General features: G+C 47.4%; 6 protein-coding genes and 3 long non-coding RNA genes across 17 annotated transcripts; 5 read left to right on the top strand and 4 right to left on the bottom strand.

Moving 5' to 3' along the window:
* The first annotated feature begins 20,491 nt into the window (after positions 1 to 20,491).
* NOS1 (nitric oxide synthase 1) lies at positions 20,492 to 79,524 on the top strand. 3 transcript variants are annotated; one of them, XM_030500349.1, is made up of 29 exons: positions 20,492 to 20,523; positions 30,894 to 32,017; positions 41,645 to 41,777; positions 47,618 to 47,755; positions 48,039 to 48,184; positions 48,871 to 49,033; positions 50,166 to 50,257; positions 50,775 to 50,916; positions 51,581 to 51,720; positions 52,264 to 52,438; positions 53,359 to 53,460; positions 54,197 to 54,391; positions 55,522 to 55,607; positions 58,864 to 59,008; positions 59,434 to 59,538; positions 59,977 to 60,035; positions 63,019 to 63,135; positions 63,334 to 63,508; positions 63,925 to 64,063; positions 64,843 to 64,921; positions 65,496 to 65,689; positions 66,325 to 66,494; positions 66,690 to 66,900; positions 67,653 to 67,740; positions 68,018 to 68,139; positions 68,689 to 68,837; positions 69,396 to 69,590; positions 70,714 to 70,832; positions 72,098 to 79,524. In XM_030500349.1, the coding sequence occupies exons 2-29, from the start codon at positions 31,290 to 31,292 to the stop codon at positions 72,111 to 72,113; spliced, it is 4,323 nt and encodes a 1,440-aa protein (XP_030356209.1). In that variant the 5' UTR covers positions 20,492 to 20,523; positions 30,894 to 31,289; the 3' UTR covers positions 72,114 to 79,524. The 3 variants fall into 3 exon arrangements, with proteins under 3 accessions (XP_030356209.1, XP_030356208.1, XP_030356210.1); XM_030500348.1 differs by lacking the exon at positions 20,492 to 20,523 and adding an exon at positions 20,741 to 20,928; XM_030500350.1 differs by lacking the exon at positions 20,492 to 20,523 and having other exon boundaries at positions 31,867 to 31,982.
* A 1,231-nt stretch (positions 79,525 to 80,755) lies between these two features.
* On the top strand, positions 80,756 to 101,753 carry FBXO21 (F-box protein 21). 2 transcript variants are annotated; one of them, XR_003993617.1, is made up of 12 exons: positions 80,756 to 81,126; positions 83,717 to 83,852; positions 84,543 to 84,637; positions 86,459 to 86,580; positions 88,369 to 88,515; positions 89,371 to 89,504; positions 89,751 to 89,887; positions 90,679 to 90,855; positions 91,660 to 91,792; positions 94,353 to 94,543; positions 94,759 to 95,606; positions 98,716 to 101,753. XR_003993617.1 is itself a non-coding variant. In XM_030500351.2 (12 exons), exons 1-12 carry the CDS (start codon positions 80,879 to 80,881, stop codon positions 98,892 to 98,894), a joined length of 1,857 nt encoding a protein of 618 aa, XP_030356211.1. In that variant the 5' UTR covers positions 80,764 to 80,878; the 3' UTR covers positions 98,895 to 101,753. The 2 variants fall into 2 exon arrangements, 1 of the variants encoding a protein (XP_030356211.1); XM_030500351.2 differs by having other exon boundaries at positions 80,764 to 81,126; positions 95,449 to 95,606.
* A 2,175-nt stretch (positions 101,754 to 103,928) lies between these two features.
* Positions 103,929 to 110,698, top strand: TESC (tescalcin). The gene is made up of 8 exons (XM_030501523.1): positions 103,929 to 104,255; positions 108,068 to 108,137; positions 109,041 to 109,121; positions 109,346 to 109,485; positions 109,705 to 109,766; positions 109,837 to 109,944; positions 110,278 to 110,325; positions 110,417 to 110,698. Exons 1-8 carry the CDS (start codon positions 104,198 to 104,200, stop codon positions 110,492 to 110,494), a joined length of 645 nt encoding a protein of 214 aa, XP_030357383.1. The 5' UTR covers positions 103,929 to 104,197; the 3' UTR covers positions 110,495 to 110,698.
* Positions 110,699 to 117,495: 6,797 nt separating this feature from the next.
* FBXW8 (F-box and WD repeat domain containing 8) lies at positions 117,496 to 172,033 on the bottom strand. The gene is made up of 11 exons (XM_030500372.1): positions 171,695 to 172,033; positions 168,584 to 168,688; positions 160,089 to 160,253; positions 158,582 to 158,670; positions 144,833 to 144,990; positions 136,991 to 137,187; positions 135,177 to 135,386; positions 124,897 to 125,024; positions 121,193 to 121,366; positions 118,966 to 119,082; positions 117,496 to 118,313 (listed from the first exon to the last, which is right to left on the bottom strand). Exons 1-11 carry the CDS (start codon positions 172,001 to 172,003, stop codon positions 118,169 to 118,171), a joined length of 1,797 nt encoding a protein of 598 aa, XP_030356232.1. The 5' UTR covers positions 172,004 to 172,033; the 3' UTR covers positions 117,496 to 118,168.
* A 38-nt stretch (positions 172,034 to 172,071) lies between these two features.
* LOC115614092 lies at positions 172,072 to 188,707 on the top strand. 2 transcript variants are annotated; one of them, XR_003993620.1, is made up of 3 exons: positions 172,074 to 172,136; positions 172,571 to 172,700; positions 182,868 to 188,678. It is a non-coding gene; the product is annotated as an uncharacterized LOC115614092 (long non-coding RNA). The 2 variants fall into 2 exon arrangements; XR_003993619.1 differs by having other exon boundaries at positions 172,072 to 172,700; positions 182,868 to 188,707.
* RNFT2 (ring finger protein, transmembrane 2) lies at positions 188,647 to 221,802 on the bottom strand. Of its 4 annotated transcripts, none has more exons than XM_030500375.1 (11): positions 221,704 to 221,802; positions 220,757 to 220,943; positions 218,127 to 218,610; positions 214,647 to 215,125; positions 213,430 to 213,506; positions 211,799 to 211,899; positions 209,081 to 209,234; positions 198,440 to 198,589; positions 193,874 to 193,939; positions 192,743 to 192,844; positions 188,647 to 191,483 (listed from the first exon to the last, which is right to left on the bottom strand). In XM_030500375.1, the coding sequence occupies exons 3-11, from the start codon at positions 218,207 to 218,209 to the stop codon at positions 191,349 to 191,351; spliced, it is 1,347 nt and encodes a 448-aa protein (XP_030356235.1). In that variant the 5' UTR covers positions 218,210 to 218,610; positions 220,757 to 220,943; positions 221,704 to 221,802; the 3' UTR covers positions 188,647 to 191,348. The 4 variants fall into 4 exon arrangements, with proteins under 4 accessions (XP_030356235.1, XP_030356236.1, XP_030356234.1 ...); XM_030500374.1 differs by lacking the exon at positions 221,704 to 221,802 and adding an exon at positions 221,543 to 221,672 and having other exon boundaries at positions 190,931 to 191,483; XM_030500376.1 differs by lacking the exon at positions 220,757 to 220,943 and having other exon boundaries at positions 221,704 to 221,748.
* On the top strand, positions 221,775 to 228,013 carry C11H12orf49 (chromosome 11 C12orf49 homolog). Of its 2 annotated transcripts, none has more exons than XM_030500377.1 (5): positions 221,775 to 222,104; positions 222,534 to 222,690; positions 223,874 to 224,052; positions 224,532 to 224,645; positions 225,641 to 228,013. In XM_030500377.1, exons 1-5 carry the CDS (start codon positions 221,994 to 221,996, stop codon positions 225,722 to 225,724), a joined length of 645 nt encoding a protein of 214 aa, XP_030356237.1. In that variant the 5' UTR covers positions 221,775 to 221,993; the 3' UTR covers positions 225,725 to 228,013. The 2 variants fall into 2 exon arrangements, with proteins under 2 accessions (XP_030356237.1, XP_030356238.1); XM_030500378.1 differs by having other exon boundaries at positions 221,815 to 222,104; positions 223,874 to 224,025.
* On the bottom strand, positions 226,945 to 231,217 carry LOC115614093. Its single transcript, XR_003993621.1, has 2 exons — positions 230,476 to 231,217; positions 226,945 to 229,560 (listed from the first exon to the last, which is right to left on the bottom strand). It is a non-coding gene; the product is annotated as an uncharacterized LOC115614093 (long non-coding RNA).
* Positions 231,218 to 233,548: 2,331 nt separating this feature from the next.
* Positions 233,549 to 236,980, bottom strand: LOC115614754. Its single transcript, XR_003993840.1, has 3 exons — positions 236,794 to 236,980; positions 235,040 to 235,147; positions 233,549 to 233,821 (listed from the first exon to the last, which is right to left on the bottom strand). It is a non-coding gene; the product is annotated as an uncharacterized LOC115614754 (long non-coding RNA).
* Between the last annotated feature and the right edge of the window lie 33,699 nt (positions 236,981 to 270,679).

The raw sequence follows: 270,679 nt of genomic DNA, 5'->3' as shown, positions 1-270,679 counted from the left end.
GCAAACCCTGGACTGGGGAGGGCGTGCAGGGCACCCCCTCACTGTTGGCTGTGGTGTGGTGATGGGTCTGTGGTGATGGAAAAGCAAAGCTGCAGCTCAGGGTCGCGCAGGGCTGTGCTCCTCTGGGCAGAGTTTGGGCAGTCAGCACTGAAAGAGCTGTGGCCAGAGGAGAGAAGGTCCCACCGGGGTGTGAGGTGAGCTTTTGGGGCACATTGGGGATCTTCTCTGTAAGGGTGCTGAGGTGCTGGCACAGGGTGCCCAGAGAAGCTGTGGCTGCCCCATCCCTGGCAGTGTTCAAGGCCAGGTTGGACACAGGGGCTTGGAGCAACCTGCTCTAGTGGAAGGTGTCCCCGCCCGTGGCAGGGCGTTGGAGCTGGAGGAGCTTTAAGGTCCCTTCAACCCAAACCAGGCTGGGATTCTATGATAAGTACCTATTTATCTCAGGGGCTTTTGCAGCACTTCATTTGCTGGCTCCGGCACCAAAGGTGTTTGGGGATGCCCTGTGCTTGGGGACCAGCTGTCCCTCGGTGTCTGTTGGCACCATCAAGCCAACATTGCACCAACAGTCCTTCGCCCGCATCCTTGGTGGGATGCAGAGGGGATGGATGGTCACTCCCAGACTCATGGACACTGAGATTAGAGTGGGGCTGCTGTTGGAGCCCTAGGTTGGGTTTCGCTTGCTGGTGGCTATTTCCAGGCCTGCAAATCCAATGGGTGATAATGCTGGTGGCTCTGTGTGTATGTGATAAAGCCACGATCCGTCCTTCCTCAGCCTGGCCATGCTGCTTTCTTTATTAGGATCTAACTTATACACTCTTATCTTCAGCTGCTTGCTCTATGCAACCCCTCTTCCAGCATCCTGAGTGGGGACGGATCCTTGCTTACTCCTTGCATGAGGGGGTTTGCTGCTTGAATTAGTCCACAGTATCCTACCACATGGTGATTGGTCCCTGCTCCATACCCAGAGCCCCCCAAACCAAGACATAGGGCTGCTTCTGTGTTCATTTTGTATTTACAGCAAAGCCACCACACTGGTGGAGGAACCTACACATCATGAATCCCATTTGCATCTGCAGGGATGCTCTGGATGGCTGGAAGAAGGTTTTTGGCAGAGAGAATCCCTTGCTCTGTGGCTGGGCAAGTACTTTCAGTGGTTTCTCTTGGTCCTGCCCTTGGGCTTGGCTTGGAGCAAACCTGCCTCAGGTGCTGGGAGGAAAATGGATTGCCCCATTATCAGCAATTTCTCCCATGCCTTAAATACAATGCTCACCCACAAGTGGTGGTCACAGCCTCCCAGGGAGCACCTATGGGGCTGCTTTTCTCAGGGGAACAACACTGTGGCCATCCAGGATCCAGTGGTGAGTGAGACCTGGGCTGGTGGGTTGAGACCCAGCCTGGGTCTGTGCATGCCAGGGGGCTTGGTGTGATGCTGTATGGGATGGTTGATACTGTAGGGATGAGTGCTGTGAGCTATGTGCGGTGGTGTTGTGGTTGGTGGGGGGATTTAGGGGCAGAGGGGCTGGGAAAGTCGTGTTCAGCAAATGAAAGCTGTTGAGGAGGCTCAAAACAAACTTGTCTATGGAATTAAGGTGAGGAACACAGGATTTGCGTTCAAGCACTTGGGAAGCTGATAAAATAACAATTGCCCCAGCCTGTCTGGCTGCAGCCCCAGGGCATCCCTCCAGGGCTTCCTCCTGCTGGAGATGTCCAAACCCTTTCTCTAAATACCTATGGCCCATTATTAAAAGGGCCTGCACATCAGAGCATAGCACCTCTTTTGACTGCCCTCTTTTTGTTTTCATGAACCTGGTCAGATGTCTGGGGATAAATCCTGGGAAGCCAGGGTTGGGAAGCCACAACTTGGGGTTTAAAGGCAGAAGCATGGAACTGCCTTGATGCTGCTAATGTGAGGTGACTGCTCAAAAGTCTTCCTCTTGGAGGCTTGTTGGTAAATGGCTCCAGTGCAGAGCAGGGGGGATTGACTCTAGCTTTGGAAGAGGAAAATGCAGGGTTAAACTGCTCCCAGCCGGGTGAAAGTGGGGTTTTGCAGGCAATGATGAGCAACAGAAGGGCATGTGGGACAGGTTCCTGCTCGCATGAGCAGCATCTGGGTTGCCTTGGGTTGAGCAGGGCTTATGTGAAGCATTGCAGGGACCTGATCTGTAGGTGTTGATAGCGACCAGGGCAGGATGCGACTTCTGAAAACTGCTTTTATTTTTCAAGGTTTGCGTTCCTTGGGGTTGAGCTGAGGCTTCTGGGCAAGAAAACCATGTCCGTGCTGGTGCAATGTGTGGGTCAAGTGCATCCCTCCCTGCTCGGGGCTGGGGGGCTCTTGCTTGGGTTTAAAGTCTCTTCAGCTTAAAGCAAGTTGCCTGTTTAAAGGCAAAGGGGAGTTCAGGGGCTCTGCAGCAGCCAAACCTGATGCTGAATCAAGGTGCAGCTTTCCTATCACTGGGTGGATACTGGATGGGGCGATTGGAGGGGACAGAAGACAACAGGGTCCTTGGTAATGATTTAATCTCGAAGCACTGGTTTAATTAATGCAGCAGCTCTTGGATGCATCCTGATTCTCTGGGCACACCTGACTTTGCAGCACGCAGGGGCTGAGATTGTGGTGAGGAGCCTGGGAGCACCTTCCTGCTCCCCCTCACTTTGTAGCTGAGGAAAATCAATGCAAAACCCTTCAAGATGCCTGGAAAGACCTGTTATCTCCTGATCAAGCACAAATAAAACCCCACCTCTGCGTCAAGGACAAGAGCTCCTTCCCTGCTCTTCTGGGGGTGGGTTAAAAAACCAACTCCTTCCTTATAGACATGTAATTCCTTTGGTTTCAGGCTCAAAGAGCCTTCATTGCCCTGGCTGTGGTGAGGAAGCAGCCTTATCATGGGGTCTGCACCTTGTTCTGTGCTTTGCAGAGGGGAAGGTCCTGATGCCCTGTGGATACGCCTCTGGGAAGCCTGTTTCTGCAGCAGTGACGGGCTGCTGAGCTTTCCCCTCCTACTTTTCCCCATTAATTTGGTGTTTGAATTCAAATCTGAAGCTTTTTCTCACCCTTTCCCTCCTTCCCAACCCCTCAATTTGGTGCAAGGGAGAGACAAACCCCAATGCACTAAAGGAACTCACAGCTCGTGCGATTAGGTGGACATAGAGCAGCTTCCACCTGGGGAGGTTAAGAGTTATTCAATAACCAAACGCTTCCAACAGCTGCCAGTCGCTGTTGGGGACTCTGTGACTGCACCAGCGCCAAGTGCCCTGCGGGTGTTGTGGTCACCCAAACCCGAAGCACCCTCCCATCCCAACCCTGGGAACCCCAAGGGGATGCTCTAGCTGGGGCAGTGGGCAGGACGGAGGGTCCTGGGTGTGCCGCACGGTGCAGGACATGGCCTGGGGAGGGGACGAGGACACTGCAGGGCCCCGGCGAGGCCGAATGCCACCGTGGGAAAGGCGGCGGGGGCCGCGCAGCCGACTCGGCACGGCGCTCCAGCCCTCCCGCAGCTCCCCCGCAGCAAAGCCCTTTCTCCCGCTGCCCAGAGCCTCTTTCCCTCGCTCCCGCCAGCCCCGGACGGCTCCGGAGCCATGGAGCCGGTGTGTGCCTGTTGTCTGCTCTTCCTTTTGGGGCCGAAATCCCGCAATCCCGGGTGCGGGCGGGGGGGCCTCGGCTAAGCGGCGGCAGCAGCAGAGGTGAGCCGGGTGCGATGCCCGATGTCCGGCTCTCTGCACACAAGTAAGGCTGGGGAGATGCGGGCGCTTGGGGTCTGGCTGTGGGGTGGCAGGGGGAGGCTTGGGGTGGCTCTGTGTGGCTGGGATGTGTGTGTGAATGTCTTTGGCTCCCACTGAACAGGGAGGTTTCAAGGAGTGGGAGCACTACGGATTATTTGGGAAGGGATGGGGGGAGGGGGCGCTGCTTTCTTCCCACCTCTTTGCTGGTGTCTTGTCCTGGGGATTGCAGGGGGATCACTTTTTATCTCCAACCCCCGTGTGCTTTGTTGTTCCACCCCTTGGGCACATGTTTGGCCTTGGCATGGTGGGCAGGGGGCTGCTGTTGTCATGATCATCCCTTTGGCTGGAGCAGGAGGCTGGCAGCTCCCTCCTGGCTCAGCAGGTTGATGGGCTGGGGTCTGCAGGACCGTTTCAGCCTTAAAAAGCCCTCCCATGTGCATCTTGCTGCTCTTTGGGACATTCACCTTCTCCTACATGCCACAGGCTGGCGAGGCGTGCTCTGCCTTGACTAACCACAGCGTGTGTGAGCATGGGCAGAGCGATAAGGGGCAGCCATGGGGCATGGAGAAGGGAGGAAGGAATGAAAGCAGCCAAAGGGGATGGGGAGGCACCTCCAGCCTGTGCAGCAGCTTCTGTGGGGAGGCGTGAGAGCTCCTTCCTCCAGCACGGACCTCATCCTGCATCGGCTCACAGCTGCTCCAGCTTCCTGGGAAGTCCTACTGGTGCCAAAGCAACCCTGAGCGAGGAGGGGGGGAACAACTGAGTTGTTCGAGGCTGTGCGCGGCTGCAGATGCGGGGTCCTGATTCCCCCCCCTTCTCCTTGTTTTCTGGGGAGGGTTTCGGAGGCTGTGATCAAAAGCTGGAGCCGCGTCCATCTGCTTCTGACAACCTGAGCGCTCGCTGGCAGCTTCTGCATTCAGAGTGTTGAATTCCTCCATAATTAGAGGGCTTTTTTCCCCCCCAAAAAAACTCCATCTGGGCTTTTTCAGTATGGGAATGAAAAGCCAAGGTGGGTGTGGGAGGGGGGCAGGTGGATTTTCAGCCTTAGCAACCCCAGTCTTGAAATATATTACATCAGCACCGAAGAGGTGTAATTAAGTAGGAAACAAATGAGCCCAACTAATCTGTTTTGCTTGTTTGAGCTTAGCCGAGTGCAGAAAACAAACAGAGGCTGAATGATGAATGAGACTTCTCTTTAGTTTCTACGTTTCTAAAGGGTTTCTCTTTCTCCGAGCCCCACGGGGGGTGTTGATGTGGGTCAGGAAACTCGGCCGCTCTCCCCCATGGCTCAGAGGCCACCCAGCCGCAGCCAACACTTGCTGCTTGCCTGATTCCTGCTTTAATTGGCTGCTTTGCCAAGCCGGCTCCCTTGGATGCCTTCCCGGAGGGATGGGGATGGATCTCCACGCTGCCTCTGCCGGCGGCTGGGGGGGGCATCAAAGCTGTGTCCCTGCAGGTTGCTGTGTGAGTGTCCTTTAGGGCTCCTCGGCTGCAGCTCCAGGAGCTTCCACGTGTCCTGGGGAGGATGAGCCCTGGCCCGAGGTGATCCCTCTGCACTGGTGAGCGCAGAGAACTGATGTTGTTGGTGCATCCTTGGGCGCAGAAGTAGGGGGGACTGGGCAGTCCCGGCATAGAGACCCCACAGCATCCCCCCATCTGTCCCGCATCCTTCCTGCTGCATTGCTGCATCCCACAAGGAACAGGGGGCCATAGACTCATAGAATGGTTTGGGTTGGAAAGCACCTTAAGATCGACACGTCCCCAGCTGTGAAGCCACCAACACAGGCAGCATTTTACAGCCCTTTAAACACCCCAAAGAGCTTTGGCAGCTTGGCCAGAGCAGACCATGGGGCTGCTTCTTGCTGCCCGGCCATGCCCCAGCTGCCTGCATCTCCCCCCTGCCTGCTCCAAGCCCACAGTGCGGGTTCACAGGGCTGCTGTGGTGGCGAGGAGGGTTGGCTGTGGTTTGTTTTCTCCTTGCACTCGTGTGCTTTCGGGCTCTGGCAGTGACACGAGGTGCCAGGAGCAGATGGCAGCCATCGGCTGGGCTTGCTCTCAGCTCCCTGTGGCTCCTGGCACCGTGCTGGGCAGCGGCTCCTGGTAACCCCCTCGCTCCCACACTGCTCTCTAGGGAAAGAGCTGGGCTTGGTTTTGCTTCTTATTCAAGCACATTGAATCTAAGGCCCTTCCCCAACCTGCTGAGTAGCTTCTTAGGCCCATGGCAGGGGGTTGGAACTGGGTGATCTTAAGGTCCTTTTCAACCTTAATGACTCTGTGATTCTTGCAGTGGCTTACAGTGTGATGTCCTGTGCTGGAGATGGGAGGAGACCTGGCATGGAAGGGGTTTGTGTTGCAGGCAGATGGATCTGAGCTGCTGCCCATCAATCTGTGTTAGAAAGACCCTGTTCCCCCACCACCCTTCAGCCAAACCTTCCAGAAATGGTTTTAAAACCAGGTGAAATGGGCAACTTGCTTGGCCTCAGGGATGGCGGGTGACTGTTTGCCATGGGAAGAAGCAGGGGCTTGGCTGGATGGAAGCAGCGTGTAGGGGTCCTGGGGGCTGTCAGCAAGTGGGATGGTGGGTCTGGCCACCACTGTGCTGGTGATGAGGTTCTCTTTGAGCCTGGGTACACATCTTCCCAGGCTGTGACCCCAAAACGCTGCATGGTGGAGGTGATGCTCCCAGTGTGCTGGTAGTGTCTGTCCCGGTCAGCACCCCCCAAACCACCCTGGTGCTTCATAGAGTCACAGAGTTGTTTGGGTTGAAGGGACCTTAAAGCTCCTCCAGTCCCAACCCCCTGCCATGGGCGGGGACACCTTCCACTAGAGCAGCTTGCTCCAAGCCCCTGTGTCCAACCCGGCCTTGAACACTGCCAGGGATGGGGCAGCCACAGCTTCTCTGGGCACCCTGTGCCAGCGCCTCAGCACCCTCACAGGGAAGAGCTTCTGCCTCAGAGCTCATCTCAATCTCCCCTCTGGCAGGTTAAAGCCATTCCCCTTGGCCTGTCCATACAGGCCCTTGTCCAAAGCCCATCTCCAGGTTTCCTGGAGCCCCTTTAGTGTGGCTTCCTTTGCACCCACTCTCTTGGTTTGCACCTTTAGGCTGTTTTAAGCCTCCTCGGTGGGCTTGTGTCCCCACGGGTATCTCCAGCAGCCCCCCTTTCCCTGCAGCAAGGGGATGCTGAGCCCCTCACACACACGAGCTCTCCCTCATGCCCCCCCATCCTCCCTCACCTTCCCCTACATCCGCATCTCATCTCCTGCCCCCAGAGGGACTGGGAAATTGGGAAATGGCCAAAATGAAACAAGTTTTCCCTTCCCTCCTGGGTGACAATTTCAAACCTGTGGGAGCTTGGTGCTCACCAGCTGGCTCCTGCATCCACAGCGGCCCACAGCACCCCAAAGGGGAGCACCAGCCCCTGCCTCCCATCACAACTAGCATAAACTTTTGCCCTATAATTATTACCAATATTCATTATTTTTATTATTATTAAATGTAGTTTTTTCTCTGCAAAGGGAAGGATGCTGCTATTTATTCATAGGTGTTGCAGCCGGCTGCCTCGTTACAGCAGTGTTGATCCTTTCTCCAAGCAATAAGATCATCTCTGGAAGAGCAAATTGAGCAGCTCGGTAGCAGGCAGTGCCTTCCTCACCGAGCAAGGCTGTTTATCCTCCTCATTTGGTTTCAGATGAATACATTTGCCAGACAGCAATGATATTAGCCTCGTCTCAAAGACTTTATCAATTTGCAGTTGTCTCTTCGATGCTAGTATTTTATTGAACTGTCTGAGATGATTCCCAAGGAGAGGACTGCAATTTAAACTATTAAGTAATTTGGGAGAGCAATTAGTGTTAATCTGGAAACTCCCTGTGTTGCTCCTGAATAAATCAACCTCTCCATGAGAGTCGTGCTGAAGGAGCCTGGGCTGATTTATGTGGAACTGGGGGGGCTTTCAGCCAGGATAACAACAAGGAACAAGTTTACTGCCTGGGAAACTTTTAGACTTGGATGGTGTTGTGGTTCAGAGGGTATCAGAGATGGAGGAGGGCAGAGAGGGCTCCCATGTCCTCCTTGCTGCATGTTCCTATGGGATCAGACCTGGCTCATGACTGCACAAAGCACCATATTGTGTGTCAGGTACTAGAAACACTGTGTGGTCCCATCAAGGGGAGCTGTTGGAGGTGAAGCTTCTTCCTCCTCTGTCTTGTTCTCTATTGGCTTCTGCTCAAAATCAACCACCAAAACTGTGCATGAGGTCTCCAAACCCAACCTGTACAAGCAATCTCAGTCTCTGCCTTGCACCCTGCCTCCTCTGCCTGTGCCATGGGTATCCTTGCTCAAGGCAGGGCCAGAGGTGGTTGCTCAGAGCTGTGGCCAAGCCAAGTCAACAGAATCACAGACTGGTTTGGGTTGGAAGGGACCTTAAAGATCATCCAATCCCCCTGCTATGGGTAGGGACACTCTAGTAGACCAAGTAACTTCAAGGATGACTTCAATTTCTCATGTTCCAGCTTGTGCTGCTGCATCTTGCCCTGCCTCTGGTGACCTCTGGCTGTCTTCTCCCCATCTTCCACCTATGTGGTTGCAGACAACCATTACCTCTCTTCTTTGGAGAGAAGGAGTCCAAATCCTGCAGCCTTCCCTTGTGCATTGTGTGCTCCCGCTCTAGTCCTTGATTATGTGCTGTTTCCACTAGACTTCCTCCAGTGTGTCCATGTCTGCCTTATCCTGGGGAGCCCAGAACTGGTCACCATCCAGAACTGCAAGTACCAAATAAAGGGAATAATACAGCCCAGGGAAGCAATTGGCTTTGGCCGAGCTGCAGCATGGTGATTCTTGTCCACCAGGATCTCCAGATCATTTTCTCCAAAGCTGCTTTCCAGACATTTGGACCCAGCCTGTCCTGTTACTTGGGGTTATCTCATTCCAGTGGCAGGACTTGGCGTTTGCCTTTGAATTCCCTGAGCCCCTGTTGGGCTGTTTCTTCAGCTCATTGTGGTCCCCCTGGGTAGCAGCTCTGCCTTCCAGCATGTCAGCTGCTCCCTCCATCTCGTATCACCTGAAAATGAGCTGAGTGCAACCTGATTTATCTGCTTATCCACGATTTAGCCACAAGGATACTATAGGAGGCTGCCAAAGGCCGTGCCAAAGTGAGGTTATACAGCTTGCACTGCTCTGCCCTGGCCCACAGAGCCAATCCTCTCAATTGGAAGGTGATCAGGTCCATTGGCCATGATTTACACCCGATAAACCCCTGCTGGCAGTTCCCAATGACTTTCTTGCCCATAATGGGTGGAAACAACTTCCAAGAGTATTTGCTCCATCACCTCCTCCGGCAAGCTCAGCATCCTGTGGTTCCCTGCATCATCCTTGCTGGATGATGGGTGACATTTGCCTCTTTCCTGTCCTAAGGAAACACCCCTGATCCCCACTATCATTCAGCAACAGAATCAAGGGTGAAGGCAACCCTGGCAGAGCAGAGAGCCCATTGCAGCCTCCTCTCCCCCACCTTGCCTTTCTCCTCAAGGTTGTCATAGGGAAGATATTTGTGTTTCCAGGCAGCGTCATGCACCTTTGTGCCTCCACCTCTCCAGACAGTTGCTTCTGTTTGGAGCTGTTGCTATTTTCTAGAGGCTGCTGGTTCCCCATTCGGATACCTTCATAATCCACCAAGGGACCTCGCATCTCTCTTTCTTTCTTCTTGTTTTCTTCTTCTAAAGCAATTAGCATGGCTCAAGCCCTCTGCAATCCATCAATTAATACAAGCTGCAGCAGTAAATTAAAGGGAAACAGGAACAACTATGCTGGGATTAGGTCACTGAAACTATAAACTTTGGAACAAATCAGATTTCCTTGGGAAGGGAAATGGACAGCAGTGATATGTCAAGTCGTGAGATGAGACAGGCTCAGAGCAACTTTCCAGTCTCCTGACTTGGCTGTTGGATGCCAGAACTTCTTCCCTAGGGAAAGTTTTGGGTTGCCAGACCCTGTTGCTGCTGAGAAATGCTTGGATGGCCAAACAAACAAACAAGAAGAGAGAGAAAATGGGAAAGAATGGTGGGGAGCTGTGTGGCCGCTTTGGGCAGTGTATGGCATGTAGTTGTATCAAGACTTGCTGCTGGCCATGACAGGCCCTGTATCCCCTCCTCTGAGGTGGCTTATGCTCTTGGATGTTGCATGCGGCTGTGCTAGGAGGTCATATTTGTTCACTATCAGCTCATCAAGTAACATTTCTGCCCTGCACAGCAGTGGTAGGAGTGATGCTGGGAAGGGTGATGGTGCTCAGGGGTCCCTGCAGAAGGGCCAGAGGAAGGCAGGATGCTCACAGCTCTGTGCCAGCTCAGCCTGCAGACAAAAGGGACTAAAAATGCTCCCCAAAAGCCAAAGTGTCTGGTCCAGTGGCAATTTCTGCACTGAGTGAGCAAGAGCATCCTTGTTCTGGTGCTCCAGCAAAGCGTAGGCAGTCCCTTTCCCTGCCCATCCTCTGCACCTCGCTGTGGGTACCCAGGACAGGCAGAATGGATGGACGTCATCTGTCATTTCCCTTCTCAGGGGGATCCACTTGTGTTCCCAGTGATCTGAGGCTGATGGAAGGCCAGGAGTGGGGGTTTACACCCTCCTGGCAGGGCTGATCACAGCCCCTGTGTTCTCATTAGCCATGTAAATGCATCATCCTTTCTGGCCTCTTACTCAATTCTTGGCTTCAGTGAGATGTTGCAAAGTGAATTACACGCTGCGTGCATGAGTGCAACTTTCCCTCCTCTCATCCCTCCCTCCTCTCTTCCCACAGCTTCTCTCTTCACCTGTGCTTCATCGCCTGGGCTGATCGTGCAAAACCCCTGAGGTCCCCACCGCCCTCGCTGTAATGTCCTGTGAGCACAAGCTGCGCCCCAGCACTTAACCCCTGCCCACACAGCTTTGCTAGCAGCGCTGTGAAGGCCACCGCATCCCTTCACCTCCAGACAAACATCTTGCTAATGATAGAACATCTGCTGGTGGAGCTGGAACAGTGTGGGAGCTGAGGGGACGCGATGCAGGGCTCTGTCTTGGAAAACAGCTCTGCGTGGCTTTTTCTTGCCTCCAGCACTAATGATGTTTCTCAGCCTTCCCAGCTTGTTCAGAGCATCAAAGTTGGGAGACAGCACTCTGCGCTCCTTGTGTCGTCAGAGAAGAGGCATGTGGAGGTGGGGCTGTGGTGTGCTCCTACACCTTCCAGGGCTCCCACTTCTCACTGCAGAAGGACCATAGTAGGTGATGGTCCCAGGGGATCGCAGGGGACCGGGATGTCTGCAGGGTTGCACCCTGTCGTGGTGCATGACTCTGCCATGGCAAAAGCTCCTCGTAGTAGATAAGTGATGGAGTAAGGTAGTTGTGAGACCATGGTCTTAGTCTTGGTGAACCAAGTTTCTTGCTTCCTGCTTTTGGTGAAACCAAAGCTGTGCTGCCTCTCCCTGCTCTAAAGGAAGACAAACCAGGCAAATACTGCACCAGAAGCAGATTTGTGGTGAGAGGCAGATGTTCACCCCTGTCAAGCTGCAGAGGTGATTTCACATGCAATGCTACACCCCATTTACTGCTCTTTCACCACCTCTTCCTTGTACAGAGTGGGGACAGGGATGGGATAAGCAAATCGATTTCAGCATCACTGAAGGCAAAACCTTGTCTTGGCTGTTCTAGTGGCCCCATGTAATTTGGCTTCTTTCTTGATGTTTTCATCCAAGTTATTTTTTCCTAAGCCCTCCTACTCTTGTAATGACAGAGAGCTGAGCCCAGAAAACGTGTTACCAAACAATGTGATGCCAACCAAAAACCTTTATGTGAGCTCCAAGACCGAAGTCAGGAGGATCCTCAGCCAACTTACATGAGCTTCTCAGTATTGGTTGAGCTGCAGCAGTCAGGATATGTCCTATTTAATGCTGTAGCAGAACCTGCGTTACCCCAGTGTCTTGCTTGTGTTTCCGAAGTTAATATCCCCAGAAACCTTGTGGGAAGCAACAGGTTGAGTGAGAATGAACCATAAGGCTGGAAGAACCCAAGACAGCAAAGAAAGGTGGGATTTGTAGGGCTCTAACAGAGCCTGGGATAAGGTCTGCTCAAACCTCTGCTAGCAGCACCCATGTTAACACCAACGCAGCCTCAATCTTTGGCTCCCGTCAATCTTCCCTTCTCCATGTCCACCTGCATCTTGGGTTCCTGTGGCTGCTTGCGGTTTTCTGGGGTCCTCAAGCCTGTTGTGGGGAGTGGAGATGACTGCAGCGAGATTGGGAGGTTCAGACACTGGCTAATCCTGTTAGGAAGCCAGTGGTTATTGCAGGGCTTCCAGTGGGACCTGCTAAATGAACCATAATGCTGTAATGAGATTTCCTTTTCCCGGCCAGACTAAATGTTCTTGGCCACTGGGAATAAAAGGTCAAGGAGGGGAGAGAAAAATAAAGAGAGGGAAAGTAAGAGGGGAGGGGAAAGCCTGCTTCAGGGTCCATCTATCTCCGTTGTATCAGAAAGCTCTCAGATGCGCCTGGTTATTGCAGCTCACTCCTGCGCCCCGCGAGTGCAACTCAGGGCAATAGCTGCCCTGTCCTCCTCTGCAGGGGGTTGATGGGACCCTGAGAGCAAGAAAAACACATTTGAGGTGGTGATATAACTCCAAAACCCAGAGAAGGTGAGAGAGGCTTCTTTAGGAACCAGCAGGATGCTGGAGAGAGAAAGAGAAACAGGCTGTGGGGGCCATCAAGGAGAAAATGTGCCCTAAAGAGACAGTGGTTTCTTTGTAGGAAAGCTGAATTACATTAAGAATGTCCAAAGTGTGTTGTATTCCGACTTGTAGTGCAGCAGGGAAAAGCCAGCAGCCTTCTGCTCTTCCCCAGGTGTGATTGCAGGCAGTCTGCAGGGGAGGATGCTTTGGGCTGGGGCAGCTTGATGCTGGTCCAGTCCCTGTTCTGCATTGGGACACCCATTGAGGTCTGGTCTTGGTGATTTGGGTGGGGTGAAGTCAGGGCAGAGATGAATTTAACCCATGGTCTTTGTAGACAGTGGGGGTTTTAGATGAAAACCTGTGGTAGAACCTGGCATTAGCTCAAAGATCAGCACTCTTCGTGCTGGGCCATTAGCCAGCTGGTGGGGTGGCTGCTCTCCTTGGGCAGCAAGGGCTGTATCCAGCTCAGCAGGGATGGCTGCGTTAAACAACTCCTCGCCTGGGAATTGTGCCCCACAAATCCATGAGATGACATGTTTCTGATTCAAACAGCTCCTCTTGCTCCTGGTGAGGAGCTCCTCTTGCTCCTCTGAGGCGCATTGGTGTGTAACCTTGCTCCCCAACAAGGCAGGAGTCCTGGCTGCCGAGCCCCAAGGGGTGGCATTGGTGACAAGAGTGACATTTGAGTCACATAGGGCTGGTGCCACCTTGGTCGCAGGGCCAGCCACTGGTAATGTCACATCCCTCCCCTCCTTGCTTGCAGGTGTTGCCAAACTTCCCAAATTGGCCTTGTTTGACCCCGGTATAAGAAGCTGGTCTCCATGGGGAAGGGATGGGCTCTTTGTTCTGTTGTTTGCTCCAGTGGGGTCTCTGCTGGAGAGCAGTTGCAGTTTGGGGCTGGGAGCTTTTGATGCAGCCCAAGGAGTAGCGAGAGATCTGCCTGCTGTGACTTGGTGTTTTGCAACAGCTCTTTTCTTGTTTGATCTTGATCTTGCTTGGGGTTCTTTTCCTATTCTTTCTGGTCTTTCTTTTTGAGTGCCTGACTCTAATTTATTTCTGTCAAAATGGCAAACAGAAGCTTTTGGGTTGCCAAGTCCCAAACTGGGTTTCTCTGGCTCTGGCTGGTGCTTTGGGGTGAGCCTTTTCCAGCCTTCCCCTGCTCCAGGGATTCTTGATGCCTTTAACTTTGCAGTGAAAACCCTGAACCCATCTCTCATTCAGCAAAAAAAGTGCTTTAATCCTTTTTCTCTTTTGACATTTGGTTCTGGGGGTGCTGCAAACATATTAGCTGCCTCTGACCCCTTCTGTGCCTCAGTTTCCCCACTTGTACTGGTAAGATTGGTAAGAGGATGGTTATTTTCCAGCATGTCACAGGGTTGTGATTCTCAGGTCCAAGGTGGCCTCTTTAGCTGTTCGGCTGTTTTTCCTGTTTACTGTGTTTTTAGCCTCAAAGCTCTCCCTCGGGCTGCGTGGATGGGTGCCTCCACTCCTAACTCCAGGCCTGTTTCCAGGCCATCAGCTGCTCCTGCTGCAAAAACCCTCAAAAGATGATAGGAAAATAACACTGCTAAAAAAAAAGTAAAACTCAGTGGTTTGGATGCCACCTCTCCTGGCCCACAACCATTCAATACCAGCCTCAGAAGGGCAGTATCATTGCTGGTGGGCTGGAGATGGGTGCAGCAGGGATGGGTCTGTCCTGCTCCACCAGCCGAGGTGCTTGGCCAGTGTGGGGGCAAAGCCTGTGGATCTCCATCCTCCTGCCTGGGCTCTTCTCCAGTGTTTAGTGGTGGGATGAGAGGGGGGTTCAACACATCTGATGTGCAGTGGTGGCAGCCATGTCTGGACTGATGAAGTCCAGAGGACCTGCAGCCTCTCTGGACCACAACTTCAACCAGACTTCCTTTGCCAGGGTGCTTTTGCCAGTGGCCCAAGGAACACGCCCTGAAGTGGCCATTGAAGGAGCCTGAGGGCAATGGCAGTGCTGTTCCTTGTTGGACCTCACTTCTCCTGCTTTGGGGGCAAGGTGGGACCCACCACCCTAGGTCCAGAGCTGGACTGGGAGCAGAAGTGGATCTGGAGAGTCATGGAGCTGATACCAGCCAGCTCTGCACAAAGCAGTATGGAAAGGTGAGGACACCCACAAGCAAACCCCAAAGGCACGGAGCTAAGGCTCGCTGTAGGCAAAACCCTGGGTCAGATGTTAGTGTCACAGCAATCAACTTAATCTGGGCTCTCATAAGAGCCAAACTGTGTTCAAATGCAGCAGGAAAAGCAGGAGCCTGGAAACAAAACCAATTGGGGCCCCTCCAGTGTTTCCCTGGCATGGAGAGCCAGGATTTCCCGGGATTTCACCTCCTCCCTCTACAAGCTGGTCAGGATCCCGGGACTAGGAAAGTCTATGTTTGTCCACCAGGAAACCTCTCCTCGCCTAGGCCTGGCCCATCCTGGGAGGGTAACTTCAGCTTGAGAGCAAGGAAAACACACTTTAGCCTCCCCAAAGCAGCTGGTTTGGGGTCCGTGGGCAGCAGTGTCACCCTTGGTGGAGTTACCATCACCTGCAGAAGGTATTGAGAGGTGGAAATCCTCCAGCTTTTAAACACAGACACAATCTCCCTTCTCCAACAGCACCAAAACAGAAGGGTTGGGGGTGTTCTCTTTTTGGGGGTACCTTTGGTACCTCTTTTCTAAGGAAACAGGGCTCATCCAGCTGCGCTCCGGTTTATCCGCTCATCTCATCCTAACAAACCCAGCTGATTTCCACCAAATTTAATGGGTTGAGACCTCAAAAACAGGATGTTTTTGGTGAGTTGCATGAAAATGGGTGCCAGGTGGCTGGAATGAGCGGGATGCCGAGCAGGGGGCTGGGATTTGGGCTGAAATCCATGAGGCACTGGTGATCTCACAAGGAAACATCGAGGATGTTTTCAACCACAGGCAAAGTCTCCATCAATGTTATTAGAGCTGACGTCAGGGCTGCTTGAGGATGAGGTCCCCAGTGCTAAGGAAGCTCTCACAGGTGACCCCAGTGAGCTGCTCAGCCCCTATTTTCTCTCATTAGTGGGGTCAGCTCTGCTCCCAGGAGCCTGGAACCAGAGGGGCTGCGTGTGAGTGAGTCAGGATTTGGCCACAGGGAGCATCTTGGAGCTTGGAGGTAGGTGAATCACTGGGGCTGAGCTGGGTTTTGGGAGCCAAAAAGCTGTAAATTGCTTTTTTAAACCAAAACCAAGCTGTGAACTCAGGGCCTGGCATGTTCAAACCTGCTGCTGGGCCTTCATGCTGGGTTGCTGAGCTCTCCTGGCTGTGCTGGAGTTTGTCTGCTCAAAGCAGAGTGGTTTGTAGAAGGGTTTGCTTCATCTTGGCTCAACTAGAAGAAGCTGAGTAATACCTTTAAATTGCAGCAGTGTTTCAATATCCCATTCAAGTCCTTCCAGAAAGAAATCTGAATTTCTGGCATACTTCTGCAAATTTCTCTCCAGTCAGTGGGAAGCCCAAGCATCGTCTTTCCTTTGTTTGGTTTGTGGAAGAAAAGGGGAAAATCCACAGTTCTGTCCCTTGACTTCTTCTTTTTCTCCCTTTTTGGGGAGCTGCTGATGTTTGGGCTGGGATTGATATTCAGTTGCTATTTGGCCATGGCCAGATGATGCTAATTCAGAGGCAGGTGACCAACACCTTTGTGCCCCCCTATGCTTGCACATCTTTTGCTGGGGCTGGGATCAGCCTTTCATGTTGCCACCTTCCCTTTGCTGCTTCATCCAGGCTGGGGCTGATGTGACAGAGGGGCTGCACAGCTTGATCCTTCTCATGGGGTACCCCAAAGATGCTGCTTCACTTAAGTGTGTCTGCAGAGGAGACCAGCAATGCTGGAGCCTCCCTCCCTTCCCATCCCACGAGGGGCTTTGCTGGTGGGGAATTGAGTATTTTTGGCCTTTTATTTTTGCCCTTCTTGCTCTTTTTTAGAAATTAAGAGCTCAACAGCAGCTGTTTCTCTGCTTTCAGGTTTGTTTTGTGTTCTTTTTCGCAATGAATGCTTGGCAGATTTGGCTTATCAGGCTCGTCAGCCTGCTCCAAGCCCTCTGCTCTCCTCCCCGTCCCTATTTACCCAGGGCTCTGGCTGACGCAGGGCCCTTTCCTGTGTTTGACACCACCCACACCAAGGTCCTCCAGTGATAACTTTTCATTTAAGATTAGAGATCTGGGTCTTTTGGAACAAGTCTTTAACCCACAGTCTTCTGAAACGTGTCACTTAATAGGGGAAAAAATACATAAAACCTCTCAATGTGCTGCTTAAGGTTGACACAAAGGTGATTTTTCTAGTTTGGAATTACCCCAATAATGGATCCAAAGGTTAAAAGGCACCATTCGGGAGCCTGATCCCACTAGAAATAATAGGCTTGAAATAGGGACTCAGATGGTACAAAACACTGAGAACTGGCTGGTTTTAGCTGGCTTTAATGATACAGATTCTGCTGATTTCAGTGGAGTCGTGTAGCTCTACTGCTGCCGAGCATCTGCCCCCAAACTTACAGCTGCTGGTGGATGGCTCAGGCACTTGTGTTTCAAAACACTGTTTGCATCTGAATAACCCAGAAGTAACTCACCCCCCTTTCAGCCTGTGAATCAAGGTCTTCAAGCAGGGGGGTTTTAATCTGTCTAAATTAGATCCTGGATTTACAGGAAGTCCTTGAACTTTGGGGTGGTTTTAGCCTTTCAACGTGTCCTTAAAATGATAATGAAAGCAGTTTTGATTTTGATGGGAAGGTGGTAGGGCTTGGGCTGGAGGAAATGTGCTATGGTGGCTTTTAAAGGTAGGGGGTTCACGTTTTGAAGTACAAGTAAAAGAAATACAAGGGAAGACAGGCAGGTATTTCTCAGCCCTGTAATAGTGATGAAACATTAATTCATCCCCCTGGAATTTCTTGTTTGTGTGCTCCTGTAATTTCATTTCTTTGGTGTCTGTATGAAGCTTGGCTTAGTTGAATGCCAGAAGCCAAATACTCTTCAACTAATATCTTTTTATTAGATTTGGTGTGTGCATGCGTGCCCGCAAGTACATGTGACAGAGAGATCACCCTTTATAACCCACTTTATACCCTTGGAGGCTGTACGATGCGCTCTGAAAGAATCCTTCCAGCAGCACATTCCTAACTCAAACCCCCAGCGCAGGGAGGTTTAAGAGATACAGTTGGGTTTGGTGGGATTTACAGGTGTCTGGTTGGAAGGGAGGGTGGTTTCAGGGAAAAGCTGGTATTACTGTTTGTGCCGGAAGACTTCGTGTTGCCATAGCTCTGGTTGGTAGCTCAGGGCTTGTTACAGCTCCTGAAAATGGGAAGCAAAGAGTTTAACCCCCAAAACATGTCCTGGAGCTGGCGCAGGGATGTGAGCTCCCTTGTCCATGTCCTCCCAGGTTTTAAAGGCAGTCTGGATCGGCTCAAACCCCCATCTTTTCCCCATGCACAGTGCAGAGGGAACGATGCCAAAAAATCCCGCTGGTCCAGTCGCGTGGGTATGGCATGGGTGGAGAGGAAGGGGAAGGAGGCAGCGGGACTCCTCCTTGCGGGTCCTGCCTGGGCAGAGCAACCTGTGTTTATGCCCATAGTGGCCAAGCCAGCAGAGAGTGCAGAGCTCCATCCAGCCCTGCTGGGGACTTCCCAGGCCCTCCTGTGCCGCTCTGCTCTGCTCTTGTCCTGGAGAGGACAAGAGCGAAGGCTCACTGCCACCTCTAGGCAGGCACCAGCATAGGCGCTTGCTCTAAACTAGAGCACAGACAGAGACAATCCTGGGATTTGTCCCAAATCACTGCAGTCTCTGTGCCAGACCCCCCTATCAGCTGGTGTACGTGTGTGTGTGTGGAGTTACATAGCTCCTTAAGCTTTAGTATAAATATATTTAGCCGTTTCTTTATTCCCGCGGCAGTAATCCCTCCAACACATTTCGAGTTGCATAGAAATAGCAGCCGAATAACTCCAGAGCTGTGGCTGCTGGGGATATTGTGTGTGAGCCGTGCTGAGGCCACGCTTTCCTAAGGATCTTGGAGCCGAGCATCCTGAGTGGCACATTTTCACTGCATTCCCGGCTCCCAAAAGAGAGGTGGGTGAGGATGAATGGGAGAGGGGAAAGAATCCAGATCCGGGAAGGGGGAGGGAAAGGAAACTTGGGGGAGCATTAGCTTCTGGATTTATATTTGGCTTCTTTAACCGCTGGCAGCATATGGCCAGAGGCAAGCAGAGCTGAGCTGATTTCAGAGAGGGGGAACTGGGATGCAGCTGTGTGAGGGGCAGGGAGGAGGCTATTCCCAATCCTGAGCAGTTTTGGGGGATAACTTGCTTGATAGGACTACTTCCATTTGCTCACAGCTGTGAGAAAGGGGGAAGCAACTTCCATGGCTGGGGGGCTTCTTCAGAGCTGGGGTCTCTTCTCTGGGGTTCTTATCTACCCATGAATGATGAGGCAGGATGATAGGAACATGTTCGCTTTGGAGACATCCTTCCCACAGATGCTGTTTGCTGGAGGAAGGAGGGTGCAAACGTTTGCTGTCACGCCAAGAGCTGTATGGGAACGGGCTCACTGGATGCAGATGGGCTGGAGAGGGTCTTGCTCCACCTTCTCCATTCACAGCCCAACATCTGCCTCATTAGTCACTTATGAACCTTCAAACCTTCCTCTCCAGGCTGACTCATGGCCACCAGCTGGAGGGAAAGGCTACCTGGGGCTGCTCCTGGCTTGGAGGGATGCACAGGACATGCACAGACTGGCAGCATCCTTCTCATACTGACCCTTTGCTCCTGGCTTGCCCAGATTTACAGACCTCAGCAAAGCTCCAGCTGATACAGAAGTGAGCATTGTCCTGTTAAGTTATTTTAAGTTTGCTTCCCCAGCATGGTTTTGCCTCCTGCAGTTCTGCCTCACTGGCAGGAGAGCAGAAGAGCAGTGAGGTGCTGGTGGCTGGAGCTCATGCCGTGTGTCAGGGTGGCTTTGGCAGTGCAGAGTCCCTTTGAACACCTCCCTGCAGCACTAAGGCCAGGCTCAAAGCTCTGAGCACTGAAAGAGAGGAAGGGTTTGTGCTTGTCATCAGCTGAGAATTTTCAGCCTGTAACAGGGTCACGAAGTGCTGGTGTGCACCTACTCATCCCTCCACGGGGCAGGTTTCTCTGCCCAACGCATCAGAGCAGATGTCGTTGGGTAGTTTGCTATTAGATTAGTCCTCTTGCATCTAAATAGGCCTAATTATGTTTTCATTAGCCCCAGACAGTGTATTACAGCGTGATGTATGAGGAATGTGAGGAGAGGGGAGCATGGGGAAAGCAGCCCCAGTTCTGCTGCCGCATTTGCCTATCCTCTCCCCTTCGCCACCTCTGCAAAACTCCCATTGTACCGGGAGGGAACAGGGCTGCTCCCTTTCCTCTTCCCTGTGGGAAGTTTTGTAATTGAACCTCCTGCTGTGCTGTATTTGCCTGCCTCGGTGCAGCCATGGGGCAGGGAGGCGGAGCTGCTGGGCATCCATGGGCCATGTGTCTTCACCAGGCTGCAGCCACCTCTCCCTGCTCCGGTGGGAGCTGCCTCCTGGCCTTGGGAGGAGGCTGTGAGCTGGTGAACCTCATATTCCTGCCCAAGAACCCACTTGCGTTTATATAATACTATATATCTATAATAGTGTGTTTGTTGTTGCCATGGGAATGAGCACAATTGTAAAGCCCGGAGACTGATGTCAAGCCTCAGGCTTGCACTGGGCCTTATCAGGGGCAGATAGATAGTCAGAAATGGGGTGATGGGGTGAGGAGGAGCCCCTTTGCTCCCTAACCTGTGCGTGGTCCAGCCTCGTCTTTGCCAGCAGAGGTACAGGCAGCTTTGGTGCTCAGGGCATCACAGTGGGGCTGGTGCCGTCTGCCCCGGGTGCAGAGAGGGCAGGGGCAGACCCGGCAGGAGGTGGGTCTCGGGGAAAGAGGGGGCTTTCCTGCAGCCACCAGAGCACAGCCCGGCTGGGAGCAGGAAGGGGGGGTGTGAATACAGCTTTCCATGGGCCCGGAGGCAGTTGCCAGTGCAGCAGGGCTGGGCAGGGGCAGGCAGAGCCCCGCTCTGGGGCGGGCTGCGGCGCGGAGCTTCCCGGCAACAAGTGGGGGCCGGGGGGTGTCTCTCGGCTCTTTAACTGGGGGGGGAATTGGGGAGGGGGGGAGCGATGCTCTCCGGTAAGGGGAGGGAGGGGGAAGAAAAGGTACACTGGAAATGAGGTTATATAAAAGATGTATGATTTGGAGAGCAGAGTGTCTCCTAATGAGGGCTGCACCGGCTCGCTCCACACCCATAAAAACCCGGGTTGGACGTCAAAGCGGATTCGTTTCGGTGATGCTGGGATAAAGGGGCGCAGCGAGGACTGGCTCCCTCCCCGCCAGCCCAGCCGAGCCCAGCGACGCGCCGGGCTCCGTCCGTCCGTCCGCTGCGCCCGGAGCCGCCGGGAGGGATGCACCGGGCGGGGACGGGGACAGGGCCGGGGACGGGGCCGGCTCCTCTCGGCCGCACGGTAGGTGGGGCGGCGGGCGGGCTGCCCCCAGCCCCGCACCGGGCGCCGCTTCTCCGGGAAACTTTGCGGGGGGATGCGCGGAGCCCCGCGGGACCTTGCGCTCCCTCGGGCGCCCGTCGGAAGCGCTCCCCGGGGCACCGGGGCTGCGCCGCGCCGCCGTGCCCTTGGCTGGGGACGGGATGACAGCCGCGGGTCCCCAGCTCTGCCGGTGTGGGCAGCCGGGCGCTGCCTCCGGCTGCAGGAGCCCGGGGTTCGGTGGAGGCGGCCGGGCTATCCCCGGGCCCCGCGCCGCGGAGGGGAGCGAGGAACACGGGTGGGGTCTGCCCGGCTAAAGCCACTTTGCTTGTTCGGAGAGCGGGGCTGTGTGTGTCGGTCCCCCGCCGCCGTCCGCCGCACCCTGGGGCTCCGCTGCAAACTCCGTGCTCAGCTTCCCCCCCACCGCGTCCTTCGGGCTGGGGGTGCTGCGGGAATGGAGCGAAGCTGATGGGTATTTCCCTCCCCCGTAACTCTTTGCAGCAAGTTGGGATGGGGCGAGGCGGGCCGCTTGTATGGGGGGGCGGTTTGCCGTGGGGGTGACACATATGGGACGGGGACGGGACAGTTTGCCCGGGGAGGGAAGGGACGGGCGGAGACGGGGACCAGCGTGCAGGGGCCCGAAGGGGTAGTTTCCCGGCGGGTAGAAGTTGACCGAAGCAGTTTCCCGGGATGGGGGGGTCAGGACTATCGGTCCCCCCCCTCCCGAGGGGGGGGCCGTGCCGGAGCTGTCCCGGGTGCTAATCGCTGCCTGAGCAGAGTCGCGACACATCCCCTCCCCCCGCGACAACGCGGGCACCGTCGGGGAGGGCTCGGGGCCGCATGAGATGCCACCACCTCCCCAGTGCTGGTTTGGGGGATGACCCGGAGTGTCCCCGCTGTCCCCGGAGCGCTGGGGTGAGAGCAAGGTGGGAAAGAGACACCCTAATGCGGATCCAGCCCTCTGTGTGTAGCCCTGGGATGTCCCACTCATGGCTGGCTCCTGTCCTCCAGGGAGGGTCAGGTCGGTTCTTACCCCTTCCCTCTCCCCACCTGGGACCTCGATAGTCCCCTCTGGATGCGCTTGAAACGCAGAAGGGAGTTGTTACAGGGAGCAAGGGAAATGAACCTTGCTTGCCCTGCCTGTGAGCTCACTCTCGGCTTAGTTTGCGGTAGATAGTAGAAAGCTTCTGGTTTTTACTGTCAAAGCAGAGGAAAAAGAGACCTCTGTAGAGGCGCATCTGGTGCTGGGGTGGGTGTGCATCGCCCCATCCAGCTCCAGCCCCGCAGAGCCTTTCCCTGTCTCAGCCCCGTGCTCCCCAGGCGCGCCGGCTCCGCAGCCCAGGTGCAGACATTTTCTTCCAACGCTTTCAAGTTATGACTGTCAGGAGGAAATTCTGGCAGCAACTTGACAATTATCTCGCTGAGTCCCCGAGGAGCTGATCCGCCTCTCACCGCAATGGAGGGGAAGTGTCTCCTTCCTTCCCGTGGGAGCACAGGCTGTCTGGAGCGGGAGATGTGGGAGATTACAAGGGGCAGTTGCAGTGGCTGGGGGCTCGACTGCTTTAAATGCCAGCTTGTCTTCCTCTTCTGCACCCCTAAATGCTGATGGCTCAGGCAGGGATCTATAGGGATCATCACACAAAAGCTGTAGGAAGCTTTTGGGGCAGAGGGGCTGTTCAAAATAGCATCTCCCCGAGATTTCTACCTGCACATCTTGGCTGGCTATGTCTTTTCTGTTAAAGGTCTTAGATGAGGATGTCCTATTGTAAAGAATTTGGGTTTGCATCAGAAATTTCTTCCTCCCTCTATTTCTTTCTCATTCGTAATACCCAGAATATTTTCTTAAAGATGCTACACACTCAGTTACATACTCTCCTGTTTTAAAGCATGCATGTGTTTGCAAACAAACTCCCAGCACAAAGTCTCTTCTTATGCAGACCTGGGGTTTGAGGGAATATTTCTCTGATCAGGTACCTGCACTGCAAGAAATGTTACATTCCCTCATGAGCGAAGGAGAGTGACAAGTCCTTGTGCCCTTTGAATTCTGCTTATTCCCTCTGTCAGTGCAATGATCGTGAGCGAGTACCGGAGAGGCCATCTTAGGCAGAGGGGTTTGGGCTGAATCCTCACTTGCAATTAATGTTGTGTGCCTACTGATGGGGAGGGTTTGGTCCTCCCTCGGGGACATTTTACCCCTCTCAGCTTTTTCTTTCCACCCCCTGCTTTGCTCGTGTATTTTGTCTTTTCCATTTCAGTAGTGTATCTGTACAAAGGCTTAGGAAATCTGCCAGATTGCCTAAATCAGTGCCTGAAAACAACTATATATAGTAACTGATAAGTCACATGAGCTCAGCTTGCATAGATTAGCATCTACCTCTCCTGAGTAATGAGAATATTGTTTGATACTTGTTGATACCATCAATTTTGACTAAAGAAATACAACCCCGATAGGAAGGGACCAGTTTTGAGAGGAGGCTCCAAATGAAGCTAAAATGCCTTTGCTGTACTCACGCTGTTCTGATTGTATCTGTGCACTAAATCAGATCTATATATGTGATCTGATCTCTTGTACGTAGCCAAAAATAAACATATTGTGTCCTGAAGAGGGAAGGATCTGTCAGTCCCTTTCTGGTTGAAGCCAGATGTGACATGTTTGTTCCAAGTGGATTGCAATGGGCTGTGTGTGATACCTGACCCAACGCATTGCTACCCTCCAAGGCAGCTGTAAAACAAGTGGAATGAAGTGCTGAGATGATGCCAAGCAAGTACTTAGGATTTGGCTGTGAGCATGAGAAACACACAGTCTGGAAAGCCCATATGTTAGCAGTATGTTGGTGCTATATGCAGAGTGTGGAAACCTGCAAGTACTCTGTGTGTATATACAAACCGGGAGGTATTTATGCTAAGGCAACTCTTTATGCTTGACGAGCTCTTGCAATGCTCTTCAAGGGCAGGCTTGTCCTACTCCTATTTTGCAGAGTATCAAGCCTATGTTTTCAGACATGCTGAAAAGATGCACTTCTTCCTTGCCTTGATAGTCATGAAAGCTCAGTCTTTCCAGAGCAGGAGCCAGCCTTCAGAATTAATGTGTCATCGGAAATATCAGTGGCATGTTGCGGTCAATGACTCCAGCCCCAATGGAGTGCAGCAGGACTGTGGTCCTGGTGTGCCAGCCTGCCCCACTGCTGCCTCTCCCCATGATACTGCTATTGATGAGTTTCCAACCCTCTGCCACAGGCAGGGACACCTTCCACTAGAGCAGGTTGCTCCAAGCCCCTGTGTCCAACCTGGCCTTGAACACTGCCAGGGCTGGAGCAGCCACAGCTTCTCTGGGCACCCTGTGCCAGAGCCTCACCACAATTTAATTTTCAAGGAAAGAGTTAGAAAGGTTCTGTCTTTAACATTGTCTCTTTAAACCTTTCCATAGTAATCTTGCTCCATTATATACACAATAGTCATGGAAACTGGGGTTCAGCAAGCTCATGGCCTTCTTGTCACTGTCCCCCTTTCCCAGCCCCAGGGATGCTAGTGGAGCAAGGATGATGTTGCTGCTCAGGAAAGGCCTTGCTCCCACTAGCAGCACCTTTAGCAAAAATAAGGAAACAGAAAATTCCATCCTTCCATCTCCCACAATCCTGTCTGAATTAGAGCCAGAGCCCTTCCTAGGACAAGGAATGGGTCCCAGGAGGCTCCCTGAGACCTTTGCTGCCGCTGTTGATACTATGGCAACAAGTGCTAATGCAAAACCCTAAGAAAAGTGCAGACAGAAACTAGGGGGAACAAATTATCTTCCTTTTTGCCTTGCATAGTCACCGAGGGTGCGGGTGCACAGAGGGTGAGAGCTCTGCTCTGACTCCATGTACCGAATTCATCAGCAGGGAATCGCACCTCGAGTCCTCCTGCCCCTTTTGATGTTGAAGAAGGGGAACAGAGAGAATCCCATAGCCTTTTTCGTAAGTAGGCTTTCACAGGGAGCTGGCTCGTGCCTCCAGACCGAGGAACCCAGGCTTGTGCCGTAAGGAGCCCGATGTTTTCCTGAGGTTTTTAAATAGTGACATGAGTCACTCTTTCAGCAAAAGTTGGTGACAATCAGGTTTATTGCTATTTACTGTCCTAATTGGGCTGCATCTCCCACTGGCTTGTTAGAGGAGGCAAATTTGATGCTATTCTAGAAGGATTTTGAGGAGTCAGCAGTAAAGGAGGGGACGAGAACGTGAGCTGCTGAGACGAGCCGGGAGTTGAATTCCTGGACTGACTCTGAGCTGAGAGCTCTGTCGCTGCCTCTATTGATGCCGGCTGGCAGCTCTGAAGCTATTGCAGCTCCTGCCAACCTGCTGTGATTTCTGAATTCCCTTTTTCTTGTTCTTTCCTAAATGGAACCACGATCCCCCTCTCGTGCTGCGATTGGATTCCGAGACCATCCATCAAGTGGCATTTTCTCATTTATTTCCTATCTACCTATTTTGTTGTTTAGGACAAAGCGGTGTGGTGTTAATACAGGTCCCATTTGTCAAACTGGAGTCGCTGGTGTAATTCCAATCCTCTTGGCAAATTGATGGTGGTGAAATTTATGTTTTACAGATGGGCTGAACCCTAATAAGAACATCAGTTTTAGATAGGGTTAGCGGCAGAATTGACGGGTTTATCTAAACTCTGTTTCAGCCACACACCACAGGCGCCAAGAAACAGTAGAAGAGAAATGGCAGGCGTGTTACTGAAATCTGTTAAGCCTTGAACTCCAAATTAAAACAAAGCCTTGTTTCTGTCATCCGGGGGAAAAAAAAAATGAGGGAATTTTGTCAACACAGTTGTCTTGGCAACATTAAACTGATTGCCTGAGATCTGCTTGGAGAGGTATGGTTCGTATCAGATGGGCTGAAGGGAAGAGGGATGAGGGACCTCATTAGATTACAGCAAAGTTTTGGTGCAGTTCTGCCTACTCTAGTGTTGATGCTCCATGATAAGGAGTGTGCAGGATGCTGGTCGGAATAGAGAATAGAGTACTTCAGTTGGAAGGGACCTACAATGATCATCTAAGTCCTGCCCACAAGGTGTGCTAGTGGCTCCTCCGGCCAGCAGGACCAGGCTTTCCTTGGCTGTTTAATTCCCCGGAGAGAGACAGTTGGGATGAACACAAAAGCAAGTGCAACGAGTTGGATAAATGTGCATGTTGTGGGGCTTTAGGGCAGCCCAATGATGTGCCCATGAGCAACCACGGATTGTTTTGCTTTCCAGAAAGCAACCCCCTGATTAGGGGCAAATGAACCCTCTCACGGAATGGACACGGATTTATTTATACTGGAAAGCAAGTAGTTATTTTATTAACTGTTCTTTTACCAGTTATAGGAGTGTTTTCAATGCAAACATCTGTGCCTTGCTGATGTGAGGGAGGTGAGGGGGTTTCCAGGACTGAGTCCACAGCCATTCATCCCTTTGGCAGCATCCTTCCCAAGCCCACTGCTTCCTGTGGCTGCATGGAGCTGTCCAGAAGCTCCACAGCATCCTTGGACACTGAGCACTAGCACTAGAGTGTTGCACAGATGGCAAAGTGCCTCCTCTTTAATTCACTCCTAGGTGTAAATCAGGTTTATTGGGGGTGAATAAAACATTGTGGTCCAGGTGAAACAGGTACTTCCCAGCGTGGTGCTCTGGGGATGGGGAGAAGTGGAGTGCGCGGTTTGGCTGTGAAGGAAAAAGGGCTTGTTCCTTCCTGGGTGGATTTTGGCCAGGTTGGTGGGAGGTGGATAATTAGAGATAGCTGGGGGAGCATTGTCTATATAATGTCAGGATTAAAAGGCCATGTACACAGATACATCGTGGCGTCGGTCTGAGCCGAGCGGGAGCTGAGCACAGAACTGCTGGCATGGGCGAGCTGGCTGCCAGTGAATCACTTTAATGCTCCATTTTCGGCTGCACAAACACACAGGTTTACAGTAACTGTGCATATGTTGCATCCCATCACTCCTCATCAGATTCACTGGTGCTCCATGGGTCGTAAAAATTAAACGGGCATAAATCCATCAGCCCTGGGGTTCTTCCTTGAATGCTATAAATCCCACCAAAACTAATTAAATAGGACAATGGTGTCCATTTAAAGCTGGCACATAGAAATATAAGCCATTACCACAGCGAAGACAAGGCTCAGAATTGATTTGTGAGGGTAAGGGCAACCCAAGTGCCCACGCTGAGGGCTGCTGTTGGGTACATTCTAACTCACCATCACTTGCAGCCCCTGGCTGGGAGAGTTAAGAGATTGTGTTAAGCTCCTAAGATTGATTTCTCCTCCACTTTGCTTTCTAAATCGAATCAGCCAATTAAAATATGTGCTGGAGTTTGTTGCTTGAAATGTTATCTGGCGACTCTAAAAGCTTCTTGTTATTGCCTTTCATAGGGCTTGTATGTTAAGCAAATGCCTTTGTCGCTGCCATAGGGAGCCTGTTGTGCTGCTCTTCCCGGCACTGATGAAAGCCTCCAAACAGGCATTGTTAGTGTGGATTGCTGTTGAGATCAGGGTTAATGCTTGTCTGGGGTGCTACAAGTTTGCAGCTCTACACGGTTTGTTGCTCCTCTGTGATTTGAGTTGGGTTTATGTTTTGGGAAGGGGAAGGAAACTGAGGCAGGGAGTGGGATGGCACTGTTCATGGATATTTATCCAATTGGGGTGGCTCAGCAAGGAGCTGAACCTGGCTTTGCCTGTGGCATTGGCCACCTCCCACTGCCTTTCAGGGATGAAATAAATAGATTTTTCCCCCCAAGTAGCACTGTGAAACCCTGCTCAGCACACTGCTCTCATGGGTTTTGAGGACTTAGACGTGACACCTCCAGGAGCTTCACATGTACGACCTGGCAAATGTGCTACTGCTCTTGGGCTCATAAATCAGAGTCTTAATGATGCTCGTAGGGAGAACCGAGCTCGGTGGAGCTGAGCAGAGTTCATCCACATTGCAAACAGCCACCATCTCCCTGTCGCTTCACATGGGGTTGAATCTTTCAGCTTCCCTCTGGGAACAAACCTGCCAATGTCCTGGGACTCACTGGGAGCTGGGCATGGGGAAGCTCTGACCCATGCTGGGTGTCTGGGGAAGTCTTCCCTGTGCTCCTGGTTGTCTCCTGAGCTCCCTCCAATCTTCAATCTGAGTTTGTGCAAGATTCTGTAGCTGGAAAAGGGTTAGACTCAATGATCTTAAGGTTATTTTCCATCCTAAATGGTTCTATGAAAATGCTTGTCCGACTCTTCCCCAAAGGAACAGAAGGCTCAGGGGCTTAGAGACAGGTTGCCTTCCATCTCCTTGCCTGCCCCTCTGTTTTCTGGGTTTTTTGTGACCTTCCTTACTCTGGGAGGCAGCTGAGAAAAAGGAAACAAAAGGCTTGAGTTGGAAGGTGGAGGATAAAAATCCTGAACAGGCACATAATGTTGTTCCTTGTCTTCCAGCCCGTCTATATGTAACAGATTATAAGCTTTACTATAAGGTTTTGGAGGGAAAAATTGGAAATTGGCCTGGTCGGAGAAGAGTGAGTGACTGTAAATACTTTGGTGTTTCTCAGCTATTTGGGGCAGGTGAGGCTCAGCATGGCTCCGCTCCTCTGCAAGCACAGCAGTAAGGAGTTGAGACAAGCTGGAAGGCATCATCTCCTCTAGCTGTTGACCATCTGCCCACAGGAGCTGCTGGGGATGCCTGGTGGTGACAGGGGCTTGGGCTGGGCAGTCCCCGAGGTGGCCCTGGCCCCACCAAGATAGGCACGATGTGAACATAGACTTCACCCACTGCAAGATGTTTGTAGCTGGTGACTAATCCAGAGCTAATAACAGGGTTGTCCCCTGCAAGAGAAGACGACAGTCCTGCACTTGTGTGGTACTTATACTGCTTTCAAAGCCTGGTTTGTCCTTCTGGTGTCAGCTAATACGTAAGAAATGAGTCCTGCTCATGGATGTCAGGGTGATGGTGACCTCATTTGTAAGGGGGACCAGTGGAGTGACTGGGGGATGCAGGGCATGTGCTGATGTGCTGCTGAGAGCAGGGAGAGGAAAAAACAGAGCTTGGGCAGAGAGAAGGTCTATCAGGTCCTGCGGTTTGGCACTGGCACCAAAGAGCCTGCAAACGACAGGGAAGGCTTGGACAGGGTCCTGCTGCACCCAGTGCCGCTGGGGAAAGTGGGCTCTGGCTGGGAAAGGGATAGAGGGGATGGAAAGGGAGGAGAAGAGGACAAATCTTCCCCTAAGAAGCAGATCTCTGCTTCCCTCCATCCTTCCCAGATATGTCACCTTCCCTCCCTTGGTGGCCTGAGGATCTGGAGACGTCCTGCTCTGGTACCCCAAACCCTGTGAGGTAGCATAACCCATCACCCCTGCCAGAGGTCCTGCTCCAGCCACCTCTGGCCAGGGCCGCTTGTGGGAAGTCACCGGGCAATTAGGGCTTATGTCACCCAGGTTAATTAGCCTTGAGGAGGTGACTCCCCACTGACCTACTCAGGTGACATTTAACCCTGCACATGCTGCTGCTGCTGCTCTGCAGGGATGAGTAATGGCAGGAGAAGGGCAATAGGGGTTAAATCCATCAGCCTGGGTTATCGCTCTCTAATTGCTCTATTCTTTACTCGCCTGCAAAAAAGCCAGGCTGGGGTCAGCAGCCTTCATCACATGAAGATTAAAGTGCTCAAGTGAGTTAATGCCAGGGCTGGTGTCACTGCCCTGCTCCTCAGATCCCTGTCTTTCCCATCTGGGAGTTGAAGGGAGCTCCTGGCAGAGGGGGACTCAGTGATCGGTGTCTAAAGGGTCAAATGCTGCCCCAAATGCGCTGCCTCTGGGTGACAGGAGAGTGTTTTATTTGGCATGCCAGTGCCTCCAGCCTGCAGATCTAGTGCCCTCTGTTCTCTCCCCAAAATTCCGATTTAAAAAAGAAGAGAAGGCATCTGCCTTTCAGCTTGCTGCTAAATGTCAGGGCACAGTCCCAGAGAGAAACGTTCTCCAGAGCATCTAAGAAATGAGAAGGGAAAGCAGAGAGGGTCTAGGAGCTGAAGTTAGCGAATGCAAGCGTTGGCATGTAAGAACCAGGGTCTCATCAGGAGTCAATGAGATGTGGCTCCTCAAGCCACGCATGGGCTGTAGAAAGTCATGCCCTGATGCATGAGGTTCCCCTGAGAGCTGGGTAAACTCATTGCATGTTCTCCTCTAGATGGTTTTCCATCAGCTAAAGCAATTTGTTTGGGAACTGCTCAGAGCTGGATGGCAGGGCTGGGCACGGGGGAGTGTGAGCTTTGCCTCCTGTGTCCCTGTGCCAGGCTTGAAATATGGGGAGAGGAGGAGCTGAGCCAGGCTGAGGCTGTGCTCCCTGTAGCCAGGCTTGAAAGCACTTGCTGTTGTAAGTGCCTTGCTGTAACTCGGGGTAAGGGGAGCTGAATGTCCTCTTCTTCTGCCTTGATTTGCTTGTGGCTGCTACTAGAAAGAGTAAAGCCTTCTTGGTGTGACAGCACCTATGGAATGGGTTTTATCCTGGGCAGGGACACACATCCCCCGTCTGCTCACCGCAATCCGCCTCAACCATCAGGTTGTTGGATACTCTGGAAAACACATGGAGATGAGATCCTCAGCCGGCACCGGAGCTGAGCTCCACGCCTCTCTACCCATTTGCCAGACTGGCACCCCATGGTCAAAGTAGGGAGGGTCCGAGCCTGGCTCCCCCTCCCCGGGCTCCCCCCGCACTTCTCCAGCCCCTGCCGAGCAGATGGTGCTGCTTTTGGCAGGGAGGGGTGGAGGAAACAAAGCCCAGAGCGATGGGGAGCTGCAGCCTGGCTCCGGAGCGCAGCCCGGGGGGTGGCATGTGTGGGGACGGGCTGATGCACGGGGGTGTCTGTGGTGTGCCGAGCCCCGTGCTGCGCCGGCACTTACGCCTGCCCTGTCTCACTTCTCTTTCTCCTTTGTTGTTTGCTTCTCTTTTCTTCCTCCTTTCTAGCTGAAGAGGCTCGTGAACTGCTTTCAGGGATGTCGGTGAAGTGAGCGGGCTGCCTCCCCTCCTCTGCCCAGCACAGGACCAGAGGCTGACTGGAAGCTGGCATGTTGTCCCCTCCAGCCCCTGCGATGCCCAGCCCTGCTCCTAGCCTTGCTTTCCACCGGTGATACACCCTGCTTTCCCCAGGCTGCATTACGGAGACAGGCAGCAGTGAGTATGCTGGAGAAAGCCAGCCTGCAGCCAAAGCCCAGAGGAGTTTTGCAGTGAGGTCAGTTGCTCAAAAGCCGAAGAGTTGTCCCTTCCCTGCCTCAGTGTGGATAAGCATCTCGGACAGTGAATTCCTCTGTGCTCAGCGGGTGTCAAGGTCCTGGTCTGCAGGCTTGAAAAAGAGGGGCTGCCATGGAAGAGAATGTGTTCAGCGTGCAACAGATACAGCCCAACGTCATCTCGGTGAGGCTCTTCAAGCGCAAGGTGGGCGGCCTCGGCTTCTTGGTGAAGGAGCGCGTCAGCAAGCCACCCGTCATCATCTCCGACCTGATCCGGGGAGGGGCTGCAGAGCAGAGTGGCCTCATCCAGGCTGGGGACATCATTTTAGCCGTCAATGGCAAACCGCTGGTGGACGTGAGCTATGAGACAGCGCTGGAGATACTGAGAAGCATCGCCTCTGAGACCTACGTGGTCCTCATCCTGCGGGGCCCCGAGGGCTTCACCACTCACTTGGAGACCACTTTTGCAGGTGACGGGACGCCAAAAACCATCCGTGTCACCAGACCCCTCTGCCCGGCTCCAAAGGCGGTTGACTTGTCCAACCCAAGCCTACACAGCAAAGAGCAGCCACTGCGAGCAGCCGACCGCACCATGGGCTCCCTGTGGACAAGAGAGATCGGGCAGGAGGTGGAGCCGATGGTCCATGTTAACGGCGTTGTTACCAGCAGCAAAGGGCAGGGCAGTGGAAAGGGGAAGGCAGGTGCTTGTGGCTACCCTTGCCTCAACGGTGGCGTGGAAGACAATGAACTTCTCAAAGAAATCGAGCCTGTCCTGGATCTCCTGAAGAGCAGCAGTAAGGACAGCGATGGAGATGCCCCCTCCAAGGTAGAGACAAGAGATATAGAAGTCCAGGTAGACTGGTAGGTCCCTAAATAACTTTTTTACCTTTGGTGAAATGTGGTGGTTTTGGCTACCCAACGTGGCTGGTTTGGGTGTTGGTGAGCACCTCTCCACAAATGGCTGCTGTCTGACACAGCAGGATGGAGATGGAGAGGAACGGATGGAGAACAGGGGGGAAAGAGTTGATGAGGGGAAGATAAAAGTAATGGAAAATTTGGAACAGATGGTGGGAGAAAGGGAGAAAGATGTAAGAGTGGGAAATCGGGGAAACAGCAAGAGTTGTCTCTTGGAAGGCTGAGCTATGTGATGTGGTGGATCACAGGTTGGACTGGGATTTGCTTCTGTTCCATGTTCTTGATCTCATTTGTCTTAAGTTGAAGCAAAATCCCGTGCCTCAGTTTCCCCATCTGCCAAATAAGATTCATGGTATCATCTGTCCTTGCTGTGCTGCGTTAGAGCCGTCCAGTCGAAATCTGCTATTGATTAACTGCCAAAGAGGGAGAAGGAAGGTCAGATTGGCAGAGTATGATGCTTCCCAAGAGAAATGAGTTTCAGAACCTTCTGTGCTTTTGGTAGTCAGGATCTCGAGTGGGGAAGTGAGAGGGGAGCCCTGGTCTGGCTCCAGCTGAAGCCGAGGGGACCTCTGTGCAAAGGCAGTGGGACCTGCCTTGGGAGCTCTGTTTTCTGGAAAGGAGGGGGATGTTTCCCATCAAGAGGTCAGAAATGGCCATCTCTTGTTGAAACCCAACAGCGGAGCTGCCTGTTCATCCCCTCCACTCTTTCTAGATCGAGCTAATGATTTCTATATGTGTATACATCTATCACAAGGGTGGGGACATGTGTGTGCTTGCCCCCTGGCTTCTTGAGGAGGGCGAAGTCCTGTCATGTGGGTGGAACTGCTTCGTTTCTGATATCTATTTCAGCAAAGGGCCATGTGCATGGTGGTGTCCTCCTGATCTTCCTCAGCATTATGCAGACCATTGCTCTGGAGCCGAAGCAGCTCCGGGTGGCCCTTCACACTTTGCAGAAGCTGTTGTTAGTACCTATTTCTATTTCCTGGTGCCAGCTCTCTTGCCTCCTGGCTGTTTATTAGCAATGGTAGGTTGCCTTCTCCTGTTGCCTTTCCCCAAGTCCCTGAACACATTTCAGCAGTGTCAAGTGCTGCGCAGGCTGTGGCTGCCCTCGCGTATTGACTGGCTGTAAAAGGTTCGCCAAAGCTGGTATCTCGGTTCAGTGACAGAGGGATTTGTAATTCCAAGTTCCCCTCCTGCACCTGCTTCCTTTGGGAGGGGAAAAGATTGTATTCATCTATTTTATGAGATACAACAAAGGGGAAAGGCAGAGCTGGGGAGGAGCAGGATCCCTGTGGTGATTTCCCTGCACAGCTCAGTGCCAGAGCCCAGGCTGAGCTCCCGATCACTCCCATCACAAACCAACACCCACACTGTGTGTTTTCCGTCTTCATTCCTGCTTTCCCAGATGATGCATTTCTCCTGTGGAGGACACGGTTGCTCAAAGCCCGTTGGGGTGGTCACACTGAGTCAGAGGGAAAACAAATCTGCTCAGCAGGTGGCAGACGTCTGAGAAAAGCAATAGGACAGGGTATGCTGGGGACATCCTTTCCTGACATCCCTTACCAGGTCTTGAAACTTTGGCTGCTTTCAGAAGCGGTTGGGTTTGGACTCTGCTGTGCAATAGGAGGTAATTTAACCCCTGAGCCCAGCGCTGGCTTTGGAAGGCTGAGGGTTACCTACTCGGACTGCACATTGTTTAATCCGGTATCAATCCAGCCCAGGGGGACCTGGTTTAAGCAACCAAAGTATTGAAATCTTGACTACAGGCCCAAAGAATGTGCAGGAGTGCTTAAAAATCCCCCCTATGCCTCTGTCTTTGCTAAGGCTGCTGCAGTGGAGGTCGCAGCCCAGCAAAGCCCCCAGAGGACACAATCCCAAGCATTGATACCAGGTACAGCCTCTCCCTTCAAACTACGTCCCCATTATCCCCATCCCACCAGCTGCAGTGTCTCTCTCTGAGGGAATTCTGCTCCAGCTGGGGAGAGGGATGAAAATTGTGGGGTTTTTCCGTTGCTTTTACTCAGAGAAAGATTAAACCCAAACACTTTGAATTCACTTAAACTGAAGGACGTGAAACCAGGAAGAATATGAGCAAAGTGGGTACTTCACCGAGGCTCCACTCACTCCCTTTTTCAATACCCTTTAAAAAAATATCTGTGTAATCTCTGTACCTTGGGACTGAAAATTCATTTTTCAGTCAAAATCAACCTTCAGTCTTCTGCATAACGAAAAGCTGCAGCCTCGCTCTTGAGGTAGGACTCTATGAATGAGGAGACCTGCGCTTGAGCAGAGAGGTGGGGAAGGAGATATACTGCAGGGAGAACTTGTTGAGAGCCGCTCTGCCAGGTAAAGGGCATTTTCCAGCCACCTCTCCTCCCACTGCTGCGATGTGCCGGAGGTGATTCATCTCCTTGGCTTGGTCTCAGGCAGAGCTGGGGCATCGTGAAGGTCTTCTGCAGTGAAAGTTTTCTTGGTCCATAGAAGGAATGCAGGAAGGTCAGGGAGCAATAGGGAGGGGATAACTGGGGGGACTGTTGCTCAATGCCAAAGAGATGTCCAAAAGAATAAGTGAGCCTGGTCAGATTGATGCAGCTCTCACGCTGTAGGCTCTGACTTCTGCAGGCTGGGAGGGAGCAAGCAGAGCTGACGTTAGTCAATACAGGAATAGAGCTCTCCCTAGACACCAGGAGGGTGTAAAACCTCGCTCAAGGTTGAGTTTGACACCTACAGCCTGGACTGCTTGACCATCGATCCAGCTGGAGACACTGGTCTCGGTACCAGTCCTGTTCTGTCTCTACCTTCACCTGGCGCTGAGCTCCACAGCCTGCGGCACTTTGTCAGAGCGGGTCCGGCTTGCAGAGCCGTGACAGCTTTCCTAGGGCAGAAAGGAATGGTGCATGTCTGAGGGTTTCACAAGGAGCCAAATACTTCCTCTTCAAGGTGGGCTTTGCCAAACGTGATTCAAATTACACCTGATGCTTTGGGCTTCCAGCCCTTGTCTCTAATGTTTCTTCCAAGGAAAACTGGAAACTGTGAAGTTTGCATTTGGGAGGAAAAGTCAGTTCATCTCCATCTGCTGCACCCATGGTCTGCATTCCCTGGGGAATTGTCCCTGCAATGACCTGGCTTTTGCTCCCTGCTGATTTCCCGCTATAAGGTGCCCTGGATCCATGGTGCGTGCCCAGGGGATGGGCTGTGACCATGGCTCAATGTCTGCTACTTGGCTCAAGCCATCTGCAATGAAGTCAATCACAACACAGGGCACGGAAATGGGGTGCAAGGTATGATGAGAGCTGGCATTTCTGCCATGAGGCTCACCGTGGGCTAGAAAACAAAAATAGAGTTTGATTCACTCACTGCCAGCTAACCCAGGTCTGTTTTTTCCCTCTGCGCTCTAGGGAGATTGTCATGTCCCATCTTCCCTCCCTCTCCTCCCTCCACTCAGTTGCCAGTATTTATTTTCCTTCTCAGGTCTATTCCATAACATGAACAGCATGATGGAAACATGGCAGTTCTGGTCCAAAAAGCAGCATCAGCAGCCCCGAGAGGGGGAAGTGTGCTGAGAGCAGGAATTCTGTTTATGAAGGTTTCAGGCTCTATCCTGCATTGGAACAAACCCCTTAATTTTGCAGTTCTTGAAGAGAAAATTCTCTTCCTCCCACCTCCTTCGCTGCCGCCAAAATCTCTTTGTGTGGCTCAAAACATTTCATTTGCATTTCTGATGTCTTCATTATTCTGTACTTGGACATGAAAACTTTAAAATCTCTGAAATAAAAAGGCTCCCTGAAACTATCATGTCATTGCCATGCTGCAAAGTGGTGAAGGAAGAAGCTTTGGCTGTGAATAACCCTCCCCTTCTCCCTCAGTGGATCCTTCTTCCTCGTCACTCTGACTACATCAGTCTAATCCAAAGAGGCATTTTGTGCCCACTATGAGCATATTCCACCCAAATATACCCTCATGGAGCCTTCTCAGACCAGTCTCCAAAGCACCCTTCACACACTCAGCCCCTGTGCTGGTGCACTTTCATCCCATGGGTCCCATGCTCCCCTTGTACGTGGTCCCAGCAGATAAACCCATGTCCTGTGTGTGAGCCTGTGCTCTCCTGGCAGACCTGAACTGTGTTTGGCCTCCAAATAAGATGCTGAAGCTGGAATGCTCCTGATGCTTTTTGGCCGTGGCTGGGAAGGGATGAGTGTGGCCATTGCAGGTTGCATTTGACACTAGCTGAATGTTGAACAATGCTGATGGGACTTTGGGATTGTTTGGATCTGTTCCAGGTCTTTCTATGTCAATGCCTACTCCAATGGCATTTACCACCCTCATATTTCATGGGTGTCTCTCTGAAGCCACTCTTGTTTGGTTCATTAGTCCCTAATCACACCACTGGGCACAGCCCAGCAATGCTCTGACCTTCCAGGGCACAAGAGCTTCTTCAAGCCGTGCCACGTGCTTGTTGGTGAGGCTTTTTTCCTCTTCCCTCGGGGCTGTTCAAACTCCCCTTTCTCATTTAGAAAGTGGTTTTGTGCTTTGATCGCTCTGCAATTGCCTGCTCTGGGCATGCTGGCCCCACTGCCCCTCTGGGGAGTACATCCCACCTTTGGGAGTTATTCCTTCTGCTTCCAAAATTCCCTCTTCCTTCCTGAGCTCTGCTCCATCCTCTGCACCCCGCAAACCCCAGATCCTGCCTAATCTCTTCTCCTGCCTCTCACTCAAATGTGTGCTGTTGTGCTAGACCTTGCTTTAACCCTCAAGGTGAGGAGTCTGCAGCAGCATGTTTTCATAGAATCCCAGCCTGGTTTGGGTTAAAGGGACCTTAAGATCATCCAGTCCCAACCCCCTGCCACGGGCAGGGACACCTTCCACTAGAGCAGGTTGCTCCAAGCCCCTGTGTCCAACCTGGCCTTGAACACTGCCAGGGATGGGGCAGCCACAGCTTCTCTGGGCACCCTGTGCCAGCGCCTCAGCACCCTCACAGGGAAGAACTTCTGCCTCAGAGCTCATCTCAATCTCCCCTCTGGCAGGTTAAAGCCATTCCCCTTGTCCTGTCCCCACAGGCCCTTGTCCAAAGCCCCTCTCCAGGTTTCTTGTAGGCTCCCTTAAGGTATTAGGGTTTCCCAATGTTACTGTGAGCCCAGGGGGCATGATAGCAAGGAAATATTAACTTGTGAGGACGCAGTGGCCTCTGGAGTATGGTTTTCTGTGGGGCAAAATAAAGGTGAGGCAAGAGGCATTTACCACAGCCTGTAGCACTGGACGGAGGGGCAATGCGTAGTGCAGCCTTGCAGCCATCTCCAGCGACACAGCAGGAAATGGGCAGAAAGTAAGGTGAAGTTATTTCTCTCCCAAAGCTCAGACCAAGCAAGGTGTGCACATGTGAGCTTTCCAAGCTCAAGTGTAGGGTTTTCAGCCCCAGGAACAAGGGTCTGGGGGAGTCCATCCCCATGGTCACAGCACAGAGTGCTGCTAACAGCATGAGAGCTGTCATCAGAAGTGTGGACAGCAGCATCCTTATCTGTTCACCCAAACGGGCCCTGGGGATTGCAGCAGCTAGCAGTATCTCTGCCTGGGAAATCAGAGAGATTCTTCTGCCAAGCAAATTCAAAGGAGCAAAGTGACAAACTTTCTTTTTGCTCATTATTTTTTCAGTTTCTTTTTTGGAAAAGCTTTGGAGGGATTTCAGAAACGGCTGCCTCAGCAGCATCTCTCCGAGCACTGCAACATCATCAAATTAGTCAAAAGCAAACAGTGGTGCCTCTCATTTCTCCTAACAGCCAGATGCTCTTCCCGAGGTGAGGCAGCATCCACAGCTCTGCCTTTGCACCAGTGGGGGAGGGCAGGATTCCTCATGCTTTTTTTAAGTAACAGATTTTGCTTTCAGAACAAAAGACAAATTCAAACATGGTCCTTTCCCAAAAACCTGCTCTGAATCCAAGAGGTCTTGCTGATAGTATTTAATAGCTCTGGCAGCAGGTCAGAGAGGGATCTCGGGAACCTGGATCTGGCCTTTGGGAAAGTTCAGTCAAACAAGTACCTCCAAGGACACACCTTCAGCATTGCTTCCAGTGCCCCAAAGACTATAAAGGGATGATTTTAATGTCTCCAAAGGCTGCGGGAGCCAAGGGCAAGCTCCCCTCTTCCCTTTGTGGCTGCAGATGGGGCTGCTTCCATGGCAGCTCACTGGAGGGGTCCAACCTGGCTGCCTTGAAACACCCCTCAGGGGAAATGCATCCTCGCCATTGCCCATCAGGAACCCCTTTGGGCTCTTCTGTTGATAAAGTGCTTTTGGAAACATTATTTGGAGGCTGAGGTTGGGCACAGTGTTTTGCCTATCCTGCCCATCTTTTTGAGTGTGTGAGCACCATCCTCTTGTGAATAGGGCAGGTCACCCTGTGTCTCTTCTGGGCACTGGGGAAGCCAAGTCAAGAGAGGAAAATAACTTATGCAAAAGACCCTGAGCTCGCAAACAAGAAACAGGCAGGAAATATTTGTAAAATGAAGCAATTGATAGCTTTTATGTCTTTTTTCCCATCTGGGCGAGGACGGGGGTGAGGCTGTGGCTGCTCTGAATGGGCTTTTTTTCCCTGTCTCTCTCCGAAAGAGAGAGACGGATGCTTCTGGACATCCTCATCCAGGAGAGGTCTGCACTAGCTCAGCACAGGGCACGCACCCGTGGCCATGCAGTTAATCAAGAATAGCAATACACAACCCTTTCTGTCCCTGTGGCAAACATGCAATTGAATGTGGAGCATTTGCTTCTGAGCATCCAACCTTTAATGCCCACCCAGACTTCACTGCTCCTCAGGACGGTGCATCTCTCTGTTGGGTGATGCTCGAGGCCAGTGAATGGGAGTGGGGCCCTGCTCCAGCAATACTTGTAATACACAAAGTAGCCAACTACAGCGATGACTTAATTCAAGCATCTGGTCCTTTTCCCTGCTCTTGGCACAGGTTGCAACATTTATGGCTTTGCTGGTGTGCAGACAATGAGATTCCGCATGCTGCCTCCCAGCCGAGACCTCCGGCTGCTGCCGCCGATTGATGGATTCCTCTCCAAGGTTCTCTTGTGTCATCAAACACCCGTTTGGACAGGCTTTAAACAGGCAAACACCTTCCTGGAAACAGCAGGTTGTGCCAGGCGCCTGCGGGCATGTGCTCAGTGTCATTCTGGAGGTGCCTGTGGGATATCTGGCACGCTGGGCTCTGTCTGCCCAAGCGTCTCCTGGCTGCATGGAGGCAAAGGCTGTGTCCTGGAGAGGCACCGTGGTCCTCCTGGAGACAGATTCCCTCTGCTAAGTCCCAGACACCAGTAAAGACAAGGGATTTCTTCCATTGCCTTACGGATTTAGTGCCTGTGTCTTGATTTCTTGATGGAAGTTGTAAATGCTCCATCCCTGACAGTGTTCAAGGCCGGGTTGCAGGGGGCCTTGGGTGACATGATCTAGTGGAAGCTGTCCCTGCCCATGGCAAGGGGTTGGAACTAGATGATCTTAAGGTCCTTTCCAACCCAAACCATTCTGTGATTCTTTAATTCTATGATTTTGGGCCAGTTATGGGAGCAGCACTTTGGGAGTGCTTGTAGCACTTGTAGCGTTGTAGCATCAGCTATGTGAGATGGCTCCTGTAAGCCCATTGTTTCATGTGCTCACTGGCTTGGTGTTGATCTGCCTCCACTCTCCCTGATAGGATGGCCTGAAAGTAAGAAGGCAGGGTTGTGCAGCCATGGAAATGAGTATTCTCTGGGATATTTAATAGCTGGCCTTAACTTAGGGGGAAAAGCCAGATTTGCTGAATGTTCATCCTGCTAACTCTAAGTCTTGCTGCTGGCAATTCTCTAGATGGAGCTAAGCTGGATGCGTCAAGAGACCCTCAAGCTTCCCCTTTGGATGGGCTGGTAGAGAGCAGAGTGGGTACTGTGTGGTTTGTGGTTGTCCCCAGCTCTGGAGGACCTGTGTGGCTGCAGAGTGCTCCCAGCAGTGCCGTCACCATGCAGCAGAGAGCTGGAACCTGTTGTCTTTGGCTGTGGTTGTGTGGTGCGATGGGTGGGGTTTCTTGTGCTTTATCTGATTGAAACCTTTCCACATATTTGTAGGAGCCAAGTCACAAAAGAACAGCTTTCATGGCTTGGGGGGGCATAGAAATCTCAGTAGAAACTATCCCTGTGTAGAAACTGTACTGTCTTTCTACTGTCCTCAGTAGAAATTGTACCTCTTCACTTGCACCAAGCTGGCCACTATCACCCTAAGGCAGCCGTTGTTTGGAAGGTGTCCAGGAGCAGAGTGTAACATTTTGGCAGCTGAAAACTGCTCTGTAAAGGCAGAAAACACACAGAAAATCTAGTGCACAGGGAGATCATCTTTAAGTGAAGTGTTTTCCTTAAACTGTTCCTAAAGATACGAACTGGGGGGCAAGGAGGATTGTGAAATGGAATTTGCTTTGTACATATGTGTCTTCCCATGATGGTGTTAAAAGGTTGAGTTGGTGTGAATTATGTCCTGAGTGTGAGTGTCCTACTTTTGTTGGTGCCCAAAGCCCACCGTCGTTAATGGGAAGGCTCATAATTGACTTCAGTGGGCATCTGGAAGACTTGCAAGAACTGACAGCAGGAGCAAAGCAGTTGCCAGAGCCCATTACCTCGATGGTCTGTTGGGCAAGTGCAGTGTGGCTGTGAGCCATAGGGCTGTGCCCATCCTGGCCTGTGACCTGTGCAGCTCAACCCATGGTGCTCCTTCCCACATGTGGCCTCACCAGGGTGGTTGGCACTTTTGGTGTGGATGCCACAGCTTGCCTTCCCTGAATATCCTGTCTCTAAACCCCATTTGTTTTTCTCCTTCCTGTGGGCTCATATGGCAGTGGTTTTCCATGACCTGCTTGGATGGCATTTAACAGCCTCCCTGACATCCCATGGTACATTCCCCAGGCAAGATATGCGTGGTAGACTGTGGGCACCACGAGTTACACCAGCTCACGCTGGGGGTGTCCTCAGTCCCCCAGCCTTTCCAACATCCTCTGTGGAGGCAATCCATCAGTTTGCTTAAGGAAAATCGCTTGTGCTCACCAGCCTTTGCAGCATCTCTAAAGGTCAAGAAGAAGAGAGATTGCTGTCTCTTCCTCCTGGGAGCCACCTATTTTTCTGTGGCTTATTTTTTTCTCTCTTTGCTCATAAACACCAGCTGGTTTTGCTATGAGGTTTCACCATGAGATTTTGCAGCTGCAAGTGCGTGAGGCTCTCCTTCCCCCAGCGCCGTGCTTGCTTTCACAGGTCTCCAACTTGGTTTTTGGGGTTCAAAGGGTCCAGTGTGTAGAGCCAGTGTCAGGGCAGGGGTTTCCTGTTGTTTTGCAAGCACTGTGCTTGCCTGCACAGCAGGATTTCTGCTGTGCTTGGATTGCCTTCGCCGTGGTGATTCATTGCCTTGGCCGAGGCAGAGCATTTCCTCCCCTCCTGCAGGGCAATGCGTGAGGTTTTGCTCCTTCGTGGGAAACAGCTGGAGCAGATCCTGGAGATACCACTCCGGGACCTGGCCCGTGGTCCCGGCACCCAGCCGCTGACCCAAATGGTTTTTAACCCTTCAGTTTCAGGGAAGGGGAAAACAAGCTGCAGAAAGCCTTACCAGCCGGGATGGAGAACGACTGTGTCCTCGGTGACCTGTGGGGGAAGAGCAACGTGCCCATGGTCCTGAACAACCCCTACTCTGAAACAGAGCAGGTAAGAGCCCATGGTTCACGCTGCTTTGGGTGGGAAAAGGGTTTGGGGGTACATAACCCATCCCTGGTGGGCTCTCACACCACAGACAACACGCAAGGACTACATGCGCTACCCTAAAGGCCTTTGATCCCAAGAGCTGGAGTTGATGTGGCATAGGTACCATTTGAATGAAGCCGAATTCCCCGTGGCGCAAGCAGGGTATAGGTCACTGGAGAATGATGCTCTTCATCGAGGGGGCCAGACTGGGATGGGAGCACAGGGACCAGGACTCTGACACCTCCCTCGGGACTGTTGTCTCTTTGTGCGGCTAAGAGCCGAGTTGCGTCGTTACAGTCATTTTGATTCATATGATGGTAATTCAATAGAGCACTTCAGATAATGTGCTGTACGGTGCCTTTTCATCTCCTCACATTCCACAGACATAAATTCTCAGGCTTCCTTGTCAAAAAGGGATTAAGTCCTCGTTTGTAGCAAAGCCAGAGACGTAAAGGCAGACCCTGCCAGGCCAGAAAGATCACCTTGGGAAAAGCATGACGTGTGTGAGCACTGCCAAGCATGTTCGGGCAAACGTGTCTCCATGATGGGATTAACCAGCATCAGGGCAGGACATGGGGGACCAGTGTGGGGACCACTTGGTCTCCTCACTCCACTGTATTCCTCAGGGTGACATAGTAAGCACTGTTTTCCAGGGGAGAGGGAAAAAGTGATTTAGTGGTCACATGAAGACTTCTGAGCAAATCAGTGTTTCCTCAGCACAGGAATGTCCTCAGCAGATACCTCTGGCTGATGTCTCTTCCCAGCTCCCATGAGCTGCAATGCAACACTTGTTGCTGTCACGCTACATGCAGACCTCCACAGGGTGGGTGCCTCTCGTGGTGTGGTTGGCACCTAGGTGTTGAGGTGCTGGACCAAGCAGTGTCCAGCAGCACCTCCCAGGCTACGGCTCTGAGGATGTTTTCCCATTTCCCATTTCTGCAAGATGCAAAGCCAGAAGCACGGGGTGTGAGGTCACATGAGGTCCCTTTATGCTTATGGAGGTGACATGGTCTTGGCTGCGGTGGCTTAACTCTGCCCATCCTCCCTGTGCCAGGACCACCACTGTTTCTCCTGGGACTCCTGACCAGAATGATGTTCATGTCCACTTTTGCAGCACCACAGTGCTTTGCTGGTGCTGATGAGCATGGTGGCAGCTGAGATACTCCTGACCATGCCAGGTTTGCTGCATGGCTTAAACCAGCCTGGTTGGATGCTTAGATGCAATTGGGAGCTTATTTCCATCCTCCCCTTGCCTGGATGTAGCTCAGGATTGCGGCCAGGTCTTCCAGCAGCACAAACAACCTTATGGCAGGCATCATCCTACACACAGTTGGGTGCATCCAAGAGCTGCATCACCCTTTGTTCAGCTGTTGGAGAGATGTCCCTGGGCAGCCCCATGTCCCACCACATGGTTAATGTGGTGTGGCAGGTATCATGAGCCCATCTCGCCCAAGGACAGGTCACAGCTCTGGTCCCTTTGCGCCAGCTCTGGAAAGACTGTCTTCCTGCCTCCTCCGCTAAGCTCCTTGTGTGTACGTGTCTGTTACTATAAGTATTTTATAACCTTCTGTGTTCAGAGCTTAATTTCTCTCTGTGTAAGGGCTGCCAAAACTCCCAGTTTTAAGCTGCTATTAAACTCTTTAGGGTTTTTTTTCCCACTAGATACGTAGCTTTCTTTTTATCCTCCTTATCCCCAAATAGATGTGCCTGTTCTTCTGGAGGCAGCTTGGGTTTTCCCTCATGCTTCCTGCAGTCATTCCCCAGGGCTGCATGCGGACAAGGCAACTGAACTTCTCGCAAGCAGCAATAACTACTGTGAACACCAGGACAAGCCAAGCAAAGTGTGAGCTTTTCATACACATTGTTCTTTACAGCAGGAGTTGGTGGATTCGCTTGGCCAGGTGGAGAATGCTCACTGAGGCTCGTAATAAGGTGCTGAAAGACCCGTTGGGCATCAATCCCTATCTCTTGTTTCTTGCAAAATTGGACAGTATGTTTTGCTTGTTTCCCAGGAGCCCAATTCCCCCAGCCCTAAACCTGAGTGATGGCAAAATGCTGTGACTGCACCAACCCAGGTCCTGCGTGAGTCCTATTTCAGTCCACACGGATTGATTTGTTAGGAGCTCCAGGGTAACTGTGGGTGTGTTTGTCCATGGAGCTAGGAGGGGAAGGGAGTCATATCAGCACCACACTTGTAAGTATGATTTACAGCTTTATAAAAGCAAAAAAACCCCGCACTTTCAGCCAGTGGGGTTAATGCAGTCTGGAAGGAAATGTCAGCATGACAATAGATGGAGAAGAGAAGCTGCATGGAAACCTTAGAGCAGCTGCCAGTGCCTAAAGGGGCCAACGAGAAAGCTGGAGAGGGACTCTTCATCAGGGACTGCAGTGATAGGACAAGGAGTGATGGGTTCAAACTGAAACAGGGGAAATTTAGGTTAGATATAAGGAAGAAATTCTTTACTGTGAGACGCTGGCACAGGGTGCCCAGAGGAGCTGTGGCTGCCCCATCCCTGGCAGTGTTCAAGGCCAGGTTGAACACAGGGGCTTGGAGCAACCTGCTCTAGTGGAAGGTGACCCTGCGCATGGCCAGGGATTGGAACTGGTTGAGCTTTAAGGTCCCTTCCAACCCAAATCAGGCTGGGATTCTATGATTCTATGATATTTATGACCTGGGCTAATGCTGCAGACCTCATCCATCCACAGTCAGTGCATTTCAGCAGGGCAATACATGCTCCTGCAGCGCAGGTTGGAAGAAGGAGGAAGGCTGAGGACCTGTAAAGCTCACTTGAGTCTGCGGAAAGGGGGATGCTCCCTGTCATTCTGGCCCCAAGAGGCACCCAGGGCTGGGTGCGTTTCTCTCCTGTGCCTGTTAGAGCTCAGACAGCTCCCAACCTGCACACTGATGACAAGTGCCACCACGATCCCTTGTGAAAGATGTTTGCATAATGCATGTGCGCCCCGACTGCTGCATCAGTCTCTCCGTTTGTCCCACTCTTGAGTCACTAACATTGCAGCTGCCTAATTAGAACATGAAAAGACCTCACACAACCTCCCTGACAAAACCAGGGGTAATGTTTGTCTTCAGCTTTGCCGTGTGGGAAGGCAAATACACACAGAGAGCTCCTTCCCAGTCTCTTCTGGGTATCCCTCTCTCCACAGCTGCTCTGCGACGTGGTTGCTAGACCTGGCACCTCTGTTTCTTGTAGGTTGTGTCTCCTTTCCTGCTCCAGCCCAGCTGGCATCCTAAGGATTCAGCATTCGGCATTCCATCGTGACTCTCTTTCAGCAAAGATTCACACCTTGCTAGTTCCTGCATGGAAAAGACAAAAGGAAAGGGAGCAGCTTTGAGAGGAGTTTAAAGTAGAATGTGGGCAGATGTTACACAGCTATTCTCCAGCAGCTTGGGTCCTTGCTCCACAGATCATTGCTACATCTGGATTCATAACATGGTCTTGTCCCATACCTGCTCCAGCAAGATGCTGTTTAGCAGCACACCGCCTAAGCTACACTGATGCCCCAGCAGGAAATCAAAGCTAACTCAGCCTAAAAGGTGATGCTAGATAGAAGCAACCAAGCTTTCTGCTTGGTACTTCCAATTCCTGTCTGGCAGGTGGAACTATGGATGAGGAGTTGGTTTGTTGGCATTTCTGAGCAGCAGTTTTCAGCTATGTTCTGCCAATCTCACAGAGCTGTTATGAACAATCACACTCAGAAGGAAGGTGGCCTTCCTTCCTATGGTCCTAAGGGTGGCCCAGGTTGGTTCAGAGAGCAGAGGATGCTGTCGGTGGCTCAAGAATGGTTTAATTCTCTTGAAAGCATAAAACAAGCAGAAAAAAATAGCCAGAAACTGCCATAATTCAGGTCAGATTCCCCAAAACTGGAAAAAGCCCCCAAAAACCCCACCTTAAAAATAGTGCTTTTCCAGAACTACATTTAGGAGGCTCTTTTTACTAACTACTGGTTCTGAGCTGTACGTGAAGTATTATATTTGTTTTCTGCAGCATGGAAAAGGGAAGCTGAGATCCACTGGGTGGTCATCTGGCTTCAGGGGCTAGAACTTCAAACGTTCGTAGGAAAGATCATGGGATTTGTGACATGCGGGATGTTGCAGAGACCCGTGACAGCATAGCCTGAGGGTGTGCAGAGGGTGGCTTTTGGCAGCCAGGAGGACCAAAGAGCGCACTTCCAAGGGGTCAGGAGTAAAGCTCTCCCTCCTCCTCCATTCTTTGTCTCTTGCTCCCAGCGTATGCTTTCAGTGCACGGTATTATACTGTGAGCCTCAGGCTGCTTGACAGCAAAATCCCTGTTTTCTGGGAGGAAGAATGTGGAACATATGGTAGAAATAAGGACTAGGCAAAAAATAGGACCAACATTGCCACCAGGGCAATGCAGTGGTGCTGCATCAGTCTCGCAATCAATCAGGCATCATTCTGCTTGAGAAGAGCAGAGCAATCCTCTGCTTGGCAAAGTACTTAGTAAATAAGTTAGATCTGGAGCCTCATCTGCTTTTGTCATCCTTGTGGTCCATGTTGCTTTCCCTCCTGGGTCTTTGTTCATCAGCAAAAGTGCTTGTTCTGAAACATGAGCTTCTTCCACCATGTGCTGGCTCTCCTTCACTTGGTCCTTCAGGCGGTAATACACTGATTTATATTATTGCTGCCAGTCCATGGGCTGCAACTGTGACATGAGCCCAGAATCACCAAAAAAGAGGGTGAGATTGCACAGCTCTGCTGAAGGTGGTGCCACCTTCAGCAAACCTTGCAGGATTAGGAAGGGACACAAGCTACAGGGTTCACATAGGAGGGCTACATCAAAACTTGGTCCAAGCCCAGATCTAATTTGCAGGGATGGAAACCTTTAAGAGGTGCCAAATATAAGCAGGTTTTGATAGGATGCTTTGGTGTAGGATTAGGTCTCCCCTGCAGCAACACCATTGTGTTGTGGTGGCTGATTTACATCCTACTATAAGATATGATTCCTACAAGATTCCCTGCTTTCTAGGCCACTCTCCCATGACACGCCAGCAGGCACTGATTGCTCTTTAAGTGTTTAAGTGCTTGGGGAGAATAAGGGTCACAGTAGAACTGGTAGATGTTATCTGTGACAACATGTGCAAACACAAGCACTTGCAGCCAGCTCTTCTCATTACAAGCTCTCTGCTGGCTGAGGCTCTTCCTTTTGTTGGCATATAACTCAAGATGTGCTGGATGAGCACACCATGACGCAGAGTAGCAGGGAGGGCTGGAGCTTCAGAGCTGAGGCTGAAGTAACTGTGTATAATCCAGCAGCCCTCCTGTTGCATAATTTATTCATCCTTATTCCTATGATTTCCCAGCGTTGATATCAAAGGAGATGTGCCTTTGGCTTGCTCGGAGGAACAATTGGCTGTTAGCTCTATCTCAGTGGTCCTATTAATTTGGCACATGCAAAACCTGAGCAGGTGATGCTCCTTAAAATGTTCCTTAAAAAGAAACATCTAATACATTTTAGAGGTAAGTCTTCCACTGGGAAACTTGAACAAAACATTCTCCTCTAAGTCACTTCTACCTCTGTTTTTAACTGCTCTTCTACAGGTTTGGCTGTCCTGTAAACAGAGATGACTTCTCAGTTGCATTGGGAGTTGGTTGCTCTATTGTAGGATCCCAAATGCTGCCAAATATTTGGATCATGTACCTTGTCTCACTATATTATCACTAGGATTTAAGTGCAGGCATCCACTAATACAAGATACTGCTTGTTATGGCCTTTTTTGTATCTCATTGAGGAACACTAACCTTGTGCCTGGTCTTCATGTTGTCCAGCCTCCACCACCCGGGCGGCAGTCCCCAACCAAGCACACAGTGAATGGAAGTCCTTCTAAATGCCCACGGTTTGTGAAAATCAAGAACTGGGAGACAGGCTCCGTGCTTCACGACACCCTGCACCTAAAGACCGCGATGGTGAGTAGAGTTGGTAGCACTGGCCAAAAGTTGTCTGAGCACAATGGGGTGTAGTGAGACCCAATTGTCTGTATCGGGTGGGACAAGAGATGACTGCACAGGCTTGAGCTGTCTTACACAACACTGCCACTAGGTGTGAAAACCAACGAGCTGGAAATGCCCCTGTTTGTCAAAGATGCCACCAAACTCTGCATGGCTAATCACTGACTTCCCCCAGCTCAGCCCACATAACCAAAAGTGCTTTAGTAACACAGGACACGCTTGTCTCCTTCTGTCCCATCAGGCCACTGCGTGCACCGAGCAGATCTGCATGGGCTCAGTAATGACTCCTAGCCAGCATGTCCGCAAGTCAGAAGACACCAAGACAAAAGAGGAGGTGCTCCTCTTGGCTAAGGACTTCATTGACCAGTACTACTCCTCTATAAAGAGGTAAGTAGCGGCTGGAGAATGTCGCAGTCCAAGGCTGCTGCTTATGCTGAGATGTCACACGTGATCTGATCTTTCACATTTGTGAGTCAAAGCAGGGTGAGACTGCATCACTGCTTCTACAGCACAGCTTCACTTTTAGTATTTGGTGTGTGTCTCTGTGCAAATTACTGACCTCTCCCATTTGCAATTGGTCATCCATTATCTGGCAGCACACACATGTGTGTATATGTGCACACATGTGCTTAAGAAAGGAACAACTTCTAGCAGTCTTCCAGTACCTAAAGGGCTAGAGGAAACTGGAGAGGGGCTTTGCTCAAGGGCCTGTAGGGACAGGACAAGGGGAATGGCTTTAACCTGCCAGAGGGGAGACTGAGATGAGCTCTGAGGCAGAAGTTCTTCCCTGTGAGGGTGCTGAGGCACTGGCACAGGGTGCCCAGAGAAGCTGTGGCTGCCCCATCCCTGGCAGTGTTCAAGGCCAGGTTGGACACAGGGGCTTGGAGCAACCTGCTCTAGTGGAAGGTGACCCTGCCCATGGCAGAAGGTTGGAGGTGGATGAGCTTGAAGCTCCCTTCCAACACAAACCACTCTGTGACTCTGTGAACTCGTGCCCAGGCAGAGAGCAGCAGGATTCCCTGCCTTCCACCTGAGCAGGCAACTGACATCTCCTCTGTTCCCCACCCATGCAGATCTGGCTCCAAGGCCCACATGGAAAGGCTGGAGGAAGTGACCAAGGAGATTGAAACCACTGACACCTACCAGCTGCGGGACACAGAGCTGATCTATGGAGCCAAGCATGCCTGGAGGAATGCAGCCCGCTGTGTGGGCAGGATTCAGTGGTCCAAGCTGCAGGTGAGCACCAGCTCCAGGTTGCCGGCCAAAGGATGCCCTGGAGTTTTGGACAGGCAAATCTTGCTCTTCAAGCAGAAGAGGGGAAGCACAGCACAGGTTCAGTTGCGGGTGCTCAGCACAGCAGCTCTGCTTTCCTCAGCAGCTTTGGGGGTGCATGGGATGGGAAGTGAGCAGGAGCTGGAAAAGCATCTGTGGGGTAGGTGGAGCTGAAGTGTCTGTGTCTGAAACAGGGCCAGCTAGAAGCTGGTTGTCTAGAGAACGTTTTCCAACATCAGATACTGCTCTCATATCATACATGCTGCTTCCAAAGCTATTGCTGGAGAGAGACAGCAGGACACACTCATCTTTGGTACAGAGATGCTATGGCAGAAGCAGAGTTGGCTCAGTGCCCTTTGACCAGCTGGAAGCGTAGAGTAGGCTCTGAAGTAGTATCTCCAGTGGAATCCCGTGGTACAGAGATGACGTCTCCCTCTGTAACCTGGAACACAGCTCAAGTGCTGCTGAGCAATTCCTGTGGCTGCTTCACACAGTGTATATGCACTGCCTGGGGCCAGGAGGCTGAGACTTCGCTCCCAGCTTCAGCTCTTCTCTTCCACTGTTTCTTTTGGCATATTTGAATCCTGGGGGGAGCTATATCTGCAAGAAGTTGTCTTCAAGCCTCCTCTTGACCCTCTTTCCTGGTTTCTCCATCCTTTCGTAGATGCCCTATCCCTGGCAGTGTTCAAGGCCAGGTTGGACGGGGCTTGGAGCAACCTGCTCTAATCTCTGATTCTCTATCCTCTCAGTGTCCCTCAGACCTGACACCTATCCTATTTCAGCTTTAAATCTTGATCTTCAAGAGACAAAGAGCAGAAACCAAAACTGTTGGTGGATAAGCGACAGGTTGGGAGCACTAGACTGAGGAAGATTTTGCCTCAGGAGCGGATGACTCACCTCTCCAAAGCAGAAGGGGCAGCTGCATTAGACATTCAAGTGTTGTACAGGCAGAGAACACATAATTATGGAGCTTTAGATACCTAACAAGTCATGGTGGTATGTAGAGCCTTCCCTGTGCTGTGTTTCTTCTGCTTGGCTCTGTCCTAAGGAGTTGGAGCATCCTGTAGCATCGCCATAATTGCTTCCACTCTTTCAGGTGTTTGATGCCCGGGACTGCACCACAGCCCATGGGATGTTCAATTACATCTGCAACCACATCAAATATGCCACCAACAAAGGGAACCTCAGGTGAGCACCAGGGAACCACCAGAGTTTATAGCTGAAGGCCTCTGGATGTGTGTCAACTCAACTCTGGACCCTGCTGACATTGTCTCCTTTAGCAGCCGTTGCACAGCAGGATGGTTGTGGCCAGCACCTTTCCTGGGGAGCTTTAGAGGGACCTGATACCAAGGAAAGGTGTCCTGCTGGCCCAAGTATATCACTTCTTGCTCTCTGTGGGACCTCAGAGGTCCAAGTCTTTCTTCTTTGCCATATTCTGCATCAAATGCAGAGCATGGACTGCTCTCCAGATCTATCTGAAGCTGCATGTTAGCAGCCAGCTTCTGCCTGGAGCTGACTTGCTGGAAACACCCCAAATTCCAGAGTTGGAGCACACTTGGCCACAACTTCTTCCAGTGAAAGAAATACAATAGATGTTTGGGGCTTACCCAGGGCACGAGCAGAGGTGATGCACAGGGTGGTGCAGGCAGGGACAGCACCTTTCCCCACAACACTTCCTCTGACAATCCCTCCCTCTTCCTTCCAGATCTGCTATTACCATCTTCCCGCAGCGGACGGATGGCAAGCACGACTTCCGCATCTGGAATGCCCAGCTCATCCGCTATGCCGGCTACAAACAGCCTGATGGCACTATCCTGGGAGACCCTGCAAACGTGGAGCTGACAGAGGTACCATCACCATACCTTACAGAGGCTGTATCCATCCTTCCTGGGCCCTATGGGCTGGTGGGGACATGCATCCTGACCATCCCAGGAGGGAGGAGGGTTCTGGGTCAAGCAGGGTTTGTCACATCCACTGCAGTGGAGCTGCGTTTGTTTCACCCTCAGATGTTTTCCCAGGAATAAAAGCTGTTTCTGCAGCACTGAGAGACTTTTCTCTCCTTCTCCTTCTGCTGAGAAGGAGTCACTTCATGGTGCTGAAGGAACTGTTGCAGGAGGATGTATGCCCACCACTGACCCGCGCCAGTGGGGATCAGAGCTTAGATTTGCCTTGTGCTGCTGCCTGTACAGCACCAGTGCTCTGCTCAGCCATTCCCAAACCCCTCTGCTTTTTTGACCCCTTTTCTCCTTCACCATTACAGGCACAAGGAGCATTTTCAGAGCACGATCCTACCTGGGGATCTAGTTCTAGGCTCATTTTCACTTCAGTTCCCCCTTACTTGGCCAGGGGTTGGCTGTGACAGGCATCCCTTGGATGGAGGTTATTAGTCAACCATAAAGGCTGAGCAGAGGTTAGGACACCCTACTCAGGGCCATGTAACTCCTTGCCCATAATGCTTGAAGAGCAGGTGACTTGCTGAGACTTCTAAACCCACCTTTGTTTCTCCTGTAGATCTGCATTCAGCAGGGGTGGAAGGCACCACATGGGCGCTTCGATATCCTGCCTCTGCTTCTCCAAGCCAATGGCAATGATCCAGAGCTCTTTGAAATCCCTCCAGAGCTCGTGCTGGAAGTGCCCATTCGACATCCCAAGTAAGTCAGAGTAAGCCCCGAAATTGGGGATCAGGAGGACTGAGCCCCTCCAGTTTCACCCCAAGCCATCTCCTGTGCTTGGTCTTTCCTTACTGTGGCTTGGGTGCTTGACCCAAGACCCTCTTCCAGGTCTTCCCTGCACTCTGATGTAAATCCGGCAGAGCCTGGAGGTGGAAAGCAAGTTGTGTCCTTGTCTCAGGGCTGGTTTCCCAGGACTTATGCCACTCTGCGACACTCCTGATCATAGAATCAACCAGGTTGGAAAAGACCTTTAAGATCAACGAATCCAACCTTTATCCCAGCACTGCCAAGGCCACCATTAGTTAGTGACTAACCCATGTTACTAAAGGCCTCATCTACATGTTTTTTGAATACTTCCAGGGATGGTAATTCCATCACTGCCCTGGGAAGCCTGTTCCAATGACAGATATAATCACTTTCTCCCTATAAACAGCTCCCTAAGGGAGCCTTCAGGAAGCATTCTGCTTGCATGGTGGCTGGTAGCAAAGTAACCTCCATTCCCTGCCTGTTGTATCCCATCAGGTTTGAATGGTTTAAGGACCTGGGCCTCAAGTGGTATGGTTTGCCAGCAGTTTCCAACATGCTCCTTGAGATTGGTGGCTTGGAGTTTTCTGCCTGCCCCTTCAGTGGCTGGTACATGGGCACAGAGATTGGGGTCCGGGACTACTGCGACAACTCTCGCTACAACATACTGGAGGTAATTCTTCCTACTCGAGGAGATCAGGGGCTCCTGGGGTGTGTGAAGTTAATTGGGAGCAGGTAGGACACTGGGAGAGTGTTGCCTTGAGTGGGAAAGAGCAGGACATCCAAGTCTTCCTTAGATAGGGCAGTTACGTTCTTCTGGATGTGTGACGGGCTGCCAAGGGTTTTTGTGACCTATGGGGCCAGCTGGTATCTAACACAGCAAGTATGATGCCCGCTGAGCTCCTCATAGTCTTCTATGAACCATACGGATCAGCAGGGTTGACACAAGTCAAATACTAAGACATGGTGGGGCTGAGATGTTGCTGAGGTACTTGGTGACTCCTCAGGGACATGCCTGGAGCGCTCTACCATGGCTTGGTGACAATGCTGAGGGGACATGCTGGTGCAGGGGGTCTGCACCCATCAGGGTGCCTCCTTTGCCCTTCCAAAGGGCACACTGTGTTAGCTGGAGGGGCTGCATCCCTCCCTGGTCACTTGGAAACCAAAGGGGTGACAGCGAGCGTGTGTGTGTGCACGTGCCCCACAGTGACAGTGTCTGGGGGAAGGACTCCAGGTAGAAGGAACAGGCTGAGAATGAATGGAGTTTGTGAGCAGCATGGAGGCATGAGGAGGAGGGTGCAGGGATCCGCTCCTCCCAGCTCATGGATCACCACCATCTCCTGCTCCATCTCGCAGACCCACCTATTTCCTCTCCTCCCACAGAGAGCAACTGCTCTTGATGACAGCATTTAGTCACCTTCCTGTGCTCAGGGGAGGAAGGGAGGCCAGGCTGGCCTCGCTCCTGCCATGAAGAGGAAAAGGCAGGACCACATTTTCTCGGAGGAAGGCAAAACGTCAGCCCTTTGTTGCAAGTGTGCTGGTCTTGGTTCTTGGCCATTATAAATGTTCACCTTCTACCATGTTTTATTACAGCAAGTGGCCAAGAAAATGAACCTGGATATGAGGAAAACCTCCTCACTGTGGAAGGACCAGGCCCTGGTGGAGATCAACATTGCTGTGCTGTACAGCTTCCAGGTACCTGAGTAGCAGGACTTGGGTTTGTTTGCTTGGGCTTGAGGGGCACAGGGACTGGATGGGACAAGTATGGAGACATCCCTCCAAGGACAATGATAGCAGCTGATACACTGCTGAAATTGGGCTGTGCCCTCCTAATTTTTGGCTGTTCCAGAAGCCTGCAGTGAAATGTAATGATCTCTGTGGCCTGGATGTTACAAGGACAGCATTAGCAGCATCTGAGCTCTGCTGGTCCAGAGGGAGTGCCCCGAGGGAGCAAGATCCAGCCCTTCTCTCCTGTTCACGAAGCAAGAGTTGGCCCAGGTTCTTCCCTGGCGGTTCTCCCCTGACCTATACTTAAAAGTTTAGTAGCAAAACTAGTCCTTGGCAACCTGGCTTCAGAGGATGGGAGCTAGATCAGAGCTGCTCCTTGAGTTGTGCAAGCCATGAAAGAGTTCCCCAAGGGGCTGAGCAGAGGATGCTCCATCCCGTTCAATGCCATCCTCATCTTTGCTTGACCCATGACAAATAACAGGCATCCCATACCACACCTACTCAGGAAGAACTAGGGCAGCTTTACAGCCTGCTTGGCAAGACCAGGGTCATCTCCAAAGGTGCAGTCCTGTAAGACCACGGGAATGAGGAATATTTGAGTCAAACAGCTCCAATGTAAAATCTCGGCTTTAAATCTTGGCTGTTGCCTTCTGAGGTGTATTAACCCAGAGCTGTTGGCTCTGCTCTCTTTTCCTTCCAACAGAGCGACAAGGTGACCATTGTGGATCACCATTCAGCCACTGAGTCCTTTATCAAGCACATGGAGAATGAGTACCGATGCCGTGGGGGCTGTCCTGCCGACTGGGTGTGGATTGTCCCACCCATGTCTGGCAGCATCACCCCAGTTTTCCATCAGGAAATGCTCAACTACCGTCTCACACCCTCCTTTGAGTACCAGGTACTGTCTGCATCCTACCAGTTCCACCAGCCCTGCGTACCCAAAGGTATAGCCAGAAGCAAGGTGGGAGCTGGAGCTCAGAAGATGCAGGAAGGAGAGGCACACCATCTAATCCCTTCAAAAAGCTCTCCCTTGAGGCAGTGAAGTCCATGAACAAGTCTCATTGATGTGTTACACCCCTAATGCAGTGTAATAACCCCCTAGATGTTACACCTTTTCCCAAGACAATGGCTTTTTGCCCCTCCATGAGAGTATGGGACACCTCAGGTACCAACCTTCACCCTTGGATCAAGCAGGGCTCCTCCCTTTGCATTTTGCACTTTGAGGGGTGGGTGAGGAAATGACCTGGTGGTCACTGTATCCTCCTCTCTACAGCATCCAGGTTGTAGTGGATGGCTCTTACCAGCTCAAGGATCCAACAGTTTGATGGGGGGCTCCTGCCAAGCAGCAGGATGAGATGCTGGAGTATTTAACACTTCAGAGCATGGGAAAAAGGCCTCAGAGCAAACACACCCTCATCAGCCAACCATCCCTGCTCCGGTGGCTTTCACACAATGTGACCTTTAGTCAAGAGCCCTTAAGGAACAATCACAAACCAGGAGCAGTCTGTTCATTTCTATAAGCATCCACCAGGAACCCTGATGGTTCCTGGCCCTGATTACAGACTGTGAGGGCACTGAATTAGCTTCTGTGTGCTTGTTCCTTGCTTCAGCTGCCTCCTCTTCCCAAAGGGCCTCTTAGGAAAAGAAACCCAACCTGTGGGCTGGGGAGGGAAAGGAGTTGTTTCCATCACATCTCCCCTTCTGGTGTTGCCTGCCTTCTTTTTGCCTGTTAATGCTTATTTCAGAGGGAAGAAAGCATTTGCCCAGATGCTGTTACAAGCCAGCAAGGTTTTGTTATATTGCAGTTTTTGTGTTCATGCTCCATTGCCCAACTGTCCCAAGAAACCTGGAGCCATGATCCTTGAGGTTCCAAGGATAGGGACCTATAGAGGAGATGGAGAGCTGTGTAGGGGCCAGCTAGCCCTCCCCTTCATGACTGGAGGAATCCAACACCCAGTGCTGTGGATACAGCATTTCCCAATGCTCTGGTCACTGCCCATCAGCTGCTGCTGCTTTTCTCTCTCCTAGCCGGACCCCTGGAATACCCATGTCTGGAAAGGGGTCAATGGGACACCCACCAAGAAGAGGGCCATTGGCTTTAAGAAGTTAGCAAAGTAAGTACCAGTGGGTCTAGAAAGCCCTGGAGTGTTTGGGGCCAATCCTGGTTTTGGGCAGCTCTGGTTGCCGTGCTGGTTGATAGCGCTACCCTTCAGATGTGTGCAATCTCACGGCTTGTGAGCCTGGATCTCAGGCCACCAGAGGCTTTAGCTGCCAAGGACAACTGGAGAAACAGGCAGTCCTTTGAACACCCCATTAGACCATCAGAAGGTGTGTGAGCAGGCGAATACCAGATGTTGCATTATAGTCTCTTCTTCCAAGCTGGTTCATTCTCCACTAAGGTTGTCTTTGATGCTCAGGAATGGCTTTCTCACTTTTGGGGGGTATATTGCCTGTTTCTCCTTTCACAGCCTCCTGGGGCAGAGAAATCATCCACTGACGATCACTTACAGCACTGCTCATGCTGGCACAAGCAAGATGAAACCCATGCCCATATTCCTCTTTTTCTCACTGATTCTTTAGCTACTTGAGGAACACTTGGCTCGAGTGTGTGTCTGAACCTCCCATCTGCAAGGACCTGAGAGGGAGATAGGAATAAGGAACCTCCCTACAGGTAGCAGATGGATCAGGGCTGAGCTGAGAGTCGCACTTCATGGCCAGTTGACCCCTAGTAATGGACCATGCACATCCCTCTATCCTGCCAAAGCATCCAGTCAGGAGGGGTGTAGGAATGAAGTGTCACCCTGGCCCGAAAGCCTCCCCTATGGGACATTGGCACAGAGGCTGTTGTAGGAGCTGCTGGCTCCACGGCGGCAGAGCCCTGTGCCAAGGCTGGGGAAGGCTGGGTCTGCCCCAGTATCCGTGGCCAGGCTGGCAGGTGGCCTGGTGCTGTTCACAGCATCTCCCCACGCTTCAGTTTCCCTAAGTCGTTGCCATCAGTTTGTTCCCACTCTTCAGCTGTCACCTTCTGTAAGCTATTTTCTGTGGAGCATCCATAAACACGATCAGCAGCTGATGAATGTGCTCCTTAAGCTGACACTGGTGCCTGGGTCTGGGCTGTAGCCTGGGGCTGGTGGAGAACACAGGGAGATGGATTGAGCCATTGAGTTAGGAGAAACAATGCTTTTTGTGTGTGTGATTGATAAATGGTTTTATAAGAATGTGAGCATGGCAGGTAATTTAAAAACAAATCTCCATTGTTCCTGATGCAGGGAAAGGAATTATTTCTGTAATTCACCATTAATCCTCCCTGGGTCTGAGCTAATCAGGTGAAGGACCAAGCCCAGCAGGCCTTGGCACTGGTCACAGTGTGATTTTGATGCCTGTTCAGACAGGCTGTGCTGGTTCTGGCTAAATCAGAGCGTTCAAACCTGCCCCTTCCCTCCCCTGGAGCCTGTCGAAGTTCTAGGGGAAAGAGGCACTACCCTCATGGGAAAGCAAGGGACAACTTTAATATGCAGAACTACACTGAGGAGTATTTGTATAGCAGCAAATGTAAGCGCTCCTGAGGCTGACTTTGATATGGACGGGAGCTGCCCAGAGGAGGAAGCCTGGTGGGGGTTCTACCTCTTCTTTTCCCCCCTTTTTTGTTCCCCAAAGTGATTTTTCCAAACCTAGAGCATTTCTTCCCTCCGTGGCAGGAGGGGCAGGGGGAGTCTGGGCTTCTCTCCTGCTGCCAGTGTAACCAGTCCAGCTGTGATCTCCATTCCCCATAGCTCATCTGAAGGGGATGCAGGAGTCCTGCTGAGCTTGATCACCCAGGGCAAGGTCCAATCACCTTGTTGAAGTGAATTAAGCAGCCCTTATTCTTGCAGAAGTTCTCTCAGCCCCCTGAAAACTGCCCCTTCCCTATTGCAACACACCAGGCTGAATCCAGACCTGCCTTTCTGGTGGCCCCATTTAAAGGCATTTAATTTGATGGTCCCTTTAGAAAAGATTAAGATAATATGCAATTGGGAAAAATAATGTTGCTGTGATTATAACAAACAAGTTATAAATAGTTATAAATAACAAACTTGCCACACTGGGCTCAATGCCCCGTGGCTCATGACAGCCTTCCTTCTCTCCCACCACTGTGTTCCCACCGATGCCACCCCAGCCACTAGCATAGACAAGGAGCCAGCATTTCTAGTGCTGCATCACCTTGGCCGGATTAGAGAGGCCAGTGACCTCTTGGGGCCCCTCTGCGCTGCTGTCAGAGCTGAGCCTGTGGGGAAAGGTGGAGTGAATACATCCAGTCAGGACTGCAGGCACAGGAGGCAGCGGCCAGACACAGCCCTTGAGTAAATGTGCAACCTCTGAGCCTCGGGAGGGCTGCTCCTCTGAATAAAGTTCATAGCATCACTGGAGCGGAAATCAAAGGGATTGCAGACAGCTTCATCTGACCTCCTCAGTGTCTCAGGGCTCTGTGTGTGATGTGTGGAGCACAGGAGCTTCTGCTTGGCTAGGACACCTCCCGCAGAAATGCGGACAGGTAGGATTTAAAGACATGGAGAGAAGGAGAAGCTACTGTTTGTCTTGTAGCTTGATCTGTGGTTGGTCTCCAGCTTTTCCTTTGAGGTTATGTGGTCACTGCTTTCAGCAACTGATTCTTCTGCTTCTCTGCCTCTGCAGAAAGTTCATCCCTACACCCGGTTTAGCATTTTCCTCCTTATACCCGTTCAGGTGTTTCATGTGTTCAAGCTCCCCCATCCAGTCTTCCCCTCTGAGAAGTCAAGATGAACATGTTCTTTCACAGCTTCCCTGTTTGGCATATAACAACAACAACAAAGTGATACTGCGACTTTTTAAAGCAGGCTGTTCATTTAATAATAAATTAAATGGTGTGAATAGTCTGGGCTAGAGGCACTGACACGGAAGCAAGTTCTCTTATCATAGAATCCCAGCCTAGTTGGGTTGACGGGAGCTTAAAGCTCAGCTGGTTCCAACCCCCTGCCACGGGCAGGGACACCTTCCACTAGAGCAGGTTGCTCCAAGCCCCTGTGTCCAACCTGGCCTTGAACACTGCCAGGGATGGGGCAGCCACAGCTTCTCTGGGCACCCTGTGCCAGCGCCTCAGCACCCTCACAGGGAAGAGCTTCTGCCTCAGAGCTCATCTCAGTCTCCCCTCTGGCAGGTTAAAGCCATTCCCCTTGGCCTGTCCCTACAGGCCCTTGTCCAGAGCCCCTCTCCAGGTTTCCTATAGCCCCTTTAGGCCCTGGAGCTGCTCTAAGGTCTCCCCTTAAGGAGCCTTCTCTTCTCCAGGCTGATTCAGCCCAGCTCTCTCAGCCTGTCTCTATAGGATTCTTACCGGGATTTATTCTTGCTTCCTAGGGCTGTGAAGTTCTCAGCCAAGCTGATGGGACAGGCCATGGCCAAGAGAGTCAAAGCAACCATCCTGTATGCTACTGAAACAGGGAAGTCGCAGGTCTATGCAAAAACTCTGTGTGAGATCTTCAAGCACGCTTTCGATGCCAAGGTATTGTCCCAGCTCCCAGCTTCTGCGAGGATATGTGTGCATCTGGGTGGCCCTAGGAAATACACGGCTCTTGGAAAACACGTGGCTCAGGGCATGTGGAGCTTCCCAGCTGCCTAGGGAAGCAGCTCCCAGGATACGACCTTCTCAGTCTGGATTGAAGCCTGCACAGGAGTTTTTCCAGCTAATACTCCTGCAGGCATTGCGGTATAGATGTCTACTGCCTCTCAGGTGGTAGGCCCATGGTTTGTCCATGTTCCTTGAGGCTCTTGTTGTCCCTGTGTGGAGATCTCTGCTAGTGCAATGGCATGGAGTCAGCAAGGGTATGCTGCTCCCATCCCCAGGAGGACTGGGATCCATCCCAGGAGACTGGCTGGTGGTAGATCTCCCCACCAAAGGCCTTTTGGTAACATTTCTGTCGTTCCCAGGTGATGTCCATGGATGAGTACGACATTGTGCACCTAGAGCACGAAACCATGGTCCTGGTGGTCACAAGCACCTTTGGCAATGGAGACCCACCTGAGAATGGAGAGGTAGGACAGAGCACAGGGATGGGTGACTACAGCAGGGACATGGGCAGGGGATGGGCAGTGGGGAATGGGGAGAAGCATCCTCTTTCTGGTCAGCCTGAGCTGGAATGGCCCAAAACAGGTCCAGAAGCTGTGTGATATCTGGTGCTGTGTGTGCCTGCCTCCAGCCTGCTCTGAAATAGGGTTATCCACTTATTCCCTGCTGTGAAACAAGTAACTATGCTGTTGCTAAATCCATCCTGTACAACTGATGTCAGTGTCACACAAAAGGTGCCAGCCCCTTGGCTGAGGAGCTACAACCTCGTCCAGTCCTGTACAACAGCGTTGCAGGCTGCTGGGAGCAGCAAGCAGAGATCAGAGCCACGGCCCAGGCTTTGGTCACACTTTGTTCCCTGCAGGGACTGGCAAAACTGATGGCCTTTTCTTGTTTCTTCCCTGTAGAAATTTGGCTGCGCCTTAATGGAGATGAAGAATCCCAACTCCAACCTGGACGAGAGGAAGTAAGAGCACTCCAAACCCCTCCTTTCCCACTCCAAACCCCTGCAAGCAGGCAGCCCCACAGCCTGCTCCTCTGCTTGCCTCCTCTCGGAAGGGAGTCTGAAATCCTCACACAGGTTTCAAGTTTGCCCAAGTCCAAGGGATGGGACCTGCCTGGAGACCAAGTGGATGGAGCGGGTGGAGGTCCCAGGGAGGACAGAAGCACTGAGTCAGGCATCCCATGGACTCCAGTTTGTAATTCCCTGGGTTGGCACTTAAAGCTTCTCTCTTCAGCTGCAAGAGGCAGCATCTACGAAAAAACACAACCCAAAACAAAAAAACCCAAATAAAAGCAGGAATTTCCTCAAAATCATCAGATCTGAGAGCTGGGGCCGGCCAGGAGACACCAAAATAGTAAGACTTGGAGGTAGAAGGGAGTTCTCAGCTGTGTGGATGTAGGTGGGGGTGAGCTCGAGAACCAAATTTAACTTCTTGGCATCATGTGAAAGTATTTCTAGGGAAAATAAGAGCTGTTCTAAATTCTAGCTGTGATATTTGTAACAGGGAGGCTGGAGCTGGTACCTTGGAGACAGGCTCTGGGTTTTCACAAGATCCCCCATCACTGGGAGACAAGCCTTGAGCATCTCAGCGCATGTCTCAGAGGCTGCAGCCAGCAAAATGTTAATCATCTGGGGCTTCCTCTTATTTTAGCTATTAAGTGCAATATATTTCACCTAACTGGGACACTGCTCTGCTCCAGAGTGTCTCCTGAGTTAACACAGGATGCTCACAGCCAGCAAAGGGCTGCTCCTTAATTAAGGATGAATTAGCCCTTGCCAGTGGTACAGAGCAATTTAACTGCCCTGATTGCTCCATCAGGAGCATCCCTGTGGCTTCCTCTGGCCTCGCTCCAACAGCTCCACGTCCCTCTTGTGCTGTTGCCCCAGAGCTGGATCAGGACTGCAGGGGGGGTCTCCCCAGAGCGCAGCAGAGGGGGAGAATCCCCTCCATGACCTGCTGCTCACGCTCTGGGGGTGCAGCCCAGCACACGGGGGGGTTCTGGGCTCAAGCACACACATGAGGAACTTCTCCTCACCCAGCATCCCCAAGTCCTTCTCCTCAGGGCTGCTCCATCCAGTCTCTGCTCAGCCTTGATTTGTGCTGGGGATTGCTCCAACCCATGTGCAGGATCTTGCTGACATTAAGCATGAAAAAAACCTTTTGCAATGAGGATAGGTGGCCTGGAGGAGACTGTCTGGGGAAGAAGAGCAGCTCCTGCCCATGCACCCCATGGACTCCCAGCTCCATGTCCACCAGTGGATGTTGAGGGTGGCTGAGCCCCCTAAGCCACAGTGTCTCAAGGAGCCTGCAGCTAGTTCTCTGACCACAGCCCAGGGGTTTTGCTGTGGTTGTAGATTTGGCTCCTTCTGTCTCACCTCAAGGGTTTTCCAAGGGTTTTCATTCATAAGCCATTCCTATTCAAGGACCTGCTGTTCAATCAGGTCCCATCCTTCAACAGTCGTAGAATCATGGAACGGTTTGGGTTGGAAAAAGGACCCTAAGATCATCTAGTTCCAACTCCCTGCCATGGGCAGGGACACCTTCCACTAGAGCAGGTTGCTCCAAGCCCCTGTGTCCAACCTGGCCTTGAACACTGCCAGGGATGGGGCAGCCACAGCTTCTCTGGGCACCCTGTGCCAGCGCCTCAGCACCCTCACAGGGAAGAACTTCTGCCTTTCATCTAACCTGAACTTCCCCTGTTTCAGTTTAAACCCATCACCCCTTGTCCTATCGCTACAGTCCCTGATAAAGAGTCCTGCACTACAAGGACCTATTAATTTCAGCAAAACTGCTGGTGCCCTGACCATGGACCCAGCACTGACTGGGGAATTTGGGCTTCATGCTTGTCACAGGCTGTTCTGCCCAGCCTTCACCACGTAACCCAAGGTGAGGATATGGCTCAGGGCCAGCAGAGAAAGGAGATGAGTCCCTGTAGGTGGAGTGAAGCAGAGAAGCGTGGGGAGCCGGGGCAGACAAGAGGAGGCTGTGGAGCAGAGGTGGAGCACAGGGCTCTGAACCCTGGCATTACTCTGCTCGGGGGTTGTCTCCTCTGCGTGGCGGCGGGTGCAGGAGGTCTGCTGTGACTCATGCACACACCACTGCCTCACTGGTCGGCGGTATATTTAGAAACTCTTGTGGAGAGCAATTTCTGAAGATAGTTCAATTCAGAAACACTTCTGCTGCTGTCAGGGTTTCTGCTCCACTCGCTTCCCCCTCCTCATCCCTCTGCTCTCACTCTTTTTATCTTATTTTATATTTTTTTACTTCCTATGAATGAAAAACCCTGCAGAATATCTGCTCAGACACACACTGACCTTGTGTGCAGCCAGGGAAGGACAGGGAAAGCCAGAGGTCCTGGCAGCTCTGCACTTCTGGGGACAGCGTGGTGGCCAACATCTGGGTCAACCCATTGGGAGGTGACTGGAGGGTCTCAAGGAGCGGACCAGGTCCAGGTGGAGTGATGCAATGTATGGGCTGCTATGGCTTAACCCCAGGAGTCACAGAATCATTAGGGTTGGAAGAGACCTCTGGAGATCATCTAGCCAGACCCCCTGCTCTCGGGTGACCCACAGCAGGTTACACAGGAACATGTCCATGGTGGGTTTAGAATGTCTCCAAAGAGACTCCACCACTCCCCTGCACAGCCTGTTCCAGTGCTCTGCCACTCTCAACAGAAAGTTGTTCTTCCTCATGCTGAGGCGAAACTTGTTGTGGTTTAGTTTATGGCCATTGCTCCTCGTCCTGTTGCTGGGCACCACTCAATATAGTGGAGGGAGCACATTGCTCTGCTCTAGCCACTGGTCATGGTGTCTGCTCACGGCATATCGACCCCTGAGCTCTGATTTTGTCTCCTCCACAATCTGGTCCCTTCTGAGCACTCAGCCTGGTGGGAACCACACGCACACGTGTCACATCTGTAATACTCGATGCTGTCACTGTTCACAGGAGCTACAAGGTCCGTTTCAACAGTGTCTCCTCTTACTCGGATGCACGGAAATCCTCGAGTGATGGCCCTGACTCCAGGGACAACTTCGAAAGCACAGGGCCCCTGGCTAACGTCAGGTAAACAGGATCGGGGGGAGGCAGCAATTTCTTGCTGCAGAAGGGCCCTTTCTCCTCTTACCTAAAACACGATGTGACTTTGCAATATGCAGGTCCCTCCACACACTCTTGTGCTAGTGTTGGCCATGGTGGGGCAGGACGGGGACACGTTGGTGTCCCTCTCACCTCAGTAGCTATAAAAGTGCCACCTCTCCACAGGTTCTCTGTGTTTGGGCTGGGGTCTCGAGCTTACCCCCATTTCTGCGCCTTTGCCCGGGCAGTGGACACGCTCCTGGAGGAGCTGGGTGGAGAGCGGATCCTCCGCATGGGAGAAGGGGATGAGCTCTGCGGGCAAGAGGAGTCCTTCAGGACCTGGGCCAAGAAGGTCTTCAAGGTAACCCACTTCCCTTGTGCTCCAGGAAGGAGCAGGAGGGGAGACAGATACAGGGATAGAGCAACGCTGCTGGTTAGAGCTGGATCAAAACTCAGCCTCTCCTTCCCTACACTGGGACACTCAACCACCACCCTGGCCCACAATAAAGAGGTTGTCCATACTTTGATGGAGCTGATGCTCTGGTTTGTGCTGACTGCCAAAGGGTGAGCACTGTGTTGAATTCCTGCATTATCCCTGATTCCTGGGGAAGGGAGGGCACTACAAGACATGCCTATGGCCACTGAGGTAGCTGTACACTGCTGGGGGCTCCTTCTTCATGTGTTGGCTAAGGTGGGTTGGGACAAGGGGCTTATGGAGCTCAGCTGGAAGGGCCGCGGGCAGCAGAGAGGTGCCTGAGAGCCCGGTGTGTGCTGCAGGCAGCGTGCGACGTGTTCTGCGTGGGGGACGACGTCAACATCGAGAAAGCAAACAACTCCCTCATCAGCAATGACCGGAGCTGGAAGAGGAGCAAGTTTCGCCTCACCTACGTGGCCGAGGCCCCGGAGCTCACACAAGGTATGAAGATGGGGTCACCACAGAGGGCTCTGAGCATGGGGCAGGGGGAGGAGAAGACAGAGTGGGCTCAAGTGAGGGTCAAACCTCCTTACTTTATGTTAAATTCCCAGTATTTCAGTCTTACCTTTCCCCTCCACCACATGCCCAAGGAGCAGTTTGTAATGGTCTCAGGCCCCTCTGCCTGGCCCCTGTGTGTGTCTGTAACAGAGATGTTGGGCTATGATCTGCTCTCCCTCCTCCTGACCCCATTTTTGAAGCAAAGAGCTGGCAACCTGGGCGCATTCCAAGCTCTCTTCGTGTCCAAATGCCGTTCGGCCGAGCGCTGCGATGCAATGGCAGGTCCAGCCCAGCGGCACCTGGCCTCTCAGCATGGCTCCTGCAGCTGAGGATCTGCCGCACTGCCTTTGCTCTTCCCAAATTCAGGCTCTTTGCTACCAGCCAGGTGGTGCTGGCAGTGAGAGGTGTATGTCTGCACGTGAGGGCTCGGCCCCCATGCCTCGTGAGGGCTGTTTTGGGGTCCTCCTTGGTCACTAACAAAACGGATGTGTGTTTGGTCCTCCCTTGGGGTCTCTGATCCCCTGGGCTCACTGAAGCTTTGGAGGAGATGGGGGCAGTGGGGTGGTGGAGCCCATGGTCTGCTCGCTGGGGCTGGCACCGACCAGCTCCAGTCTGAAGGGCTGAACCTGCAGCAGCAGCCGCCAACAGCTTTGCAGTAGCCAGAAGCCTCCTGCCTTGGCCACGCTCTGCTGCGTTGCTTCACTGGCTCTTCTCCTCTGCAGGACTGTACAGCATCCACAAAAAGCGTGTCTATGCAGCCCGGCTTATCACGCGCCAGAACCTGCAGAGTCCCAAGTCCAGGTAGGAGACAGAGGAGCTGAACGCACTCATGGTGCACCCAAGCATCCATGCACACTTCACCCCTGAATGTCCCATGGGTACCAGCTTTGTGCTAATTCTGACCAAGGTTGGAAGTCACATGAACCCAGTGAAGGGTGTTCCCTGCCTGATGGAAGGGATGGAACAATGGGTGGCCGCACTTGTGGAGTGCAAAGAAAGGATATTTGGCACTGGAACCAGTTGCCAAAGAAGTGGTGAATGGAGCAACCTGCTCTAATGGAAGGTGTCCCTGCCCATGACAGGCAGTTGGAACTGGATGATCTTAAGGTCTTTTTCAACCCAAACCATTCTGTGATTCTATGATAAAATATCTGAAGCAAGAAGTTAAACTGTTTTTTCCCTTTTAAAAACTCCCTGAGGGTGAATCAGCAGCGCTGCAATGTCCTTTCTAGCTCCCTGCTGTGACTTTGGTGGAGCACCAGGGCTTGGACACCCCACCACTGCCCAGCACATGCCACAGCTTTTGAGGCCAGAGCTCAGCGGCTCCCTGAAGGACTCCTCCAAACACATCCTGCTCTTCCTCCTTTCCCTGTAGCCGCCTGACGATCTTCGTGCGCCTCCACACCAATGGCCACCAGGAACTGCAGTACCTGCCCGGGGACCACCTCGGAGTGTTTCCAGGGAATCATGAAGACTTGGTCAATGCCCTGATCGACAGGCTTGAAGATGCCCCTCCAGCCAACCAGGTGGTGAAGGTGGAGCTTCTGGAGGAGAGGAGCACAGCTCTAGGTAACCAGGGTCACCTCAGTGTAGAGAGGATCTCTCTTCCCTTTGCCCATCCCCTTGCAGCAGTTCTTGTAGCTCCTCAGAAAGGTAGGTGGCCCCCAGGATATATAATTTCCCATCTCACTGCTGTGTTTGGCTGGTTGGGAGCACCTCCTTCAACCTTCCTCTGCCCAGGGCCATTGCTCATCTGCACTTGGGATGTAGAGCAAGAGTCTGACAGGTGAGCAGGGCCCTGCAGAAAATACTTCTTTATTCTTCAGGAAAATTAAAGGTGTTTATGGAAAGAGCAATGTCTGGGACCAGAAAAAAGAGTTAAGGGATCTTGATGGACCATCCTAACACTATATTTTAGGGATGGATCTGCTATCCTACTGCCATGAACAGTGTAACAGGAGACAGAAGAGTAGTAACTGTGGAGCATCAGACTGACATTTATGCTCATTGTACAGCATCTTACTTGTAGCATGACAATATCTCATTGACTAGTGGAAGGTCCCACTACCTGTGGCAGGGGATTGGAACTGGATAAGCTTTAAGGTCCCTTTCGACCCAGACCAGGCTGGGATTCTGTGTGATTTATCCACCTTGGCTCTCACACTCAGCTGATCCCATGGTTGTGCTCAATTGTCTCCTGGCAGGTGTCATCAGTAACTGGACAGATGAGAACCGTGTCCCACCATGCACCATCTTCCAAGCTTTTAAGTACTATTTGGACATCACCACCCCTCCCACACCCCTGTTGCTGCAGCAGTTTGCTTTGTTGGCCACCAGTGACAAGGAGAAGAAACGTCTGCAGGTCCTTAGCAAGGTAAAGCCTCAGATCCCAAGCCCCAAGTTCTTTAAGGCCCTGGGGACAACCACAACCCCAGGGCATTCTCATCCCACACTACCACTCACATCAGCTTTGCCACAGGCCTGGTGAGATATTGGTTGAGGCACCTGGCTTGGAAGAGGTCGATGCTACAGCTCTCTCCTCCCTCCTTCCCTATTTTCCTGGCTGCAGGGCTTGCAGGAGTATGAGGAATGGAAGTGGTCCAAGAACCCCACCATCGTGGAGGTGCTGGAGGAGTTCCCCTCGGTGCAGATGCCCTCCACACTGCTGCTCACACAGCTCCCTCTCCTCCAACCACGTTACTACTCCATCAGCTCCTCCCCAGAAATGTACCCAGGCGAGGTCCACCTCACCGTGGCAGTGGTCTCCTACCGCACGAGAGGTACAGTGCTCATGCAGGGGTCAGTGGGGACAGGCTTGGTGTGGGGAGCAGGGGAAAAGCGTTAGCACATGGGCAATACCACAAGGTCTTTGCTAGAGATATGCTGTTGCAAAACCTTTCTACCTGCTGCAGTGACCAGATTCCTTCAACCCATGACACTCCTGTCCCACATTATGGAGAATGGTCATCCATCAAAGGGCAGCGTATTACAGATCTGGGTCAGGGCCCAGCAACAGACTAGCCACGGCAGCTCCAAGCTCCATGTAGGCTCATGTGTGCCCACACCAAAGTCCACATTGTCACCAGCTGAATTTCTGTACCTGTGGAAGCACTGATGTGTCCAAGCAGCCGTGGTCATGCTGCAGATGGACACGAAGGATGTCGGTGGCTAATCATTTGGGGCTGCCATGGAAGGCTTGTGTCTGGAAGCACCATAACATGATGCTGCTTCTGCCAAAAATGACCAAAGAGAAGTTGGGTGCTTCCTAAGTATTGTGGAGGTTCAGCTATCCCAGGGCTAGGTCCCGAGTGAACTCAGGTAGCTCCACAGAGGGATCCAAGTGCCAAACTTCTATCAAGTTCATGGAGAATCCATTCAAGTCATGATCATGGAAAATCCATTCTATGATTCTATGAGGATGAATGCAGAGATATTAATGCTTCGGTGAAGTGTTCATGTGGGATGCAGCAGGGATCCAACTGGAGTAGTTGGCTGGTGTGTCAAGTACAGACCTCCTTCTCTCGCCTCCTAGATGGAGAAGGACCGATCCACCACGGAGTCTGCTCCTCCTGGCTCAATCGGATACAGACCGATGAAGTAGTGCCCTGTTTTGTAAGAGGGTAAGTGGTCACACAAGGCAAAGGCTGAAAAAGGTGGGGTGAGGACCCTTGAAGCATGAGCTCTTTGCCCTCAGATCTTTGCAAAGCACTGAGGGTGAGGAGAAAACAGGGCTGGATTGGTGATAAAATGGGTTCCTCTTGTTCTGCACCAAAATGTTGCTCTCTGGGATTTCATCTTGGTTTTAGCTCTCCCTCTCCGGGTGTCTCACCTTGTTGTGGGCAGAGGCGAGGGAGGGAGCATCCTGCTGGGGTTTAACTGTGTCTTCAATGTGTGCAGTGCACCCGGGTTCCACCTGCCCCAGGACCCCCAGGTGCCCTGTATCCTCATCGGGCCCGGCACAGGCATCGCCCCTTTCCGCAGCTTCTGGCAGCAGCGGCTCTTCGAAATCCAGCACAAAGGTGGGTCCACGCTTGTTCCTCCTCTTTCTGTGCTTAGGAACCCTGTGCTGGTGGCATGGGGATGGGAATGGGGGTCCAGCCACCCTAGCAGAGGCCAAGGGCTTCTTGAAGCAGCAGCTGGCCCAAGTGCAGGCTTGGAGGTCAGCCCAAACTCCCAAACCAAACTCCATGAGAATCCTCCTGCACAGCTTTGCAAGTTTCTGTGGCAGTACTACAGTGCTGGTGTTGGTTTTTAGAGCTCATTTAATGTACATTTATGTAAAATACACATTTTTCATGGATTGTTTAGACCATTTAGGGAAAGAAAGTTTAATTTATCCCCCAAAGCTAGCACAAGCATCCCTGTGTGTGACCCAGGCCATGCACTGGCTCAAGTTGTGCATCACCTTCCTCCCTGTGGGTCTTCCCTCCTTCCCAGTTTGGCCAGGGTAGGCTCCCAGCAGTGTTGTGCAGGATTCTGGGGCTGCTGGCGGATCTGGAGAGAGGTGGCTTGCAGAAAGAGGGTATTGGTGGTCCCCAGGCTAACTGCTTCCCCCATCTCCCCCCCAGGTCTGAAGCCTTGTCCCATGGTGCTGGTGTTTGGCTGTCGGCAGTCCAGGATTGACCACATTTACAAAGAGGAGACACTCTTTGCCAAAACCCAAGGTGTCTTCAGAGAGCTGTACACAGCCTACTCCCGGGAACCGGACAAACCAAAGGTGCATGGTGGGCTCTGCTCCAGTCCTAGTGTGCAGCCATGGCCAGCCAGCACGCTGTGCAGATGCTGCTTCCTTGGCCACAGCAGCTCATGCCCTGGGGTGCTCTGGTTGTTTAAGTGTGCAGGATTGTGCCCTCCCTACTGCAGCCTCTCATCCCTGCACCAGCCTGAATGTGTGCCCACATTGCTCATGCTTTGCCCTGGGGGCAGATGGGAGGGGAAAGGCACATTTTCCCAAGGAGCTGGGCAAGGAGGGATGTCACCCGGTGGGGTGGCACAGAGACAGCACAAATAACTGGTCCAAATTCCCACCACCACCGCCCTGAGCAGGTCTAGCAATGAGATATATGGTGGAGGTGTGAAAATGCAAGAGCAAAACGATGCTTTGCTGCTTTCCCCGTCTCTTGCTTATCATTGTGGGTGCTGCAGGCATGCTGTCCCAAAGCGATGGTCACACTGTGGTACTGCCTGGTGCACACAAACCTGTCCACTGCACTCAGGTAGGTGGGGCTGAGGAGCTGGAGTTAATCTCACCTCCCACCTCCTCCTCCTCCCTCAGAAATACGTGCAGGACGTGTTACAGGAGCAGCTGGCCCAAACTGTGTTCAAAGCACTGAAGGAGCAGGGAGGCCACATCTATGTCTGCGGGGATGTCACCATGGCCGGGGACGTCCTCAAGACGGTGCAGCGCATCGTGAGGCAGCAGGGCCAGCTCTCGGTGGAGGAGGCAGGAGCCTTCATCAGCAAGCTGCGGGTGAGTAGTGCCTGCACCACAAGACACTGTGTGACCTGTTGCCATGGGCACTGCACCTGATGCCTCCCCCTGCAGAGCAGGCAGTGCAGGGTGATGGGTGCTGCGGGGGGATAGCGGCTCCCACCCATGCTGCTGCATCGGGCAAAGATGGGAGCATGACCTTACAGAGCTTTGGGTGCACAGTGGAAGTCACTTTGCTTTGCTGCAGCTCCCTCAGCTCCTGTGATGAGCCTGCTGCTGTGCTGAGTACTGGTATAAGCTCTGTTGGGCACCCTTGGTAGCCCAGGCAGGGCTTGTTCACCTTGCTAAGTCCCCTGTATCCCCCTCATCACTGCAGCAATCTAACAGAGAAGTTTGTGGGTCATAGAATCATCAAAAGGTTTGGGTTGGAAGGGATCTTAAAGCTCCTCCAGTTCCAACCCCTGCCATGGGCAGGGACACCTTCCACTAGAGCAGGTTGCTCCAAGCCCCTGTGTCCAACCTGGCCTTGAACACTGCCAGGGATGGGGCAGCCACAGCTTCTCTGGGCACCCTGCGCCAGCGCCTCAGCACCCTCACAGTGGGTCCCCCCTCCCCAAATCTCCTCTGTCTGTGCGCCTGGCTGGACAATGCTCCTCAGCAAACAGGTTGCTGCAGATGTTGCAGCTGAAGCATAGATGAGCTCAGTCTGGGACACAGGCCAAAGGACGAATGCTTGAATGGCTCTGCTTCTCCATAAGAGGATAACTCAGCCTGATTCCTCTGGGACTGCCGCTTCTGAACCAGGTGCCCACACTCCATCCAGGAGCTGAGGGAGCCTAGAGCTATGTTTCTAGCTGGTTTACAACCAGCTCTCACACACAGGCTGCCCTCAGGCTACTTGTCCCCTTGACGGCCAGGGTTGCCAGCAGATGAGGAGGTCTAATGCAGTGCGGAGCACCACCACTGCCCCACAGCGTGACCTTGGGAAGGTCACTTCACCTCCCTGCTTGTCCCTGCCCCTCTGCCCTGCCCGTCCCTCCAGACAGAACATGTGCTGTGTACTTGGTACCTGCCCACAACACGGAGCTTTGTGGTGCCGCAGCAACACAACTGTTTGTAAACACTCTTTATTCCCGCTGCCCCTCTCCCATCCGTGTTTCAGGATGACAGCCGGTACCACGAGGATATTTTTGGAGTCACCCTGCGCACGTATGAAGTGACTAACCGCCTTAGATCTGAGTCGATTGCATTCATTGAGGAGAGCAAAAAAGACACGGATGAGTGAGTTGACACGTTTATTTTAACCCCTGCAATTGCCTCCCAAGCATGTGTGGGATGGGGAAGAGAGCTTTAACTTCTGCACTCGTGTGATCCTTCTTGTTGCAGAGGATGAGAAAAGGCATTTGGGTTTGCACTGGAAGCAGAGGCTGCTGCCTCACAGTCTCCGAAATAGCTGTTACCTTGCTAGGACAAATGTGCCAGTGGCCTTCCCGGGTTATTGCACCCACTGGACCAATGTGCTCAGACCTGACAATTGTATCTAAATGATAATGTAAAGGGAAAGAATCCTGTCCATTGCCTTCCTCTGCCCCCCTGCCAGGAAGGTTTCGTTGAATAATAGCATCATAGACTGGTTTGGGTTGGAAGGGACCTTAAGATCTTCTAGTCCATCCCCCTGCCAGGAGCAGGGACACCTTCCACTAGAGCAGGTTGCTCCAAGCCCCTGTGTCCAACCTGGCCTTGAACACTGCCAGGGATGGGGCAGCCACAGCTTCTCTGGGCACCCTGTGCCAGCGCCTCAGCACCCTCACAGGGAAGAATTTGTTTCCAATATCTAATCTAACTCTCCCCTGTTTAAATTTAAAGCCATTAATTTAAAGCTTGCAGGACCATGGGTGGTCTCCCCAGCTCCAATGCTGCTTGTGTGGGTCCCTGGCTGGCCCAAAGGATGCAGGCAGCAGGTACCCACAGTGGGAGAAGTCTCCAAGCTGCTGCATGCCCCCTTAGGAAAGATCTAGAGACTTTTCTTTCCACTGTTGCAAAAACAAGCAAGAGAAGTAGAAAACCTTGACATTTGCTCTGTTTGTTTCAGCTCTACCATGTCCTGCCATTTGCTCAGCTCAGTCGTGGTGGGATTTTCCCTGGCTGAGCAGAAGGATTATTTAGGATAAAGGATGGGCAGCTGCATGGATCTTCCTCCTTGTCCTGGCCCTCAGTAACCTGAGTTGCAAATCCCTTCCCTGCCCTCCTGGCTGTGCCATGTAGTGCCCCGCTGACCTGGAGTGGGTTTCCCAATATCCATGAGATTGAGTAGGAATTTTTCTCCAACGCAGCACATACTCTGGGATCTGCACTGGATACAGAATGCCTCAGTTTCCCACCTGTAGGTCGGGATAAAGGTTATCTACTTGTCCACTTTAACCAGCTGCGAAAGGCACTGTAAATTCCTGTCTACTACATGGTCCCTGGGAAGGTCCTTAGTCAGAGCGTTCAGCTGCTCCTCAGTGCTCCCGCTAAGCCCAGCCTTTCTTCCCTTTCCTTTGCAGGGTTTTCTGCTCCTAACTGGACCCTTCACCCCAAGGGGATGCCAAACCAGTCCCAGCTCCTGCTGCCCCCTCCAGCCGGAGGGTTTTGTATTTCACGGACACGGTGGCTCCTTTTCCACGGGGAACTGCCCATGGAAAGCGCTCTGTCTCTCGTCCTGTCGTTGTGTCCTGATGATGATGATGATGATTTTTATTTCCTTATCTTCCTCTTTCTCTTGCTCTTGTCCTGTGGCCATTTCTTTTCACCCCCTTTCCCTTCCCTTGATTTCCCTACTGAAGTACGATGGCTTTATAACCTGCAGTGGCTCTTAACAGAACTCCACATTTCTCCTTCTCATGAGGGCATTTTGCAGCTGCATGAAATCACCTTTGTGATCATCCACATTTTGGTGTTCAGTGGGACAGCAGAGGTGGCAGGGGCTGGGCAATGGCTACATCTTGTTGCTTGACCAGAGCTCTCCCTTTCCCCAGCTTGGGGCTTGGCTGAATCCTTGCATTTTCATGGCTTTCCTTTGGACTTGTACAGCCCTGGGCATATGCCTGAAGCTGGGGCAGATGATTTGCGATGCCCTCGTGCCTACGAACTTGGTTCACCCCCAAGCAGCCTGGATACAAGTGTTGTTTTGATCCCAAGGGTGGGATGTCTCTGATTGACGTCATGATTTCTCCTAAATGGACTCTGTGCTACGTTTGCCTCCTTCTCTGCTCCCTGTTGTCCACGAGCCTCTCCTTTTGCTTAATCCCCACTTTTGCTGGCATGAGTCCTCCCACAGAGGAGCAAACATCAAACACACAGGCTGGTGTGTGTGCTAGGGAAAAACTCATGCCAATGACTGCTGCTTGGCCAGGCTGTCCTCTGGAGGGCTTTACAGGAGATGCATGACCTGCTGGAATGATGCTGGTGGAAAAGATTGGGGGACTGGCTGCATTCCAGAGCTTTGCATGCTGTGAACGTGTGAACCCTCTCCCAGGTGAGACTGAAAAGCCATGAGGATGGGAGAGAAGCAGCTCCAACCCCACTGCAAGAGGCATCTCATATTTGGAAGGCAGCACTTGGAGGGTTACAGAGGCTCCTGCTCCTTGGTGAGGATGTGCTGACTGAGGACTCTTGAAAGCCCAAAGACAGAATCATCTCCACCTTAGCGCAGTCTCATGAGCAGTGCTGGGACAGCAGAGCCCTGCCTCTTCCACACCTTCAGGAGCAGAAAGTGCCAGCACAGAGTGACTTGAGAAATGCATGTGGCACCTTGGTGACAAGTCAGTCCCCTCTGTAGTCTCTGTACCAGCTGCCAGCGGCACAAGCTGTGTCTGCCGGGACATCTCCCGTGAGAAGGGAGGTGAGATGGGCTGCAAAGATGCTGCATGACTCTGGGTTCTGGCACACTCACACCTCAGCCCTGCTGCAAAAGCCTGGCCCCAGAAGCAATCTGTTAACACAATCACAGGAAGGTATCGTCCCTCTAACAGAGAAAAGCTGTCTGCAAGGTAAAGCATCCGTGACCTTGTGTGTCCTTCCTCTCCTCTTCCCTTCCTCACCCTGGAGAAGGTTTGTCCTCCCTCATTGCCAGGACAAGGACAGCAGAGCGTGGCTGCAGGTTTTGCTGGAGGCAGGGATATGGGGTTGGCAGATCTAGGAGGTGCCCATCCTTTCCTCCTGCCTTTGCTCTGATGAACTCTATGCTGATGCTTCTATGGAGCAAAACACCAAAACTGATGACAGCAGAGGGCTTGTCCAGGAGCTGCAATGGTGAGCTTGCTTTCAGAGGGCAGAGAGTAGCTGTCCTAAGTCAAAGTCAGAACAAAAAGCTGCAGGAGGTTTGCTACTCTCCCAGCCCATAGTACAAGCTGAGCTGGCTCCCCTGGCCCCAGGCTGAGCTGTTATCCCCAACCTGAGCCAGGACCTCCTGCTCTTCCCTTGCCATGTTTCCCCGTGCCGTGATCATCTTCTGCAGCCTTGACACCCTGAATGCTTGAAACAGCTCCAACCCCAAATCCAGGAGCAAAAGGCACTGAATTGAGATCCAAGTCTCGGTTTTGCTGGTCCCAGCAGAGTGGTGTAAAATACGAATGTATGCTGCCACGCTGTGGCCAGAGCAGGGTTTGGAGCCGGGTGTGAGGCCAGGTTTGTGTCATTGCCTGGGGACTTTGTCACCTGGAGGTGAAAGCAGGACAGGAAAGGAAAAAGGGCAGCCCATGTTCCACCTCTGTGGGTTGTGCCTTAATCCCAGGGCAGGCAATGGGACAGGGGAGCTGGGTCCCTTTGCTGTCTGTGGAAGACAGCCCTAGAGCTGTGAACATAGAACAAGCCTGGTCCTAACCCCCAGTCCTGTGGCTGCAGAAGCAGAGCTAAAGAAGAAAAATCAAACTCATCCCCTTCTTTTGGGAGATTTGATTGTGGCTCTAGATTTTGTGCTCTGGTTCTCCTTTCAGTAGAAGGAGTGATGCAACCTGAAGAGGAAGTAGTGCCCAAAGAAATGCCCTTGTCTTCATCTTCTTCCCAGCTCATCCTGTGCTGCTGGCAGTTAGTTTTCTCCTGTCCTGCCTTCTGCCTGTATTGCCTCCCATCTGACAGACATATTGCTGCTGGAGTCTGTGTCTGAGATGAACTGACTTGCTTTCCCTGCACCCTGAAGCTTCCTACCTCCATCTCCCCCTTCCACCCAAGCTGTCAGTGAAAGCAGTGGGGAAGCACAGTGGAGAAGGGAATGGGGCATGTGCCTTGCCTTCGGCGGGATCTGCACAGGGGCCTTTGTCACAGACAGCCAGAGCCCCCTCAAGTTCAACAGGCATCGGGTAGGTGAGTCCTTCAGAGCCCTTTGGAAGGGAAATGCTGTTTCAGGGGCAGCCTCTTTGCCTGGCCCTGGAGAAGAAACACCCTCCCTGCCATGAAGGTCCGTGACTGCAGTTCATATGTCCCCCAGGGCTCTGGGCTGCCTCTCTGCTCCCTCTGCTTGAGATGGACCATTTGCTCCTCACAAGCTGTACCACTGGGAATTTTGATTCACTGGTATTTGTTGACTCAGTCTCAGACGTCTCAACTTCTCCTCCATCCTCTCACCCGCAGGGGCTTTGCACTCCCCTCGTGCTTCATTTTCTCCTACAGCAAAGGAGAAAATCAACTTGGGGATCTGCTTTATCATTCCGCAAATACGGCTCTTCCACCAGTTGTCTAGACTCTGCTCGTCTTGGTGTGACATTTCTGATGTGTGGCTGTAGCTACAATAGCTCTGGCATGGATAAGCAGCAGAGAGCGAGATGGGGTCAGCCACAGAGTAGTGCTGTGAGCTGCTCCAGGTGTCATGGATGAGGGGTTGTGCCTCCTGGGCACTTGGTTCACAGATCTGTCACCTCCGGGTGCCTGCTGCCCATCCAGGCTCCTGCATAGCCCTACACGGTTCCTGAGGTGGGGGGTGCTGGGCCTGATGACACCCAGCCTGATCCAGTGCCCGAGTTCCTCTCCTGGAGGATGTCCACCACCAGCACTGCCTGTTTTGAGCAGCTCTGCTCCATTTTTGCTCCCCACATATTAAACATAAAGAGGGTCTTCTCTAAACAGGAGATGTGATTTTCAAGACACCATGAAGTGAGGGGTTTTTTTGACAAAGATTTTAATTCATAAGTCCTTCAAATGTCCACAGAAAGTTATTACCTGAGCTTGAAAACTCATGGGAAATGATTCTCAGTTTTTCCAACCTGCTGTGTCCACTAGCAGGGAAAAATAAGTTGTTCATTCAGTGCAAGGATGTCTACTGCCTGCGTTGTTGATGACTTCAAAGGTTTCATCTCCCCAGAAGGACTGCCTGGGAGTTTGTTGTTGTTCTGTTTATGAGATTCAGCAGGAAAATAATGAGACTTCTGCCCTCAGAAGCACACTCACGAAGATGACTCCACGATCGTTGCTGGGTGGGCCTGAGATCATTGAACTTACAGGAACTGAGCCAGTCATGTCCATACTGGCCAGAGAAACGGGTCTGGGCTGTCCATGCTCCCTGTGCCATCCTGTGCCTACACATCCCAGGGGCGAGCAGGGGACTCTCTTTACTCCCAGAGCAGTGTGAGCCAATGTGTCCGTGCAACACAACTTGCAGTTGCGTCCTGAATGATTGCACCCATGCAGAAGAGGAGATGGGAAGAGATAAGAGCTGCTTGAACCTGTGCCCAGCCTGACTGCGATTACTCCGTTTGCTCCTTTACTGTTAGTATGCGATGCCTCTCACCCCATTCCAGGCTGTATCCCGTGCTCCCTTTACCACTTCCCTCTGGAGATCCCTCCTTTCTCAGCCCTGCCTGCCCAGCCAAAGGTGCAGTGAGCTGCTTGGCAAGGGTGAGTCCTGGGAATGGCGACAGACTTGCAGTGCCTTGTGCTGGGAAGAGACTGCTGTACCCGCGCTGCCCTCCTGTTCCTGCTCTCTCCAGAGATGCTCCTTATCCAGAGAGACTTGAGGCTGAGAGGAACAGTGACTTCAATTGACAAGTGAAATTCTTGATGGGCAAACTGCCCCCGGGATGACTGAGAGCAAACCTACAGCCCTGCTCTGCATTTAATCTCCCAGTGATGGGGTTTGATAGGGATATGGAGGCAGTGCAAGGTGTGGGTGAAAACTGGACACCAGCTTCTGCAAGCAACACGGGTCTGTGAACACCTACCACGTACTGGAGACCATGGTTTTATTAAGCTGGCAGCAGGAGGAGAGTGTGTGTTTGTGGTTGAAGCCTCATGGACTTGCAGCAAGCCCAAGCCAAAGCTGCTGCCTCCCAACTTATGACCACTGAAGCTGTTCACTCCTCTGATTCATACCTGTGGGGGAGCTGCAGAGAGTTCCCAGTGCTTTTTGGAAGGAGAATTTTTATGCTCAAAACTAGATTTTGTTCCTGTTTTCACTGGGGACAAGCTCTCAGCTTCAGAATTGCTCTGATAACTTTGCAATCGCTTTGATAGTTCCAGAGGGGAGCACAGTCCCTTTACAGAACAGATGGAGACACATTTTCAGGACCATTCCACTTTGCTGTAACTCTGGTTTTGGTATAATGATTTCTTCTGCTGTAACAGGAGGGACAAATTTGGCCAGTGCTGAATGCTCTTGAAAACTGTATTCCTGAACTTGGATCCGAGTCCTCCCAGATACAAAACACCTTCCACACGCTTCGGTGGCACTGGGGATTTCAGCAGCTTGCAGGATCAGGCTTTCACAGCAGCAGCAGTTTCATGGTGGCAGTGATTTTGTGTGTGTCAATCTGCACTTGCCTGCAATGCATGACTCTAGTGATCCATTTGAAATCTCCCCTCAACAGGGAGATCTGAGCTCTAGCTTCTTCCATATGGCTGTGTGTATTTAGTAGGAAATCAGGGGAGTGGGAGAAAGCTAATGAGATTGCTGCTTTAAAGCACTTGGTTCCACAAGTAAAACACACCTTACCAGAGGCCAACATCGGCTTGCTTTTAGCATGGGTAACTCATGAAATATTTAATCATTGTGATGCAGATACACCTTTTTCCTGCTGTGCCAGGAATGAAGTAGACTAGAAAGGCTTGGCCTCCACCCCTACAGATGTTTGGCTGTGATGGAAGTTTGAACCATTGAAATCACAGGGGAAAATAACAGCCAAGCAAACAAAACCCAATAGATTGTGAGTCCACAGCGGAGCGGCCACAGCTTGTTCAGCAGTGGGAGCACCTCACTGTGAGGGCTGCTGCTTTCCTGCCTTATCCATCTTCCTACCTGGCCAGATTTCAGGGAGAGAGGACGGAGGAAGCACTTCAAAAGCAAGGCATTCGAACCAGTGAGTCTTGCCCCAAGCATCCCTCATTGGGCAGGAGCCCACAGGCCAAGGCTTTGCAGCTACTCCTTGCTACCATGGCGGGGAAGTGGGTGAATAACACTGGGCAAAGCATTTTATTTCCATGACTATTCTTAATACTTAAAAAATTTAAAGGCTAAATACTGAAAGAGATGGTGTAAAAGAGCAACAGATTTGGGGCTTCTTTTTGATGCTTTGTTTTCATGTGTCGGTTTCGGGTAGGGAAAGCCAACAAAAAGTGTATCAGATTGTTTTGGATTCAATCACATATTTTGTTCTCACAAGAATTGCTAACAGAGGTTTAAAGATTTTCCAAGGGCAACAAAACTGCCTTAATACATATTCAGCTTCAACAAGAGACATTAATGCTACTTGCTTCTGAGCCTGCTTTATTCTCTTTCTCTCTGTGTGATTGTGGCATGGAATCATGTCTTGACAAAATACGTTTTACAATACTCGACAGGATGTCCGCAAACAGAAGATGGTGTTTCAGCATCTCCCCGTGCACAGCATTGAAGTGATGGCTTTGAAGCCAGTGAAATTCAATGCCCAGTTTCTGCTTTGCTAGAATTCTACACAATAGGCAAATGTCCACAATTCCTAAGGTTAAACGTGCTCTGCTGCCTTGAGATGCCTTCAAAAAGCCCTGGGATTCATATGCTGAAAAGAGCTTGAGAATAGATTCCCTGGTCTGCAGCACCATCCCCAGCTCTTCCAGAGTGTGCACAATTCCTCAGGCAGCAGATGAACAGAGGAAAATGACTTTCAGCCAGGACTCGTTGCTTTTTAGATTGCATGCAGTTAGAAACATGAGTTCTGCCAGCCACCCAGGGAATGTGATATTCAGTGCCAATTCATCTTTGTAATAGGAACAGGGACGTAGTCCCTCGATTCCCTTAGGCACCTTTGAAAAGCATAAGCCTCAAAGGTTGGTTTGGATTAGTTTTTCTCCTGGTGGCCTTTTTCCCTCATGCCATGATGAGAAAGGGGACTGGTCTGTGAAGGGTGGCAGCTTTGGGGCAGGCACCTCCCCAACTTTCCATGGCAGAGGTTTCCTAAACCTCTTCTCAACGTCTTCAGATGTGGGTAAATTCTGCTGTGCTAGAAGGGACTCCAACCTCTCGCTGCTCTCTGGTCCTCCTGCTCCTCCCTCCCCTCCTCATGTCACTGTGCCTTCATTTGGTTTATCAAATGATGCCATGATTTAACACTGGCACGTTGTCTTTACTCTCACTTCGCATCCCATAAGACAGGTATGTGTGGAGGTGGGGTGTGTAGCTTATTTTGTAGCTTTTCATGTGATCCTGAGGTAGGTTTCTTCTGAAGAGTAAAGGGGTGAGGACAGTGGGAGGAGGGATGGATGAGCTGGTGTTGTATTTGATCATACCAGTGCTTTAAGTGGTTTCAAACATGGTTTTCCCCTACCTCTGAGCTCTCAATGCTGCTAAAATCTCTGCCATTCGTACAATGTACTCCAGCCCCCTCTCTCGGACTGACTCTGGCTCTGTTTGCAAGATATCCACATTGTTCTAAAGCATGCACCTCTTTCTGTATAGTTCCGATCTTCTGATTTTATGGAATACTTATGCCTGTTTGCATTACAGTCAAAATAAAAAAGTGAACTAAAACCCAGCAGACCTCGTTCTTCTCTTATCACCAAGGTTTTAACGCTGGAATGGCTCTGCTGATGTCTTAGTGTTGCTCTGGTTCGCTACCTGTAATGCCAGGACACTATAAATAGCACGGTGGCGTCAATCAGCAGTATCTATTTATCATCAAGACACAAACACCTTCTTGTAAGGTTACCTGAGTCACAGCATGACAGGTTTCACATCATTTATACCATGTCCCTCAGGAAAATGCCACAGCCAGACAAGGAGGGATGTTTGCACATAATCCAGGGCAGCTTTTGATGCTGGAGCTGGAGGAACACAGCAGCAGAGCTCCAGGCAGGACCTAAGAGACCTGAGCAAAGAGAATGGCTGCATGTGGCCAGGACAGTGAACCAGAAGTGTGGGCATGGCTTTTTACATGGGGAGGTAGCATGTTGTTGCACAGGGGTACGAATCTGCCTTTATTTAAACAGACATCCTGGTGCCCCCTGAAGAGCAGCACGACATGGATGTGATCGGGACAGAAAGATCCTCAGTTTCCTGCTAGGAGCAGGTGAGAGGATGAAGGGATCCATGTGCAGGAGTGAGGGGATGCTCCCCCGGCAAGCCCTGCAGGGCCGGGCTGGAGAGAGGAACGTGGCCACAGTGTTATCTGGTACATGGAGGTGGTTTTACCTCAGACATTGCTGCAGTTATACCTCAGGCAGGGCAGCGGTGTGACCCTGGACACCGTGATGGTCTCGCCTCAGCCATGGCAGCGGTGTCACCTCAGACATCACTACGCCGTTACCCCGGGCAGGGCAGCAGACACCATGGTGTCACCTCACACGCCATGCCGGGGTTACCTCAGTCCCCGCGGGGGTGCCACGGCCGCCATGGCGGCGGCATTACCTCGGGTGCCACCTCAGCTATAGAGGCGGCGCCACCTCAGGCATGGACTAACGCGCAGCCATGGCGGCAGCGGTACCCCACATAACGCAGACCCTGTGAGCCGGGCGGGCACAAACCACCCGGCTCCCTGCAGCCCGCCCGGCGCCGGTCTCGTACTGCCTGGGCAGGCGGCGGTAGGAAGGGGTGGGGGTCCGACCCTGAGGGGCTGGCACCGCCCGTCGTGGTGGGGATAAGAACTTTGCAGACGCTCCCTGGGCTCCGCCGCCACCCTTAACCGGGCGAGGCGATGCGCTCCGCGGCACTTGGCGGACGCTCCCTAGCGCCTACAAAGGGAACGGGCCGCCGCGCTGTGCGCTTCTTCAGGCGGCGGCACTTGGCAGACGCTCCCCGGGCCGTTCCTCCGCCTTCGCCCTGCGCCGGAAGCGGGAGACGCTCCCTAACCCCTCCCGCAGGGGGGGCGCGCAGGTAAACATCCAAGATGGCGGCGGCGGAGGGTCCGGACCCGGGCCCGGTGGCGGCGGCGGGGCCGGGGGTGCCGCGGGGCGCGGCGGAGGCGGACGGCGACAGGATGGGCCTGACGGACCTGCCGGGCGAGCTGCTGGAGCTGATCCTCTGCTGCGACGTGCTGGGAGCCGCCGACATCGGGCGGGTGTCGTGCACCTGCCGCCGGCTGCGTGAGGCGTGCCAGCCCCGCGGCAAGGTGTGGCGGGAGCGCTTCCGCCTCAGGTGGGCACCGCGGCGCCGAGGCGAGGCGGGCAGCGGGGCCGGGCCCCACCGGACCGGTTCTTCGGTTTCCTGGGGCTGGGAGGGCCCCGGTGCTCCCGGGGTGATGGAAGCGAACCCTCCCCGCGGCACCCCATCCCTGTCTCTCTTCCTTTCCCGGCTGCACAAGCTGCCCCGCATGGGCTGGAGGAGCCCAGCGGGGTTTTGGTGGCGTCTAACGGGTGAGATGTGGGTGTCCTCCCCGAGCAAGGCTGCTTCCCCTCCTTAGTCCCTCGGGACCTGCCACTCGGAGGAGATCTGTCCTTGAAGCCCCTTGCTTCGAGATCCGTCTGTGCAGCCCCTTCCGCAGCCGGGCGCTTGGGCTACCTGCAGCCGCCACATCCAGCCTGGGTCTGGCACTGGTATGGACATAGGGCCACACACACACCGATGGGCCTCCCTGGTCCCACTAGCAGCTAACAGCTTCCAGAACAACTGCCAAAGCGTGTCCTGGTGCAGGACTGATGCTTTACAGTGCTTATTTGTAGTGCCTTTGGGAGAGCTATTTTCACAGAAACCAGAATCCTTTGGATTGACTTTTGCTGCTTTTGAGTTTAGTTTTCCCCAAACGCAGTCACAGAGTGCCTGATGAGGGCATAGTTAGGTTGTAATTGGTGAAGCTGTTAACACTTTAGCTGGGAATAAAGCATGAGTGTTGTGTGGCTTATGCTGTGCTGGTTTCAGCAGTCCTAGAAACACCACTCCTTCACTAGGGCTGCCAACCTATCTAGAGTAGGGCATGCTCATCTGCTACCTGGTTTTGTCTGTGTTTTGGCACAGGAAAAGTAGCAATGTTGCTTTCCTTAATTGCCACTTGGCTTCTAAAATAGCTCAAATGAGAGAATTATTCTCTTTTCATGGGTGAAAAAGGCTACTGAACCATTACAGCTTCCCCAGCTCACCGAGCTGTGGCTTGGGATGACTGGCCAGATACTGTCACCAATTCAGTGGCTCTAATTTCTGAAGTGAACCTGAAATTGTACGAATGGGTGAGATCCAGCAGCTGAAATGGAGTGTGGTGGGTGATTAGCACATGCTGCCATCCTCCTCTGGCTTTGATAGTAGAACTTTTGGCAGGAGTTTGCCCGTTGACCTTGTTGTCCTGGCTGGATTCCATCGTGAGTAATTACCCTTTATCTTCCTAACATTTTCAATATCATTTCAACCCCAGAAATTACTCTTTCTCATCCTAAAATAAACGATTGTAATTGTTATTATGACGTGGCTACATTTCAGCAGCAGATGAATGGCTGGGGAGCCATCAGGAGAGAGATTGTGATGTAATGTGAAGTTATTTGGTTAGTCTTTGACTTTATTTTGTACCTGCAGTTGCAGTGGAGTTTTATGATTAACTGGTAGCAAAATATTTTCCATGTGTGGATGGACATAACTGTGTGTTTTGGTCAGTTGGTAATGATTTTTGTACAGAAGTAGTGGTTTAGACATTTGGCCTTTTCTCTAGTTATAAAAATATATAGATGTATGAAAGTATATATATATACACACACACACATATATAAAAAAATCTGAAAAGAACCTAAGGCAATCCATATAGTTAAAGGAAAATGTCTTGTGAAAACCAGTTAATATTAACAGAATCCCAATATGTGACATAAACACCCCTATAAATTAAATTAAGAGGCCTTTCTCTCAGCTTTCTTCCCCAAAATAGTTCCATCTGCACTGATTCTTCTTCATGTTTCATACACAAATGATCTTGGTATGTCCAGAGAGTTGTGGGTATTGCTGTGCTGGTGTTTTATGGCACAAGATGCTGGCGCTAATAGCCCCCAGAACATTACCTGAAGTTAGGTTTTCAGTTGAACCTTGAAGCAAAGCTGCAGAATGTGTTTTAGCTTTTGGACTTTTAGTCTCAGTAAAGCAGGTACAGCTTTCTTTTATAAGAAAAGTGTAGAGGGTTTGTAAAAGACAATTATTTGTCATATTAAAAATGAAGAGCAAAAGCATTTAGCTGTCACAATTTGACTTCAGAATTCTGTTTGCCTCCAGTAGATGTTGCCACCAGTGAGGGCAATAGAGGGAGCTCTATTTTGTGCATCCTCTTAATTAGACCCACAAGGCAGGAGGAGGAACACAGGACAATGAATTCTCATTCTGGTAGCTGACAAGTTAGTTTACGTGTGATACTGCTTCAGAATGGCAAACTTTGTTATTTATTATAAAACTCTGCCTCTTGTCTGCTAGTGTGATACCTGTGTTGATCTTGCAAAGGTCTAGAGGACATCTCAAAAGTGTTTAGGATATTTAGGTATTGAAATACCCAGAGTCTGACATTTTGAAGGTCTTCTGCTGACAGGCTTCAGGAGACCTTAATTTTAACTAACCATTAAGTAATCAATAAAATCATTTGGGTTTATGCTTTGGTGCTTGAATCATTGCCTTAATTTAGACAATTACATTTAAAGTTGTGCTGTGTCTTGGCAGTGTCTCAGCTCCTCAAGTCACATGCTTAAAATAAGTAACATTTCACAGTTTTGGAGGCTCTTGGTTATGTGGAAATACTAAATGTATTCACTTCTGTCTTACTGTGTAGATGGCCATCGCTGCTGAAGTACTACAGCCACACAGATGGTGTTAGCTGGCTTGAAGAATACAAAGCACGGCACAATGCTGGCCTGGAAGCCCAGAGAATTGTAGCTTCATTCTCCAAAAGGTTCTTTTCAGAACATGTAAGTCATCTTATGTAAGTATGTGCAACAGCCTAGCTACTTGTTTAGTGCTTTTTATTAGTTTGCCTTTCCTCTCTCTTCACATCTTTTCAACTGTGCCATCAGAGATTTTGTATTTCCTCACTTCATATGAAAATGCTCCATCACCAGCCAGAAGGGGAAGGACAGTTCAAAATCCACAGGTGCAAAGCACACTCTGCATATCACATTCAGCTGCTGCTGCAGCTTTAAAAGCTCTTTGCTCATTGCTGCATGTTCAGACCTGGCTCTGGGAACTTCTGAAGGACCAATAGTTTGTTGACACGTAACCTCAGCCTATGAGTCTGTGTCACTGCAGGCCTTGTGCAAGGATGTGTCCTGTGAGTTGTCAGAAGTCATTCGAAAACACAGCCAGGCACAGGTTCACTGAATTGGAAGGTATGCATAAGATCTGGGGTGCTTGTGTTGCTCCATACACCCACTGGAGGAGCCCTGAATGCTGTAGTAGTTAGCTCAAATTGCTGTAGGGTGCTGCTGGGGCTCTTAATGCATCCTTGTAATGAATCCAGAGTAGAGACTATAAGTACTTGGTAAGCTGGACACATAAATTTAAAAACATAGAGCAAACTTGGTTTTGGGACCTCTTGTGAAATGATGTTCTTTTGAGAAGAATCTGTTGTGCTTTGCATAATTCATTGTCTGCTTTGGCAGGTCCCCTGTGATGGGTTCAGTGACATTGAGACTCTTGGGTGCCCAAGTCATTTTTTTGAGGATGAGCTGATGTGTATCCTTAACATGGAAGGAAGGTAAGAGAGTGAGGGGTTAGGAATGGAAGGGATTTTTCTCCTTTGAGTGGTTAAAGGAGAACATCACTGTGGTGAATGCCTGACCTCAGCTTTTGTCCTTTTGTCACTCTCATAAAACAATATCCCCAGGCCTACCAAGGCTGGGAAGTATTGCTATGAGTTTAGTTTCAGAACAAATGTAATATTCTCAGGACAAACCATGTAAACTGTTCTACAAGGAGTTCCTTTGGCTTTGTGTTACTGTTTGTTGCTTGTTTCCTTGTCAGTTCATGACATCTCTCAGGACAATGTTCCATGCCTTTTCTCTGCAGTGGTTTTGGCTTAAGGACATCCTCACATTCCTTTTTTATTTAAACCTGGATCAGTTTGCTGAACTGATTTGCAGGATGGGCCACAGCACTGGAGGGAAGCAGGAATACTCAATAAGGAGCATGAACCCCTGTATCATGAAACTATAGCATCTTGTTTTTGTCCTCGTCTTATTGCTTTTCTTGGCTGTAGGAGGTCAGTACAATTTTTGTCTGCAAATAAGCAACTGAGTTTAATTCAGCCATTGCAAGATTTGCAGTTCTATAGATTATTCACACAGGTGAAATGCCAAGCAGGTAAATAAAGCCTCTGGTTTGCATCTGCCTGGGTATTCTCGTCGCCATGGTTAACACTGGCCAAGATGAATAAGTCACTGTTTTACTTGAAGCTTTTTCTGCTGGTAGCATATAAACCATGCTGATTTTGCTGTGATACAAAACAGCAATAGATTGCTCTTAATGCAATCTCATAACCTTGATTAAAGGGACTGTTAGTAGAGCTTGGAAGAACATAACTGGAATGGCAATCATCTGATTTTTTGCCTTTTCACATCCATTTTATTACCTTCTCTGTTTGAACTGGGACTAAACATCTCTCATTTGACAACTGGTTAAAAAGCCTTTGAGCCTTTGCACTGGCCAAATGCCTCCCCATAAAGCTGAATTGATGCTAATTACACCCTGATTAAGCTGTAGTCATTGCCATTCAGGAGCATTAGGCTAAATCATTTCCCTGGAAGATATCCCAATAAAGCAGTTGTCCCTATTGAGCATCCTGATTTATTGGAAGAGGATAAAGTGTTATGAGGTTTGATTGTTCTGTACAGAGGTGTGAAGAAGGCTGATCTGACGTGCAATCTGGAGGAGAGGAAATGTAAGCAGGGACAGAGGGTGATTTCTGAAGAAGGAAACTGGTCTTGTTTTAAACACACAGCAAGGGCAGAATCTGGGAATCAGTAGAATTCACCCTTTGGTTTTTTGGGGGCCAGGGCTTTATGCCATTCCTAACTACTTGGTGTAAAAGTGCTCAGTGAGGCACTGGGTAGCCTGTGGCTAAAGACCAGAGCTCTGATGGTGAGAGGATGCTTTAAGATTGACTCTGGAGAGATGCAGAGTCAATCTGGATCTACTTGATCTGGATTAATCTGATTAATCTGGATTACTACCAGTCAGAGGGTAATGTTTTATGAATGAAGTCAGGACTTTAATCACATCTTCCTGAGCTGTTTTACTTAGGATCTGTGTTGTTTTCCATGATACTGTATCCTCTCAGAATTACATATTGGTGATAGGTTAAAAAACAGATAATGGCAGCAATGTTTTGCTTATATTGTGCTTTTTTGATGACAGATTTCCTTTTAACACATTATTGGTTGACTCTTGAGGGATAATGGTGTTGTCAGACTAGTTTAGCAAAGCAATAGTCTCACTTGTAAACCTGTGTTCACTGAAAATGCTCACCCTTAAAGTGCTTGTTCAGGGCAATCCTGCTTTCTGTATTTTAAATGTGCAGGAAAGGTCTCACCTGGAAGTACTATGCAAAGAAAATTCTCTACTTCCTACGGCAGCAGAACATCCTAAAAAACCTGAAGGAGTATCTTCAGCGCCCGACGGATCGGCAGTCGTTTCTGGAGGGTAAGTCTTTGGCCCAAATCCCATGTAGAGCACCTAATGGCAGCTTTCCATCATTGTTCTTTTACTTGGAAAGAGCCTTCCTTGCTTATATTTCAGCTAGCACTTGGACAACAACTCAGAATTGAGTTTGCATTTCTGATGTACCTGAAATCCTTAAAATCTTGCAGTAGTTGTGTATGGGTATGTCAGGATTACATTAGCTTCTGTCAGTGCTGTGTGCTTGTATCATTGCCTATGGACAGATGAGCTGAAAAGCAGTGGAGAAAATGTTAAACACTTGTATTTGAATCCTGAATTATATAGTGAAGAAATCAGCAGTAGCTCAGCATCCTCATTAGCTGGTGTTTCAGAAGCATTTTAACTGTGGCTCATGGGCTGAAGAGGGCCCTGTCAGACCAACTGGTCTGATTTCGAGTCAGCTCCCTCTTATGTCCTTTGCCAAGAGCTTCTCAGGTAAAGGCAAGGGGCAACCAGCAGGGAGGGGGAATTGTTGCAGCTTAAAGCCTGTGTGATGTGACTTTCTCTTGGAAGCTGTTTGCTGTTGAAGCTGTGCTGTGTAGAGCTGGGGAATAGACGGAAGTCCAGTCACAGGGTGGGCAGGCACATGCACCTGATAGGAGGAAAGAAAAGGCTTTTTTGCTATTCATGTCCTCAGTCTGGTGGATTATTCTCTTCTTCAGGCTTTCTGTGGAGAATATAGTCTTCTGAATGGATCAAAAGCTGCCAGTGTCTGTAGAAGAGTCCTTTACTCTTCATACATAACTTAGAAATGTCATACCAAAGAATCTCTATCACCAAAGCTGGTTCTTGTTAGTGGCAATAGAATTTGAAGAAGAGACTGTGGTAGGGAAAGCTAAAAGTGGCCTTTTCTGGAAACAGCTGAGGCAGTTAATTATGTGACTTGATCATGTGGGTCACAAATACATGCATTTGTCTGCTATGGAGGTACTTTTAAAGCACCAACACATGGTTTTTTGTGAAGTTTCACCTGGTCAGCATGAGGAGCACTTTCGGGGGCAGGAGCAGGGGGTGAAGAAGACATTGCCGGGGCCCCTGCTGAAAGCTTTGAATACAGGCCTGTCATGGACATGTTATCAAAGCATGTGGGAAGCTGGAAGAGGTATGATCCATGCAAAATTCTTGCAGATGAATACAGTTCATGCCAAAGGTTGAAAAAGGTTGGAAAGAGCAGTGGTGACAAGATGACAAAGAGAAGATTCTGAGAAAGGGCTATTTTTTTTCTTGCAGAAGTTTGACAGGAGAGGCTTAAGCAGAGGGAAAATGACAATCTATAATAGTGGGTTTCTGACATGAAGATGAAGAGAGTGTGGAAGAGAAAGATGAATGTAGTGGAAGAGGGAATGACAAGCAAGAATGATAGCTATGGAGGATGTGGCAAGAACAAATCAGAACTAAAGCAGTAGTGAAGTTGAGATGATTTCAGGCCCTGAATATAAAACATTATAGGTTGGGAGAATGCCAGGAGATGCAGTGTGACCAGAGGGTTGGCTGGTTAAGCCTGGTCTAGCAGCATACCTGCTCAATGTATGAATCTGTTGCTTTCCCTTCCAGATGGTGGAGAAGAGAATACTGAATTGAATTGGTATTTCTCATGTCAGCTTATTCTTTGCATTTTATGTGACAAATCCAATAAATGACTGCACATTTTAAAAGGAAAGCTCTTATGTTCTGCTGCAATTGCTTGCTGCATGCCTGGAATTTAGAGCAGGGAAAACTAAGCCAAGAAAAAACTGAAGTCCTGTTTCTTATATAGCTTGTTTTTTGCAGGTGCTGTTTTAATCGATCAGTACTGTAACCCCCTGTCAGACATCTGCTTAAAAAGTGTCCAGGCACAAGTGGATGATATCACAGACAAAGTGCGCAAAGTCCTGCGGACGAGGAACCCGAGGCACCCCAGCTTGGCTTCCAAGGCAGGTACTGTACAGAAACACAGGCTTTACTGCACAGCATTTCTGCAAGCCTAGACACAGGCAGACTTGGTGAAACTCTTGAGTTATTGCTGCTTAAAGAGCTGTTGGTCTATTCCCTGGCAAGCATATTCTGACATTTGCCTAAGCCATCATTCAGGAAACAGCCACAGGGACTCAATGGCCCAGGACTGTCAGTCCATCTGATGCTGTCTAAGCAAAAAGAATTTGGAGGGGAATTCTTTTTTCTTTCTTTTCCCATTTGTCCCTGAAGACTTAAATAGTCCTGATATCTGTAGCTCAGCTGTGGGACCCCCTGGGATTGACCTCTTTTCCTCTGCAAGTCTCAAAGGCAGCAGGAATAGAAAAGGTATGTGCTTTAACATCTCCAAAGGTGGGGCAGCATCTTGCTCCTTGATTATTTTTTTTTTATAAGCACTATCCAATGTTTGCTGTCTTCCAAAGACAGGATGGATGATCTGCCTGTACCTGTATATCTGGTGTGGGCAAGCTGGGACTCTCAAGCAGTGAAGGCACACTTCCAACGCCCAGGCAGTGTGGCGTGTCCAGCTGCAGTGCTGTGCTGGCACGGGGTGGTTAGGATCCAGTCCTTCAGCCACAGAAGGAAGTGAGGAATTGCTATTGCACAGCTTAGGTGCAGGGCGATGCACTGAGCCTGGCCACATTGTGAGCAGAGCACTACAGGACTGCCATGGTCAACTCCAGGCAGTCTCTTCACTATCTGAATTGGGGTTAGCTCTTCTGTCCTTAGTCTATAGGAAGAATTTTGGTATAAGGTTCATGGGGTAAAGGTTAAGTACACTTGCTTTCTCAGTCTTTATTTCATTGCATGTATTTTTAGGAGAGGTCCTGATTCCAGAAGTGGAGCTTCAGCGGCAGGTACTTGATGCTATGAATTGTGTCCTATATGAGCAGTTGAAATATAAAGGAAACGAGCTGGATTACTACAACTCCCTGAATTCATACATTCACCAGGTATGTGTATGTTGGGCAAAAACCAGAAGACTAGAAGGCTTGAAACATCTATTTGTGGTGTTTATCTGTCTGAAGGTAGTCAGACAAATAATGCTATCTCAAAAACAACTTGCTGTAAAGTCAATATGGTATCATCCTTTAGTGCATATTCTGTCAAGTTCGTGCATTTTCATTTGTGAAATCAAATCTTGGGGGTTTCTGGTTTTCTTAGTATCCCTCATGGTTTTATCACACTTTTATCCCCAGGTTTTGATCCGCAGGACAGGAATTCCCATCAGCTTGTCTGTGCTGTATTTAACAATTGCCAGGCAGCTGGGAGTCAAGCTTGAACCAGTGAACTTCCCTAGCCATTTTCTGCTGCGATGGTGTCAAGGAAAGGAAGGGTAGGTGACCTGCTGAGTCTTGAAGCTATGTCTACCGTGATAAAAGCCAAAAAGGATTTACAAGTCCAGACCTATACCAGAATGTTTTAGTATTTTCCATCTATAATTATAACTTATACAGAGAAGAAGATCAGACCTCTACAGAAGGTTTCCCAGAACTGAACTGTGCTGCTGATAAATGGTAACAGATTTCCTGTGTGCAGTAATAGTAACCGTGAGGTCATGATTCTCTTACTTAAGATAATTATGAAAAGCTGAAAAGAAAAAAGGTGCTGATTTCATTTAACCTTTCATACAGAACAGTTGCTACAGGCCACTGCTGCTGTTCCGGGCATTCATTTCATTCTCTGAGTCAGTGCAGAACACATCTTTGACCAGATCATGATCAATTTACAGAACTTTGTGGTTCCTGAATGACATCAGCAGTCCCAGTGACCCTTTATGGCACTAGGCTTCAGATGTCATATGCATGGGCTCTGTTACACTTTCCAGTGCATGTCATAATATAATCTAGCAATAGATACAGCAAACCTGAAAATATCTGAAGGAAAGAACTGACATCATAGAGTGAAATCTCCTTGTAGTTCCTGTCTCTTCCCGTGTATGTTTATCTGAAGCAGCAGCTAAAAGGAGAGAGAAGGTACCAGGTAATCTCTTTTTAGGGGAGGGCTGAGGTATGAGTGAAACGTGCTTTACAAACAAGCTTGAAACTGCTGAGGGAAGAACAGAAATAGGTAATGCTGCTTGTCCATGAGACACATCATCATAATTTACTTCTCTTGTTTCCTTAGAAGCACTGATATTTTTGACTACACCTACATTGATGCCTTTGGGAAGGGGAAGCAGCTGACAGTGAAGGAGTGTGAGTACCTTATTGGCCACCATGTGACAGAAGAGTTCTATGGAGTGGTGACTTCAAAAGAGGTCTTGCAGCGGATGGTGGGGAATCTCTTAAACCTTGGCAAGCGGTGAGTTGATCATCAGGCCTGTCAGGCCTCTGGAAAAAAGGGCCCAGAGTATTCTGTCTGCACATCCCATACTGCTTGTTCACAGTGTTTGAGTGAGTGCTTTAAAAAGATATCAGTCACCCCAGGGGATCTTAAATTCTGTATGTCATGTTGCATTCTCTAGTTGCTTTTAATCACTTGCAGTGGTATTGTGTGGAAAGAAGAACAGTCAGTAAAACTAGTTCTCCATAAGGAAACGGACAGATCTCTTTTTGCTTTGTGAAAAGCTCATAGGCACTGTCCACCATAGAGTAGAGACCTTTGTTATGATCTGGTAAGCACAACCCACATGCTCAAATGGGCATTTTAGAGATACGGTTGGTTTGAGAACTGTATAAAATAAATATACTGTATAAAAACCATATAAAATAAACGGTATCAGGGTTTATTTTCAAATGCCCCTGATAACCACACAGACAGAAATCACAGTGAAAGGATTGCTTTAGGGGTAATTAAGGTAAGGGAACAAAAGCAGATTTCAGAAGGAAATGGCTTGGAGAACAAATTCTCTACCGTAGGATTATTTGACCAAGTAGAATATCAGTGAAGTGGGAGGGTAGATTCCAATCAGAGGTCATGTTGTAGCATTTTTCCTTCTGAGCAGGCTGTTGAATGCAATGACTGACAGTCAGTGCTGTAGTCACTGAATGAGCATGCCTGTACCTGTAGCGTCATTTTTGGTGGCTATCCCTGTGCTGGGATCAGAGTACTGGGAACAGGGGTTAAAGAGCTAGCCTTACAACTGAGTTTCTTTTTTGCTGGCAGAGAAAGCACTGATCAGTCTTATCAACTCTTGAGAGACTCGTTGGATCTATACCTGGCCATGTATCCGGACAATGTGCAGCATCTAATGCTCCAGGCTAGGTTATACTTCCACCTGGGAATCTGGCCAGAAAAGGTACCTCGCCACTCGGTTGTATGTTTTCTGATAGACTAAGTACTATTAACACTAGTCTATTGATTTTTGGACTACGTCAGCTTGCATTACAGTCTGCCACAAGTTGTTTCTGTAATAAATGCAATTGAATGAGTTATCACATTTCAGAGAATCAATTTGTACTCTATGAAGCAGAGAAAGGAGGATGATTCTTGCTTGCTTGCCCTAGGGGAAACTTGTAAGCAGCATCAAGTCTGAGTCATAATTTATGATTTACTGCCCAAGCCTGACAGCTTATCTTGCAACCAATGCTATGGACTTCTAGCTATAAGAGCACTCTGGTTCATGCTTGGATTGTGGTAGTGGTGGTAAAACTCTTGCTGGACTCATATAAAAGCAATTATCTTATTAGAAAACTTAAAGAACTTATGTTTTATAAATACAACCAAAGCTGTTCTCTGAAACCTTAGCCACACAATCAGTGGCTCTTGTGAAAAAGCAACTTAATATTCTTGTCCTTGGATTCTTTTTTAATACCACCTTTAGCTTAGCAACTTGAGTGCTGCTATCTTGTGAATGTGGGAAAGAAGGTGCTGAGACTTAAAAATTGGTTGTCTAGATCATCTGTGCCTTTCAGTGATTTAAGGCACAGGGAAGAAGCATGTAACTCAAAGTGTCATTCCTTTAGTATGTCACTACAGCAAAGAGGTGTTCCCTAGTGAAAATTCCTTGTACTGCTTTAGTGAAGCTCACACACTTGGGCAATGCCTGTGCCATTTCCAAAAGTGAAGTTTGGGTGAGGTGTCAAAATTATTGGCTGGACAGCTGAGCAGAAGACAAAGCTCTTTCCACCAAGTTCACTGAAGTACAGAACTGCTGGAGAAGCTGCCCTCCTTTTGAAGAACAAACTGTGCTAAGCTTGCCCTTCCTTTCTTAGGGCAGCAAGCTTTAGGATCAGCACATTAAAACGAGCACAAACTAAGAAATTCTGTACAGAGGGGACTCACTGAGTGAAATAGCAACTGTATGTATATAGGGGACAGCTGAGTGAAACACTGCAAGATCTTCCTTCCCCTTTCTGGCACTCAGTGATGTGTTTGTAAAGCACCAAGCCTTTACCTACTTGCATTTTTCTGCCCCTCACAGCAAATAATATAATGCCATGGCTGAGTTTTACATGTAATTTCTCTGTAGCACATTGCCAGATGCACTGAAAATGTGCAAATTTGGACTTTGCAGTATTGTATCCAGTCGTTCCAGGCTATTGGGTAGGGTTTTAGCCAGCCAGAGAGGATGCTCTGTGTCTGACAGAAGATACTGGATTTAATAGAGGTTTGCCAGATTTATGGCAAGTCGTACAAAATCTTAAAAGTCAAACTGAGTTGCACAGAATGTTGTCCTAAATGTTTGCAAATAACAGTAAATGAAATAGCCAAGAATCTGGCAGCTCTGGTCACTGTCAGGCCTTCCCCTTTCTGTAGGATTTTCCAGGATTCTCACATACTTCTTGAGAAGCCAGCCAAAGAATTAAGGTGGCCAAGGAGCCTGAGCTGTGCTGCTGCTTCTCATGCCTTATTACTCACCTGTTCTTTCTCTGAATTTAGTTTCTTTGCCTCTTGGCTGATGTTCATGCTTAACAGCCTGAGATTTCTGTTCTGCTGCTGCTCTGAAGTTAGAGTGACCAAGGCTTACAGTGTGTCATCAAGTAGATGGTCCTTTTGCCAGGTGCTGAAATGTGTCAGATTTTGGGACTGTGGCAGCACTTGAGGTATTTGGGGTGGACGTATCTGTCTTAAGCTGTTTAGACAATAGTTTTGTTAAGAGCAAGGAGGAAAAGAAAAAGAATGAAACTTGGATTTCCTGCCTCTAACAAACTTGGTAGCAGGATGCTCTAATGTCTGGCACACATGACAGTGTGCCGGAGGGTGTTGGTGGGCTGGTGTTCTGGATTGACAGGGTTTGCTGCTTTGAGTGCACTTCTAGTGTTCTTTAGTCATCCTGAGGCAGCATGTTCTATGTCTCTTATTCACTATTACATGGTATAGCATCACAGAGATTCTTTGCCTTTCATTCTTGCTGCCCTGTTTTTCCTCTGTCAGGCTCTCACAGACATGCTGAGGAACTCTTTTAAACTAAAACATATTTTCTCAAGTACAGCAGAAGTCATCTGGAACCACTTCACAGCAGCAGTTTGAGAGACTAGCAACCTCTTTAACATTTCAGAAACCTGGAAAGAATCTTGTCAATGCCTTGTGGTTGCAAAATGTGACGTGGTTAGCTTGTATGACGTAGTTTTAAGGAGTTGCTGTGCTCAACAGTGCCCTTCCTTGGAAGTAGGGAGCTTTACAATTAGAAGAGAACTGTTTGCCGTTTCTGCAGGCTAAGCAAGTATGAAGAACTCCTTGGGAGGGTGTAGCTGGAGCAGAGGTTCTCAGTCCTGTGTGGAAAACTCGTGTGGTGGACCTCTAGGCCTGGGCACTTAGACCCAGCTAACTTGAGTGATATATCTGTATATATATGTAAGTGTTGGGCTGCTCTAGAGACTTGTTCTGAATCTGTCTTTTTGGTTTGGTTGCTGAAGGTTCTGGACATCTTGCAGCATATTCAGGCTTTGGACCCATCCCAGCATGGGGCCGTTGGGTACTTAGTTCAACATACCCTGGAGCACATTGAGCGGCGGAAGGAGGAGGTGGGACCCGAGGTGAAGCACCGTTCAGATGAGAAGCACAAAGAGGTCTGCTTTTCCATCGGGCTGATTATGAAACACAAGAGGTGAGCTCTTCAAAACCTTCTCCATATTAGCAGGCTGTAGTGTAAGGATGAGTGCAGAGGTGTTGGTTCTGATAGTAATGAGATGTGGGTTTATCTACCAAGGAGGTACCTGGAATAGAAAATGCCATGTGTACCTATGCCGTGCACCTTGTGGGAAAGTGAGAGCAGTTCTGTCCTTTGAGAGAGCAAGTGTATTCACTGCTGTTTGCTTGCAGAGGCAAAATTTCCACAGCCCAGAGCTCCCGAAGAAACATCAGTAATCAGTTTCTGATGAGGGACCATGGAACAGAATCTACTTCAAAAGAGACTGTAAGATTCCTAAGACAGCTTATGGATCTTTCCCTGTGCTATTATTATCCCCTCTTTCTGCATTGCACAGAGGCTTTGCATCCCTGTCTGTACTACTCTGCCAGAGTGACATGCCGGCCCTGTGTTGCTTCAGCTACTCCTCTGACTCGACATGTGGAACGTATTTGAAGGCCATCAGCAGTGACAGTTACAATACCTCAGGATTAATCACATAAATATGCTGAAAATAATGATGGCTTTAGTTCTGGGAGTTCAATACTGGGATTACCACATCTGTGTGATGGGCACACAAGTAATTGCACAGCACAGTAGGATGGTTGATTCCTTTCCTGTTGTTTCCTGTTCTGGTTGCTGGCCTAGAGTATCCCTCTCATTCTCTCTTTTTCTTGCTCACGTTTGGTTTTCCTTTGTCCTCAGCTGTTTGTTCCTGTCTATTTATCCAGTCACTCCTGATCATTTCTCCAACCTCCAAATACACAATCTTTTTGTGCCACCTCACAGGAGGTTTCTGTCCTGTTTGTGCTGTATTAGTCTTGAGGGAAAAGAGCTGGCTCTGGAACTCTCACAGTCTTTGATGTGCTATTTCTTTTAATTAGATATGGCTACAACTGTGTGATTTATGGCTGGGATCCTGCCTGCATGATGGGGCATGAATGGATCCGGAATATGAACGTCCACAGCCTTCCACATGGCCCCCACCAGCCTTTCTACAATGTACTAGTGGAAGATGGCTCTTGCAGATATGCTGCTCAAGGTAAGTCTCCTGTGTTTATTATCCTTTTTTAGAAGTACATTAGGAGAAAGGGATGCTTAAGGGATTAACTGTTTTAAGTATGAAACACAAACTGTTAGTTAAGTTTGAGGTAGGAAGGAAGATGATTTTGAATCATAGCCTGCTTTGTTTGCTCTCCATGAATGAATTTTAAGGACCACTCTGATGGTAAGCTCCTCTTGCCCAAGAAGTGTGTTTTGGACATGGGTGTTTTTATGGTGTAAACCATGATTGCTGCTTTTGAAAGAAGTCACTCGTCTTTTACTGAAGTCTGAAGTTCTGTCAGCAGCTCTTGCTCTTTGAAATCATATTGTGCTTTGGGCAGGACCTCAAGATAGGATTTAGTGAAGGAGCAAACAAGCTTTGCTTGTCAGGGCATGGTTCTGAGCAACTGTCATCAAGACACTATGTGCCAAGAACACAGGTAGCATGGATTTAGTGCCACCTCTCATAAAAACAGGACAAAAATGAATGTCTCTACAAATGCAAAGCAATGTAGAAATTTCTGTCATGCACTCTTCATGCAGTATACCATAAGAAAGGAAATTCTTGTCTGATGGACAGAGCATGAGGTTAGGATATAGGAAGAAGTGTTGAACTGAGGTTCAAAAGAAAGAATAATACATCTGTAACTCTGTACACTGTAAACAGAGTGTTCCTTTGCCTCATGTTTGTTCTTCTCCCTGTGATCCAGAGGCATCCCATCCAGCTGGCAGGGCAGCTGCACAGCCTGATTGTATTTTGCTAGGAGATGTGGAAGCTGCTGGAGTGGAAATGCTGAACAAAATGCAGTTCAGCTCTTTCACTAGGGGTGCTCTCTAGCATGTTCTGGTCCCATACACGTGAGCAAGAGGTGGTTTCATAGGAGATGACCCTCCTACCTTTGTAGGTGTAAAGTGTGGGTGTTTCCCACTGTCCTGAGAGTTGCTTTATATTCAGTGGATGAAGTGGAAACTGGGAATATTGCAGCTCCTTATGGCTTATATTAGGCAGTACTTGACCTATCAAAGAGTCTTAAAAACCAAAAATTCCTCTGTGCCTTGGGTGATATTAAAATATAGAATCATACAATCACAGAATGGTTTGGGTTGAAGGGACCTTAAAGCTCATCCAGCTCCAACCCCTGCCACGGGCAGGGACACCTTCCACTAGAGCAGGTTGCTCCAAGCCCCTGTGTCCAACCTGGCCTTGAACACTGCCAGGGATGGGGCAGCCACAGCTTCTCTGGGCACCCTGTGCCAGCGCCTCAGCACCCTCACAGGGAAGAACTTTATAGAATAATCTATTCATAATATATAATAAAATATGCATCTTATACTTGTTTATAAACAATTAGACAAAAGATATAGTACTGTCTGGTTCCAGAGCACAGTGTATTTTAACCAGACTCTAGGTGACACTGTTGTCTCTGAGGCATATAAGTGTTTTGATATTGCTAGGGAAAATTGAAGGGTTTGTCCTTGCTGAAATCTTGCTGCCTGACTCTTGAGTATATCTCTAAAATACATCCTCAGATCAATTGGGAAGGGTCTATTTCATAACTTACTGACCTGACTTTGGAGACAGAGTGATAGTTTTTTACTGAAAGCATCTTAAACCTGCATGCAGAGTTTTATCTACCCGGTGCAGAAATAACCCAGAGCTTATTATAAGTAACTGTAGCTCAGTTTGAGTCCATTCTGGGTATTTGTAGGTTGAGCTGTAGCTAATTCCAAACCACCTGTTTCATACAGTGAGTTTGGTGTCTGCCTGTCCATTCTCGCCTTTTTTGTTTGCTTTGTGGCATCACAGGCCAGGTACCTGGCTCAGAACTGCTTTTCAGCACATTTCTCAGGCTCCCCACCTAGTGCCAAACTCGGACTCTTCCCCCCTGCCAGCTTCTGTTTCATCAGAGTGCTTTTCCCTCTGTTCACAGCTCAGTGCTCAGCTGTGCTTCTGCAGAGCTATTGGAGTGTCAGTTGTCTCCTGCAGTGGTGCAGTATACAAACAAGGTAGTTTGCAAGGACTGCACCAGCCCACTGAGGTATAGAAAGTGCTTGTGCTTTTGGCTGCACACAGACATACAGTAGCTTCAAAGAGCCTGTATGGATTAGTACAGCTTCTGTGTGCTCTCTGTAGTGAACTGAATAGTTTGAGACAAGTGAATTATTCCTGAATGCATCCCATCTTGTTCCCACCCTGCCTTGCAGATCAGTCAGACTTTGGGACTTAGGCAGCTTTTGTTTCTACCTGTGTGTCTGGCACTGTGCTGGAAAAAGTGACATCATTTGGGGACTGCTGCAGGGCACCTGCACGTGTGATTTACTGCTGGGCAGCCTCCCAGTCACACTGCTTTATACAGACACTGCAGGAGCAAAGGGGCCCTCAGCTTGGGTTCCCTTTGGGTTTTAATGCCAGTGCTTCTGCACTGTTTGCTGTTGTGCTTTATCAGGTTATCTTATAGTACAAAGGAGGAGATGGGGTGCTCTAGGAAGGAACCAACTTCTTGTACTTAAGGACTTTCTCTGAAATTGGGGAAGTTTGGATTTAGTAAAGTTATTTTTGCAGTGTGAGACATGCTTGAAACACAGGCTGGTGACTTAAGAGTAAGAAAGCACTCGGTTCCTCTGCCAGGACAACCCTGTGCAGTCAGCCTCCCCTTGGAGCAACTGAAAGGATCTTCCCTAGAAACCGATCTCCCATGGGACTCAAGGGATTAGAACTCAGTGAGGCAGCTTCTCTCTGCACTTATGACAAAGATCTGTGACTAACCAAGTGGGAACAGGCCACTGCTCACTGCAACCTGTGTAACCAAGTGGGAGCAGGCCAGCACCCTGCTACTCTTAACCTGATGTTAGACAGTGTGGTCTCAGACATAAAACAGTTTTCATACCTCTAGTAAATGCGTTCAGCATCTCTTAGGAGGTGAGGCTCTGGAGCAACTGTACTGGCACACTCTGTGTGTAGTTTCCCGGATTAGCTTTTTTGTCTTTAAAGCATCAAGAGGTGGTGTTTGTAAAGACAGAAGCAAGACTTGAGAGAGGTGCAGGATTTATTGCCTTGCAGTAGGCCATTTCATGTGGTGATAACTCAACCTATCCTTTCCTAACAGAGAACCTGGAATACAACTCTGAGCCTCGGGAGATCCCTCACCCTGACATCGGCCGCTATTTCTCAGAGTTTACTGGCATTCACTACCTAGCAAATACCGAGCTAGAAATTCGGTACCCAGAGGATTTGGAGCTCACGCGTGCCACAGTTCAGAAGATCTACAATTCAGGCAAGGAGTGAATGCAAAAGGCACCGTGAGGACACAAGCAGCTGGAGTGTAGCTTTACCCTCTTTGCAAAACTTGCGTGGGAGGCAAGTTTGGTGACAATCCTTTGGCTTAATGCATTGAAAATTGCATTGAACTTTGTTAACTGGTGCTATAGCATCTTTCTGTTGCCTGCCTGCCCATTCTGGCCCAAAGGCACAGGGACACATTAGTAGTTGAGGCCAAGCTTAAGGATCTTGCAGGGACAGTCGTGTTGAGAAGCGTGTTGTCCTCTGGAAGGATTTGCACATACTACTCGTTCTGTGATTGTCTTGCCTAGAAGGTCAACTCAGTGAGATCCCTGGTGTGGAATATGGAAGAAGCCCCTCTTCCAGAGAAGGAAGTCGCTTGTCCTTGCAGTGACGTGGGTTTTGTTTGGTTGTGTTTTGGGGTTTTTTTAATGTTTTAATCTCATGCAGGTGATAGTTTTTAAAGTCTCTTACGTTTCACTGTTGTCTTCTCCCGTCTGAATTCTTGGTCAGATTTTGCTCCACCTCTGTAGTCTGATTGTTCATAGAGCTACCATTCCAATTCTAAATATCCTCACGGGCCTGGGAAAGAGCCCCAGCAACAAAACCAGTAGCAGCTAAGCTTCCAGGGGTGGCCAGAGCACTGGTAACACTGAGGTCCAGTTGGCCACCTTCCTGATGACGCAAACTCTCCTAATGCTGAAGATGAACTTCTAGCCCTTTCCCTTGCCTGTTAAACATATGCAGTCCGTGTTCTTACCTTGTTTTTCACTCTGTTCATTGTTTATGTCCAAGGCAGGATCTATGGCACAGCTGTGAGTGCTCCCAGGATGATTTTGAATCTCATGGCACTGTTGCATGGAAGCCTTGAGGTCAGTGCCAGGGTGACTTTGATGCATGGGGAGCTTCCACTTGCTGCTATGTCTCATCTATAGGTATTTATGCAATACAGTGGGATTGTGACTGGAAACTGGCCAACACTGGAGTCAGCCAGACTGTGTATGGAAAAGAGATGTGAATTCCTGCAGCTTGAGGCCTTCTTCCTTTTTGCCAAAAGAGAATGGATTTTGGGGGAGTACGTATTCCGCTGCCCAGAAAGGAAGAGCTTCAGCAGCTCAAGGCACATGAATTTTAACATGACTTAAAGGCCCAGACAAAACCACTGCAGAAAAGGTTTTCCTCTGGGTTCAGGTATTACAGGGTGCAGAGTGACACAGTGTCTGTGCATCCCTGGAACCTGCATATCTTTGTGGTTTCTGAAGCAATGTCTGTAGACTAACTGCAGTTAGTGTCTCCTGTCACTGTCCACTTGCAATACAGTAGTTATCTCAAAGATGAGAATTAGGTACTGTACCCTGTAGAGTTAGGTGGATGCTCTTAGTCAATTATAGCACTTCAGGTATCCCCACGTGAAATCCCACAGCCCTCCTCTTAAAAGAATGCTTGAACTGCATGCCGTCCTATTGGAATACTGAGCACTGATTAAATATGAGAAATAAATATGGAAAGCCCAGCACTTTTGCCAGTGGAGTGGTGGTGGTGGTGTGCAGGATCTCGGTGCTTTAGGAAGAAGAGCCCTGTGTGGTTAGTGCTGAGGAATGGTGAAGGTGCTGTACTCGAAGTAAAACTGTGTCTTTAAAGAAATCTGTACTGAAATGGACTAGGAGGGAGGGAAGGAAGAAGGGACTAAAGAACTTCAATGGAAGCAGGAAGGACCCAACTAAAAGCCACATAAGGAGTCATTAGGCAGAATCCTAAAATCTTGGAGGACCCCAGCCCTCCAACCCTATTTGAGGGTTGATAACAGGTTTGTAGCAGGGATGCAAGGCTGGGAATGGGACTGTTGAGCCAAAAGGTTGATGCTGGTAGCTGAGAACAGGCATGCAGCAGCAGGGCTTAGGCTCCCCATTCCCAGCCTCAGCTTGGATGAGGTTTGCTCTGCGACAGCAGAGATATTGGGGAGCTTCCTGGGGCTTTATGCTCCCCTCTGCCAAATGGCTGGTCTCTTGACACCTTGCCCCCTCAAGTGCATCGAGGGAATTGCCACATACTGAGCTTAGAGGAATCCTTAGCAAGATATGCTGCCTGAATACTGAGTAGAATCAGGCCATAAAAAGCCACAGGAGTCAACAGAAAGCTACCCAAAGTTGCTCTGAAAACTGGTACTGGACAACGCGCATGTAACCCACTTATAAACATACTGTGTACTTTAGGATGAGGGTCCCAGTGTAGCAACAGATCCCATTATACCCACCTTTCTGGGGCCACTCTAGGTTTATACTCTGGAAAGAGTGAACAAGGAGCAGTGGGAACTGCTCTTCATGAGGTTCTCGCAGTCTTCCCCCACCCACAGGCTTTAACCATTTCCAGTTTTGCGTGGGGTGCAAGAGGAGAGTGTCACAGGCGAGGGCAGACACATGCACAGGGAATCCAGCAGCCCTGTAACTAAAGTCTCTCATCCTTTCAGCAGTGTGTTACAGGTCTGTTTGCCTGCTTTGCCACACAGACCACATCAGTGCCAACACAGCCTTGTATGTGCCAAATTCAGAGGAGGCTGGAGGAGTTGCAACAGGCACCACACAACATCAGCACAGGGGCCCAGTCCAATTCTAGGATCCAGACAAAACCAAAGGAAGTGGTGTGTAAAGGCTGTCCTTTCTCTTCCTGTTTTGGTTTTGGCTGGGCATGCCAGCCACCTCCTTCTGTGTTGCTGCTGGTGGGGTAGGCTGTGTTGCATGCTACAGGTTGAGTCTTTGGTCTTGACAAGGAGGAATTCCCATGTAAGTATTTATTTGCAGCTGTGGGAGACCCCAGCCCAAGCATCCAGTGTGGCCAAGGAAAAAGAACCACAAGGATACCTCTCTATCCCTGCTTGAGAACCTCTGGAAATGCACTTCAGTTCCCACAGGCTGAACATCTGAGGTCCAGTGCTGCTGGGTAACACTTCTTTAGGTTGGTGTCACATTAGCAGTTTGCCCATGTCTCAGGCCTTCTGTCCCCCCCTCCTCTCCTGGCAGCACAAGCATCTTTGCAGTCACCATTTCCCCAAGAAGACAGCAGTGGATCCCAAAAGTACCTTGTGTCTGTGAGTAATGTCTGGGTCCACGTGGATGTATGTTGAAGATGGTGCTTTTGCGTATCTGTTGTGATCTGTTGTGTCTGTGCAGAGCTCACTTGGGGAGAAGGGATACTTTGCTTTCTGGAGAAGGTGGAATTGCCCTTCTCTTGCCTGACTTGACTCGCCACCATCCCACCAGGCAGAAAGCCTGGCCAGGTTGGTCTGGTGCAGTACCAAAGTCCTCTGGTCCTGGGTCTCCTGGGGGCAGAGGGGTGAATTTCCCACAGCATGGAGCACCATGCAGAATGGAGATTGCCTTTCCATCTTCTCCCTTTTCTTTCCAAGTCCTATGGACAGGACAGCCAGGGTGCTATCATGTTAAAATGGCTTTCTGGAGGGTGAAGGAAAAATATATGGAGAGGAGGAAAGAGCAGGCTGGGAGGGGGCAGGAAGCAGGTAGTAATTGCTGTCTAGATCATAGGGCAATGGCACAGCTGAGCCAGTGGTGCCACTGGGTTATGGGGTTTGGGAATGTCACAGAGGTAGCACCATTCCCAGACTTCCTTTAGCAAGGAGTGAGGCCTGTGGGCAGCAGCCTCCTGGGGGAGGTTTGTCCTCCTTCACAGGACAATGTCTTGGTGTGCTGCTGCTTGTGAGAGGGGCTGAAGAGCTGCTCCACCAGCAAAGTGTGTTCCCTGAGGCAAGGGAGAGACAGCTGATGGTGCTGCATCCTCTTGGGAAGCCATCCCAACACACGAAGCCAGCAGGGACACAGTACAGCATACTCTGACACCCCCCAGAGCTGAGGCCATGGGGGGAGCGTGGCCTCTGTGACAAACTGGCAGTTTGTCACCAACCTTTACAGCAAAACCAGAGGCCCCAAGACCCTGCACACGAGCCAGTCCTGCCTCCAGCCATGGAGCGCTGCATCCTCTGGGGCTCTGCTGCTGCGTGCAGGAGGGTGAGGGGAGGAAAGGGCTGCTGGGGGTTGGAGGAGAGCCCCTGGGGATCTTCTGATCCCTTCCAGGCCACCTTCACATTCACACTGGGTTGCTCAGGGTATTGTCCTGACTAGTTTTGAGCATCTCTGGGGGATGTCACAGCTCCACGGGCCCTACCTGCTTGGCTTGTGGTTCTTCCCCAACATCAGGACACAGGGCCTGCCTGTGTAGGCAAGGATGGAGTGGTGCATGTGTTACCCCTCTCTCCTACCTTCCTCCTTTCAGCTGGAGATGCCTGGGCTGGGCAAAAAGACACCTTAGATGAAGAATTGCTGCCCCAGACCTGAAGGGTGAGGACCCCTGAGCCCCAAGGTCCTCTGACAGTGCTGAGGTTGCAGGATGGGGCTGTCTATCTCCCCTTTCTCCTTTATTTATTTATTTTTAAAAATAAGCGGGTATTTTATTGCATCTGGGGCAGGTGGAGGCTGGAAATGATTTGGTTGCTTTCCTGTTTCTATTTGGCTTTAAAACAATAAACCACACTGACTTGCTACCTGCTGCCCGTGCCTGCTGTGCTTCCTGAGCTGCCGTGAACCTGCTGCCTTGTCTCTTGAAAGCAGTTTCCTCTTCCCCGGTGCTTGTGGGAGGCTGACGTGTCCCTGCCGGGGCCTGAGCCTCGTCTGGCAGCGAGAGAGATGGTGACAGAAGCACCCACCTCTGCGTTGGGCCCTGCCAGACCTGCTGCTACCCTGCACCCCCAGGGCTCACAGCTCACCCCCCTCCTTTGGGGGGCCCTGTGTCACCCCTGTGTCTATCCCCCTTTTGTCTTCCTGCCCTCCTGGGTCCCAGGGATGGGGGGAACCGAAGGGTTTGGGTGGGCACCAGGGTTTCTGCAGGGCATCCTGGAGTGGGGGAGACCCCTGCCTCAAGTGCAGGGCATGGGGGGGGGCACTACCTGCCCTTCTTCTGAAGCATGGTCACAGCAGAGCCATGCAGTGCCCACAGCCACGGATGGGCACAGCCACGGGCTTCCAGTGCCACCAGCCCCCAAGGGAGCTGCCCCCATCCACATCCCGGGGGGACCCACCTGCGCCGGACCCCAGGCCGTGGCGGGGGGGGGGGGGTGTGGAACGGGACACTGTTAACTCTGGAACCTAAGGACAGCGGGAAGGCTCAGGGACCCGGGGGAGCCGCGCCGCCGCCGCTGCCTCCCTCCCCGCCGCGCCCGCCCTTATAAGCGGCAGCGGCGGCGGAGCCCGGTGCAGCGGCCCGCGGCGCGCCGCCTCCGGCACGGCCCGGCTCGGCCCGGCATGGGCTCCGCGCACTCCGTGCCCGCCGAGATGCGGGAGCTGGCGGACAGGACCGGCTGTGAGTACGGACCCGCGGGTCCCCGGCGCAGAGCGGCCCCGGAGGTGGGGGGGCACCTTGGCCGGGCCCTGCGCGCTGCTTCCCCCCACCCCCAAACCGCGGAGCCCTGCGGAGGGGACACGGGGTGTCCGCGGTGGGGAACGGTCATGTCACCGCGGGGGGAGGATGCAGCATCTCACCGGGGGATGGAGGCGGTGGGGGGGTGAAAGGGAGGGGGTGTATCCATGTCACCGGGGCTGGGGGGGAGAAGGGGGGGTTGGGATGTAGCCATGTCACCCCAGTGCCGCACCTCTGCCAGCAGGGACATGGAGTGTGCACATGGGTGAGCCCCAGCGCTGCACTGCCCACCCCCGACACTGCTGCAGCGAATTGTGTGTCCCCCCCCCTCGCTGTTCTGCCTCAGAGCCCCCATCCCTGCTACAATGCTCCCGGGGCCGGTGCGGTGCTAATGCCCAGTGGTGCGGGGAAGGGACCAGCGGGCCGGGGAGGGGGGGCTTGCAGCAGCGATGTGGCCTAGGGCTCCGAGCAGGGGGTGATTGTGAATGTCACACTCCAGGATGCCCCCAGACGTGGCCAGCTCTGGGCACAGGGATCGGGATGCTCCCGCTTGGTTCCTTCAGCTCCTGCCTTACCGAGAGCGGGCTGTGATGGAGGGAGGAGGCAGCGCTGCCCATGGACAAAGGACGTGCTGGGGCTGCGAGGGGCCAGCAGCTCCCCACAGCCCTGCCCTTAACTGATCCCATGGGACATCCTCTCGTGAGGGCTGAGCACGGCAGCATCCACCGGGGTGACCTCAGCCCTCCCCGCAGGAGCTGGGGGCGCCCCCGGGGTGTGAGCGTCAGCTCAGGGTGGGAGTGAAACTGCCCCATCCCTGGCAGTGTTCAAGGCCAGGCTGGACACAGGGGCTTGGAGCAACCTGCTCTAGTGGAAGGTGTCCCTGCCCGTGGCAGGGGTTGGAACTGGGTGAGCTTTAAGGTCCCTTCCAGCCCTGCCTGCGATCCGATGAGGTTTTTGGCAGCCTGTAGCTGGCACCTCGGGCACAGGCAGCGCTGTCCGTGGCCTTCTTGCAGCACCTGCCCATGGGAGGCACCTTCCCACGCCTGGTGTCCCTGTGAATCCATCCGGAGAAGGGTGTACAAAGGCAACACCCATCAAAACCAGGGGCCGGGAGAGGACATAAGGGAGGCGCCTGATGACCCCCATGAGCAGGGTGTGTTCCTGGCAGCATGCACAGGGCTCCCTCCCACCTGGCTGTGGCTGCTGCTATCAAAACCTGAGGAATTCACGTTCCTGTGACAGGCTCACTGCTGGGGTACAGCATTGGGGAAGGGATTCCAGTCACCCTTGGTCCCTTGGGAGGAGCGGGAACAGGGCAGGGCTCCAGGTACATCCCCAAGATGTGCCCTCGGCGTGTTCCATTGCCTTCTTCCCACTGCTTTCAACCCCAAAAGCTGCAGGGGCACCCACAGCTGTCGCGTGGGGCCATTGGGGCCAGTTCCCATCCCTGCTGCCATGTGCTTGATCATGAAGCTGCAGCAGAGGCATCTCCCCTATTTTCTGAAGTGGCTTTTCCCAGGTCAATGTGATCTTTGCCTGCACCCAGGATGGTTCCGCAAGGCAAAACCCTTGCACAGGGCTGAGCCCCTCCAGCCTGTCTCTTCTCCTTTGCTGAAGCAGCACAAACCGCCGCAGGCTGGGAAAGAGCAAACCCAGCACCTTCAGTTTAAATACCATTTCTTTTCCCCTATAGCATAAGCTGCTGTGCTGGACACGGGCCTGCAGCATCCGAGTGCTGGGGCTGTTTCTCAGGGATACAGCAGCCTCTGCTGCCCTTGAGCCGGTGCTGCTGGCAGCAAAGCCTTTGCCCTTTGTGCAGATGCAGCTTTATCCCTGGAAAGCAGCCGAGCGCTGCTGCCCTTCGCAGGACAGTGCAGTCCTCAGAGACCTGCCTGCACCGCAGCCCTGCACCGCAGCTCAGCCGCGAGAGGAGGACCTGGGTGTGGGGATGCAGATCCCTCTTTTCTGCCGTGCAGATGGGGGCTGGATGCAGAGCGGGGCTGGATCAACCATGAGCATCCAGCCGGTGACCCCAGATTTTTGTCACGTCCTTGTGTGGGATATTTGTCTGAGAGATCAAAGGTTTTCGTGTGCAACCAAGTCACAGATGCTGAAGGCCTGGTGGCCCAGCTGCTCCCATGGTGATGGTGATGTTGTCAAGGCAGAAAGCGAAAGGTCATTTCTCCATGGCCAAAATTGGAAAGCAGAGTCCAGAGAAAGTTTCCATGTGCAAGTTTCCATGGGCAGCAGCGAAGCATCACGCAGAGAGGGATTAGGGGAGAAAAACCACCGTATGGGTGAATCAGTGGTGCCCATGCAGCCAGGCATCGCTGCCTAAGAGACAGCAGGTTCAGAGGGGGACCCCCAAAGCCCATCCCAGGGGGCTTAAATGGCCTCATCCTGCCAAGCAGGGCAGGCACAGGCCCCAGCGACAAGCACAGATGGATTTTCCAGTCCATTAATAGAGGTCTGGAAATGCTCAGCCTTCCTGATCAATACAGGTTCTATTTCAAGGCTGGGAAACAAGAGTCAGAAACAGAGCAAAGGACATTAAACATAATGAAAGAGAGAAGGGAGCCAGCCAGCCCCAAGCTCCACACCAACCTGTTGGCTTTCCGCCACAGCAGTTAACCATTTGCAAGCCCTCAATTATACTTTGGGATGCTTTTATGTGGCTCCATGCCACTGGGAAGGGCTGAGGACCAGTTGCCCAGCTCCGACCAGGGCTGCTGCAAGCCTATGGGTCCAGTTGGCGCCTGGATAGACTCCATCAGCTCCTGCAAACAGAGCTGGGAGCTGCTTCCCTGGCTCCTGGGAACAGTTACTGTCAATATTTGCACAAGAGAGTCGGGCTGTGTGTGTTCAGGGGCTTTGCAGAGGCTGGTTATGGCCTGTAGAGAATAGCTGGGAAAAAATAACATACCCTGTGTCATGGGATTGAGGAAGTGAAAAGATGCTGCTGAGCCTCAAACTGTAACCTCAGTGCTGTGGGTCTCTAAGGAAGGCTGCTGACACCCCAATTTCAGTCCAAGTGATGCTCTGGGGGTGCAGCCACACTGCCCAGGGGCTGGGGCATCCCTGGGGGACTCAGCACCCACCTCAATGGGTTGTGGCTTCCCCATGTCCCAGCTTCCTCTGAGCAGCAGTAGTGGCATTTCAAAGCTAGGCTTTGCCTTTTGCATGCCAAATCACCTCCTCTATGTTCAACCTTTCCCCTGCCCTGGCTGATGTCAGCTTTGGGGTGTTCTTTTTATTAGTGTTATTTATTTGAAGGGTCTGATACTGAAGACCCTAGCAGGGGGTGGGATCCTGCCGTGCCATGCCGTGCAGCCCCTGGGGAGTTCCACAGAATCCCAGAACCCCAGCCTGGTTTGGGTTGAAGGGACCTTAAAGCTCATCCGGTTCCAACCCCCTGCCACGGGCAGGGACACCTTCCACTAGAGCAGGTTGCTCAAATCCCTGTAGGGCTACATAAAGCCACCAGAGGGAAACAGGGACAGGGATGTCTGTGCCAAGAGGTGCCCAAGGCCCTGCCCTGCTGCCAGGGGTGTGTGTGCAGGAGCCTTTTATCTATTGCTGGATAGGGTGGACTTTGGTAATGTCCCCAGGGCACAAGCTCTGGAGCAGGTTTTGGTGCCCATCAAGTCTCCTCGTGTCCCTGGCTAGGACATGGGCACTGCAGATGGGTCCCTGGGTGCTGCTCTGTGCCCAGGATGCTCACACCCCCCCATCACCTCTCTCTTTTCCCCCCCCAGTCACCTCTGAGCAGATCGAGCACCTGCACCGGCGGTTCAAGCAGCTGAGCCAGGACCAGCTCACAATCCGGTACGATGCTTCCCAGGGCTGGGAACGGAGCCTGGGCAGGATGTCCGGCTCCTCAGACTGCGAGCATGAATGTGTCCTGCCCCATCATCCTACGGCCGTGCTGAGCTGGTTCTCTGCAGAGCGTCATTAATAATATGTGGAAAAATGAGTGGTGACCCAGTGGCCTGGGAGCAGGGTTGCTCCTGCCAAATCCCAGAATCCCAGCCTGGTTTGGGTTAGAATCAGAGACTGGTTTGGGTTGAAAGGACCTTAAAGCTCATCCAGCTCCAACGCCCTGCCACGGGCAGGGACACCTTCCACTAGAGCAGGTTGCTCCAAGCCCCTGTGTCCAGCCTGGCCTTGAACACTGCCAGGGATGGGGCAGCCACAGCTTCTCTGGGCACCCTGTGCCAGCGCCTCAGCACCCTCACAGGGAAGAGCTTCTGCCTTATGTCTAACCTGAATCTCCCCTGTTTTAGTTTTAACCCATTACCCCACAGCTTTGAACTTAGTTTTGGGAGGGCAGTGACAAGTCCCAGGACAGTGCAGAGAGAGAGATGGTGGGCAACCTTGTTAAGCCCCGTTTGGGACATTATTCCTGAGAAAACTCTCTGGAAACCATACAGGCGTTTGCAGGTCAAGCCATGTAGAAAGCCCCAGCATCAGCCCCATGCTGCTGTGTCCCAGAGCTTCCCAAAGACCCACTTCAGTGGGACAAAACTCCACCCAGCACAGACTGATACATCAATATCGCTTGTTCTCAGCCTGAACTGGGGCAACAAGGGGGTTTTGTGCCAAACCTCTTTATTTTTAATGATTATTTTGAACGAACGGGGTCAGGGCTCCTGCCCGAGCCCTGCGGTGACAGTCGCAGCATCTGCCTCCCCCTCAGCTCCCTCCCACTTCCCTGTTTCCTTTTTGCAGCAAGGAGAATTTTGACAACATTCCCGATCTGGAATTCAACCCAATTAGGGGGAAAATCGTCCATGCCTTTTTCGACAAGAGGTAAGAACATCCCCAGCATCGGGGTGGGGTTGGTTCATCCTCTGAAAAGACGTGGCTGGGCAAAGACCTCCTGAAAGAGTGGGGTGGAGCCAGGATGGAAATTACAGACATTAAGATGAGTCTTGGGGATAAAAGAGTCCTGAAGCTTTGCCGAGGGATGTGCCGGGCTCTGCGGTGGGCAGAGGGGGGGTCCTGGCTGTCACCAGCAGCTCTGCTCTTGGCAGGAACCTGCGGCAGGAGTCGGATGGGCTGGCGGATGAGATAAACTTCGAGGACTTCCTGACCATCATGTCCTACTTCAGACCCATCGAGATGAACATGGACGAGGAGCAGCTCGACCGCTTCCGGAAAGAGAAACTCAAATGTGAGGCTTGCCCAAAGTCCAGGGTTGGGGGTATGGGTGGATGGATGGATGAATGGAAGGATACATGGATGGATGGATGGATACATGGATAGAAGGATACATGGATGGATGGAGGGATGGATGCGTGGATGGATGGATGGATGGAGGGATGGATGGGTGGATGGGTGGATGGTGGGAAGGGGCTCTCTGACCCTGCCATGCTCCTCTTGTCCCTCCCAGTCCTGTTCCACATGTACGACTCAGACCATGATGGGAAGATCACGCTGCAGGAGTACAGAAATGTAACGTATGGTCCCTCCCACCCCATCACCACTGAACCCCCAGCCCCAGCTTTGACCCACTGCCTTGTAGGTGGTGGAGGAGCTGCTGTCGGGGAACCCCCACCTGGAGAAGGAGTCGGCACGGTCCATCGCCGATGGGGCCATGATGGAGGCAGCCAGCATCTGTGTGGGACAAATGGTGGGAGCCGGTTCCTTGCTCTACCACAGCACAGAGGCACCGTGATGGCATCAAAATGGGGCTGGAAGGTGTCCCTCCTGGCTGGGCGTCTTCCCTGTCCCCAGGGTCATAAACAAACAGCCCCATAAAGCACCACCCTCAGTGCTTGGGGCTGTAATGCTTATTAAAAAGGCAGCTCCTTGCAGCCATGGTGGTTCTGGGAACCAATTTGGGGCTGGCCATAGGGCACAGTGTGGGGCCAGCACTGTGCACCCATGGGAGACATGTCCCATCTCCCGGTCACTCAGTGCGCCATTGGCCCTATGGGGCAGGCGTAACCTTTTCTCTCTACAGGGGCCGGACCAGGTCTATGAGGGCATCACCTTTGATGACTTCCTTAAGGTTGGTGGCATGTCCATTTGTGTCCTCAGGACGAGGGTGCCAGGGGGCTGTAAGGACACCCCCCCCCCCGCTCACCCCCTTTCCCTTGCAGATGTGGCAGGGGATCGACATCGAAACCAAGATGCACGTCCGCTTCCTCAACGTGGACACCATCGCGCACTGCTACTGACACTGGCTCCTCCTGGCACCTGGAGGAGGAGCAGGAGGAAGAGGATGAGAAGGAGAAGGAGGAAGACGAAGATAACTCTGCAGCAGCTCCATGTTCCTGGCACCAAGCGCTACGTACCATGTGCCTGTCCCGTTGTGGGCCTGCCCTCTGCTCTCTAGAAACATAAGAGGCTTTTATCTGTAATAAAAGGTATTTCTCTTTTTACTCCTTGCTGAGAAATATCCATCCATCCATCCATCCATCCATCCATCCATCCATCCATCCATCCATCCATTCATCCATCCATCCATCCACATCCCAGGGCCGGGGGGGTCTGGGATGCAGAAAGCATCCACAGATCCTGGTTTTCCCATAAATCTGAATTCTTAGGCCTCTGCCATGTGCTGCTATGGGGAAGGAGCTGCCCAGCTTGTGCTGTAAGGGGCTGATATCCCATGCTACGGGGAATGTGTGCAGGCAGGGATGGGGATACTGAGGGGAGGTGAAGGCACCATCCACATCACCTGGAAGGGCTGTTACATCCCCCTCTGCATCCCACGAGATGCTCAAGGTGGCATCGGCACAAGGAATAACCCCAGTTTAACCCAAAACCCAGCTCTCCTGGATGCATCTTCCAGTGTGAGACCCCGCTGGGGCCCGGGCACCCCCCTGCAGGCTGCAGGGATATGGGGATGTGGCAGCCGGGCGGCTCCTGCCCCCACGTGTTCCCACTAGAACAAGGCACCGGAGCTCAAGGTCTGTTTACTGGTATTACCGGGGGTGGATTCCTGTGCCTGAGGCAGCGGGAGCTGGGAAGCGAGGAGGGAAATGAAAAAGGGCAGTGGCTATTTTTAGAAAAGCTGGAAAGATTTGTTTGTTTTATCAGAAATAGCTTCCCCCGGTGACATGTACCCGCGGTGGGAAAACAGCCCCCCCCCAGCCAGCAGCGCCTGCAGGAGGATGGACAACCATGGACAACCATGTACAGCCCCCTCCGTCCCCCCAAGGGCAGCCGGTGCCCGGTATCCCCTTGCTCAGGGCACAAGCAATTGCTCCTCCTGCTCTGCATTAGTGAGGGGCACACTCCGGGCTTGCCTTCACAGGCTGCTGTAGCTTTGCCTCTCCAAAAGCCCTGCTCTCCACTCACAGCCCCTGCACTGGAGCAGCTCCTCAGAGCCAGCAGCAGAGCTGCCCTTCCCTGCAGCCCTTCCCTGCAATGCAGTCCTGTCCTGGAGAGACCTGCGCTGCTCCAAGACACCAAGGACAGGCTGGGGCTGATCCGGCTGCCAAGGGAGCTGCAGGGATGGGGCTGAGCCCATCTCATGGGGGGATGCTGCCACATGGCAGAGCCATGGGACACCCGTGGTGGTGGTTGAGTTGTCACGGCCTCAGCACGTGGTGCCCGTGGTGGTGGTTGAGTCCTGGCACGTGGTGGTCAGTGTGGGCTCGGTGGTGAGAGCCAGGGTCGGTGCTGGTGCTGGGGAGGGGATGGTGGTGATGGAGCTCCCAGCTCTTCCAGTGCGGCCTGTCGGGCCCTGAGGGTCTCCTGGTGCTGTCCCAGTGGCAGCCAGAGCCTTGCCTGTGTTTGCAGGGCTCTGGGACTCTTGGATAGGGTTCTCCTCTCACTCTCTGGGACACCTCCACCTCCTGGGCTCGTGCCCAGCTGCACTGCATCAGCACCATTGGGCTGTGCCTGACCACCCAGCTGAGGCTGATCCTGCCACTCCTCCTCCTCCTCCTGCCTGTGCCAGATCCTGGGTGCTCCCTTCCCTCCCCACGCACACAAATCCACCTTCTCCCAAAATCCCCAGGCTCCTTTCCCCCTCTTCCCACAGGAGTTACTGTACAGATGCTGCAGAACTTCCCACTCAGACCAGCTCCAGGCTCCTCACCTTGCTCCTGGCAGCAGTTGTGTGCATCTGAAAAGCCCTTTTCCACCCCTGAATCACCCTTCCTGCGCACAGCCCTGGCTCCTCCTGCTGCTGCTGCAGGGTTGACATCAACTCATGGTCCTACTCCCCTTCCATGTGGTTTGCTTGGAGGAGACATATCAGCTTTTGCAGCCAGCAAGGGCTGGGTGCACTGTGCAATGCTGGGAAACAGAGGGCAGGAGGCCTGGATGAGAGGGTTGGGTGGTGAGGGAAGCACGGGAGCAGGGGCTGTGGGGAAGCGGAGGCAGGACCCAAAACAAACTGCCTGCAGCGTGGTTTGCCTTTGCTTGTGTTTGTCTTCTCTGTGAGAAATGGAATCAAGTTGAGAGCAGAACGGAGGGGTGCCTGGAGCAGATGAAAGGGAGGGTGGAACAGGAGGGACCTGAAGATAAACCTGATCCTCACCCCAGCAAAGGGCTGGTGATAAAGGCCAGGAGCATCACTCCCAGTGGAAAGCCAGGGCAGCGAGAGCAATGTTGATGCTGCAAAGCCCAGTGAGATGGAGAATAAATCATTCTGTGAAGCACAGGAAAACCTGGCAGAGCACTGGGAAAGCTGGCACGGGTAATGTTTGTGTCACAAAGCACAGCAAATCCTGCAAAGCCCAGAGCGTTCCATAAAAGATAACAGTTCTGTTACAGGGCATGGTGAGAGCTGCTGGGACCTGTGATGTGGTACAAAGCTCCACTGCAGACCCACAGTGGTCAGCAGAGGGGAACTGGAGAAACTGAAGCTGCTTTGCCATGTGTTGGAAAGCCCAGGGAGAGCTGATGATAAAGCCTGAGCAGTGTCAGAGAGTGCAAGGGATGTGGTTCTGGAAGAGCAGAACCAAGCAACCTGCGTGACTGCAGTCACTGCCACACAGGCAGGGGCCTTTTGGCACATAGGGAACAAATACTTTGACCCAGCTTCCCACCAGCAGCACCCATCTCACCATCGCATCCATCGCCAAGCCACAGGAGCTTGGGAAGGCAGGAGAGACCGAACAGCTCCCCATGACCTGGCTTCAGTGAGTGCTTGAGCCCAGAACCCCCCCGTGTGCTGGGCTGCACCCCCAGAGCGTGAGCAGCAGCTCAGGGAGGGGATCCTGCCCCTCTGCTGCGCTCTGGGGAGACCCCCCCCTGCAGCCCTGATCCAGCTCTGGGGCAACAGCACAAGAGGGACGTGGAGCTGCTGGAGCGAGGCCAGAGGAGGCCCCGGAGCTGCTGCGAGGGCTGGAGCAGCTCTGCTCTGGAGCCAGGCTGAGAGAGCTGGGCTGGGGCAGCCTGGAGAAGAGAAGGCTCCTGAAGGGGAGACCTTAGGGCAGCTCCAGGGCCTAAAGGGGCTCCAGGAAACCTGGAGAGGGGCTTTGGACAAGGGCCTGTAGGGACAGGCCAAGGGCAATGGCTTTAACCTGCCAGAGGGGAGACTGAGATGAGCTCTGAGGCAGAAGCTCTTCCCTGTGAGGGTGCTGAGGCGCTGGCACAGGGTGCCCAGAGAAGCTGTGGCTGCCCCGTCCCTGGCAGTGTTCAAGGGCAGGTTGGACACAGGGGCTTGGAGCAACCTGCTCTAGTGGAAGGTGTCCCTGCCCGTGGCAGGGGGTTGGAGCTGGATGAGACTCAAACCAGTCTATGAACTACAGGGACACCTGCCCAGGCAAGATGGGAGGTGCAGGAGGGCAGCTCAGGAGCACACAGTGATGGAGCTGGACAGCCGGTTGCAGCTGATCTTTGTAAGCTAAATGTTGAGGAACTCCCCCTTCCTTCCAGTGGCACCCTCCACTGAGAGGTAACACAGGATCTTCCCCACCAGTGAAGCCAGCAGCTGCCTTCCATGAAGACACATTTAGCCCAGGTCCACATTTCTGTCCACAAATGGGCCACTGGCACAAATGTTGATCTGGAACAGGCACTTTCCCCACTAATTTCTCCTGCTTAACCCATTGGGACTTCACCTGCTTATGAGGTCTCCAACCACTGCTGCTTTATCTGCTCCATCAGCAAGGCCCAGTCTCAGAGGGGTGAAAACTAGTAGGTGCTGGGAGGACACCAGCACTGGCCAACATGTAGCTGAAGGTTTTAGAACCATCCACTGAAGGGGGAAATGAGCAGCCAAACATCATTGAAGAAGGGGGCATAAAGAGGTATTTTTTGCACCACTGTAGCTCATTCATTGGTACCAATGCTCATCCCCCTCCAACAGCAATGGGGACAGGGAATGACAGAGGTACCTTCACCTCTGGTACCTTCATCTCTGGACAGGGATATGAAGGCAGGGAAGGGGAGAAGAGCCAGAGACCCCTTTGGTCCCCCTCTGCACAAACAGCACCCGCTGTTCCTCCTCCCACCACTCTTCAGCATCAAGAGAGGGATGGTAGAACACAAAATGCTGGAATTCCTCTTTCCCTCCTGCTGAGGTGCTCAAGGACACAGAACAGAGGCAAAAAGCACTTTGCTGGGGACTCTGCGGCTGGCTCAGACCCAAATCATGGGGCAGGACACCACAGTGCTTCAGCTGAGTGTGTCCTACCACGCCTTTTGCATCAAGATTTTTCTGCTCTGCACCACCCATCACTTCTCACGAAAGACAGAGCTCTGCAGCCTGGCAGCAGCTGGAGGCTGCGATACAGAAACATCCCCCTTTGATCAAATATTCTCTTTGGAGAATAGTAGGGAAGAAACTTATAACCAGGGATCCTTCTCACAAAGACAATGGACACGTCTTTTTTGCTAAAAGGATCACTGCCATCAACAGTAAAAACCAGAAGTCATTCTTGAGGCTCTTCACCTTAAATTACTTCCTCCTTCAATGCCTTCTGATTCTGATGGTTACCAGCCTGGCACATTGCACCATGCCCTCACACAGTGTGAGCCTTCACCTTCAGCCTAACCTCTGCCTGGCCAATCCACAGCACTGGTCCAACATGTCCTGCCTGGTTTGTCCTCACCTCAAACCCCTGCCATCAGCCCCAGGCATCACCCGGCACAGAAGAGATGAACCTGTCTTAGAATCATAAAATCAATCAGGTTGGAAAAGACCTTTAAGATCATGAAGTCCAACCTTTACTAACCCATGTCACTAAGGGCCTCATCTACAGAGTTTTTGAACACTTCCAGGGATGGCGATTCCACCACTGCCCTGGAATAAGTCCTCTTCCTTGTGTAGCTACATGGAAACATTCTTGAGCAATAAGCTTTGCCTGGGGGATATAACTGAGGTCTGCAGAAACAAGAGTCAACCTTTACCTACCACAAACTGGTAGCACTGAAATATCCCAGGTGGGAAACCCAAAGATGGCATCTCTCTCCAGTGAAGACCAGATGGTGATTCCATTCTTGAAGTTATTAGGAAAGAGGTTCCATTTAAATGTCACCTACCCCTGGTGAAGATGGGAACAGTCACAACTGTGTTTGCTACTCTCCAGCACCCACTCCAGAGCAGTATTAATGACTACCAGCGAAGTAGGACAACATCCCTTTTGAGAAACTCCCACCATTGATACTCTCCAAGAGCCTGAGTGCCCTCATTTGTATTATGAATGCTAGTTAAACACATACATGAACTTCTGTTGTGGTACAACCTTCCTAAATGAATGCCAGTGAGAGGGAAAACAGACCAAAAGGACCACCCTCCAATCCACTACTGCATCCGGACCCTGAGCCATCAAAATGGTGCTGTGGGGACATGGAATTTCCTTCTTCACTGGAGACGATGGTAAGCTTTTCAGTATGTGGATGGGTTGATGTTTGGTCCCCAGTGAACTGATGACTTGTAGGTCTTCTCTACATAAGAAAGCAAACACCTGGGTAAATGCAGGTGCAGCTCAGTGACTGTGATGGTCAAGGAGCATGGTTAAGGAGGCAGCAGGAGGGGTGGACTCCAGGAAAAGGGCTCGAGATGCACAGAAGACAAAACTTATCTGCTCCTTGCAGCAGGGAGCTGAAGAAAGAACAAAGCTGTCGCCGGATCGTGAGGCAAGATAAAGAGAGTCAAAGTGGAAACAAGCCAAGGGTGTATCCAGTGAGACAGGGCAGCAGGTCACGGCTCGGTGGGCAAGAGAACAATGAGGGCAGAAGCGCGCTCTGCTCAGCCGCAGCAGGAGTCACAGGTCTGGAACAACCCACAACATCATTGATGCTACAGAAACTCCTATTTATTTGCCAGGTTTCAGCTCAGCTCTTGTCCAAACTAGAGATCCATGACACCTCTTGTTCTGCCAGCAGAGAAGGGAGGGAGCTGGCTTCCCAGAAGGGCAGAGGAAGAAAAAGACATAAAAAGACCAAAGCTTTATGAAAGATAATATTGGTCAGACTGAATGACTGCCCCTTGCACTTCTTGTGTAAGTCAGTCCATCAGGAGGAAAAAGCTGTTAAAACCCAAAACCACAAGTGAAAGTTGGCCTAGGGGTCACGGAAAACCATCCCAAGCCCAAGACAATGAATTGGTGTGAAACAGTCTCTCTCCAGGCAGGAGGCTGCAGCACAAAGCTCTCCAGGATTTGCCTGAGTGACACTCCAGCCAGTCCCAGTCCTGCAGGTTGAGACACATTCCACCCCAGCACTGTTCTTTTAAATGGATTCCATTAAGCCAGCAAAAAGGTGTTAAGTTAAAACTTAACCTCAATTTAAACTTCATTTACATGGCTCCCAGCTTGCACCAGTAAGTTTACAAGGGCAAATCACCACCATAAAATAGTTTCAAACCAGTAAAACATACCCATGCAGGATATGAGCTCTTATTCACCAAACTGGTTCTGCCTATGTCAGCGCAACTTGGGTTTAAGATAAAGCCTTACTCCTCATTTTCACCTGAGGCATCACACCTTACCCTTCGGCCTGGATGCTTCTCCAGAGTGTTAGAGCTAGTTACCCCTGCAGATGGATTGCAGCCAGTTCATCCCTTCGGTTTCATTACACCAACATGAGCAATTCCCAGCTCAGAAGTGAGGACAGTGTTAGAACCCCAAGTTTCTGTGGGAGGTGCATGGTGGAAGGGCATGATCCAGCAATAAACCAACCTGACCATGAACCTGAGCCATGAGAGCCTCTGTTCCAGTGCACTGGCGTTAGTTCACCCTAAAAGACTTATGAACAAAACCCTCACAGACACGTGTTACAATTAGAAAATTTTTAATCCAGAATTTTAGAGACTTAAAAAAATAATTTAATTTAAAATCATTTTGATGCGTGTGGCCTGCTGAGTGTCCCAGCATCCAGCCTGGCCAGAGCCACCCTTCCCCTCCCCTCTTACCATCATACTCCCCTCTCCCAACCACCTTTTGGGCATGGTCATGTTCCTAGACACATTCTAATGCGCTCCAAGGAAAATCAGAATGAGCAGCTCATTACAAGGAAAGAGATTTCAACCATGTGGCTCAGCAGGATGCTTTTTTCCAAGTCCTTGGTGGTTATTTTCTCCTCTCAGGATAGGCATGAACTCCTCAATGTGCGCCCAGCCTCCCACTACCCCAGCAGTTTGCCACTCGGGGCTCTCACTTCCCGACCATGTCCTCTGCCCAGATGGGACCAGTGTTGTTCCCACAAGCAGCAAGAAGGAACACTTTTGTTTACTGTTCCCCTTCTCTCCATTCCACCACAGTGGACCTCTGAACATTTGGGCAGCAACATATTTTAGTGCTAGATCTTCTCTCTTCTTGTTCAGATCCCCAAGTTTTCAGCAGATGCTCAGCCCATTCCACATGCCTGCAGCCTGTCTTTTTGGCTCTTGTCCCATGTGGATCTTCTTCTTGCCTCTGGCCATGTACCTCAGAAGCCAAGTGAGTTACCTAAATGTTATCATAGGGAACTGCAAGGCCAATGTTGTAGTTGTAACCAGTCACTTCATCATAAGAAGAGCGGCAGATTGGAAGGACACTTTCTACAGCCAACTGGTCTGCTGAGAACTCGTAGGCATAAATGATTCCTCGATACCTGCACAAAACACAACCAGGGCACACCATTTCATATGGCTGAATTATATATTCCAACAGGGGAAAACAAAGTTAGAGATTGCCATGAAGAATCAAAATCTGATGCTTCAGAAGCTGAATATAAATCTCTTCTGCGCTAGGGCTGTCTGTGCAGTTTTAACAGAGAAAACTCCCTCCTGCCTCCTTCCAGGGACCCACTAAGCCCTGGAAACAAACAGTGAATCATTCACTTCAGCACTGCAGAGACATGACTGTCATCTGAAACAGCTCTTATCTATTCAGGAAGGGGGAAGATAAGCACACTGCAGATTGGTAGCTCCATTAGACATGCTAATAGCCATCTGAGATGCAAATACCAAAACCTGAAGCTGAAATATCCTGGAGCAGGAGATATCATTACTAATATTTAGAGCAAGGAAAGAGCTGCATTCCCTATCTGGCTCCAGTGGCCTTTACATTCCCCTGCTGAAAAAGAAGTGCTCAGAAGTAAAGAGCCAATTCAGTGGTTTTTGAAAGCCTTATCTTTAAACTTCTTTTTGCTATCCCTTCTCTATTACTGCTCTGGATCATGACTGGGGTGCTTAGTGGGCCACTTTAATAAAGCAGATCTTCCCAGTGCCAAAAATCCCACCCTTCAGAGCTGGGGTACTCACTTGTGGTGCACAGTAAGGTCATCGTCTGTGATGCTGGTGCCTGGAAGGCTTTTCTCATCAGGGATGTTTGCAGTGATGAGGCTGTGAGAATTAAACCATACGTGGCGGACCGGATGCCTGAAAAACAACCCACAGCACTGGGTGAGATCTCTCCTGCATTAGACTCTTAAAATCCAAGTGCAGGAGAGGAGTCGCTCTGGATTAAACAAGAATTCATTTAAAGCAGCGCCCTCTCTATGCAGAGAGGCTGGGAATCTGCACTTCTCCTCCTGTCTGGAGCAGATAAACGCAGCTTTTACCCCCATCTAGTGGGCTGTTATCAGAACACACGTGGGGTTGTTTAGTCTGGAGAAGAGAAGGCTCAGGGGGGACCTTCTCGCTCTCTGCAACTGCCTGACAGGAGGATGGAGCCAGGAGGGGGCTGGGCTCTGCTCCCAAGGAACAAGGGATGGGACAAGAGGAAACGGCCTCAAGCTGCACCAGGGGAGGTTTAGATGGAGCTGAGGAACAATTCCTTCCCCAGAGGGTGCTCAGGCATTGGAACAGGCTGCCCAGGGCAGGGCTGGAGTCACCGGCCCTGCAAGTGTTCCCAAACCTCAGTGCCATGGGTTAGTGGTGGCCTTGGCAGTGCTGGGGTTGGACTGGGTGAGCTTAAAGGTCTTTTCCAACCTGCTTGATTCTATGACTCTGTGATTCTAAGACACTTGGCAGCACACAGGCTGCAAGGGATCCAGGCTGCCTGCTCACCTTGCTGCTTCAAGGACTGCTTCCCAAAATGAGGGATGGAGACACCCAGGACACCCACATCCCAGGCACTGAGCTATGGCTGATTTAGAAATGCACTGTATGGCACAAGAGGTCTGCTCTTCATTCCTCTTCCTCTCACTGTGAGTAAACTAATCGTGAACCACTGCAACAGCATTTACTGTTCAAGTAGGAGTATCTTATCTTCTCAGATTAAGACAGCTCATCTTGTCTCCTGTCACCTCTCTCCACTTCTGCCCCTGCTTTCCATTCATGACACCTGGCTGAATGCATGGAAAACAACACACGCACCTTCTTATCTATGAAAGGCTTTTTGATTGAAGGGATCCCTTCTGATCCCTATATAGATTAAACAGTATTTTAAATGTTTAAACTAATGGTTTCACTTTTAGTACACCCCAAAGCTCAGATGTGCCCTCCCTGCTGGCATACTCATTAGTGCTTCTCCAGGAGACAATCAATGCAAGATTGTCCTTAATGCATCAGCCACATCACAACAGGCTTTATAATTCACAGGGTCAAAAGAGAAGGTGGTACCTGCTATTAATCAGTGACAACTCCAGCTTGAACTTCTCTGACTGTAAATACCTCATCTAGCTCCTCTTTGGGGAAGATGCATTAAAAACAAAGTTATCAGGATTTATCTGTTCATTTATCTGTTCATTTTAGTAAGGTTATCACCCAGACTTACAAGGGACTAAATCCTGGAGGTCTTCATTCGGACAAAGCCCTTGGGAATTGTGCTTTGAGCGGGAAATCATCATTTAGCTGTAACAACTAACACTTTTCTGTCAACTCCAGGATCCTGATCTCTGCATGTGCTTGCAGTACTGCACTACTTGTGCTTCCAGTACAAACTGCTATTTTAATATTTAAATGAGTTTAAATACCAGCCTGGATTTGACTGAATGTGTGTGAGGTGAACAGAAACACAGGGATTGCGCAAGGCTATAGTGCATAGAGACAGCCAGAGTGACAACCAGTCACTCTGAAGACAACAACCAGGAGTCCAGCACTTTAAATCCAAGTTTCAATAAAGTAAATACTGGATGAGGATGGGGCAGGGAGCAGACACTGATCTACAGGCTGGCCAGAGAAGCTGTGGCTACTTGGAGCAACCTACTCCAGTGGAAGGTGTCCCTGCCTGTGGCAGCGGGTTGGAGCTGGATGAGCTTTAAGGTCTCTTCCCACCCAAACCAGGCTGGGATTTTATGTAATAATCATAGAATCCTATGTTTTTGTGATTCTATGATCTTCATGAGAAATGCAGGGGAAAAAATTTCCATGCACAAGACTCCAGGTGGGGAGGCAATCTGTTCCCAAATCACATGAAAACAGAACTCCCAGAAGCTTTAGACATAGGCATGTTATATCATTTTGATCCTGGATCATCCCATTCCCACACTCCTCCTGTAAACCAGACCCGATAAACACCTTTGCAACAAGACCCAGACAAAATTACCTGGCATGCATTTCCCAGAGCTTGGTGCCCATCCGCTGGTCCCACACACAGACCAAGCCCTCTTCTCCTCCACTGATGATCTTCCAGTCATCCATCTGGACCGCAGAGACTCCTAACTGGTGGGCATAGAGGGAGCACAAGGACTCGCTTTTGCGGAGGTCGAATACCCTAACCCTAAATGAAAGCAAATAAAGAACAGAGATCAAACCAGCTCTGGATGTGCAGTGGGGTTCTTGAGAGCACAAATACTGTTGGGGCTATGAAAATACATTTAGGACAGCAGTAGCCCCATGGCCACTACAGAGCCAGAAATCCAATATGATTCACATTTACCACCACTGAATTTTCACTCTGGTTTCTATTATCAAAGATTTTCTGAGGCAGACTCAAAAATCTCTTTACAAGTCTTGGGTGATATAAAATGTGAGAGAAATTTAGAGAAAGTGCCTCCCAAAATGTTAGCATTGCCTTGAAGCATAAAGTCCTGCGTTCTGGGCATGCTGCTAATGCATCCTACCCCTTGGTACCCAACTCACGTCCACTGTGGCCAAGGGGTAATATTATGAGGATCAAGGAAAGGACTATTATTATAGTCCTTTCAAAAGATTATGGAAGAGATTAAATGTGGCAACTCAAAAGGTAAGGCAAGGGAATTACAGGTTTATACACTTGAGTTCACCACCACAAAGTTATGCCCAAGCACCCAGCAATCAGTGTCTCTTCCGATTTCAAAACCACAACTACTGACTGCGGGTGGCTTTCAGGTACATCTGGTTTGCAGAAACTATTGATCACTCAAAGGGTTCTGAAGTGAAACATATTGAAGACTCAACTAGAAGCAGAACTGTAGAGAAAGAGCTTATGATTGCAACGCAACAAGTCCACAAAACCAGTTAAAGCTAATGGTGTTGAGTTTTAAACCCAGCACATTGCACAAAGGAGTATGATTTTTTGACCCTGACATATTAAGGGATCAAGTGAAGTACGTAAGTGCATAAAAATAATAATGCAGCAAGTGAAAACAGAAGGAGAAATACTGATCTCAGATTTGGAAAGAAGCCAGAGAAAGTTCCTCCCAGCTGATGGCTATCGAGAGTGAAACCATCAGGTACACATTAATTCCAGAAAAGGCCAAAACACACTTGTTCCAACACATTAACTCTACTTTATTCCATACCCCTGCTATGATCCTAATGGTGTTGCAAGTCTTTCCTTTTCCTTTCTCAAATGGAGATTGCATCATATGATTTTACAAATAACACATTTCAGCCACTGAAATAAAAGGCAACAGAATAATCCAGAACTCCAACAGAGCAACATCCATCTGACATGTGGAAAAACATGCTGAAACAGAGCGAGGAGCATGCTTTGTGTGGCTCTTCAGTCACCCATAGGAAAACCCCATCACAACAGCTGCTGATGGTGAAAAGGACTTCTTGCTTTCTCCAACTCCAGCAGAGAGAAGCTTTGGCTACATATTAGAGCTGTGTTTTGGGTAAGGACGGGGTATTTTGGAAGTGTTCACACCCAGCACTCTCCCTGTCTTACTGCATGTGTTCTGCACAGCAATCAAAGCTCCTTCTGTTTGGTAAGCACTGTTGGAAACAAAGATCTGATTGTGCCCTGGTTATTTCATTAGCGAGGACCCAGGTTTCAGGCAGGTGTCCATTCTGGCACACCCTAGGAAGAATGAGAGGCACACTTGAGTTGTTTAGATGTGCTTTAACAAAAAAAAGGGAAAAAGCATTTTGCAAATTTAATGTGATGCTCTAATGCAGACCTGGCATGGCCCAGTGTCTCCTGCCTCAGCAGCTGGGCTCAGTGGGAGCACTTCAGATTCATCCAGGTTCAAGGGAGCTGTAAGGAAGGTGTTCTCACGACCAGGCTTTGATTCTGCTGTTAAGAGTACCTAAGAAGCTTACTTGCCTTTAAGGAGAGCATGGAATACGTGTTTTGCTCTACACCTTTCAGCTGCACAATACACTGGGCTTGCCATATGTTTGCTTTCCCAATGCTATTCATCACCATAGGTACCACCAGAGAAAACGATGCTGTTGTGCAGTGCATCAGCACATGCTCCCTGTTCAAAGATCTCTCTCTTTGAATTAAAGAATAGCATACACTAGGGAAAATGTGAACTTAACTCAAGCAGGAAGTTCTTCCACTGGCCATCAACAGCCTGAACTCCCAGGGCAAGGCCCCTATTTAGTACACTTGCTCTATAATAGGGCTACGAATATTCAAGTCTTATTTACCTATTCATACCCTTCATGCAGCACCATATGAGGAACTGACCTCCGAGATACACATGGCCTTGCCTCCTGGATGACAAACTTATTTGCTGAACTGTTGATTCCTAACTTCTTGCTACAGTGATGGCCAACCCCTTGAACTCGGTCAACGCTTGAGCAGAAAAACTGAGAAGCTTTCTGGAGGGGAAAGGGCACAGACATTTACTTTAGTGTAAAGGGAATAAATTTCAACCTCACTTAAGAGATACTAAGGCTGGATCTTGGACAGCCTGATTTGTTCAAGATGTAACTGCTCCTTCAGGGGGGTTGGACTAGATGACCTCTGAAGGTCCCTTCCAACCCAAACTATTCTATGATTCTACATCAACTTTATTAACTCTCCCATCATTGTGCAAGAGATCAAAATCGGAGGTATTTTACTGGGGTGCTTTCAAAACTCAACTATCTGCTTTTAGAGGAGGAAAAACCCCAGAATCTCAAGGTTTCAATTACACTTGTCAAACTTCAGCTATTTCCTTAACCCCTTTGCTGAGGAAGTGTGAGGTTTGGTTGCGCTGCCTATTTGCTGAGAAGGAAAAAAAGCTGTTTGACAAAATAATCATTTTTGCAAGCTGCTGCACTGGCGGGACAGAGGTCTGGGATTTGGCAAAGGGAAGTATCCGCCTCACAATCTGATACCCACCACCACACCAGACCACCACCTGCAGCCCGATGCCCAGTGCAGAAAGGAGGAGGGAAGGAACGGGGAGCCATTAGAGACTGGCTCCTCGCCATCCCACATCTCCTTTGGTGCACTGGATCAGACCCCACAAATAACTAGCCAAAAAAAGAAAATCTAAAAATTGGACTCAAAGGGTCTTTTTAAGCACTTTAATCCTTTCGCACTGACTGTTCCCAGCGCGTCCAATCCTGGCACCAGATATTGTGCTGGGAAAATCCTACTCCCCAAGCCAAGGAGTTAAAGAGAAAGCTGCTAATCAGCTAAATAGAAGCTGGAATCTGTTCATATGAAAGCCTCTTTTTTTTGTCACCTGAGGGACATCACAGTGTTCCGAAATACACTCTTGACATCATTTGGCAGACGGACCCATCTCATCCTACATGATTCATCCCTTAGGTTATTTTTTTAATATCAGAAAGTGAGCTTTTAAATGCCAAACTCATTTTGCGGGTGGTGCTGGGGAAGTGGAAGAGATTCCAAGTGGTCTCGCTGGGCTGTACACCAACTGCGTCCACCAAATGGCTTAAAAAGAAAGTCTTCCCATGGAGCTTTCTGAAACAAAGCAAACTGGCAGCCACATCCAACTATTACCTAATATTTTGTTCCTGAAGTTCATGCAGGCTGCTTTTGAAACATTAGAGGAGAAACAAATTCTAGCAGGTCCAGATGTAGGACAGCAGGACAGGAAGTAAGCTAATTTGAGATGGGTTACAGCTCTTGGTAGTACCTACCTTCTGTCTTTATTGCCTGTAACAAGCATGTTTGGAGGACTGTTCTGGAGGTTGACACATGTAAAGTCACCTATTGAGTTGCCCATCTTCTTCAGACACTGACTTGTTTCCAGATTGTAAAGAAGAATCTGGTAGAAAGAGAACAAACACTGGCTAAATTTAGCAGGAGCGCAAGTACATTTTGCTGCAGCATGAAGTAGAACAGAGTTCTTACCATCAGAGATGGTAAATAACCAAGATACAAAACTATCCCTACTAAGACGGGCAACGACACCCTCAGAAATAAGGAAATCAAGTTTCACAATGGAATCCATCAAGAAGAAGGGACGCAAGGCTCTTGCCAACCACTATCAGAAGGTATAGCTCTCAGGCAGGCAAAACAAGCCCTACAGACTTTCTCCAGCTCAAATTTTTAAGGCTTCCATGGAAAAGCAAATAGTTTCTTCACCAGTTTTAATATTTGAGAGAGTAAAAGTAAACAGAATCAACATTTTGAAGGTTTAGACAGATAGACTCTGCAAGAAAGATTCAATCAAATACAGCAGAAATGGAAGAGCAGAACTGAACAAACATCGCCGTGGCGCTGACAGGCCCTGCTGATAGCTTCTGTACAGATCACAGCATAAACAGATAAAGAGAAACATTACATCTGAAGTGGCAGTTCAGATGGGGAAGGAATAAAAACAACTCTGATTTTAAGCAACATCCAAGATGATTCGACCAGAGCCTGGAACACGGTACAAGTTCTCTCCTGTCTGTTTGCCCTCCTCTCCTCTGCACAGCTTAATCACGTTCACTGTCTCTCTGGTGGAGACAGATGAGGTTTAGTTATTTGGGCTTTTCAATTTAGGAGAGCAAATATTTTTAGAAACACAAAAATGTACCGGTCAAAGCCCAGTGGAGCTCAGCACAGCAGCTGGGCCTCCATAACTCCATAAACATCACCAAATTTCATGGTGATGCTCCTTTAATTTAAGAGAAACCTATGACCATGAAAAGAGTAACAGGAGTTAAAACCTCAGAAAGAACTTAGGGCTTCCACAGCAACATCAGCATGACTATGTCAATGGCACATCAATATTCTTAACTTCTACATTTCTGATCATATCCACATGCAGCTTAATAAATATTCCACCATCTGTACACATCATTTCTACATTTGCCACAACAGCGGCAGTGATACAGCCTTTTACTTCCTACCTCTGCAATTTCAGTAAGCATCTGAAATGTCAAGTTAAGAGAGCAGGAGGGGATCACTTTGCAATGGATGCCTCTAGGCAACAGGATTAAAGCTTCATAAATGTCTAGGAATACTGCAAAGAAAGGCAGAGAATTTGCAGGTTTCCTCCACCTGCCATTTCTCCCAGCTAAAGAGCAGGCACAGTTTTATTCAGACACGTTATCAGCTCCCTGTTAGTCAATACATTCATACCTGACTTTCTCAGCTGCTTGTAATATTTATAATCTCCCAAGTAGTTCCCTTTCCCAGCCTTGTGTTTGTGAAGCTGCCTCAAATAGCAGTCATTAGCATGTGATTTTCACCCTTAAGACCCCCAAAACTAAAGCAATTTTACCCAAACTCTGTAAAGCAAGGAAGATTCTACTTTTGCAAGGAGACTTTGGACATAAATGTGGCTAAAAATGAATTTAAACTTCCACAGCTATGAAAAAGTTGCTACAAACTGCCTGAAAACGTTAAGTCTTGAAGGTAAAGACCAATTTACAACCTGTTCTCACTTGCAGCACAGCTTCCAAGAGCTCACTAACCAAACCCAGAGATAATGACGTTCTGGCAAGGTACTTTGTGCCGTTTTCAGTGCAAAGGAAATTAATATCTGTGCCTGGCAACCAAATTTCTCCTTGGAAAATTTTGAACTAAAGACAAAGTCAATAAACTGCTGAATTCAACTTAGGAACAATAAACGCTCAGGTCAAGAGCAGCATGTTCCAGCTCCCAGTTGAGGCTCTGAACCAGCCCTTCCCAGCTGTACACTGAAACTCCAGAGAGGGACAAATGCTGCTTTCTCAAAAGTCCCCTGGGGCTAATACTTAAAGTGAACATCCATAAACTATTAATTTCTCTAAATGACCATAGCTCCCATCTATCCTATAAACATAAGATACAACCTTGAAAATGCAGTTACAGCCGTGAAAGGCTACAATGAAAAATTGCTTCCATATAGCATTTAAAGACTCCCCTGTTTGACACATTGGGGCAAATATTACACATTCTCCATTTTAGACCTCTAGCAACCTTCATATGTAGGTGGAACCAGCCAAGCATTATTTATTTCTTCACACACAACTTGTACCTGGCCACCAATTTAAAGTGTTTGCATTTAAGGAAGAGAGAAAAGTTCAGATCCACAAAATTGGAAGGAAAGCTTTTGTCTTATCTTCTCCTACCCCCTCCAATTCCTTCTCTTCTCACATCAGTCTCCATTCGTTTAAAGATTGCTGGGTTAGTTTTGATGCACGTGTGTATTTCTAGCCAATTACTCCTATCATTGGAGGAAAGATTCTCTTTGTGATTTTCCACCTCCAGGTTTTACCCATCTTCAAATTCAACTTCTGTCTTGAGTGATTTTATGGTCTGCAAATGAATTTCAAAACCTCACCCAGACAAACTGACAGGTAAAGAAACAAAAAGAACTCAGAATGCTTCTTAAAGTCTGCATAATAATTGCTTGAAGACAGGGGGTACAAAAGCATACTGATGACAGTTTTGAAGTTGCTGGAACATTTGTGATGAGCTCTCCCACAATATCCCAAGGCAACAAGGATTTTCTTTACAAAGGCCAAGGAGAAATAATGAAAATACCTGGTCAACAGGGACTTGAAATAAGGGCCTGCATGTTAAAGGGCAGATAAAGCATAAGATCTTTAGGAGGTTTATAATCCTATAATGCACACTGCAAAGGGATTACCCTTTTAAAGGTATTTATAATCCTATAATGGACACCCAAGACCAGTGACCTAATAGGTATCGAAGTGAAGGTAAGTGAACCAAGAGCATTTAGGTGTGAAATGAAGTGCCCTGGGATAACACACTAACGAGCATCCCTTCCCCCAGAGGGACTGCAGGGACACAGGGGAGGAAAAGCATTAAATACTCTGTGCAGATGTATCAGGATCTAATGCACAAAATAAAAAGTGTTACCTATTAACATTGTTCAAATGAAAAGTCCAAGTTATTGGCTGAGAGCCAGGCAATCTCCCAGAATGCTGAATAATTCAGCAAGCCAGAAATAGCCAGAGTACCTTTACCATTATGTTTAGTTAAAGACCACAGAGATTAGAAAACACATTATCCATCTCGGAGGCGATTCTTTCCATGTTACAAGTCCCTTAACAACCTTTACCATCTCTCCCTCTCCCTCTCTCTCTTTTAATAAGGCTGAGCAAATGGGACTTCATTTTATCCGATTGCCACAGACTAGAGGTATTAATTATTCATGCTCATACTCTTTTGTTAAGACAGTGCATTAGACTAATCTCCCTCTTTACTGCACGAGCTGGGCAAGTCTCAACCTGTGGCCACTGTTTGCAGATAGATGCACCAAGAAGCTGGCAAACTCAAGAGACCAGGCAGAGGAAGAAAGGAGAAGTTAACTGCTCTTCACGAAGCTGCTGAGCAGTGGGTATGAGGAGCTCTCTCTAAATGCTGTCCAAGAACTGAAACCGGACGACCAAATTAATTCACAAAGAATTAAAGTCTCTGTAGCCAGAGGAGCTAAGCTGTGAGCTTTGTTACATCTTGCAGCTAAGTGAGGTCAAGCGTGGTCAATGTAGTGTGGTTGAGTTACTTCCAAGAAAAACCAAGGAATTGAAGGAAATGCTGTTGATGGAACTCTTCCATGCATGTCCAATACCCCAGCAGGTGTTTTGGGATCCTGTGTTGTTGGAGATGTCTTTTTTGGATGGAACATTAAAACAACAAATCCCCAAGCACTTGTTATCAAAGAGCCTGTGGTACTTTCAACAAGAGCAGGGGTGTTCAAACCCACTGTCCTGGCTGAAAGCCAGCAGACAACTGCTTTGTGAAAGAGCTGGTTTCCTTCTGCAATCACATTTCTGCTTCTTGTCAGAAGTTACCACTCAGTAAAACCTGAGAATTGGGCACAGCACTCTATATACAGTGTATGTAGTTATTATTTAGATGAAGTATTGAATGGAGTATCATAAATATTAGCAAAGTATACTCTAAAACCACACTTAAAACCTACATCCCTTTCCTTACCGAATAACCACTTGAAGAAGCACTTTCTCAGAAAGAACTGTCTAGGATAGAGGTTTCTGTCTGTCATTTTAGAGACAGAGGATCAAAATAATATTAAAAGAACAGCCTGAGTTGCTCAAAGAGGCAGAGGAATCAGCAGCAACTTTGGGAACAGAATCTGCATTTCATTTCTGATAATATTTCTCCCCCTTTTCCTTTTGCCCATCCCTCTGCTGATTAGAAAAAACCCCAAAACATTGCCTCAATACAGGCACAATATACACAAATATTGCCAACAAAAGAAAGGGTCGTGAAATTTCAAGTCCACCATGAATTAAAAGGGATTTGGTTTTTGCTCAGGTCAAACCCATTCAATTCAAAGGGTATCTACAAAAGCAGTAAGGCTATTTCATATGCATTGGTGGCAGAAGTCATCAAATTGAGTACAACATATGGTACAGACTGCTGCAAGTTTGAATTTTCTTTCTAAAGTGATGTGGAAAAAGAATATTTTCAAAGTTTACAAGCCTCAGGGGCACATTTTCCCAGGGCAAATGTATTGAATTGCCTACTGTAAATGTGGCACATAGCACTGCAACAACAACAGCAAAATGTGACTGCTAACAAATGCAAGGTCAGCATATTGATACTTGTGCACAGAGATAAGTGTTCTGGCTCCATAAATTTCAAGATGAGCTAAGATTTAAAAGGAGCAGCTGAGGGAGACAGTCAGACAATCAGAGAGAAAGAAAAAGAGTAAATCATACACAAAACAGCCAGTGAAAAATAAATAAATAAAAAAAGCAGTTAATATACATGAATAATGGATGTTTGATTTAAAAGCAGTTTACTCCAATATGATGTAATTTTTGACAATCAGCCAGAGAGACTATTTTGCAAGTTCTTGCCAGAAAGAAGTCATTGTGTAAAGCTGGTAACACAACCGTTTCTCTGAGCATGTGGAAAATTGACTTTCATGCCATCCTAAAGGTGACTTTAGGCTGGCAAGGGAGAGCTCTGATTTCGCATGCGCTGAGCTGCACCAAGCAGCCTCAAGCAACGCTTAAAGACCCACGCAGAGGACTGCAAAAACAACAGGGTCTAAGCAGCTTGCAGCAAATCCAGCAGCACAAAAAGCCACCATACACGCTGCCCTGCCCTTGAAATACATACATCTGCTGTAAAAACTACACATGAAGCTAAAGGCAAGCGTAGCTTGGTTTTTCCTTCTAAGTTTTCATCTGACTGGAGTTAAAAAGTGAGACTCCAAGCTGGTAGCAAGAAGCAGAGCCAAGCATTGTGCAGGCAGGCAGCATGCGAGCTTAGGCAACGTGGCTCTGCCAATGCACCTGCAACCCTTGGTGTTCCAGCACTGGACACTGCCCCAGCCCCGGCTGCCAGCCCTTGGGACAGCGCCAGCCTTGATGGGCTTGTGATGTGGACAGATGTCTGCAAGGACCTGGAATGAGGTCACCAGATTCATTTGACTTGTGGCTGAAGGCTGATGTAAGAGTTCAGGTACCCAGAGATGAAAGGATAGCATGTTTGCCCGCTGAGCCACCACTCACTAAAAAACCATGCCCTGGTCCAGAAATACATTTTGCCCTAACCTAACGATAGGACAGAGAAAAGGAAGGCAAGGTAATTCTTAAAAACCTGAATGAATTCTTTTGGTTTCATTGATTATCCCTTTGAACACTCATGGCACATCCTAGCAGCTGGATTTTCAAACCCTAAGACACCTAAGCAGCTGTGCCAATTTTCAGGCATTCACATAAACATACAAATAAGAAAAGCAGAACATAGAACCATAGAATGGTTTGGGTTGGAAGGGAGCTTAAAGCTCACCAGTTCTAACCCCCTGCCCTGGGCAGGGACACCTTCCACTAGAGCAGGTTGCTCTAAGCCCCATCCAGCCTGGCCTTCAACACTGCCAGGGATGGGGCATCTTTCACATTACAAAAGGGATTCTTTTATTTGTAACTTGCAAAACTAATTTTGGTCATTTGCAAATACAGAAAAAGCCAAGATGAATGGTTGTTATGTTTCAGCAAGAGAGGGGTTAATCCATACATCATGCAAAATTTAGGCACGGACTTCTGGTCTGTCTATAGACTCTATTTCTTACAGTGGCTGACTTACAAAACTTACACAGTTCAGATCCTCAGAAAGAAGAGTTCTGTCTCTCCTATATGGTACCAAAGAGTTTATAAAGAAAAAGGTATTTAAAACACCTTTCACCTGCAAAGATCTGCTAACCCTCCCCACACCTACAGCTCCCCAGAGAGAAACAACTGGGCAAGTCCCATATATTCCAATTCAGTCACCAGTAAGACCTGCACTTCTACTGGTATTAAAACAAGAGTTCAGAAAGATCAATTAATTGAAAAGTGGACTATTTACATGAGCCACAGTGGTTAATACAACTGAAAAACCACCCACTTTTTTCTAACAAGAAAAGTCAAGATAAAATTATGTGAAGTCTTTGGAACTCAACAAGAAGTGGAGACATGACACCAGAAAAGACAATGCAAGCTTACCATTTGACAAAGAGGAGGATTTTAGTTAAAATAAGGTGCAAGAAAGATGTAAGAGCTTATATAAAGCAGCTCTGACCTAAATACATCATCCAAGAGAGACTGTAGAGTATGAAACTCAATTTAAAGGATTATTTAAAATTTGTTTTTCCACTTACTATTAATTCATAACATCCATTTCAAGGGTTAATTCTACTGATACGCTCACATTAACAGGCAGTTGAAGAATACTGTGGAACCATTAAACACAGGAACAAAACTAGGCAGTATTTCATTTGATGATGATAAGAGACAAATGATGTTGAATGCCATTTATCAAGTACAAGCCAATCACCAGCTTAAAACAGATGAAACTGCAATAGCATAAACAACTCCCAAGACATCCTATTTCAACATATCCAGCCTTCTGTTTCTAAGTTGGAGTCTCTAAAATCATTACCATCCTCCCTTCACTCCTCTCTTCCCCATCTACCTGTTCTGAAGTAAGGTTGAAGTTTGTGCACGAAGCAACCAAAACCACAGACATCCTCTGGGCTGCACCTTATAATGCATGTAACATAAAAGTTATGAAGCATAAAAGCATGAGTTTAAAACAAAATTCCCTTCCATGCTAGAAGCTTCTTTGGTAGAAAAACCACCAAAATCCTTCCATGTTGATTATTTTCTATCAACAAAAACTGTTGAATATGTTAAAAACTTTCAACTAAATTTTAATACAGGAGAAAGGTGGGTTTGTTCCCCCATCCCAAGAGAAGAAAGCACTTACAAATTTCAGAGAAATAATCCACAGGCAGAAAAGCTCACCTGAAGCTACAGCAGGAGACTAGATTTACTTAAAAGCAGATGGTCCACTCAGGGAAGCTTGTAAATATACCAACAATGAGAAAAGCTTCACTCACATCCTACAATCAGCAAGATAATTGCATCAGAAATCAGATGATGTTAACTCTGACAGTTACAGTGCTACCTGTTGAGGAGGTTTCCATCCTGACACGAAGAGGACCAAAGCCGGCTCTAGTTTAAATCTGTGCGTTTCATTTTAGATACAATGCTCAGACCCAAAATTCAAACATGTGAATGCCAAGACTTTGGGATGCTGCTGCAGCATCGAGATCCTGGGTCTCCAAACTGCATGACACAGGGTAATATGTTATTTGCTAGATACCATCCTTCAAGGCATATCCAGTGGATGTCATTAGCATCACTTAAGCTTGACAGGGAAAGCCAGGGCTAGTGGTTTATTATCTGGTCTATATTATTAGCCATGTATGAGCCTAGATGGGAAACACAGATCTCAGTATTTCAAGAATTTGGAATCTAAGGAAAAAGAGTACATTCCATGTGGGGTTAATACAGCTGAAATAGCCTTCACTAAAGCAATTTCTCTTAGCTTAACATAAAACAAAGTACTCCAGGAGCACTAAACAGACCAGCTTTCAAGAAACAGCATCATACCTGGGCTGTCTGATGCTTAAGAAAATGAAAGCTGGACTCCTCACAAATGAAGCATTTCTATTCTCCCCTCATTCCTGCACGTGTGCCTGTCATCTAACAGCAGGCAAGACTATGCCACAGACTTAATGTTTTTCTCCTCTCCAACATAAAAGTTCTTACAAAATTTACGCCTCAGATCTCTCCTCTGCTGTCAAGTTTGGTTAAAATTAGACAATGATTAAAAAAAGGGGGAGGGAGGAAAGGTGGTTTTCCTAACTATATTTTGATCAGAAAGCAGGTTACCAGGCAGTAGCATTTAGATTGTGAGCTTACACTAAAGCAAAAATATATTCCTCAGGAAAATCAAAGAAAAACCCAAACTGAGAAGCAGCAGCAACCCAGCTAGCAGCAAAACAGGGCTGGAGTTCTTCACCACTCCATTTCCAAGAGGGAAAGCTCTCCTAAAGCCACACTGTCAACTGGTGACCAGCGTAATGAGCCAATGTGAAGTCCCTTCACGTCTGCGCGAGGCAGAGAATTATCATAATAGACATTAGTAATTAATTTCCAGTGTGATGTCAGCTGGTGCAGCAATGCCAAGTGAGTGTCCTTGTCACACACAGACTGGCCAACTCGGTCCCATGTCCCTGATTAGGATGCACGCTGCTGCTGCTCTGCTTAATACAATCTGCCAGCGAACACCAAAGAGTTCAGAAGTAAATTAGGAAATATGTCCAGCTTTACAGAGTGCTGCTCGGGGGCCTAACTAGATTTCTCTATTCCTTTATGAGGCACCAAAGGCAATCACCGAGGTAATGCCCCTGAATGAGGCAATTTTACCTTCTAACCTCCCACCTCTGTAGGGAGAAGAATTGGATTAGGACAGTAAAGGAATTAATAAAGACAGCATGGCCTCGCAGCATCTCTCAACCCTAAAGGTATTTATGGTGGCCTTAGCACTTCCCTAGTGAACATGAGTTTTAAGGGGGAATTAGATGCAGCTGGACACATTTATTCCTAGCACAGAGGTACTCCTAAATAAAGCTTTCTAGTTGCTTGCCAAAGAAAACGCTGCATTTTTACACTAACAGACCACAGCTCCTTTCATCTGGGTGCTCACCTCCTGCTTCTTTCTCCTGAAGCACTCTCCTTCCCTCACTGCTGATAGCCCATCACATGCCTGAAGCGAAACCACAAAAACTGGAGTGAAATGAGGGAGTGGAAAAGTTAGGCAAGATACAGGAAAGGGACAGAAACTCTTTTCAAGGCATCTGGGAAGAGGTCTTTCTGCTGCTTGGTCCCTGTCCTGGAGTGGGGCTGTGTCCAGGCTGCTGCCACCAGCTACCTGGGATTTCAGGTAGGATTCTGAGCCCCCCAAAATACAATTATTTATGCTACCTATTTGGGTTTGCCAGTCCAAAAGAGCCCCTCCTGCAAGCAGAGAAGTTTGACAAGAGCTGCATTAGAAGTGTGCCTTGGCCATAAGTCTTCAGCAGGGTTACAAAATCAGTCTGGGTTTGATGTACCCTGCCCCTGCTAAGATGTGCTGATAAAAGCAGCACAGTGTAGCACAGGGGGCTTCAAACCTATGATTATCATTTTGCTTCCTTTAATACCACACTCGCACCATCCTCACCAAGTTGGAAGTAACTTACTTCAAATACTCAGGTGCAGAAAAAGAAAGAAGCATCCTGCAGAGACTGCACATTTGCATGTACAAGGCTGGCCACACTGCTCAGGATGCCCCCATCAGAAAGGCTGAGGCATGTTTGGGCTTTTTGGGATGGGTATTTAGGTTTTGGGGGATTTTTTTGAGATGAGTTCCCTCTACAAGGCCACTGTCACAGCACACATGAGCTGACACCCATTGAGGAGCAGAGAATGCAAAGTATTCACAGCGAACCAGTTCCTTTCCTCTAGCCCACTAGAAGAACACTAACAGAAGCATCACATTATGGCATTAAAAGAATGCCTGCCCTCTACTGTCAAAAGCTGAATAGCAGGGAAGGAAATGGTCTGCAGCATCAATTCTTTTTTTCCTTTGTTAATTATGAAGGTATAAAAAAATCTTAACCAAAAAATGTAAATACCTGGTTGGGCTCATTCAATAACCAGCCAAAGTTTTTGACCCCAAAGGCTGCTTCATGAGCAGACACATCGAGACACGTCACAGGCTGACCATAGACAGAATGGAGAATTTTGCCAGGATCTTCTGCTTTCAGGAGATAGACAATGTCTTCTGCAGCTGCTACTGCCACTGGACTTCCCACAACATCTGGAACCAGATTAAGGAAGTTGACCTAAAAAGAGCAGACTTAATTTTTATTAAGCCAAAACTTCCTTTTTACATCACTACTGCCACATCCTAAACTGAACAAACTACTGACGTGACTGTTGCTATCTTGAACCATTCAATAATTTTATGATTCTATGACCTAATTTCAGACAAAGACCAAGTATCAATTTTTTCTGAACTTTTCAAGTTTAGCGCCTGTGATGAAATGAGCCTCAATCTTTAGAATTAGTCCATTTAAATAACTTATCAGAACATATTACAACAGAACACACCAAAATGTCACATCCAAGAAAGGAGCAACACTTAACGGACTCATTCAGATGAATGACAGAGAGACAGAAGATTAAAACACACAAAGCAAATACCACGGCTAGAACGGGAATATGGTGCTCCAGAAGAGATAACACATTCATGGAACTAACATGGAATTATAGACTAGTTTGGGTTGGAAGAGTCCTGAAAGCTCCAACCCCTGCCACGAGCAGGGATGCCTTCCACTAGACCAGGTTGCTCAAGCCCCATCCAACCTGGCCTTGAATATAGTGGATGCTTTCCCTGCAATCATGTATATATATCCTAAATTAACAGAAAAGTCATCACAGGACTCTAAGAACAGCCCAAATATCAGCTCCCTCTTCTCTGTCACAAGACCAGAGCGATGTTGCTTTTCCCATTTCAGTAAATGGCTAAGACAGAGCTGGAAAGTCTCACTATAGGAGGGGTTTAAACTCCTTAACAGCACAGTGATTTCTAACCCGCCCTTAGAAGAGAGTGTGGTGTCCTGAATGCCTTTCACTTGTGGCAAACGAACGTTTCACAGCAAGCAAGATGCAAGAGTAAAATGGATCCAGCTACAATGGAGTGCATGGTGGTGTTCTAACACCATTACTGGGAAAACTCTTTAAATGGTTGGGGATTTTGCTGATTTAAGTCTTGTAAGACTGACTTAACTTTGAGGATTAGTCAGGCGTGGCTTAAATCACAACTTCATACCCATTAGCTGTGCAGTCAGCTTCCTGCAGTAGGAGAGAAGCTGCCTTGCCAATTTATTCCTACACACTTCCTTCCCCTTTCAAAGCAATGTGGATGCTCTGAGACATAATCAAACTTCAGAGAATGGGACGGCTTCTGAGTGTTAATTAAAATAGTCTCAAAACTTGAGTGACAGAAGGTGCAACCTAAAGAAGCTGCACAACTAGTTACAGCTTCACAAGTGATGCTATTAGCTCGTCTGCAATATCCTGCCTCAGAATTAATCAGAGCGCGTTGATCTGGAATGAGACCTCGAGTTTTAGCTCCAATTCTATGCGAGAAAACTGATTTGCAAAATGAGCCAACTTAGTTTAATGTTGACAAAAAAAAATAATTAAAAACAGCCAACCTCCTGCACCATATGGACTTCTATTCATTTTCACTTGTAGCTTCAGCCAGCATTTCACCCTTGCTCTTCAGTGATGAAAGGCTCATCCATTAACCTGCTTCAAAATCACAGCCTCTAGCTGATAATGCTGTTACCTAGTTCTTGTAAGATTTTCATAAGATCCCTCTTCACTGTACCAAAAATAATGAGTGCATCCAGGAGCTCCTGGAATGAAGCTGGAGACTCACCAATTTCTGGATGTCAAATGTTGCTGTGGTTTGCCAGAATCCTCTGTCATCAGGGCTTTCCACTTTGACCTCGAAGCCAGATGCCGTTGCTACCACTGCACCCTCTGAACCAAGAGCTAAAGCCTGTATCCTCTGATTGTGCTGGTAATGATGGATTGGCTCCCGCCCGAACATCAGGTTCCAAATGCTAATTGTCCCTGTGTACAAAAGATAATCACCGTGTTATCTTAGAATTTAACAGAACTTTAAAAGAGCATTGAAAGATGTAAGCTTAAAAGCATTCTTTATGGAAAAAGTTAATATACGGAAAAGAGACTGGAGGGCAGGAAACCAGAACTTCAGGATGCTGCATAACACCATGTAACAGGTTCAGAGGAAACTTTCCAAAATGACATGCTCTGGCATTAAAGGCTCCGTTGCTCTCTAAATAATTCCTAATTTTTGACTTTCAGTTAACATTGGTATCTATTTTGAAGAAGACTGCTTGACTTCTCCCACATTCCACGCTTCGAGAAGATCAGACTTAAACAGATACCTAAATTCTTGTTCTACTATACCTTTGCCCTCCATGTTCACTAAAAATAGTGAGGAAGAACCCATGTTCAAATTGAAGTCACCCTGCTGCACACAGAGGAGTTTTTAAGTGAAGAATCTGAAGCTCTGCACACACAACAATCAGGTCAGGGATTTTAATACCATTCTTAACAGTTTACAACCAGCTCCTGATCCTGATGCTCTGAGAAAACAGAAAATGCAGAAGAGTCCAAAAAGCTAAAAGAATACAAATCTCAAGGAATACAGGAGTGTAAGTCAAAAGACAAAACGTTTGCAATTGCACTTTTTCAATGGCATAGATCACCAATACTTGATTTAAAAGCATGGTACATTAAAGCAATAATCTGAGTAAGAGCAACCTGAAGCAATCAGGAGTGTATTACAGACCAGAAGGGCCAGACAGAATTGGAGACTTCTGGGCCACCTTTGCACTGAATTAAGAGAGAAGCAATCTTCAGATGTGACAGACAGGGCTGGAGAAGTCTTCCTTCTACTTGAGTCATTAATGATGAAATGATTAATGATAGCTATTCCTTCAGAAGGAGACATAAAAGCTCTGACAGACAGCTGTGGATGGGCACCAATGCCAGTTTGCAAACACTCCTCCTATGTCCCAAAGGAGGTGAAGCAAGAGTGTGGTAATGAAACTGCACATAGTGAAATGGTAGCTAAATGAGTTTAAATTGATTTATGTTAGCTTTTGTAAAGATTATTTGGTATCTGGAAAGTGCTACCAATGTGAAATAATGCAGATTATCCTTAAGATCCCTGTCTAATGGCACTCCCACTGAATATTTATATTCCTCGCCATGGGAATGAGGACCATAATGGGGACCATTTTTGTTTTATTAGGGATGAATATTTAAATTAATCTGCTATTTGCCTAAACAATTAGCTGCCTCTGTTTGTTCACACAAAGCCAAAACTACAATTAGGCTTCCATCAAAAAGATAAGTCCCGACTAAAACTGTCCCGATGGAGTCATAAGGGCTCAGAGCAGAACTTCCCAAAATTACTTCTTAGCATAATGGTAATTATGTTAATTGCTTGAAAGGTAAATAACTGCTGAACTGGTTTGGAAAAACAGAATGCTAGCTCATATCACACACACTTAAGCTTAACACAAGTTAACCAATACAAATGGACAGCACAAGCTCGGATTCCCTCTGCAGCCTGGTTGCTTTGTGCCTCCACAATGAGTCCCTGGCTCCAAGCTGAGACAAAGGGAATGGGTGAAGTCTCACCTCCAGCACAGCCGATTCAAACAAGCAAGGAAAAAACTATTCATCATGAAAGACTGTAATGATTGCAGATCATGGGTGTTAGAACCGGACTTTTTTATCAGATGAGGAATATTGCTGCCAAGCTCCTCCGTATTTCCAACTTGTTTTGCAGAACATTTAGGCCAATTAAAGGCCACTTTTGTGAAGAGGAAAAAGGAAGGTGATTTGCTTTCAGTGAAGTCTTTTGTTTGAACATCTACGTGATGAGCATTTTGCTGTTTTTAACAGTGTCTTAACATGTGGAAGTTCTGCAAAATACCGCAAAATACTCCAGTCAAAGAACCCGCATCTGACCATGGGAGCAAACTGGGAAACTCAGAATTCAGAGTTCTGCTCTCTAGAATTGGGCAAGAAAGCCACTGTTATGATGTTCAAAAGCAAAATCTATCTAGAAGATCTAAAAATTCTATCAGGCAAACACAGATTCACAATGTGGTGTGAAAACATCCTTGGTAACATCAAAAAACCCAAGTGACTTGTCAGGGCACAAGTTAACATCTGTTTAATGAAGGAGCACAATATAAGGAGTAAAAAGGACTGTTCAGGAATGCAAAGAGCAAGAGAAAGACCATTTTCCTTCATTAGGATGAACAACTACTTGCTTACAAAGGTATTGCTTGTCTCTCTTGCTTCTCCCCTCCTCCAAAAGAGTGTATGATTCTGTATGTACATCCTCCATCTTGTCCTACTTGCTACCAGTTGGAAGCTTCAACTACTGCATGCAAGGACCTTCTGTGGAAAGGCACTATTGTCAAATAGGTGTATGCAGTCATGTATGAAGTCAGGAAAACGTTATGAAGTTTTGCACAGAAGCAGCAAACACCCCACTGTTTTTATCAATAGGTAAAGCTACTACTGGGTCTAAAAATGCTCCTCAGAATACTCTGTATTTCATTGCAGAAACAGCAAGATGTATTTATTAGCATGCAAGCCTTTGCAACAGTCAATCATGCTTGTGTAAGAGCAGATAAAAAAGCCACCATTACAGTTAGTTATTAGTATAGCAACATAAAAAATATTAGGCATAAGATTTACCAGTGCAGATGAGATCACTACTTTAAATAGTCTATCTTCCTGCCTCCAGCAGTGACCAGCACTTCATTTCCAAAGCAGTATCTTTGCTAAGGTGAAGTTAAGGTTACAAGCATACAGTATCTTCAGTATCTTTTTTGGTTTTTACTATTGTATTCTTAACAGTATTAGAAAGCAAATAACTCCAAATTATAAGCAACACTTTCTCAGCATGCTGAAATCTGCACCATAATTGTGATTATTCCAATTGAACTCTAACAATAACTCCTCAAATTTCTCGATTTAGACTTTACAGCTTGCTTATATTTCATTTTGGCTCAAGGAAACTAGTTAAGTGCAAGAAGCTGATGAAGATGCTGTAATTGCTGACACTTAACACTATGATCACTGTACCAGTCATCTCGTTTATCAGTTCAGCCAAGGTTGTACATAGAATTCAAACTTCTAACCCAATATATTGTTGAAATGTGGCCTGATGAAAGGTCCATTTATTGCAATTCACTCTCAATTGGCAGGTATTTGGATAAAGCATTTAACTGTAAGACTACTGTGCCTTACACGGTGCACCACAGATCCTGACTGTACTCCAGTTTTAGTAAGCATCAGCCAGTATTACACATCTCTTGCTGGATCAAATGTGAAAGGCTGGAAGCTGTTCTCCATTACAGTGCCTGTCTCTAGTTATTCCCCTCTTTGCAGCTGGAAGCACAAAAGACATCCTGCAAGAGCAGCTGGGTTTTACATCTGTTTTCAGATAGGTTTCTCTCTGGTATAAAAGGCAACACTTCTGCCATCAGTATCTCTTTTCCTATGAAATACTCTAATCCTGTAACAGGGAAAAGCAACATAAATACAGGCAAAAAATGTTCATAGGATCATAGACTGGTTTGGGTTGGAAGGGACCTTAAAGCTCACCCAGTCCCAACCCCATGCAATGGGCAGGGACACCTTCCACTAGAGCAGGTTGCTCCAAGCCCCTGTGTCCAACCTGGCCTTGAACACTGCCAGGGACGGGGCAGCCACAGCTTCTCTGGGCAAAATCACATGTTAACTCACATTTGTAAATACTATATTGGTTGTGTTTGCCAGTGTCACACAGCACGTCACAGCAGAGCACAGCCGCCTGCTTGTGCTACCTGCTAACAGCAAACCTGGCTAAGTGGAGGGAGGGCTCTGCTTTGGTGTGGAAGATCCTACACACAGCTCCTAATGACCCATTACATCAGCTCTTCCGCATTAAAATGACAGGGCTAGCAGTTGCTGTCAGCTTTAGAAAAGATATAAAACAACCTACGTGTGCTTTATCTAGGCATGGGGGGAAAGAAAAGGCAAAAGACAGAATTTTGTATATGCTAGAGCAGGGAATCTGAACATGCTCATGGTTCCATGGTCATTCACTTCAGCTTCTGAAAACCATTGTGCGGTAAGGACAGAGCTGCCATCTACATGATGTTTTTCCTGTTTGTGAGTAGGAGTCTTGCCCCTTCATCTTGATTTAAACGAAACAAAACTCTTTCACCTCCTGAAAACACTTCTTACATGTATGCTTTTCTTCCGGTTGGGAATATTAATTTATTTCCATGTAACTTCCAGATAACATCATACTCCTACGGAGTACAAACAGTAGATGCAATACTTGGGTGGAAAGGAGCACCAGCCTGAAGTCTTAAAACTTATCTTGAATTGTGACTTTCTCCCTAAAACGTTTCCAGCCAGAGGGACAACCAACACACGGACAACTTAACCTCAGCAGCGAGATGCTGGGTGTTCATTAACTGAAATCTTACATTTTATATTCACTGTAAGGCCATTTCTCAAATTTCAGCAGATCCAGCAAGCTACTTACTCTACTCAACAGCAGGAAACCAGACCTCAGCAATGAGGTGTGCCTTTACCTTACCATAACCACATTAGCTTCCACCGAATGTTGTCAGCTTTTGTCTCCACCACTCTTCTTACAGAGATTTCCAAGTGACACCATCCCTCTACAGTCCCACAAGAAAGGCACATATGAGAAAGTCCGTATTTCCTTCCCAACTTGGGCACTCCACAGGCAGAACTCCCTGACCTGACGTGAAATCCCATGTCATCTACTCAAACTAGGAGTTCTGCATCCAAAGCCACCTGCACATATCCGATGGGAATAAATCTACTATTTTCTTCAAAAACTTTTCCCTTTCTCCGAGCCAGCCTGTTTCCCTGCTATCCTACAGCATATCCTGGCACTTAGGAGAAGGTACCAAATGCAATACTCCATTTCTATCTTTGCAGAGAGGGTACAGAAGGGACAATACCTGTGAGCAGATTTAAGGGCATCAGAATGGACAAGACGGCAGATTTCCAGTCCCAGAAAGTAACACTGCCAAAATTCGCTTCCTGGAGCCTGCCAACAAGCAACAGCACTTCTGATCCCTGCAGAAACCACCTTCCTTTGCTCCATGTTGCTCCTCTGCAACTTGTAAAGTACCATGAACTCCTCCCAACAGGTCTCAAAGCTTTACCATGAAGGGCAGCAGCTCAGTATCTCCCTGCCATGCCTACATGAGTATGAAGCATGGCATTTAAGAAAAAGAACCCAAAGTATGTTCTCTTGTTGCAGCACATTGTTTTCAAGTCAACTATGAGACTCCGAGGACGGGGGGGAGAGTGATGGCTGAAGTAGACTGCTGTTTCCCAAAAGCTGTGGCTCACAGCCAAAGTCAGGCAAGCATGGAGCAGATGGAGTCCTGGCAAGGCCTCTACTGTCCCTGCATTAGCAGCATCTGCTCATTACCCAGAACCCTCGCCTGCTTTATCTAATGCTCCAGGAAAAGCATTTTGATTTGATTCATTTCAGTTCAGTAACGTGCAACACAATTAGTGGTAAAATCAAACTGGAGCACTGCCAGTGCTGACAATAGGAAACAAGGCAGAAGAAATATGAGGCCAGTGGGTTGGAATTCAAAAATCACAACTGTGGATCAAGTTGCCAAGTCCCGTTGCCCCAGGTGTACATACAGTGCCCCCACTGAGCACTGGCATAGGTGGAGGGAACTTCATTTCCCCCCCATACATTTCTCTCTCATTTACCTCTCCTTGCAGCTTGTTTCTCAGAGGCTGACACCATTGGGAACATTCACCAGAAGTCACAATTCAATTTTGCTTTAGTACCATCATGGAGTTACAATTCACTTTGGATGCAGGCATCCCAGGAAGACAAATCTTTCTCCTTGCTATATTTCATCTGCCTTGGGAAGCGTTTGCTACTATGGAACCAGCAGAAGAGTGCTGTAAGGCAGGCACGGCGCAAGCAGAATCTGCCTGTTAGCTCTTCCCTGTGATCGGATGCCAAGGACATCGCTGCGTGAGCTCTGTTGAACTGGGAGAAACTGATGTTATCTGAGCGAGTCTGCGAGCCAGGGATTCGACAGAGAAGTCTAGACTCTTTGCCTGACAGCACCACCTCCAACACTAGCAGATGGTTTCTCTGTGTTAGTCAAGCTTACAAACAAAGAGAAAAGGGAGCTGGAAAAGTACAACAAAGAACAATCAAACACATTATCTTCAAAGTCATCCTCTCCCTCCCCAAGTTGAAAATCATTCTCTCCACCAAAGTGTAAATACACACTTTTAGATTCCAGTTAGTCAACGTTTCTAAAACCAGCCTTTATAATTCCCTATTCACATAGAAACTAATCTATTCTGACCAGGCTTCTCAAGTCAGGGTAACTGCCATATCACAGAGCCCATTAAAATTTCTACCCAAAAGAATAAAAAGGCACCGAGCTTTATGCAAACTAGTTTAGTCACAGCACACCCAGCACTGACAACAAGGAACATGACAGATAAAAAACCCAGACAAATTATTAGATTAGTCAGTGGGAGACTAGAAAACAAACAAAAGAATCTCATTGTTTGGCACATTGGACAAAAAGCCAACACTTAAAACTATCACTGTTATAATTTCCTATGACTCAAGTAAATAATATTAATAAGTATTCTGTAATACCAGACTTGCTGTTGGCAGAAAATGCTGCCTATCAACAATTTTTAGCCACAGAAAACCATTACAGCATGAGCCACGCTAGAAAAACAGCCAAGGATGTTGATCATCTCAAAACGGTTGTTTTCACATATAAAGCATTAACTTTACTTCTAAAACAAACCACAGAGATTAGAGGTTTAATTGGGATTACCCATCTTTGGTTTTGTTTTCGCATGCAGACACGCCAGGATCAAAGATAAAAGGTGTACAAAGCACCCTGACTTTCCAAATACTCTTTATTCATACCCGAGGAGAGGTTTTCAAGTGTCAAGCCATACATTTTAAAGACAGATGATAAGAGTTGAGTTCTGTGAGCAAGTCAGCCTAGGATCCCAACTGGCCAGCACTGTCCAAACCTGAATTTTATAATTGCTGTTCCCACGTCCAGTTGGTCTCTTGTTGCCCATTATATAAACACATTTAAGTATATTTAAAACAAGGATTTTATTAGGGTTTCATTAAATATTAGGTCAAAGTATGTAATAACCCACCACTGCAAACCAATACTTCAGTGAAGAAAATGTGCATCCATACGCTACGCCAAGAGAGGATGCAGATTAATCACATGCAAGTTTACCAGTATTCCCATCACAAAGCTCCACAGCATCCCAAGGGAGTTTTGGACAGAGGAAAAAACTGGTGGAAGAAAATTTAATATTTTTATAGCAAAACAAGTTATTTGCTTAATATAGTTTGGCTGGACTACAGCCTGGCACTCCAGCTTTGTGTAGCAGTTCCAGTAGGAATTAAACATCAGTTTTAATGGGTGCTATGTTCCAATGCCTCCTAATGCATTTAGGGTTATTGGCCAACTTTCTCACATAAAAGCAAGTGTGTGCGTGTGTGTGTGGATACAGGATTACAGACACACAAAAAGCTGAGCACAGCTGCTTCATTTTTGTAAAGCCCTTTTTTTTTCCAACAGGGAGGAGAGTTGTGGTTACTTACCATCCTCGTAAGCTGCTACAGCCAGGGAGCTGTTTATCCTCACAAAGGAGACATGTGGCCGAGGTCCAGCATCACCAGGACCATGCATTGCTTCCAGGATGGGGGCTGTGTAGTCCCAGGTGCGAGTGTCCCACAACCTCACTTCTCCTGATGTGTATCTGGAAAAGAAGGCTATTGTTCATCCCCAAACATCTGAAAAGGGGTAAGTGAAGGAGAAGGGAGGAAGAAACAAAAAGCGTCTTAAAACCCAACACCATTCATGGCTCCTAGAGTGATTCTCCTCCTGTTTACACACACACTCTGTGTACAAGCCCATCAACTTTGCTCATTTTATTCCCATTTACTGAACGTAACATCAAGTCTACTTAGACAGTAAATTGGAGCTACAAGAACGACACGACTGAGCTACCACAGGTTACCAACCATCAATATTAGCTTTACAACCAGAATGCAAGTAGAGCTGTGCTCAAGGGGGAAAAGGCAATCAAGTAACGAGTCTAAATTACATCATGGCAAAACTTCAAACTGCTTCTTTTTGGTCTTTAAAAATCTGTGATTGTGATTGTGCCAAGAAAAGGCTGTTTAATCAGAGCATTTATGTACATACACACAAGCACTCACACACATACACCCATCCAACCCACTGCTCTTCACAGAAATTTCTTAATGTCTCATTAACAGATCAGATTTGCCTACATTTGCCTTTGAAGACTAATTAATTTATTAATACTATTAAGTGTTGTCTTCAGAATTAACACTTATTAAAGTGCTGCCTTCTTTGCAGAAGGCTCTCTGACTGAAACATCAGAAAAACTGTAGTTTAGCATCAGTTTGCCAATGAGAACATGAAAAAACAGAACTACACTTCTCAGATACTACTGAATATATCTAAATGAATGAAGGTTTTACACAGCAAGCAACACAGAAATGGTTCTGTGTCATCTTTGCTGTGGCACACAACATCCTATTAAAGAAAACCCACCAAAACCACTGTCCTCTATGTAATAGAGGACCTAGGAGGAGAGGGAGGAGAAGCTCTCTCTAAGACTGCTCAAAGAACACAGTTCAATAGCTGTTTGGAACAGTTCAATAATTCAGTTAAGACAGAACTGTGACAATTAACACTGTCAAACAGTCTCAGATGTTTTTCTCTGCCATAGCTGAGACTTGGATTCTGTAGAAAAAAGCAGGGTGCTTCCTGCCCCATCAGCTTTGTGTTTGTTCCCATCTTTTGGGGGTAAAGTATTTCAAAAGAATGATTCGCATGAGCCTTAAAGGTCTATCTGCCTGTCCTGTAAGGGGAAAAAGAAAACAGTTATTTACAAGGGAGGTGAAGTGCTTAATAAAGATTTGGAAGATGTGCGACTTCGACTCAGCTTACCCAGTTCTCTGGGGAGTACCATGCAACGGGTTACAGGTACTCTGAGCAGATCACTCCCAACATCTCTGGGTGAAAATGCTCCACTTTATACAACTAATTAAAGTGCCTGAGGGGGCGGTGAAATCTGTCAAGCAGAAAGAGATGCACATTAATTCTCTGCACTGAATCGGGAAGAGAGAACTGTGTCCTTTTCACCTGCCTTCCTCATCAGTGTTTTACACAGTAAGAGAAAATGAGAGAACAGGGTGGGAAAGCACTTCTCCCTTTTCCTCCTTCTGCAAATGAGGCCCAAATCCCCCTTCAAACCCTGCTTTCATCTCCAATTTACAGCAGCACTAATTCAAGGGAAGAGATGAAGAAAGAATCTTCCTTCTCCAAAGCAAAATATTCCATGTTGGACTGAACGAGCAGTCCAGATCAGTCCACGACATCAGTTTACACCACCAAAAAGTGCTTACTTCAGATACATTTTAAAACTTAGAGATAAAACACAGTAGGACAGATAATTGCACAGATCTGTTGCTGGCCACTTCAACAAGGCACACACGTAACATTTGGAAGCATTTTAATTTTGAGCTGCTTTTTGTTTCTCTTGATGTTTGAGTTGGTTGGGGTCACGTTTTCAAGCTTCTCTTAACTGCAAAGAGTAGCAGATTATTCCCAAGGGGGAAGCCAAAATTCTCCTGTCAGTAAGTGACCCTGAAAAGTAAGTCCCAAGGGAGACATAAAATACTGGTAGAGTTGACAGAATATTCATTTTCATCCCCAAATAAGCAAGGAAGAACAGCATCTCCTCCTAGTGCATACACATACTCAATCGCACATAGTCCAGTGTAGGAATGTAAAAAGAGAGAACTAACAGATGGAGAAACAGAATGACAGGAATAGAGAAGAGACACAGGGCTGGCTAATTTTCTAAGTGCACTGCTTATGGTTTTAGTATCCAGCATCACAAGTGATTCAGGACTCAAGACACGCCACGATCCATAAAAAATAACACGGACTGCAAGCCTGGAATGAAAGATCCAACATCACAGCACCACAGTAAGTGCTTAAATTAATTTTAGCTCTGAATTCAACCAAGTCAAAATTTAGTTTGAACCATTCTTTGTTCTTGAAGAACGTGAACTACCCCTGCAGCTAAGCTCAGACTGGAACGAAACACCAGATGTTTCTATCAGTTTGAAATAAACTTGACTCAAATCGATGTGTTTGTGCTGGGACCTGTTCAATGCAAGAACTGTCTCTGCTTACCAAGAGACTGTGTATCACACTTCCCTGTAGCGTCCTCATCCTCTCTCTTTGTCTCCCGTGATGGACAGAATCATATAATCACAGACTGGTTTGGGATGGAAAGGACCTTAAGATCATCCAGTTCTAACACCCTGCCACGGGCAGGGACACCTTCCACTAGACCAGGTTGCTCCAAGCCCCATCCAACCTGGCTTGGAACACTTCCAGAGATGGAGCATTCACAACTTCCTTGGACAGCCTGTTCCAGTGCTCACCACCCTCACAGTAAAAAATTTCTTCCTTGTATCTAACCTAAATCTCCTTTGTTTAAGTTTGAACCTAAAGATAGGTACATGCTGAAGAGCTTTCACCAGGGCACTGCAAGACAGGACAAGGGCTTTCTGCCCATCACGAAGAAGTGGGAGGATGGCAGCGAGGCATCTTTGCCCCCATCCTTCCTGTATCCCTACCCCTATTTCTCACACAACACATTATCCTTCCAGTGCAGCATGACAGCAAATCAGTCCCACGCAGCAAACCTAAAGGATCTGGAGAGGTGCTACAAGACCATGATGGAAACATAAGTGGAGGTCTAAGTTTGGGCAGAGAACCAGCATGGGAAAATGGGAGACATAAACCATCTCCTCAGCTGACAATACACTCTGTTGGCCATCACCACCACATGCCCACTTCCAGCACACACTGGGCCTGTACCAGAACTGAACTGGAAGCATTTCAAACACAGATGAATCCAATTCAGAACTAAAAAATTTAAAAGGTTCAACTCCCTGCTTTCAATGCTGTTGTAAAGAGCAGCACACTTTCAATTTGTAACCACAACAAAAGGCTTTTAAACTACTAAAGCATTGCCTTGCTGTAAAAAAATAAATAGGCCACTTTACTGCAGATACTTGGCAAATCTGCCATAGTGATATAGATGGCTGAAGAGAACAACATGCACATGCTGCACTCTGCAGAACCTATTTCTAGGTAATTTTTAGGTATTTTTATTCATTTCCTACCACAACTTCTATGCTTCGCCATGAATATTTAGTTTGGGTTACCAGCTATTGAATGAAAGAATGAAAGAACCTTAGATGCAACGTCTTCTGCCCCAGAACAGGCAGAGTCCTCCAAACTCATCCACTTACTGATTTTTCTACCAAGATGGCTATGAAAGACCTACACAGCTTTCTGCTGGTGTTTCTGTAACGAGATTATTGCAGGTAAATATACCGACATCTAATATAAGCCACTTGTGCAAAAGAACCCACCCAAATAACCCGAAAACCTACAAATTCTGAGTTCTCAAGTTCTAAGGATAAAACCCCAAACCACGTTAAAGACCATACGTGATTTACTCCCTTTAGAAAGGCTGTTCAAAGTCTTGCTTTCCCAAGCATAACAGGGAGTAAGAAGTAAAATCTGTTGCTTACAACCCCAGGTTTTCCTCCTCTCCTTGCCCTGATGCCTTCCAAGGTGTCTCATCCACCTGGTGCCTGGCTTTCAGGGGTCTGTGTGACACAGTCATCCCCCTCTTAGCATTCAACAGACACTCTGCACCCAAGTAACTCAGCTTCTCCAACAGACTTACATTTCACCTCTTGTTCTTTTGAACATTTCAGTGTATACATGTGAGAAGTAGCAGCAGGAGAAAGACAAGAGCTATAATTTTCTAACTATACTCCTTGACAAGCCAGTTCTGCAATTCTGGACAGATATGTATACATCTATAAAAATGAGTCTGCAAATTCAGCTTAAGCTTTACAGATATGCATAAAAACCTTGCTGAAATGGAGCAACAATAGCTGGAATGCATATGGTATAGAGAAACTGCACAAAAAATAGATTAAACTCACATGGTATCTACAAATGTAGCATAATAAAAATACCTACTCACTAATCAAAAGCATTTCAACTACTTTTTATTGGCAGTAATGTCATAATGAGATGAACAATTTCCTCGTACCCTCTCACATGAGTGAAAGCAGGAGACTGAAGGAGAAAAGAGCTGGGGGTTAAAAGCTGCTGATGTCCCACGATGGCTGGGAAGCAGGTGGTGAAGTGCAGAGCACATGTGGGAGGAAGCCGAGATGGAGCCTGGGCACCACTCTAATGAAGTGGTGCTGAAGAGGCAGACGATTTCATAAGGAGAAAAACATCAGGAAACTGGTCAAAACACAGAGTCTCATCTGAAAAAAACTCAACTGTGTTGGATAGCCATAGCCAGAACAAATTTGGGGAAGAGGAGGAGGAGGGGGAGGCTGATCTCTCTCCAGAGCCCCAGATGTCTTTATCGTTGCCTAATGACAATTATACTCAACCAATTAAGACCCTGCTATCACAGTTGCATTGTTAGTAAGCCTTTGGCCCTGAGTGCTGATGGCTGTCTAATTAGTGTTTGTGCAAAGTACAACTGCAACTAATACATAAACTGACAAATACACAAAAGAAAAACTGTTAACAGGAACATTTTCAAAACAGTCGAGGCTCTCCTCATTCAGTCCATGGCACAGCAAAGACAAACTGCTTTCCTTCATGGCTTGCTTACTGCTGGCACTGCAGAATTTCACTTCCAACAAGCAGGTCAACTAGGCTGTCACTGGGTTTCTGGTGAAACAGGATGCTGGTGACAGTCCATTTTGTTGGCTGTCTCAAATACACGAGGCCAGGGCAAGTCTTACTACACTAAGTTGGTGTGAACACAAAAGACACTTCAGAAATCAGTTGACATTTTCCATATTTTCTCTAAAGAATTTGTAGCAAGAAAATAAAAAGGAAAGAGAAAGAAACCCCCTTTGTTTCACAGTCAGGTTTGATTTCCAGAAGGCAAAGTCTGTTCAGTTTCCAGATACCTGCGGTGATCAACAAAACACAAGAAAAAACCCAACAACTTTGTTTCAGGCAGTCAGTGACCATCTGTTAATACTCAACAGATCTTATTATGAAGTCCTTACAATGTCAATGCATTTTATTGAAGTCAGTAGGAATTTTGCTCAAGTATCAGTCACCAGCTATAGTTCTGTTTAAACGGATGCCTGTTGATAAGCGAGTAAAATAATGAGTATTTTGCATGGTCTTGCTGCAACAAGCATCTCAGACCTTTCATCCCTCTTCCACCAAAAGCAAGTAACCAGTCCTTCATGTGGTTAATTAAGGTATCTAGTCAGAGACCCCCTCAGGAGGCTTAAGAATAAGGTCCAAATAAACACACAAACCCAAGTCCAAACGCCTTTGGAAGTTGGTTTAAACTGCTCCTAAGCTTTATCTTCTCTATAAGGCTCAAGTAAGACAGTGGTAATTCATAATGCTCTATTTCAAACAAATGCTCTTCATCACAACCACTGCAAGTTGGAAAATACCTCAATAGAACACATAATCCTGAAATTAAATGGATTCTATTACCTTCTTTCTATTCAACATTAAGACCCACAAGTCTTCTCCGAAATGAGGCATAATGATGCTTAGATACACTTACCACAGTGTTACATACCTCACAGAGCAGTTATTTCAAGACACTGATTTTGCCACCATGTCTATAACCAACAGGTAGCTTGACTAAGGGATTCCTTAAGGGAAAGATTCAGGAAAAGCAGGCTACTAGCAAGGAGTAAAGAACTATTTTATATGGCAGAAAGGAATATACATAGAACACAATAACCAATAAAAATGAAAGAAGAAAGAGAAATTTTTCTGCCATTATATAGCATGGCAGAAAGCTATGCCACAAAATACAAGAAAAACCAGATGGGGTTAAACCAAACCCAGCATCTGGAACAATCCTAATACTGGTAAAAGAACGTGAAGCAGACAAGTAATGTCTCTGATTTCATCCCAACACTATTTTGGGTTGCTTGAGATATGAGTGCAGCTATGAAAGAAGTGACTAACTTGTACCAAAACAGATCTGGAAACACTGAGATTGAACATGTAGGAAGCACATTCCAAGCATCCCTATGATCAGATCCCAAACTCTTCTGCTGGGAACTTGACTTCCCAATTCATCAACCCACGTCCATCTGTGGACCACTCACAGAAAATGAGCTGCAGAGAGCTTATACCTTCCTTCTTATGGCCTTATTTAGGAAACCACAGCTCTGGAAAGTGGGTTAAGCTGCAGGAGATAACGCGCAGTTCTTCTGCAGCTTATTGTTGCTATCTGCAATAAAATTAACATTTTGCCATCCTAAGTGTGCCTCGCTTCCTTATTAATCTGAAGTGGATGCAAATGTCATACCAAGGGAGCAGAAACAAGCCAAAGGGTTATATGGTAGGCAAAACATTTTAATGAACACTCACAAAAGCAGAAGTTAGAGAAAGACAAACTGTCTCTAGTAATTTCTCTAAGGCTAAGAATCTCCCATCATTTAGATCAAGGTTCCAGTGGCTTGTATCAGCCCAGGCCCATTGATTCAAGACCAAGGAAACATATTACTACGGGTACTGTCACGGCAGGAGGAAAAAAAATAAATCACCTATTTCAAAAGAATTCAAGAGGAATTAGGATGCAATTTGGGGAGGATCTGCTCCATCAGCCCTATTATTTCATAAAGGACAAACATAATGCAACAAATAAAACAATGGCTCCAGTTTCAGATACAGGGAAGTAAACACCATTTGAAGATGATGTAACTTGTAATGTTTACATGTTGGAAGGGACACAAACTGCAATACACTGCAAACAGCAGAGAGGAAAAGTATCACCTGAACTCTTAGGCACTGCCCAGGGGATGGTAGGTTGTGAAACCAGTAAAAATTCAATGTTCAAGAAGTTTTCTAGAAAGAAGGATGGGTTTGTCTGTCCTCAGTAGAAAACCAGGCTTTACAAGCTAAAAAATAACCACTGTGACTTCAGAACACTGGGCATCACTAAGCACACAGCCCATCTCACTGGGCTCTCACTGCATCCAGCCTAACCTAGAGGTAAACCAATAGCTCCATGGTCAGGCAGGCTGGCAAAGCATCTTCCACAAAGAGTCAGTATCAAGCTTCTGCTGTTGGTTTCACCTGAAAGGCCCTTTTCCATGACAGAGAAGCCAACATGTTTGTCACTGAACACAACCTTACCTAACTCCTGTAGTTTGTCATCTGACCCCTCTGAAATGATGTCATCCTGTTTTCAACCCTCCTAAAGGTAACTCACTTGAAAAAAAAGAAGGTCTGACACTTACTGCTTCTTAACAATGATGAGAATGAGTGAAAACGACACAAAGGGTTTAGGGAAGGTTGAAGGAAAAAGGCAAATATTTTACCTTCTGCCTTACTGCTGCTTTGTTTTACATCCAGGTTCTCAGTCACTGGGAGGGGAGGGAGAAACCTATCAAAGTTGTGCCATTATACAAGGCAAATTTAAGCAATTAAGCAAGGCAGGGGTTTATTCAGGCTGTTCAAGTCTTCAGTTTGTTAACTTTTATTCATTTTCATTACTAATTAATATTTTGGTTTCCTCAGGTCTGCACACTGAATTAAGATGCAAGAGCTAATAACAAATACCTTGAGAATAACCCACAAGCCCTATAGCAAAAACCAAAGAAATCCAAACCAAATTAGATGAGAGTTGACGTGAAGTTTTGAAAGTGCAGGAAAGTGTTTTCAAGCCTTTCGGGCTAGTTTCACACATCATTATGAAGCTAAAAAGAACAGCAAGTCATTTGCAGGTCACCTTTGAACATAAGGAAAGCAGAGTGGGAGGTGATCATAGAGAACAAAGACACCCACCATATAGTAGTAGCTACTTACATTATGCTGCTCATAATCACTTAAACTGTTAAGGTCCAAACTGTTTGGCAGCGATGCAGTGTTTAAACTGTAACCCCCATAAGACTCTTCAGAACAAAGGCAACTGTATGAAAATCATTTGAGTGCCTTCCTCAGTATGAGAGAATCAAAACGTATCACTACCTCTAAATCAGATGATTCCCCTAACCACACAGAGAGTTTAGAAAGTTCTTTTGCTTCTCATTGCCTTTATCAAGCATCACTTGGAGAAATACCATGTGTGCCAGGTCTGCTCCACCCTGAAAGGGAGGAAGTGTTCATCGACTGATTTATCGAGGCATTCCAGAGCAGATGAATCTCACTAGATGTAACTCAAGAAAATGAAATCTCTAGGAAAGATGACAGTACTTATGGGGGAAGGAGGAAAACGTGAAGAGAAGAATAAGAGGCTGATTCCCGGCGTAGTCTGTAAGAGGGGCAGGGACTCCACACAGCATCTGCTGGATGGGTCTCTAACAGAGGTGGCACAGCAGAAGCATATCCTTACACTTCCATTTATGCAAGCTCTTCACTAACAGTCTACCACTCTTTCTTCAGTCAATGAAAACTGAAGAAAGAAAAAGCAGATACCTTTATATTTCTAGGTCTTTGGAAGGGTGAACTGACTCTGGATCTCTTCTGTTTATTTTCGTTTGGGAAGCTTTCAGAGCTACAAACAGCAGCAGTAAAGCCACAGCGCCCTTTCTGTGAGCATAAAGTTAACATCATGCACAATAAAACATTACCCTGCCTCACATCAGACATGGTGGGCTTTTATGGCGAGAGTTGTGAGGTGAGGTGATTGCCTCATGATGCCTTGATGAAGCAAGTTTGCCACACAATTCAAGGACAGCCACGCGTGAGTATAACACAGACAGCAAAACAGTCTCACAACACACTACAACATGTTACACCCCAGGATCCACTGTGTAATGACAACACAGTTCAAACAAGGACCAGATGCGTGGTCTGAGGTCGGTGTCTCCAGGAGGACCTAACCCCTGCCTGCAGATGTCCATCAGTGTGGATGTCAATACTGCCCAGAAAAAAAAGCAGCAGTTTTACTGTCTGAACATATGCTTGCTTAAAAGACATAAATAAGATTTTATTAAAACACAATGAAGCAATCCAGGCATTCTGTACTGACACCAAGCATACAACAGCATTAGGTACAGTGAACCTAATCACCAGTAGTAATTTATAGAAGCCAAGCGAGCAGATATATAATTGCTTTGAGTAAACTCTGACTTACAGACAAAACTACATTTGAATTGAACATGGAGGGGACAGGGAGGACAGCATTCTTTTAAAGAAGATCCTTTGAGACATGTAACTGTAGAAAGGCTGGCGAATACAACATTGATTGGGAGTGAGGTAACCACAAACACCACTGTCTCAAATGAAAAGGGATTCAAGGTCTGACCCAGAAAACAAGCATCGTAACCGCTGGGATGAAATTTTAACGATAAACACAAGATGCTCTGCGTGCAGGCCAGATTGAATTACCTGATGTCAGCCAGTAAATGCAAGGCGCTCTGAGAAAGAGGAGCTGCTAGCAGCCACCTTCCACTCGCAGCTCAGGTTGCACTTAATCAATCCTTGATATTCTGCCATCTTCTGGTTTGAGATTTGGCAGCAGCGTGGAGAAAAGAGGAGAGTCTATGAAATAGGTACATTTCTCTAAGGGAGAGCTAACCCTGTACAGTTTATCTCTGCTTCCTTACACAATGGTAACAAAAGAGATCTGCTCCCAAACCACTTCAGGCAAACTATGCCTCTAATACCACACTTGTAGCTGCTGTTTTAGGTCACTCTGCTCAGAACCTGCACAAACTCCTTTTCAGAAAGAATAGAATAAAAAACCTCTAAATAAAAATTATCCCACTTTACTGCAGGATAGTGAAGAACACAAGATCAGGTCTACCACAGCAGAGGTTCAAATCAAGGAAGGTTGTTCCCAGGCTTGCTGAAGACTCCAAATACACAACAGCCCCAGCATTTCTGTGGAGATCCTTGCTCTCCACCCCTTTTTTGATTTTTATAACCATTTTCTGGTCTCCCAAGATCCCGAGTTGAGCATCCTGCAACCTGGGAGCAGCTGTTATACACTGCCACAGTTTCCAGCTATAAAGACAGAGTGTAATGCCTGGCTGGTCTGACCGAGCTGAGCCAGAGTGCTGCAGCTGCTCCCCAAAGTCAGGCAGCAAAAATCCTCCTAAAAACTGAGCAGCCCTATTTTGTTCCAGTGCAGCAACCTGCCCATAGAAGAAAGACAGGTAAATGATGCCACAAGCCACTGCTGAGAAAACGCCAGGAAATGCCACACACAAAACCAGCCTTAAGATCATCACTGACTTCTGAAGTCTTGCAAAGTCACATGAGTTTGTCTTTATGCACACAGCAAGTCTCGCTGTAATCTAGGATTATTCACATATATAAGCACATGAGTGTTTGTGAAACTGGAGATATAATCCTTAAATGTAATAGATAATTGATATTTCTACTGAGAAGAAAATTGACTTCTGTTAACCTCAGCTATTAAATTACTTCTTTGGTACTGAACGAACGCAACAGCTACTATTGATCACCGGATTCATTACACTTTTATAACAAATTTGAAAGCACAATGCCATTATGTACAATACTATAAACTGGGAGAGAAAGGGGAGGGTTATGTTTGGATTTAAAGAAAACAAACAACAAAACCCCAACAATTCCTCAATCTACCCATCCTCAATACTTACACATGCACATAACGAATTTCCCTGTGCCATTTCCTAATGTCCTTGGAAGTTTTAGTTATAACTTGAAGTCTGTCTTGTTTGATATTCACCATGAGACATTATTGGCAGGTGTGCCAGTGTGCTACTGTCTTGGAGACTTCGCTCATCACTGGCACACCAACAAATCCATCTTCTTTGGGGCAAGATTCACAGGATAGTTTTCTACTTGCAGCAACTTAAGAGATGCTGTCAGAGATCTCGAGCTACCAAAGCAGAGCGAAAGGCAAGTAGTAAACAGCAAAGGAAGGAATAACTTTTTGTTCTAATACTCTAAACATTTTATTTACTAACCAGGTCAAGTCAAACAGCTGAATTCTGATTTTCCTGTGTTGTTGTACCAAATATATGCTCATAACTTCATAAAAAGATACTTGATTACTAAAATTCATTATCTCGGAGAAGGGAAATGACTGAAAAGTAATGTGAGTGAAACCTGTAACATTGCTTTTCCTAATGGATACACATGTGCAGCTTTTCCCTCAGTGGTCTCTTACCCACTCACCTATTTCCACAAACCTTTCAGGGACCAAAATTATTCAAGAGTACCACCTCCCTTCACCATGCCACTGCTGCAAACTCACCAAGAGAATCAAGAGACACTGGAGGAACTGAGGAACCAATATGAAAACACCGTGTGAAACTGCATAAACCCAACTTCCACAATACACCACGCTGAAATACAGACTGAGTTGAATATGCAGGATTGTTATCCTTTGGTTGTTAATTCTTTAGCTATTTAATTTATTCTGCTTATTTTCTACATATTCTATATAAAATTCTGTATTATATATTCTGTAAAATTCTATATATTGCATGTTTGGATATAAACACAATGGAGAAAATGAAGAAAAAGAAGAGATGGAGGTTTTGGCAGCAGCATGGAGACAACTGGGGTTTCTGGCTCCCAAAAAAATACAGGAGGTTTCATTAGAGACAGTGGAACAGATACAGTAGTGCAGATCCCTAGCCAAGGCCAGGAAACACAGTGCCCAAGCTGAAGGGCACAGAAGAAGGCAGGTTGCTATGGGCTGAGCTGGAGCCCAGCCGCAGACCACAGCAGGCCAGGACCTGCGGTGTCTGAGCAGTGGCTCAAGGGTCTCACATCAGGCACAAGCCAACCTAAGACCTGTGGTGCTCCAGCCACACAACTTCTTCCAGCCTCTTCCATGGCCACTGTTCATGTTAACCACTGTGTGGCACTGCCCCTCCGGAGGTCAGAGACTGCTCAGCTCTTCAGCAGAACCATTTCCATTGCTCTAACACAACCAACGACAGCAGCGAAAACACTGCACGAGAAGTGGAGAAAGAGAAGCAATAGTCAATGAACAGGATGGCAGAGAGAACAGGAAGGGAGACCTGCAAATGCAGAAGGAAAACAAGGGGAAAAAACCAAAACCAAGCACAAACCAACCCAATCATCAAAGATTAACATTCCCCTTTCCCTCCTGCTGTCTGCTAGTTCAGATTTCTGCTCTCAGTTGCCCAAGAGCATTCTGAGGGTGGTGAGGCACTGGCACAGGTCACCCAAGGAAGTGGCAAGTGCTTCATCCCTGGCAGTGCTCAAGGCCAGCTTGGATGCGGCTTAGAGCAACCTGCTCTAGTGGAAGGTGTCCCTGGGTTGGAACTGGATGAGCGTTAAGGTCCCTTCCAACCCAAACCACTCTGTGATTCTATGAAAAGCATTTCACCATACATGGGAGTCATCTACACCCAGTGTATTCCAAAGCACCTTTCTTACAACCAGTGTGTGAATTTTATAGTACTTCATAAGTAGTTTTCTCTAATCCCATAATGCATAAACATACCATTAATGTGAAGTGCTACCACAAATATGGAGCTCTGGTATGCTGAGGACAGTGTTCTCTGACTGCCTCCAGTATGATACCATTTGTATTTACTTGTGTGGCTTCTTCTAGAGGGCTACTAACTACTGAGCCTGTAAAATTCAAGCAGTAAAGCCTTACACCTATTGAGACAATCATGGTAACCCCTTCTAAGCATTTGCAAGGTTCTTAAAATTGTATTTAAGAGTGTAAACCAAATGAATAGCCAACGTTACATCAAGGTCCTGACAAAGCCTTATATTAAGGAAAGAGAAGTTTGAGTTTCTCTGGGTTTTGGGTGTTCTTCACCTCCCCAGATTGTCTTCTAAATAAAAATGGAGGAAAGTCACAGTCCTGCTAAAGTTATCTTGCCACAGCACACAAAAACATCCTTGTCATTAAGGGATTTTTATGGAAGAAAATAACGAAGAGAGCATTTTTCAGTAGATGCGTATGACATTTAATACAATCTGGGTGCTTTCAAAGCAAAACAATGGATATAGCTCATCACAAAGTACTGCAGACTTTAGAGGGACCACATGCACATGAGGTAGCTTTTTGAATAGTACAATAAAAACCTGCACTGCTGAAATGACTTGTAGATAACCATCATTATCAGTCACCTGAAGGACAGTCACCCTCACTCACAAAGGAACTGCAGTTAGAAAAAGTCATTCTCGTTGCCTCTAGCAGGTGCTTCTGTTGAATGTGTTAAAAGCAGTACATGAGATTTCAAGCAGTGTAAGTGAGCATCGGGCAGCCTCATACTCACCCAGCAATGACAACTCCATCGCAGGAATGTACATCACACAGAATCTTTCCCAGCTCGTACCGCAGCTGGCTCACAGCACCGATGCGGTTCTGCACAGAAAGAAGACATGGTGTTGGCACTGCCACACATTCATTGACTTGAGCAGGAGTGTTGATCTGCTGGAGGGCAGGAGGCTCTGCAGAGGGATCAGGACAGGCTGGATCCATGGGCTGAGGGCAATGGGATGAGGTTCAACAAAGCAAAGTGCCGGGTCCTGCACTTGGGCCACAACAACCCCCTGCAACGCTCCAGGCTTGGGGAAGGGCGGCTGGAAACTGCTCCTGGGAAAGGCCCTGGGGGTGCTGATTAATAGAGCTGAACATGAGCAGCTTGTGCCCAGGCAGCCAAGAAGCCACCAGCATCCTGGCCTGGCTCAGCACCAGTGTGGCAGCAGGGCCAGGGCAGTGACTGTCCCCCTGTGCTGGGCACTGGTGAGGCTGCACCTCGAATCCTGTGTCAGTTCTGGGCCCCTCATTGCAGGAGAGACATTGAGGTGCTGGAGCGGGGCCAGAGAACGGCAATGGAGCTGGTGCAGGGCCTGGAGCACAAGTGTGATGAGGAACGGCTGAGGGACCTGGGGGGGTTTAGTCTGGAGAAGAGAAGGCTCAGGGGGGACCTTCTCGCTCTCTGCAACTGCCTGACAGGAGGATGGAGCCAGGAGGGGGCTGGTCTCTGCTCCCAAGGAACAACGGACAGGACAAGAGGAAACGGCCTCAAGCTGCACCAGGGCAGGTTTAGATGAAGATGAGGAACAATTCCTTCCCCAGAGGGTGCTCAGGCATTGGAACAGGCTGCCCAGGGCAGGGCTGGAGTCACCGGCCCTGCAAGTGTTCACAAACCTCAGTGCCATGGGTCAGTGGTGGCCTTGGCAGTGCTGGGGTTGGACTTGATGATCTTAAAGGTCTTTTCCAACCTAGTTGATTCTATGATTAACTTGCTGCTTTGTGGAAAACTCCAGGCTTTGCTATTGCTACCGACAAGCTGCAGTGCAGCTGAAAAAAGTCACATGGATTTTATGCCTGCTGCCTGGAATTGTTACAGATGGAAATGAAGAGAAAATCATTGCTCTTTATTATCACTTATAATCTTTAGGTAGAGAACCAACTATCACAACAACAACAAAATGATAGCTTTCTTTTAGCCAGGGTATGTAATGAGCAGGGGAAGGAGCCTTCATTTTAAAGATTGATTCTCATTATCAATGGATGGTTGAGGTATACAAGTCTCTCTCACCAAAGTCAATGGAGCAGCATAGCAAACAAAGATTCACTCCCAAAAGTAATCAGTCATTGAGGAAAAAATGGTATTGGAGCAAGGACTAGGTCTCACAAATCCTTCAGCAGCTTTCCCCCTTCTACTGGCAAAAAGAAGCTGCAATACAAAAGACCAGCTTTTCACTACCACTTCCTTGAACCAGGTTCCCATTTTTCCACAGCATCTGGATGTCATTAAAGAAATTCCCTGTTACCTTCCAGTTGGTTTTCAACGTGCGCTCTCTGGTCCGGCAGTTCTTGAGGGCGAGCTTCCAACAGGCATGATCAGAGATGCTCATATCCAACAGGTATCCTTCCTGTTGGCACAACCTGTACCACAACACTTCATCTTCTGCAAGTGCTTTCCACGTCCTGCTGACCTAGAAAACAAATTTATAGATATGTATAGCATGAAGTTGTAAGTAAAACATAGATTTCATGGAAAATTATTTAAGTAACATCTGAAATGCACACATATAAATCAATATAGGCATAAACTGAGACTAAATTCTCACCTAAAGAAATAAATTTTTTCACCCTTTACACTACTGAGAGTATAAAAACCCCAAACCTTTAACAAAAGGCTTGTTTTCTGTGGATTCTTTTGAAAATAGCTGAGTTTCTACTCCACTAAAGCTCCATGCCAGAGGGACACCAGTATTCAGTGGCCACTAAGACACCGGAAAATCAGTGTATTAGAAAATTGTGAAGGGAAAAAAACAAGAAAACAATTAAGACAGCATTGTAAGCTTAGAGCAAAAATACGAATTTATGTTCATATTTGTAGCTAGAAAAAGCTCTCAGATCACACCACAATATCTCTAAAGCCCTACTGACAATGCCTGATTAGGTGTATGACATTAGTGATTTATAACCTATTGTATTACAGTATGCATAAATAGGAATGAATTATTAAGTTTTTCAAGTAGCCTCAAGTTGCTGTCCATTGCAGAGAGAACAGCCTCATCACAAGCAATTGTGGGCTTAGAATTAAAGATTCAAGAGGCAAGAGGCAACTTAAGTAGCAATTTGTTCTATGTAATTCTTAATTTGAAAAAAAAAAGAGGTAACCAATGAAAACTGCCACCAGTGAAAGCAGCAATCAATTGTACACTGCTTCCAAAAGCCTAAAAAAGCCTTCTCAGACTGACATCATTTTTAAGCATCTTACAATTAAGCATCTGATGTCCATTGCAGTCCCCAGATTACACCAAGAAACTAGGTGTCACATTGATACAAACTCTAACAGCACCATCTCTCTGGGTTCACTTGCTGTGTGTTCCACAGACACAACATGGCACACGGAGGTGAAAAGTGAACTCTTACTTGTTCTCTATTTTGGAATTTGTATTTTATCATTATTAGGCAAACCTTGCTTCAGATTTAAAACCACAGCTTTCAAACACAAAGCAGAGTGTCACAAAAACATAGAGCATGAGGAATACTGAAAGTGCAAGATCCTTTTGGCAGCAGAGATTTGCTAGGAGTCTATGCAGAACACAAGCCATGGAGTAACAAAGCCTGCAGTGAGGCTTTCACAGAGGTTAGGAAAATAAATCAAGCAGTTTGTAACGTGATCTGTACAATTTGTTATGTGATGACTTGGAAGAGCGTGCCTTAGCCTGCTCTATGAAATGGAGCATCAGGCCAAGACTGGCGAGTCAGCCCAACCAAAACACCCACAGCATCGCAGGGAGACAGCAGCTGCGGTCCAGAAAGCACCCATCAACATGACCCTGTGTCTTACAGGTCTCCCTGGGTCACAGTAAGTGCAAAAACATCTTGCACACATGGTGTGTCCTATATAGTCCCCAAGCAGTGGGACAGTATCCATGCAATGAAGAGCATAGATCTCCCCTGGAAAGCTTTAAGAAGCTTCTAGCTATCTTGTTTACATAGTGTTGCCTGTTGGTCTCGCAGTGAAGACACAGATGTATCATCGCTGCTCTCAAAAACCAGCATCCCACTAGGAAGCAAGGATTGCGTCATAAGATACATCTCATGATCTGTTTCTTCCAGGAAAAAGAGAAGTTTAATATGGAGAGAGAAGGGTGGACTGAATAACCTGAATATGTTTTTAATATCTGATAGAATCATAGAATCAACCAGATTGGAAAAGACCTTTAAGATCATCAAGTCCAACCCTTCCCCAGCACTGCCAAAGCCACCACTAACCCATGGCACTTAGGGCCCTGTCTACACGGTGTGTGAACACTTGCAGGGACAGTGACTCCAGCACTGCCCTGGGCAGCCTGTTCCAATGCCTGAGCACCCTCTGGGGAAGGAATTGTTCCTCAGCTCCATCTAAACCTCCCCTGGTGCAGCTTGAGGCCATTTCCTCTTGTCCCATCCCTTGTTCCTTGGGAGCAGAGCCCAGCCCCCTCCTGGCTCCATCCTCCTGTCAGGCAGTTGCAGAGAGCGAGAAGGTCCCCCCTGAGCCTTCTCTTCTCCAGACTAACCCCCCCCAGGTCCCTCAGCCGTTCCTCATCACACTTGTGCTCCAGGCCCTGCACCAGCTCCGGTGCCCTTCTCTGGCCCTGCTCCAGCACCTCAATGTCTCTCCTGCAATGAGGGGCCCAAGGATACCTGCATATAAGAGCAGCTCTCGAACAGGAGAATCCAAGTCCAGCAGAATAATACTCTAATCACCAAGAGACCTCAATTCAGACTAGCAGAAACACAGAGTCCTCTTCCATCATCTGACAAAGCAAACCACCTGGATAGGGCAATCACAATGCCTTACAAATGACAGAAACAGCACTGAGTCTTCTCTAGCATTATACATCATCCTGTAATAAAAAAGCTGTGCTTAATGCTCCTCTCCCTATAGGGACATACTCAGGAAGTTCAAAAGCAAAAGAAAAACCCTCAAACCATTACAGTTTAGTGGGGAATTTGCTCTCAACTTGATTTTAAAGCAATATAAATCCAGATATTACTGCTCAAAGGAAAAAGAAACACCCAGCTTTGTGCTGACACACCAAACCAAAGCAGCTGCTGGGCAGGAGTTGAGCACTGGGCCAAGCCGGGTCGACACAAGCAGCACCCCTGCCCCCCTCCTGTTCCAGCAGCGTGTTCCTGCTGACATGGAGAGGACAGGCTAGAGGCCAAGCAGAAGGAAACAAAGCCAAGTGATGGCAATGTTTGCCTTGCTTAATAAAAAAAAAGCAAAAAGAAAGAAAAAACACACACCTTTGGAGTTTGCCAAAATAGACAATGTTGTACAGAGCCTTCTAGATTCAAGGTCTTAAAAGCGTTTTATAAAGATGGTATTAAAACAAAAGAAGGGGGGGAACTACATAAAATTTAGGCTGCCTTTTCAACTTTCAGGAACAAACATGCAAAGGGAATAAAGATCCTCTCCTATTATGATTTTCTTAAATCAAATTACATTGAATCCTGCTGCTTTACAAGCCTGGATTTCCAAAGGGTCCCTAACGCAGCCCTTTCTTACTGCACCAAAACTAGCATGAAAATCCCTTGTAAAAGCCCCACTGAGCGAGGCTCAGCTGCAAGAAATCACTAATAAAAGTGTCTCAAGCATTTCACTTTACAGCACCACTGTGAGCTGCCGCATTAAAACCAGCCATTGGCTCCAAGTCAGCTTTATTAGATCTGCTTGACTTTGAGTTTCAGGTGAGGCCCTGAAAGCCAGAGCATTATGGCTTTATTTATACTCACCCATACATTCTGCTTGTTGGGGAGTAGCTGAGATGTGCAAAGCTCTTATTAAAGTACAAACATAATTGTTTCCAAATCTACACTACGTAGAAGCTCCAACAATCATCAATGACAACATCTTACAGAGCTGTTTATAGATTTAGAGTTCCCAGTTTCATTTTGCCTTTAGTGTTCTTATTATCTTTTTACTACAGTTCTCAACCTTTCTCAGCAAAGAAACTTTGGTTTCCCCTGAGCTCCACACAGGAATGATTTTATATCTTATAGTTCAGCAAGTAATAATGGTCTGAAGGACTTCACAGGCTTTCACTCACACAGGTTTTGCTATTAAAAAGACCAAAAAAGAAACAAACAAAGCCCACCTCTTCCATTAAATGCTAAATTCCTCCTAATCCTACCTAAATCAACTGGCTCAAATCCTACTGAAGGTTTATTTATCCCTCTCCATCTGATAACTGTCTTTGTTTCATTAGCTTTATTTTCTTCCCTAGACACACAAAGGGATTGTCAAGGTTCACTCACTGAAGCCAGGGACCTCACTTAGAAATATCTGGACCTTCAGTTCAGTACATTACGGAGCGCCAAACCGGATTTAATCCAAAGCCATTCAGATGGAAGCCACACCAGGTGGAAGCTGCTCATCCTTACAATTCACAGCGATAATGATAGAATGGTTTAGGTTGGAAGGGACCTTAAAGCTCAGCCAGCTCCAACTCCCTGCCACGGGCAGGGACACCTTCCACTAGAGCAGGTTGCTCCAAGCCCCTGTGTCCAACCTGGCCTTGAACACTGCCAGGGATGGGGCAGCCACAGCTTCTCTGGGCACCCTGTGCCAGCGCCTCAGCACCCTCACAGGGAACAGCTTCTGCCTCAGAGCTCATCTCAATCTCCTCTCTGGCAGGTTAAAGCCATTCCCCTTGGCCTGTCCCTACAGGCCCTTGTCCAAAGCCCCTCTCCAGGTTTCCTGGAGCCCCTTTAGGCACTGGAGCTGCTCTAAGGTGTCCCCTTCAGGAGCCTTCTCTTCTCCAGGCTGCCCCAGCCCAGCTCTCTCAGCCTGGCTCCAGAGCAGAGCTGCTCCAGCCCTCGCAGCAGCTCCGGGGCCTCCTCTGGCCTCGCTCCAGCAGCTCCACGTCCCTCTTGTGCTGTTGCCCCAGAGCTGGATCAGGACTGCAGGGGGGGGTCTCCCCAGAGCGCAGCAGAGGGGCAGGATCCCCTCCCTGACCTGCTGCTCATGCTCTGGGGGTGCAGCCCAGCACACGGGGGGGTTCTGGGCTCAAGCACTCACTGAAGCTGGGTCATGGGGAGCTTCTCCTCACCCAGCACCCCAAGTCCTTCTCCTCAGGCTGCTCCATCCAGCCTCCCCCAGCCTGTGTCTGTGCTGGGGATTGCCCCAACCCAGGGGCAGGAGCTTGCACTTGGCCTTGTTGAACTCCACGAGGTTCACTGCATGAGGACCTCTCCAGTGCGTCCATTCCTTCCCTCCAGCATGTTGACTGCACCACACAGCTCAGTGTCCTCAGCAAACTTGCTGAGGGGTCACTCGATCCCACTGTCCATGTCACCCACAAAGGTGTTCAACAGCACCGGTCCCAGCATTGATCCCTGAGGAACACCACTCATCACTGGTCTCCACTTGGACATCGAGCCGCTGACCACAACTCTTTGAGCACGACCACCCAGCCAATTCCTTATTCACCAAGTGGTCCTCTGTAATTTTAAGTCTCATCCTGAGCCCAAGACACCCTTATCCATTGGTTTCTCTACTCTCCCTCTCAACTATGAGGAGGATGGGTGATTTCTTTTACCGATACGCAACCCTGATGCAAAAGTATCCTCAAAAAATACGTGATCTTCTTCTTTTAAACGTATAAACACTAAAATCCTAACTGTGTTAGGCATCTGAATCTCCATTTATAGAAGATAATTCACTCTTATATTCCTAGAAACAGTCTTCCTTGTCCTAGATACATACACAATTGTCGTGTTGGTAAACATTTCTAGATCTTCCCTGGGATGAAAATGCAAACAGGTAATTTCCCACTGATCCCTTCAGAAATAAAACTGCCTTAGCATGTGCAAAATGCAGTCTATACTGTCAAGAAGTATTTCACACCACAAAATGCAAATCATGCAGTCTCTGGTATTTACTAGAAAGCAGTAACCGTAAGTTTACGGAGAAGTTCATAGATGAGACATATCAGCTTGTCACAAAGCTGACAATGTAAAGGCCAGGTCCTCAAACCATGAGTGAAGCTGACTACAGGTGCCTGCAGTATTAGCCCCAAATAACACAAGAATCTCAGAATCAACTAGGTTGGAAAACACCTTTAAGCTCATCAAGTCCAACCATTCCCAGCAGTGCCAAGGCCACCACTAACCCATGGCACTGAGGTTTGGGAACACTTGCAGGGCCGGTGACTCCAGCACTGCCCTGGGCAGCCTGTTCCAATGCCTGAGCACCCTTTGGGGAAGGAATTGTTCCTCAGCTCCATCTAAACCTGCTCTGGTGCAGCTTGAGGCCGTTTCCTCTTGTCCCATCCCTTGTTCCTTGGGAGCAGAGACCAGCCCCCTCCTGACTCCATCCTCCTGTCAGGTAGCTGTAGAGAATCACTCATAGCATAGATAGATCTTTCAATGGTCAGAACAGAATCAAAAGGTACTCATGAGGCTGGCACAAAGCAGAGGCAAAATTTTGCCATTACTCTGGCCTCTTCTGCTGACACATTAAGTCATGAATACATTTCTCCTTGAATTATAAACATGGGATATCAACAGGGACTGGTCTGCTGGATAGTAGGGAATATCACACAACTCCTGCGAACCCATCAGAGCTCAGGAACTGATGACACCATCCATTTACATGCTGCACATGGGCTTGGTATTTCAAATGCCATACGGATAGTTTGTCGGTTAGAGTACTAATTCCAAAACTCAAAGAAAAGCTGTGGGGAAGAGAGGGAGGAGGGAAATATCAGGGTGAAATTAAAGTTCTCCAGAGCAGTCTGTGGTGTGATTAAATCTCAGAGAGACTCTGCAGTCAGGTTACTCCACTGTTAGCCGGGTACCCATCTGGCATAAAGAACTAAGCAAACAGGTTTTCTCCAAAGGCACTCGCATCGTTCATGATGCCAATTCCACTAACTGGCCCAATTTCATTAAAATCCCAAGGCACCTTCATAAAAAACCTTTCTGGGATAACACTATAAAGCAGCAGGGCTTTCCATTTAGCACGAGTGGGCTTCCCCCCCTTCAAAAACCAAACCACCAAGAGAAAAATGAAAATGGGATTTATTTTTATCACTTTGCTTTTTATTTGAACACTTCAAAAACAGCCAGCTCTGCACCAAAAGCCTTGGATCTTCATCTCATTCTGAAAGCCTTGTAAAACAGTGGGCATCTGCTCAGCTACCTGTCAGCTGCCATGAAGGACCAACTGACTCAGTGTGAGAAGGGGAATGAGAAAGGTGAAAAATCTTCTCAGTGTTAAAGCAATTCTTACTAGAACAGGCTCAAGTTATAAACCAAAGTGAAATCAAGTGTAGCCCAAGCACAGAGAAAAGGAGCAGCCCTTCACCAGCCAATCTTTTTATTATGCCATGAGATAAACTGATCATCCCAAGGGAAACAAAGCAAACCAAACGAAAAAAACACAAAAAAAGAGATGGAGAAAGAATAACCCTAAAGTAATCCACTCAAGAAATGCATCCATATTCCATTTCATGGGATGTGGCCTTTACTGATCACATCTCTCTACCTCAAATGATGAACTCCAGCATATCTGAAAGCTTTAGTCTCCTGGACAGCGCTAAAAAATAATCCTAGAGAAATTCTTCCTCTGCAACAGAAGCCCTGAAAGAGGAATTATTCTTCTTCTAACAGCTCTTGTTTGTAAAAGGCATCCACAAGTCAAAGATTTAAACAATAAACAACTGTGGTGGCTATTTAACACCATGACTTGCTCTTACTGAACATTAAAAGCCTGATTTCAAGACACGTGCCATCTGGACAATACTTGTGCCCAGTTTACCATCCCCAACAAAGCTGCACCCTGCCTGACACGTGTCAGTTTTTACATGCTATCATTTCTTTCTCCTGCAAACAATCCAGAGCATGGCTCAAGTGTAACACAAGGAATGGTTTTGGATGGACTTTTTGTGAAGTTACAAGACGTGCTTTGTGCGTAAGAGTTCAGTGAACACCAGCCTGAAACATTGACCAGTGGCCATGTGAGAGGGTGGCAGTGAATACCCACAATATTCTTCTCCAGTTCACAGGATAATCAGCACTTGCAATGAAGTTTGCTTTGAAGATTCATTCAGAGAAGAGATTAATCTTTCAGTGTGTGAAGAAAGGACATAAAGAGGCTCAGTAATGTGGGCTGAACAATCCCAAATCAGGTGTGTGTGAGTGTTTAAGTTAGTAAAGCTGCTTGAAGAGATGGGCAGTTTACAACTATACATAAATTACTACACATGGACCATGTCTGAGTACAGACTGGTGAAAGCATTATCTGAAAGTATCACCAAATAAAACTATGAACCCCTTAGGGGTGATGGGAAATAAGTGTCACTTAACAACTCAGCCTCACATGAAATTACTACAGACAAAAAGCTACTACTCCAATTCCTACGGTTCAGGTCACGCACACTGAAAAGTTGGAAGAACACCTCTGCTGCCATGCCCTTAGCACTGCAAAGTGCTGAGTTCTAACTATTGCAGCAAGACACTCACTTGTTCCTAAGTACATCCACTTGAATCAAAAAATCTTTGCAAGTATCTCTTTTAAATGTTAAGGCTTCACTTTTGACCAGGCCACAAATGCTTTATTTAAACTCAACTGCAAGCTCTAAATCCAGTTCATTTACCATTATTTTTCAATATCCAGCTTTGGAGGTATCTCCAGTAAGTAAAAGCACAATCAGCTGAGCTACAAGGGGTACCACACATCTGTCCTGCAAGGTGCCTATTTCCTGAATATTCCTGCCCAATTTATGTGGTATCAGAGAAGCAAACAGTCAGCAGCACTCACCTGAGCACACCTTCCCAACTCCGTCTTGCCAAGGTACTGAAATATCTTCAGTGCCAGCTCATAAGGCAGCTGAACATCAAAGAAAGGAACCTCATTTATCTCATTCTGAAAAGAAAGAAAGAGACAATAATTTGTTAGGCTTTGTTAATGCACAGCTAAGTAGTAGCAAAAGTTACCATGGGATGGAGGAAGGACGTTGTATCCTCAGTGCCAACATAGTTCCATCAAAAAGGTAAAAGTAATTCTGCCTCTCCTTCCTGTAACAGCGCATCAGACAGACCATGCTGACTGAAGGTACCTGAACTACTCTTTGCTCTCTCTGAGTCATATCAGGTAAAGAATATTCGAAGGCAAGTGGAGCTAAAAGGCAGATTGAGGAGAACTGTCTATAGTCAGATGGCAGAGAAAGGCAAGACACAAGTTCTAGTGAAAAAGTTTGTCTGAGGTTTAAGCATCAAAAAGACCAAACAAGTAGATCAACCTGTGAAGACATATGCCCAGTATTAATTTCATTTACAAGATTTCAAACACAGATGATGGAAAATTAATATTTTGACATCAAACTGAATGGAAATTGTTTTACAATCTCTGTCTTTCATTAGTAACATATAAATGTCTTTTTAATATGTAATGTGCTGAATGAGTTGCTGCTTTAACTGATTAAGTATCTAAAAAAACAAGTTAAAGAATCTATCATTTCATTCTAAAGCTAAATGCAGTACATATATTTTTCTTATATGCTTTTTTGTTTGTTTTGACTATATAATTATTAAACTTCTTCCTGCAGTTATCACATCAAGATTTGTCTCCCTCGTTTCTGCCTGGATATTCCAAATTTTTATACTATATAATATATGGAGAGCAAAATGAGCCCATTCTGAGCATTTCTATGTCACCTATTTTGATGTTTTGCTCTCTGGTGCTTTTTCCTGGTTCCTGTACACTTCCCAGGTGCTCCTGAACGCCTGATCCCTCTCCATCAATGCATATGCACAACATCAGCTGCTCAGTTACAACCTGTCTCCAGTTTGCCATCAGAAAGTCAGGTAGATCCCAAATCAGGATCTTCCCCTGCTCCTTACCACCACTCTAACCACAATACCTTTGTTTCTTTGTAGGTCTCTTTTATGTTCCTTGCTCATTTAAACCTGGACCCTTGGCAGTATCAATGAAGGAGGACATACAGGCAGTGCTGGGTTTATTAAAAGTAGTTACACAGGAAAACTGTTGTAGAATATGGCTGCATGTAAGTTTTTAATGCAAGAGGTATTCTACACCTAATATTCAGTAATTCCAATACCTCAATACCTAAAGGGCGTCTACAAGAAATGTGGAGAGGGACTTTGGACAAGGGCCTGTAGGGACAGGACAAGGGGAATGGCTTTAACCTGCCAGAGGGGAGATTGAGATGAGCTCTGAGGCAGAAGCTCTTCCCTGTGAGGGTGCTGAGGCGCTGGCACAGGGTGCCCAGAGAAGCTGTGGCTGCCCCATCCCTGGCAGTGTTCAAGGCCAGGTTGGACACAGGGGCTTGGAGCAACCTGCTCTAGTGGAAGGTGTCCCTGCCCGTGGCAGGGGATTGGAACTGGAGGAGCTTTAAGGTCCCTTCCAACACAAACCATTCTGGGATTCTAGGATACATTAGATGAGTGTTTAGACAGCACAAATTTGGGCAATGTTCCCATTAGGTCTTTTTAGCAAAACAGCACCAGTTTATAAACATTGGAACCTTGCACTCATTCCAAAGTTACCTAAACCAGGACCTGCAGCCAACCCTCCTGCTCCCCTCCCTTCTCATCCACAATTTTCCTGCACAAATGGCTCCTTTTCCTCTCCTTTCCCTCCACATGAGGACCACTGGCTCCACTCCCTGCTGTGGATTTCCAAGATGATCGTTTGCTTTCAATGTGATTTAAATTGCATCTATTTCCAAAGGGGACACCAAAGAAAAATATAAAAGGAACTCTGAGAGTACATCTCTGGCCAGATGTGAACCAGCTCGGCTCCAGGAACCATTTCAGAGCAACACACTGCCCAAACAAATAAGATGAGCCATTCGGCAAGGCTTATTAGCTCAAGGCTTATGAGCTCAGGCACAGCACCACTATGAATGTATTGCTTCCAAATTGGAGTTGACTCACATCCAGCCAGCAGAACCTGGTCTGTCTGTATGTACTCAAAGGTGTCATTGGAAGGACAGGCCACCTACAGACAGACAGTACAGACAAAATGGTTAAGTCTGACAGCTCTCGCATGAATGAAGAGGGGAAAAACTAAAACCAGATGTATAGATTTTATTTTTAACTAACCTGCAAGAGTATTTGTAGTCAAACTGTAAGCACAAACTTGCCACAAAGCACAAGGAGCAGCTCCCACTATTCCCATTCTAATGCAACCTTAACATTAGAGACAGACCAAGGTCTTCCCTTCCCTCCCCCAAATCCACACAGCTTAGACTCAGCCCAGCGCTGCAAACCAAGCGGTAATGTTAAGTCAGCACCAGCCTGTCTAAAAGTCTACTGGAATGAATCCAAAACTCAAACACTGCCATCCCCTCTGAGACAGATTTGGGCTCCTGTGTGCTAATGGAGCACTAATTCTGTAAATGGATTAATTTGTGCCTTGCAGACAGAAATTTAATCTCTTCCTTTTAATTCTTTTAAGCAAACAGTAATTAGTCCCAGTTTGGTTAGTCAGAAGCGAGAAAATGCGTTTCCCCCCTCGTTTTCCTATGCTGTAAATAAAACCTCTATTGCACTTAGAGGACTCACCAAAATAACTTTGATCTGGTTCAGAACTGTATTTAAGACTATTTCCGAATTAACTCATTTATTCAACGAATTAATACTTGTTTTCTCACTACACCACCGTGTCACAAGGCAGGATACTCTTAACTACTGCACCTGCACCAATGAGCCTGAATAAGCAACAAAACTTTTTGAAGAGAAGAAAGAAATGATAATTCATAAGAAGAAAAGTAGATTTTGGAGGGGTAAAACCTTCTAAGATGAAACAAGAAGCTGAGGATATAAAGGAGCCCACAGGAACCCAAAACTCGGGGCTCCCCTCCCTCCGCACCCCCCGCACCTCACCCCGGGCCCGCCGCGGCCCTACCAGGTCGCGGATGAGCTGCCCCAGCAGATCGTCGCCGTCGCCGCCTCCGTCCCCCGCGGGCTCCTCCGCGGGGCGGGCGGGCGATGGGCTGCGGCGGGCCGGGGCGGGCGGGGCGCCGCCGTCCAGCAGGCCGCGGGCCAGCGCCAGGTAGCCGGGCTCGGCCTGCTCGGCGCCGCGGCGGCTCCCGGGCTCCGCTGGGGGCTGCTGGGCTGCTGCTGCCGCCTCCCGCCGCCGCCGCTTCGCGCCCCCCGCCAGCTCCTCCCGCCAGCAGCGGCGGAACTGCTCCAGCTCCGCCGAGCCCTCGGCCATGGCGGCGGCGGGGCCGGGCCCGGCCCAGCCTCCCCCCGCAGCCCGGCGCGGAAACCGCCCCCTCGCCCGCGCGTTCCGCCGCACGAAGGTTCCTACGGCTGACGGGGCCGCCATGTTGCGGGCCTGAGGCGGGGTGAGCGCCGCGCCCCGCAGCACACGAGGGGCCGGGGGGAGGCCATGGGCCTTGGGAAGCGCCGGTGAGCGAGCGAGGGCCGCGGGCAGGGCAGGGCGCCCGGGGCTTGGCTGTGCCGGGGAACCCTCAGCCACCTCCCAGCAGTGGCTGGCCCATGGGGGAAAGCTGCTCCCACAAGAGCAGGAGAAGCCGCCGAGCAGGAGCTGTGCCACTGGGTGATGGGCGCCACTTGGACCATGTCTTCCACCCGTTTTGTTGGCCAAGGCTGAAGCGGAGCTCATGGGCAGGGGTGGTCGTGCCCATTGTGCGTCCCAGGAAGATGTGCTGTGCTGGGCAGAGCATCCCAATCGCACCCAGCTGCTTCCACAGCCGCTTCTATGGTGCGCTGGGGAGGAGATGACCTCTCCAGTATCAAACCACCTTGTTGCTTCTAGGCTGTGTTTCAAATGATGGTTAAACCCAACATGGCTGTGGAGCTACTGTCGCTTCAGCTGCTGCCCAGAGGAGAGGAAAGGCCGCGGGTATCCAAGTCTTCAGCACAAGTTCTGTGGAGCGCTTAAGAAGGTAAGTGGCACTTGTCAGTCTAGTCAAATAGCTGGTCCTTCACTGGTAAACAGCGGCAAAACACATGGCCCTTGCTCCCATCAGCAGCTCGTGCCAGTGTACGTCCATCCGCTCTTGTGTCCGCCTCCAGGTGCTGCCATTCAGCATCCTCAGCGGCCACTTGCTGGTTTTATTCCTTCGCACCTTGTTGCTGTCCACGCGGTTTATAAACCCCAACTTAATGAACACAAACAGGCATTTGGGATTCTGGGAACAACCTGGACTATCTCAGGGACTCTTCATCAGGGACTGTAGCGATAGGACAAGGGGTGATGGGTTCAAACTGAAGCAGGAGATTTAGGTTGGATATAAGGAAGAAGCTCTTCCCTGTGAGGGTGCTGAGGCGCTGGCACAGGGTGCCCAGAGAAGCTGTGGCTGCCCCATCCCTGGCAGTGTTCAAGGCCAGGTTGGACACAGGGGCTTGGAGCAACCTGCTGTAGTGGAAGGTGTCCCTGCCTGTGGCAGGGGGTTGGAGCTGGAGGAGCTTTGAGGTCCCTTCCAACACAAAGGAGTCTGGGATTCTGTGTACAAACCCTTCAAAAGACTTTTATTCCCTGCAAAACAATCAGTTGGACTTAGAGGAGGGTCTCCCCCAGGTGCAAGCACTGACCACAGTGAGCCCTGCCAGTGGAGGGACTGTAGAGCAGGAGCTGCCGCTTCATCAGGATGGATGCATGCTCCAGGCAGGGTAGATGTTGGGAAGAGGGCGAGCCCCAGGAGGGTGTCCCCAGCCCCCTCTGCAGTACCAGGGTGATTTTCCAAGGGGGTGGCAGCAGCGTCCCTGCCAGGCAGAAGGGAAACAGGCCAGTTTGGGGTGATTCCTACCCGAGAGGGAGCTGCAGGGAGTCCCTGCTGCTGTTCCAGGGCTGATGTGTGATGGGGGGTCCTGCCCAGGGGGTCCCAGCGCTGCTCCTGTGCACTGATGGCTGTGGAGTCTCTGCATAGCCCCCGGTCAGTGCCTGGGGGCTGTGTGCTCCTGCCTCGGCCACCCAAAATGTGATCAGCATCAGTAATGCTTTGGGTGATGAAATCCACTCCAGCTCTGCGTAATCCCCTCACTGCCCCCCTGCATCTCCACACTGCCCCCTCCATCCCTCACCGGCAGCTGCGTCCCTGCGCTGTCACTCCGTCCCCACACTGTCACCTGCATCCCTGTGCTGTCCCTCTATCCCTGCACTGTTCCTCCATCCCCATGCTGTCCCTATATCCCCACACTGTCACCTGCAGCCCTACACCATCCTTCCATCCCGTACTATCACGTGTGTCCACACACAGTCCCTCCATCCCCACGCTGTCCCTCCATCCCACAGTCACCTGCATCCCCACGCTGTCCATCCATCCCCACACTGTCCCTGTGTCTCCCCACTCTCCCTATATCTCCACACTGTCCCTATATTCTCATACTGTCACTCCATGCCCGCTCTGTCCCTATATCCCCACACTGTCCCCTGCATCCCCATGCTGTCCCTCCATCCCCATTCAGTACTTCCACACTGTCCCGTGTCCCCACACTGTCCCTCCATCCCCACATTGCCACCTCCATCCCCGCGCAGTCCCATCCACCTCCCCCCATCCCCATTACCCCAGTGTCCCACCGCACAAGCACCGTCCCCTCCGTCCCCCCCTTTTCACCCCCGTCCGCACCGCCCCGTCCCCCCGCCCGCCGCCGAGCGCCGCCCCGCGGGGGATGATGTAACCCCCCCCCGGCCCCCGCCCGCCGCCGCCCCGGCCCGCCCGCACACGGCGCGGCACTCGGCGGCGAGCGGCGGCGCAGCCATGTGCCCCTGCGCGCTGCGCGGCGGCCCCCCCGCGCCCTGCCCCTGCAGCCCCGGCCGCGCCGCTCGGCCCTCGGCCGCCGCCCGCCTGGTCGCCGCCCGCCTGCGCCGCCTGGGCGATGAGCTGGAGCAGCGGCGCAAGGCGCGGGGCCGCGGGCCCGGGGCCGGCCGGCGCCTGGCCGCAGTGGTGTGCCTGCTGTGCGCCATCACGCCCGCGGCCGCGCTGGCCTGGCTGATCCGCAGGAGGAGCCTCTAAGCGAGAGGGGCGCTGGCCGGAGCGGGGAGCAGGCGGGACGCGCAACAGGTCGGCACCGCGGCGGGGACGGGGACGGCGGGGCGCGGGTGCGGCCGGAGCGGCGCGGCCGGGCAGGGGTCGGGACGGGCGGAGCGCGCTGTCCGCGGTACCGGCTGCGGCGGCTGATGGCGGCAGCGCACGGAGCCCCGGGTGCCGGTGCCGTCACTGCCAGGTCGCTCCGATCTCCTCTCTCCTTTCCCCTCTCCCCCTTTCCCGAGACTCCCCAAACACCCCCTTTCCCCTTCCCCAAACTTTCCACGCTTCCAGCCCTGTCCCTCCCCTCCGCCCGGGTCATCCATGCTCTCACGGGGCAGTTCCAGCTCTATGCCCGCACTGGGTGAGCCTGTGGCTCCAGTGGGAGAGCGGCAGCAGCACAGGGTGGCTCTTGGGGATCAGAGCAGGTCCTGCATTACCCCAGCTGTCAGCCCTGGGAGATGGAGGGTGCTCGTCCCGCACATCCGTGCTTGCAGAGCCTCCAGCCCTCTTGTGAGTGGAGAAACGTCCCATGTCCTGCCATCCCCTGTTGGGCTTTGGACCCACGGGTGCTGCAGGGCACCCATCACTAAGGTCCCTGAGGGGTGGGATGTCCCACAAGACCATCCAGCGGGGTAGCCCAGGACTTTGGCTGGCTGTGCCTGGCTCTGAGTTTTGGATAATGCCTTGCCCCAGTGCTGGAGGCTTTCCCCAAGAGTTCCCAAGCCACCAGCTGGGGAAAAGCATCCAAGCCCAGTCACTGCTCGTTCCTAGAGCTCCCACTGTGCTCCAGGACCACCGAGCAAAGCAGCAGCAGGGAAATGGGATATACCTGGTCCTGTAACCCTCATTGTCATCCTGGGCTGGTGGGGACAGCTCTGCACCCTCAGCTCTGGGAGCAGGCAGGGACACTGAGCGCATGTGGGGTCACCTCAGAGGGTTTGGGTGCTCTGAAGTGCTCTTTGGGACATGGGTTTCCCCCCACAGAAATGAGGAACAAGGGCTCCTATTTTGGGTGCTTTAAATTGTATCTATGTATGTTCCTTAATGTCTGTCTGTGTTGAGGAAGGATCTGAAGTGCATGTCCAACTTTGAGCGTGCTTTCATATCCCACAGCTCGGACAGGGTTTAGGCAAGAGCTTAAAATGAGCTGAAAAATGCCACCAACACTGGGCTGACCTTGGACAATTCCAGTTTAACTGAGCTGTTTGCAAGTCTTGGGCCAGACCTCGGCTGTCAGGAATCAGGTCTCTATTGCAGAATGTCTTGCATGCTTTTTAGGTGCATGAGGTGCCGTTAAGTACATAGGAACAGTGTGGAGGAAGAGTGTGGTTACCAGGAGAGGTGAAAACTGAGGTTTTCCAGCAGGTCTGTGTGTGTGTGCACTGGTGTATGGGGGGGCATCGCTGTCGTCTCTCTGTCTGAGCCACAGCTGCTGTGTCTGTCGGGAGGTTGAGCTGGTTACCTTTGAGAAAGCAAAACCAGAACAAAACTGGGTTTTCTTGATGAATCAAAGCCTCAATTTCTATAAAATATGAGTATTTTATAGAGGTATGAGGCTCTAGGATGGCATCCGACCTTCCTTCCCTTCCTGTCAGTTTAGTTCTGGTGCTTGGAAGCAAACCCACCCGTCTGAGTTGCTTGCCTCTAAAAGTTGAAATCCAAGGGGAGACTGCAGTGATCTCCTTTATCTGGTGTCTCGGGGTCCTTTTCTCTCTAACAAGCCAGGGAATTTCCTCCCTGCCCGCTCTCTCATCCCATGGAGAGAAGGTGGCAGTGGACGGGCCGGCAGAGAGATCCTGTTCTCTGACCCCGTGGATCAGTGCACATCCTCTGCCCAGACTTCTGGCACTGCCACGAGGCCAAAGCTGTTTGGAAGCTGTTTGTGAAGGTTCACATAGCTTTGGTTGGCCGGATACTAATTTTCCCCCCCAGTCTCTTCTGCTGTTGACTCTGTGCAGCCCTCACCTCCGTCTGGCTCTCTGCACTTCAGGCCAAGCAGTAACCAGTTGCTTATGAATTGCTTTGATAAAGACACTGTGGAAAAGCAAAGCGTTGTCCTCATCACACTGAGGGAGCTCCTTCAGCATGCACAGTCCTGCCTCGCAGCTTCAAAGGCTGCACAGACAGGATGTGCTGAGCTGCCTCCAAATGCTCGGGGGCTTCGTGGACACAAATATAAACGTAAGTCTCTGAAGAGAAGATCCTTGTGTGTGATGTGAAGCAGTTTCAGGGATAAAGAGGCCAGATGTGGAAGAGTAACAAGCTAGGACAGTCTCCTGGTTGTCCCTGTGTGCAGCGGACTGACCTGTCTGTCTCCTAGCAAGCTTCTAAGGCTCAAGTGACCAAGCTGAGGGTGAAAACTCAATGCCATCCCAGAATAATTAAATATATCATCTACACCTCAGGGTTATTTTTGGGTTATTTTTGCCATTAAGAATCTTTTCTGCTCATCCTCAACAGTAATTTGCTCACACCAGTGGAGGTGTCTGATTATCCACAGTGTCTCAGAGTCCAAGTGACAGTGCAGTGAGCTGGGCTGGGCTCAGGGCTGTGGTAGGACAGAGTGTTTCTGAGCAAAGTATATATTTTCCTGCCACGCTCTGCATTGGTAATAATATTCTGCAACATTGATAATAATTGTTCTGCAACAAGACGGGAAGTCCAGGCTCTGAGCACTTGTGATCTTGGGGATTTCAAGGAAGGGCTCAGAAGAGGAGAGTCACTTGTACACTTAATAAATGCGTTGCAAAGTCAGTATTTGTCTTGTGATCTGATGGTTGCAGAAGGAATAGAAAAGCTAGAGGAAGAGGCCGGTTTCAGCTTGGTTTACCACTTGAGTTCTCTTCCTGCCTTTTCAAGTGGTAATAGCATTTTGCATTGGCTGCTGTGAGCCTACGTCCCATTTCTGAGGAGGAAGGTTGGTAGTTGTTCCCTCAGGTCCTTGTGGCTTTGCACAACAGTGCAGCTCAGGGAATAATCCTGGGTACCAGGGAACTTCTCCTGGTGATGCCAGGGAAAGCAGGATTAGGGCTGCTGCATGTGACCAGCTTGTATCTGTGGAGCATGCTTGGGATTTGGGGATGGATGCTTTGCAAATGGCAGTTTTATAATATATAATCTGACATCACCTTGAAATATCCAGCCAGGGCATGAAGTATAGTTGTCATGTAGCAGGCTGGCATCCGATGTCACTTGTGCTTCGCTCTATTAGTTCAGAAGTGGCAGTGTATTAAAATCAAACCCTACTTGTCCCTGCCAGCTTCACCGGCCTGGTTCGGTGCCCACTGTGCTGCCAGTAATTCCCCCCGCTGTTTGCTGCGAGGTTCATGCAGAGCCACTCTGTCCAGAGTCTCAGTACAGTTAATTATCTGTATTAAAACGGGGTTGATAAGATGTCTGGAGATGTCACACTGAGCTGTGCAGGAGAGCAAAGGAAATGAAGGACCAGAGGCAGCACAGCTCGCGCAGGACTAAGCTGTGAGCTCAGCAGTGAGCTGCCGTTCCATACGAGGACAGGCATTCAGCATGTTGTGCCCTGTGCGCATCCCTGACACAAAGAGGCCAGTGCCGTTGTTTATCCTCCTGGATAACGAAGGAAGAAGGAGCCTGCTCTTCCTAGTGGCAAGCATCCTACTGGAAAATGCCAAAGGTCCCCAACACCCTTGCCCCAGCTTCACAGTTCAGTTGCACAAGGGAAACTTCATCATTAACTTGCACGATAAACAAGCAGCAGAGTTTTCAAGAGCAAACAGCAATCCAGAAATGCCTCTTTCTGCAGGTGGGCTATAGCCAGGCCACTGCCTCGTGGAAAGATTGGAGCCCCAACATACTTCTTTTCCCTGTTTCTTCTGAGTTCTTCCCTAGTAGTTGTCCTCTTATTTCCTCCTACCTCTTGAACCTCCTCCTAATTGTTTCTTGGTCTTCCAAGTTACCCTTCTGTCTCCCACAGAGATGCTAATGAAGTGTGAGTGTACATGGATACAGGCTGCTTGGGAATTTGAAAGGGCTCTTGCCCAGCCCTTGTTCTCTCATTAACCTGCTGCTGTGTGAGGAAGGAAACGAGAGCGCCCGGTTTTGTCCTTGTCTCAAGCCTTCCCTTAGCAATCCAAGCCCTTGAATATATGTATTTTCTTTTAATATATCAATAACTGTTATTTAGTTTATTAGGAGTGGAACTTGTGCCAACAGAATTGCCTGTGTAATCCATTTAAATCAAGAAGTTACATGCTGACACGTTAGCCGGGAGCAGAGCTCCTTTTGCCAACTGCTTGAGGGGCCATGAGCTCAGATTCTCCCCTGGCTTTATGCAGGTGGTGCCCAAGCAGGGCTTTGTGTCCTGTCTGAAGGAAGATTAGTCAAAGAAGTGCTGAGCTGAGAGCAGGGACCCCCTACCTGAGTCATTTCATGCTCATCCTACTCAGCATCCCGGAGAAGAGCAGCTTGCTTTGTGTGTGTGTGTGTAAACAGCAGCTCAGCGAGCTGTGTGATAAAACTGCAGGATTTAAGGCTGGAGAGTTCAAAGGAATTGGGAAGTGGAGCTGCCTGTATCTATTAAAAGCAATGGGATGTGTCGAGGCTGGATGAGATGGTTTTGCAAATAGCAGCCAATGCGATTTGTCGTCTCACAGCCTCATTGCTTAATAGGAGCAATGAATCAGAGCAACTTGCTGAGCGAAATCTGCATCCCTCTAAATGACCAGGAAAAGAGGGATACGTCACCAAAGGGAATGGTGGGTCCCATGAAACATTTCAAAGCAAGTGATATTTTCTTTATCACTTCGTGTTTACCATAGACACCACATTTTTCATACAGGAACTCAGCTGTAATTCCTTCTTTCTTTGTAAGTAAATGATGGCTGCCCCATCCCTGGCAGTGTTCAAGGCCAGGTTGGACACAGGGGCTTGGAGCAACCTGCTCTAGTGGAAGGTGTCCCTGCCTGTGGCAGGGAGTTGGAACTGGAGGAGCTTTAAGGTTCCTTCAACTCAAACCAGGCTGGGTTTCCATGAAAAATATTGATAGTAGTGGACAATCTCCTCCCCCCCTCCGAGTTTCAACCTTATGACACATAAAATAAACACATTTGCAGCAGCTCTACAGAGGGGGGATGCTCTTTCCAACTTGCTCTCCACCTCAGTGTTACAATAGGATGCAGTTTGGCTTTCCTCAGCCTGTTCAGACCCGAAGTACCACATTTTGATCTGTCTGCTGACTGCCTATTGTGGGAAATTTGGAGGAACTCCACTGAAGTCAATTGGGTTGCCCTGGATTTACAGTGCTGTAAATGAGATCAGAATTTGGCTCAAAGTATATTCCATTAATGAGTCAGATACTGGCAATGCAGCCAATATGCACCCAGAAATGGCTTTAACACAGCCTAGGATATTCAGAATTGTTTTATGGGAAGATGGGCTGAAGGCCAGGATTCTGGGGTTCGCTTTTATTCTTTCCATGAAATACACCTTTAAGCAAAAGGCCAGCACGAGGCTGATGCAAAACTTAAGAGCCATTTAAGCTCTTAGAATAGGGTATTATGAGATGCATAAACATTGTGCTGAGCTCTTTGCCCACCCCAGAGGAGATTTATCATTCGGAGTTCAAGGCATTCTAGGATTTATCAACTTTTACAGGTTTTTATAGATTTTTCTATACATTAAGTGACACAGGGAGACAGTTTGTAAAATATAATGGCAGCAAGGATGATCTGTTGCAAGCCATAGATGGCACAGGAGGACAAGGGTTCATAGCTGGCGATTGAGCGAGCTACTACAGGAGAAAGAATAAATAAGGATTAAATGGTTTCGCTTGGGAGGAAATCCTTTGACCAACTCCTGAAGTCTTTATTCCAGTGTAACTTGAGTAAATACCTCACCTGAGTGTCAGCAGCCACATCCTGGGCTGTTCCTCTGCATCCCAGCCTCACGCAGCTCAGGCTGTGCTCTGCTTTCCCACCCCGCGATGCTGACGTGGTTTGTTTTGAAGACCTCTCTATAAAGACAGCTTTTGTGAGAAGTGCAGAATCTCCTCCCTGTGCCGTTTGACACGTCCAGAGACATCCAGAGTGCTGTCTGTCTGTCTGTGCTCAGCACCGGCCTGGACCTGAGTATGCAGCTGCGCCAGTGCAGGCTGAGATCCCTGGAGGCCGGTGTGTGAGCGCAGGGCTGCGGGAAGGGCTGACTCCATGTGTGCAGGCCAGGAGGCTGAGCAGGACACATTTCAACCCCTGCTGGGCTATTTACTGACAGCTGGTTATCCATAGAATCACAGAATCCCAGACTGGTTTGTGTTGGAAGGGACCTTAAAGCTCCAACCCCCTGCCACGGGCAGGGACACCTTCCACTAGAGCAGGTTGCTCCAAGCCCCTGTGTCCAACCTGGCCTTGAACACTGCCAGGGATGGGGCAGCCACAGCTTCTCTGGGAAAAGTCTGTGCCAGCGCCTCAGCACCCTCACAGGGAAGAGCTTCTGCCTCAGAGCTCATCTCAATCTCCCCTCTGGCAGGTTAAAGCCATTCCCCCTTGTTCTTTCCCCAGATGCCCTTGTCAAAAGTCCCTCTCCAGACTATAACAATATATTAGTTAATATAAAAGTAAAATATTATAACAACCCTCTCCAGGTTATCAATGGTCTGTGCTCTGTTGGCTGGTTTTGTGTAGCCAGTGTTACCATGTTCATACTTTAGGAACACGGTAACATTAAGTAGTTGTTCCAAGTAGTGAGCACCTTTCCTATTTACCTTCTGCCAAACCCCTAAGTAGCTCTGCAAGAAGACATATAAAATACCTGCAGCACTCCAGGGAGTGAGTGTGCATGTGGAGCCTGTGTGTGCAGATACAGGAGCCCCAGGAGCTGCGTGGCTATCTGGGAGCCTTGATCCCAGCAGTGCAAATGAAAACATGCTTTGAGTCTAGATGATTCATTCTGGCTTGAGTCCTTCAAAGCTATTTCCAGTGTTGCTTCAGATTCCTGAAAAGCAGAAAGCAGGGCTGTGAACTGAGGGAGAGGTGGTAATTGCCACATCATGTGTGCAGCAGCAGCTCGAGCAGCTCACAGCAACGGGGATGGAGCAGATATGGTTAAATCTGTTGAGGCTGAACCAGAGATGTTGTAGGTTACTCAGTCCCGTTGCAGCGCCAGGACTTGTCCCCTCACAGAGGAGGTTTCAGTTCATCTCAGAGATGGTGCCACTGAGTCGCAACAACCTTCACGCTGGCATAGGCAGGGTAGTGCTACAGAAGACAGGGAGGTGTTTCTGGCTTTACATCAGAGTAATGCTGCTCAGAATCTGCCCCAAAGCTGTTTGCCAGCCCTAATTACACTGACTTCATAGCCGATGCACTTGCACAGTCAGCTACTCCCCCCTCCCTTCTCCCAGCCCAGTGAAATCACCTCATCCCAGCGGCAGCAGAGATTTCTCCACTGAGGTTTCTGTAAGGTCACTCACTGTCACAGTCTCTGCAGACGAGACACCACAGCCTGAAAGACGGGACCTACCCCAGCGAGTGCTGATATCAACAGGCCGAGGTATAAATGGGAATTGCAGAGTGGCTCCCCCTTGGGCACCTCGCCTGCTAATTTGCACTTAGATAGGTGCCTTTCTCTGAGCACTTTATTAATTAAGGCTTGAAGCCCACCTCTAAGGCAAAGAAGTTATTACTGCCCTCATTTTACAGCAGCAACTGAAAGAAGTGGTTTGCCCAAGGCCACAAATCTAATCAGTGGCAGAAGCAGGAATGAGTGAGCTCTTCCAGTCTCCTGTGATACTCACTGCGCCCCGTTGCCTACCTGGAACAAAATTAATGGCTTCCCTAAAAGTTAATGTTTTTGTTAACGTGATGTAAATGAAGATGGAGCACCCAAAAGAAGGAGCCTTGCAGAAGGAGAGCTCACCAGACATCCTGCAGGAGCACAGAGATAACGGTGTAATCTTGTGTTGAACCACCAAACCATCCTGCCCATAAATTACATACCTCTTCTTGTCAGTAGATTTAGCGGGAGGGTTCAAGCATAAATTTCAAAGAAGCTTTTATTGTAACCAATGCATCAATATAATTAAAACCAAACACAATTCTTTTGCTTTCTTAGGCTGGAGAGAACCCTGTGCCCTTGGAGAAAATTGTTTCCCCTTTTCCTACAGGGAATCCAGAGCCTGAGCAGCAGCTGTGAAGACTGGAGAGAAAGAAAGAAGTGGAAGATGTTGGAAGTGCTTTGGGCAACGTGAAGAAGGATTTGCACAGAAGGAGCTGTTCAAGGGCCCAGCAGCAAACCAGAGACACATACATGCTTATATATAGAAGAATGTAAACCCTCCTGTATGCATACGTTAAGACGTGCATGCCTTGTTGAGAACGTAAGCAACATTCCTTGTAGATGATGGTGGTCTGAGCATTCGTGCTCCTGCAGTCGGAGTCAAAAGATTAGTGATGTCCTTGCTGTAACACTAGCAGTTTCTCCACTGCGCCTTGTTTATGGCAACGTAACCGTTCCTTTCAATGCAGTGGGGTGGAAAATACATCCAGAGTTAAGTACTACCTTGAGAGACCAAGCTTGCTGCGGGACGGGCACGGCCTGGCCGTGGGGCGGGCACGGGTGCTTGGCAGCTTGGACGACAGACAGTCTGTGTGTGTATATATTCAGTGCTATAGCACCAGGTGAGATAAGCTGTTCTTCTGACTTTAGTTTCTCTGGTGCTACATTTCATATTTGTCTGGGGCTAAACTGCCTCTCTGTGGTGCTACAGTTTCCCTGAGAGGATGTTCTGAAACATGGGACAAGGAAAAATCTATTTTGGTTATTGATATTTATACACAAGATAGCAAAAAAAAAATACTACTTGTTGAGAAGGTGCTATTATTGTTTCTTTCTTTCAATCTCTGCATAAATTAAGACAAAAGAATCTAGCCCAGAACTTTATAAAACTCCTTTTCTTTGGGGCAGCTCTTTTTCTTTGGATGGTTGGGAGCTTGGGAAGCAGCATTCCCTGGGGTGGCAGTGACACACCAGCTCTTTTCACTGCAGTGGATGTGTCCAAGTCTGCTGGTGCAGAATCTCCTACAGCTCCAGAGCTGGGTATCCTCCTGGATGGTGATTTAAGCCTCAAATCCCTTGAACCAGGGAAGAGAACTGCATCTAGAGTAATCAATAAACTGGGGGATAACAAGAAAACTTGTCCTTAGAAAGCAAAGGGCTTTTTTCAGTCTAGTACTGAGCACTTTTTTTCTTGCAGCCAAAACTACCTGTCAGATCCTGTAGGATACCTTCCAGATGCTATTGACAGTGATTATTGTGTGCAGGTTTTTAGAAACATTTTTCCCAGCTTCAGATATTTGCACCAGAAAATTGTCCCTCCCGTGGCAGGGGGGGATTTCAAAGGCATAAAGGAATGTCATAAAGGAACCTGATTTCCAAAGGAAGTTTGGCTCCCTGTCTTTCAAAAACCCTGACCCTCACCCAAGGAACAAGGCAAGTCAAACCTTGTGTCCTTCACTACTGCAGGAGAAATGTTTCTAAGCAATCTAAAAGCTCAACTCTCCCTTTATCAACTATTCCCCGATGTGTTTTGGGCCCCTGCACACATCTTCATGGGTATTATTGATCCCAGTCAATTCACAAACAGCAGAAAGGGCTATGCTGAAAGAGCAAATTGTTCCTCATGAGTAACCTTGCCCTACTTTAGATTATGTGCAGTGTTGGGAGGGATCATGTAGCTACGTGTAGTTGTCTATTGATAGAGTTTCGATGGTCTCACAACCACAGGGACCCACAAAACATTTTCCTACCATTTGGGGTCTGATGCTCAGTAGTACTCAGCATCCTGTCCCCTTCCTGGCTCAGCCTCCTGCTGAGATAAGTAAGAATTCTTCAAGCAAAAGGAGGAGCCTCAGCTGATTTCAGCAGTGTTGCAGGTGCTGGATCAGGCGTAGTCTTAAAAATAGAACTTTCTGCAGATCACTCAAACGAGGGAGTGGAATTGTGTGTACAGTGTTGCACAGCCAGATTGAACAGGAAAGAATCGATGGGGAGGACTGGATGGGGAACTGCTCCACAGGACACACATCCTGCAGGAGGCCTTTCCCCCCCAAAAAACCATCCTTCCTCCCCGTGTATGTAACCCACATACCCAGAGGCAGCCTTGTGCCAACCCATTTGGTACGGGATTTGGCTTCCCTTTCTCAGTGCAAGAGAGAGGCCTCTCCCACATATTCCTCACCTTTAACATTTATTAGCTCCTGAGTTCTGAAGGTTTAATAAACTTCTCACCTGGAATATGCATTATTCCATTTGCTCTTCCATCTCTGGGCATGCAGGATGTGCTGCTGCTGGTTCTCCTGCTGTTGGGGTCTGCAGCCAGGGGACTTCTTGAGGTATTTTTCCCTAAAAAATTCCCCTGAAACAGCACAGTGAAGGAAGAGGAAAGGACTCATGTCCTTACCGTGAGTCCTCACCTTGGGAAAGACCCTTAAATCAGTGATCAACCTCGGTAGCAAAGTGATGGGCTCAGCTCCCTCCATCCTAACCCTCCGTGGACAGGCTTTTTGGTAAACCCCCCAAGCCTCAGAACTCCCAGGGATCAGTGTCCTCCTTGGTGGTTCCTCAATAGTCATCAAAACCATTAGGAGACACGTGCTGTCCATCGCTACTCTCATGAAACAACCACCAAATCTATGATCCTTCCCAAGTGAAAACCAGAGCAGGTCCAGTACCCAAAGTCCTGCTTTAATCCTGATTTGCTTCACTTTTGTCACTCTAAGTGGGATGTTTGGTGTGAACCAAGGGTTAAGTTTTGGAGACTTTCATCTCTGAGTTGCTGTGTGAAGTGAGCTTTGCTAGAGAAGCAGCTTACCAGCCCTTTAGAGCCAGCATTCGCTGTACATAAGTGGCATTACTTACTAGAGGGTACATATTTGTCAAAGCCTTACATTTTCTGGTATAATTGCTATTCTTGAATGCCTCCGTTTTTTGACAAGGGGTGTTTTTATCCTTTCTAAAATCCTTGCTTGAACCCTGGTTGATGTTTGTACTGCAAAAGCAAGCATGCTGTGTACTCCCCTAGCGCTGCTCCGGCTGTATTGCAGCAGCTGTGTGAGGTGGTGGTTTCTGGGCCGTACTGATGGGTAGGAAACCAGCACAGTTCCTCGCTGCTTCTCCTCTGCTCTTTTCCTCACGGCAGCCAAGAAGCCAGTGATTTTGATGAGCTCTGCAGTTGTGCCTCTGTAAAGAAGGGGAGTGCTCTCTAAATGAGAAAAGACTTCATCTTAGGTTTCAGCAGCGGGTCTGTGTGAAGCCCGAGGAGGAGGTTATGAGATCATAGTCTATATAGAACACCACATAATGTGGCTGTGAGGAAAGTCTTGATTAATTTTTAAAGCTGCACTTCCCCAGGACAGCTCCCATCACACACTGGAACTTCTCACTGGCATAAAAAAACTGGCTGGTGTGGACTGTGAAGCAGCTCCTCTCCCCCAGCCTGTTGTTAAAACAAGTCCTTTGGCCAAATTAATCCTAGGATAGCACCACTGTGTGCTTGCAGGTCACACCCAGGACAGGATGAGGCCCATTAATTCCACATTCCTTCCTCTTCTCTTTTAGAATTCTTTTCAGTAGTTAAAATCATATGGAATGGGAGCAAGCCTCCTGTCATAACTTCCATGTGCCCAGGAGAGGCATCACCCAAGGAGAACACAGAAGTCACCCAAACCAGCGAGCTGTCAGTGGGGAGGAGTGAGAAGCCCATCGTGCCTCTGGGTCAGAGCGTGGAGGCATGCAGCAGTGACCCTGATTCAGCTAAGCCCCATACTAAAGCAGTTTCCTTAAATCAGAAACACCCGTTAAATCAGTTTAATCTGATTTGGGACTTTGCTTTGTTTCTGTATCATGCTAAAATGATGAGAGACTTAAATCCATTGCAGAAGCAGACGCAGCTCCTTTGAAGGAAATGGGTTACAAACTGGTTTGGTCAGCCTGGGGCAGTTTTGATGTGCACACAGGCTGTGGGATCAGGCACTTTTCCCTGCTGCCTTGTAAGATGAGGCTGTTTGGTCCTGCAGGCTGAGCAGGCACTGGAGATTCACACTGGTGACAGGGGAATGGCAAATGGGGAAGCACAACTGAAGGAGATCTTTCCCTTCTGCACAACTGCACTGCCATGTACACAGTGGTGAGGACAGAATAGTACCTCTACCTTAACATTCAATGTTAATTTTCCTACACATGGTTTTAAAACATCTGTGATCTTGGCAGACATCTAAGATATGTGTAACAAACTACCTGTGGCTCCAAATTCAATCCCAGACCCACGTTTTTTGTCTGTGTCAAAACCTGGCTATATTCTACCTCCACAGCAGATGACCAATATCTTCACATCTTTCCATAGAGCAGATTTGCCTGCAGCAGATTTGATTTTGAATCCAAAATTGTTCCTGTGTAATGCTCAGTGAGGCGCTGGGTGCTGTACACTGAGCTGAACTCCTCCACTGCAGTACAGGAGGTCAGGAGGTGCTGGCCAAGACAGCTCAACATCCAAAAGCCCAGGGAGGTCTAAACATGAGGCTTGATCTTCCCTAGGAAAAGGGGAGACCTTAGAGCAGCTCCAGTGCCTAAAGGGGCTATAAGAAACCTGGAGAGGGGCTTTGGACAAGAGCCTGTAGGGACAGGACAAGGGGAATGGCTTTAACCTGCCAGAGGGGAGATTGAGATGAGCTCTGAGGCAGAAGCTCTTCCCTGTGAGGGTGCTGAGGCGCTGGCACAGGGTGCCCAGAGAAGCTGTGGCTGCCCCATCCCTGGCAGTGTTCAAGGCCAGGCTGGAGCAACCTGCTCTAGTGGAAGGTGTCCCTGCCTGTGGCAGGGGTTGGAGCTGGACAGGATTTAAGGTCTCTTCCAACCCAAACCAGGCTGGGATTCCATGAAAACCCAACCCAAACCATTCTATGACAACACTGGGGTATCAGCTAGTCTGGGTGGAGGAGAGGAGTCCTCGTACGCTGCTCCTACCTTGGCCTTCTAGTTCTGCCCTGGTCTGAAGGTAGAAGCCCTTTCACTCCCAAGGCCATCTCTGCTCTGTACAGGTGTATATCCCTGTTCCCAGCAGGAGACACTTTGGTGCTTCTTCCCTCTGCCAATCCCACTGGCTTGAATCACATCTGTGTAACAAGGATCTCAATCAGCACATACCCCAGCACACTCCCTCGCTTGGGCCTTCCAAACCACAGCTCTGCCTCTGCAGTGTGACTGTTCCACTCCCCAGCTGCAAGAGAAAGTTATAAAACACAAAACAAGTGATTTTTTTCCTCCCCTGATAATATTTATTTGAATCCAAGAGTGAATTTTCATGTTATTCCCATCAGAGTTCTTCAGAGTTCATCCTGCCTCAATACTTGAGGAATTTCACAGGTTTTTTTAATATTTACAGAAAGTGACTTTGGAGCTTGGTAAATATTCACTGAAAGCATCTGGGTATTGAATTGTCATTATTAGTTACAGTTATTAGCTTCAGATGCCACCCAAGTAGAGAGCAAGGCCAACTGCAGTGGGATTTGGTTTTCATGGGTATTCACATTGCCCATCAATGTGAAGTCCACCCTTTATCACAAGAAAACAATGTTCCCCTCACCTCTGGTCCACGGGACGTTGGCAGAGCCTCCAGCCTGCAGCCAGGCTCCAGAGGTGAAGTGCGGTGAACACACCATGCCTTGAACACGCTGGTTTGGATGTAAACTCTGGCAGAGTCACTGTGCCCGTTTCCACCCTCACCAAAGCAAGAGCAAAGCGAAGCTCACTGCTGAGCCGAGTTCGGGAAGGCTCCTCTTTGTGGTTGGATGGGGCTTCTCTCTTTTGTAAAAGGAATTTCTTATGCTGAGACTCTTTGTACATATTTATAATGACTTTATTAAAAAAAAAAAGAAAAATGACTGTTCAATGGTGAAAAAGGCTCCGGGTTTTCATTTCCTCTCTGAAATTGGAGAGAATAATTTCTTTCCACAGCCATGGAACTCCACTGTGGTTTCTCGTCAGCTGTCGCTAGAGCTGAAGCTTCCCCTGTATGTTCTCTGATCCCAATGTCCTATCTGAGGGTGGAAGCATCCAGCCTCCCAAAGCCACCACGTAACACACTGGCAGCAGCACTGGGCTGTTTCCTCCCCAGAACAGGGGCTGAAGGGGGTTGGTTTAATTTAACAGCTCTATAATAGTGGTCTGTGGTAAATTCTTCATCTTGCAGGAATTAAGGTGATCTTTGTAATGCTTCCAGTAGAATAAATATCCACCATATAAAATTCCACCTTCTATTTAGCACTAATTCACCTTAATTCACTTTAGAGAAGTGGAGCACTGGGTGGCCCAGCACCCGAACCTGGTCAGTGGGAGGCCTCCCATCGGATCGCAGTGCTCCACCTTGTCACTGAGGTATGTGAAGAGCAACTCTGCTGCCAACTGGTAAAGAACATTCAGTAACATAAAAAAAAGACTGTAGGAATGCAAAAGCTGTTCCTCACCTGTCCCTTTGATCGCCTTCATTATCACCAAATGGAAACAAAATCCATTGGAAATGGGATCAACTGCTATCTGTCATGTCAGGCTCGTATCGACCTTTCCATACACTCCTCCAAATACAATTTCCAGGAGCATGTAGGAAAAAGATCAGAATTAGAAGTGGCTTTTCAAACACTTTCAGGGCAGGTATCACGAACTCTGTAACGAATGGGCATTGCCCTGCAAGCTGGTGCTGAAACCTTCTGTAAATCCCTTCCTACAGAACCAGTCATTTCCCTTTTCCAAGTGACTGTACCACACCACCACACTATCGTACACAACATTTCTGTGCCCACTGAAAACCTTGCTTCCTTCCTGCCTGAACTTTCTTTCCTGTGCCAAAAAGGCTATTCCCATTGGAGATGGCCACTGGATTCCTTGGCTTGATTCCCCACTTTCATGGGATCCACTTGACAAGAATCAACTCACTTTGTTTTGGCACGTGAAGCTTTTCCTCCTCTAATTCCCAGAACCTCTCAAGCCAGAACTGGACTATCTTCCCCACTCAGCCTCTCCTGTTTCTCCTCTGGCTGTACTGAACCACTATTTCCAAAGAAATGGTGAGCCCTAATCCTGTTACCATTAGCTCCTGTTTGCTTTAATTCTTCTCCCTGGGGAGTTTCACAGCAGGAGGGGAAGGCTGCAGCCAGTACACACACAGAGGCTCATTTCCCCCAGGTACAGCTCTTCCTGATGATCCACTCAAGTGGATTGTAAGCTTACAGCCATTTCCATAGCAATGAGCAGGGAAGATGCCACAGTTGCCTAATGAGGAGCTTTCTCTGGGCATGCAGCACAAAGCAATGGTTGTTTAGTGAAAGAGAAAGCTCCATCCCACAAACAGCAAGATCCATCTGTGTGCAAGTGCCGCTGCAGCACCCCCAGCAGAGGTGGGAACTCAGTGACATGAAGTGTGGTCATTCTCCTGTTAACAGCACAAGGTGTCTCCTCAAAGAGCTTTTCCTCTCCACCACCTCAGGTGGATTATCCAGCTTGAGTTGAACCCAGGCTGGCTCCTGAAGCTGCTGTGTAATTCTGCCCTCTCTCAGGGCAGGCAGCCTCAGGAGCCCAGCCTCCCTGGAGCCCTGCACCCTGATGCCCCAGTGCTTGTGGTACCAGTGGTGCTGTGTAGACTCACGTGTTTCCTGGGTTTGGACCCAGGCAGGCTCTGGATGAAGCCACTGAGCCTTCCTCAGGGGCTGCTCTGAGGAGCATGTTGCAGAGAGAAGTGAATCTGTGAGATGCTCTTGATCAGGACCTTGACTTTTCACCTGACAAATCAAGCTTGACTTTAGCCTCTCTCTGCCTCCCACTCTTCTCCCCATATGCTAAGAAATCAGACAGTCTGATCATGAAAATTAAAGAGGAAAAACATTCCCTAGAAAAGCAAGTGTCATTTCCAGTGTCACTGGCATGGTCTTTCCCAAGTTCCTTGAGATTTCCAACCCATGCCATTTGTGGAATCAATTCCAAAACACGGCTGCTGGGAGAGGACATCTCTCCAACTCGAAATCAAGTTGGGGCAGGAGGTTCTGAAGCACTGTTTTGGAGGAGTTCTCAAGGGAAGCGTAACAGCAACAGCATAATTCTATGAGGTTACAGATTCAGAGAAGCAAGGGCCATTTAACATGAAAAATCTCACAGTGGTTTGAGCCAGAGGAGGACAGCTTTTTCCCAGTGTATCGGTTAAACACATGCAATTCACAGTACTCTTGCCTTATACATGCAATATTTAGCTATACTAAAAGGAGAGAAATAAAGGAAACATCCCAGGCAGTTTACAACCATGTAAGTTCAAGACAAAATCTTGGCTGTAGCTTAGCCATGGAGTTTGCCATAACATAAACCACCTCCTCCTTGCATCCAAGGATAAAGTTTTTGGATAGTAACAATTGTTGTTCTGTTGGCTCCTGGAGAAACAGAGCTGGAAGAAAGACTAAGATAAATCCAGGGGTTACTAAATAGGTGCCTCGGGATCACCAGATTTTCCAGCTCTGTCTTCTCTCCACACGTTATTCCATTTGTTGGCATGTATTTGGTTTAATACACCTGGAAATGAGCAGAGGTGGTGCCATCCTTCCAGCAACGCAGGGTTTCTACCGTGACAGAACGACAAAGAGGGCAGGTCTTCTCCCGGTCAAACCAGAGGCAGAGGCATTCTTCACAGAACACATGCTGTGGAGACAAAAGGGCATCACCAGGATGAGGGCAGGTCATCCAGTCTTGTCACACTCAATAGGACAGCCATGGGAGCAAGGAATGATTCAGGTTCAAGTGGACAGTGGGGCTGGCCAGCAGCACTCACATGATATGAAATCTAAATCCCAGCATTACTACTATTTCAGATGGCCAAAGCTAATGATATATTTACTCTGTTTCTTACTATAGCAGTGGAAAGAAACATTAAAAAAACATCTGGGCTAACAAAGTGGTTGAGAGGGTTTTCTCTACCGTGTTTCCACCCTCAATTCCCTGGGTTGTTTTACACATCTGTACTTAGCTCAAACAACCCCTTCCCTCCCCCTACTCATTGCATTTGCCTTTTTGTGCTCACATAGAATCATAGAATGGTTTGGGTTGGAAAGGACCTTAAGATCATCCAGTTCCAACCCCCTGCCGTGGGCAGGGACACCTCACACTAGACTATGTCACCCAAGGCTCTGCCCAGTCTGGCCTTGAACACTGCCAGGGATGGGGCAGCCACAGCTTCTCTGGGCACCCTGTGCCAGCGCCTCAGCACCCTCAGTCCCAGTTTCCCCTTCTTTATAAATGCCATTTTTCACTCCTTCTCTCATTTCAACACTGAGCCACAACAGGACTCTCCCTCCAGCCTGCCTTGGGTACAAACAGGGATCAGGAGGGATGGCTGCCCGGCACACACCACCATCTAGCCCCAGATTGTAAGAGCAGGAACAGGAAAAGAAGAGAGTATTGAGAAGCTGTAAGAAGCCGAGACCTCCTCAGCACATGTGGAGCCATCAGAAATGTTACTCATTGGAATCTCAACTCTGATAAACACATACCAAGATAGAATCTCTGGGGCTGACAGCTTGATAACATCTGCACAGATGTTCACAGGAATAGTAAGAGGCACTTTTGATTCACTGTGACCTACTTGCTTTAATTTGATAAGCCTGCTACAAAGCAGATAAAAATGCCTTGCATTCCAGATCCAAGATCTGGACTGCCAACTGCAGGCCCTGCACTACAAGGCTGGTCTTTTCCATCTCAATAGCTGTGATCAGCCCCTAAAGAGTGGCTCAGCTATCTCCAATCACTGCCTAGAAGAGGGCAATAAATACCCACAAGGACCTAGATCAAGTCCCAGTAAATGATTTGAGAAGTACCCAGGCTGACTGTGCCTCTCCCCACCCGCAGAAGGTAACCAAATGAATGCCAATGGGGAAACTTGACATGGGAAGTTGGGGTCTTACCTGGCACATCAGGATCAAAGGTTCCCTGAATTCTGCTTGGCAAATGGCACAGATGTCACCTGCCTCAGTGCAGTGCTGGCTGGTGGCACGAACTCCATAGGTCTGTTAGGGAGAGGTGAAAAAATCCCAGTGTCAAAGGGTTTGAAGGTAACCTGATTTTGACTACACATATACATAGACACTGTTTTTCACACCCAGATTCCCTGCATGACCTGGGAAGACACCTGTCTTATGTCACTGTATGAGGAAGGGTGATTTGGGCACCAGCACACAGAACAGAGGGAGTCTGGAGCTCTGTGTTCCCTGTTTTGTTTTCCCCTCGAGCTGACTCCATCTTTTAGTGCCTCCACTTGGAGCAATGATAATGGAGTGTAATGAGCTCAATGGGGAGCTGAAAGGATTAATTCAGCATCATTTGCAGAGGTGTTTAGGTAGTGGCAGGTATTATTCTTAGCAAGTTAGACAATAGAGGAAAGAATAACAGCAGCAGCACCCACAGGCTTCCCACTTGTCTTTTTAAATATGTGGAAGGTAAATGTTGCTTCTCCTATTGGAAGAGTAATAGGGGAAATGGAAATAAGCTGAGGAAAACTGACCGGTCCAAGCCCACAGAAAAAGCAAGGCAGCTCCACCAAACATCAGTGATGTTTTATGTTCCTTTCCTCTGCAGTCTTTGATTTCACCACTTTAAAATATGCCACAGTATTCCACTGCAACAGATCTAAATATCAGTACTGTATAATGTGATGCCTGAGATAATTTCTGTGCACTGTAGCATCTCTTTTAATGTCACTGCACATCAGGAGCTACATCCTTCTATTTAAAGTCCTTCTCACACTCTGCACTGCAAAGTTTTGTCAACTTCTTGCAGCTTTGGCCTCAATGGATTATACAGGGTGTTTCCAATCAAACAGGCCAGACTAGCAACAATCTCTTACCATAGCTGGAACAGGGCAGATAGATACCAGAACAGGTCCCTAACATCCCTGACGAGAGATACAGCTTATCCAGCCGTGGGACAACAAATGACTTTATTCTGTGATCCTGATGCACTGAGCAATTTTCAACTCCATCATTCAACAGTAACAAGGTTTAACCTATGAAACTGCTCTAATGTGTATGATTACTTACCTGTGGGGTGCAGAGGACCTTCAGTGCCTTCCTGACACTTCCCAGACGACCACAGATGTCAAAAGACTGCAATAAAGACATTCCAGTTTAGATACTTTTCACAGAGAGTGTGTGTGTGCATTCGTGTATACAGTCCAGAAACTCAGGGAACAGTGGCTCCAAATGGATACTCAGAGGGAACAAACATCCTAAGTAACAACAGTGCCAAAAAAGATCTCATGGTGATCATGAAGTATGTAATAAAGTGAATTGACAGTGGAGAAGGGTGGCCAAAAAAGCTCTGGTAACAATGGACTGCAGAGCAGGGACTTCACCGACCGAAAGAGGAGCAGACACCAGGGGGTTGTGGTGGGGTAAATTGTCCAGCCCTACCAAGGAGGAAAGAGCTAAAATGGACCCATTCCCACCATGAGATCTGAAGACCTGAGAAGCCCAGAAGAGAGGTTAGAAAACACCGTGGCTAGCTTGGGGAAAAGGGAAGGAGAAGCAGTCTTTTCACGTGGAAGAGGAAGAAAACAGCTTTCCTCAGCCTCTGGGAAAAGGAGACTGCCACACAGCTTGACTCTTGAGGTCTCAGATGATACTCTGCCCGTCCTGCTGCTGCGAGTGATTTAGGGGAGAGCAGTGACTAAATGCTACCAAGAGAAGAACGACCTGAGGAATGAGGAGCAGGACTGAGGCTGAGTTGCTCCCACCCACCTAAAGAGTGAGAAACTTCACTTGCCAGGAAGGGGGTGAGTGTCCAGCACGTTGGTACTCTGCAGATGTCCAACAGCAGGGGCAACACCAGGTCCTGTTCTTTTCCCCCTCCATTGCCCAGCAAACATGATGCAACTACATGTGGTGAGCAGCCCTCATTCCGGGCTCCTCATTAACCACTGAAAGCAGTTCAGAAAATAAGCTTGCAGACAATGATTGCTGAAAAGAGACTAAAGGACATAAATATTTACAGCTTGGCTGAGCAGTACAAAAGTGGGGGGAAAAGAGATAAACTGCCTACAAGTATCAAGGGGCTGAGCAAGAGAGGAGACACTCAGCATTCCTAAAGTGAAGACATGGAAAAACAGCAGCTTCAGCTTCCCTGCCTGCTGGCAGAACACAGGGAAGAAGATACTATGAACTAGACAAGATATGAAGAAATGATTGTGCAAAGAACAGCCCTGCATTAGTTGGGAGGAGGGACAGATGATATAAGAGGACCTTTCCATTTCAAACCTGCCTGAGTGAGAAGCAGGTAGGAGGGCAGGGTCGATGTGAAGCAGGACATGCAGAGCTGCACCAGCAGCACAAAGGCACCAGAATGCCTGGAGTTGGCTTTCTATTTTTTTCCCTTTTTGGTCAGCATGATTAAGTGGGCTCACTGCAGGGAATGCCAATGAGATCATCGGGCAAGAGATGTGGAATCAAATGAAGGCACCAATAATGCTTCCAGTCAGCACGTAAAAAGGCTCCCAGGGTCCTTGCAGTAATGCTTCCAGTCAGCAGCTAGCACTTGAGGCTGCCCACTACTACACTTTGTGTCTTCTAACAGGGGTAAGGATCAGCTTTTCTCCACAGTCCAATTCTCAGCTTTTTCTGGTTGCTTTGCTTATAGCACGACTTCTAATGCCTTTGCCCTGACTCTGATGTCTCCTCTCAGCCCATTTATTCCCCTTCAGTTTCTTTTCCTCTGGAGTTTTCCGTAACCTCAAAAGATGCACCTTGCCGTTGTCTAACATCCATTTATCACCCCATGCACTGAAGCTGCATCAGTCATCTTTCTAGCAATATGATTGCAGCAACTGGGCTCACAAACAGTAAGTGTTTCTGTTCAGGACAGGGTAAAAATAAGACCTGGATGTCCTTACTGATGAACATCTGGGATTTCTTTGCCAAAATCACAGATGCACGTTTATGCAGCCCAGACAGGGACACCGAGACAGCTCCCATCAGCTGTGCTATATACACCCCTCTCCAAGTTCAGCCTGCCCTTTGTGTAGGGAAAGGGGATGCTGAGCCCTGGATTTCTGCCAGCAGCACAGGAGCTCTGAGTGCCAAATTGGCTTCTGTGGTTTTTCTAATGTGGTTTGTGGCTTTGCTAATGTGGACTCCTTTGGGTATATTTTCAGTGTCTCAGACAAAGAATTAGACCAGCAACTCCTGTGATTGTAAATGGGATGCACACACCTAACGTTTCATGATCTGTATGGGAAGTGTGCTCCCACTTTTCTTCCACTTCCAAGCAAAGTGTCTTGTGTGCAGAGGTCTAATCCTAACCTGGACACATGTGTGGTGCTCAGCAGTTGCCACATAATGACCTGGGACATGTTCCTGGACCTATCACCCTTCAGCTGGCCTATGCCTCCATGTATATCTTTGATGAACTAGATGAATTAAAGGAAAAAACCATGAATGTTAAGGGCACAGGCTGTAGCCAAAGCACTTTCACAAAGCGTGCATTTTAATCCTGTCCCAAGGTATAGCCAAGGCTGGTAAATAGCTGCCCTCTCCTCTTTTAAACAACTGAGCAGCAAAACTTCCCAAAATGGGGTTGCTTTTCCAATCTGGATCATCACACCACCACCTATAAGGGCTTCATAGTACAGAAACATCAAGTTAAACTACAAAGAACTGCTTGCACCTGTGTGTCAGGGCCCTGAGTGCATTAATAGGCCTGCATGGCCCTGACAAGCCTCACCTGGGTGCCCACCCACAATCCCTGCCCATGGGGGCAGGAGCTCTATTTAAGCTCAGCCTGGAAGCAGCAGCTCAGGTCTGAGCTGTGCTATGTAAGTGATGGTTTCCAGTTCAGCTATAGCTATGCCTGGGTACAGATCCTACTGATCTGGCCACTCCAGCATGTGGAGTGACTTCCTATCCTCACCTTGAGCCTGTCTCATCACTAGGGCTGTGCCCTGCAATTTTTGACTGTGTCTGATCCTGGCTGCCTTCATCAGACCTGATCCTGACCTGTGGATTGATGTTCAGGCCTTATCTTGGACCTGCCTCACCACCTGAAGAGCTGGACTCTCTGAACCTGGCTATCACACCAGGTCTGCCCTGCTTGTCCTGTTTGGGTGCTGCAGGGCTGGGCCCTGGCTGCTAAGGTTGCCAGCTATGGTTTTGTGCTTGGCTCCACTTCATCCAAGGAGCAGATGGTCCCCACTGCTTCTTCACAGTACAAGGACTTCTCCAAATGTAGGAAATGGCATGCAGAACTGCAGGTAAGCATCCCTTTTCCAGGTGCTGAGTAACTCTTGCAAGAAGGGACACCAGATCTCTCTCTGTAATTGTGATCTGTATACCTGACCTCACAAGCTGTAAGGGTTGGATATTGTCCAGAATGGAGCCAGGCAATCACATCTCTGCAAGGGGCAACAATCACCTCCAACACCACAGAGTAAAGAGCAGGAAATATATAGCTGAGAGAATGGATGGGTGTGCAGGGAATTCCACTGGTCTCAGGTTCTTCCTGTTCTGGCATAGTTTGCTCTGCTTCTGGCTTGATCACAGACCTGCTGTGACCAAATCACTTCACTTCTCACAACCTTTTCTGCTTATCTTGCTTACAAACTGTATGTTTCTTGGCAGCAGGGGTTGCATTGCTCCATTCCTATACAACATATAGCTGCAACTGCAGGCACATCTTGCATAAGATCTATTTTATGGTTTAGTTATGACTCAGCAATCCATTAGCCCCTTTGAGCTGTTTTCAGCTTGGATATATTCTCTCCTCTCTGTTCAGTCTGCTTCTGCAAAGCCATAGTCCCTTTCTCCTAGGCAGAGACAAGCATCAGGGCTGCAGCAAGCTCAACTCACTTGGCCTTTCTCAGAGCGATGGACAACACAGATATATATCCTTATTCAGCTACTGCTTTGCCCCTAGGCAGGGTTCAATGCACACAATTAGAAATACAGCTATTTCTAGACCCCAGACTTGGAAATTAATAGGTGTGACTTACTTAGAGTCCCCACTGTACAGGCAGACTTTGTGCTCTTAACGCTTGTGAGGAAACACTACTCTTGCCCATTGCTGAGATCCTGGACTTGTACCAGCCAGACCAGGAGCTAGAATGGCACCAGAACTACCTGTTTTACTTCAGTAGGACTTGGATGACTCTTTCTCCCCCTGCTCCATTGAGTATTGTGAGTAACAGAGTACCTACCCTGCCTTGAAATGAAGAGGAAGGCTTTGAGAGAAACCTTTAACTGTCTGCCACCTTCCTTCTGCTGTTGCATCTAGAGGTTTAGTGACGGTTAACATCTCTTCCAGTCCTGGTCCCCAAAACTCCACTCTCTTTCTCTTCTAGCTTTTATAGAAAGGTATTAGAAAGCAGCAATGACTTCATAAGCCTGATGCAATGCTACACGAGCACTCACAGATTTTCCTCTAGCTCATCAATGCCCACATACTGGTGAAGCAAAAGGCTTTTGGCAACTAAAGCACATGGTGTCCCCATCTGCTGCAGCTTCCCTTCCTGCATAGTGCTAGCAACAATCAAGAGGTGTATTTGCTCCCCTCAGCTGTGCTTCTGTCTCTGTTCTTGCTACAGCTCCCATAGAGGTTATTAGGGAGGTGGTACTTACCTTGCAGAGGCTGTACAGGATAATCAGGATCCCACCAAGGAAGTAGCTGCTGGATGGATCATCTCCCATGATGTATTTATACCATAGCTGGATGGGGACAAGGGAGCGGAAGAGCTGGCTTAGCTCCTCAATAATCAGGTAAAACTTCCCCTGTAAAACCCAACCAAACAAGGGACACATCATTACTATCAGGAAGGCAGAACAATAGCACTTAGTTGATGTAGGGCTTGCTTTCACTGCACACTGCTAAATGGTGCAGAGACCAGTATTCATGACATGCAGCTTTCTTTGCAGCCATTTAACTTGGGGTGTAGAAAGGATAACTCACTTCATTGTTTCATAGTGTTCATCTTGCTCTGCCACTTACCCAGCTATTCTACACTTTCGTATCTTCAGCTCTTAGAGCAAGTTATGGATATAAACCTTATTGCCTATCTGGACAATGCTAAAAGCAGGGGTTAAGACTTGCAGGAATTAATATGGTATAAGTTGTAGATACTGTTCATGATGAGAAAAGGAATGCAAGGTGTAGGTGTCTCTGATCCTGTACCCCTTCTGAAGGTACAGGGATTAAATGGAAGGTGACACTGGTCGTCCCGACAACTTTCCAGATCATCCCATAGAATCAAATTCATTATCTATTTGCCAGCGTCCTTTCCCTTCCACTCAGGTGTGTGTTGGCTCCTGTCTGTTGTACAGTACATAGATGAAAAGACTGGTGCTGAAAGAAAAGCCAAACACACAAACCCTCAAGACACTTTAAACTCAAAGATAACAAACCTTCCTGAGGACCTTAACAAAGAAAAGGGGAGGAGTGGGGGAAGTTGAAACACTTCTCTCTCAAAAGAGACTCAAAGAATGGGTGCCATCCTTTGTAAACCTTCTCCAAAGCTGTCCTTGCCATTCTGGTGTTTACTCCAGGTGGAAAGCTTTCCTTCCTTGCAGGATACCTGCAAGGTAACAAACTCCCTCCTGGCTTACACAGCCATGAAGTGCAGCAACTGAAATGGCTTTTTCTTAGCACATAATTTCTATTTAAAGCACATAAGATTAGGAAAGCTGGCTAAGTAAGGTTCTAATTTAAACCCACTCCAACCCCCTATCTCTCCCTCAGTCTTGATGAGGACCCTTTATGTTCTGTCCCACATTGTTTAACAGGGAGAACCGGTGACAGAGCCCCAGGTCAGGGCAAGCTGTGAACACAGAACCAGGCTTAACCTGCACTGACATTATCTGGACTGAAAGATTTGGTTTTGACGTGTCCAAATTCTTTTCTTTAAGATCAAGGGGCAGGGGAAATTCCCCTGAATTCCGCTGTGCTGTCCCACTCAGCTTTGTCATCAGTGATGTCATCACAGGGCAGTTGTTAACTGGGGACATTTGGAGAGGGGATTAAGTCCTGTGCAGCCCCTGAGCAGCAGCCAGCGCCCTTCCCCAGGGGCTCAGGGATGAGCTCACTCCTCAGGCCATCCTGCTGCACCGAGCAAATCGAATCCTTCAGAGGGCTCTGGCATGCTCATGATCTCATATCCCCCCGGGGACAGGGAGTGAGGTCACACCAGCGGTTGCTAACGGACCTGGGCTGCTTTCTTCTTCTCCCCCCTCCAATCCCCTCCTCCTTGTTAATCCCAGGTGGCATCACATAGCAAAAATGGAATAGCAACAATCTGGAGTTCTAAATGCAAGCAATTTATTAAATTAGCACAGAGGTCTCTATCCAGCCTCATGCTTCAATGCAATCATCGTTTATTTCGGGTGCCCTTGTGACAGAGGGTCGCAGTCTGCTAATGACTATGCTGTCACTTCCTTCCCTTCACACAAGCAGTTCTCTGCCTCCCCCTCCTCAGCCAGCTCTGATGAAAGCTACAGCAAGCTAAAGGCAGCAAACTGCTTTTTCTGACTCGTTCCTCCCATCAGGCTCACACTCATCTGCTTTTATTCAGCCTTGCTTCCCTGGCAGGCTAGGCTGGGACAGGTCACTGCTTACTTTCTCATTGCATCAGATGGAGCTTCTGGATCCAGTATTTTGGGGCATCAAAGCTGAAATTCTTCTACAACAGAAGCTTTTGAGGCACTTAAACACCAGAGCCCACAGCAAGGCATAAGGAAAGATGGGTTACAGGCAGCCCTAGAGGTAAAGACAAGCTGCACAATTGGAAGTGGCAGAGCATGGCTCTAAAGTGCAACAAGTGGCATATTTCAATTTTCTAACCACAAACTCTCCACCCTTTACAGAGCTTTCAAAATCCCTTTATCTAATGCAAACCTTCAGTTCTCAGTGGTAACTGCAGGGTATCAGGATTTCTTAGCAGTTAGGTACTTGTTAACACTGTCACTAGAGGGAAGTCAAGCTTTAAATGGGTGCATCTCTCCATCCAGCCCCTTAACACCACCCGCTTGACCATTTAAGAGAGGCCTGTTGATAAGCTTGGAGTGATTACAGCTAGGAGGAGGGAAGCAATCCAAGGGAGCTGAGCATCTTTTAGAGGAGAACCAGTGCTACAGTAAATGCTTACAGAAATGGGTCTTGTCAGGAATCTTGGTCCTCAGTGCAACACGCCAGCCCTTTTTAAACTAGGAAAGGTGCCTAGAAAAATCAGCATTAATTCTACAAAGGGCTGCAGCAGAAGTGGAGTTTTCCTTCTGAATCTAAAGCTTAGAGAACAGGGATTGTTCCCTACAATTCCAGCAGCAAAATCTAGCCTTCTGATAGCAGTAACTTAGAGCAGATGGCACCCATCACTGGCTGTAAGCACACCCAATCTACCTGTCATCTGCTTTTCAGCTTTGTTATATCTTTGCTATCTAGGTGGAAGTTTTCAAAGCCAAATCTTTGTCTTAAGATGGTTTTTGTCTGAAAACCTCAGCTAGCAGTACTTCAGCTAGTTCTCATTAAGATTAGGAAGAAGTGTGTGTTATACCAAGCACAAATACAACTATTGCTCCCATGCACCTGACTGTGAATGAAGCTTGAAGTAAGGCAAGGCCTGCTTCTGTTAGGTGACTCTTCCTATTTCATAAAAATCCATGTAAATCTGGGAATCTTACCTTGAATACACTCTACAGAGGTTGAACTGCTCTCTAAGATCAGCAAAAGCTCTTTTTGGTGAGCCTGTGAGCCAGCCCCAGTGCATGACTGGGCTGTGCAGGAGCACATCTACCTTGCTGGACCACAGAGATTAAATAGGATGTTACCTGGAAGTATGGCTCCTGATTAGGGTAAAGTCACACACCAGAAGAGTCTCTGTTCTGTTCTCATCGAGCTCTTGCAACACGCTGGAGTTAAGCCTGGCTAAAAAGTGAGCAAGCTTAGCCTGCTTCCTCTGTAGGGTCAGTCACTGTAAAAGCTCACAGTCATCTACTGCTGTTAGCAAACACTTCATTAGCACAAGTGGCAAAGGACTGTGCTGTGGATCTAGTTACAGCAACTCTGATGGGCCTTGTGATATCATGTGGTGAAATTGTGATTTCTCTTTTCTCCAGAATGCTTTGTTACAAACTAAGCCAGTGACTTGTGTACAACCCTTAATTTTCCTTGACCTCCTTCACATAAAGGCTAAAAATGGTCTTTAAAGCAAGCACTTATTTTGAGAGGAGAGTTCAGGATTTTCATACAGTTGTGATTTTCTCTCTGTACGTGCAGTACATCATGGTCTGTAATGATGTGATCACACTATTTTTTCACAGAGGATGAATGGCACTAATTAAACACGTAACTTCTGAGTACGTTTTCCTCACTACTTGATGGCATATCTGCATCCTATCACTTTATGCTACCTGAGCACTACTCAGAGTAGCCAATCACTTAAATGTCTTCACTCTCTTTATGATACCAGTACAGCAAAAGATGCTTTAAACCCCGCTTACTTTTACATTGCTGGCTGACATAAGGGACAGCTATTTTCTGTTTTCTGAATGAGAGCTCGAGACACAAAGACTAAGGTTAAGGTAAGGTTTTTTTTGGTGTCTAAGTTGAGATGTCTGGGACTAGACTTTTTATAAAGCACTTAATTTTATAGCTCACATTACCATTAAAAGCTAAAGCACTGACTTCAGTTTGCAGCTGTACACGACTCTTCTAGAATCACATAGGAATTATTTGGCAAATGAAGGATGGAATTGAATTCTCCAGTGTAGCATTCAACTTTAACTTGTAGAATATTCTTCTTCTTCCAATGGTCTCTTTGTTCTCTATGCTTTCCAGTTTCTACAACAGCTTCTTTCAAGACCTCACCTTGCTTTCACTGGTGATGGATGGAGGAAGTCTTACAGAAAAATAACATGGAATCACATAATTAAAACTTGAATCACCATATAGAAACATCAAAGGGGGCAAATTACAGCTGCAGAAGCAATGCTAATTCCCACATAGTCTGAGCACTGACCTAGTGGTCCCTTTTGACATAAGGCTTTGCATACGTGTGCTCCACAGAAGGAAACAGGCATGCTAAGGTTTTACACAGCGGAATTAAAATGGGATGTAAGAGAAGTGAGAGAAGTTGCAATGAGGCAACTGTAAGTTGTGATTAGCACTCAAGGGAAGTTCCAAGTCTCACTTGTTCTGTTGCCAGCAGCATTAGGACATATTCTGAAACAGGAAGATGCTAGAAAAACAACTTTTGAGACCTGCTGGCAATTTGGATGAGAGGAAAGCAGACTCTGCTGAGATTTCAGGTCATATTGCCAATATAAGGAAGTGTTGGGTAGGAGCAGTAAACAGGATTGTGGCACAGAGGATGCTGGTGAAAATCCATGCAAGACTAATGAGGAGTAATTCCAAGGTGGGATTAGAGGGGAAAATGAGATTTTTACTTAGTGCACAGCATGTCTGAAAGTCACATCTTGGATATCTTAAACTGGAAAGTTAAACTTGGCACATAGGAGCAATGATTCCTGTAGAAACTTAGTAGCAGTGACTTTCAAAGTGTGTCAGGGAAAGGGACAGAGTCCCAGTTCTCCAATACCTAATCTTATGCTTTAGTTAGTCTTTTTCTTTCGGAAGCAATAAATCCCCCACTTCTGACTCTGGGACATCACATCTGTTCCAGGCTGCAATAGGGAAAAGTCTTTGAAGAACCACCATGTAGTTCCTGTGGCTCCAGAGGATCAAAGCTCAGGTTGTTGCCCAAGAAGAGTTCCCCCAAGTAGCATCCAAGATCACCAAGAAGAGGGTACTGAGAGGACAGGCCATCACCTAGCTGGAAATGCCATGTTAGCCACACTATTAGAGAAGATTAGGATTAACTTGCATATTGCACAGTACAAGAGAGCACAGACAGGGAGCAGGAAGATCTTTACCCATGTATTTTGTAGTACAGCTATATGCCTGCTCCCATTGCTTGTTTTAATATTTCTGGGTTTTTTGATCAGCATCTACAGGACTCCAATGCTCCAAGAGACCTTGTTTTTCTCAGGATGGAAAAAAGTACACAAACTTCATGTAAAATGAGTGGCAACTATCTGGCCCCATGATGAAAGAGGCTGCAGGGACATTAGAAGGCTGCTGCCATCATCACAATTAATATAACTTCCCTCTGGCACCTTCATTCCTCATGTGAGCCTTCTGGAAGAGGTTGTGGCCTGGAGAAAATGCTTTGGCAGGAGCAAACTGCTTCAAGTTGCCCTTCTTTACTTGATGCAGAAGAATCATAGAATCATAGAAAGGTTTGGGTAGGAAGGGACCTTAAGATCATCCAGTTCCAACCCCTGCCACGGGCAGGGACACCTTCCACTAGAGCAGGTTGCTCCAAGCCCCTGTGTCCAACCTGGCCTTGAACACTGCCAGGGATGGGGCAGCCACAGCTTCTCTGGGCACCCTGTGCCAGCGCCTCAGCACCCTCACAGGGAAGAGCTTCTGCCTCAGAGCTCATCTCAGTCTCCCCTCTGGCAGGTTAAAGCCATTCCCCTTGTCCTGTCCCTACAGGCCCTTGTAAAATGATCCAGATCATACTAGTTTAAGCAAAAGACATTCTATTTCTTTCATGTCCAAGGTGCAGCTTCAGAAGAAATACAGAAAGCTTAATGTGCCGGTTTGCATGGCAGAGCTGTAACTATCTATGCTAGGGAACATGGTATGCACCTAGAAAAGGTATCTGGTCCAAAGTCCAAGTGCAAAACCATATAAGGAATGGGTGCCTCACATAGGCTAAGTTTTCTCCAACCAGATTTGATGAGATGGTGCTTTAAAGAAAAAAGCATCAAAACCCCCCAATCAACCAAAAGTCAGTCTCTTCTCAGTGGCAGTGAGGAGTCCACAGTGCTAGTGTGGATGAGTATTTGTACATTTGCCACTATTTATACAGCATCAAAAATTCTTCACATGAGTAGTGCTGCTCTTGCCACAAAAGAAACCTCATTTGTAATGTCTAGATCTAGCTTTCAAACACAACTGACAAGCCAAAAGACTGCAGGATATGCCTGGGAGGACTCTCTGCCAGATCTCAGAGGAAAGGTGTTTCTCCAAAGGAAAACATGTCAGGTAGTTTCCTTGGAGGAATCTGGGGCTGCTTCCCTGGATCTCAGGTCCCTAAACCAGAGGTCAGAAGACTCCAGATGGATCCCAGAGCAGAGAGCTGCTGTTACAGGAGAAAAAACTTCTTGAGTATCTTCCCAAGTGGTAAATGCTCCATCCCTGGCAGTGTTCAAGGCCAGGGTGGACAGAGCGCTGGGTGACATGTGCTAGTGTGAGGCATCCCTGCTCATGGCAGGGGGTTGGAACTGGATGATCTTAAGGTCCTTTACAGCCCAAACCATTCTATGATTCCTTGGAGGAGTTTGGGGCTGCCACCCAGGATCTGAGGTTATGTAGTAATTTCATGCTGGGTTTTCAACAAACAAATGTTAGTGTTTTCCTTTTGAATTGTCAATCTTCTGGAAATGCAGCTCCTTGTAACTTGGCTGCACATTTGTATTGAGCATGCAGAGAAAATTCTCACATACCAGCCATTAAGATCATTGGAAAAGTGTGACCTTGGTATCTTTCTCCCCTGTGGAGATAGGGATATATATATATATATAAAAGCACCTGGGGTATCAGTTTCTTACAATTCTTTTGGTTTGGTTTGCCTTCTTCCCTCTCCCCCTTCATGCTTCACTCCATTCTCCAGGATTAGACTGTTGATAACAGCATGAGGAGGGGATGGGAGACTTGCAGGCACCTGGGATTTCCTGAAGGGAATCTTTGGCAACTGTGTCTTTTTATTATTTATTTCCTTATTTTTAATTCCACCCCCCTCAAGCTGTCATTCCTTAGCAGTGCAAATGAAAAGCTGCTGTTTACGTGTGTACAACAATGGAGGCCTCTGCAGGCCACATGGCTCCTGCAGTTTAATTTACTTTAATTCATTTTATATTGAACTAAATGATCTTATTTGCCTTTCTTAATGGAGAGCCTTCAGCATGCAGGGTGGGAGCCAAACCCCCCTTTAAAGGAAATGATGAGCCCAGCTGCTATCAAAACTTGTTCTCAGCTGGAGGTGCCCCTCAGCTCATGGGGAGGAAGGGACAGCTTTAGGCACAGGTATGCTCCTTCTCCCACAGCCTCTGATTGCAGAGGTGTAAGGTTGGAATCTGATGTTGATATTCCCTTCCTTTTCCTGCTTGTCTCTCCTATTTGCAAGTTCTTTCCGTGCCTTCCAGCCTGATTGCAGTCTCACAGCCCCTCTTGGCACCTCTGTTTTCTGAGCTGGTTTGGAATCTGGGAAAGTCTGGGATTAAGTAGTCAGATTTTCAATCTTCATTCTTTGGAGGGGTTGCTTGCAAAGATATTTTCTGAGTAATTCAATCTTGGAGAACTCTGGCTAGTTGTATCGTGATAATATAGCAGTCCTCATGCTTCACACTTCAAGCACTCATGATCACATTTACTGTCCTCTGTATTCTGATTGCAAAGACAGACTTTTTTCTGCCTCTTAATTTTAGTTTGCTTTTTCTCAGATCATAAATCCTATGCTATAAATCCAAGACGGTCCTTGATGCCATCTAAAACCAAATGTTGCCCTTCCTGTGATGGGGCCATACTAGGAATACATGACCCAGGTACTTTAAACTGGGAGAAATGAGTGCTCTAGCCCAAATTCTTAGTGTTCAGCATCAGAATGAAAAGATGCATCCAACTGAGGTGAGAGTTGAGTACTACTCACTATTTTCATTAGTGATTTTCATGCAACAGAGTAGGCTTATCAAATGTACAGTTGAAACTGAAGTGGGAAAGGCTGTAAACACACTGGGAAGAAGGATTATAATCCAAACTCAGCTTTATACGCTGGAGAAATGGTCTGGAAAAGGGGGGGGAACTGAAGAAAGTCAAGAAGAAAATAAGATCTGGAATGAATGATCTCTGAGAAAAGACTCAAACCTGGTGTGGTTCAGTCTACAGAGAAGCTGAGGGGAGATGTGAAGACTTTGACGTGTAAAAGAAAGAATGTGATCTTGCTCCAATCACAATGGATATGGAGAGGTAAGAGTCTTAAAAGAAGGACATTCAGAGGAGATGCCTTGTACTAGAAAGGCTGTGAAAGCATCAGTGAAAACCACATAGTATTCAGAGCAGACCAGAATCTCAAAGAGCAGCATGAAAAGCCAGATTGGCTTTGGAATGCCTTTGAATTTCCAAAATGAGGAAAACCTGAGGAGCGTGCCCAGAGGTTGAGTGCAGAATGATCAAAGTACTGCAAGGAAGCTCAAGATAAAATACCTCTATCCCATTCAGAGCTGTACTGAACTCTCTATCCGTGACAGTGCAGCAACCTCCACTTTAGGGTCTGTGCTCTGGGCAGCTAGAAACTGCAGTTCTGACTGGTTACATCAGCAGCAAAACTCTCTGTATCTATCATGGAAAAACCTTCTAGCTTTACTCTGGGTTTAATTCATTTCTCCAGCAGCTTGCTATCTGCTACTATTACATGACAGCCATCCAGAAGTTCATAAACTACAAGCTAGGCTTCAAGCAGGAACACTACTACAAGCATATGGGGAGGAAGAGAAAAACTTTGTATCTGGCAAGTATTAAGATAGCAGATAGCAAATAAGTTGATAAGAATTTGGTCAAAGATAATGTGCCTAAAGTGCAATAGAATGGTTCTAACAGAGAAAAAGCTTAAAACTCTTCTGAAACCAAGATGTGTAGCACTGTGCGGCCTTAAGAGGTAAGCTGGGTCACCCAGCTCAGGGAAAGAGCTCAGCTATGTGGTTACCAATTACAATTGCTATGGCATCCTGTGGTTTTCTTGGAGCTCTCCCATCCCAGTTTGATCTTGCTTAATTTGTAACACCAGACCTCATCCCCGGTTGGCTTAAGGGATGCCTTGTAGAGAAAGGGATAAAAATAAGTCCAGATCCATAGCGGTAGGTAACAGCAGTCTCAGATGTCAAGGGACAGGGAGACCATCAACAACATCCTAAGACAAAAAGAGACTTAAAAAAAGTGAGAAATATTGCTATCCAGAAAAAGGTATTAAAAATGAAGCATCTGTGCTCAGAGTCATTATAGGCCCATGACAGATGTGATCTTACCAGCCTCCCACTGTAGCTGCAAATAAAGCCCCCTTCTCTTTCTTCTCTCCTGACAAGGATTAATGAGTACTTGGGATAGCTCTCAGACAAGCAAGCAAAGGCTGTGAACCTTTTCCAACACTGCAATTTATCTTGGGAAGACTATTCACATCGCTTTTCCCTCCCTCCCCAGGCTGGATTATGCTCTGACCTAGCACATTAATCTCCCAAAATATAATAATAATAATAGAAGTAGGAAAAAGAGCTGGACAATTGCCAGAAATAAATTAATAAGCATCTCATAGCCCTGCTGTGCAGGAACAAACTGCTCAACTCCCCTGCCACCCATGTCATTTCTAAGCAAAACTATTCCCAGTTTAGATATCCCCTTAAGTGCCCTGCCTGAGACTTTCAGCAATGAATGATGGTATCTGACATCTCCATCCTGCCTTTCATCCCAACAGCTGCCAGGAAGTTTCTTTATCAAATGCAAACACTACACATATTGCTACATTTGCCACTGAAATGTAGTTACCACTAAGTGGAGGAAGAGGCACTTCATGTGCATGTCAAAAAAACAATATGAAAAGGGATTTCAAGAGAGAATGTGGTGAGAAAGGTTCAAAAGTTAGGCCTAATCTATATATGGGTTCATAAACATTTGTTAGCTATTTAGTAAAAGTATTTCTCTGGCCATGGTTACAGCTGGTGCTGTCTTCTGTGGCATCGGAAGCTTCAATTTAATACTGTTACTTCTTTAACCCAAGTGGAAAGCCAAAGAGACAAGTACTTGCAATTTCCTTCCATTAAATGAAGAGATTGGTGCTTTAGAAATACTTTTTTACAGAGATCACTCAGAAAACAAGACTTAGATCAACATCAACCAGAAAAGCCTTTCTCTCATTGCTAGTAACTATTCCTTCTCAAGTAATGTTTACCTCGCTGGACTTGAATTACTTGCAGGGATTACCAAACCCTTGCTCAGGTTTGTGATGGCTCAAAAGCCAAAACTGACTCCCCAGGTGACTTTCTGCCCAAGTTTTATCAGAGATTTTATTATTTTTATTCTCCCACCCATACTTCATGCTGCAAAGGTATTGGATTATCAAAGACAAACATCCATATAGCAAGAAGAAAAGAGACTCCTACCTTTGACTTGACAGCAAGGATGATCTTTGGCAGGGCAACAATTAGGCATTTCAGTGCAATGGTAAGGTACTTGAGTACAAAGTCTGCAATGCCCACAATCCACATCAGGTCGAAGAAGTCCAGCCTCTCGAGGTTGGGTTTCAGAAATATAAGGCTGAAAGGCATAACACCAAGGCTCAGATACCAGCAAGGAGAACCTCACTTAAGCTTCTTGATAGCAGCTCTATCCACTGCAGGCTAGAGAAAGCCTAGGAACTCCACTGAACTTCAGTTCTCAAGGGCAACAGGAATAAGACATGCAGATTAGTCCCCTGGTTCCTCTGAGCATCTTGACTTTGGTCTTGGCCATTCGTACTGAGGTCAGCAAGTTTGCCCACTACCATAAAACAGGACCCAAACATGTACAAAACCTGTTTTGGAAGAGTGCAATCTCCATAACCTATAATCCACCCTGTAAATGGGCTTTTGGTCTAATGGCAATGCCCTTAGTCCACAGGCTTGCTCTATCATATCTGACTGTAAAAGCTTATCCTTTGAAGTCAGCTGTAGTTATGATTCCCTGGGGAAGTCAAGACCACTATGTCCTCTGAGGCTGGTTTGACACAGGTAGAACTACTGCAGGGGCAGCAGTCTCTAAAGCTACTTGTGCATGTGAAACATGCTGGTGACAAAGGAAGCACTGTGTTAGACATGGCAGAGAGGTCAGGACTTGAGGTGTGTCATGCTCTGATGGTGCTTGCCCCTGTTTGAAGCAGAAGAAAAGTTGGGCTGTGTTTAGTAGCAACTCTTACCTGAAACGAAGATCCAGAAAGGTAGTTCCCTTTACATAATGTTATTGACTGCCCTTTAAAGAGGGAGTCCAGGACAGCAGAACTTCATATAGCAATGGATGGAAGCTACTGACCTGAGCAGCAATGAGGACTGAACCCTACTCAGACTGAAATACCAGGATTCCTCTTCAGGAATTTACCTGCTAAAGCCTCATGGTAGAAAGCAAAAACTTAAAATAAAACAAAAAGTAAAATAACCAACCCAGAATGAAAAGCCTGAACGTGAATTTAAAATACTCACAACACTGGCACAGCACAACAGGTAAAATTACACCCTAAAAACAGAAACAGAATCAGAGACTTTACTACTATTCGTGCACTAGGAAAAAAAGGCAAAAAGTAAATAAATCAGGAAATTAAAAATAAGCCAGAAAGAAACAAAACCAAAGCAGCTATTTCTGATTTCCCAAGCCTGCCTTGTGAATAGTCACAGGTCCCCACGCACCAAGCAATAGATACATCAGCCCAGTGGAGCAGGCACCACCACAACGCTGGGAGGATCAGGGCTTGCCAGTGAAGCTGTTACCCAGTCAGTTCCCTGTTCATAACCCATGCCCTAACCAGTGTGTAGGATGGCCCCAATTTGCTGAAACACTTTTATTTTAGATGATCTATCCTTTACTTCAAACTAGTCCCATTCATGCTTTTAACCTTAACCACCTTCTTAGAGACACAGTTTCCCTGTGGTGCAGACAAATTTCTTCTTAATGCTTTCACACCTTTCTGCCATACCTGTTTCTTCTCTTCCATTCCCTCTCACAAGCCCTATACAGAGTATCCCATGGTTTGCCATCTCACATTTGGACCCACACAAACAAACCTTCTCATCTTTCCCTCTTTCTAGAAGCATTTACACACACAGCTTCCCAAATACATTAGGGGCAATTCCAAAGGATAGCAGGGTTGGAGGCAGACCTTGACTCTTCCACTGACTAGACAGTATCACTGGGAAGAAGCAGGGAAGCAATGAAATAAATGACAGAAAAAACATAGCCGAGAGCCATGTAGCCACAACCCAACTGATGCATGTGGCACACATTGTATTTTCAGTCTGAAGTTCTAACTGGTCTCCAGTGGGACAAATAAATTTTTCATTGGGAAGATAATTCCTATCTTTTTACCTACAAATATAAACCCCTTTTTCTCACATAACTAGGTTTGACATTGCTCCATTCCTTCCTATTTGTTCTACTAGCACTCCCTTGCTTAAGTTCTGTATCTTTGCTTCCTATATGTCATTTAATCCCTGCTTTATAATAGGCAGGGATAGTGCTGAACCAAATCTCTGGGTACTAACTTGCCTGTGTTTGAGAACTGCTTCAGTCACAATCTGAAAATGGAGGCTATCTTAGTTACCTCAGATCCAAATGCCCCCAGGCCCTGAGGACACTGGAGTAAAACACTATCATTTCATCTCCAGTTTATCTCCTGTAGTAGACTCAAAGCTTGATGGACTGAAAACATTATAGGAAGTGGAAAATCAGTGGGACAATCTCTTATCTGCTTCCAACAACTGCTCTTTATGTTCAGTCACAGAGGTCAGAATGCAAATTTAGAAGCCCCACTACAAAAATGTGCTTTGATACCACCTTGCTTTGACACACAAGACAATTGCAAGTGTACATGTTTCAAGCAGCAACACTGCAGTGTGTCATCACACACTGGCCCATTCAGACACTGGTTGTGTCACTCATTGATAGGAGCATAGTCCACTAGTACAAACATCACACACTCTTTTCCTCCATTGAAAGGTATTACAAAGATGTAAGAAAGCAAATACTTTCAGTATGCACATTTCCTCCCAAAGGTGGGGAAAAGCGGGTTTCCCTCTTTTCCTTCCTGGCAATTACCACTTATTTCCATCATTGACAATGGAAATGTTGCCCACCTGTTGTAGAGCTGCTGAGAGCTGAATGTGTAAAGCAAGTACAAGGTGTTTCCAGTGAGAAAGGCCAGGATCCACAAGACAACCAACACTGATCTCTTCTCCTGAGGAAGAAAAAAGAAGCAGAGAGGATAAATTCAAAGTCTCAATGATTGTGCTGAGCCTTTGACTGCTTGAAAAATGCAAGACCAACCCAGGAGACACAAATATGCCACTAAGTGTTCAGTAGTTAGTTTATTTACAAAGGACCGGGGCTCAGAAACAGGCTGTAGGTAAAGACATACAGAAGCACAAGCAGAAATGGCTCTCACTCAGCCAACCTTTTAACATAAAGTAACTTCAGAGAAATTAAGCAAATACACTAGTGACAATGACAGCCTTACTTGCAGAATTCAGTTTTCAAAGTTGGGATCTTTCTTGGGACATCTAAATTCTCCTGATATTCAAAATGCAGTTTGACAAGCAGGTTAAAACAAAAAGGAAGAAAAAAGACCATATGTTGTCCTATAATTCTGAGCTGTCACCTGTTTGGAAGGACACTTTGTCAAACGGGTGTTTTACAAACAGGTTCAAAGTCACACAGAAGAAGGCTTAGCTAAATCTGATATAACATAACCCATCACTGCACGCAGCACCTCTGAATGTGATCTGGATGCATGGAGGTTCTAGAACATGCATTTTTGATTGAAGAAATAATTAAAGGTCAAAAGAAGTGCAAATTCTGCTTTTCAAAAGACATGGAACATTACAGACGGAAGTGGATGGCAGAAGATCTTGTCCTGGTGTAGTATCAGAGAGTAAATTTTACTCCTGGGAGGAAAAAACCAGCATTTTTCTTGGGAGCTGATTTATTAACAGCTCTCTGTAGCTACTCAACAGCCAGGGATGTGAAGGTGAGATTTAAAGCAGATGGATTAAGGGGCACACTGCTGGAAAGACAAAGATGCAAAGGGCAAGGCAACAGCAATCTATTACATGACTGTGCAATTCATCTGGTCATTCAGCACTGTAACACATTTATTCCACTGCTGCTGGTAAATATAAACATACACTTGTGCCACCCATGGAATTTTTACCTAAAAAAGCAATTCTAGTCTTGTGCTTTCAGTGCTATTGAAGTATTCTGCTGGCACTGAAGATTATAAGGCCTGAAAAGATCTGCTGCTTTCTTTATATTCTAAGCATACTATCACCATTATCAAGATACTAACAAGCTACAAAATTCTTCAGCTGAATGCCTCAAAACAGTCTCTAAATGCTAATAAATTAAATCTCATCATTAATAAGTAAAATAGGTTTCAGCACCTCTGTGGTACATAATGGGAAACTGAGGTGCAGAGGAGTGCTTGAAGATGCACTGACAGCAGTGGCAGAGCCAGGAGCAGATTACACTATCCCTGACCTTTCCTCTCTTGTGAAAGTGTACCATAATAAAACAAAAAGAGCAGGATGCTGTGGGAAAGCATCAACGGGGAGAAGTAGGAAGAGGAAGTGAGGATTACAGCACAGTACTCTTAATCTGACAGATCTGTATGCATATAACAGCATTCAGCCCTACACTGCAAAAGAAGGTTCAACATAGACATTGTTTTGTGTACAGTGATGTTGCCTGGGACCATAGAGGCTGTACTCACCTTCAGAGCAACCTGTTCCCGGAGTGTTGAGTTGGCATATGCGAATGTGCTGGCCATCCCAATGCACACAGCAATCCCTGCAGGGAAAGACACTGTCAGAGTACACAAGGCTGAGCAGGAGGATCTTCAGTCCTAAGCCATTTGATGTCAGCACCTCAAGCTTAGGAAGAAGGTTACTGGGTGATATTCTGGTTGTGCTGAATAAAAAGTGATTAAACCAGGGCAGTGTGGACTCTATAAAAGTCCAAATTCAATCCAAATGAAAATGAAGCTACTGCATTGAGCATTTGCCACCCCGTCCAATACAGACACTCCATCCTAATGTCAGGTCCTGTGCTGCAGAAGTGCTGCAAGTTGTGGCTGTGCTGTGCAAACAGAACTTGGCTAGATGACAGCGTTACAATATCAGTTCAGCAGCTTGTGGAAGACAAGGCACGCTATCACAACCATGTAGGATATCAAGTTCAACAAGCAAGATGTTTCAGACATGAATCAATACCTGGTTTTAGGAATACTGGCAGAACTGCAAGCTGGACTAAACTCAAGCATTATTGGCTTCCCTGTGATGATAATCTTAGCATATTACTCCCATAGGGAGTAAGGATCTTCAGACAGGCCACACATACAATTTCATGTAAGAGGAGGATTAGAAGAATGGATTTGACATGAGCACTGAAGGGCTGAAATACTCAGCTACTATTAAAGAAACCTATACAGACACATTCTTTAGGGAACTCTGAAGATCTCGACTGTAAGACATAACTGCTGATGCTGTTTGGCTTCATTTCACAACTACCATCCTTCCAGCTAGAAAAGTGTCTCATCCCTCTGAACCCTTCTGTGCTACACAGAAGCCTTTGCTAGTCGCTAATGTAAGCTTTCCCCACCTCTCCTAGAGAGAGGTCTGAGGGAGAAGCCTTGGTAACATCCTCAGCCGCTACAGGAATGTCAAGGAGAGATTAGGAAAAGGAACAGAACTGGTCTCCCACAGGTCAGGACAGGAAACAGATGGGACCGACACAGATGAAAACAGCTTGGACTGAAAGTAGAGTGAAGTTATCAACTGCATTACCCCATGCATTTAAATATGTCTCCTTCATGCTACACTGCCTCTAGACACTGTTGTTATGCAGATAAATGTCTCAGACACCACAGCATGCTAAAGCTCCCTAACCATTCTCTAATACACTTACAACCCAGAAAGGATAGATGCTTACCAAGCTTGTGCTGGAAACAAACTTTAGCCAGGAGGATCAAGATGAAGGGAAGTCCCTTCTGCAGCCAACCAATCACAGCTTTTAACTCTGAAAGAGCTGGGGCTGGAGTTCCAGCTTGTTCATCACTGCCTTCCTCCGCGTGCCCGTGGCGGTCCCCTCCTGCCATGTGCAGCAGAGATGAACCCCGGTGATGGCCATGGTGGAAATGATGGGACGACTGCCGGTGGTGGAACGGGGCTCCCTCTGTACGGCTGCTCCCTTCCTCCCTTGGGGCTGGCATCTGAATAAATACTTCCCCACCTCCTGCTGAAGAGCCCAGGACCAAACCTGACTGGAACGGGGTGGCTGTGATGGTGCCCGAGGGGATGCCAGCCAGGCCTGAGAACAGCTGCTGCGGTGAGGAAGCTTCAGCCTTTAGACTTTCAAAAACTCCACTTTCATCCACACTGGTCTCGGAACTGACTGTTTGGCTCCGGTTTCTGCAGTGGACAGTGGACAGAGATGAAAGTGATTAAACCAAAATGAGTGCCACAGAGCATCTCAGTCTTTTAGCCCAGTCCCGACTGTAGTCTGTTAAGAGTTCCTCACACACTATCAGAACATGAAGGTCTCCAGATGACAGATACTTTTCCCTCTAATTGCTGTTGGAAAGTCAGAGTTGCAGAACTAGAGGCTGGTAACCAGATTAAAAGATCAGGGTACTTTGAAAGAACTGATCACAATGACACAGTTCCTTCATAGAATCATAGAATGGTTTGGGTTGGAAAGGACCTTAAGATCATCCAGTTCCAACTCCCTGCCAAGGGCAGGGACACGTCACTCTAGACCATGTCACCCAAAGCTCTGTCCAACCTGGCCTTGAACGCTGCCAGGGATGGAGCATTTACAACTTCTCTGAGCAACCTGTGCCAGGGCCTCACCACCCTCACAGTAAAGAACTTCTTCCTTATTTCTAACCTGAACTTCCCCTAAGTTCATCTAAGGAACAGAGTCCCAAATCACCTCCTTTACTTTTGGAAGAACCAAAGAAATAACACATCAGATGCCAAATTCAACATAGTCTATAATGATTTTAATGTTTCAAGAAAAACATACAAACCCCAATGTAAATTGACCCAGCACAACCAAGACAGGTCACATTAATCAAGCTAACTCAAAGAAATGGCCTACCCCCCCATATCTTCTGATTTTATTGAGGGATGATCATTACCTGCCCACTGATGAGTAACACCAACAAGACACAGAGTCAAATGGGGAAGAGAAAGGTTGAGAGCTGCTTGTGTGTCCCTGACCCAACAAGTATTTTAAGTGCAGGATGTGCTCATGGGTCAAGAGAACTTGTTTTATTTTTATATTCTTGGCACATTGGACATGGATGTACCCAAATTACTGGGCACTAGACAGAATTAGATCTGGCACTGATTCTGTCCTGAGCTTGTTGGATTACAGCCAGATTCCCAAAAGAAAGGCTTGAATATCTTCATCCTAATGCCAAAAGAAAACAGGATTTCTTCACCTGAACTCAGTGCTACTGAAATGAATACACGTGAAGTTTAAATCACAGGGAACAATACAGGTAATCACAGAACAATCATTAGGCAGACAGCAAACACCTCTCTAACTTGCAAAAGGAGAGTAAAGGATAAGTAAAGCTCAGCAACAGGCAAAGCCCACAAATAAGGTATGTTGCAGAGCTTGGGTCTCTCTGGATTTTAATCCTGGGAGATCTCTAACTTTAGAAATAGTGGTCCCAAGCTGAGCCAGCACATGCAGGGCCCTTAACCCCCTCTCTCCTATGGGTTCCAAAACCTCTCCAGGCATCTTACAGAGCACAGAGCACTGCCTTTCACCTCACTCTGGAGATCACTTCAAACCCTGCTGGGCATACCTCCCACTAAGTAAACTCCTAATAAGGCTTTTTATAGTGACACCCCATTCCCAATGTCTCTCCACAGGCTCCAGCAAGGAATCAAGTCAACAAGACATCACCCACCTCTTTTTGGTTCAAAATATTCGTCAACCAGATCTTGGATTTTACACCTAACATTACAATTCAGGGATGTATACACAAGATAGGGACATAATGTGACAGGACTTATGTCTGGGAACATAACAAGTTGGGTGGGACCTCGGGTCACAGATAAAGACACAATTGTTGTTTGGAACAATACTTCCAGGATACATGACTCTGCTTTCAACAGGAAAGAATTCATCAGGGACATACTTAAAAACAAATAAACAAGGATGAAATTGTGAATTTGCTGAAGTTAGCAGAAGTGAAGACCAGTGGCAACAGCATTTCATTCTACAGTTAGGAAACCCTCAGCCTATGTTACTGACAATATGTATTTAGCCTGTTAAGGAACAGAAGCATTTATAAAAACCAGTTGACATTACTCTGCTTGTCTTTTGCACCCAACAATCGACACCTATCCTGAATATATTTGAACCATTCAAACAATCCTCAAGTGCTTTACAAGTTTGCACAGCCTCAGAAAGCTCTACGTTACAGATGAGAGGGCCCATACAACACCTTATGTGCCTCTCAAGCCCCAGCCTTGCCTGCTGACACAAAACCCACAGCCTGCACTGAGGCTTGGGCAGCATCATGCAGATAAAGTTGAAGATGGCTTTCTTTTCCCCTGAAATTCAGAATGGTACCATGCTAGAAGCGGTCATGACATCAAGCATCACCTCTACTTGCAAAGCCAGCATGAAATACTCATCTTTCACTTAAAATCTAAGCTCAGCCAGAGCAATGAAATTCATTAGTTCCATCTGTGTCTTAGAGTAATTAGATTAGTTTCTTCTTAAGGAAAAAACCCTAAACAAAACTAAAAGTCAAGCTCTAACCCTGGGAAAGCACAAGGGAATATTTAGTACCAGAACAATAACAGTGGCAAGCCTCCCTTGCTGATATTATAATTACAGAAATGAATTAGAGGGTTTTGTATTCTACTTCTAAATATTCACATACATGAAGCTAGATACAGGTTCTGGAATGATGTAAAGGATCATCCAAGTTCTTTATAAAATACTAAGTCACAGTAGTTGGGAGTTTCAGAAGAGCAGACTTTTAAAATGCCTTAATAACAGCATAAACAGTCTCTGTTCATACAGATGGATCTTTTCAGATTGATAGTGCTCAGGATCCCCAACAGGACTGTGCCATGAATCACTGTTCTAGAGCTCCCAAATGTCCTGCCTATGCTAAGCCAACTGCCTCCATATGTGCCATACTGGATCATGAAACCTGAAACACTGCAGGTGGTAGCAGTCAATAACTGGAATGTAGGAGAAAAGTAAATCTGTCTCTAAACTCTCTAAACTTGAGCAGAAAGCCTGGCCACACTATGTGCACAGGATGTATACACTTTCCTTAATTTTGAGCTTTCATCTTCTAAACCACACCACAAACTTAAATCAGAATGTTCCCTTCTGAAGAGGAAAATGGAGGGAAAAAGAAGGAAAAAGATGTACCTTTCAGGAGGAACGTTGTCAGTGTTGCTGCTATGTCGTCTCTGCATTTTCCTCAAAACCTTAAAGCACAGCACACTCAACATTAATGTTGGAGGTCAACAGATCCCAGGGTGACTCCTAACAAAGGCCCACAGAGTCAGAGGGTTGTGAGACCCATTCAGCTAGTGACATGGCTGGCATAAATCATTGGCTTCCCTGAAAGGCCACCTCGAGCTTGCATTTGTTTCTTAGTGCACTTGCAAAGGAACAGCATTCGACTAGCAAATGGAAGCACACACACCGGTCTCCAAGCAGGGCAGGAACTAGTCACATCCCCTTTTGCAGCCCATGGCAGTTGTCACAAGGAGCATGCAGGTTTGTGATGAGATGTTCTGGTGGAGAACTTGAGGACAACAGGTCTTGTTGTGACATGGAATCAATGCACACTCTCTGGAAGTGAAATCCCTTCTTCCTCTTCTGAAGAAACTTGCTTTGTGAAGCAAAACTGAGAGGGAGGGAAAAAAGAAAACATATAAACATTTTAAAGGAAAAAATACAGTCAGGTCAGGAGAATATTGTTTCAAATAAGCAACCCATTCCTTTAAACCACAATAATGCCATTAGCAAACTCTGCACAATGGTCATAAGTAATATGCACATATGCAAAAGATCACATGTTCCTGCTCCACTCATTCTGGAATTGTTAGCATAAAGTAAGGTCAGGAGTGGGAAATGAAAACCATTGGAATTGTATTAACTTCAGGAACCTTTTCTAGAACAAGGAGAGAAGTTCTTCATTTAATTACTTAAATCTCTGCTTTCAAGTGTCTAATTTTAAGGGAACAACCTCCAACACATTCCACCTTCTAAAAATAAAGTTAATTCAAAAGCAAAGAACACAGAATCATCATCAAGGCACAGGACAGAGTAACTGGCAAATACTTAGACTGCTTAATGTTACATTAGTTACATAAAACCTGAGGAATGGGCTGGTTTTGCAAGTGATTTGTCCAGATTCACACAGGCATTTCATAGAAGATTGAGAGACACATCCTTTAAATATTGAAGTTTGATCCTACGCAGCCCTAGACTACAATAGCTACTGAATAAAATGTAAAAAGCTCTAAATACTTTTGAATACCAAAAGTTGCAACACTACTTATAACATTTCATACCTCATGAACATATGTAAATAAATGCGTAGCCATATATCTGTATTCTGTAAAGGCACAATGGCTCTGAGAACATTTCCTAGCTGTCTGTAAGCAGAGCTATGGAAGCTGAGATATAGAAAACACAGAATATTTATTTCTGTCCCCCCTCCCCCCCCCAACATTTTCACCTTTTCATTCATACTCTTTACTTTCAGTGACCCACTTGCCCATGGAAAATTGCATTAAATTCCATGGTTACCCCTTGACAAAGCCCAAACCATGCAGTTCACAGCTCATAAACAGACAGTTGCGCTCACCATGTACACCTGCAGTTAGAGCAGGTGTAGTTTGCCCAGCCCTGAAGATAAGTTACAAATCAGTGACAGAAGAAAGTGTGTTTCGGTTAAATCACAGAGGTAACTGTATGAGATTTGTAAGAAGATGAAGATAAAAATGTTAACATTTACAAAAAAGAGAAAGACTCTTGGTTTGGAACATCCAGTCTTGCAGAACCCCATGAATGAAGTGGGTGGAACTGAGACAACCCTCGATTTGAGTCATCACTGACAGAGAACACAGAGGTTTTAATATGAGCTGCCAACTTTGCACATCCCCTTTACAGTTAATATAAATACACACAGCCCTATATAAATAACATTTTGCATCATCATATATGACAGGAAAAACACAGCTTTCAACACATTTTAGGGAGAGGACACCCTAAGTTACCAACACTCTCTCTCCTACAGATTTTGATCTTTAACTCCCAGCAGTTTTTTAATCTCTAGCTGTATGTTTCAATTCGTGTTGTGTTTTCAGGGCCAAAATTCATTTTCTAAGGATCTGGTTTATACAGTAAAAAAATACATTAAAGATTTTCTTTTTTCCAGATTTTTTAAAGCTGCATTTGTAGTAACAACACTGACTACTGCCTTCCCTGCAGTAAATGTTATTTAATCCTAACTTGACAGTATCTCTGTCAACTTAATACATAATATTATCCCTTTTTGACCAAAATGATAATTAAGACACGATAAAAAGGCCAAGCCAGGCTGACCCATGCAGGCACACCTGTCCTACCTGGGAACAACTTTGGGGTCACTACTTATAAAGATCATGTTCTTGTGCTATAAGCTGAGAGTTAGAGTCTGGAGGGAGATAACTCCGCAACTTGGAAAATCCACTCTCTTCTAGGCCATTAGAAGTCTACCAGGTTGTAATGTGGGCTGAAATCATGTTCCCAAATGACATGTTTCTTTCTATGGAGAGACAATTCTGTTGGCATCAGCAATGAAGGGGACAGTGACATGAATGCCAAGTACTGAAGACTCAGGACTTCATGAGATGTATTTGTCTGTTCTGCCCAGAGACCTACAGAGTTAAGAGAATTTAAACAGACTTTGTTCCAAAAGGCACTCAGCTTTGATACCAACTGCTCCTGCCTTTCACAGATTAGGGGTTTTCATCTTGCAACACTTGAATATCTTTTAACAGTACCTGAAGAACAGGTTTAACCAGAGGTGCAAGGTGCCACAATGGGAGAGAGGGAAGCTCAAGAGGGTGCAGACATCTCATACATGGAGTGCTTCAGATAATCCAAGATGGTCCAAATTTCAAAGTCATCATAGGTCCTTCAAGCTGGATGATTGCAAGGCACGTGACCACAGTGCTCAAACAGGCACATCTGTAAGAAGCACATGCATAGAGTCATTTTCACTGTAGCAGAGTCAGTTTCACCTCTTCATCTCCTTGGGAAAGATGGAGAGAAGCAGGAACCCCTGGCGCTTCAACCCCGGCACGCGTGCATGACCTAACAAGGCCATTTCCCTCCGGGATTGGGATCTGCAGCCCTGCTCACTGCACAGACACCCCCGGGTGCCTGCTGAGCTTTGCTCTGCCTTCGTTGTGCGTAACACACACACACACACACACACACACTTGCATCCATGTGTGCAATCACAGAATGGTTTGGGTTGGAAAGGGCCTTAAGATCTCCCAGTTCCAACCCCCTGCCACAGGCAGGGACACCTTCCACTAGAGCAGGTTGCTCCAAGCCCCTGTGTCCAACCTGGCCTTGAACACTGCCAGGGATGGGGCAGCCACAGCTTCTCTGGGCACCCTGTGCCTCGCCACCCTCACTGTAAAGAACTTTTTCCTTGTATCTAACCTGAATCTCCCCTGTTTGTACCTATCACCCCTTATCCTATCGCTACAACCCCTGATGAACAGCGTTGTATATATACACAGACATACAGATACAGATCTACAAATGCAGTAACATACATAACACACAGTGAAAGGTATAGGCGAGGCCCTTTTTCTCCCAGTTCGGTGGGGGAAGGAGATTCCCGCTGCAGTTTGTGGCTAAATGCCCACCGCGGGGGGAAGCAGTCGGGCTTCGGGACCAGCACACCCGCTCCCGGAGGCCTCGGCCCGGTACCTACCCGTGCGGGCCGCGGTGCCGGCACCGCCTTCGCCCGGCGCGGCCGCACCCCCTCAGCGCACGCACATCCGCGGCTTCCGCCTACCCTGCCCCGCGGCTGGCGGAAGCTGTTGGGCCGCGCTTCCCGGGAGGGAGGGAGGCCGGGCAGTGGCTCGGCTCGGCACGGCTCTCCGCCGGAGCCGGTGATGCCGGTCCTGGATCAGCGCTGCCCCCGCCGTTCCTCTCCGTCCCTGCGGCGGGCGAGCGCGGCGGCGGGGGGCTGAGGGCCCAGCCCGCGGCCCGCCCGCCGCGATGGTGCCCTGGGGAGCGGTGCTGTGGCGGCGGCTGCTGAGGAAGCGCTGGGTCCTTGGCGTCGTCTTCGGGCTCTCCCTCGTCTACTTCCTCACCAGCACGTTCAAGCAGGTCAGTGCCCGCCCCGGAGCCCCCTCCCGCCGGCGGGGTCCGGTCCCGGCCCGCTGCGGGCGGGTAAAACATCCCTATCGCAGAGTAACTCTTGTTTCTCAGGTGCGGAACTTAGAGCAGTATGTGTACCTAGGGTTATTTAATAGAATACGTGCTACTTCTGTGGTGGCAGTGACCGACTCCAGCTGTGTTAGCTGAGCCTTTGGTGAACTTGAATCCCCCTGTTTTACTGGATTGTGCTGCTTTCTGTAATGCAAAAAGCAACCTACTGCAAGTAGTATGTTGCTTATGCCACTGACACTGTAGTTTCCTGATCTGCAAGTTTAATACTAGTAGACGTTTCTGATTGTGGGAAAAGCACGTTGATTGGAATGGCAGAAGGAAATTGGGTGTTTGGATGTCTATCTGCATTACTGTCTTTCCTTGCAGGAAGAGAGGATGGTGAGAGATCGGAATCTCCTCCAAGTGCAGGAGCATGAGCAGCCGATCATGTGGAAGGTGAAGTTCAGTTCGGGAAACAGCAGTCAGCTGAGTAACCAGTGCAGGAATTCTGTGCAGGGGAAGCTCCTCATTACAGATGAACTGGGTATACTTGATACTAAGAATTTATTCTGCATATTGCAGTGCTGCTTTGCCTGTCTGATTGTTGATGGCCCTTTCAAGTAGCAATTGCTCCTTCTTAAGGCATTCTTATTGCATCATCTCAGCTGCTGGTGTTCTGCCCACAGATTGGATTCATGTTGCTGTTTGACTGTGCACAGCAGGCGTGGGTCCAAGGGGCTCAGCATGCCATGAGTGCAGCTGTGCTGGTCCCAGGCTCACCTCAGTTTCAAAGCACTCCAGTTACCTCTGCACAGAACTTACACATTGAGACCCGCTCACTTTAGCATGGTTGCTTGCAGAACTGTAGCTCCCTGTGTGTTCCCACAGGCAGCTATATTAAGGAGAGTAATTGGGGAAACCTGACTGGCCTTGCTTGGAGGCAGCTCAGGAGTGGTATCATTAGTGCTCAGTCACAGTTAAGGAGCTCATGTGACCCTTGTAAACCCAAGCACATTAACCACTTGTTCTCAGTGCTTGGAGCTTTTTCCTGCCCAGTGAGCTTGTTGCTCAGGCACTGGACCTTTCTCAACCAGAAATCAAGGCTGCAGAAAACCCACCCCATCTTGTGTGATTTACATTGATTTAAATTTAGCACTGCCTGAATTATGCCAATTCACTGAAGTCTCTAACATCACAGATTGCTCTCACAGTCTAACACTGGTAATACAGTTTCTGTAAGGACATATGCTGTGCTTCTAAACAAGTAAGGATTCCACTGAACAATTGACTATTACAGCTATCCTGTGTGGATAAATCTAAGTCTTTTCATACTGAACTAAGAGAGTTATCCAGACATAGAAAAGTTGAAAGAACATACCAGTTTTTTCCAGTACAGTCATCACCAATTGCCTTTCCCCTTCCAATCACAATGAATCATGCCAAAAAGAAATCAGAACTTATATGTTCTGCATTTAAATACTTACAGTGTACATACACTGTATTAAGTACATCATGGTTGTGCCTATTATTTCACAACAGACTGTTGTGAAACTCACCCGTGTCTAAGTGTTATTGCTAGTTACGACTTGAGTCAAATTGAGGGCGATCATAATCTACTAAACGATAAATAAACCTCCTCTCAAGTAATGTGATTCTTACTATAAATTTCTATAGAGCATACAAAGGGGTATGTCTTGCCAGTTGTTGCTACTACTTTTGTTTTTCAGGCTACATCTGTGAGAGGAAGGACCTACTGGTAAATGGCTGTTGTAATGTCAACGTGCCCAGTACGAAGCTGTACAGCTGTGAGAGCTGCCTTCCCAACGGCTGCTGCAGTGTCTATGAGTACTGTGTTTCCTGTTGCCTGCAGCCCAGCAAGGTGCAGAGATGTTCTCCTGCTTTTCAGGTGTTCTCAGCTGCTTGGGTTCCTCTGTGGCTAAAAGTGTTTGCTTGTGAGGGGCTTTTTTCTTAGAGGGGACAGTTCCTTTTCTTGGAAGGATGAGGAAAACCTGCATGTGGCAAGCTAGAAATAAAGCTTTAAAAAAAGTTCATCCTTCTCACCACTGAGAGGAAACATTGGGAGCCTTGCAAAATGTTTCAGCTCCAGGGGGATTGTGTTTGTTGGAGGGAATTGATTGCAGAAAAGCTATTCCAGCCAGTATCACTTTTGCAATTGGCACTTCCCTGTGTTCTATTAGCTTCTCTAGACTCTCTTCCTACTGTTGGTTCCGTGATGTGTTAACCTAGTAGTGCTTGCTAGAAGTTCTAAGTGGAGTTGCTTACTATTCCTCTGAGACTTGAGCTGTGTAGGTTAAGGTGGCCTTTGGTTACTCCTTGTTGAAATACAATTTTTTGTTTCGTTGCCTTTTTTGCTGACCACTTCAGCAACATCTTCTGGAACGTTTCTTGAAGCGGGCAGCTATTGCTTTCCAAAACCTCTTCATGGCAGTGGAAGATCACTTTGAGTTGTGTCTGGCAAAATGTAGGACTTCATCACAGGTAAGACACAAATACATGTCCTGTGCTCAAAAATGGAAAAATACCCTTTGAAAATGGGGCTTAGTCCTATGAATGGCTGGTCTCTTGTGCTTGGATGCACACGGGCACTTTCATAAATGCTGAAGCTATGGCCGAGAGCTAACGTGAGGCAATATCCTCTGATTTGTAAGGTGAAATAGTAACATCAGCAGTAAATGAAGGGCAAAGAGCACATTTAGAGCAGGATGAGTTGCACACTCTCTTTAGATAAGAGGTACTTAACTAAAAAGAAACTAGCTGAGTTTAGTGACTGGTGAAGATCTTGGATGAGTTCTGGGGAAGATCTCATAAGGATGAGAACACGGAGGGTTGTTCCCAGTAGCTAAAGGATGCTATTTTCTTTGTGGTACTATTCTAGACTTACCATATGCTGACAATTATCTGCACAGTAACTCAAAAACCACGTTGTAATTTATTTTCTTTTTAAGAACAGAGGTTAACTTCTGTTACCTGTGGGATTTTATTGGAAGTTTTGGTCTAAGCAAGCACTTAGAAAGTGCTGTTGGAGATGTCAGGTAGCTTGAGTATTTAGTATAGTAATAGGGATGGATTGCAAACAGAGGACATAGTTCCAGATGTCTCCAAAGTTGTTTTTTATTTTACCCATAGTATCTGCACTCTAGCTTTAAGAAGAAAAATGCGCACATCTCGGACTGTATTATGTCTGGCTTGCTTAGGACATTTGATAATACTGCCTAAGCATATAGAACTCTTTAATACTGAAGCTGTTCCCACGTGCTTGCGTAGCCTCCTGAAAAGGAGGTTCTGGGTATGGTTCAACATAAGAGCACTGTAATACAGCAACTGTCTTTTACATGTAAGGAGTGCAGTGTTGTTGGGCTCCAGATGACACTACTGTGTCAAATGTGTACAAATGCTCTGGGTTCTGGCTCTCAGTGAAGGGATGTGTTGTTTCAGTATGTATGTTCTGATAAAGCTTCTCCTCTTCCCGACAGAGTGTGCAGCATGAAAACACCTACAGAGATCCAATTGCAAAATACTGCTATGGTGAATATCCCCCAGAGCTTCTGCCTGTTTGAAAGCTGCATGATCTATGCAACAAAGGGGAGGAACTGGAGACTAAAATCCAAAAGAGCAAGACAACAGCTCTTGCTTTACAGAAGCCTCAGTGTAAATGGCTGATGTTTTTTTCTGGGGATAAATCCAGGGGTGTACAGTGTAAGCAAGGGACTTCAGGATTGAATCTTGCTTTCTTCAGTTTGTTATGCACCTGCTTTAGGTACTAGTGTTGTACTAGTGCTATTTTTGGATACTTCCTCTACATTTTAGGATGCAGAGTCGATCCAGGCTATAAAACATCATGAGAAAAATACCTAATGTAGCTTTGCAGCTGCACGTGGAGGTTCAGTTGTATCTCTGCAGTCCAGAGGCTTCCCAGCATGACAGTAATAATTGGAGGATTTTTGCTTTTAGAGAGTAAAGCATGTTTTTGTGCTTCTCTCTCTGGAGCATTCCTTGACGTGCATTGTGTACACTACATATGTAATTATGAATTATTTATTCATTTTCTATGGATTACTAGCTGAAAGTATTGATGCTTTGCATAGCTAGTTGTTGATGCCTTTCAGCCCCTGTTTTATTATGTCAGGTAGAAAGGATATTTTAGATCCTGAATAAAATTGGTTGTTTTTTTCCCTCCTTAGTCTAAAGGAATTGCATTGGGATTTGTCACTAGAGTGGTTATGTTCCTCTTAGTGAGTTTAAAGTATTCAGAACTCCAATGGAGTTGTTATTCTGTCAAAGTCCCATAGCACGAGAGAAGAGCAGGGATCTGCCTAGGATGGGATGTTTATTGTCCGTAAACATTTTTCTTGTTACTCTGCAACAGTTTCCTCAAAGAGGAGTCTTACTTTTGTAAACAGATCTCTGCTAATCCACTTTCTGACAGGGAGCACTGAAGATTTGTCTGCTTGAACTTGTTCAGGCCTTGGTAGTTTAAATGTACTTCACTCCTGGTTATGCAGGAGGGAAAAGGGTGGAGTTCTAGGATTTCAGTTTAATGATGTCCTTGTGCATGGAATAATTGGAATGTCAGAACGTGGCGCACGCCCTCCTCTGAGGACAACTGTGTTGCATGAGTTCAGTTAAACAGCCGTGATGGCTTTGATTTGCTGTTTGACATGTTTGCTACTCTGGGATTTTGGTGTAATCACTAGAATGGCACTAGAACAGGGGTGATTCTCCACAATCCCTCCTAGCTCTTGAAGGTTGCAATTGAAACTGTCTCCCTCTTAAGGCCAGGCAACACAGAGAAGATTGGTAGAGAACCTGTAGAATGTTGACTAAATTTGTGCTCCCCCTGCAAGTCACTGGCAAAGTCCAAGTGCCAGACAAAACTGGGCTGTTCTTTTCAATATGCAGAGCCTCATTTCTCTTGTTTTTACCCCATCCGTCTCCTCTGTGATTTTGACTTTGTGGCTTTGTGTTTGCTTGTTTAAACTGACTTCCCATTCCCTAACTCAAATAAAACAATGTACAGAAGCTTAAAACAAATAAACCTAAACCAAATACACACAACCCCCCAAAAAAACAGATAAAAAACCAAACACAGTGGTGCAAAAAAGATCTGTAGAATACTATTGCAGTTACATATGATACAAACAAGAAGTAGCGTTACAGCCATCTGATAAAATCTACTTGCATTGTTTTCTTTGTTCTTTCCCAGAAGTAATCAAGTGAGATAATGGTTCCATCAGCAGATTCTCTTGAAAATCTTGTTTTTCCAAAAGCTTAAAAGCTTTAGCATTAGCAGTTTACCCAGCTGAAAATCTGTCTCCCCTTTGCTGCCATCCTATGGCAACTTGCTGCAGCAGACATGATACAGTGTGAAGATGCAGTGTGAAATGCTGTCTTCAGAGGGTAGCAGAGGTTACTTCTCTTTTCAGTGTTAAGCGTTCTTCACCCCTGTTCCAGCACTTCCTAACTGTTTTCCTCAGGGAAGGCCATCAGGTTGGTCTATTATGTTATTCCTGCTGAGAAGTATTCCAGCACTTCATGTTTTTGCACCACTACTGATGAGATCAAGATACTGATGGCTTGCTCTTGCTTTCTTTTCCAACTTGGTATTAATTCCTTAGCAGGTGATACCACTGCTTGAAGCAGTAATTGTAATAAATCATAAGAACCAACCTAATTTAGGTAATGTTAGTGGGAATTCCTGGCCTAGAAAAACAGGATGTGATCAGAAGTGCATTGTGATCATTGTCCATTCAATGGAACAGAAACTGCATCTTCCCTCCCTGTTGAGCTGTTCAACTAGTGTCTGTTATATGTTGAATCATTAAAAATGTATCTGTGTTTCCAAACTACTGCCTGTTCTCATGTCTCTCCTTGAACTACAAGGCAACTGTACCAAATTGCAAGTTTGAAGAATGCAGTGGAGCAGAGAGGGCCACTAACTTGAATATGTGTAATAAAGACAGGCAAGTAGAGGCAAAGAGGAAATCTATTTCATTTCAATCTAAGAAAAGAGCATGCTTCTCTCAATGGTGCACAGAAAGATCTGGCCCTTTGCAAAAGTGGATTGATCAGGGAAAGGAAAACAAATGATTGCTTCATGTTGTGAAGATATGGTGGGAAATGTCAAATCTGTACTGCCTGGTAAGACTTCTGTGTGGTTTAAGTGATGTCCATCTCTCTTGCAAAAAGGCCTGGTGATTCTGTGGTTGTCGGATAAGAGATTCAGGTTGTTGGCTTGTGTTTGGCAGCAGATTTAATGAGAGCACTTTATCTGCAGAGGTCAATGCTGGGGATAACTGAATAGCTTATGTATTCCTTGATTTCTGTAGTTTACAAAAATATTAAGGCTAGTGAAAAATGGTAGCAGCTGGCATCTGATAAGGAACAGGTATCATATTTACCTGTACCACTTTGGAAACTAACCTATGGCAGAAGAGCAAAGCAGTAGCTGCCATCTTTGCTGAGTTTAAACTTGAGCCACTGGTCTTGAAAGAACCTGTTGTACTGCTCCTTTGGGATGGTACATGGAGAATTGGATAAAAATTCTTATTGTGATGGGCTGGAGTTCTAAAAAGGTAAAAGCAGACTTCTGGCTTGAGGCCAGCACTAAATAGTTGATGGGATCATTGTTTCTGCAGCCTCAGAATCTTACTTGTTGTAGTGTCAATTCTTCACTCTCCTGTATGTGTTCAGGCTCTAATTGCTTGGAGAACTTTCTAACAAACTATATTAGGAATCAATTTCTGAATATAAAGCACTGAGCACAGCAAATCCTAAACATAAGCCTCTGTTCTGATATGCTTTTAAAAAGCAAATGCTTTTTTCCCTTGTCAATTAGCTGGACAGGGTTTAGGATTTGTTCTGTCTTGTGCTAGTCACTTAAACTGCAAACACACTAGATCATTTTACCTAGCACCATAATGTGATATTTGTTCTTTAGTTATTCTAATCAAGCAGAGGTGGGGGAGGAGGTGAAAAGGAATTTTCTAACTCAGCAAGTTCCACAAAAGATGGAGTTCAGCAGATTATTGGTGCTTTAATAACAGCCCTCTGCATTTCTTTACAACCCAAGGCAAACAAGTAACTAAATGCAGAGGGGGAAAAATGCCAACTTCAAAACCTGCAGGGAGTGATGGGAAAGTACTTAGTTCTTCATTTTTGATCCATGTCTAATTAAACAGACAGTTCTATCTACTATTTTTGCTCAAATAAATCTGACTTGTAGCAACATGCATATTGTCTGCATGATGTTTTCGATTTTCGAGGCAGTCATATGGCCACAGGTTTCTTCTTAGAAATCAAGGTTCTTAGTAGCCGAGAAGTACATGCCTTAAACAAGAGTTCTCAGGGTGCATTCAGACAGAAGCATGTTTGTTGCTGTGGTCTGCTGTTTCGCCTATGGTAAAATAACACAAGGTTGCAAAGTAGAGAAAATGAAGAAAATTCTAGCTGCAAAGCTTGCCTTGTAGAAGCTGTTCTGATATGTATTTCAATTAAGGGGATAGAAGACCACAGGCTATAGTTGCAAATGGAATGCAAGGCAAGTGTTAGGTTTTCTGTAGAGGAGATTACAATTAAATTTGTTTCTACTGGTAATAGTTGAAATAAGGTCTAGCACCTGATTTCTTGCTAAGTTATTGGAAGCTTCCAGTGAAAAACAGCTCTCATTTATCGTGTATGTTTTCTGTCTCTCTGCATGCAACTACAGAGTAAGGCACACTAACAGGCATCAAGGTGAATAGGAATCATGTCAAGTTGTCTTCATTCTGTTCCTGCCCTGCACAAAATCTGTTTAGATTTAATCTATCTCCTTAGAGCAAAAAGACAACTTTACATTTGTAGTTCCTGTGACATCTGACTGTGACCTCATGTGGAGCCTTTAATGTACCTATTGATATGAATCGTACCTATCTTACACAAATATGAAATGTAACCATTTGAAGAAGTGGGATAAGGTTGAGTATAAGTCACAGATGTGACATGCTTATTTTAACACACAAAATGTAGCATATCATATCATACCTTATCACATGCATAAAAATGCATCCATCAGCTGTGTGAAATGCCACTGGATATGCTGTACCCACATCTTCAAACTGAAAAACCTAGGTTAGTTTCAAACTACAGTTACAGACCTGCTTAGTAATAAAAGTTGTGCTATCTGAGGAAATAAACATGTTCACACATGGAGGATCAGGGTCCCAATTTATCTAAATTGCTGACGGTTTAAAAATACGTGTTAAAGTAAAAAATCCCAATCATCTGTAATAGCAAATGCATACAAAAGTATGAGTAAGCAAACAAAAAATACCTCTTCTGATATCTGTTTGTCTGCTCAACTTCTTGTGTCAGCCTGCAAGCTTACTCCTCGTAGCACGTCTCACCCGGTGTAACAGCGAGGCTCAGCCAGCAGAGGTTACCACAGCATGTGGATAAAGCCGGTCTCCTCCCTGGCAGATGGCCCTTAGAGCTGCTTTTCACTTGGCGAAAGGCGAGCAAACCTGCAAGTACAGAGCAAAAGTCATTACATTGCTCTAGGAAAACATATAGAGTGTCTGTCTGGAATTACTCCTTTGGACGGGCCGCCCAAACCCACAAAATAAACTCACCTTTGAGGGCTGTCTGGGTTTTCAACCTGTGGGTGCTACTGTGGGAAAATAGCCATAGTATTGGGACAACCTGACTGACAACTGTTCTACTAAAATAATCAAACAAAACCCCTCTGACCCTCATAGTAGGGGGAGAAATAGGAAAGCTCTGCCCAGCCGCTGCCGTCATGGGGGCTCTCCTCACGCCACACGGAGCCGCGCTCTGACAACGCGGTGAAAGAGGCTCCTCCCGCCCAGCCGGGCTCCGGAGGTGCGAAGGGAGGGCTCCGCGGTCGAGGCCGGGGCTGCTCCGGAGCCGATGCCCGCTGAGGAGCGCTGCCACAGGGTGGCTCTGTCACGTTCCCGCCTTTTTCCCATCACGCCAGCCCGCGCTCTCCATTAGCTGCCCGGCCCGCGCCGAGGGGAGCCCTGCGCTGAGGCGGCCGCTGGGGTAGCGGCCCGAGGCCTGGGCGAGGCTCTCGGACCGGTCTCCTGCCGTTCACGGAGCTCCATAACCGCGGCCCTCGGCTGGAGCGCCCTCTCCTCGCCGTGTTCCTCGGTGGCGGCTTTGAGTGGGGAAAACGAGGTAAGGCAGCGTCGCGACACCTGAGCTCTGTCGGCGAGGCGCATCGGTGCTGCTGGAACGCGAGTCGACGCCGGGGTGCTGCGTTGCGTCAGCGGTAGTTTTGTTTTACACGCGCTTAGAGGCTTCACCTATTTTCCTTCTTCTTTTTCCTCCCTCTCACCGCAGAGCGCTGTTTCTGCTTTAACCACTCGCCACCCCTAAACCTGTTTTCATTTTCCTTCTCTTAGCTTTCTGCCTGATTTCTCTTTTTTCCCCTCCTTTCTCTCCTCAGGCCTTTATATCTTTTCTCCCTTCCCCTGCTTTGCCTTGCGTCTTGCCTGTGTTTACTAGAGGTTGAAATGGGAGAGTGGAAATTCTCCCTTCTCGAGGAAATGTTGCTTTTCTAAGTGGGGAGAGGTAGCCCTTTTGAAATGAGGGGGCATCTTGCTATTCTTGCCTTCTCAATTTCTCTTCAACTCTACTTTACTCTGCTGCTAGCTGCAGCTTTCCAGTGCCTCAGTCCACCGTTGCTTTGGGTATTGACGCAAAATTCCATACTATTGTGGTTGCAGCGTATGTTAAAAGGCAAACCCATCCAAAGTTTCAGGAGAGAAAACTAGTGTTTCTCAGCATGAACTTTTAGATTAGAGATTAGATGAGCTCTTAGGCAGAAGCTCTTCCCTGTGAGGGTGCTGAGGCGCTGGCACAGGGTGCCCAGAGAAGCTGTGGCTGCCCCATCCCTGGCAGTGTTCAAGGCCAGGTTGGACACAGGGGCTTGGAGCAACGTGCTCTAGTGGAAGGTGTCCCTGCCCGTGGCAGGGGGTTGGAACTATATGAACTATAAGGTCCCTTCAACCCAAACCAGGCTGGGATTCTATAGATTTTCCCATTCATGTTGCGTTTGTTCCCAAGAACTTGGATCTTGGAGCTGGATCCCACTAGGCAAATGCATCTTAAATATATGGGTTTTGCTTTGATAAGCATACATTTGGTTTTACAGCAACAAGAGTTCTAAATCTATTTGAAAGTTACTGAAAACCTCTAGCTTGCTGAAGAAAGCATTTGTCCTAATTATATCTTAGCTTGCTGCCAAAAGCAGGTGAGGCTTGCTTGCGGGAGAAATATGATTTACAAAGAAGAAAGGTGGAGGTGGTATCTGATCTCAGTCTTCATTGTAAAAAAAATTACATTGAGATTTGTCATAATACCTAAAATAGTACAAAGATCAATTAATTTTTTTTGAGTAGTTAATATAAATTTTACTATTTTAAAATGAGCCTAAATGTGTTGTGCTTATGAACCTTTATCTTACTGTATGGAAGCACAGCCCTATGCTGCTATGCTGGAGAGTAATTCGAAGAAAATATGTGAACAGTGATCTCCTTTGCTTAGTGACACCTGGGAAGACTCAGTGCTCAACATGCCCTGTCCTGCTAGTTTGTAAATTCAAGCTGGGTTCTATCTGTATCACGCATGTTTCTATTTATAAAAGCTTTGCAGTTGGGAGTGAGATGATTTGCTGGTGGTAAATGAACCCGAACAGTGGTGTTGAATGCTGAAAGTTCTCTAGCTCTAAATGTTCAGCGATCGCGAGCCAGGTCCACTCACACAATACATTTAAGAATTAGTGAGAACTGTGCCTGTTTATCACCTGAAGGTGGAATAATGAAGTTTCAAAGGTCTGAGTTCCTCTCTACAATTGTAAAGGTTTCATTTCTCTTTCTTGTGTAAAATCTGAGGTTTCTTTGTGGCCACCTTCATCTGGCAGCTGCAACTGGGAAAAAAGCAACAAGTATTATGAAGCCCGTGAAAACATTGTGGGAGTTGGTGACTGACAGCCTGGTGTTTTTCTGCAAGACGAGTGAAATAAAACCTCACCTTACAGGGACTTTGTTTCTTCTGTATATAAAGTGGATATTAATTCAGGGTTGGTTTTTTTTTTTTTTGGTATATAAGTAATACTCAACTACAGAAGATCTGTTAAGGAGCTGTACTTTTTGTAAAATTAATTTTTCTCATCCCAAGTCCTACAGCTAAAAAAATGGTGGTGGTGGTTAGTAGAATTCCTTTGGTATTTATTGAGTGCTGTAAGTTGGGTAAGGAGGGAGAGCTTTGGACCTCATCAGGATTCTCTCTGGCTTTCTGCCAGCTGGCTTTCAGGTAGGTTCCATTGAAAGAGTTGATATATTCTGTCCTCAAAACCAGAGGAAATGCAGCAAGGTACCAGGCTATTAAAACAAATTAAGCTATTTATTTGTGAGCATCAGTGAAATATTTTGTGATGTTACACTGTATGCGCTTGTCACAGTCCTGCCACATCAAGGTTAGAGTGAGAAGGTGACTGGCTGGCAGTCACTTAATCAGAGAGAGATGTTGATTTCTCAGGTAAGCCAGGCAGGGTGAGGCTTGCATGCTCTGTTGCTTTGAACAGCCAGATAATGAATATGCTTTCCAGAATTCATGTTTCTCATAGTGGAAGCAGCAGCTGTGTGTGATCTGTGTTGCTGTCAAAGGAAAGTGAGATGTAGTTAATTCAAGTCTACACAACAAAGACATATTGATCAGGGCTCTTCTTGCTATGGTTGGGTATCTGCAATAACAATGACTAGGACAATGCAGCAAGCCAGGATGGCAAAACCAAATATGCTTTGTCTTAATCCAGTGAGTGAGAGGCTTTACCACCTAGATTCACTGCTGAGCATCAGCAGTTTTGGAGCAATTCTGCTCCAGTCTTCAAAGGGTCAGTAAGATACTGAAATCAAATGAAAAGGGCACATCTTGTTCATGTCATTATAAATACACTTCATTTGTAGCTATAAGGTTAAAATCATGGATTCAATACAAACAGCTTGCAATGGATCAGTTCCACATGATTAAAAAAACCCCTGTGTTTATGGTATCTGGATAAAGTTATACTGAGCTGCTTACAGAGGTACTGAATGTTGCAAGAATTATATGGAGTGCATGTGCGCATTATGTTTCCTCTGTTCTTTCTCCACTAGTAGTACTTGGATGTGGATGATTATGTGCTATATATTTAGTAGAGTATCACAGTATATATTTTTTAGTGCAAAGCTAAAATTCCTCATATACTGGTTTTGTAATAAAAAATGTAATTATTTTTATTTCTGCAGAGGTACCCAACTCAGGGTCTGTCTTCCCACTTTTCCTTCCTGACAATTTCTTTTTGCAGCTCTGTCTGCTTTTCTTTTGTTGTGCAGAAGAAAAATGGGTGCTAGCAGGTTTGCTAATTACTATAAAACTCTTCCCAGCCCTGTTCTGGTAAGATCGTTCTATTAGCTAAAGTAATGGAGTGCAATGGCACGATGGCTTTCACACTTTTCATTTATATGAGGTCTTTCTGGAGCAATATGTTACTGGGATTGTTTTGTGCTGTCACCAATTGCTTTGGATTTCCTACACCTGCTGTTTTCTTTTATCTCAACATTTCTTTTTTGCTACTACGTTAATCTTCCTTATCCTTCCTAAATGACTTTTAAGGGCACAGGACTTTTAGCCCCCTGCTTCCTCAGTTTTTGCTAGGAAGTAGCAAAGCTGAGTGTTGGCATACTCAGTATCTTGCCAGACAGTCCTGTGGCCAGTGTCAGTGCATTCACATCAGCGCAACAGTTCCTGTCAGCTTGAAGTTTTACTACTATAGCTAAAGGCAAGGTCTTCGCCCTCACTGCATCATTTTGCTGCTGACACCTATTTTTCCTTACCTATCAGTATTGTCAATGTCATCTTCTTCAGCAGTATTTCATGGCAGCAGACTTTTGTCTCATCACTCTGATTATATTAGCTTCAGTGATTGTACTTTCACCTCATTACTGAAATAAAGTTAACATTAATGAGAGTCATGCAGCTAAACCTCTGCTAACCCCTCTGGAAATTTATTCTAATGATGAAAAGGAGATGCATGTGGATCTATTTAAAAGCAAGCTGGCTTTTTTCCCCACCCCCGCCTAGCTACATACCAAATTCAGCGTTAAATAAAGTCTCTTGTTATTAAAAGCTGATGATGCAGAAGAATCCAAATACATTATACAACATTAACAAGGACAAATGGTATTGGTTAAACACTGATCTATGTGCTGGTCTGCTACAGAGTTCCTTTATGATCCAGATTTCTGTGTTGGTGCTGCTTCTGGAAGGGGTTACTCGTGTCTGACTCTCACAATAAATTAGTCATAAAGCACTGGGGGGTCCTAGGGGATATGCTAGGAAAGTTCAAGATATTATCATGTGTAACAGTAATCACACCTATAAATGAGATAAAGCCTTGAGAGAGAGGTGGAAATTGTTTATAGAAGACACAGCAAGGCTTTGAGCTGAAAGAAGAAATACAATTTAGATAAGCAAAGTTAATGAGATAAAATAAATGTACAAGATGCATGTGCCAAGCAAAGATGCTCACGAGATCTTCTGATCAGAATTTGGATTTGCAGTAAGAGCAGTTATTTTGCTAGTCACTGCTAGGGAAGCCTTATCAGTAGAGGTGGTTTATTTTGTTTGTTAGTGAAAAGTTAGAGAACAAGAAAATAGAGGGGTTTTTTTATTAAATCTTCTTACAAGCAGCTACCATGATATGGCCTCAGACAGGACCAAGGCTACTGTCTGCTGTAGCAATACAGGTTAACTAGAAGGATATCATACTGACTGAAAGGAATACATCCTCTAAATCAACCTTATTGTTTGATGTTTTCCTTAAATGTATGAAACTAGACTGAACCTGGTGAACCTGTACAGCATGTGGAATGTTTTAGACCCTAAGTGTTCTAAAATGCTTGCTTTAGGCTTTCAAAGAAAAAAGTAGTCAAAGAATTCCCAAAGTGTGGTTGACTCAGAAGCGGGAGTGAAATATTACTGTAATGATAATCATGTTTTGACCTATTTTGGATTCTGGGGTGTAGAAGTATTTTCTCCCTTGAGCAGGTTGATGATTTTAACCACAGAGTTCCCAAGGACGAGTATGTTGACTTGTCACTGAAAGAGAAGCTTTCTAATAGGAAGACTGTATAAGTTAGCCTTTTCAAATGTCAAAATCCTAACCAAAATGGATCAAGTTGGATAAAGGTAACCCTTTAGAGAGGCTGGTGAAATAACATTACTGCCCTTTGGCGGAGGGAGAAATTGAAACACAGTGTTTAGGAGACAGCCTCCTGCAGATGGTGCAGCAGGAGTGGGCTGGGGTGAGCACTTAAAACTGGCCCCTGGGTTGCTGCCCTGTGCTGCCTTCTGGAGATTTCTGCCTTCTCCTTCTGAGATTGCTGTTGTTGTGCCCGGAGATGGCACTGACTCATGTCTGTAGTTACAAACTGAATGTGCCAGGTTGAAATGTGCCTTATGAAATAATTCATGCTATGTTTAATTTGAAACATTTTTACAAGAGTCTATCCTATAGCAACCTTTATTATAGATGCAGACAAAATTAAATACTTTATAAGCAATGTGAATTAAATAATTTTCAGCTCACGTTTTATGGTCATTCCTACTGCTCCTGCAAGCGTGCTGGTTCAGAAATAGTCTCTCTCAGCTGCAGGTATTTACATCACAGTTTCTTCTTTTTCCTTCATGTGCATGTCCCTTCTTCTCCCACCTGCTTCCCAGTTTGGCTTTTCCTCGTCTTAGTGCCCAGGAAATGCCAGTGTCTAGTTGAATGAGCTCTGCTATAAATCAAAGTGTCATCACTTAGCTGGTAGGAGTGATTTAATTAATGCGTCATGCCATCCCCAGAGCCTCTCCCCACCTGACTGCTAATCAACCTTCAGCAGCAGGAGGAAAGCGTAGCCCTTCTTGGAGTGTGCAAGAGAGGCTGGAGGAAAGACAGTTAATTGCAGCTGCAACATCAGCATTGTCACTTGTCTCGAATCTCTTGTCTGCTTCTTGAAGTACTGCTGTCCTCATCTCTTACAAGCCATGCTTAACTCCATTCAGACAGAAATGATCTAGTATCATACCAGCAATCACTTTCTGTCAGAAAATGTATTTGGCAGGTGACATTTTTAAAAGCACCCTATTGTGCATATGAATATGGCAGCAACTTTCACAGCCCAAGTACTCTTTTAGCTGGAACAAGCAGTTTATGCATGGACATTCCAGCGCACTGTGGATGCACTTCATAAGTGATGCTGTGCAGTTAACCCTGCAGATCGCCGGGCCAAAACTGGTCATGCCAGCAAGTGGTACCCTTTGTCAGCTGCTGAAGAAATAATTGATGATTTTACCTTGGGCATGTATGTATCAGAATAATTTCTGTGCAAGCCGGAGCACTGTGTCTGTTTCAGTTCAGTGGCTTCCACCACTTAGGGCAAGATCTGTGGCGATGCGAGTCTCAGCCTCCATCTATTGGATCACATGAGCATGAGAAGAATTTAAGGAGTGTTGTATTTGTGACTATTCATAGTTGTATAGCTATCCAGATAAACATGGAAAATAGCACTTTCTGGAAACTCTGTTTTCCAGTAGCTAAAATTGAAAACTAAGAGTCAGGATTTCTGCTTTCTAGGCTTGACCACTCCAAAGTTGTCAGATGACCATGAGAAAGACACTCAGCTGGTTTTTATCTAGGTTTGCCCCAACTATAGTGTTTGCTAGAGAAGGATATATTGTAGTTGTAGGAAACACTCTGCTCTCTCTTTACGTAATCAGTGCTACTGAAGCAGATGGGCATGCACCGCCTTCTGTGGAGATGAATGAGACTCACCAGTAAGATGAACAGCACTGCACCCAGAGTTGCTTTAAGGTCCACAGACTGTTGGGATGATAATTTCAGCCTTAATACTACAGGTATTAGGGAGTACCTGTCTGCTTTTGGAGCCTAAGATGGTGTTTCTGTGTGGCTTTTGGGTGAGCTTCAGTGGGCAGTGGGAAAACAACTTGGCCCCACTAACTCTCAGTGTGGGCTAAAAACTGCCACAAGCTGTAGGATGTGTGAGCTGGGCCACATTATGTCACTTCCCACATCCCACAGCACCTTATGATGGTGCCACATGGCCTGTATCCAGCGCACTCCCAGCTTTTAATCCTTCCTGGGAGAGCCTGCTACACAGTCAAGCCAAACACACTGCTCTGTCCTGTTCCTCAACCTGTCTTGTGACAAACAATACAGATGAGTCAGCCATAAGCTCTGTGCAATGACACTAATTCGGTTCCATCTGTGTGTCTCTGGGTGTTGCAGGAGATGGGTGCCCTGAGCCTCAGCCTCAAGGTTGGGTGCTCTGCGATCTGACCAGGGTAATTACTGTTATGGTTAAGCAGCTGTTTCTTTTGTAAGTCCCTAATTTTGAGGGTTCATTACATGGACATAAAAGTCCTCTCCAGGCAGAGATTTGGCAGGAGGAGCCCAGCCAGGAGCTGTTTAATCATTTGTTAGTTTGTTTATTTTTGCATCTGTTGGGCAATTCTCTTGGTATTTTGTATACAAGGCAGCAAAAGGTACTGTCGTTTTCGGTTGCTTATCAGTAAGTTCTTCGTTGATCTTTAGTTTGCTATAGGTCACTTAAGATTTATTTGAAGAAATAAATGTATATCACTATTAAAAGTGTTTCCTATGCAGTATTCAAATAGCAGCTTTTCTGACACTTCACTGATTTCCTTGTTTAATCCATGTGCTTTGTTTTACTTAATTCCCACAAACTCTTACCCTGGTTCTATTGGTTTCTACTAGGGTACTCTGTAGAGAAGTAGACAAAGACAGCGTTCACTGCATAGTTTTGCTGCTATTTTTATCCTTTCCCCAGCTTCTTTTGTTTGACAGAACTGAAAATCTGCCACCAAGCTGCATAAATCTCTATCTTTTTTGGTGGTTTAAATGGAGAAGAACTTTTAAGGTGGTGAAATTACTGTAATTTTATCCCAATGCAGCTAGTAACAGAGTTTGTACCTACTGAGGAATTATTTTTTTAGGAAATGCTGTTGAATATAGCACCTGTAAATTTGATCTCTGAAGGAAACTGTGTCCTCAGGCTCTCTAAAATTCCACAACATTCCTTATTCCTACTGTTTAAACCACACCTGAGCTAACTTAAAAGCTAGATGCACTGATACACATAGCAACCGATGCCAAATAAAACTGGCTGCTTTGTAGGATTTTGCTTAGGGCACAAGAGTGAATAGCTGGCCTTGTTGTAAGGATTATGCTGCAGGTGAGTGAATAGAGCCATTCTTTAGTAGACAGTTGGATACTAGTGAATCTTGTTGCTGGCAAGATCCTGTGCTTATAAATGCTACACCTGTGGTTTTTTCCTCTTAAGAAGCCTTGACAGTACCTGATGACTTCAATCTGAGTTGTCATCCGGCCAGTTTTTATCTTGCATTGAAAAATATTTTAATGAATTCCTTCACAGAGGGGAAAGAACCTGTGAGTATGCTTTAATCTCGGACTTCTAGTCCATTTTAGCACTCTAACAGTCCTGTCTGTGCACCAAGCAGGTCACAGAATCAGTAGGTACATACTGTATTAGCTGTGCTGCCCTCTAAACTAGGAACATCATCTTGTGTGAGCCTGGACAATGTCCTAAGGCAAGATTGTACTTTCTTTCCAAGTGCTAGGTGCTGGGAAGAGGACAAGTCAGTAATTCTTGTACGTCATTGCCCTCACTCACTGCCTGGAGATGGGAACAGCGAGGCTGGACTTGGGTGACCAGAAGACAGCATGTGAGGGAGTGCAGTTGTGGGGATGTGTGCCTCAGCCTCCTGCATGCTGCCAGACCTCTTTGGCTGTGTCTGGTCCTCCTCTGCTAACACCTCCTGAAAATTGGCTGTTCCATGGGAGAGCAAAGCGTGTGTTTTTAGAACAGACAGACCAAATTCTGTTCTTGCTAGCGTGACAAATACAGTGTTAGCCAGGAAGTTCAGAAGGACTTAGCAATTCATTTGTTTTCGGTAAAAATGTCTCATCAAAAGCTTTCTATCCCTTCCCTCCCCCCCCCAGAGAAAATTGCTTTTTGATGACATGAAAATGCTAAGAGAAAAAGTAAGTTTTGGTTTAAGATACTCATTTCTGAGGGTAAAAAAAATGGTAGCCTCAATTGAATTAGAAACCTAAACCTTTAGAATATTTGGCATTTTTTTCTTAACATTCACATGTGATAAATCTTTTTACTTACTCTGAATAAAAAACAAACATAAAAGAATAAGTCCTTTTCAATGAAAAAAAATCAGATGAATGAATAATGTGCAATTGTCAGGGGATTGGACTGGAAGCCTGGTGGGAAAGCTGCCTTTTTTGTGGGGAAAGGAGGAGAAGAGGACTCTAATTTCCAAAGGTATCAGAAATGCAGGGTTTTTATTATCTTCTGTGTTCTGCCTCTCATTCTCATTTTTGTGTGTGTGTATAAAGTGGCTCTTGCTGAGCTCTGCGTTGAGATGTGTCATTGTGATAAATCACTTTTACTGGAGATTATAGTTTTCCTCCAAATGAAGCTGCCAGCAAGACACATTTTAACAGTTGCAAGTAACTGCAACATTTTCTGTCACCTTTTCCCTCTCTCTCTTCAAAATATTATTCAATGAATTCTGACTAAATTCTGTTGAGGACCATGGTTTCTAATGGGAAAAAATAACAGAGGTGGCAATTAACAACTGTCAGCACTAGTCGAGGTTCTTTATACATGTAAGTAAATCTGGTTTTCTCCCACCTTGCTTATACTTGAGGAGTCCTAGCCTGCTTATGGCAGTATCTGATGAAGCTCTCCAAGATCCCAATGAAACAGGGAACCATACAGAGGTTGAGTTGCCTAGGATCAAACATTGGACTCGTGGTGTGGCTGTAAAAAAGAATCATCAGGTACTTTTTTTTGCTTTAGCCATGTGAACCTGTGCCAGCAAGTTCAGGTACCTGATGTCAAGGTCATACAGTGTCTTCAGTAAACCTACTAACTTTTAACAAATAGTTGTGCCATTTTGTTATCACTACAAAATCACAGAGTCAAAGAATGATTTGGGTTGGAAGGGACCTTAAAGCTCCTCCAGTTCCAACCCCCTGCCATGGGCAGGGACACCTTCCACTAGAGCAGGTTGCTCCAAGCCCCTGTGTCCAACCTGGCCTTGAACACTGCCAGGGATGGGGCAGCCACAGCTTCTCTGGGCACCCTGTGCCAGCGCCTCAGCACCCTCACAGGGAAGAGCTTCTGCCTCAGAGCTCATCTCAATCTCCCCTCTGGCAGGTTAAAGCCATTCCCCTTGGCCTATCCCTCCAGGCCCTTGTCCAAAGCCCCTCTCCAGGTTTCCTGGAGCCCCTTTAGGCCCTGGAGCTGCTCTAAGGTCTCCCCTTCAGGAGCCTTCTCTTCTCCAGGCTGCCCCAGCCCAGCTCTCTCAGCCTGGCTCCAGAGCAGAGCTGCTCCAGCCCTCGCAGCAGCTCCGGGGCCTCCTCTGGACTCACTTGAGCAGCTCCACATCCATCTTGTGTTGGGGGCCCCAGAGCTGAATGCAATACTCCAGCAGGACTGGAAAGCTGTTAGAGAACCTCATCTGTCTGATGGCTAGGGAACCTTTACCTAATTTCTCTCTAAATCTATTCCTGGCTGGTTCCTACTTACTTGTTACGCTGATGTTGTCACTGTTGTTACCCCCTAAAAAAAATTCAAAACAAATATAGGAAATGGTATATTGTATTTGTAGCAAAAAGGAGTAAAATAACTTCCTTACAAGAAAAAAGAAATTCTAAATCTTTTGTGTTTTTAAAGTGCCAGCAACTGGGAAGCAGGTTATCTGGAGCATGTGGACCATAACGTTTTCTTGAAGTCTTATCAGGGTCACCAAAAGCATTGCTAAAATTGTTTGGTTTTGGCAAATTGTTAACTGGTTTTGCCATTTTTGGATAAAATAATTTTGAATTTCAGAGTTGCCAGTTCAAGGGCGGTCTGAATCACAAAGAATGTTTTACACTCTTTTTGGTGTGTTTGACAGTCACTTGGTAGGTTGGTTTTATTCCCCAGGAAACAGCTGGTTGAATCCCAGCTGGAACCTTAAGACTAATCAAAGAAATGGGAATTAGTTCTTCATAGACATGTAAAGTAAAACATGACCTCCTTCCAAAAGTGTCTGCTTACTCAGGCGTAAGATTAAGTCCCCTGGTTGATGGAATGGATGGTGTTACTGCTTGGGCTGCATAGGCAGTATGGACACACGGGAGCCGAGTTCTCCAGTCTCCCCAGCTGGTCTCCCCCTCTCTCAGGACCTGCTTTGGTTTCTTTCCTCTAAACTTTCTGAACTCACTCCCATTTTTGTTTTCTCTCCAATTCTTTCAGATGAATTCCACATCATTTTTCCCTTCAATTCCATTTATAGAAAGTGGTTGTGGGTGAAAAAGCTGTGCTGTGATATATTCCTGTGTGAAAGTCAAATAATCTCAGTTTTCCTACTTCATTCTATTCTCCCTTTCCTTTAAGCTTCAGATTGCTAGTGGATACTCAAAAGCTGTCTTGATTGATGATTTTCTGTGGGGTTTTGTATTTTTTCTTGAAAGAGATCTGAGAAAACACCAACATTACAACAGGTCCCATAGAAACTTCTTTTCTGTGTAGGACCTGGACATTCACACCCTTCTATTTCCCAGCTGAAGCTCTCACCTTTCAAAAGTGAATTTCTTAGAAAACGAGGGAGAAATAGGCTGGATTTTCAAAGCTCATCTCTAAATGTTAAATCCCAACTCACCAATGCCAGACCCCTTATTTGGCAGTGTCCTACAAAAGTCATTCTAGAAAAACACTGACTGTAAACCAGTGTCTTGGATAGCTACTAAGACAATTATAGCAAAGATAACAGGTAGGCTCAATATATGTAGTCCCATAATGATGCAGACTGTGGTTTGGTCATGCAGGAGAGCCCTGTTCCTGTGATTTACTTGATAAACACTTTTAATTATCAGCATTGCCATTTGCATAATGGAATTGTGCAGCTGGCCACATGCAGCGAGTGGAATTCCCACGTGCTCTGTCACTACTCGTGCACAGGAAGAATTGCTGGAAGGATGCTGGCTCTGAGCAGAGGGAAATAAATGTGGCACATCACGAATGTAGGGACTGCCTGCAGAGGAGGAAGGGGTTAACTGAGTGAGATTATGGAAGTCCTTGGCAGCTTGAGCAGTACTCAGAAAGGCAGCAATTTGCTGGCATGTATCAAGAACCACTTTCTGTTGGTTGCAGGAAGCTACTTTAGGGTAAACTGTCTTTGTATTTTTATTTTCTTTTGTCGTCTTTCAAAGCTGGAAGTTCAGGGAATGGCTTTTTGACAGAGATCCAAGCACTTCTGTGTAATGGTCAGCTGCGCTTTGATATCCTGTAGTTTTGGCTTTGGTTTCTGCTTGACTGTAGCATAGCTGAGTAGACACTGCATTTCATATTCCCATGTACCAGGGTACACTGAAATAAGAGCAGGCTGTGAGGAAAGATGGATGGCTGCTTTACCTTGCAGGCTACAAACACAGCTGCGCAGATCAGCAGATGGCAGACTACTGCTAGCAATGGGCCACAAACAGTGTGAACTGTTCCTCTGCTCTGTGCTGCTCCAGATGGGAGGCCTCTAAAGGGAAAATGGAATATGCTTGTTTTGCAGTGGTCTTTCCAATTCTGCCTTCCATACCCTTGGTTTGCTCTTTCTTTCTGGGAGGCACTTTTACTCCGGTGGCACATGATTCAAGATGAGCATAGCCAGCCTTGTTTATTGTATTGGTTTATGAGTCTCTTTGACCTTGTAACATACATAACCCTACTCCTTAAGCTATCACCAGTCTTAAATGTAGAATGAGATTTAATAAATACCATCATTCCTGACACTTGATAGAGTTATGAGTGAAGATTTTGGACTACAGAGTGAATGACATTCAGAGAGGAGGAATGCATCATAATTAATCTGCTCCATCTGGGGCAGTTTGAGCTTGGCTGCCAGTGCAGTGAGAGTAAACAGGATTGCATCGTTCAGAATGACATAGTATTTGGCATAAATGAGTTTTAATTTCATCTCATTGCTGACGTAGTTAGCTCTGTCCATCAGCAAAAACTGGATCCCAGGTGCTGCTCTTCTGTGTGAGTGGGTGGTAGTGGAACTCCTGTGCATGGAGCAGCTTTGGCAGCTTAGGATGATGGAGTATGAGAGAAATAAATGGATTTTTTTTTAGTTATAAAACTTGATTGTTTACTTGTGTCTTCGTGGCATCAGGAGTCAAGAGTTTCTCAGGGGGAATCTCTTAGTGATGTGAAGAAAGAGAAGTGAAATACTGTTTGTCAGCATGTGCTAACCTCTGCCATCCACAGACCAGGAGTGCTCCGTGAAACACCTTGTTGATACCCTGCTAGTGGTGTACTGGTAACGTAATGAGTTGCCTGAATGTCTTCAGGTTCTGAGTGAGGGCTCACAGATCTGAATCATGAACTCTGAGGAAGAATTTGGGAAGTCAGTCATCTTAACAACAAATCCATTTCCCAGAGAGTTGTTATTTTCCAGATAGAACATTTTGATAGAACTATCACAGCATTCTGCAGAAAAAATTTTCCTCTCTTACACATGAAATATTAGGAATTGGGTTTGGTTTACATTTTTTCTCTGCTTCCCAAGTGCTTCGTAAATGAAACAAGAAGCAGAGGATGAATATTCTCATCAATCATCTTTTGTTTGTATATGCTAGTCAAGACCTAAAAATCCTCTTGGAGGGAGAGAGGGGAAAACACTGGAGGCTTTCTTTTATGTTGCTTCAAAAGTAAATGCTTCCAGTTAAAGCCCTAAACCCCATAAAGTAACTTTGTCAACTGGCTGCATAGTGGCATAAAACCAAGAAAGACTGCCAGTCTGGAAGGTTGTCTGTTCCATGGCTAATGGGGCCCATAATTCTGACTTGGCACGTGGCTGACCCCAGCAGACATTCGGTTCAGGGCTCCCTTACAAGTTTGGGAGGGAATGTGAAGCAGCCACTGAGGGTCGTTTAGAGTTTTCATGTCACATAAGCAATTGCAAACATCCTATTTCTGACCACAGCCAGTGAAAATGCTCTGATGTAAAAATGCAGCAGACCACTCAAAATACTATTCTCCATAGAAAACTTCCTGCTAGATTAAACCCCAGTATATCAGGGTTTTCTTTTTCTAGAATGATTTCCAAGTTTGACCAAAAGTATTTTTTTGTGAACACATCTTCAGGTGAACTCTTGAAGCCAGAACCTCAGCAAATACTGAGGAGGACTCTCATGTTGTCTGGAATCTTCACTGTTTGGACACAAAGATAACATCTATATGAGAGCACTTCGAACAGGAGGTTAAATGTGTGATTTCCACACAAAATGCAGTATTAAGGCAAATAGTTGTTAGGAATGAGGGCATCTTGCCATGAAACAAAGATAATGATTGAACATTCTAGGGCTTGCTGTTGAGATCGACATCTGAAATTTATTAATGACCTGGGAAGAATGGACCATAAGTGTTCAAAACTTGTGGATAAAAGCTATGGAGCTTGTAATGTCCATGCAAAAATAAGTAAATCATTGGGATAATTATTATTACACTAGATGACATTTTGTTTGGCTATGTCTTGAGTACTACGTGCAGGCATTTTCAATGTCAGATGCTGATGGACTTCAAGCTTCCCCTGACCTGTAAGGAAATACTGAGCAGTCCATGTCCATATTTACTTCAAAAAGATGCCTACCCAATGAGCAGAACCTGTAGCAAAGCAGTTAGGGCTCCTGGGAGCATGGTACCTGGGACAGGGTGAAAGGGAACAGGTAGATACTGTATTGCCACATCAAGTGTTCTTTTTCATCTTCTGTGACCTATGGCTGCCCATAAATCTGGGCTTCATCTCTGTCTTACTCAAGCTGTGTATTAGAGTATTATTGCTCTGTCTACTCTCTCATCTTTTACATTACAGGTGCTTTTGGCACCTGAGTAGCTATAAATGCTACAAAAATGGAAGTTATAAGTAGGCAAAAGGATGTATCACAACAAATAGAGGTTTGACACGTGCATTTGTGACCTTCGGTTCTACCTTGTGTATAGAAAGCAGCTGTTTATCTACCGACAGCATCTCTCTGCTTCCCGATGTTGATTTCCCAGGTTCACTAACAGAGCTCAAGCTCTCTTCCTCATGTTCAGCAGGGCTTATGTTATGCCTTAGCCGCTGGGCATCACCTTTATAGGATCACAGACTCTCACTGTCCCAGTGGCATACAGCTGCTCTAGGATTAGACAGGAAAACAAGCTTTCCCAGGAGCTGGGGGTAACAGATTTGTGCCTGGTGAGATGATGACTCTGAACTTTCAGGTTTTTAGAACACAGTAAACAACTGGTTTGCATTGCTCAATTTGTCATCAGTTGCTCATCCATGCTGCCACATCCACACTTGCTTTTTTCTTTTTCCCTTACATGCTGCCAAAACCCTGGCACTTGAGCCTTTTAGGGACATGAGAATTGCACAAGAACAACCCTACATCAGTTAGCACTGCATTAAATACAAGCTTGCATCATCCTACGTGTTCCATTGACAGTTTGCATAAAACTTCTAGTGAGCACAGAGGTTTCCTTTCATTTATATACCAGCCTTGGGTTTTTTCTATGGTGTTATTCTTAGGTTACTTTGTCATGGATGATGAATTGTATGTTTGAAAAGGTTTATTTGTGTACCAATATCACAAACCACGAAAGCTTCATAACTAGTGATCTATGTCTTGTGAACAAGTATTAGGCAAAGCTCTCAAAACTCTGTAAGAGAGTTTGTGACTTCCTCATTGCCATTAGTTTGTGCCACCTTGACTTAAAGCAGTCTGTCTTTTTTGGGAGTATCTCACATGAGCAGCAATAACAGTGCCCTGGGGTAACAGGACTGAGCTGTGCTATAGCTGTAAGTGTGGGAAGGGCTCACATCACCAAGCAGTAATGATCTGTGCCATCTAGAGAAGCAAACTCCCCAAAATATTTCCGGGCCTCTCTGGCATTTCTTAGTCTAATCAAGGTAGAGAAGAAATGCAAGTTTATCTATGATCATTTAAAAATAATCTGTAATGACTACAGTAAGTCACAAAGGAACCCATGAGAAGTGATGGGCATGTGCTTAAAGATATTGCTCTACCCATTAGGGAGTAGATGGTGGAAATAAAAGCCAAGGACATGGATACACTTCAATACTGTTACATCTTGCAAAGATAACAACAAATAAAGGTGACACCAGAAGATGAGGAAGGAGGCTGAAACCAGAGCACACATTCTGATCACTAAACTCACATTGCAATAAGCGTGGCAATAGTAGTTCTATGAATTCAGACTCACTGTTTGTTACAGATCCATACCTTAGCACTTAGAAAGACAATTCTCCAAACACTGAGATTTAGCAAGACTTCTGAAGACTAGCATGCAAGGCACTAGTAAAACCTGCTGGTGTTGCCCCAGTGTACCAGACAATATCCCTTTGAAGCACAGGGCTGGCTAGCGATGACACAACACAGTGTGTAACAGCAAGGGTGAGGCATTCCTGGGGCAAAGGCTGCTTTAAAGGTATATATAGCTATTCTTAACCAAAACTGAGCTTGCTTTGCAATGCCCACAGCTTGACCATGAAATCAATGGTCATGGATTTCATGACCCAGAAATATAATATAAAACAGGCTGAATTTTAATTTCTGTAAACAAGCTAACTTTGGAAAGGTAATGGAGGGACCTGGCGTGAAGTTTTATAGCTGCTCTTCACCTAAAAGAAAATGAGCTACTTCTAGCCAGCCAGATGTGGTTTAGGGATCTGTAGCTGTAGGTTTAGCTACAGGCTTATTGATTTGATCCCAAATGCATTCATGGCTGTAGGGGTTCCTGCTCAGGCTCTGGCTGATGGCAGGGATCATCCGAAAGTTTCCTACCAGCTGACAGCCTGAAGCCAAAGCAGTTCCTCTGCCCAGCAGCCAGCTGACTGCAGCCAGCAAGGAGGGCTCTCTTCTAGCATGAGAAGTAGCACATTGTGGGATGAGATCTGCTCTCATTGTCAATTAGCACTTGGGATACTCGGACCATTAGTCCCTGCAAGCAGCTGGAACTTCTCCTAGTTAAAAAGTCTTCCTCCAGAAATCCCTATCCAGCCGCAGCGGAAGAATTGGTATTGCTGGAAGTGTGTTTATTATGAAGCTGAGGCTTAGCTTCCTGAGCAGTTCCCCCTCCTCTGTTCACCCAGCAGGCAAGCACATTGTTTCCCCATGCAGAATCTTATACCAGTTAATCCAGTGTCCCTGGTTATTTTATGCTGCTTGACTTCAAGTGCTCTTAGCTTTACTGAACATGTCTATCTATACCATTTTAAGTGTCTGCATAGTAAGGAGGCTAAATTCCAAAAGCTGTTTTGCTGTGCCTGCTGCAAATGCTTGGATATGTTCCAAGGCCTAGTCTGGCATTTAAAAGGGATTTTCCAGGATGTTACAATTCACCCAGCACTATAGCTGTGCCAATCCAAAGGCTTTGCTGCCTTCAAAGCTACACTGCTGCATGTAGTAGAAGTGTGTTCCAAGGCACACAAAGCATTAAAAAGATCAGCTCAACCAATGGCTTTATTGGCAGAGACATTAAACTGTCCAGGAAGGCTTTCTCTAAGCCCCTTCCAGGCTCTGTGAACTATTCAGTGTCAGTGCTGCTGTGTGTATAGAAGTTTGTGTGACAAAGCATATTCTTGTGTCTGCTCCTGCATGTATGTGGCTTGCCTAGAGAATTTCACACACGGGAGGAATGTCTGCTTCTCTTTTCCCAGTAGACCACAGCATCCAACCCCAAACATACAGGTCGTCCCTACAGCCTCAATGCTTCCGTGGAGGAGAGGAGCATGGAAAATGTGGCATTACAGGGAGCAGCTCTTTGAGCAAAGCGTGGTTCTGTTGATTAGGAAAATGGAAAATTGGGGGGTCCATGGTGGCAGTGGCATCACATTGTTAAAAACTAAACAACGTATTTAGCAATGTATAATTGAAGTAATCCTGCCCTGGACTGGGTGCTTTAGTGTGTCTGATTTAAACCGAGCCTTTTGTAATGAACAGGTTGACCCTGTCTCTACACAGAGCACAAAACTCTGCCAAAAGTGAAGTGAAATAGTTACAATTGAAAAGCTTCAACAAACCAAACCAGAATAATTCTGCAAAATGGCACATATGCTTGAAACTGTGTTGTTGCAGCCACTGAAAATTTAACCTTGTTCTAATGAAGTTGCCTTGCACTGATTCCCAAGATCCCAAAGACTCGGGGGGATCTTATTGTGGCCTTTCAATACTTAAAAAGGGACCTATAAGAAAGATGGGGAGAGACTTTTTTAGCAGGGCCTGTTGCGATAGGATGAGGGGTGATGGTTTTAAACTAAGAGGGGAGATTCAGCCTGGATGTGAGGAAAAAATCCTTCATAATGATGGTGGTGAAACACTGGCACAGGTTGCCCAGTGGATGCCCCATCCCAGATGGTGGATGCCCCATCCCTGGAGACATTCCAGGCCAGGCTGGATGTGGTTCTGAGCAACTTGATCTAGTTGAAGATGTCCCTGCTCATTGCAGGGTTGGACTAGATGAGCTTTGAAGGTCCGTTTCACACAAACTATTCTGATTCTAAAGCTCACACTTTGTTGTGAACGTGAACAAACCCTTCTGGAAAGACATTCTTTAGCCAAACACAAGTTACTAGGCTTTAATGTAAGGTGAGCAGCTGGAGTATAACTGTCCAATTTTAAAAGGTCAGATAAAACTACTTAAAGGTATATATTGGCCTTAACCCTCATGCCTTTTAGTAAGGCTGGATGTTTTAAACATGAGAGCGTACGTGTCTGAGTACCTGTGTGAATACAGTTCCCAGCTCGGCGGTTGGGGGGTGAGTGGCCTGGCCAGTTTCCTGGTGGCCTAAATGGAAGTTTCCAGTCCCAGCTGCCTCAGGAATGCTGCAGGTGGCTGCAGAGACCCAACCTCCTGCTCCACTTCAATGGCCCGGCTCTGGCTGACAGGAGGCTGCAGTCCTCCCTGAGCTGATTTGCCGTTGTACTACTGGGTATATTATGTTAAGCTACAAGTCTTCTATGTCCTAATAAGAACAGCAACACGGAGAGTAGTAGTTTGTCAGGACAGACAAGCTGGTTCTCTAGGATATAATTAAGTGCTGACAAGCTCAGACATAAGACACGTAATAAATTAGTTATAGCACCTGAGTCAGAAGGATGAACTCTGCCGCAAAGGCAATTATAGAGAATTTCAGCCTTGGGACCACTTCCACACATTCGTGTGTGTTGGGAAATCACATATAAATTTTTATGTGTCTTTAGCAAAACTGAGAAATTATTACCATAATATTAACATAAACAGATCTGTATTTTTAAGTCCAAGTGAAACGGAGGAAGATTTTTGCGGTAGCACCTGGTTTTGACAGTGTCGTCATTCTTCTGGCTTTAGAAGCAAAGCAGCAAGTATGGAAATGCTCTTAATCTGCTCCTGCGTAAAACAACTGCACTTTTAATTACTGAGCTGATTTTATAAAACCTCAGTGATCTGCTATTAAAAACCTGGGTTTTACAAGATGCTTCCTCAGAGGTGATGAACGTTCTGCCTGTACTCAAGTGGTTTTCAAGCCCTGCAATCACCACAGGAGCTGCTTTGAAAGTTACATTTTCCCATTTGCTCTTATATTAATTCTTTCTTTATTTTTCATCCCTTCAGGCCACATTCAACTTGTATTGAGCATATTCACGTGTTTATGTTGGGGGATAATTTTACTCATACAGGCAAGACAAATTATTGGACTTTTATATCTTCTGGTTTAAAATCCATTTTGTGGAGGGTGGAGATGAATGGGAAGGGCCTTGAAAGAGCTGCTGACCCTTAAAGAAGAGCTATGATTTCACTTCACAAAGCAACTTGTCTCCTGAAAGGAATTGCCTGCTATGCTTCAAATAATGAGGAACACTGTTTTATTTGCTTTCATATAAGCTGCTGAACAGCTAAGATACCAAATAATTTATTTTTTTTCTTATTGTACAAGGTCTGGAGCTATTTTCCCTGTTGGCTTGCACTGAAGTTTAGCTTGGATTATAGGTGTTAAAGTAAGGAAGCTATGTAAATGATAGGGGATCAAAAGACCTGGAAGAACAAGTATAGAAGATGTGTCAGGAGCAGTGGTATTTCATGCTTGATAGTGTCACTGGAAGGCACCAATATCTGGGGAAATAAGGTGATGATGGAACTATCATGCTGTGAATATTAACCATGGGTGGAAACTTAAGAATCTGCCCATTGCAGGGGGGGGTGGAACTAGAAGATCTTCAGGTCCTTTCTGACCCAAACCAGGCTGTGATTCTATGATTCTATCTGGGGCAGATGGCTATTCAAAACTAAATGTACTGCTGGATCTTCAGGAGCAGAGCAGAGAGGGCTTCAGCTTTTCAAATCTAAGCAAAAGTGTAAATGGCAGAGAAGAAGATTCCAGGCAGAGAAAGACAGTATCAAATACAAAGCACTTATTTGTAAACTTGAGCAGTGCACAACTTGACTGAGAAAAACCAATAATGTAATCACCAAGATTACATGGAGCCCAGGACATTATTAGAATTAGGATCTCCATTGCTGCAATGAGCTGCTGCCAGCAGCAGCAGTGTTGCTGGGCTGTCAGTCTTGCCCTCTCGTTTGACATGTTGAAAGAAAATGATGAATGTCACCAGGTTTTTTGCCATTATTTCTATGATGTAAGGGAGTTTGCTTGATGGATTTCACATCCCCATGTCAAAATATTTACCTCTTATCTTACTTGGAGGCAAGTTTAATTTGTTTTTTCTACTGTGGTTCCAAAAGCAAGGGTTTTCTGCTTACACCTTGAGTTAAATGAATAAAAGTCTGTTTTGATTTAGTCTGATGATTATTTCAATGCAAGTCTGTGTGTCTGTATCTCCTTTGGCTGTGGTATCCTAAAACTGCGTTAATCCTACTTAGTGTGTAGATGAGCTTTAATTGCCATCTTCCCCAGCGCTTTTCTAATGCTCCATGCTTTTCACACATTCTGAAGGCAGTGCAGCTGGACACTTGGCTGTAGCTTGCCTTTCAAGAAGTGATATTCTGGTTTGGGTCTGGCACAATGATGTCGCTTCTGGTGCCAAAGAGGAGGCAGCGGCCGCTCGCTGCTGCGTCCTGGCAGAGGCGCAGGGCACAGATTGTGAGTGACCTCTTGTGGAACCGAGTAATTGTGATGGAGCTGATCCAGTCATACAAGGGCACACTCCATCCCCCCTGGTCCTGGCTCTTCTAAAACCTCTTGAAAAGAGAATATTCAGCTGAAAATAACGCCAGGTCCGCTACCTCTAAACTGGCCAAGTTTACCATGCTTCTGATATAGCATTAACCCCGTGATCCTTAACAATTAGAAGAAATTGGAGTTTATTAAAGTTGGTACTGACAGCAACAGCTCAGCTTGGGAGTGCCATGGTATCCTTAGGGGATTCTGTTGAAGAATACCTGCTTAGCTGCTGGGAAATGACAGCATCTTCACAGATGTCAGCGTGCTGCAGAAAGTCTCTGGAGTATGCTTCAGATTCGCTTTCCATTATATATCAATGTCGTTTGCATTGTGCCTGCAGCATGATGAGAGGCTTGGCCTAATTGGTACTGCTTTTCCAGGCTCAGGTGGAGGGGCTGTTCATGGGGTTCATGAGAAGCAGGAAAATGGGTTTCAACATGAGCCAAGTCCTTGGATTGGCAGTTCTCAGTGCATGTAAATATCACCTGTCTAATGGAAGCTAAAGGCATGATAAACAAGTAGGAATTGCAGCCATGTATATATATATTCCCCAAAGACTATAGTCTGATTTGAAGTAAGAGCCTGTGCCCCCCTGGCCACTCAAGTACAGGGCTACTGCTTCCTCTCTCTAGTAATATTGTCTACAGCCTTACCTGTCCCTAATTCTGCTTTTAAGTTCTTGCCCATTAGACGCCCATCTTTAAAATCCACCTTCCCAGACAAGAGTTTCTGCCAGAAACAGCCATAAACCAAAGGTTAAGAGGACTTAGGCCACTCTTCCCTCAGTCTCCCTTCTTCCTGCTCCGTAGCCATCACAGCAGTGTTCCTTCTGACAGAGGTGCTCTGCGTGAGGCTCCTTCTGCAGCCTCCCAACCCCAGTCCTATTGGAAAAGCAGGACTCTCAGCAGTGTGCACGGTGCCCCTTTTTTCCCAAGGCTGAGGATGTGTGGAATTACCACTAATGCTTTCAACTGCTTTGCCTTGCTTAGGCCACAAGCTGCCGTTTTGTTCAGTCCTCCAAAGCCACGCTATTCCCAAAGACAGGACATTGCATCACTAGAGGGCATCCTGCACCTCATCCCAGCACATCCCAGTGTGGCAGAGGGGCAGGCAGGCTCCCTCAGCTCCCTCCTGCACCCTGTGCTTTGTCTGCACGGAGGTTTTCTGTATGTAACACTGATCGAATAAGGGCGTGATTTTCCTTATAAAAGAGTAATACAGTCTGTACTGTAAATGTACCAAAGTGTTCCAGACTGCTTCTGTTCAGGAACAGTTGTTAGTGTAAATCTTTTGTATTATACCAATGGAAATAGATCTGTGTACATGTACACACGCATAGGTGGGTGGTAATGTTACCATTTTACTAGGCTAAAATAAAGCAATATAATATTTGTTATCCACAAAAGATTGTACAATAACAGCCTTTTCTCCCCTGCTTTTACTCAGTTTACTAAGAATTTAAAGAGTGAAATTTGTAAGTCAAGGAGAACCCCTTTTGGATTCCAGCTCACCCTGCAAGAAGCCAGGTACACGCTGCCTACATCCTGAGCACTGAGGTCTTAAACACTGTGGCAAAGAACACAACAAAATGTTCTAAGTGGAACACTTTAAAAAAAACCCAACCAAAAATAGATCCCAGTAATGCAGCAAGAGGGAAGGGGGAGGGCGCAGACAGCTTCGGTTTACAAATGGCTTTGTTGAGACAGTAACTGGATACAGAAATCCAAGTCACAGCGGGATTCCAAGAGTGCACATCTGCCTCCCAGCCCTTGCGTTTCCCACAGCAGTGGTGGTTAGTGAGATCTTTAGAAGGTGGTTAGATATGTCTGCTTCTCAAGGCAGATTTAAGGTCCACTTTTGAGTGCCCCAAAGATAACAATTATAATGTCTGTTTGCTGATACTGAGCAGACTACCCTTCAATAGGGACCTCTTTCCATATCTCACTGTTCTCCTACGGAAGAGATACTAAGCTAACTTTTTTGCACCTAATTTTACTAAGGGCTGCTCTCCAGAGCAGCTCTGGCCTCAGGGAGGCAGCCAGGTGGGGCCCACTCGCTGTGAGAGCAGCTAGAGGTTCTTCAGCAGAAATTCAGGAAACAACGTGCTTTATGTCCCACACTGAGGCCCAGGCAAAGCTTATCCATGAGCTGCTCTTAGGCTGGAGTCTGTTAGTGGAGTAACCTCTTTGTGGGAAACCACTGACACTGATATCCCGGGCTCTCCAGGATTTCTTTGCTGTAAAACCCTGCAAAGTCAAATTCTTTTCTTTCCTGTGACTCTATGTTATCATGCCTTGGCTTCCCTTAAATACAAGTTTTCTTTTAACAAAACTCAGCCAAACAGCAAGGCTATTTTCCAGTAGCCATGTACGAATATCTATGTTGTATCAAAGGTCTCCGTTTAGAGGCAATAATTGCATCAGGCAAACATGTTTTCATGTGAGGCTTCACACAGGTTTAGCTCTCATGTGAAGCTTCACCACAACCATATTGATTTGCTTTCTCTTCTGCCTTTGGCATCTTTACATCAGGCTCAAAGGACTGTACTGGAGGAATCTAGAGAGCTTGTTGCTTTCCCATGCTGTCAGTTGTTTCCCTCTCTGTTCTGTACCCTCTCTGTTAGTACTCTGTTCCTCAGGGCTTCTCTGTAGCATCTCCTATTACAAACAAGGGCCAGGTCCACCTTTGCATAGCTGAGCATCAAGGTTTTCCAGTCTTGGAATCTCTTGGTTTTGCATGCTCTGATATGCTGTTCTCCAGATAGTAGAGATCAGCTCCATTTATTTCACGAGCCAGAGCAAGCCTTAGCAAAGGCAAAGGCTGGAGCTCTGTGGCAGTTCTTGGCAGGATTCTCCTTCCATAAAGCCCATTAGGGCATCAACAGCTGAGCTTCCCCTTAACAACTTGCAGAGGCAGATTGGAACAAATTGTTCTTGTGGTTTGTTGGTTGTGTTGGGTTTTTTTTAAACACGTACTCCGAGAGTGAAGTTTAGTGCATGCACACACTCACTACGGAATCATTTTAAATAAGAACAGCAAAACCAGATGAAAGTAGAGGTCAAAGAGACACTAAAGAAGGGACACATCTCTCTTCTGTTTGGCTTTGGCTGCAAGGACAGGCAATGCCCACATTCAGAAAAATCATTCTTTTCTAATCCAGCGCTAAAGGCCCAAGGTCCAAAACTGATTCTGGGCAATTTCAAACATGCAAAGGAGAGCTAAGTGCTCATGTTGCCTTTTCAGCTCGGTAGGATTTGAGTTCTTTTAACTGTCACTGGTGCCTCTGAAAGTCTCTTTCTCCATGTTTGTAGCAAGCAATAAAATTCTAAGAAAAGCTTTGGGGGCTCACAGGGATTTATCAGCCAGGGATGCTCCTGAAGAAGCACTGGCACGACACAAAGCATCCTGTCACATGTCTGTGCCTATCCCCTTCTCAATAGGGATATGTGTAAATCTGAATCCTGAGATGCAGCTATATCCTGATTTCATAGATATTTTCTCTTTTTAATTATATGAAGTATTTTTTTTTTACCTTGTTATTTTCCCACTTTATGGATATGGGAACTGATAATGTAAAAATTAAGTGGTTCCTTACAAGTTTTCTTGGCCATAAAGGCAGGTAAGTCATTGGCACAGGCCAGAGCTCAGGCATGCTATGTATACGTCTGGCAATGTTACATTTCATAGATTGTGTGCGTCAGTGGTGAGATTTCTCACATCTCTGACAGCTGAAATTGTAGGTAAGTGTATTCAGACCCTTTGGCTTTTTAGCAAGTTTCCTGTGTCGTCCTGTTCGTGTGAATGGGGAGCTCACCACAGCAAATGTGGAAGGCATTTGAAACAAAGGCTGTGTGTGAATGTCTGTATAAGCCAGCATATCCCGTTAGGACCAAAAAATCCAAAGTCTGACATGTTCTGATGTAGTGGCTGAGGGCCTTGGGGAAGTTAACTGCTTCCACGCTAGCGTGGTGGAAGCCCGTATCCAGTGACTATGTTATAACAAACATAGCAACAAGCAGTAGAGAATAAGAAACACATTCTGCTGGCCAGACCCTTTGCATAGGCAGTGCATCAAAAGGGTTAAGTATAGTTGTTCTCAACAGTGTTTGGCCTGGCTGAGGATTAGAGCTTATTTTAGCTGTTCTTCCTAAACATAGCAAAGGTCACGAGGGAACAGGCTTTGTTGCTGAGTCTTATTGGCCTTGTTCCTTGCAGGGGTTTTGCAGGAGGACAGGATTGTCTCACTTACAAGGGTAATAGATGACAAGCTTGGTGCTGATTAACCTCATTTTAATTGATAATTAATTTTAAACCCTATTTACTTTCCCTGGAACAGCTGAGACTTGAAGGGAATCACAACGGAGGTGAACAAGAACTGACATCTTCCCCAAGGAAATGATACAGGCGGGAAGGAGAAGAGGCAAAGATAGACACATATTCACATTGTCAGTTTGGATCTTCATTATATTATTGCTTCTGAAGATGAAGGCCTCTCACCTTTGGTCGCTATTACCCATGCTTTCTCTGCTAAGGCATCCTATTCTTGTGCAAAGACCAAACTCTTGTTCTACACTCCAAATCCTGGATCCTTCCCTAGTGCTGCTTGCCAGTTAACCTTCTTTTTGCTTTATTAGGACTCCTTTTGCCTTGTTTCTGAGCCTGGCAAATGGGTGGAGTGGCCTGCTGGCCATCTGGGAGCATGAATACCCCCTTTATACTTGAAATATATGTGATGCTGCGTAGTTTGGAAGTAGCGAAAGCTTGAGAATGTGTGTAAAAGGTCGTTTTTATTCACAGCCCAACTCTTTGCACATTCTGGGCTCAGTTCTGCAAATGGGAGCCTTCCAGGATTAACAGCTGCATTAAGTTTTCAAGCAGTGCGTTCCTGCAGGAGCTTTCCTTATCGTAGTTAAAATCTATGGAAAGTTATAATGACTGAAGTAATAAACCTGCCCTTCTACAGCACCGTCTAGAGAGGAATCTATTTTACAAACATTAAGGAGTTAATTCCTTAACCACCTTTGAGATGCATGTCATCCTTATGGCATAGGCTGATAAACTGGAAGTCTGAGTAATTTATTCAGGTCACATAACATGTACAGCAGAGGCAGCAGCTCCTCCTGGCACTAGGAGCGGCTCGAAACTTATTTCCAGGACAACGTTACAACATGAGCCACAGTCTAAATTACCTTTTATATCAAGATTGCAGTTTGTGTCGGTGCAGTATGGCATTGCAGAATCTCTACTCAGTGAAATTGCTAACTCCATTTACTTGGTTATGTTTGTAGTTATTCAGTACTTCCATCCTGCATCATAGGGCCTTTTAAAATGATGCAGATAATTTAGTCTGAATTGACATCATCTCACTTGATCACTGAGGATAATCAAGGTGGTTCTCACAGTATCATTCTGAGATGTTCACTTCAATTGAATATGAAATGACATCGGTGCCATCTCCCCCTGCCTTTGCTGATCAGAGCACCTCCCATCCAGGTCACAGCAGGGAGAAAAAAGCTTTTCTGGGTCCTGACCTGAGGTCTGGCACTGGGCAGTTCTAGTTTTCCAATACATAAAGGTAGATGACAAAAAAGCTGGAGAGGGGCTTTGGACAAAGGCCTGTAGGGACAGGACAAGGGGGAATGGCTTTAACCTGCCAGAGGGGAGATTGAGATGAGCTCTGAGGCAGAAGCTCTTCCCTGTGAGGGTGCTGAGGCGCTGGCACAGGGTGCCCAGAGAAGCTGTGGCTGCCCCATCCCTGGCAGTGTTCAAGGCCAGGTTGGACACAGGGGCTTGGAGCAACCTGCTCTAGTGGAAGGTGTCCCTGCCCGTGGCAGGGGTTGGAGCTGGAGGAGCTTTAACCCAAACCAGGCTGGGATTCTGTGATTTATACTGTATAGGCATTAGAGCAAACAGGTTAGAAGACATAGCTCCTATTTAATCAAATGGAACTAGAAATGTTTTTCTAAAGGGCATCTGACACTGGAGGCAGTGTAACCCTTTATAACTACTACCAGCTGATCCCACTTCTGCCTTTCTTGTTTAAATGAATGATTGAACGTTTGTCCTAATGGGTGCTTCTCTTTTGCAAATTAACACTTTGCATTTCATTATCTGCATCTTGCTAGATAGATGGTTACCAATATGAGAGCAATAGAGATTCCAGGTTGTTTCGCTGACTGCAGATCAGCTTCACTTCATCTACAGGTTAAAAAAAAACCCTCTATGTGCAGTCCTGCAGATTCAAATGGAACCTGAAAGTCAAGGTGGGTTTCATCTGGCTCCTCCATCACTAGCAGCAATAAACACCCTGCCAGTCATTCCTTCTGTTCTGGAATATTTCTGGTCCTGTGACCAATTAGGAATAGACCCCATCTCTGAGGGCAGGTTTCGAAGCAGCACAGGCTGCTTGAAGAACTACCCATTGCCAACAGTTTCTCTGAATGGATCCTACCAAGAGGAGAATTGTTTGGAAATGTGGACATGGTTTTAAGAGCCGTTTTGAAGTTCTTGCCTTCATAACTGCTTTGCTCTTTATTGCCTAGTAACATACTCAGACCATGGGTCGCAGTGAAACACTGTCAGCTTATGAGGGGAACATAGTAGCAACAGGACAAGGGGTGATGGATTTAAACTGAAACAGGGGAAGTTCAGGTTAGATATAAGATGTTCTTTACTGTGAGGGTGCTGAGGCGCTGGCACAGGGTGCCCAGAGAACTGGTACATGCTCCATCCCTAGCAATGTTCAGGGCCACTTTGGGTAGAGCCTTGGGCAACCTGGTCTAGTGTGAGGCATCCCTGCTCATGGTAGGGGGTCGAAACTAGATGGTCTTGAGGTCCTTTCCAACCCAAACCATTCTATGATGAAACGCAAGCTAGCACTCCTGATTACGTGTTCCAGTCCCAACGTTGGGAGTCTCTTGCATCTGTCACGCTGTATAAAATGGGGATGTTTTTCTGCTCTCTGTTCCTATGGTAAAGCTCAGTGTTTGTTTATAGAGGACACTGGGATACGTGCACAGAAGGAATGTGGAAATTCTATTAATGAAAGCAATTTAATTTTAATAGTTGCCATGCGAGTGCTGGATCTGCTCAAGCAGAGACAAGTTATTAAAGGCGATAGTATAGTGATGATTAGAGCAAGCCCCTGGCTACCTCTTTCCCACATTTAAAGTCATTTCAAGCATCAGGATCTTACTGCTACAACTGGTAGCACAGGTGGCTTACCTGCTTTCAGACACACATGTAGGAGCTCCTCAAGCTAGATGTTCCACGTGGTTTTTGATAATGTTTTCTTTCCTTCTTTCCCCCCAGCCCCCTTTGCACTGGAAAGAGGAAGATATTTCCCTTTTGCCTCCTTCCTAAAGGCTGCTATGTATTTTTAGCTGCTCAGGATGTCTCCAAATAACACACTGACTGAACTTGCATTGTCAGCCTTCCCTGTAAAGCCCCTCCTGGGAGGTTTATGGCTCACTCTCTACAGCTTTGCTGATACAGCGTGTAATGTTTATACCTGCAATCAAGTATTGGCTGAGCTGCAGCCCAATGCTGGCAGCTTCTTTCCTTCTCCCTCTGCCCCCTGCTTCCCTTGTAACTCTGCTCCAGTGACACCAGATTGATAGAGTACATACAGTGGTGATTGCCTGTATAAAAGGAAAAAGAAAAAGGCATTACTCAATAGCCAGCAAAGCTCGTATGTGCTCTGCCCAGCAAGAATGAGATGGACTTGGGGTCTATATTTCTTTTTCTAGATGATTTATAATGCCTTCCTCCCCTGCACTGCTCTTTTCCAAGCCAATTAATAGATTTTGAGATTTACCAGATAAGAGGTTCATCTGCAGTTTAGTAACTAGGTTGTTTTTAAACAGAACACAAAGATTAGCTTGGTTTGTAGGGTGCTTAACAGATCTTTCCCCTAAAGTACCAAGTGGCTTGTAGTAGTCTCAGAACTGCTCAGCAGAATTGTTACCAACCCACAAAACTACCTTGCACTTGACAGGCAAAAAGAGTTCCTCTGAAACAGGGGCCTCATCTGGAGGGGAAAGTGGGACTGATTCACTTTAAACTAGTTTTGCTTAAGCATTTACAACATAGACAACTTTATTTCAGTTGTAGAGTCTTACTCTTGTTTAGCTTTGGTTTACTGTGTAAAAATAAACCAAAATAAACACATCGTACAGACTTCTGCCAGCATTTGGCTAAATGGGTTTGAAGTCACTTTTTCTTAAATCAGTGCAGCTGTGGGTGAAACTAAGGCCAAATGCGTTCAGTTATCTTGAAGACAGTGCCAACAAAATGCATGAAGAAAGGCAGCATGCACATTTTTCATGGTTAATGTATCTGCAAGTTTTCAGTTATTAGCACAGAGGTGCAAGTGAAGTTCAGTATCAAATGCTATGGAATCAAGGATGTCATTGTTGTATTTATTTTAATAGCCTCCCTGAAATACATACCCCATCCTATGGATGACGTTAGGTCACAGTTAGCCTGTGTTCGGTATAAATAGGAAGCTGTAGTTGCCATGCAGCTGTACGTTCAGATCTTTAGGATTCTGCTTGCAGATCTTCTAGAAGAAAACCAAGGAAGAGTGCGTCTGAGAGTCCAGGTTCTGCTACAGGTCAGGCCTGTGGTGCTTTGTGTGTGGGTTTTGAACTGAAGGCGTGCTTCAGGTCTGTGTGTATCTCCTGCATGGTCTCAAGAACCTCTTCTGACCAATGCTGTGATCCCACCACAACTCCTCTGCAAGCGTCTTGCTAAGTGTAAGGAGACTTCTCACCTACCAATGGAGTTCTCTGTGCAGTTAAAAGGCTAGTCCAAACTGAGCAAGGTTGTTCGTTTATCCTTGAGGATTCTTGCTTAATTAAAATGGGCCTAAGGGAAGTGTGACTATCTTAATCTTATCTTTTACCAGAGAGAATGTTCGAAGGCCATGACTTTATGCACATCCAGGCTTTATTTATATTAACAGAAGATACCGTTGATTCCCAAATATTTCTAGGCTGATAGATGGGATTCTTGTGCCACTTCAGTAAATGTACTGAGTAGCTGCAGAGGTACTGAATTGAATTGCTGCTAATGCTGCCAAGAAGAGAAAATACAGTTACATGTAACTTCACAAGAGTTCGATCACACTTCTGTTTTTAAGCTTCAAAGTCAATATACCTGCTGTTTCTAGAGCTTGAATCAACATACAAAGGAGTTTTTTCACTCTTATCCAGTCATAGAAGTTTCTGTCTTATCCCTGACTTGGGCTTCCACAGTACAGTCAGCTTCTTAAGTTCCCATTTATTATTTATTGCAATAACTCCATTGAAATATGAATTTCCTCTGTGATGAATACTTTAGTTTCTTGAATCTAAAGCTTGCTATTTAGCTGCCCTTAACTAAGATAGATGGCTAATGGTTGCTACTTCACAACGGTAGCAAACAATTCCACTACCTACTTATTCTCTCTTACATTTTACCCCCTTGAAAGTCCACCTACTAACAGTCATTTGATACTTAGCCACCAAACCCCATCATCCACTTTGGAGTTAAGTAGGGCTCAGAGTACGTCTTTATCCAATAGAGAGAATGTTGTTATGTCGTTTCTTAACTCATTATGTAGCACTGTGCTAACTTTCCTAGTAGTAGTAGTGGAGCAATTAATTGTTCTTGTTGCTGAAGCTGCTTTGCAGCGTTGTTTATCAGTTGCTCTATTTTAAATATGCAAAGGACAGGCAGATGGATTTAGTTCCAAAATACTTGCTAAAAAGCTTCTTTCTAATCCAAGGTTAAACAGTAACAAAACTCCCAAGAGAGTGTTCAGTGTATGTGTGTCTTAGAATAGGTTCTAGCAGCTGTGAAAATGAAATTGCTACTTCTCTAGCAGACTTGAGCAAAATTAGCTCTCTGAAGCACATAAATAAGCTGGGAGGTTGTTTTCTTACTTATCAACATCAGAATAATGAATTAGGAGCTTATATTTACATGTTTGAAAAGCAAGGCCTTGAAGAAGAAAGGACTTTTCTCTCCCCAAAATGCTACTTTGAGCTGTCATAAAGCAACTTATCTTCCGGGCACATTTGCAAACAATTACTTTCTGATTTTTTTTCCATTTGTCCCTATTCCATCTCTCCGTAATGTGGCCTATATATCTTGAAAGATATTTTAATTACAGTAAGATTTGTGCCTAATGCTGTGTAGTTTCCTCAGAGGTGACAGATTTGGAGAGAAACTTGAAGGTGAATAGTGGTTGCAGGTAATAGCTTTGAATTTGCCATTGGGGAACGCAGGGCATGTTCTGTCTAGGTACAGACTGTCTCAAATACTATGTTGGCACATCATGAAGTTGTGAAAATCTTTCCAAGCAGCCACTGCACAGGCAGTGAGGTTTTGTTGTGAGCAGCAGAGGTATGGGCAGGGTGTCAAAGGTGCAGCTTGCTGTGCCCTCCTTGCCTCCAAGCACTGAAGCTTCATTATGTGACTCACGAGGTACGTGTGGTGCTGTTCACATCAAAACTGCTTACAAAAACCACACAGCACTGACTAAAACTCCCAGTTCCTGGCAAAGTAACTGTCAGCTTGTGTAGGAGACCTATTTTTTCTTTTTAGTTAGGAAGTGCTATACAAGGATGCAGAAATTTCAGTCTTCAGCTTCAGCAGGAAGAGAAGGTGCTGCCAAGGAGGGACCCTCTCAAACTCTTGCTTTGTAGGAGTAAGGGTGAAAGCATCAGCTATGGGAATTTAAGCCCATCCGTGTGTCAGACTGGACACACTTTGAGGCACTGCGTGGAATTGTCCCACCATCACCTTTGTTCTTGCTTCCATCAGGCTTTGATCAGTTAAACCAGCAGAATGGGTGGCTCTCAAAAATTTCACAAACTTACCTTCTGTGTGTGGTTGCAGAAATTAAAAGGTGGGCAAATAGTGAGGTAAGTTGTTACTGTTCCTGCCCATATTTTGAAACAATGTGGACACTGCATAGTGCCAAGACTCACTTCCTTCCTAGGATTTGGCTTTAACAAAATACACAGTGAAAAACCAAGCTCCTCCTGTAGCACATGTGCTGGTGGCACAGCACCACGTGGTGATCCAAAACGGGTTCCCTCCACGCAGGCTGCTACCTCTGAGTGCTCAGTTTCAACAACTGCTTCACAAACAGCATCCTCATGGGCTCTTATGTGCAAGGCGGTGCGTAAGTGGTGGCTGTTTGTATGTGGGAGCTGAGGTGCTTTGAATATCTGTGGTAGCTGTCAGCGTTCAGACAGGCTGACAATTCCACATCTACATTATCAATCTGTGCACAGCTGATTGAATAAGCCGGCTGAAGCCTGCAGTCTCCCTTCAGGATGAACTAGCTCACAGTACAATGAGCCCAGCACACGACAGCACAAAAGCTGTTGTATAACAAAATGGTGAGAGCTTACTTCAAAAATAGAAAAGCTTTTTTCTTCTTCTTTTTTTTTCCTTAAAATGAAGAAATTCTTCAAATGATGGCAATAATCCCAAAGCTGATGGACCTGGCAAGCGCAGCCTTAGCAGAGACTGGCCACATCCCTTGGATCTTCCACTTCTTTGATTTCTGCTTTAATAACAACTCTCAGAAGCATGTGTCTTTGTGGAGGGATACTCAGGAGGGAGTCAGGGACTAAAGTTAAATACTGGTTTTAATGGTGTTTGCTTCTGTAGCTTTGTAAGTGTTTATATGTGGGCTTGGCCAGGAGGTGTGAGGTCAAGATTATACACTCGAACTGCTGTAAACTTAAAACTGCTGAAAAACACAAATAACTCTCCATTTGCCTCACTGTAAATTGTGCACAGTCCTACCTGCAGTGTTTGAAGAAGTAACTAGACATTGTAACTCAGACACTGTTCTGAACGAAACCCAAAATGACAAAATGCTAACCTCTGATTTTGAATTTCAGACCCAGCCCTGCCTCTATGCAGCCAGTCAAGGCTGCAGAACCATTTCAGAGGTGCCACATCTGGGATTTTGGTCCCCAAGATGCTTTAACATAGTAAGGACAAAGCCCATTAATCCAAAGATAGCACAGTGTTAATACAAAACAAAGTTGAGCTGTAATCCTGAAGATTATAGTTTCAGAAGCAGGATTTAATGTCACCTCAGGGTGGTTGCCTTTCTTTATTATTATTATTATTTTTTTGGGTTCTGCTTTGTTTTCAGGCAAACTTCAAAGTGCCTCGTTAGATGCCTTCAGAAGTCGTGAAGATGAAATGAATAAGAAGCGATTCAGGCAAATTGTTGACTCTGGAGAAGGGTTTGAAAGAACACCACCACAAAAGCAACCCCCCGAGGGATAACTGTAATTGCATATGTGAGGAGTGTTCAGCGCTGCTCTGCCAGCCCCACTTAGCTGAGGCACCTTTGCTTCATCCTGAGAAGGGCTGATGCTTTTTGTCCTGGCTTCTCAAACATCAGCCTCAATTTTCCTTGACTCTCTAAATTTCCCTTGACTGTGTCACAGTGATTGAGCCTCACAGACTTCCTGTGGGGAATGCTTTATGCTGCAGAGTGAATTTGCTGAGGAGAGACGTATTCAGGATCTGCTTTTTAAAGTGTGGAGGAATCCAGATGATTTGGTAGCTGCAGTGGAAAAAGGATTATTATTATTTTATTTACTTTTTAAGTTCTATTTGTTACTTTAAACATTCCTGGGATAGGATGAGAGAAAGAAAAGGAACAGAAAATAAAGATTCTCTCTGACAGATGGTTTCCATATTGTCAGGAGTTAAATCCTCAGGTCATGCTGAACAGTGAACACTGTCCTTTGGGAGCACATGCTTTGCTCTCAGGTTTAGCTGAGCCTGACCCTCCTTGGCACACCTATTCTTTGTAGAACCAAAGATAACCACAGAAAGTCTCCACTGTATGACCCTGTTGCTTGAAACAAGTGTGGACACACGCTCGCTGGGTCAGCAGGGAAGATCTGTCTGCCCTGCCAGCTGCTGAGGTAAGACTGGTGAGGAAGGAGGAGTTCCTAAGCCAGGCTGTTTGGGTCACGGCACTTTTGCTGCTCCAGCTGTCCTGCAAACCTCTGCATGATGCTGATCTCACTAAAGTGGGGACATGGACACCAAAGGTTGGGTGGGATGCTCTTCATGGCTCTGAATTCATGGAGAAGAGCTGTGGTGGAAATAAGAGTGCAGATGAGTGCTGCTTCCTTCTCTTTTCTTGGTCAGACTGGCACCAGCTACATTTCTCCTTCCTGACCACCTCAGTTACTGTGGTGAGAGCTCTCCCTTTTTCTTTTACATCTGCTGTCTCACCAGTGCCTTTGAGTCTTTGAAACATGATGAGCAAAGTAGGGAAGCTGGGGAGGTTGTTGGCTTTTTTTCCTTTTTTTTTAATCTTGGTGCAGTCACCTTTGTCATATTATAGCAGTCATCCCGTGCTTAAAGGGGTACAAGAAACTTGGAGAGGGGCTTTGGCCAAGGGCCTGTAGGGACAGGCCAAGGGGAATGGCTTTAACCTGCCAGAGGGGAGATTGAGATGAGCTCTGAGGCAGAAGCTCTTCCCTATGAGGGTGCTGAGGCGCTGGCACAGGGTGCCCAGAGAAGCTGTGGCTGCCCCATCCCTGGCAGTGTTCAAGGCCAGGTTGGACACAGGGGCTTGGAGCAACCTGCTCTAGCGGAAGGTGTCCCTGCCCGTGGCAGGAGTTGGAGCTGGAGGTGCTTTAGTAAGGGTAATACCTGTTATTATGCAAACTGATGCAGCTGAACAGAGCCAACCATGCGCCCAGGCTCCAGTCCCTTGCTGGGTTTCTCCCCTCCCCTGTGTCGGTGGGTGTAGGCCAGAGCAGTGCCACTACCAGCGCCAGCCAGACGGTGCTGCTCTGGCCCTTGTGTTGCAGGGGAAAGTGCGGGAGAGAAAACAGTGGAAAACAGGCGCTAGGGAAAGAACGATTTGTTCCAAAACATTTGCTTTGTAACAGGGTCATCTATAAATTCTGGGATTTCCTGTTTGCTGAATGGCAGGCTTTCTCTTTTCAGGCTACAGACTGGAATAATTTTATTACAGCTCATTCGAAGCTTCTTTCCTTTCCGAGGCCAGATTTGCAGCCTTTGCACAGAAATTTCCCAGCTTTCTTGGGTTTTAAGTTGTATCCTTCAGCGCTGTCCTCTTGAGCTGTGCTTTAATTTCCTTTGGGCTTTGGAAGTGGTGAGATCATGGTAGTTTTAGGGGGAAAGCAGTAGCCATATTAATGGATTCTTTTCGTACTCATGTATGTTCTGGAAACTGGGGAAGTGAAACTTAAAGAAAACTGGAAAAAAGGATAATTTTAACCCCAAGCAGCCTGATCCTGCATCTTGTACATCTTGGGAATTCATTGGCTCCACTGGGAGTTGTCAATGTTCAGGAAATACAGGCTTTAGGCTACAGCTGGTCAGGATGTTGGGGTGTATTTTAACAGTTTTGTTTCAGAAAACACCCATTAATGGGGCATCTTTGTCAAGAACGTGGTGAGGGAACACTGTCAGGGTCATCCCTCAGGTCCAGACCCTCCTAGCTAAAACAAGAGAGACCTGTCCCAGAATATGCTCTCATAATATTGAGATTATCATGTCGGGAGCATCCACCTGTGCTGGTGAAGATGTAGGTCAGGTCACAGGTCTGGCGCAGGCAGTGACTATTTTCCACATGAATGCCTTGAGAACCTGGATATCTCAGTCTCTTTTTGGTTCATGGATAGAGTGGGAAATGATAAAAAAATGCCTCCTTTGAGAGCTGCTGAGAAATGAGGAGAGGAAGAGAAAGGGAATTGCAAGGCTGGGGAAATAACACTCTTGTCTGCCAAGCTATAGCATGAGATAGACTGTGATCTGCTAACACTGGTGAGATGAGCATCAAAGTGGTACTGAGCTCTCTGGCCAAAGCTACGTGCATGGCTGACACTCTGCTGCACAAGACCTCAAACACTTAGTGAGAAATCCTCCTGTCTGGCCTGAGGAGCATTTACTGATTAAATTTGCAATGAGGGAAGATGATTAATTTTTGTAACTGGGAGCAAATCTTCTGCTGACTCAGCTTGAATTTCATCAGTGGTACAAGGTTTTGGAGGCTCGGAATGCAGGAATTTAAAGATGTCTGTTGTTGAACACGCTGGGAGCATTTTGGCCTTCTGCTGAGTTGAGCAAATGAGATTCTAGTCCTTGCCTGGCATTATTAGGCATTATTGTAACAATAATGAAAAGATTATGATTAAAATCTGCCTACTAGCGGTGGGGGATGATGTTACTATGGAGTGCTAGAAGTAAGGTGGCATTCTGAGCTTCTTGCATTCTCCATTGATGTGAGCAGAGTATTATCTGTGTGTATCTCTGTTGTAAGGCAAAGTGGAGTTTTCAGAAGAGGTAAAGTGTGTCATTGCTGTTTTTCTTTTAACTGATGAAAAAGCCAACTGCTTTTCCCATGGAACTGATGTTTTCCATGGAAATTAGTCTCTGTTAACTTTGGTGAAAGCTTCAGCCTATTTTTGGCAGCAATTAAAAGCATTCAAGAGATGCCTATCACTCCAGCTCACAGATTTCCACGGGGTACTTTATTTGTGTTTGATGAAAGGAATAGAAAACACAGCAATATGGCTCCTGCTTCACTTCAACTAGCTCGCATCTCGTGGCAGCAAGTGACAAGCAATTTTTCTTCATTGGAAGCTGTTCTTCCACATATCACAGCATGGAATTGCTGATGGGATTTTCCCAAGATAAATAATAGCATCTAACATTCACTACCACCTGCTGCCCAGCAACCTTGAAAGTGCTTTGGAGAAATAGCTATTAGGATTCATGACTATGAAATGGGTAAAATTGTATTGAACTGGCTTTACAAATTAGAAAGCTGATTTTTGTGTCTGTAATACTCAAAAGTTCCACTAATTCCAAATGTCAGCCTTTTTGAAGGCTTAATTTGAGGGAATTATGTCCCGATCACAGCATATCAGCTCCCACTTCCTTCAGGAAGAGCCAGTGGCTAAGAAATGGAAGAGTGGGGCCCAGAGGCTTCCAAAATGAGGAATGAGCTGCAGAGACACCGCTGCAGGAAATTTACGTCTAGTAGTTGCTCAAAGGGCCAACAGGCTCGTGTAGTAGTTAAGCTGAGAATAAAACCAGGCTCTATTTTATTTGCAGGATTTTCTTCTCATTCAAATATTTATAAAGCTTGTTGAATACATCTCTGTGTGGATTATGTGGGTGGAAGCATGAAATGTATGTGTGGTATCTCTCTGATAAAATTTAGCTTGCTGTGTGGGTATAATCTAGAAAAGCATTCGATCAGGGATACAACCGTGTTGAGCTCATTTGATGTACGATATCCCCAGCTTCAAAAAGTGATTGTACTGCATAGCTAATACTGTGAGCTTCCACCAAAATTCTTCCTACCTCTGCATCCTGAATTTTAACATCTGGAATGTAGTTACATGACAACACTCACTCATTAACATGGCACTGAGCCACCTGAAATCACACGAGTAAAGGGTTCTTCTCTTGGCACACCACAGAGCTACTTCAGAGCAATGAACTCTGACTGCATGCAATGCCCCCATCGCACTCGCACATACACAGACCACATCTACTCTTACAGTTGTTGCCTGAATTAAAAGTCACTCAATGTAATGCACAGCCACATCTGCAACTGGGCACCTCTGTGTTGTTTCCTGGTTTGCACTAGCGGGGGAAGAAGTACAGAGCGATGTTTAGGAACACCTCACCAACGCTGTGTTAAAGTAAGGTCAAAGTGGTGGGCACCCAGCCTGCTGCTCTGGGTGCAGTTGTGTGGGCTATGGATGATAACAGGGGTGTAGTTGATGCTGAGAAGGGGAATTTGTGATATCAGCAGAGATGGGATAGTGACTTGGCAGCTTGTGTTATAGAATTACAGAAAGGTTTGCTTTGCAAGGGACTTTAGTTCCAGCCCCCTGCCATGGGCAGGGGCACCTTCCACTAGACCAGGTTGCTCCGAGCCTCATCCAACCTGCAGTTCAGGGCTTGTCTGGGACTGGGCAACCTGGGAGGCTCATCTGCAAGTCAGTTATGACTGCTCTGTGGAGGAATGAGTGCTGGGGTTATATTTTTACCATCCTTAGAACTTTGGGGTTTGTGTTCATGGTGCTGGGGCTATGGTTGGAATGAGCAGCGTGTCATTAAAATTCTTCCTTGCTCCATTGCCAGGCTTTGTGTACCACAGAATTCCCTCATGTTCAGCTGAGGAAGGGTGTATTACTCCTGCAGGTAGCTGCTCTTAGTAGTACATTAGGTGTATTGCAGCAACGCTGGAGTCCTGTCACAGCCCAGACCCAGTTTCCCCAGACACTGTACAAACTCACATCAAGACAATCCCTCTTTTCAGCTCCTTGTGGTTCTTTGGAATCCCAGACCATGGGAAGGATAAAAATCCTAAGAGGAGATAGCTCATCTCTGAGCAGGAAAAGTCTTTTAAATACAATTACAACTGGATGCCAGAGTTTAGGATAAGGTTCCCTGCATAGCAAGGCTGTGTGCCAGCTTTTATAACATATCTAAGTGTAATGGATGCAGTATTCCTGTTAATCATGCTCTCTGCTTAAGATATCCAGTAAAGCCCATCACATTAATTTAATTGAAAAATTCTATGGGAATTGTATTAGATATTTTCCCTATTAAATTAATATTACAGCTTTAAAGGGAATTTCTGGGCACCCATTGTTGTTTGCAGAATTATTATGCAAATTGATATCTTCTATTTGCCTTTTGGGAATGTGACCACTATAACTTTGCTTCTGCCTCCTGCCTGCTCCTGCCTCCCCAGCCTACATTTAATTATCCTTTTCCTTTGGATTGCTGGGGTCATTAACGTGATGCTTTCTGGGGCTTGTCACAGGACATTTGTTGTTGGTCTGTCAGTTTGGGCCTCTCTGAATGAATCTGTTATTAATGAAGGTACAGGGGCTGCAAAGTGAAATTCCCCGGGTAGCAGCCTGGCTGATGGTGAGGGAAAGGGCAACTCACTCCTCAGCGGCTGGGGAGAGTGAAAGGAGATTAAGGTTGGTCAGGACTGACATTTAATGGGCCAGTTTGGAGGCCAAGAGAGCACCGTGCCCAGGGCTTGAATGGTGGCTTTGCACGTCTGCTACCTGGATACCAAGACGCTGGTGGGTTTAGCACATCTACAGCAT

Source organism: Strigops habroptila, chromosome 11 (genome assembly GCF_004027225.2).
Source record: "Strigops habroptila isolate Jane chromosome 11, bStrHab1.2.pri, whole genome shotgun sequence".
In the NCBI taxonomy this organism is placed as follows: Eukaryota; Metazoa; Chordata; class Aves; order Psittaciformes; family Psittacidae; genus Strigops; species Strigops habroptila.
Note: the sequence above shows the minus strand (reverse complement) of the source record. Positions and strands in the feature narration are given on the sequence as shown.

Bases quoted from the DNA above. Each gene is read 5' to 3' on its own strand.
- C11H12orf49 (XM_030500377.1), top strand. From the start codon at position 221,994: ATGGTGCCCTGGGGAGCGGTGCTGTGGCGGCGGCTGCTGAGGAAGCGC. The intron at 222,105-222,533 runs GTCAGTGCCCGC...CTTTCCTTGCAG, and splicing joins TCACCAGCACGTTCAAGCAG to GAAGAGAGGATGGTGAGAGA. The intron at 222,691-223,873 runs GTATACTTGATA...TTTGTTTTTCAG, and splicing joins CCTCATTACAGATGAACTGG to GCTACATCTGTGAGAGGAAG.
- RNFT2 (XM_030500375.1), bottom strand. From the start codon at position 218,209: ATGTTGAGTGTGCTGTGCTTTAAGGTTTTGAGGAAAATGCAGAGACGA. The intron at 209,235-211,798 runs GTGGGCAACATT...TATGCCTTTCAG, and splicing joins TCTCAGCAGCTCTACAACAG to CCTTATATTTCTGAAACCCA. The intron at 192,845-193,873 runs GTAAGTAATCAT...TCTCCCTAACAG, and splicing joins AGGTCCTCTGCACCCCACAG to ACCTATGGAGTTCGTGCCAC.
- FBXW8 (XM_030500372.1), bottom strand. From the start codon at position 172,003: ATGGCCGAGGGCTCGGCGGAGCTGGAGCAGTTCCGCCGCTGCTGGCGG. The intron at 135,387-136,990 runs GTGAGTCTCCAG...TGCTCTTTTTAG, and splicing joins CATTTGACATCCAGAAATTG to GTCAACTTCCTTAATCTGGT. The intron at 121,367-124,896 runs GTAGGTACTACC...GCTTTCATTTAG, and splicing joins ACAGGCAATAAAGACAGAAG to GGTTAGGGTATTCGACCTCC.
- NOS1 (XM_030500349.1), top strand. From the start codon at position 31,290: ATGGAAGAGAATGTGTTCAGCGTGCAACAGATACAGCCCAACGTCATC. The intron at 41,778-47,617 runs GTAAGAGCCCAT...CATGTTGTCCAG, and splicing joins CCTACTCTGAAACAGAGCAG to CCTCCACCACCCGGGCGGCA. The intron at 50,258-50,774 runs GTGAGCACCAGG...TCTTCCTTCCAG, and splicing joins ACCAACAAAGGGAACCTCAG to ATCTGCTATTACCATCTTCC.
- TESC (XM_030501523.1), top strand. From the start codon at position 104,198: ATGGGCTCCGCGCACTCCGTGCCCGCCGAGATGCGGGAGCTGGCGGAC. The intron at 109,122-109,345 runs GTAAGAACATCC...TGCTCTTGGCAG, and splicing joins CATGCCTTTTTCGACAAGAG to GAACCTGCGGCAGGAGTCGG. The intron at 109,945-110,277 runs GTGGGAGCCGGT...TTCTCTCTACAG, and splicing joins GCATCTGTGTGGGACAAATG to GGGCCGGACCAGGTCTATGA.
- FBXO21 (XM_030500351.2), top strand. From the start codon at position 80,879: ATGGCGGCGGCGGAGGGTCCGGACCCGGGCCCGGTGGCGGCGGCGGGG. The intron at 83,853-84,542 runs GTAAGTCATCTT...CTGCTTTGGCAG, and splicing joins AAAGGTTCTTTTCAGAACAT to GTCCCCTGTGATGGGTTCAG. The intron at 94,544-95,448 runs GTGAGCTCTTCA...TCTTTTAATTAG, and splicing joins CTGATTATGAAACACAAGAG to ATATGGCTACAACTGTGTGA.